The sequence below is a fragment of the Catharus ustulatus genome, chromosome Z (assembly GCF_009819885.2).
Source record: "Catharus ustulatus isolate bCatUst1 chromosome Z, bCatUst1.pri.v2, whole genome shotgun sequence".
Classification (NCBI taxonomy): Eukaryota; Metazoa; Chordata; class Aves; order Passeriformes; family Turdidae; genus Catharus; species Catharus ustulatus.
Window position 1 is genome coordinate 32,005,947 of NC_046262.2, and position 288,358 is coordinate 32,294,304.

At 38.7% G+C, this 288,358-nt stretch overlaps 1 protein-coding gene, 1 long non-coding RNA gene and 1 other non-coding gene across 9 annotated transcripts; 1 reads left to right on the forward strand and 2 right to left on the reverse strand.

The window, feature by feature from the left end:
* Positions 1–48,393: 48,393 nt before the first annotated feature.
* NFIB (nuclear factor I B) lies at positions 48,394–224,425 on the reverse strand. Of its 7 annotated transcripts, none has more exons than XM_033085620.1 (12): positions 224,095–224,425; positions 217,425–217,956; positions 122,075–122,128; positions 110,451–110,519; positions 108,238–108,358; positions 106,255–106,373; positions 91,991–92,122; positions 89,513–89,697; positions 78,102–78,240; positions 74,506–74,588; positions 65,711–65,799; positions 48,394–55,047 (listed from the first exon to the last, which is right to left on the reverse strand). In XM_033085620.1, the coding sequence occupies exons 1-12, from the start codon at positions 224,122–224,124 to the stop codon at positions 54,918–54,920; spliced, it is 1,683 nt and encodes a 560-aa protein (XP_032941511.1). In that variant the 5' UTR covers positions 224,125–224,425; the 3' UTR covers positions 48,394–54,917. The 7 variants fall into 7 exon arrangements, with proteins under 7 accessions (XP_032941511.1, XP_032941510.1, XP_032941514.1 ...); XM_033085619.1 differs by having other exon boundaries at positions 78,075–78,240; XM_033085621.2 differs by lacking the exon at positions 65,711–65,799 and having other exon boundaries at positions 54,947–55,047; positions 78,075–78,240.
* Positions 224,426–244,434: 20,009 nt separating this feature from the next.
* On the forward strand, positions 244,435–247,525 carry LOC117010718. Its single transcript, XR_004420748.2, has 3 exons — positions 244,435–244,540; positions 245,214–245,382; positions 246,167–247,525. It is a non-coding gene; the product is annotated as an uncharacterized LOC117010718 (long non-coding RNA).
* Positions 247,526–273,855: 26,330 nt separating this feature from the next.
* On the reverse strand, positions 273,856–273,928 carry TRNAH-GUG. Its single transcript has one exon. It is a non-coding gene; the product is annotated as a tRNA-His (tRNA).
* Positions 273,929–288,358: the final 14,430 nt, after the last annotated feature.

A 288,358-nucleotide genomic window follows, 5' to 3' on the forward strand; every position in this document is an offset into this window, starting at 1 on the left:
CTCTCCAGGATTTGTCAGCCACAGAGGAAGCAAGCCAAGCAGCCTGCCTTTTGGATAGCTTCTGGCTTGCTTTGTGGTGCTTGAAGCAAGGGAACAGGATCTACAGACTAGTCACTGTGAGATATATTTAGCCACTGTCTACAGACTTCACATGTTACCATTTGGCATTTGTTCTTGACGCAAGCCAAGTGCAAAGTATAGGAAAAACCACATGCCAAGCTGTAATGCACCTCCAGCAAGACAATAGTCTAATTGCACTGTGGTCTGTCTTAAAGACTTTAATGTTAAGTGGTAGAAGCATTTTCTTCAGTGTGTGGTTTGGAGCAAGGCAGAGGGTAGAATGGAAAGCTATATGGTGTGAAAGACAATTAAATAACAAAACACGATAAATCATGCATTATTATAGTAGTTATTACACCTTATGTGTTACAGCTTACCAGCCTAAAATATGACTTCTTAGAAGTTCTGTATGTTTCTTTGATTTGATTTAGGACATGTAGTATAAAATGCGAGATGCCTTCACTTTGAATATTTCTCAAAATATTAACCTCTGCCTGCAGAGGAGACGTATAGCAGACATTTACAATCTTCTTCCTCTTGTAGACACAACTGCTAATTGAGCTGAAAGGCTTTTGTTCCTCTCGACTCCTCTTCCCCTATGGCACTCCTTAGGGATGTGTTATTCACTGCCTTTGAGTGGTGCAGAAGTCAAAACCACAGACAATCTGCCTGTGGCCTGTTAGGTAAATTGGTTTCTGTCTCCTTTTTCTGCCTCAGTTTTCCCAAGTGTAAAATGGCAAGGACATTACTTCAAGGTCCATAGGTTTGAGTTAATATGTATCACTCCAGTAACCAGCCTCAGACCAGGATGTGCAGCTGCTTTGGGCTTCATGGTCCCCCAGCTCCTTCTTGCATTCTCACACACACACAAACAACTCTCTCTGTTAGCTGGTTCAAACTGGTGGAACTTACTATTACCCAGCTCAGACTCTGGATCTGTGGAGTAGCTGACTTGAGTCTACTGTCAGTCCAGTAGATAACCCTCAAACCTTCTATTCTTAGCTGTACCCAGGGCAGGCCACCCAGTTCATGGCTCCCAAACCTCTTACCCTATTTGCCACTGGTGTGTCCAGTTGCTGGACCTTGTGCACACCCCTGTGACCCATAGCTGGCACTGAGCCTCCACACAATACCCACAGACACAGTCCATTCAACCAGGAAACGGGAATAGTGGTCTCTGAGTAGGGCACACAGTGCTGAACACCTCGTGCTCATACACGTCCCTTTGCAGTAAAATGCTGGACCTACAGGAAAAAAATGGGAGAAAGGGGCCACACTGTATAGAGCAAGGTTTCTGCTTTTCCTAGGACTTTACACCAAGGTGTTTTTGCCTTTCTGACACAAAAATGGCTTCTAGTCACGTCTTATATCATGAACTGAGACTTTACAGCAAGGTCAAAGAGCTCAATTTTTTTTGTTAGATAGAGGAAAATTGAAAAATGCATCATTAGTTCTTCTTGTGAATACAGGTAGGTCTAGTTTGGTTTTGTCGTTCTGTTTACTTTTATGATCTGGTGGATGAACTGATAATGGTGGGTAATTTTCATGTAATGACAGAAGCATAGCATCCTAAACAAGAAATACATAGACCAATGAAACCCCAGGAAAGTCATGTCATGCTGTTCCTAACACATGACAATAAAAACATATTCCATCGTTCATGAGTTTTTGTGAGACTGAGGGTGTTGGGATGAAAGAGAGCATGTAAGTACAACATAGGAGTCAGGACGTTTTTTCTGTTTATAGACTGATTTCATTCTAGGCCATTATATTTGTTTTACTGTGCTGATTATAAAATGATTACATCTGGGGAACTTATTTCAGAGCTGTAATTCTGCACTCTTCTACCACTGGCTGTCTGTAGGTGATAGTACAGATGAAAGGACAAATCCTACTCTCTGCCTAGCACATTATCACCTTATTACATAAATTTTGGACTACTCATTGACTATGATTTGAGAATCATCAAAAGAAGGAAGTGTCACAAAAAGCAGAGCAGAATAAAGTAGTCAGATTTATGATTTTTTTTACTGACCAAGTTGATTGAGAAGTAGACGAATCAAAAGCTGAAAGTTGATGGGAAAAAATTAGACATTGCCTTACACATGAATGTTTTTACACGAGTGTGTAGTCAGACATTTTGCAATATCTCTTCTTTTTTTTTTTTTTTTTTTAATGAAAAGCTGAGCACAAATGAATAGCCCCTTTGTAAAAAAACACTTATTGTTTTTCGTCTTAATTTGTTTATATTTTAAATACCACTGGCTCAGGAAGTCTGACAAATGCTGTTTCTCAGAAGAAGAGAGAAAAACATTGTTGACTGACAGTTTTTTGGGAGGATAAATATTGGTGCAAATCATCCCGCCCTTTTTGCTAAACATTTTTTTCAGAGGCAGCTGGACAACTAGCTGAATAATTCCTTATCCGTTTTAACAATTTTCACACTATTCTAAGTAAAGTTCCCATTGTGCAAACATTGTGCAATTCCTCTTGTTCATATCTAGGATCTTTTCTGTTGTAGGCTGGGATGAAAAAAGGCTGGTCCTATCAGAGTTGTGTCAATAACCATGAAGGCCTCACTTTCACTATAAAATTAAAAAAAACTGGAAGGCAAAATTTCAAGTGCGATAATATTTCCCCCACAATTACATCTTACACACTAACAAAACTGATTCGCAAAATTGATCAAAACCATGGTTTTCTTCCTGTCAAAGTACTGTAAGTGAATGATACGTGACCACTCTGTGAAAGTATACCTGGCAAGACTGAAAAGAGGAAAGGGGCACTGACAGTATCTTGGTATGCATGAAAACTAACAAACAAAAAAAAAACCTACAAAAATATTAAAAAATCCAAACAAACAAAAAAATCCTCCACAACCCAGCTATGGAAAAGAAAACATGTATGCTCATAAAGGAAAGCATGAGTAATTCAATGGAGCAGCTGCTCAACAACAGTTTGTCCAGTGGAAAATATTACTTCTGTAAAGTAGCCAAGGTGAATGTCAGCTTAGGTTATCTGCTGTGGAAGTGCCAGATAAGTGGGTGAGATCTTCACAGGAAGACTAAGCAGATGTACTTAGCTGTGAGGTCCAACTTTGAGTTTTCTTTAGTCAATTATACTGAATCTATTTTTGCATCTCACCCTTCCTCGTGTGTACTTTGCACATTTGTTATGGTGTATCTTACCTTTTCATTCACCCCTGCTGAAGAGATACTCCTGGGAGAACATTCTGGCTAATACCAAGGGAATTTAGATACACAGTTTTGTTTTTTTTCTCTACAATCTATAAAACATAAACATAAGACATTTTAAAATGGAATTACAGTAATTTCATGACTATAAGGCGCACCCTATTGACTAAAATTTTCCCTGGAACCCGGAAGTGCACCTTATAGTCCGGTGCGCCTTATCTGATGGGCAAAGTTCAAAAAATTTGCCTGCCCGGAAGTGTGAGCTGCGAGCTGTGGGGGAAGCTGTCAGGGCCATGGCTGCCAGGTGGAGGTGGGGTGGAGTGGCGGCGGGTATGCCCCGGCCCCGTGCAGGTGGAGCCACCCCTCCAGAGTCACGCCCTGGCCCCGTGGAGGTGGCACGGCCCCTCTACAGGCACCCCCCGGTCCCGTGGAGGCGGCACAGAGGGGTGGCAGCCATGCCCCGGTCCCACCGGATACAGGCAGACCTGGGGGCCCGCGGCGTCGCCCCTGCCAGGTATAGGTGGGCCCAGGCGCCAATGGCTGCCTAGTTGAGGCGGGGCCTCAGCCAGCAACCACACAGGGGCAGCTGGGGGTGGAGCCTCGCTGCAAAAAAAAAAGTGCGTCTTATAGTCCGGTGCGCCTTATCTGATCTACAAAGTTGTGAATTTTGCCTACTCCCAGGGGGTGCACCTTATAGTTTGGTGCGCCTTATGGTCGTGAAATTACTGTACTCTTCCATAAACTTCATTGTTTTTTTAAGAGCAAATCAGGTCTTTCCTTCAATCCTCCACAGAATTTATCTCCTTCCTTTGAACTTACTAGACATAAAAATCCATAAAACCACTTTGTTGGGAAAGGAAGAAAAATAAATATTTTTGTGAGCCAGAAACCTGGGCTCAACCATGCTTCTACTAGTCTCAATCTGGAGCACCTGAGTAATAATGGCATAAGATCTTACTAAGCCACTAGGCTCATAACCTTTTCAAAAATATGCTGATACCAAACACCAATAGTGTTACAGCACTTCTAATAGGGGACTAAGATCCCATAGTAATGGCACAGCTTTTTCATGCTCTTCGATCAACACTTAAACTTTGAGTGATGGGAACCCAGACTTCACATTGCTCCCAGACATTTGGACACACTGCTTGTGAAGGATATATTTCCAGGTAATGCTGCTTAGCTTCAGGGAAAGCATTTTCTTATTCCCACATTTATTAACTGAGCAAAATCAACGCTTTACTGCATGGTCATCCACCTGGGATTGCTGCCATATGAAAGGAGGGGATCTTAGTAGACAAAGAATTGAAGCACTAATAGAAAAGTTAATAAAAGCTCATTATAACTGCAGCCTGGTCAGCAGTCTTGGCATTCAATTATTCCCTAAGAGAGACTGATGTGTAAAGAACATTTCCTGCTTTCTTATGCACTCTCTCCCTCTCCTAGTAAAGAAAATGAATCTTTCTTTAATTAATTTAGTGCAGGCCAATAGTGTTCAACATCGGAAATAGCGTATTATCTATATTTTTTATAAAGAATTTATAGTTCTACTCTAAAATATCTTTCAAAGGAAACTACTAGAAAGTGAAGTGACCTGACTCATAAAGTCTTTCAAAGGAGTGATGGAGTGACAAAGAAGAAACATATTTCATAACCAATAGGATACCTAGTCATTGTGATAGTTAACTCTGTATCACTGGAAAGAGTTTTGCAATATCTTCAACAGTATTCATACCAAAAAGTTATAAGGAAAGCCCATTAACTCTGAAATTTCATAATCATCACTTGACTTGTCAGGTAAATGTTTCACAGCATTACCATTTATTTATAGTTCCTGTTCTGTGAGATTTTTTTAAAATCATGTCATTTTTTCTTCAAAGGTACCTTTCAGATTATCTGTTTTCATGTTAAGCTCTCAGTCTCTAGGAGGACTTCCTTCTTCTGTAAGTGCTACCTGTTCTTTTTTCCCACTCTATCCCAAAAAACCATTGCTAGTTGTACTTTTTCTTGACTCTTCATGTTTTGTGCAAATGCTAACAATCTAATGCCACAGTCCCGGCAGGGAGACAGAGCAGTTACAGTAATTTCACGATTACAAGCCACACCATTTTGACCAAAGTTTTGGTGGAAACCCGGAAGTGCGGCTAGTACTCCGGGGCGGCTAATATATTAACAAAAATGTGATATCTGCCCTTACCTGATACCATGCTGGTCCTGTCCCAAGCAAAAATGGTTTGAAATCCATGGTTTCCCATTGTTCCAACGATGAACCAATCAGAGAACAGCTTATTGCCTACCTGTGGATGACGGCTTTATTGAGGGGAAGGGGGTATTATCACGGTGAGTTACCTCGGTGAGTTATCTCGGTGAGTTACCTTGGCAGTTTGATACAAGTGTCTGATATTTCTCTGTACTTTTTAAAGTGTTTTCAGTCTTGTGTGGCTGCACAGCTGGTTGTCCTTGTGCGGCTGCACAGCTGGCCATGCTTGCGCGGATGAGGGGAGGTGGCTGTGCCAGCACAGAGATGTGACTCCACTCAGAGCTCAGCTGCCCGCCCACGTGGCTGAGCAGCTGTTTAAAGGCAACACAGATCCGTTGGGAATGCTCGCAAAATGACCACACTATTTTTCGTGTCTTTTTCGGCTTGCAAATAAAACTTGCAGGGTATGCTACCGCAGCTATTGTCTGTGTCTTTTTTACTTGGAAATAATGTTTCCAAGGTCGGCACCTGCCAGTAAGCTCCGGCAATCCCGCGATTCTGTTACTAAATGACGACTTTGTGAAAGTTCGCCGCAAACAGAAGTGCAGCTTATAATTGCGTTCGGTTTGTCTATTGACAAATACATGAACTTTGCCGACACACCGGAAATGCGGCTTATACTCCGTGCGGCTTGTAATTGTGAAATTACTGTAGGTGCTCAGGGTGACAAAACTTAGAAGATATGTTCAGCTGTTTATGAGACTGACTGGTGCACAAAACCACATTTCTCCTTCACCATTTTCTTGATGTTTGAGTCACAGGCATGTACACATGAAAACAAAACAACAACAACAAAAAAAAACTAAAAATAAAAAGCCAAAAAAACCCCACAAGAACAAAACAAAAAAAAAGCCCAAACAAAATGAAAATAAGAGTGCAGACAGACCTCTTCTAGAAGGGAAATTCTTTGTCTTTACTCCTGTTAACACGGCACTGGTCTTTTCTGGGAATCCTAACAAAGGGAAGATTTAAAGCAAAACTCAAGCTGCACACAGACTGTTGGAGCCATGTTTTTCCTTGAGCAATCCCAGTCACATACAATTTTATTAATCCTTGTTTGCTTTATGGAGGATATACTTCTTAATTTTCTTTCCTGTTTCCCAATAATTTCCAACAAGAACATGTTTTGTGGAACTTTTTTGTGAAAATAATTATAAATTGCTAGAAGTTTAAATTTTGCTGACTTTTTCTGAGAAATGGAATGGAAGAGGATGGAAACATCAAAACAAGAAGTCTTCAAGAAGCCCACAAGAAGTCTTTAAGAAGCTCAATTAAATAGCAAGGTCTGCTCAAAATCAGTAATTGTTACACCTGTGCACAATATCTGTCAGATAAAACATTTAAACCTGCCCTACTCATTCTATATAATAACAAAAATGTTGCTCGAATAGAAGAATGTCAGAAGATCACCTGTTCAGAAAATAAGTGCTTCTGCATTCATGAACCAACAAGAGGTCATTGATCTATTCTAGTCCATGGGTGCTGGCTCTTAATTATAAATAATTTTTAAATGTTTCTGTGAAATTAATGTTTATATTAAGATATTTTGCTAGAAATAAAGGTTTTATTAAGTAATTTTATGTTCAGCACATCCCTACATCATGTCTTTAACATTCTCTTTTCATATAATGAGGCTATAGATGCAAAACCACATGAGTTAGGACACTAAAACATGGAAGAAATCACATGTTGTCTCTCTAACAACTATTTTTTGTGACTCCCCAGAATTTATCATATTAAGTCCTATTACCTATTATCGCCTTAAGTCTTATCACCTATTGTCAACTATTATATATGTAAATCTCTTTACTAGCTCTATTTCTACAAAGGACCATTTTCTGAGGCTAGTGCGCTGTTCTCAACTGAGCTGGATTCAAGATTGTTTTGTAGGTTTGTAGTAATAACTGTTTCCTGTTTTTATTTCACTGCCTCAGTAACAGAACACAGCAAATACTCCTACATCTATTTTCAATATTAACAAACTCAATTTTAGCTTGGAAAAGAGGAGTAATAAGCTAATTTCTGTAAATGAAATATTAATGGTTTATTTGTCAAGGTTCTTTCTGGCCTTAAAAAAGAAAAAGTATAGTAAAAAAATAAAAGTATAATATTAATAGCAATTAAATTTTTAAATATGATCCAATGCTCACATTTTTTTTTTCCCATTGAAAAAATCTGGGTTTAAAAAAATTGCTAAACTTAAAAAGCGAAGCCTCTGGATACCCCTCAACAAGCACCCCACACTAACACAGTTGTCAGTTACAATTGAGCATCTATATAAAGGAACATTTTAACTAATAACGAAACAATTTTAGTGGAAACTCCTTTGAGTCACCAAGTTGTGTTAATAAGCCAAAAAAACACAACACATGAAGAGTAATCATGTTAGAATAGAAAATCTGACTCATGGCTCCAAAACTAGGAAATTTCCACATATCCTTACTACAGTCTTCTGTAAGAAAGATGTGCACATGGTATCCTGCCAGGAGACCCTGAAAGAGTAGGTCAACTAATATATCCTTCATGTACACCTAGAAATTTCTATGCTTTACTAACCCGGAGCATTTTTAGAAAATGTGCATCTTTAAAGAGAAGTAGATGACTGAAACACTATCAGTCATCTTTTAATTCTGTTCATGTAGAGTGTCTGTTATCCTTCCAAGTACATAAACTGTCCATTTCACAAAAACTCTGAGATTAAATCCTTGATGTATTTTTAGGATGATTCTGAGCACAGAAAGGACATCTTGGAACAAGTCCAGAGAAGTACTATTGAGTTTATTAGAAAGATTAAGCATTTCTCCTAAGAGGAAAGTCTGGGGGAATCAGAGGTTTTCACCCTGGAAAAGAGAAGGCTTCAGAGTGCTGGAGCCTTCCAGCACCTACAAGAGAGATGGAGAGAGACTACAGTAAATTCACGAACACAAGCCGCACTGAGTATAAACCGCATCTCTGGGTGTTGGCAAATATTTTGGTTTTTGTCCATAAATAAGCCGCACCTGAATATAAGCCGCTCTGTCGTTCACAGTGAGGACCCTCATGCAACAAAGTTGCCAAATACTAACAGAACCGCGGCATGGCGGGGGGTTTACTGGCTCAACTAAGGCTGTGCAGGCTCGGCCCGCTAGGGGTTGCTGACGGGGCCAGGTGGCCCAGCCCGGCGCTGCCGCTTGGGGCTGGTTGCCGCCTCTGGGTTCGCTTGCCCCGGACCCGCTCATGCCGCGGCACCGGCCGGGCACGGAGAGAACGCCCCGCTCACGCCGCGGCGCTGGCCGGGCACAGAGCACCCCCTGCTCCCGCCACGGTGGCGGAGGGCGGGGGCAGAGCACCCCCCCTCCTCCCCGGGCCACAGCAAGGCCCCCGTCAGCTCCCCAAGCCGCAGCAATGGTGGTGTGGCCCACCCCCGTCCTCCCCGAGCCGCAGCAATGGCGGTGTGCCCCCCCTCCGTCCTCCCCGAACTGCAGCAATGGCGGTGTGGGGCCCCCCCGTCTCTCCCCTGGGCTGCGGCAGAGGAGGAAAGAGAGCTCTCCCGCCTCTCTCCCCACCCCCCGTGCTGCCTGCAGGGAGCCAGGGCAACACAGTAACACTGTAACAATCGCGGAATGCCGGCTTTTACTGGCAGGTGCTTGGCTCGGTGCCCTGGCTGGCATGTCTGGGGTTGTAAATGTCAGAAAATTATTCACAGATTAGCCGCCCCCGACTATTAGCCGCACTTCCGGATTTTGACCAAAATTTTTGTCAAATTGCTGCGGCTTGTATTAGTGAAATTACTGTACTTACACAAGTACAGTAATTTCACAAATACAAGCCGCACTGTTTTGACCAAAATTTTGCTCTCATACCATGAAAGTGGCTAATATTCTGGTGCGGCCAATATGTGAATAATTTTCTGACATTTTCAACCCTGGGAGTGCAAACCAAGTCAGTGCAAACTGCAAAGTCAAGCTCCTGCCAGTAAAACCCTGCATTTACGCAGTTGTTACAAATTGATACTCTGTTGTGCGGCAGGTGGAGCTGCTCTGTGCGGGCAGCACAGGGGGTGGGGAAGGCGGGGCAGCTCCCTCCTGCTTGGCCCTGCAGCTCGGGGGAAGCAGGGACAGCTCTCTCTGCTTGGCCCTGCAGCTCGGGGAAGGCGGGCAGCACTCTCCGCTTGGCCCCGCGGCTCGGGGGAAGGCGGGCAGCTCTCTCCACTTGGCCCTGCAGCTCGGGGGAAGCAGGGACAACTCTCTCCGCTTGGCCCTGCGGCTCGGGGAAGGCGGGTAGCACTCTCCGCTTGGCCCCGCGGCTCGGGGAAAGCAGGGACAGCTCTCTCCGCTTGGCCCCGCGGCTCGGGGGAAGCAGGGGAAGCTCTCTCCGCTTGGCCCCACGGCTCGGGGTGCTCCAGTCCCCGCGTGCCGCTGCCGCAGGAGCAGGCAGGCTCCATCCCCGGCTCCCATGGCCGCCGCAGGTGCTGGCAGGCTCTGTGCCCCCCCTGGCACCGTGGGGCAGCACCGGGCCGGGGTGACCGAGCCCAGCGGTGGCGGTGGCCGGTCCAGAGCATCCCCGCCGAGCGGCAGCGCCAAGCTGGCCTACCCAGCCCTGTTGGCAGCCCCCAGCCCTCATGGCCCGAACTGAGCCAGTAAACCCCGCCCTGCCGCAGTTCTGTTACTAATTGGCAACTTTGTTGCACGCGGGTCCTCGCTGTGAACACAGAGCGGCTTATACTCAGGTGCGGCTTATTTATGGACAAAAAACGAAATGTTTGCCAACACCCGGCCATGCGGCTTATACTCAGTGTGGCTTGTATTCGTGAATTTACTGTATGTAATGACAGAGTAAGGTGGAATGGTTCCAAACTGAAAGAGAGTAGGTTTAGATAAATGCTAGAAAAATTTCTTTCCTGTGGGGGTGGTGAAGAGCAGGTTCTCCAGAGAAGCTGTGGATGCCAATCCCTGGCAGTGTTCAAGGCCAGGCTGGACAGGGCTTGGAGCAATCTGCTCTAGTGAAAGGTGTCCCTGCCCATGACAATGGACTTAGAGCTAGATGCTCTTTAAAGTCTCTTCCAACGTGAACCATTCTATGGTTCTAATTTTGGTAAAGCTAAAATATTATGCAAAAACTGCATTAAAATTTGTATGAGTCATCTCTAATACATCGTCTAGCTTTCTAATGTAACCACTACACATTTACTTTATATCTAATTAGAGGGTTTTAAGAAAATATAGCTATGATTATCCACACATCAAGGGCTGTGCCCTGTTCTGGGCCCCTTACTACAAGAAAGACATTGAGGATTGTGTCCAGAGAAGGTCAGCAAAGTTGGTGAAAGGTCTGGAGTTCCATGAGAAGCAGCGAAGGGAGCTGAGTGGAATTGCTTAGTCCGGAGGAGAGTCAGGAGAGACTTTATTGGTCCCTACAACTCATTGAGATTGGGGCAAGATGGGGATCAGTCTCTTCTCCCGAGTAACAAGAGACAGAATAACACTGAATGACCTCAAGTTGCACCAGGAAAAGTTTAGATTGGATGTTAGGAAACATTTCTTCACAGAAAGGGGACAGGCCCTGGAAAGGACAATCCAGGAAAGGGGTTGTTTCATTCTCTCTGGAGGTGCTTGAAAGACAGATAGCAGTGGCTCTAGTGGTGGACTTGGCATTGTCAGGTTTATGGCTTAGCAGGTTTTGCAGTCAACACAACTGTAGCACTACAACAAAAGATTTTTATGCTGCCTTGAGCTTTTGAGAAAACAGGTCCTGCTTGCCTCTCAAGCATTATCCTAGGAATACCTGTGTATAATTCATAGAAGTCACATTTAAAGAAATTTTTCACTGAGTTTTTAGAGCTCTGCCAAGTACCACACTGCCAATCCTTTTTAATTAATGAGAATACTGCTTTTCTGACTGTGACTTCACATAAAAATGGTCTTTCAATTTTAATCTTATTTGCTCAATAAATTGAAATATTTTGAATTATTGTTCATATGTCCAAAGTATGGGTCTTCAAACTAATAATTTTCCCTCAGTGTCTTTGAAAATGTTTTAGTATATAATTCTAAGCAATACCATAAATACCAACCAAAAATTCTGGGAAGCAGGCCTACACCTTCTGCAAATACTTAGTAACACCCTGTCTTTGTTTTATTTCTTCTTGTGTGAATCATGGCCTTACCTTTAAATGCTCTGGCTTTTGTCATTCTAGGCCTCAGACGCTGCTCTTGTCACTCTAATTTTGTCAGAGAATTATCCAGGCAGTGCAGAATGGGCAGGAGTACTCAGCACAGCAGTGTAATCTTTCACATTATCCTAATACTGTCTGGCTTGGCTGTATTAAAGTACATAGCTCTAAGACAGGTAGCAGTGGAAATGTAATTTGCAAAGATTTATTGGAAGGCAGAGAGCCCCTAATGAGATGAGTAATTTAGAAGTCATGATACCAATCCTATTTCTCCCAGTAGGCTCTTTGGCAGCTTACTGGTTTCTCTCTTTCTCTCCACTCTACAACCTGCTACTTCTCTGTGTTGGAAGGGTTAACAGCAACTCAGACTGAAGTGGCATGTATTACCATGTCTTCTGCATGACTGATACTGCAATCGATCTGCAGCGGCTCATTTTCTCTCTGGAATCTCTGCCTACTGAGAACAAACACAAACACATGTGGAACCAATAGGAAGCAGACCAAGGGGTTTAAGAGCGTGTACCAACCTATGTCAGAAAGTTCTCACTTAGCAGATGGGGCAATTAATAAAACAGTCAAGTGGTATGACTGCGTCAAGGTACCTTTAAGTGCTAACAATCCTCTTTTGTCTTACTACTGTAGTGTACAGATGGATTCCAACTGAGAATAAGCAGTGCATTGTGCCCATGTTTGCCATCGTACAGTGTCACAGTATTTATAGGGTGCCAGGTGTCCAATGCCTATTATTTTAAGTATAAATAGGAAACTGGTTCCCTCCCTCCTAATTCCCCCCCTGCTCTAGTATTTCAAGTGGTGAAGTGATCACTAATCAGGGTAGAATTAAACTTTACAAGTAAATCAGCCTTTTTCTCAATTTATAAAGGACCAGTTTGCCGCAAAGTAAAGCTAAGATAATGCTGCCTCAGTTAACATGAGTCTTTACTGTACTGATCCTACACAAGAAAGTGCTTTCTAGGGTAGTGCAAACCCTACAGTATGCCTCATTACATCGTATGTTGATTCTCAGAATATTATAAGATACTATTATAAGATAATTGTTTTTCCCAGTAAAGTATGAAATGCTAAATTCTCTATTTCCTATTTCCAACTTCCAAGGACTTTTTACCAAGATTAGTAATCTGGGTGTCCCCACAAATTCATCTGTACTCCTCTGCACCTATATCTGATGGTGCACCTATATCTCATGGTCATTCTCCTTTCCTTCTCTTCCTTTTCTTCTCTTCCTTTTCACTTTTTCTTTCCCATTATCTTTTTATTTTTTGCCTCTCAAAATTACCTATCATAGTCAGCACAGAACAACTCTCTCTTGGAGAGGGCTGTTCTCAGTTAACCACAAATTGAGATAAAAATGCTTCGAAAATACTTTTAGACTGAAAATAAAGTATAATAAATGTTCTGTATTTTACATACATCATCAAACCTTATTCTCAGTGCAGGACAGAAATAGAATAGTGAAGATGAGACTGTTTCCTCAGGCTCACTGACTTCAACCTTGGAATCATCATCTCCCCAGCTGACAGCTATTGTGCTAGCAGTGCACTAGAGAAGGGCATTTAGCAAGACACTTGATGCACAGGGAGCCTGATATATTTTGAATTTTACTTTCTAATTTTGTTAAGTCACTAAATGAAGGAATGTAGTCTAGCAAATGGACACTGTTGCAAGAGTGTTTTAGTTCTACTGTTGTAAGAAATAAGTATTTGATTCTATTCCCTTCTTATTACTACTTTGTCATAACATATAGTATAGCTAATGATTTTCTTATCCAGTTAGTTGTGTGTTATTTGTTTTATTATTATAATTGCAATAATACTTCTTACCTCAAGTACGCATCAAAACAAAAATGGAAGACTGATTTTAATCTCTGAGCAGACAAGAAAGATCATCCCTTTATCAGCGTCAGAACTATTCTGTTGGTGGTAAAAAGGGAGAAAATATGTTAATTTTGTCTTTTCTTCTCCTTAATATTTTTGCACGAAACAATGGCCATGCCCCAAATTATTTTTCACTCTGGTAAGTAAGGTTTCCAGGATCAAGTCCTGGCTATTATACATGTAATGAGCTTGTCAACTCACCAAAAATTGATGGAGTCACCCCCACCCATTTGTGAAATCATTAAATTAGATGCCACTCACAGAGAAATCTCTTACTATGACTGATGATGACTACATGCAATTTCCCCAATGATATTTGCTCCAATTCAAAATGGAATTTGCTGCTGCTTTTTCGTTCACTCTTCTGTGTTCAGTCAGCTTATACACCAGCTAACCAGTTCGCCATGAGGAGGATATTTTTACTCAAGACAAGACTTTTAATTAAGGCTGGAGAACATTTTAGGAAACCCATGTCGGTTGAAAATTAAACAAAATGGCTGTAAAATCAAAGACCAAGTCTTTACAACAAACTAATTGCAAACATTCTGAAGAAAAAGAAGTTTTAGCCCGTCCTAACCAAACTGAATTCTACAGCTTCACTAGTACAAGTTAGTCCTTTAGACAGCAAACTTGAGAGGCATCTCCCAAACTATTGCAAATTTACCAGTGTGGACTGAGAGAGTAGCGTGTTGCCATGCCTGCCCAGAACTTTGGGCTGCAGGGCGTGTAGACAAATAGAGGTAGATTTACTGCCATGTGATATACGTGACATCCTTGATCAAATATCCACTAGCCACTTGCAGTATAAAGGAGTGACAGTGATAGGGGAAGGAAGAACACATTAAATTTCCACAATAAAAATCACACCATCTTTTCCTCCTGTGGAATCTTTATTATCTTTTTCATGAGTAAGGTCTGGCACTAAAGAAGTTGTAGGGCTCTGTTTGGTTAAAGCTGGCTGGTTTCTTTGTTTTATGCTGTGAACTTATTTTTTGTAGATTGAGACACATTTGGAGCAGAAATAACCTCCTGGAGTTGGACCGGTTTCTCTTTATCTGGTCCAACACACCCAGGACACCTAGTGCATCTGCCTATAATTAAGGAAATGAATGTCTCTACAGTGATCCACGGACATGTAGATGTCTCATCTGCAAAGGAAAGAAAGGAACCCTAAATACAGCACATCAGACAATTCTTTTAATGTTTTACATTGTGGTCGCAATATACTGATGTCCAGTGGGGGTGATGTGTTTCACTAATTTCCATGAAGTTGTAATTGTTGTCTCTCCACAGCATTATCTGCTCCACATTGCAACTTACCTCATCGTTTTTGCGGCATAATAGCCCTTGTATGGCTGGCACATCTTGAGAAGGTGGAAAGCATGTGGGTCCAGAGAAGCACCCAATTTTGCCACGGTTTAACCGAACCAGCAAATAAGCACCACACAGCTGCTCATTCAGGCCCACACAGTGGGATGAGGAAGAAAATTGAAAGAATAAAACCAGAAAAATTCATTAGTTGAGATACAGACAGATTAATTGGTACAGCAGAAGCTATGCATGCAAGCAAAGCAAAACAATCAATAAATTCACTGATTCCCATGGACAGGCAGGTGTTCAGCCATCCCTAGGAAACCAAGCTCCATCATTTGTAGCAGTGTCTTGGGAAGAAAAATCCCACAGCTCCTAATTTCCCTCTTCTACCTTCTCCCCTCAGCTCAGTATGGTGAGCATGCCGCTCTGTGATGGGTTATGTCCCTTTGGTCAGCTGGGGTCAACTGTCCTGGCTTGTTACCTACCACCAACTTGTGCCCCCGCAGTGCCCTTGCCGGCGGTGCGAGGAGCGGAAAGCGCCCTGACGATGCATCAGCGCTGCCTGGCAGTAACAAGGATTTCCGCCCTCATCAACACTGTCTCTGGCACAAATCCAAAACACAGCCACACACCAGCTACTCGGAAGAAAGTTTATTCTATTGGCTAAGACCACTACAAATATTCACCAACAGAAGTTTTGCTTTTCATTGGGTCTAGCACTGTAAGGCAACACAAATGTCCTTGTTTATGACCAATGAACAGAAACTCAACTTTCTCATTGTTATTCAAACTTGCTGCCAAAATTCATTATGCTCCTTGCTTGAACCAGCATTGATATTAATCAATTGCTGCTGCAAATGTGCCAGATGGTATCACACACCAACACAAAGCTGACATTTTTAGTTCAAAGCCTTTCTCAATAGCAAAAAATCTTTCACAGTTGCATATCTTCTTTTCCATCCCAAGATTATTGGAAGCCTCTTTAATTTCTTAATATATATGTTTATAACTGCCAGATATAGAGATCACAACTTTATAATTTCTTTTATTCCACAGACAGTCAATGAACTCAGGACGAAACAGAATGAAAACCAAGTATCACAAATTTTCCCATGTCCTGTGCACAGCGCCTTCAGAGACAAGAGAACTGGTTGACACCTTCACCATCACACACACTTTCACCATCACTCTTTGATTATCATTTGCATGTTTCGAGCCTCCTTTTTTAAACTATTAACTTCTATTTACTTTTGTAGAAGTAAATTATTAACTATTAACTTCTCTTTACTTTTCAGAAGATGCTATTGAGTCCCACTCCCAAGATGGTGCATTTATATATATGTATACACAACCTGATTCAACAATCCTCTCCTGACAGGCCTTACCTGCTTGTGTACTGTATAGATGGCCAATCTAGTTAAACCCGTATAGATGTATAAAACTCATAATTTGCTCCAGACTACTTTTTTGGAGAGAAGCATCAGAGAAAGCCAGAAGGTTTTGAGATTGAAGGACTGCAGTCTAACGAAGAGTTTTCTCATTTTCCTTCATTGTAGGAACTTCCAGGCTGCAGCACAGCTCTAAGAGTTTTGGAGAGTGACGGTGCACAAGATGCTACCCAGGCAGCTGGGAAACATGCTTGCTCAGCACATGCACTGCAGCTTTGGACGGCTGGACACAATGCCATTCAGAGATTAAAGCTTCTGCACAATGCCAGGATGGAACTAGTACAACAAAAAAAAACCTGTTCTTCTTTACAGTTTGAGCTGTGATAGCCCCAAAAAGTAGAAGGGTATCTGCACTGGTCACAGGTTAAGAGGACAGACCAAGTCAACATAGCAACTAATGCCAATATAATGTGCTAGAAATGAACCTCTGTGGATAGACACATACAGATGGGTGTTCTCAGCTCCATGCATGCTGAAGTGCGGCTGAAGTGCAGCCTGTGAGAAGACAAATATGTGCATAATATGCCAACTATATTAAACATCAGTTACATACTGAACAATCACACCCTCTACCCATTCCTCCCCCCACTTACCCCTGCAAGTCATTAATCTAACAGCAAATATTTTAATAAAATGCTCCTTTGAGTTTGTATCATGCCATTGTTTTGGGAAAACAAGTTTATAGTTTTTGTAATGTCCGTCTTCCCCTTCCCCAAACACTCTGTTTCCTGCCAATCATACAGGAACACAGAGTGCCAGGCACATTGACAGGATGTTTGTTTGCTGCTGACGTTAGCTAAGTTGCGAGTCTCAGCACTCATACTGAAAGTCCAAGCACAAGAAAATGTCTCAAACAATTATTTGAACATTAATAGGGTTGTTTATACTCTAAATGAGCAATAGATTACTCCCAAGTGAGGAAAGCTTGCTGGTGAACCCATAAGCTTCAACAGATTTCATATTCTGCAGAACAGATATCAGACAACATAAAATTTTAAACTTTTAAACACTACCAGACCTTTTAGGTATTGTCAGTAAAGTAACAAAAAATATCAGCATTCTGCAGGCTGAGAGATCTAAAGACTATTTCTCTTTTTTCTTTGAATTATTTAAATTAATTTAAAATAGTCATAATTTAGCATTCCATAGGCAGACTTCTAGTCTGATTACAAAACATAATTATTTCAGGGCATCAAATATTGGTTCAACAGTGTGTGATATAGTAGAAAGACAATGAAAAGATATTTCCAGATATCATACTAACTCATTTTGTATTTTCTATGTGCTTCTCCATTCTCTTCTGCTAACCTGCTTGTGGATCTTCTGGATAAAACAAAACTGGGTCATGTTTGCATCCCTGTGACAGAAGAGGTTGGGTCTCTTTACACAAAACGGTGAAAATTGTGGCTCTTTGGACAGAAGAAAGTAGAGACTTCAAGATAAATGAGATCTCTACAACTGGTTAAACAGTAATAAGGGTCGTATTATTACTCTGTGTTGAGTAAAAAACCACACAGCAAGAAGGATTAATTCAGAACACAAATGTTCACACTTGTCAGAGGTTAGAAGACTATTCTGTTCACAGGCTTCTGTCCGTCTCTGCCAATTCATTCTTAAGAGTTGGAAAGGTTCTGTTTATTTTTTCTCTTGATATTGTATGCCTTCATGCATATCTCAAGTGTAGAGAGAGTGCTCAGAGCCAGAGTGCCATTTTTTTTCTCAAAGAGGCAATATGTGACTAAAACTAAATTAACATTTGAGAAACCACATTAAAAAGGTGCAGATTTCTAAAGACATATTTCAGAATGTACCAAGATTCAATTTAAGGTAAGAATATGATGCACTGATTACCAGATGTATGTTTGTGATATGGATGCAGTGCAATCTCTGCACCACTCTGAATGAAGGAGTGTCTGTATTTCCAAACTAAAAAAATGCTTACCTTCTAGGCATATACATAGTTCTTAGAGTTTCAGCTTGCATGTTCTCTTAAAACAATCAGCTGCATTACCCCACAACATATTTCAATGCCTGGACTTTTGGATAACAAAAGAAAAAACAGTACTAGAGAAGCCCTCAGAGAGGAGCTTTCCTGATTTGTTGATTTGCACATATCTAGAAGGGGCCAATAACCGAGCCTGAAGACATCTATTAATAGCATTCTGACCCAGGAACAGAAAGGATAGTCAGCCATATAGACAGTGTTGATTGGGTTTTTACTGCTATTGACTAGCTAGTCAAATTGCCTTTGTAGAGATATACTTCTAACCGAGCAAGAATAATATTCTACGTAAATAGAAACATACTTGTGTCATAGTTCATTTATCCTGCCTCTTCAACAGTCTCTCCTGTGTCTTAATGGTCTGAGACAAGTGCATGTTGATTATCTACTGGCCCCCCTTTCTGCATGTCCAATACAAAAGCCTAATCTTTCATCCTGACAGCCTCGGTGGACTGAGGCCAAAGTGACCTCTCAAGTCCACATGATTTGCAACTTCTCCAAATAACTGTAAATCATGTATGTGAAAATTATCTGTGTCTTCAATGAGCCTTATAGAAGTAAGGTCTTGTGTCTAAGGACCTGACAAGGACTCAGAACAGGAAAAGTGGGTTTCTTTTGCTACTAGCAATTTCTTGTTATGTCATAGGGTATTTCACTTTGATTTCCTGTTGGTGTCAGGGCTGAGTGGGGGATAGATGTCATTACACGTGCCACAATCCAACGTTCATAGTTGTCAGGACTGATGTGTGGTAAAAGTACTCTCTATCTCTACTGGGCCCATATCCTTTGGCAAAAATCCAGACACTGAATAGTGCCATCCTGGTTCTTGGTCTTGCTTTAAATAGAGCACTGGAGCAATATCATAGTAGATCAAGGAAGCACTCCTGGGACTAAATATGACCTTAATCATAACTGTTCTTTTGGAGACTGACAGAAAAAATATTTTGTTCTGCATTTTGACTCCTTTGATTTAAAGGTTTCTTTCAGGTACTGAACTGCAAGGTTTTGTAAACGAGGGGTACATGTTTTCACAACATACACTTACTGCATTTTCTTAGTAGGCAGAGGCTTTCAGTGTACCATACACACAGAGTGTTGAAGATGACATGCATTTTTTGTGCAGCTGTGAAAAGCTTTGCTTGATATCAGAGCATGCTCTAGGCTGACCATTTTATTTCTCAGCCTTCCACATCAACTGCTCTCCCACAGAAAAACGTGAGTAACAAAAGCAGAGAGAGAACATGCAAAGATAATGCAATTATACGAGGCAACAAATCCAAACCCCTTTAAGTAACAGGAGTTTGGCTGGTTTTTGGGTTTTTTTTCCAAGTTGTACTTTAGCATTTGGGTACTGTGGTGAATGAATATCTAACTAAAACAGATACATCAGCTAGGCTAAATAGGCAGCATTCTCCTTTTCTTTTTTTTTTTCTTTTTTATTTTTTAATTTTATTTAATTTTTTCCTCTTTCCCATAGCTGCAAGTATCTGTGATTACAGTAAAAAGGCATTGTGGAATTTTCTTGTTCAAGACCATAAGGTCACTGACCAGATTGTTCTACCCAGGCAGTTTAAAGTGTGGACCCCAAAAACAGCATGGGAGAGGTACTTCTTTACAGTTTCAGAGAAAAATTATTTTCAGAACAAATTGCACCAGAAAGCATACCACAGAGTTTAATTACAGTTGAAAGAAAGTTACAAGTAAAATTTAAATGGTATGTCTGAAATCTTATTTGAAAAAATATGATCATACAGCTATTTAAAATACTTTAATTCTCAAAACTAAGCTGTAACAATTCTATTTTACAGACCCTTCAAACAACAAAAGAAAATGCACTTCTTACAATAGGAAGCAGACTTCACAAAAAAAATAGAAAGGAAAAAAAGGAAAAACTAATGAAACCAGGGGTTAAGTGAATTTAGTTTTGTTCCTTACGTAAGTTTTGGTGTTGTAAAATATGGCACATTTTGTACTGTGCGTTCACTCAGAAAGCCAAACAGAAACTTGTCATCATGGTTTGGAGAGCACAAGGCCTCTCCTTTCTCATGTTTCAACTAAACAGTCTCCACTTGGGCTGAGGAACATATCATATATCATAAATCACTCTCTGATAGATATTTGGCAGCTAGTCAGAACCCCAGGCTATGCAACATACAGTATGGAACATTTTTAAGGTGGAATCTAGATTGTGTAACTTAGAGACTTAATAACATCCCAAAACGTTGTACTACTTTCTGGTACAAAAAAACAAAAGAATGCCTAAGAAAGTAGAATCGTCCATATGATTTTAGGTTCTGAATAATGCATGCACATATATGTATATACATACCTACATACATAGATACATACATACAGTGAGTCATGGAACTGTAAACCTGAAGGGTTTATTCAAATGAATGAAAATGAAAAATAAATTAGGGAATATGATTACAGCTAACCCTTACAGCTATGAAATAGCAAAGCAGTACTGGAATCTATTTTTCATCAGTTAAAATCTTAACTATTTCATTGCCTTGGAAAGCAAGAGGTTTTATGATACCCAAACACATGTAGTCCAGGTTCTGGTGGTTTTGATAAGATTTCAGGTGAAGGTTTTTATCTCCTCATTTATGTGTGCATAAGGTGGAGAGAGAACTGATGAGAAAAACAGTGTTGAGTACATAACTGATGGTATTTAACCCCTTCATAAAGTACATCACTAGTCAGTTCAGGAAGGCATGCTTTATCATTATTTCAGGGCTGTGGCAACCACTAGGAAGTGTGTATTGATTGGCAAGGCTGTGGAAGAACTGTTTCCCAGGGTTTGAGCAGTGTGTCACACTAAGTGGGACACTTAGGGGTTAACTTTATGTTTTAGGAACGTGTCATGGTGTTCTCAATGTACTTAGACTGAGCAGTTCTTAGAAGGGTGAAATGGAAACAGGAGGAATTGCAGAGCATGTGGTATGGGGGTTGGACTGGAAGAAACAGAGACAGATGAGGAAAAAAGAAATCTGCTGCAAAAAGTCCAGAGTGAGTTAAATCAAAATTAGGTATTTACAGATTTTTTTGAAGAACAAAGTATTAAGATCTAATACTCCAATCTTATTAATATATTGGACAGCAAAAACACTGTACTTACAAACAATTTTGTTTACATTGGATTATACCACTTTTTAAAAATTCTTTCAATGTTTTTAATGTTTTATTTTATTTTATATAAAATGAGATTATGAAAAATTATAACTCAGTCACTACTTTGCCTGTGACTGTGACAACCTCAGACAGATTCTGTGCTGAAAAACCACAGCATTTATGTTTAAATCCAGCTACTACTTCATTAAATAACTTAAATCAAGGACAAGGAATACAGGGATTTCCGATCATAAAGCACTGAAATTTAGCTATTGTGCATATTAAATTCTCTCTCTAAAGTTTTTTAAAGATAGGTATATAAAATTTAACTACCAATAAATGTTGCCTATTTCTAAAATTGTCAGTACCATGAAGTGGAACGCAGATGATCATCCTTGTTATTTACATGTTTGATAGTTTCACTCTTCATCTGATTATCTAGCTGATACAGTGAATTAGTGAAAATGCACTTTTCTACTCTATAAAAAGGCAGTTCACTGAGTAGGTAGCAAACTATTTAAAACATCAAGAAATGAGAAGTATTTATGACTTTCTGTCCTTGCTGCTCCTTCAACTCACAGTCTAAATGATTAACATCCTGTTTATATAGATGCATATGCCTACTCAGACATCCTACAATAACATGTAACAAAGGTCAGATAGTGCTTTCTATTCTAACCTCTTTTCCTGTAGCTCTGAATTTCAATTTATCATTTTCAGTCTTGAAAAAGACTGCAGAACTTTGCATTCTTGGTTTATACCTGGAGGAGACTATTTATTTATTAATTTGCAGGTCAAGCAGGTCATACTTAGTCCCTGCAGATCTCAGGATTTCCTACCCAGCATTTCTTGTTGTATAAATACATATGTGCATGTTTATAAACTATGTTGTACTCTCTGAGAACTTTGATAAGGGTAAAAAAAAGGTACAGTCCACAGATGTGCCTATGCTTTACAAGCAAGTTTCCAAAATTCCTTTTAAGACTCTGTGAATACATATATTTTAATAAAAGAGAAATTTAACATAAATTACTAGTTAATGCCATAGCTGCAATAAAGTAACAAAGTATAATCCAATAGACTGAGGTATGTCATGCAGTATTAAATCCTGATAGTCTGGCCTAAATCACCATGAAAATAAACATAATTAATCTTGTAGTTTGCAGAACATTTTGAATATATAACAATAAGCTCTACAACCTCTTCAAAATATAAGTACGTAATATTCTTCTAAATGCTTCATCTATGTGTTTGCTTTCATAAAAACATGGAATTGTTGAGGTTTCAAATCACCTCTAATATAATTGAGTCCAACTCTTAACTGAGCATTGCCATATTCCGAACTAACCCACGTTGCTACATATTTTTTTTAACACTTCCAGAGCAAGTGATTCTGTCACTTCCTTGGCAAGTTGTTCCAGTGCTGGAACACACTTCCAAGAAAGAAATTAATCTAGAACTTGTTATTGTCAGACCTTAATTTTGCTTTTTAGATCTGTTTTGGCTATATTAATTGGAAGAATAGAAGGATAACCATGGAAAAACCTGACCACCTCCACAGTGAGGCAACTCTAACCAGGTATTTTAAAGACCACACTTCGGTCTTTGTTCTTTTCACCTTTGTCTTAGATCTGAGGCAACTTCTTACACCTGAGGATATTTTATATTCATGTTTAAATCTTTAAAGGACTTTTTTTTAAGTCTACCTATAAAGCTATCTGTACCAGATAACTAATCTATAAGGTGTCTTTGAAAGTGTTAGTCTTGTTCTACTGAATAAATTATTAACTTGTAATTAAACTTTTAGTTTCAGTCTTCCTCCTCAGTCTGAAGCAGAGAAAAGCAAAAACTTCTCTTCCTAAGTTTGAGCAATCACCACTCATGCCAGCCTTTTAGGGTTTTTAGCCTTCCCTACTATTCATAGGGAAATAGAATTCAGTAGACTTATTAAAATGAATTCTAGAATTTGATTCACATGTAGTTTTAATTCCTCTCCATTTCTTTTCCATCTAATGGCTGTTTAGAAAGAACTGAAAATATATCAGTGAGGGAGAAGGAAAATAATGCTCCTTATTAGAGTCAGTGAGTTAGTCATCTTTGCTTTTGGAAAAACAGCCTTGAAGACTAAAGAACACTTCGTAGTTGGGGAGTGGGAGAACATTATTCAACATCAGTTATAGAATAGGCCATATAAGGGGGAGAAACTGCCATTCTAATGAAGTTTCTAAGCTGTTATTTTCTATAATTCAGTCATCATATTTATCAAACAAAACCAGAAAACAGTTCTTTTACTTGCTAGGTTAAGTAAGGAAAGGGTCCCAGACACTTCTTAAATTATGGACAGAACAAAACTTCTGACTTTGTGCCTGGCAGCACGAATAAAACAAGGCACCTTGGAGGAACCAACCTCCTTTTTAAAGAAAACTGGCTTGCTTAGTTTCTCCTTTTGGTGTTCGTGAATTAGCCATAGATGCATCCAAATCCTAGTGCATCAGCTACAGGAGTAAACTTTTACTGTCTCCTGAATAATCTCTACTATTCTTCACAGAATGGATCCCAGCCAGTTACCTTCCAAGCTGTGAGAACACTTCCCATAAACTTCTACTTCCATGTTAAAAAAAAACAGGAGCAGAATCCTTTATACTCACAGGACAGATAAAAACATGAGACCAAAATGGGGAAACGAGGGAGTAGCCTCTCCAATGAGTGAGCTAAAACTTGCCTCAGTAGAGGTGTAATCTATTAATCATTTTCTAACTGTAAATGTTCCAGCAAATCCCCGGGAGAGAAGAACATGTGGAAGGCAGCCTGGCTGCACATGGGGCTTCAGGTATATGCAAGTATTTCTGGTAAGGTGATCAACAGATGCATGAAGCTACAGTATGCAGTGCTTCAGGGAATGGCAATGAGTTTTGAATGGAGTGAGAAGAATATGAGTGCTCCTAGGAAGCCCTCCCCAGAATTTCTGCAACAGTGCTGACAACAGCTGACTATGGCATTTTATATTCACCTAAAAGGCAGCCTAACAAACTGGTCCGACTTTTCACGACATTTTGTTTAAATGCAGCTGGAGAATGGTATTACAGATTTAATTAAAAAAAAAAAAAAAAAAAAAAGAAGCTTTGAAATTAATTGAATTATCTGATGTTTAACCAGTACTAAAATATATATTTTTTTTGGAACCTCACACTAATAGAGTAAATTAGTTTTCCCTACTTGTGCTTTATTTAAACTGTGTCTTAGGGAACTCCCACCATTAGTTACCATACAAAATCTACAGTGTTTTCTTCACTGAAAAGGAAGAAGCAGCTTGGCCAGATTCCTTGGGGAAAGATGCTTGTCATATTTGAAAATATTTATTCTTGAAAAAGCACTCAGAATGACTTTTTTGTGCAGCCCTCCTTGTTTCTGCTTTGAGGACCATTATCAGAGTTTCAGAATTCAAAATCATGAGAATTGAAAACGGACTTTTCAGTCATTGGTTCCTCCATTTAGTTTTTTAAAATTTCCTAGTAATTATGATTGCATAGTTTAAAGTCACGCATCTGGTTCTGCCTCTCCCTCTATTTGTTTCCCTGTTCCCAAGATAATTACATTTTGAAAAAAAATTTATTGAGACATCTGTTTTTTGCTTCAGATCTCCAGGTCATTCTGCAGCCATAACAACAGAGCAGCATGGCTCAGCCATTTTCACCAAGAAGGGGGCTGCAGTAACTAAACTGATGGCCAGAATGGGGACAAATCTTGGTATAAATTTGCCAGCTGGTTTAAGGTGGAAAGAAAAAGGATATTTGAGAAAGGAAGGGGAGATAAAGAAGAGCATCTTTCTGATATCCAGCACTTGTAGTTCACCTCTAATAAAGCTAACTTGCAGAAAATCAGCAGTGCAAGCAAGCAATCACTCTGTCAGGAAAATACTGAATTACTGCAGTAAGGCACAGGGATGACTGGCAAAAATAAAAGGAAATTTTATTAACACAGTAGACAGAATCTCAATTAGAACATTTTGTGAAAATCCAAGCAGGAATACAGAAATTCATTGAACGGAGGGGCCCATGTCTTTAAACACATGGCCTACGGTCTTTCTGGCTGATCCTAATTAGGATCTGTGGCACAGTAGTCCACATTACATTTCATTATACAATCTTGTCTCAGCTACCTTAGAATTTAACACATGCACAAGAAAAATGGTGTGATCTAAAGACTACATGATCAGATGATAATCATAAGAAGCAGAAGCGAGAATGCTTTATATCTGCTACTACCACAACTTAGACATAGAATAAACTGCCAATCTGTTTCAGTGGTGGTAATGGTTCCTAATCTTCTCCATTCACTTTTAGCACATATTACAAGTATTACGTGCATGATCAGCTGTATTTTCCATATTATGAACTACCAAATAATATCCAAAATATTCAGTGAACGTTGACGTTTACCAGAATTTATGCTGAGGGTAGGGAGAACTTGGAGTTCTCCTAATAAAGATTTTTTATTAGAAGTCTAAAGGGTATTTTAATAAACCTTTCCTAAGTCCCAAACAAATTACAGTTTATCATTATTAAGCCTCATCTTAGCTAAATCCTACATAGCGAAAAGTTACTTGTTCCTCCATAGGATTCCTCTCAGAAACCCCAAAGACGGCCTTTCTAAATTTAACAGAAGAAGTTACAGTAATTTCACTACTATAAGATACACTGGATTATAAGGCACACTTCCGGGTGTCAGCAAATTTCTGAACTTTTGCCAATATATAAGGCGCACTTTTTTTTTGCAGCGAGGATCCGCTGCCGGCTCCCCCCATGCGGTTGCTGGCCAAGGTCTCGCCTCAGCCCAGCAACCACGGCGCTGCGGGCCCCCCTGCACCTGGCAGCCGTGGTGCCATGGGCCCCTGGGCTCACCTGCACCTGGCAGTCATGGGTCCCCAGGCTTGCCTGCACCCAGCAGCCACAGGCCCCCGGGCCCGCCTGTACCCAGCAGTCACAGCCCCGCAGTCCCGCCTCCACCTCGCAGCCACAGCCCTGACAGCTCTCCCCATAGCTCACAGCTCAGACTTCTGGGTTGGCAAATTTACAAACTTTGTACATATATAAGGCGCACCAAACTATAAGGCGCACTTCCAGGTTCGGGCAAAAATTTTAGTCAAAAGGGTGCGCCTTATAGTCATGACATTACTGTAATTTTGCAATAAATATATATATATATATATTTTTTTTTTTTTTTTTCTTTAACCAAAGAAATATCTGTGTGACATCAGTGATATATTGCCTTACCACATTTGGAAAGTCTGGAGCTGTTTCCTTGTAGAAACAGAAGTTTGTCTTTCAGCTATAGGAAATTGCCTGCTTCTTTTGAAGCAGTGGTATTCCCTTCATACTTCAGGGCAAACCGTGCAGCCTGCACTTTAGCCATGCCCTTGTTGCAGTGGAAGAAAGGCATAGCAGTCACAGGCCAGAAAAGGAGTTACTTTGTGAACTATTTTAATGACTTGAAATTAGCCATCATTCCCTAAAGAGAAAGATGTATCACAAAGAAACAGGTGAACCTCATTGTCTGCGAACTCCGTGGACTAGAACAACACAAAATAAAGAGCAAGAACTGCCCCATTTTATTTGAGGTTTTATAATGTGACACAGAAATTTCTGGGGATAGGCCATTATGTTTAGAGGGAAATAATTTACAAATCGCATTATGCAATTGCAATTGCAAAGTTTATCTGGCTTTTAAAAATATTTTTTCCCTCACATCTCAAACTGGGCATTTTCGCTCACTAAGCAGCTTTCTGATCAGTAACCTCAGTAAGAAGTTTTATTCCTTTTCTCAGTTTCTTTTTTGTCATTACTGTTTTAATGTGCTCTTTGCTGCATCTGAACAAAATCAACCTGACTATGAGAAGCAGTGTGTTTTGGAAAATGGAGGAAGGAAGTACAGTAATGTCATGAGTATAAGACGCACCAGAGTATAAGGTGCGCTTTTTTTTTTGTAGCGAGGATCCAGGCACAATGAATTAGCAACTATCACGCCAGCCATGCTGTCTTGGGTTACAATACAGGATGCGATCAAAGTATCTATTCTATTACTATCTGTTGTGACTAGGTGGGGCACTGATCCTTATCTCTGTGGGAGATATTCTGCTAACGGGTCATCCATTGAAACCAGTAGGACATTGTTCTTTATCTTTGCACCCCCCATCCTTTCTCCGGGGAGTTATCTTCTGCTAATGGCCCATTGAGTCCCACTGTGTGACTGATAAAATTACAGTAATTTCACGATTATAAGATGGACCTGATTATAAGCCACATATTACAATACAGGGTGTGATAAAAGGTATCTATTCTATCACCATCTGTTCAGGGTGGGGGCAGTAATCCTTATCTCCATGGGAGATATTCTGCTAATGGGCCATCCATTGAAACCAGGTGGGGCATTGTTCTTTATCTTTGCACAACCCATCCTTCCTCCTGCGAGTCATTTTCTGCTAATGGCCCATTGAGTCCCACTGTGTGACTGATAAAATTACTTCATCCCATTGGAAGTTGCTCCAGCCAGGGGCAAGAGCCCAACATTTCTTACCAAAATAAAAACAGAGGTTTTGGGACACTAAGGGAGCCCCTTTCTCCGCTGGACTCCAGAGGAAAACCAGATTTCTCCACATCACCACTGGACCTCCGGAGACAAACTGCACCTTCTGCAGGACCACTGCTTCAACTAAACCACACCTGTCACTGCAAGGGGACTGCAGCCACCATTTAATCAGACTGCTACCAACAGCCTGCCTGACAGGATGTCAGGTTGTACTCTGACTTTGTCGGGGTTTGGAGTTTGTTTCTTTGTAGTACTGTATTTCTATTTTAATTTCCCTAGAAAAGAACTGTTATTCCAAATTCACATATCTTTGCTTGAAAGCCTCTTGATTTCAAAATTATAATAATTTGGAGGGAGGGGGTTTACATTCTCCATTTCAAAGAGAAGCTCCTGCCTTTCTCAGTAGACACCTGTCCTCCAAACTAAAACAACAACTTTTCGTTCTTTGTCCATATATAAGCTGCATCTGATTATAAGCCGCACTTCAGGTTCAGACCAAAATTTTAGTCAAAATGTTGCGGCTTATAATCGTGAAGTTACTCCTACTGGGAGTTGCTCCAGTCAGCGGGGAGAGCCCAGCCTTTCCTACCCAGATAAAAACTGAAATTCTGGGACACCAAGTCACCCTCTTTTCCCTGGACTCCAGAGGAAAACTGGACTTTTTTCCATATCATTGCTGGATCTTCAGAGGGAGGCTGCACTCTTCTACAAGACCACTACTTCAACTGAACCACATCTGTCACTGCAGGAGTACTGTAGCCACCATTTAATGGGACTGCTACCAATACCCTGACTGATGGGTGTCACCCTGACGGGGTGTCAGGTTGTGTTCTGAATTTGTGTCTTAGTTTGGAGGACAGGTGTCTGCTGAGAAAGGCAGGAGCCTCACTTTGAAATGGAGAATGTTAAACCCCCTCCCTCAAAATTATTATAATTTTGAAATCAAGGGGCTTTCAAGCAAAGATATGGGAATTAGGAATAGCAGTTCTTTACTAGGGAAAATAAAATAGAAATACAGTACTACAACGAAACAAACTCCAAACCCTGACAACGTCAGAGTGCAACCTGGCACCCCGTCAGACAGGGTGTTGGTAGCAGTCCCATTAAATGGTGGTTGCAGTTTTCTTGCAGTGACAGATGTGGTTTAGTTGAAGCAGTGGTCCTGCAGAAGGTGCAGTTTCCTTCCAGATGTCTAACAGTGATGTGGAGAAATCTCGTTTTTTCTTAGAGTCCAGTAGAGAAAGGGCTACTCGGTGTCCTAGAATTTCATCTTGGTTAGAAAGGCTTGGCTCTCCCTCCTGGCTGGAGAAACTCTCAACTGGATAAAGTAATTTTAATCAGTCACACAGTGGGACTCAATGGGCCATTAGCAGAAGATAACTACCTGGAGGAAGGACAGGGGGTGCAAAAATAAAGAACAATGCCCTACTGGTTTCAATGGATGGCCCATTAGAGGAGTATCTCTCACCAACATAAAGATCACTGCCCCACCTAGTCACAACAGATAGTGATAGAATAGATACTTTGATCACATCCTGTATTGTAACCCAAGACACTTTGTCAGTGTTTGGGGTTTGTTTCTTTGTAGTACTGTATTTCTATCTTAATTTTCCTAGAAAAGAACTGTTATTCCCAATTCCCATATCTTTGCCTGAAAGCCCCTTAATTTCAAAATTATAATAATTTGGAGGAAGGGGGTTTACATTTTCCATTTCAAAGAGAGTCTCCTGCCTTTCTTAGCAGACACCTGTCTTCCAAACCAGGACACGTGCCGAGCCCCTCTGAGCCCCACGACCCCATGTAGTTCGGGTCACAGCTCACACTTCCGGGTTGGCAAATTTCTGAACTTTGTCCATATATAAGGCGCTCCAGAGTATAAAGCACACTTCCGGGTTCAGACCAAAATTTTAGTCAAAAGGGTGCGCGTTTTACGCGTCCCCTTATATGCGTGAATTACTGTACATATTACCTTCATCCATTCTTATATCTCTGGGGAGATAAATGTTTCCTTGCCCCTCCATGATCTGGGGCAGAAGCTGACTATAGGGTGCTTAAACTGGAGATCACTTGGTGCATATTTTACCAAATATGCTTCCACTTGTTTACTTAAATATTCCCCTCGAGGAAATGCATTTTATTTGATATACGAGTTATAAATTCAACCTCCGTTTCACTCAGTTTCTGTTATTTATTGAGCTTACATTGCCAGCTGTGCCAAGGCACATCACTTGGACTAGTGATGAGTTTGTCAGTTTACAGATTACCCCAAGAGGCTCTGCAAACTTATCTCAAGTGTAGAACTCATTTCACTCTCAGATGAGATCATTCAGATGAGACAGGCAGAGAACTTGCTTTTCTTTTTGCAGCATGAGGAAAGTGTATGGTTGAGAGAAGCTTATAAAAGTTTACTTTTAAAAAAAAAGACATCAAGCATACTTTACTTTTTTGCATTATATGTTCTGTAGACACTAGTATGATGACCCAAGCTATTTCTACTTAAAACTAAACTGAATGCGAGGGAAAGAAAACAAATAAATAAACAAACAAAATACACAAAGCAAAACAGCATATTCCTTGATTTTCCTATGCACTGATAGAAGAAAGTACAGTTTGTTTAGGCTCATTAAATTTCTGATAATGGACATGGGAAAAAAGGATTAAATGCATGTAGGACAAAGGAAGACAAATCCCTACATGTCTTTTAAAGCCAGATATTTTGCTCAGACTTGATAAATGTTACAATAGTAATGACCACTGTATAACATAATTTAATCTCACAGACTCATTCATACTTTTGTCCATGCCATTGTTCAGAAAGGCACAATATTTGTGCTTTATGAAAACATAAATGTTTCTGTAAGTGTGCTGTTATTTGTTGGCTGCTCTGTGTTCCTGTGGTTTGATGCAACTGTTTATGTCACATTTGCTGCGGTAAGTTTTGTCTGACACAGAAAGCATTTTGGTTCCTGGACTATTAATACACAAATATGAACTGTGAGTGAACAAGAGCCATCGAAACTCAGGCTTGAGTGAGTATAATGTTTTGGTTTAATCTAATAAATAAAACAGTAAATCTTTCTGGAGTGTTAAAAATCATTTTGTTTTCCCAAGTAACAATATTTTACAAGCCTTCAGGACACTTCAGGAAGTATATGCAGTAAAAGAATATAGAAAAATATAATTGTTGTTATCATACAGGTTGTATTTGCACAGTTCATTGTAGTGTTTTGCTTTATTGGCTTTTTGGAAACATGTCAAACCCACCGTAACTGTCAATTCTCCAGATGTTCCTACACTGAGACCAGCAACACTGTTATTCTTACTGTACCTCTCTCTGACTTGGGGTTTCTTTACTGTACTCCCACTCAGAATCTGAATTTACTTTAAGAAAGAACTCCCAAAATATTGTATTCAAACCTGTGTGCCACTGAATTGTAACACAAGATAGTGCAATCTTATAAGGACCAGCAAGAAGGAAAGTATTTTAGTTGTTCTAATACACAATCTTGAGACTCTATCTCGGCCATTAGGCAGAATATACTAAATCCCACCCAAGTGACAATTTTACTTTCTTGATAGGAAGAAATTTTTTCAAATAAAATATACCTCAAAAAAAATCATTCTTTTTTTGATTGTTATTGTCTTCAAGCACTATCACTAGACCTGAGTGTCTCATGACATGAGAATTACTACAATGAACTGGCATGTGTGGGAATGCTATCTGTGGAAAGGTCTGAGTACTCTACAGCCTGATTTTGGAGTCCCACATCCTGAGACACCTGCCAATACTCCAGGTGATCTCAACAAAAAATATGTCTGAGAAACAGCAAGCTGTGTTTGATGCATAACTTTTTTACTGACTGTGTCTTCATCAGGAGCTCCTGTAATAGGGTTGCGACCCACTTCCATGTACTTCCCTTCATTCCAAAATTATTGTGTAGGACAGGAAAAACACCTGGTTTCTGGCACCATCCTATTCCTGTACTGTCAGTCTTCTGAGTTTGTTTTGTATGTCATCTCCACTTCTTTGCAATCATGTACAAACCTACTCCTATGCCTTGAAAGGATTACAATAATTTTGAAAAAATCATTAATCTCTGTCTCTGCACAGCTTCTACTGAACAAAGGGTCACACTATTTTTTCCTCATCTCTGGGAAGAGTGTGCATATGTAGTGACAGACTCTGGGGGTTAGATCAGCCCTCAACTCACTGCACACAGAGAGAACTGTAGTTACTCTCTACTCTGTGATGTTGAAACTTGTTCAGACACTGGAATTTGTACTGTTAGACAGAGCTTAAAAGAGGAAAATTGTTCCTTTTATTCTTTTATTCCTAGAAATAAAAAAACCCCATCTTTTTTTCTGGTGACCAGAGTGTGTGAGGGAAATGATCAGTTCAACTGGTGCATAAGTTTTCCCTACCACTGCAGCATCTTCATTCCCTTGTCATTAGTAAGTCACAAGGCTTGCTGCTCCCTCTACCCTCAAAGTAGCTTGAACAGCAACAGCAATGTCTGTCTCCACTCTTCCACTTCAAGAAATGATTGGGACATTTTTTCTTACTGTTACTGAGCTAGAGCCTTTTCAAAGGAAGTTGTCGTGCATCTTGTTTTGGAAGTTAATGAGAGGAGTTATTTCAAAGTGCTTAGATAAGCAGCCCCACAACCATGGGCTGGCTCTCTGCCCTCTGCTTTGGCTCCCAAAATTTATTCCCCTTCCAAGTACAGCCATTGAGAAGCTCATCACTTCCTCCATGACTTTATTCAAAGAATCGTTTCTCATCAGAACAAAATGGCCAGTAATTGAAAGAATTTTGCTTGAGTAGTTCCACAAAGTTATATCAGCTGTGGCTACAAAAACTTTTCTGTTCCCTGGCATCACCTAACCTTTAATCCTAAGGGTAGATCAGACAAAGAAAAATTACAAGCATACTGTACTGAATGTAAGTGTCAAGATGTTGGTATGAATGTGGAAAATGTGGATGAATGTAGGGTACACCGTGAAAGACATAGATGGCTCCAACAGACCCATCACAGGACACACCTGAAGCCATCAACCAAGCTGTGACACCTTGTGGAAAACACGTTGTGGAATGAGCTAAAAATACTGCACAGACAGTGAAGAATGAGGAAAAAAGTCTGAGGAATGGATCTGTGAAAACCAGGGTGAGGAAAGGAGATGGAGGAAGAGATGGAGCAAACCACACTGGAGCACTTAATTCCCTTTGGCCCAGGGGAGGAATACACCCAAACAGATATCCACACTGCTGACCCTGGAGGATCCCATGTTTGATCAGGTGCTTATTTCCTGAAGGCCTGCTTGTGTGAGTTACCTCACTTTGGAGCAGGGGAAAAATGTGAGGAGGAAGAAGCAGCAGAGAGGAGCTGTTATGGACCGACTGTAACCTCTGATTCCCTGCCCTTCTGTACCTCTTGGGAAAGGGGTAAGGTACAGGATTTGGAGTGAAAGAGTGAAGTTGTACCTTGGAAAAGGGGGAAGGTGGAGGGAAAGAGATTTTAGGGTTTTTCTTCGTTTCTTACCACTCTATTTTTAAATGACTATAAATCAAATTAATTTTCCATATGCCAAGTATGTTTTGCTTGTGAAGGTAATTTTTAAATGACATATCTGTCTTTATCTCAATCTAACAGCTTTTTCATTTATTTTCTCCCCTCTATCCTTTTGAGACTGAGGAGTGAGAAAGCAGATGGCCAGGGGTCTTGCAGACAGAAAAGGTCAACCCATCACAGACACAAAAGAAGAAATTCTGATTACAAGAAAGTTGAATCTCCAGCATACACATAGAGAGTTTACCTGCACAAAATTCACCCAAAGTTTGAATAGCCTGATAAGGAAAGAAAAGAAAAAAGCAAAACCACCCATTTTTTGGAGAAAATTAAACCCAGATAAAATTCAGGAAATATTTCAATAGATTACTAAAAAATATTAAAATGTAAATGGTAAGTCAAAGTTTAAAATGAAAACTCATGGAGCCTCTCAAACAGAAATAATTTTTTTAAAACCAAACTTGGATAATGTACAAGTTAATTTTGAAAGTATAAGGTACAGTTCAGTATCCATCAATCCATTTGGTTTCAGAACTGGGAATTTTTTATTTGTACAAGGAATGAAATGGCCAAGAAAGAAAACCTCTCAATAATTCCTGCTTCCACCACTTCTACAACAAATATTTTAACCTATTCTTTTGTACTTTCTTATCAGTAAGTCATTCCTCAGCAGTAACACTGAAAGATAACAGAAGGAATTAAAGCATTACATGTTCATGAGCAGACATCCAAAAAAGGTGCTAAGTAACACAGTATGACACCAGTCTGGTTTGAAGGCCAATCATGACAGTTTAGTTAATTTTATCCAGATATTCTTGTTTTTATATTAATGTTCTTTTTTGCATTGAGTGGAAAAACAGCTTAAGAAAATATTTGAAAAAAAATATTTTATTTGAATCCAAGAGCTGAAGACTCTACCATCTCTTTTGGTTGCTTATTAATAACATCAATCTTTAAAAAAACAAAATCTGCTTTTTAAAAAATTTATTTGAATGCTTAAAGGCATTTTCCTGCCATTTTTAAAAATAAATATTCTTATATATCTATATCTATAATATATATATATCTATATCTATATCTATATCTATATCTATATCTATATCTATATCTAATCTATATCTATATCATCTATATCTATATCTATATGTCTACATCTATCTATATCTATATCTATATCTATATCATCTATATCTATATCTATATCATCTATATCTATATCTATATCTATATCTATATCTATATCTATATATCTATATCTATATCTATATCTATATCTATCTATATCTAGATATAGACATAGACATAGATATAAATATAGATAGATATAGATATAGATTAGATAGATATAGATATAGATATAGATAAAGATCTACATCTACATCTACATCTACATCTATATCTACATCTACATCTACATCTACATCTATATCTATTATATATATTTGATAAAGAAACCAGAAACTAAAGAAACTAAATTTCCTCAAATCCTTTCTTATTAATTCCAAGTATATCAGATAATCTGTTTTTGCTGTAGATGTTCAGCTTTCAACTGTTGCAGAACCGCATTTCTTTACTATCATTGCAGGTACATGTAAAAGCCACAACAGGCCACAGCTGGGTGGGAGTATTGATCTGCTGGAAGGTAGGAAGGCTCTGAAGAGGGATTTGAACAGTCTGTATCAATGAGCCAAGGCCACTGGTATGAGCTTCAACAAAGTCAAGTGGAAAAGCCCCATTCAAAAATGCAACAGGTTGGGGGAAGAGCAGCTGGATAGCTGCTTAGTGGAAAAAGGCCTGGGAGTGCTGGTCAGCAGAGGCTGAACAGGGCCTAGTATGTGGCCAGGAGGGCAAGAAGGCCAATGGCATCCTGGCATGTATTAGCAACAGTGTGGTCAGTAGGGCAAGGGAAGAGATCATTCCCCTGTTCCTGGAACCAGTGAGCTGGCGCCTCAAATCCTGTGTTCAGTTTTGGGGCCCCAATGACAAGGAAATTGAGGTGCTGGAGTGAGTCCAGAGAATGGGCATGAAGCTGGTGAAGAGTCTGGAACGCAAGTGGACTGTGGCTGAGGGAGCTGGGCTTGTTTAGTCTGAAGAAAAGGAGGCTCAGGGGAGACCTTATTGAGTTCTAGAACTACCTGAAAGGAAGTTATAGCAATCTGGTGGTCGGTCTCTTTCTCCAGGCAACATAGTGTTAGAACAAGGAAAAATGGCTCAAGTTGCACCAGGAGAGATTCAGGTTGGATATTAGAAAAAAGTTCTTTACTGAGAGAGTGTTTAAACATTGGAACAGGCTGCCCAGGGAAGTGGCAGAGTCATGATCCCTAGAAATGTCAAAAAACAAGGAGACTTGGCACGTTTTGATAAAGTTTAGTGGTCATGGTACTATTCAACTGAAGGTTGGAGTTGACGATATTGGAAATCTTTTCTAACCTTAATGGTTCTGTGGTTCTATGATTAACTTGTCTGGACTTTTTCAGTTCTTATTACTCTTCATGATACAGTTATTTTTCAGACTACCCATTCAAACTTCAACATTTTTCCAGGTTTTTGGATCTTCTATAGTGCTTAATATTTTTTAAATTAATGTATTGAATAGAATCATAATATATTTTGGGTTTGAAGGCACCTTAAATATCATCTACTCTCAATTCCATATTTATATACTTGCAGATATAAATAGCTTTTGACTCTCTTTGAGGAACCCATTCTATCTCTGTGCTTTGAAAATACTTCTTTTCATCCTTGGCAAAGAACTGAGAAGTACGTCAACATCCTGATGACACAGTGACTATTTTCTGCCTCTTCACAAATAGGAGCAACTTTAAGGGAGCACTTCGGAATTACAGTAATTTCACGATTGTAAGCCACACCATTTTGATTAAAATTTTAGTCCCAACACGGAAGCGTGGCTTATATTCTGGTGTGGCCAATATATGAACAATATTCTGAAATCCACCAACCTGGAATTGCGAACTGCAGGCCAAACCAAGCTTGTGAATTGAGCACCTGTCAGTAAAACACGTGATTGTTACAAATTGATTACAGTCTGGGCTTGCTCCCTCTCCCACTAGCAGTGGGCTGGTTTCACTGCCTCTCCCACCGGTGGCGGCCTGGGCTCCCTTTCCTGCCAGCAGTGCGGGGGGAGCAGAGCTTGCGATTTGAGCACCTGACAGTAAAATCCGCTATCACGTGATTGTTGCAAATTGGTTACTTTGTTGTATGAGCATCCTCACTGGGAACAAAAGTGCGGCTTATAATCCAGTGCGGCTTATATATGGACAAAGACCTAAACATTGCTGACACCCGGAGGTGCAGCTTATAATCAGGTGTGTCTTGTACAGTAATTTCACAACCATAAGGCGCACTGGACTATAAGGTGCACCTCCGGAAGTCAGCAAATTTCGCAACTCTGTACATTATATAAGGCACACCGGACTATAAGGCACACTTTTTTTGTTGACGCATAGATCCGTGCCTCATGCAACAAAGTAACGAATTAGTAACAGAATCCTGCGATCGTGGAGTTTACTTGCAGGTGCTCAATTTGCAAACACTTTCCGCAGATTGGCGTAGTCTTTAAAAGCAACCCCAAGCACCTTCCCCATGTGTGGGGCCTGGCACTCCTGTCCGAACCCTGGCACCAGCTGGTGAGGCGGGGCTCGGGGCTGCCACGGCTCACGACTTCTGTGGCAACCCGCTCGCTCCCTCCCCATGCTGCCCCAGTGATCCAGCAGCCCCATGCTGCTCCAGGAGTCCCGCATTGTCCCAGCACTCCGGGAGCCGTGTGCCGCTCTGGGAGGCCCTTGCTCCCCCAGGCTTTTCCCCTGTGCCTCCGCTGCCCCGATGCCAGTGGCTTTTTCCCCCTCTTGGGCTGTACCGCCGCACTTTCCCATGGCTGCCCGGGCCACGCTGCATCTACCCCAATGCCGGCAGGCTCGAGCTGTGCTGTCGCTGCCCCAATGCCACCGCCGGGCGGGCTCTGCTCTGCCCGGGGCTGTTGCAGGCTCGCACTTCTCATTTCCCCCATGCCCGGGCCGGGAGTAGTGCTGCCCAGCTTCTCATTTCCCCCATGCCCAGGCCAGGGGTAGCGCTGCCCAGATTCTTGGTCTACCCATGCCGGGGCTGGTAGCAGTTCCCTCCCTCTCCGCATGGCTCCTGCCGGCCATGGCCACCCGCTCTCTCCCCGCCTCGTGACTCAGCGCTCCCGTGGCACCGCCCCCCATTGTGGCTCACACTTCCGGTCTGGCAAATTTTGCAACTTTGTCCATTATATAAGGCGCACCGGACTATAAGGCGCACTTTCGGGTTGGGGGAAAATTTTAGTCAAAAGAGTGCACCTTATAGTCGTGAAATTACTGTAATCATGAAATTACTGTAGTCTTTCCAGGATCATTATGAAATTTTCAACATCTCCATTTGGTAATGGCCCTGTTTCACTGCAAGGGTATCTTTGTTCCTAATGTATTCTGGTTCCTCTTTATTTTGAACCCTCTAAACCACATTGTTTTTTAAATATCTTTTGTCTTCCTCTGTCATTTTTGTCATGTTACAGCTCTCTTTTTTCTTTTTTTTTTTTTTTTTGTACATCATTTTAGCAGACAGCTTCTCTTTTTTCATTCCTTCCTTGTTTTTGTTTTTGTGAGTGGCTTTAAGTTTTGGTTTGTTTTGGTTTTGTTGCTGTTCTTGAGGTTGACTTTTGGGGTTTTTCGAAACATAGCATTCAGATTCATCAGAGAAGAGTTTTCTTTCCACTTGAGAGGACTGAAATCCTAAATTATTCATGGAAGTGTTCAAGTAAAAAAAAGTCTTGTAAGGTGATCATGAAATTAGATGTTAGATCCATCTACCATCACCATTAAGTTTCTCACTTTTGTGCTGTATTAGTTAGTTGCTGTCTATTAGAAAAAGGCATATCCAGTCAGTATAAACCTAATCAGAAGACAAATATCTTCTGAGTGTTTAAGGTAACAAAACAAATGAGGAGAATAGAAGTTGCAACTCATGCTATGCATGTTAATAGCAATAAATGAAGTTAGCACATTATTGGCAAAAAAATATGATTTAAAATGTTTACACTCTGTGCAGCATACAAATTCCCTCACAACAAATGACATAGAAACTAGACAGACTGAAAAATGGCAGGAACTTGTTCAATAGTGTCTAAAGGCACCTCTGAATTATTTTTAGACAAGGTTTGGGTTTTTTATTCCAGCCTTTTGACCTAGACACCAAATCCCATTTAGCAGGTGGGTTCCTAATTTGCAGTTTTTGACAGCAAAACAATAGAAAAACATCAGGCAAGACCAACATGAGTGCTCCTCCTGCCACTCTTGATCCTTCTAAATTGATCCTTCTAAATGGCAAAACAGGCCATAATTCAGCAGTGTGTTCTTACCCTTTACTGACAGCAGTTCCTATTGTCACCTTACACTGTTTGCCCTGCAGCTTTGTTCATCAGGTCACCTCTGCTGTGCTCTCAGAGCAACTGTTCAGCTGCAACATGCAGCTGCATAGGACACTTGTTTTAGTTTAAAGTTGATTCACATTCATTTGTGATTTGGCTTGCCATCCAGATATACATCTCTTCAGCTTTTAAAATTTTGATCACTTTTCAATGAAGCCACACTTTAGAGGGGATTTTCATAAAATAGGAATTTGGTAAGGGAACAAGGACTTTGACCCAGGTTCTAAATGTACAAACAAAACTAAACAGAATCATACTGATCATGCAAATTGTGCAAAGGAATGTCAACAATCAGTTAATTTGATAACATTTCCTCCAGCTGAAGAATTAGTTTTTGCCTATTAGTATAATCAACATCACTGAAATAGCTGAAAAGAAAGAACTTTATACAGAACGTGAAAATAGCAGATTGGGACAGTGTCAAAGAATTGCAACACTCAACTTTGGGAGTTTTATTCATCACTTATTCCCACATGTGGTGTTCAGCATTTCCAGTGGCCTGCTGTGAAGATAATGCACTGTTTATATTGGATCAGGCATCTCAGCCATGAACTCCCAGGTACAGAGCCCATATGTGGAGTTATGTAGTTTTCAGGAGAATCTTTTATCTTTTCCTTAAGTATCAGATATCTTAACTAAGTCAGTTAAGGTTGTTTGCTGGAGAAAATTTGCACTTTTCCAAATTCCTCTTCAGAGGGGAAGTCTCAGCACAAAAATGCAATCTAATGCTACATTTTTAGCAATACAAAGGCTCTGACTTTGAACAGCAGTCATTAATATTTCCTTTTTTTCTATAACTGCTAAGGTGATGACATCACTGGAAATCATATACCTCTGTTTATTTCATGACCGGGCCAGACCTTCTGCTTAATCAAAGACCAGTTGAGGAAATTAGATGATTCTACATATTTCAGTAACAACAAAGCAGAGTAGTACTAGGAGCCAAGGCAAACAGGTGAATATTTTCATTCTTTGCAAGGTTTCTGACTTGCAAGAAAACTTTGACTCTAGAGGAAGTGATTTTGATTCCTTTGTTCAAGCTAGAAAACTTCAGCTTGAAGAATTTGAAATCTGTTACAGCTCTTAATGTAGTCAGGTGCCTTCCACAGAGAAAACACTGATTATCCCTCAAAATTTGTGAAAACAAGATGCAAAATCTGGTTTTCCTAAAAATGTGGATTGAGTTTTTAATTGTAGTTTCTTACTTTTATGAATGGGAACCCTCCATGAAATCTGGGGGCATAATTTTCTATAAGCTAAATAAGTACTCTTATCCTATTTGACCATATAGAATCAAAGATACAAGAAGGTTAAAGCTTAAATATTCCAGATTTCAACCTCCATGGGCTTTCATTTTGAAAATTATTATTGGAAATCATCAATCAGTAGGCTGAGCTTCTACTAAGAGCACTCACAATTAAGCCTTTGGTGTCATACATATATATTTTATCTGCAAATCTACTGGAAGAGTCAATGTGTAGGTCTCAAAACACAACCCTGAAATTATACTGGCTTCAAAGGCTACTTTTTCTTTTGAAACAACATTGAAAACTGTTGTGTATGAGTAAACTTTATAATCTCCATCATCTGCTCTACGCTTTACTGAGAGCTAATGATCATGATTGTGATTTGTCCCATGCCTCTCAGAAAGTGCCTGATTTTTTTTTTAAGCAGATTTTTAATTCACCTCAAGTATCTTTACACTGTACAGGTGTCACCAATGACCCAGAAGTGGCACGCAGGACCAAGAGCAGAGTATTTAAGTTAGATGTCATTAGACCAGGCAGAATGAAGGCATTAGAGATTAAGCTCCTGCTTATAGACAGCATTTAATATTTCTGCCTTTAAGCTCCTATAGATTCTGTGGTACCACAAATGGGACCTACCAGAGTGATACATACAGCAGCCACTGTGCCAAGTACAGAGACAGTTTGGTCCTAGGGCAGGCTCCTGACCCCTGCTCACACTCCCTGCTTTCTCAGCCTGCGGACTTGACTGACACACAGAGCTTCTGAGGTATTGCTTGTCCCAGGAACTGGGAGTGAAGATATCCCTGAATCTGCTTTTAGGTGTCAGTATATTGAAACATTCCCTTTCTATAAAAATCCTTCCTTCATTTTCATAGATTGCTCCCAATCCACACATCATTCAAAATCATACTTTTGCCGTATACTATGATGGAATTTTCCTTTGCTGAATAATTCTGGACAGGACCTCCCCACCCACTACTCCACTCATGCCTAACAAAGTCCTTCAGAAAGGCTTTTTCTACCACCATAACTCAACCATCTTTGTTAAGTCTTTCTTGCTTTCACCACAACCATTAAGCAAATACATGAAAGGGAAATTGCTTTTCCTTACAATACTACAATCACTTGACTGTCTCTGTAGGACAAAACAATCCAGTCCCCAGCAATAAAACCTGTGGCTTCCACAGACTCTCAGCTTTCACCGAATCACAGAATCACAGGATCACAGAATAACTGGGTTGGAGGAGACCTCCAACCATCAAGTCCAACCTCTGCCCTAGCATATCAACTAGACCATAGCACTAACTGCCATATCCAGTCTTCTTTTTAAACACATCCAAGGATGGTGACTCCACCATCTCCCCAGGAAAAGCATTCCAATACTTTATCATTCTTCCCATGGAAAACTTCTTCCTAATATCTAACCTATATTTCCCTTCGCGAAGCTTGAGATTGTGTCCCCTCATTCTGTCAGTTTTTGTTCATTTATTTTAATAGTCACGATTAAAAACTGGATTTAAGTGCAGCCAAGACAGAATATACTTTTATCGGAAGATTAAATTCTGAGATGACTGAACCCAGATGGCCACACCTCCTCTTGAGGCATCAGGTCAGCTAATCTTAAATCAGGCTGCAGATGATCTTCTGACGTAGTGGTGCTGCGGCATAGCTACTCTGGAGGTGAAGAAGTGGGTAGGATATCTGTCATCTCTGCTGTTGCTCTTGTGCTCTCTTGTCCCTCTAGTGCTCTCTGGGGTGAGAAGGGATCCTACCTGAGCTCCTGCTCACCCATTGTTTGCCATCTCCCTCCTTGGGGCAGAGTAATCCCACTCCACCACCCTTCATCCTCAGGAGAGACAAGGAGGACACATGGCATGAGGAAACATCTGACTGACATCAGTCTGAGTAGTGGGGAATGGTAAGTAAGGAGTCTAAGTAGTTGAAGAATTAGAGTAAAGACAGGAAAGGGAATACTGAGCATACTGGAGGAGAACCAGTGAGCCTATGGAAAGAGGACGACAGGACTGGCAGCAGGAATTGTTTATGGGAGCAGCTGTTAGTCTGGGAATTTCAGCTGTCTGTCTTTTCAGTCCCTAGAACACTGGGAATGGAGAGTTTTGATGTGTCACAGTGAGATTTTGTGTCCAGTCGAATTTTGTCCTTGAGCACAGGACAAGGCTCTTCTTGTCTACCCTAAGATCATCCTCCAGGCACCCTCTAAGCAATTATCAAAATTTAAAGTGAATTAACTTGTAAATGTATAAGATGGAATAGGTTTCTGCTCCTCACATTGTTCTTTGCATGAAACATCTCAGGTCTGAACAGAAGGGTTGTAAATCTAAAAACTGCTGTGAGGGGTCTTGCTTATCTCCTTAAAAACATAATGATGTGACAAGAAAACTAGCTGCTAGAAAGTCATCATTGTATCACTCAATTTATCTTCCCTATTCCACTCCTTTGCAGAAGTGTTCCAAAGATCCCCAAGATTTCTTAGGATCAAAGATTGAAAGCTGCTATCCTAACAAACACACCATCCCCAGCATGTACTGTTAGAGCTTCCTATGGATAAAGCAGTCCAGGTTTGCCAGGACCCCATAGCTCTTGCTGCTGTCTCCTCCTGAGCAGAGTGAAGGCACAGTCATCCTAGAGTGATGCTACCTTAGCATGCCCAGAAGACACCAAGCAAAGAAGCTTAACAGGTGAACATCTGATTGCAGCGATTCTTTGTGTGATCCATTTACCTCGCTTTCACATCCACCAAAGTTCCTTAATTCATCTACAGTCCACATATTAATTATTTCAGCTTGTGAAAGCTCTGAGTTCTAGACTGTGAATATTTAGTTAATTTTCTTATTATTGGGTGTATTTTGTGAGTACTGTGGTGTGTGTCCTCTCCTGTTCAAAGTCAAAATAAGCTAGCATATATTACATATTTCAGGTGTTGGATACATAATGAATTCCTATGTTACATTCTTCCAAAAGGGGGGACTGAGGGTGGGAGATCAAACCACCAAAAAAGAAGAAGGAAAAAAAAGGCAACAAAAGGAAAAAATACAAAACACCACTAAGGAAAAAACCCAGTCTTATCTCTGTATTCTTGTCTCCATGAAACAGAAAATACACTCAGCTTTGAATGGTTATCACAGATCCAAGTTCTTCTGGTCTGTGAAATAAATCCACTACAAGTAACTGGGACAATTTTTCAGCATGCTTCAGCAGAAAAATACACTGAGGGAGATATTTTAATCTCAAATAATTTGGGAGAGAGGTGTTTTACAAGCAGAATAATACCTGAAAAGTGTTTAAGTACTAAAATCCCCACCTACTCTTGGTGACTTCATTGCATTGTGTGGCGTTTCAGTACTCTAGCTGGGGGCACCATTTGTTTCTTGAAACATCAGCAATTACCTGATCAGAGAGTATCTGGAATTGAATAGATAGCTGCTTACAACTGATATGGTTCCAGCTTCGCAGTGCTACAGAGCATGATTCGTCAGTTATGTAGAGATGCACCTCTTACCCCTGCTCCAGTCCTGTGGTGTATCAGACTTTCTTGCCTGTCTGCCCACAGCAATGTGTGCTGGTTTTGACAGCTGCAGTGCATCTAAATACAGCCAATGGAGACATTTTTTTAGTAGTGAGCATCATCTTAGCTGCAGAAACTATTATTTTCTGCTTGAACATCTGCTTTCACCCTAAGGCACCCACCTAAGGGGAAAATAGAAAAAGGTACACATATTAAGGCCTGGAAAAAAATACATGTTAACCTTAATTAAGGTACCCTGCCAGCAATACAGGTGGTTTTTAATAATATTTGTTGAAAATTAGTTGAGGGATTTCTACAGACTCCCAGTGGCATCAGTCAGCTTTTCCAGAGAAGAGGTCCCACCTACTCCTCAATCCCATTTTTTTAAAAACGCAGGTTTTGTTTAGATACCGCATAACAGCATGTGCAGAGACCTACTGTAAGAGAACACTGATATGAAAGACTGGTGTCCTTATAGCTCCCATATGTTGTTTTTTTCTTATGTTTTGTGTTTTACAGTGTCCTGTAACTTTGTTCATTTCATTCTTTGTATGGAGAACATACTAATATGACAGAGTAAGAAAAGTGAACCAGGGTACAACACAATGGTGAATGTCATAAAAAGTAAATTAAGTTCAAAATGCACTTGAATCCTTGCTCAGCTCTTTACAGCTCTCAGCAGTTCAGTCCATCAACACTTGGGTTATGTCCTTGGTAATAGTGGCTGCTGTCATGTCAAGGACCTTAAATAAACTATTAGTGTACACTCTAAAGATGTATTTGACAGGCAGAAGTAGGATATCTCTTCTAACAAAGATCTTGGTTAGGTTCTGCATATGTCCATCAAAGTCTGACAGTGCCAACAGTTTGCTTTAGTCTGGTCTCTGCTGTTAAATCTTAGTGGACATAGTTCTACCATTTCTTAGGATGACTTATATAACCTATCTATGAAACAATTCTGTGAAACAAATCTGGTTTAGTTACCTTACCAGAAAGACTTAAGGTTGCAGCTCTCTTGAGTGGAGATGTGACAAACTGCATGACAATTACAATAATTTTGCGATTATAAGCTGCACCATTTTGACTAAAATTTTGGTCCGAACCCAAAGTGTGTCTTATAATCAGGTGTGGCTTATATAAAGACAAAGAATGAAAAGTTCCTGTTTTAGTTTGAAGGACAGGTGACTGCTGAGAAAGGCAGGAGCTTCTCTTTGAAATGGAAAATGTAAACCCTCTCCCTCCAAATTATTACAAATTTGAAATCAAGGGGCTTTCAGGCAATGATATGTGAATTAGGAATAATAGTTCTTTTCTAGGGAAATTAAAATAGAAATACAGTACTACAAAGAAACAAACTCCAAACCCTGACAAAGTCAGAGTACAACCTGATACCCCGTCAGGCAGGGTGTTGGTAGCAGTCCCATTAAATGGTGGCTGCATCCTCCTGCAGTGACAGATGTGATTCAGTGGAAGCAGTGGTCCTGTAGAAGGTGCAGTTTCCCTCTGGAGGTCCAGTGGTGATGTGGAGAAATCCGGTTTTCCTCTGGAGTCCAGCGGAGAAAGGGGCTCCCTTAGTGTCCCAAAACCTCTGTTTTTATCTTGGTAAGAAATGTTGGGCTCTTCCCCCTGGCTGGAGCAACTTCCAATGGGATGAAGTAATTTTATCAGTCACACAGTGGGACTCAATGGGCCATTAGCAGAAAATGACTCGCAGGAGGAAGGATGGGTTGTGCAAAGATAAAGAACAATGCCCTACCTGGTTTCAATGGATGGCCCATTAGCAGAGTATCTCTCACGGAGATAAAGATCACTGCCCCACCTAGTCACAACAGATGGTGATAGAATAGATAACTTTTATCACACTCTGTGTTGTAATGTGCGGCATCTCTCACGGAGATAAAGATCACTGCCCCACCTAGTCACAACAGATGGTGATAGAATAGATAACTTTTATCACACTCTGTGTTGTAATGTGCGGCTTATAATCAGGTCCGTCTTATATATGGACAAACAATGAAAAGTTGCTGACGGCCGGAAGTGCAGCTTATAATTGGTGCGGCTTATAATAGTGAAATTACTGTACCTGGATAGCAGGAATGTCCTTCTTCCAGCAAATTCCAGACAAAATTTGGTTCAGTTCTGAGTGTTCAATAATCTCATTGTGTTCATAGGCACTCCTGGGCGTGACTCAGATACTGGTAGCTAAACACTCCCAAGGGTCCCCTAGCTCTCAGGAGAACAGATCCAAAGAAAGAGAACATGAGGGGAACATCCCCAAAGAAATGGATGCCCATGGGCCGAGGCTCATAAGCAAGATGCTAAGACTATCTTTGCTTTAACTGTTACTCAAGAAACCAGATTGACCAACAGTTTTACTAAGAAAATTTGAATCTGTAAACAGTATAGGAATTAAGATAAGACTCAGAAAGAAACCCAGATATAGTAACGATTTCAGAACTTCATATAATGACTTAAGCAGCAAAAATATTTGGGGTGGTACTGGGCACTTCTACTTTGTTGTTTGTGCATGTGTGTGGATCTGGTGTCAAGACTTATGTTGTTTTTCAATTATAATTTTTAAACTCATAGGAAAATACATGAAGATAACACTGGACTCAGGAAAAAAAAATTTGTTTGTCCATTTCTTCTCGAAAATCTTGTAAATGGGAAAGCAGAAAGACCTGAACCAGGAGTGTTCTCCTTTTTGTATCACTGCAAAGTTACAAGTCATGGTCATTGCATTCTCGCCTTCCTGCCACTTTCACATTGGTGTTCTAGGACACTGTGTTGTGTATTGAGCATGGCATTGCAGCCCTGGCTGTGGGACTGGCAGTCTCAGGCAGCTTCCGTTCTCTTTCCAGCTATTTCCGTCTGTGCCACCATATAGCTGGCAAGCACAGAGTGGGGGTCAAATTCAGTCATGCGGGATTGCTGCAGGCTTCATCTGTGCCATGCTTTGAAGAGTGGCCAGAGAAGTAGGGCGTTTTTTATCAGAAAGGGGAGGCAGGACTGAACTTAATTGTCTCTGGGTTATTCAGGAAGGCTTTCTGGTTTGGAGCTTTAAACACGGAACCTGAGGGTCTTGATATATTCTTCAAATCATGGCCAAATGACATCATTTAGTGAAAACGCAGCAGGAATAATCATCTGAATTTCCTAAATTTTCATGCCTGACAATTTATTTTGGAAGGACACACACACAAAAAAAAGGGCCTCTGACGGAAAAATTAGTGCATTTAATAAACAAATGGTCTTTGTGACCAGTAGGGAAAAATAATTTAAAAGTATATTTTTTTCACAGTACTGGCTACAGCTGGATAAAACTGATGCTCTAGAAACTGAAGAATACTTTTATCTAAGTATATGGAGAGGTGTTTTGTTTCACTGTGGGACAAAATTTGATGATTTGTATATAATCCAGTTTAAACGTATATACTATTATCCCACTAGTCTTTTGACCACATTCGTGTTACTTGTTAACTGTTGGTACTGGTTTATGGAATCCTAGTGGTCTGAGAAGAAAATTTTCTATTTCCCAGAACATTAACTGAATGAAACATCCCATATATACATCTAATTCACATTTATGAAAAATAATTCTTTTATAGAGTTGAAAGATTTTGACTCAAAATAAAGATTTCTGGTTTCAAGGAAGAATTTTGGGAAGATTGGATCTTACCGTCTTTATTCAACAGAAATGTAATCATGAAGATAGTTAAGAAATCAAAGATTGACTGTCTGTCACAAATCAATAGCATTAAAACAAAACAGAGGTCTCCTGACCTTCTGCTATCAGGCCTAATCTTATATCACAGGAGATGTAGTTCAAATTGATGACTTTTTGGTCCCTAAAATCATGAACCAGATACAAAAATGCAGTTACCTTTTATGAAGGATCCCCTCAGCTGCACTACATGCTGAAATATATGCCAAAAATATGCTGAAGATGCACATGTGACAATGAGCAAGTACAGTTTTATAAGTTTGGCAAATTAGTATAATTCACAAGAATCCTCAATTAGAAAAACCAGTGTTGAGGCAATTTTTCCTTTTGGTTCTCCCATCTTCTGAAGCACCCCTTCCTTGCTGATTGTTTATTGGGAGAGTGTCTCGACCTTGGTTCTCAGAAGAAGCAAGACAGGATGGGGCCTAGGAATGTGGTTTGTCATTCTATCAAGCACTGTATAAAACTACTAGTATGTAGTTATACAACAATAAGCTACAGAGCTACAAATATATGTGAAGAATATATCAAAGCAATAATCAGTATGGCATCAAAATCACCTGTATAATGACTAGGGTTGGTGAAACATGATGATGAAAACTAAATGTAAAATTTAAATTGAGCTGATTACTTGATTGTATCTCCTTTTGTTCTTGTTCTCCTCCTTTTTCAGTGTAAACTAAGCCCAAATATGTGCAAAAATATGGTAAATCTAGACTAGGTATACACAGAACTCCATAAGTTGTGCCATGCTATCAGGCTACAAAGTTTAAGGTTTGTTTCTAAGATATAACCAATTACAACTCTTAGAGAAAGAAAAGAAAACGTAAAGCCAGGTCTGTAGCATAGCTCATTTTTATTGTTTAAACAGTTTTTGCATAGGAAATATATCCGCTTCCAGTAATTGACTGCAGTATGAGCAGCTGCTAGCAGTATAGGCTGGATATAACAGTAACAATCACATTAAGTCAAGCTTGATTTACACCAGTTTAAAACTTGTGGCAGTTGAGTTCACTTGTAACAAAAAAAAAAAAAAAAAAAAAAAAAAGTACCAGAAAGAACACTTTATCCTCCAACCAGGCACAATAAAAACCTTTGTTAATACTCAGGCTAAAATCAGGTCTGATGCCAGAGGGCCCTAATTCCAAAATTAAGTAGTTGTACTGTAATGCATCCTACTAGTGAAGGTTCATTACACAAAGACTCTGCATGCACCTTCTTTTTAATTAAAATGTAACCTTCAGGATTTATGGCCTACAGTATGGGAAAAAATGCCAAAAGTTTTAAAATGGATCAACCCTGGTATGTAGCTAGCAAGCAATAACTGACTACTTGTCACCTACAGTTGTACTAAATGTATCTAAAGAAACACACAGCCCTACAAAAGTTTTCTCAGAGAAATATCATTGAGATGGGGTGCCTCTTCCCAGATTACTAAAAGTTCTATGTGATATAAGCACAAATTAACAGCTTGATGAAGACATAATCTAATGCAGCTCTTGAGAAGCCTATGCCTGGGATTGAGGAACCCCTCACATTCTACAATGTTGTAGAGATTATTTTTGAAGAAAATGTTATCTGAAACATATTTACAACTGAACTCAACAGAGACTGTGAAATTGAACAGGCACTGCTCATTTGTTTGAGTTTTTTGGTAAACATTTTGCTGGTTTTTGTTTCTTTCTCATTTTGCATCAACTTCTATCAGTCCATGCAACTTCAATGCCCTCAATGAAAAATGCATAATAAGCCATACTTCTTAAAAAACTTCCTTCTGCATATAGAGATACATTTGCCACATCAGTCCCTGTAGCACAGTTTTCAAAATCATTCTGTCAAAAATACAGTAATACAAAGACTGGCTTTAGTGTCACTAGCTCACACTGCTCTCCATTTATTTAGGCCACCTTTTGTTTACTGTTATGGTATCATGCAATGAAAATATCAAAGGCTTATTCTAGGATATCATTATGCTAGTGGCACTGAAGCCCTTTTCACAAATTCAACATACATCTGAATTGCAACACACAGATATTTCTAAAGAGTACTAACTAGTGAACCCTTTTATCATAAAAAAACCAAACAACTACTTACAACCATTGAAGAAAAAATTGCAACCAAAAAAAAGTAAAAATTGACCGTCTCCAACTCGTCCCCTTTACTATTGACAACATGACCAACAGAGCTGTGGCATGGAAACAGTACAAAGAGTTGTCATGGCAATAAGTTTGGCTGATGCAAAGGTCATTGTGCAGGGTTAAAGGGCAAAATCAGTGGTCCATGTTATCCTCCAACTGCAGTGCTCCGCTACACCCACACAATTTTGAGGAATTAATAAAACTGGGGAACTAGCAGAAAGTGCAAATAAGAAGGAAGTAGTTTTCAGCTCCTTCAGAATGGAGAACATTCAGCTTTGAGCCTTTCCTGTTTAACTTGATTAGCTGGCATAGGATTTTACTCTTTTTTTTTTTTTTTTTGAGTTTTCTATAGAAACCCAATAAAAAAATCCAGGAGCATACAGCTGGTTAATGTTAACAAAAGACCTTGACAGGATCATGCAAGCCATAAAGGATGTCATGCTTGGGGCCTTACTGCCAGCAACATTTGAGAGTTTTTTTCATTAAAAGTGAAAACTGTACACTGAATATGGGATAACTTTCTGCAGCCTTCATAATCTCACACAGTACATATAATTTAGGTTTAGGTACAGAATACACTCCGGTGTCACAGATGTCTTTGCACAATCTCTTTCATTAAGTCCTTATGAAGCTACAAGCTGCAAATCCAAAATTCTGCTCCCTGAGGACACAGCTGTGTGAGACTTAAGTACTGTTTTAGCTCTCTGCCTATCCTGAATAGCTCCGTGAACCTAATCTTAAATACCATCATGTAACAATCACAAAAAGTTTTGCTAAAGGCCATATATACTAATAAAAAAGACAGTGGTGCTTCCAACATTTTGAAATGCTCTGAAAACCAACTTTTTCAATACTAGATACAACAAAATAACCTTCATAAAATATAACTTTTCTCCATTTACATTTTTAAAGGATTAGTAACCTATGCTTTTCAAGCACAGGAATCTGCGAAATAACTCCTAACATGGACAGATTCTTTTTTAATACATAAATTAAGAAGCTGGAGAGTTTTAACCCAAGTCCAGTTTCTAAACAAAGAATATTCTTGTTTAAAAATGGAAATGCATTTCCATTATAATTGTTAAAAAGTTAGCTTTACAAACAAGGGTATTTTAATTAAAAAAAAAATTCTTAACAAAACTATACAGTGTACAAATTACTGTCTACAAGGTAGGCGGTTTATTCAGAAGATCATCCTTTCTTCTTGCTACTTGCAGCTTCACAAACTCATTCACATATTTTCAATGGAGCTGCCCACCTGAACATCACCCCACAACTATATTGCTATAATTAATATTTTTGCCATGTCTTTATGTACAGTCTCCTTCACTGCCTTTTTTTTACCTTAGTCAAGCCTCAAGCGTTCATGTCACTCCAGGGGAAACACACTTCAGTGGCACAGCCATGAGGCCAGGGCTGCAAAGCAACTTAATAAAGGCAGAACAGTGCACATAGAACGGGGTGGCTCGATTTAGTCAGAATACACTTCCTGGTGAAGGAGGAGGCCAGAGACTGGATTTGAGTTCTCAATCTTATCTTAAATCTTGTGACTGCTGAGCTTAAAAAAAAACATCCAAAAAAGCCAACCAAAAACCAAGCATACAGTAAATTAAAAGTTCATTATCTTCCAAGCAGGTTTTTCTATTAGAGAGGCAGGTGACAAAAACCCACAGTTGCTGAATAACAGTTTAAAGAAGGAGTTTACTTCTCTAACAAATTGCATCATTAAGCTCAGCGTTTTTTCATACAGGAGGCCAGACCAAAAAAAAAAAAAAAAAAAAAAAAAAACCAAAAACAAAAAACCCAAAAAAACCAAAAACAACAAAAACTCTATTAAGGGCATCTATCTTCCTACAAAGGGAAGGAATATCCACCATTCTGCATATTTCATGTTGAAGCCTGAACTTGTTCCACTTTTGTCCCAATGAGCTATTAGAAGCTTTCTGGGAACACCTTATTAGTTGAACTAATCAAGGACATGCCCCCAGCAGAGCTCTGCTCCCAAACTGCTCTGTATCATGACATGTGTAAAGGACAACACATACTTAGTTTTACCAGGCCAGAGCCTGAGGCACACTGTGCTTGGGTCTAGCAGACTTTGCCATGTGCTTAGTAAACAAATTGATTTACTGCAGGAATCCCACACTTCTTTTTGCATCTGTGTCTTCTTTTTATTTTTTCTTATTTATTTATTTGTTTGTTTGTTTATTTATTTATTTATTTATGGATTCATTTTTAGTTTAGCTAAATCTCAGAGGTTTATTTGCCTACAATTCCTGTCTCTGCAGCCATTAAAGCCCTGCATACACACTCTCTCCTCCTGGAGACATTGGGATGTGTCACCACTGCTGCTCTTAACCACAGCTGAAGCCAGAAGGAACTGATGGTGGTACACCCCTAACCAGTGCTCACTGGGGTGCATGCTTCTGGAGCTGGGCCTCTGGGACTGCTCCAGAGTAGGAAAACCTCTAAAACACAGAGACAACTGCAAAACTACGAATTTTCCCATCCACACGACTACACCCTCCTCTGCTTTTACCCTAATAGAAGACTGTGCTTTAAATAAAACTTCACCCTGTGCTGAACCATACGTTTCAAAGATCCCTTGTGTGTAAGAGGTCACCTCAATAGGCCCACTACTAGTCTCCAAAATGGGATCTTACTGGAAACACACTTTAATTTCCACCATGGTCTAATTCCTTGTACAAAGAAACTCCTTCTCCACTGCATCCCAGAGGTCTCCATCTGATCTGCTGAAAACTTCTGACATAGCTCAAACGGGTTGAAAATTTTAATTTAAATACTGTATTAAGAAACTTGCTGGGGCGAGAGGGGAGTGGAATATATAAAAAATATTATGTACAGGAAAAAGTCAAGAAGGGTAAGGGGCAAATTCTCCGTTTGAGTAGCTCAAGTCCAGTGGAGTCAGTGGAATTATACCAGCAAAGACTTTGGCCCTGTACTTGCATTTCCTAGACAAAGTGAATGTCTTTGTCATTCTGAGCTAAAAACTAAATTTTCTAGCATGAACACTTCAGGATGCACTATCTTTGCCAGAATGGAAAAGGTTTCATCTCACTGTGGGTCTTGACCTCTTTCTCTGTCTCGCTTTCCCATGAAAAAAACCTTGAAGTAAAACAATTTCCTCAAGTCAAGTCTGCCTCCAACAGAATTAATTATTTATTTTTTAAATCCAGAAATGATTTCAGCTTGCACCCCAGGTGGGAAGTTAAAAAGAGGGAACCGATTTGAAACTTTGTCACAGTAGGCAGAACAGTTGCTTTGCAGCCCTTGCCTGGCTAAGGGTGCACTGCTTCACAGCTACACTGTAAAGTGTTAAAAATCCTCCCCCCCACCCCAGAATATATATATATGTATGTATAAAAAAAAATCCCCTGTCCACCTCTCAGTACAGAAAAGGACCTCATCACACTGCAAAAATAGCAGTACCCACTTTGGTCAATTAAAACAAACAAAAAAAAGCATACATTATTTTTTTTTTTTAAATCTGTGTACTTACCTATAATAACCAATACAGCTAAAAGCACTACCTACATAGGCAAAACTTGGTATTGCATAATTCGTATAAATTTGTATCCCCTCCCCCCAATATTAATTGGAAGATGAAAAACATGAAAGGTTAATAGAAAAAACACAAAAATACTGAAAATATTGCTGGTCGATTACAATTCTTAAGCGGTAACTATACACAGCCACGATATGCTTTATAAATGTGAGATAAAGGTATAACTGTCTAAAAAATCCATGATGTCACACATTTTTCGCATCTGGAGTACAAAATATTTTGTCATAAAAATGGTAAAGATTTAAAATTATAATAAATGCAGCAAAACAAGTGTAGTGATGTCAAATTTTTTTGTAGGTTTTTTTCTTTTTTAGTTTTTTTTTCCATTTTTTAGATTTCAAGGCAAGGCACGTAATGTGGACATTATATCTTCGTGCAAATTAGGATTACTGGAAAGAGTATTTTAAATTTTTAAAGAGACACAGAGGCAAAATGTCTGCCCATGCACATTATATTTCTGTCAATATGTGAAAATTGTTGAACAAGGCTAACTTCTGAAAGCACCATGCAAGTTTACAGCACCCTGTAGTTAGACTTACATTAAGAGTGCATTATTTAAATACAACATATCCCCATCCTGGTATTACCAGTTTGTAAACGGTAAGCTTTGCCCTTGTGACATGGATTTGCCTATGTCTTTGTCTCTATGATGTAGATTTTACAGAAACATATAAACCCTATGGGTTCTTGATGCAACAAGTAATTTTAAATAAATAAATCCTACCCCTCTGTGGAGGCAGCAGCTAAACCAACATAAGTGCTGTATTTCCATTGATTTCTTATTCTTGAGGACGTGATTTGTCTTGACTTAATGCCTTTTAATGCCCTCAAAAACTGAGGGGAAAAATAAGTTTGTTCAAAGTAATTTTTTACTTTTATTTTTAATCCCCTCAATTTAGAGTCCAAGGGCTGAAGGACTTATAGTGATGACCTCTTAGATACAATTTTAAATTGCACTTGCCTCTGTAAGTGTTTCTTTAGTGGGGAAAAATATCACTTTTTTCCATTTCTTTTTTTACTGTTGCATGAGAAGATAACACTTTCACCTGCGTAGAGGCATTTCTTCCATAGAGCCTGTGTGTTCATACTGATTGAAAATTTCAAACTGCATAACACACTAGAAAAAGGCTGAATTAAGGGCCAAAGTTTAATAAATCCATACTGATAACTAAAGGCTACAGAGCTTATTTTAAAAACATTTAGAAATCAGACTCTTGAGAAAACGGCTGGCTCACGGCCCTTGTCCTCCTGCAGCTCTGCTGTTGCAGCCTAGCCTTTGTTTTGTGAGATAACCAGGAATAGTGATCTCATGCGTAAACAACAGGAATACTAAACCAATAGAACTAGCTTATCATGCAAATATTAAGGCATCTAGAAAGTCAGTTAAAATATACTGTCGGAGACAGAACATCTATTTCCCAGCGGACTTCATATAACAAAGGCTACTTAGGAGGAGCTGCATTCTACCCATCAGTGAAATATAATCGACCCTTTGTATATCATTTCAGTTTCAACCATAAGGGAATTAGTGATTGTAAGAGTTGCAATTGCTGGTCTAGTTTTGTTCTTCTTTCTTCAGGTTCTTCTTCTCTTTTTTTTCTTTCTTTTCTTTTAATTTCTGTTTTTAATTTTGTTTCCATTAGTTGCTTGTTTCTGCTTGAAGGAAAGGCTCTCCAATTATGTTCAAACCATAATTTGGGACATTTGTCGGCAGGATCGGTGTTCTATTTGATACTTGGAAAGGAACCAAGCTAGCCCAGGTACCAGGACTGTTGAAAAGGAGAAAGAGACAAGGAGGGAGAGAAAGAGAGAGAGAAGAAAAACACAAATTAAATATGTATACAATGCATTTGAATCAAGGTCCAGCTAATATTCATTAATAATAGCATTACTTAAGATAAAACTGGAAACAAAATTTGTGAATGTAACTTGAGATTCTCTACTTCCTAGTTTTCTTTGTGAAAGTATAAATTGTTTGAAACAAAAATAATTGTGTTGAATTTGGTAGCAAGTTGCATGCGTCCTGAGTTACACTAAGTGGTCTGTCGGTTTGTGAAAACTCCCACAAATGTAAGATGCAAATATATAGAGCAGACACAATTAAACCTTATAAGTGACACTATATAGTGTAATACATGCCATTTAAGAGCTGGTGACATATACCACAGAGTATAGCTCTTCTTTTTTCAAGAATACAGTACAAAGATTCAGAGGATCAGCATCCTGTGAGATTTTGTCCCCTCTTGCAACACAGCAGTTTATCTTGTCACCAACCCAAGATGGGTCTCTAAGATGCATGGATGCCCATAAGAGGACTTTTTATGTTCAAAAAACCTTCTTTTAAAAAAAATGAGAATGTCAGTCTCAGAAACACCAGCTAACACAGGATCCCATACTCTAAACATTTGCAGCCCAGAGTAGCTGTGAATCGAGGGTAACAGCAATTACCATGTTTTTTTCAACAAGCCTCTGAGAAAGAAAATATTTTCAAGGACGATTCAATGATTTAGGAACTTATGTCATAATTTCAAAAGAACTCTGTCATTAAGGAGTTGAAGTCCCAACAGCATTCAGAGGTTCACCAGGCACCAACCAGTAGTACTTGCAAAACTAAGGACAGGTCTCAGTACCCAGCAGCCTAAGCAGCCCTTTTCTTAGATGTGGTTCTGGCAACCCAAAAGTCCAAACCAAACAATCCTAAGCTATATGATTCTATGACTTCAAAGAAAGTTTTGCCATGTTTATTTAGAAGGAAAACAGCATAATTAAGTCAGCATCATTGCCAAAGAGCTAATACCAACACTGGACATGCAGCATGCAAACACACCCTTCCTCTGCATTTCATTGTATTTTCTAGTATTTTCTAGTTTGTTTATCACAAACATAAGTGCTTACTTGGAATTACATTTTGGCATTAGACTAACAATCATCCTGAAGCTCTTCAACATGTGGAGGCAAAAATTTTTCTTCCCTTTATATCTTTTGTCACATTTCTTCATTGCTTTCTCCCTGGACAAGTGGATGCATTTTTGTGGCATCAGGTATAAGGAGGAAAATAGACCCTTTTTATTTATTTCAAATGTTCATGACACAATTCCATTTCATTTGGTAGCCATTTGTGATCATTTCACTTGCTGGAAAGTGGTTACATTATTTTGTGAATTCCAGGGAACATGTTTTTCAGGCCTTTCACATTAAAAAAAATTACTAACAGCTTCTGTCATTTACTTCTGTTTGAAAATACTCACCTCTCTAAATCTGTTAATTTACTATTTTAACTCCTAGCAATTAATTTCAGGTGCTATGCTTTACACACATAAAAAAGTGGAAGTAGTTCCTGACTTGCTTATTTCAATGATGGCCATATTCCCAAAGGAGAAGGCCTAATCTTATTTCATGAAGAAAATACAATGTTAATATCTTAATGTTTTCAATGCTCGAAGTACAAGCACTATTCAATAAGACTGTTGGGCTTTTTTTCTTCAATTGGATATATTCTTGAAGGACACCTAAAAATCTGCAGAGTTTTAATCTCTTCAGAAATTTTGTTTAAAAATTCTGTTTTCAAAATGTAAGATCAGATAATATGCTTAAGTTTTTTTGTTGTTGTTTTAGTTATATTGACCAGTACAATAAAAATCTGCTCTCAGATGAAAATAAAAACCCCTTTGAAATTTAAAAATCACAGTTACACCACAAATCTTGAAGCACTCACAAAGACTTAAACCTTGTTATACATGAAAGATTTTTCCAAGCTGATATAATGAAAAGAATATGTTCCAAAAAAAAAAAATTTCAATACCAGAATTTCATTTAGGAGGCTTAATTGTTTCAAGTTATCCTTTACCTTCCTTCACAATTTGCTTTCAAATGTATTTTTTGTTCATTCCATTTTGGGTTTCAGTGATGTTAAGAAGTAAATTTTCAAATAACAGATACAAAGCAAATTGTTTCCAAGCATGTGAATTTGTAAAAATAAGAGCTAGTAATAAAAAAAATAAAGAACTAAGTAGATTTGTTTGCTTGGAGTCTATCTAAATATATGTTTTAGAATGCACAGTTCTTTGCTGTAGTGTTACATGGGATTTACAGTGTTTAGTGACTTCAAAAAATTACAACACTAACTCAAAGAATATAAATTTTGTTTGAGGTTAACATTCTATTTAAAAAATTGCTGTGCCAAAGGCTAAACACACAGGCTCCAGGTTATCTTTCTGAAGATTTATAGTGAACTTCAATTATTGGATAAATACAGTTTTGACGTTTTGCTTTGTTTTAAAGTGGCAAGTCTTCTAGTGACAACAGTAGGTGAAGGAAACAAGTCATCCTGACTAAAAGCAAATTACTATTTGCAGTGAAATTTTTATCTTCAAATACCAGACAGAGATCTTGATTTCTATGGAAACTGCCCAATAAAAATAAGTTGTAGCAAGGTCCTAATATGACTGTTCTTGCCATATGACCTACTAGTTTAATATAGGTGTTTATTTAAACCTTTCAAGCCTCCCACCTTGTATTATGACCACGACAAAAATGCAGACTGCAAGCAATTTGTCAGTACTACTTATGAATCCTGAGGGAGCAATACATCTCCCGTGTTAACACTGTGCATATCCCCCAGGAGTTTCAAAGCCCCTTGTACTGCTCACGCCAGGCCTGTTGCCAGAGGTGGTGGTGCAGGAGCACCTGTGGGACCAGGACAGCCACACACTGTCTGCCTGCAGGGCTGGAACAGCCCGGACTTCCACACCCCTGGAGGCAGCTGAAGTCCTGGTCTAAACGCACACACTAGGTACAGTGTGGGTGCACTGGCAACAGGGAAGAATGGCCCATTCCCTCTGTCTGCTGGCATTTCCTAAGCCATTATTTTCAAGGCTTGTTGAGTTCTGGTTGTCATTTAGCAAATAACCTTATTAACTACAGGCTATTAACTACAGTTACTCTAGTATTAGTAATTCTAATACGAGAGTTACTAGGATGTAACTTTATCTTGGGCCACCCCAGTGCAGGTACCAGCACCAGAGGCTTAATGCAAAGGAAGAAAACTGAATGAAAGCCATTGAGGAAAACATCCCTAGTTGTAGCACAGAGCTGTGAGAACAGCTGCGACACAACCGTGAATAACCGAACACACAACACAGGCTCTGCTAAGCTACATGCGTGTGGCTATCTACCCAATATTCCCATGGCCTCCCTTTATATTTATGGCAAATTTAGTTGGACTTTCAGCTATCCTATGAGCCACTCTCTGCTTTCTAGTTCCCCAACACTGCAGTAAGAAGCCAAGCAAGACCAACTGCCCAGAAGAGCAAAGGTCTCCCTGTTAGCCTTCTCCAGCCTACTCAGAAGGGACCTCTCTGAGTATTGCAGAGCTTTGCTTCTGTCATGGAAACCATCCATGGTTTTTTCTGCAGACCATCCTAGCAGGAATGACAGTTACTTCTGACTGCAAAGCTAACTCTGCTTGGGTGCCCACCTGAGCAGAAAATGAGGGAACACCTTTCCCTTTGCCATACCAGCAGCTGGTGTTAAAATCTCAGTTAAAGTCCCAGTTAAAATTCAGCACTTGGTTTCACAAAACCAGAAGCAGTACTCTGCCTCTGTCCAATAAGTACCTCAACCAGGGAAGCAAAAGTTCTTTCCGTTGCCCAGCACAGAGACAAGGTGGTTGTTCCTATAGAAATTAATTGGATGTCCACATGGCTTCTCCTTCAGATAATAAATCTTTGTATTGTACAAGTGGAATAAAGCAAGTCTACCCCACATTCCAGTTTACTACTCCTGAGGAAATCTGTTATCCATTTGCTGACAGAAGTTGTAATATAAATGTATATGTTTGAAACATGAAGTGAGACCTAAAAAAACTACTCAAGGTTTAGTTTTGAAGAAAATTATATGAGAAGCACCATGAGAGTCTTTTGTGAGACTAGGATCCGTCTTTGTTGCAGGACCACCTTCCTGAAGCACTACACTTTTGAGTAATTTCACTACTGGTAGCAATTTTCTCTTCACGATAGCTAGACTTTTAGATACATTATGCAGTCATCAGTTCCCTCTCTATCCACAGGAAGTATAATGTATTTATCTGTTCAAATGCAATAAAACCGCAAAGGAAAATTCTTCATGCACCCTACAGGGTTAAAATTCTCTATTACACTTTCCATTACAGTTTCCAGATGTTAATTCAATCAAGATTTCTGCCATAATTTCCTCTTAAAGATAATAATTGCTTTTTCAAGAACCTCTGATTAAAATATTACTGGAATGGACCACAAGTAGTGGTTACATTACATGTATATACAGTCCACTTTGGAGGTTATAATAACATAAAGAGCATAATAATGTTAAGCAATTAACTAAATGAAATAAAAAATAAATCTAATCTGACCTGAGTAAATGGTCTTTCAGATTCTTATTTTCCATCAGTTAATACCGTCTTTCTTTTAGTTTCAGAAGTCTGTAAGAGTATTTTGCCATTCAGAAAATATATCTAAAGCACTATTTCATTCTTGCAGCTTTATTATCATGAACATGAACTCACTAGCTTACAAAAGGTAGAGCACATCTTGCAAAGTGAGTCTTTGAACGGAAAAGGTAGAAATACCTGAGTGAAGTGATAGCAAACCACAAACCAAGGCACATCTATCTATAAGTGCTTTCCCACACAAATACAGGGACTTTTACCATTTAAAATTACTTGGATCATAAGAACTTTGGAAATGCAATTTAGCTACCCTCAGTGCCCTGACTAAATTCCCACTTCTGCATTTCTGCCAAAAGAATAACCATTCTTCCAACATATATTTAATGGGGTACTTCTGTTGCCATTCTGAACTGGCATCCATAGGTAAACAGCTGCCAAATTCACCTTGAAGTTGAGCACTTGTTTCAAGAGATGTATTAAGTGTAGCTCAGGTTAGCTTAGGATGATTTTTGCAGTTTAGCAGGCACATACCACCTATTAAGCAGATGGAAGAGTTAAAGATCTACCAATTTATGCCCACAGGATAAGGAAAGGGAAATCTCCTATAGGAATACTATTTTTTCTATTCCCTGCAGACTTCTCTTTATGGCACTGTAATACAAAAAGGTACACAAAGATTGGGAAGAGGCTACAGAGCCCATTACTAAAAGAGAATACCCATAACAGAGGGAGGGCCCAGAGAAATGGTGTATGCCCATGCTGTGCTTTGGACAATTAATGTATGACAATTTGGTGCAGGAACAGTGCTAACAGAGGGTTTCAAACATGCACTTGCACAGAGAAGGTTGTGACCAAGTCAAGCCAAACCATGGCGAGCTTGTGCTTGGTTACCAGAATCCACTGGGTTGCCTATGAAAAAATGACTCTCAACTTTACACTACCTTTTTCTTTTCCAAATATTATTATTTCCATTTCATACCATTAGAATTTTTACCTTAGCACTTTTCAAAAAAATGTAACTACAATTTGATCAAATTAGAACGACTAAATAATAATGTAGACCATCCTAACTGTACCAAACAAAGAAACAAGCAAAAAAAGGCCCAAACAAATCAGTTCTACTGATTCAAAAGAAGCAATTGAAGGTAAGATGATAAAGAAATAGAAAGCTGGAGTACCCAAGGGGTTAAAGATACATTTTACACTTGGGAATTCTCTATAATATGCTCCTCCTTTCCTAGCAGCTGCCAAAAATCATCTGACAGGAAACATAAGATTAAGTTTGTCCCACCTAAGTGAACAAAGAGATCTCAGAACAGGCAACCAGTTCACTGTAGAGCAAGAACTTTTCTAATCCTGCTGGAATCTGTACTGCTGCTCAGAAATTATTACTGAAGTAGCTTTCTTTATTTTAACATCTTGCTTCTAGATCAACTCAGTAATTTTGGTCACATTGCAGTTTTTGTTGCTTCTCCCATAAAGTTTAACTTAAAGTTCCAAACATAATCATGTGGAAAATGGACATTATTGATTCCTATGGTCCATTGTTCCCCCATTCTAAGTCCCTGAAGTTCAAGTTCAATCTGGAATTACATCATGTCTGGTTTCTCCTGGTTACCAGACGGCTTGAGACGTGACCACAGCTACAGAAAAAACAAACAGCCTTCTTCACGCTTCAGCTCCCCTATCGATTCAAACTTTTTTTTTCTCTCAAGTATGCTTCAAGTATGGAGCATGGTTAATTTAGAGATTAAGTTCCAAATTAGATTATCTAATGGCATCCTAATGGATTGCTGACCCATTTCCTGTGGGATGGCAGCATACAAGTCTGGCTTGAATACAACTAATTTCTTAGGAAGTGTTCAGAAGATATTTGCCTGGATGTGAAGGAAAAAATGTTCTACACATCTTTCTGCATTACAGAGTTGGGCAAAACTATTAGAATTAGCAATTTAAATTGATAAAAATAAGAAATAATTATATTTTTTTAATCAGGAAACTTTAGCCGTTTTGTTCTTAAATTGTAATGAAATAGTACTTTTATTCCAAACCATTGCTGGGGAGAGGAATGAGGGAGAGACACAGGTCAGAGTGTATGAACTACTGCTCAAACAGGTGTCTGTGTTTGCCAAAATGTGCTTCCACAGACACGCTGCTGGCTGTGTAATTTTAGCTATATGTTTTCTCAATACCAAACTTGTACAAGATATTGTGTTAAAAAAATAATATGCACCCATTCTCAATTCCCCTCCAACTTCTTTCACAAATCAGATTATCCCATTTGATTGCCTTATCAGCACTGTTATCATAAACACAGGGTGGTGCTGGGGAGGGGAGGGGGGAGTAATGAAGCTTGGAATGCTGAATACCCCTCAGCTACAGCTGAGAAAGAAATTCAGCACTCTGAGAACAGATCTCCCCTCAGCATTTCCAGGAATGAGCCAGCTGTTGCACTATGCTGGATGTGTCAAGATAACAGAATGAAAGCATGAAATTCTAGCCTAGTTCGTTTGCCTGGACACAGTAAGGGTAATGTTAAGCAGTTCACGCAGAATGATTGTTAAAATAATTTATATCAATAAAAATACATTAGTCAATAGCTGAGTTGAAATGCACACTTTTGGCTAACAGTCTGTGGAAGACTTGCAAATACTCCACATGGTCTAGGAGAGACCAGTCATGCCAGCTTTTATGAATATTTGTACTGGAAATGCCATCAGTGGTGTAATGAGTGGCTTTGATTTAGGATCAAACTCATGCTATCAGCCTCACACACACCCCCACACCTTTTGTCACTCTCACTCATTTCTTAAGTGTACTTTCTGCATACACTCTTGCCCTCACATAGTGGCTGAGACTGTATTTCTCTAAATTAGCCTTACAGATTTTCACAGCTTTCCCTTGCCTTCTATCTCAATGAAAACAGAACTGCGGTTACCAAATAAATAAGGATTTGGGGGTTTTTAAAGGTTTTGAGTATCTTTACATTTGTGCCAAAAAAATTACCTAAATGAGCATAAAAGTACTGGAGAACTTATTTCTATTGATGTGTTTAAATGGTATTCAAAGTTCAGCAGACACAATAAATTGCATTTACAAATAAATATAGCAAGTCATATAAAGACAGAATATGTATCATAAATGTTCTAAGTAAGCAATGAAAAAATCAAACCAACCCAAACAAAAACTGTAGATTGTTTGCGTTTGAGGAGAAAAGTAAAAATTAATCTTCTAAATACTTCACCAAATAACTGGAGTAGGTTTTTTCCATTTTATTTTATGTTTTTTAAGATACTCACTGAATGTTTAATGTAAGTATTTCCTTTAAAGATACTTGAATGTTTAACTCAGCTATGCAGAGTATTAACCTATTTTTTGTTATCACTATTCCCTGCAAGTCTTGTTAGTTTAGTAGAAAATGATGTATCACTAATCTAAGTTTTGTGGCTTGTTGGTCCTTTTTTGTTTAGTATTACTCATATTCTTTTCTTTTCTGCAAACTTCAGCCTTTGCATACAGACCACTACTGTTTTATATCTGAATCTTTAAATGCCAAGAGATACATAATTTTCTAAGGAAACGAAACAAAAAAAACCCAAAAATTTTAAATCTATGCATTGCACCTACTATGAGGTGTGATAGGTAAATATTAATAAGATAAAGAGCACAGAAATAACAGAATGTTTTTGTCATCCACTTCCAAGGTGTGGTTCATCAACAATGCTTTATGACAGAGTTTTTAACCTGACCGTCTCTGCTACCTGATATCTGTAGAGACAGAGCAGCTAACACTGAGGGATTGCCAACTTTTTCACATGCCTGAGGTCAACAATACTTCTGAACAATCAGCATACTTAACCAAAAAAGCCTGATGTAAAAGACGAGATTGAGGACAATCAAAACGAGCTCTGCAGATCTAAGGAAATCCCATAATCAAGCATTTATCAAACCATTTGGAGCTACAGAAACTTGTATATACTGGCATATATTTCTTCACCAAACTGTGATGATTACTTTTGCAATATATTCTCGTTTTTCAACGCTCGTTTTAGTGCTAGAAAGGCTCACTGCTCCTTAGCCTGTACAGGTATAATTTCTCTTCTTAGGTCCTCATTTCTGTGGACATTTGAAGAATGTTGTATTTCAAAACCCAACAACTAAAAGCCATCTGCTTAGGCAGAACAGTTTGTTTCCTTGTTCTTCAAGCTGTAATCCAAGAGCAAGTGGCACAGCTTAGGCCTCTAATGAAATGCCCATGGCAGAATTTGTGCCCAAGCTCTGCTGGCAGTGCTCATGTATTGGTATTGGCCACAGTGGCTGGCAGCATTCTGGGAGTGATCTGCAAAGCAGTGTGGTCTATAACAGCAAATGGATCATGGAGCAGGCTTTTATTCACCACCAAAATTTTCTTGATCACACAGAAATGCTTTACTCCACTTTTCCTTTCTTTTCCAATCTATACCCAGGGTGTTGTATGATGGTACTGAAAAACAGAATTCAACAAACACTAGGACAGTGCTTCCATCAGTATAACTGGCATTGCTTTAACGGGGGCTTGAGTGACAATGGATTAAAACTGTGTGAGGATGTTTCTAGATATGTTGTTGTGATGTTGCCTTCTAACACCTGTCAGTGCCCCAAAAAATGCTACTTTGTAGTGGGAGAATAAATCACCCTCTCTGTGCTATAAAAGTTCAGTTTGGATTCACTACTGGCAGTGATTGAAAACTCTGGCAATCACTGCATGGTGGGGATTTGTAATGCGACTCAAAGCCCCTGAGGAGATAAGGTGAATCCATTAGCTAATTTTCTATTTTGCTGTTTACTATATAAGGAAAGAAATGGCAGGGTCTTATTCTTCCAGATTTAAAACATTGTTTCAGGAGAAAAAGAAAAAAAAAAAAACAAAAACAAACAAAAAAACACAAAACAAAATAAAAAACCCACTGAAACAAAACAAAAAAAATTAAACTTCAGATTTGTAAACTGCACTGATGTTCAAATTCAGTAATTTCCCTTCCAAGTTGATTCTCAAAAGTCCCAAAAGTTTAGCAATCCATCAGTACAACGCATCAAAAGGCATTTTTTGCATAATACATATAAATTACACTCACACACATACTCACACTATCCAGAAGTACATATATTTTCATGTACACATAAATTTAAAAAAACCCTTTAAATTATTTCATGAGTGAGTGGCTAATACTTCATCTGATAGGCTCCCAGCCTACAAGCTTTACATGTACAACCCACATTTAGTGTTGAGTGCTGCAGATAATCCTGTACATGAAGGAGGAGAGAATTGATATGGTAATATTATGCTGATTTTTTTATATTTAGATAAACATACACCTTCTGCTAATACTATAATCCACTATATAGTAAGAGATGTAAAATCTAATAAATTAATAATTTATCAAAGGTTAATGGACTTTATTGTTTGCTTATTTGTTGGGGGGAAGGGAAGGGGTTGATAGAAAAGTAAACTCTTTTTTGTAAATAATTCCTAATTATTCTGTTATTTAGTTGAAAAATAAGATATCTTACCATCAGATATATGTTAGTGATGCAAAACTAAACCAGCCAATTGGTAAGAAATATCTCTGAATAATACAGTTATTCTTTGCCCAAAAAGAATCATCAACTCAGTAATTTATTATTATACTTATCTATACCTCTAACAGCATTGTTTCTTTTCTATTAACCACTAAGTTCCCAAAAATATGACTGCAAATGACATTTTTAAAACCTACAATAAGTATTTCCTTTAACTCACAAACCATTTGCATGGGACAGCACAGCATTATTTCAGGTCTTACATTAAGGGACTGTCTAAAATCAGTTTGCATGAAAGATAATCTGAATACATTTAGGAGAAATGTTACACACATTTTTTGTTCATAATGCTGTCACATATACCTCTGGAGACCCACTAAAACAGATATTGTCGCTCTATGCAACTTTTTTAGAGGCGGTGTAGGGGGTGGAAATAATTAAAATGTTACCTTTGCCAAGCAATTCCCAATGTATCCTCACTGGCACTGGGGTATAAATGCCTGCCGTTTTGATTCATGGTCCAGTCACAAATTCTCAGCTGTCAATTGAAACCTAGCAGTCAGATATGGATCGAGCATACTACAGTTTTTAGTATTTAAATGAATACATGCAAACTAGTAATGTACATGGCAAAAGTCTTACTTTCCCAAGAAGTAACTTTAAAAATAAAACAAAGAAAAATAACCTATTTGAGAAATAAATGCCTATAGACTTTTTTAATATAATACTTTAATCCTCTATTAATAAAGCATTAAAGAGTAACTAGTGTGTAGCAAACAATTAGCCATTATTAGATTACAAACTGAGCTGGAAAAAAAAGGAAATGTTAATAATCAATAGTGTGATACTTTAAGAAAGAAAAAAATTATGCTCGCTTTTTAAGCAATGGTCTATATAATGTGTATTGTGCCAGGTAAAATATAATCAGTATCTTCTAGCATGCTTTTTGTGAAACAAAGAAGACATGCAATTTATAGAAAATCTGCCAAGATTAAACAAACCATATTTTGTTATCTTGCTATTTAAGAAGAGTAAAGGTGTTTTGTAACTGAAGGTTATTAATCTAGTGTTACTGAAAGTGGTATTAGCAAGATGTGATAAAATAATCTAATCTTGTTAAGACTCAGAAAATAGAATTTAAAATACTTTACTACATTTTAATGAAGAAAGTACTAAATATTAGCTGAAACAAATTCTTCCCGAATCCTCAAATCATCAGTTCTGCCTTCACAGATTGTTCAAGCAACCCTCAGCAGCTCTGTTTATTTAACAGCTGCCCAATAGTGTTAGCAGATTTATTGAAAATATATGCTGCTTATTTCTAAGCTTAAGAAAGTGAGTTTATCTGGCTTCTGAAGAAAATACATGTTTTATCCTCTGTATAGTCATGTTTATATAAATTGCTATACTATTATACATGATTAAACACTCTTAACTGAAGATAATATTGCTGAGTTTAATTGTATTCGATGCATTTTAGTTTTCTCTATCCATGTTAACATTCTTGAGATAGCACAGGCTACAGCAAACAAACTACAATAAACTGTTTTCACAGGAGCACAATTTATTGCAGTCTTTTCCTGAAAAATACAAATGCTGAGGACAAGACAATATTGCTAAACCTGACCCTGTCTGGCTGTTAGACTAATAAGCTTCCTGCTGTTAAGGTCTGAGAAATGGAAATGTTAGTCTTTGATGTTTTCATAGGGATTGTTTCTTGTTTGTTATCTAAAGAACTCCAAGGGACCTTCTAAAGGCCATTAAAAGCATGACTAAACCACATGAAATTAACCAGAAAAGGAAACATGCAGTTAAAAAGTTTGCTAGAGGTAACAGTGAATAATATATTAAACATGTTTAAAGAAATGGGTAAGTAAACATTTGATTTAGTCACTGTACAAACCAGCATTCTAAGCCTGATTTTAATAATGAAAACATAATTAAATATGTCAGCCCAGTTACTCAGTGTACAGTAGACATATTTCTGCTATTATCCTTAAGGATGTCATCATCTTTGCTACAATTGCATATTTTAAAGATTCATAACTTAGCTATAAAAACTCACTTGCAGCTGAAATAAAACACTGAAAGGTTAAACTCTCCCACCCATCCGTCTCTTTTACTTCTTCACAAAATAGAAAATCTATGAATAAAAGCCCTTTGGCTGATTAGAACCATTAAAAATATACTAAAATCACAGTGTTACCAAATTATTATATTCACTTAGGTCTAACTCAGAAATTTGGTAAGCACTTAGCTTGCTGTATAAAGCCTAATAGCATTTGCCATTTGAGGAAAACAGTAAGAGAATTATATATTGCATTTTAGTAAATTAGCTTCTGCACTAAATCACTGTATTCTTCCCACAGTCTGTATGAAAGCCTCCCACACATACAGTTAATGTGTTACATTTATCATTATGAAAGCACCACAAAGCTTTTGAAACACATTTCATAAATGTTAGCAATGACATGCTTCTTATTATATACAGCCATATTTATCTCAATTCACATACTTCCAAATACTGCAAAGATAATAATGCAACTTGTGCATTTTATTCCCAAGATGTTAGCATGTACATGCACATTTATATGAAGGTTCATGCTCCATGAGACTCACAGTTGGTACTGTAGTGCTATTCAGTGCACCAACTGTGCCATGCTTGCAGTACTGACAACACTATGGGGAGGTTCAGGTTTGCATGACAACTGGTTCTGTGACAAGTCCAGGGCTGTATTAGTTGTATTGAAACACACCTTCCCAACTTTAAAAACTGCTGCTCCACACTCCTCACTAGGCTCAAATACTTTTCCCATTGTCTTTAAAAATTAATCTTCCTGAAATTTAGTTTTCTTTTTAAATCTCCCTCACATAAAACTTCCTCTCCCAAGTCACTCCTATTGAAAGATCTCTGCATGTCTAAAATTCAGAAATACCACTTCCAAAGTCTTATCTGCGTCCTGTCCATGTGTTGAGTGATTTCTGTAAGTCTAGGCTCCATTTGATGGAAGAATTCTGTTCACAGCAGCAGTGGGAGGTTGCCCTTGGAGGATGTCCAGACATTCCAGCAGGAAAAGTTTGGGTGCACAGACCTGACATGAGTACCAAGCTTTGGAAGGACATAAGGCACTTCATCACAGTATTTCAAGTGCTATATATCATCTGGAGTCATACTGAAAACTTTCTGTCCAATTATTCTCTTCAAAGTAACCTAGGTACCTCTAAAATTATACCACAGTGTTAGCTGGAGACAAGAAGGCACAGTCAATAAGTCATCTAAAAGAGTTTCTCTGCAGGATATGTGAAGAGGAGAGGGAGGAAACTACTTGAGAAAACTTACATTCCTCAGTAGAGGGACATAAGAAATAGTCCCCAGGATATATCTAGTAACTGCTGGTTATAATAACACCACTGGTTTTCTCAAATGTATGTTACGAATGAAAAATAAATGACCAGACTTGACATATGACGTGGTGAAAAGTCCTTCTTAGAAGGCTGCTGAAGAGACATTCAGTCCACAGTTCTGTGTTTTCTTAGCAAGGCAAGCCACAGGACTCTCACTGCCATAACAGCTTACAACCTCAGTACATTATCAAATATTTTCTTACCTATCTCTCATTGAACCACAAAAGAATGAGGATGAGTCTATTTTATGAAGTGGAAAAGGATGCCCAGTCTTGCAGGGGATGAGGAATTTTCACAGGTAGCCCAGCTATTTTCCTAGTCCTGGATCCTAGACTCTGCCCTTATGCCTATGGTACATCCCCCTTGCTGCACTCATGAAACAGCAGAGAGCACCAAGCACACTTCACATTTTACAGGAAGAGGACACAAGCCTCAAAGTGGGCACAGTCCTGGAGGCAAGCAAAGCAGTAGACCAAGTACTTCTGTTCTGTAAAATCCCAGGAAACTGATTTTGTTTCGCAGTTTCCAGATCTGTGAGACATACTGATGTGAAGTTCTACCCAAGTGCTAGATTTTACTATAGCTGTCTTCACAGTTTAAACAGCACCTTGCAAGCGCAACCGTCCTGCAGCATTTTAAGTATGGCAATCACACATACATTAAAAACCCACAGCCAACAGCTCCATCTTTAAGTAGAGTATGAATAATTTTTAGGGGTTAGTATTTAAGCAGATTTTGTAATCTTATATCCAAAGAATGGCTAAGACTAGCATCCATTTCAAGTTTCTGTGATAGATAGTGAAAGAAGAATTGTATTTTGGAAAGTGTAATAGGAGACTGCTATAGCTTCTGTTAGTTGAAAAAAGCCCATAAAACTTAACATTTGCATATTGTCATTGTTCTGACTGAAACTTCCTTTAAATGTGTTTCCTTTCCAGCAAGCATATGTGAAAGGTGACCTCTTAGCCATTTACATACCTCCCTGGCTATCATGTGACCCAGTTTTACGTCAAACTGTCAATTATGATAAGGGACACAATAAGAACAGGCTAAGTGTTGATAACCTGTTTCCTGACTTTACTGACAAGTTCTCTTTAGGAGTCCGCCTGTGTTCTTCTTTCAGCTTGCTGCTGAATGCAAAAGTAACATCCACCCAAAACATTTTGTAAACAAATACTCTGTGTTCAGTGGACATTTAAGTTCACAATTTCCATGATTAATAGTATGAAGAGAACTGCATTATGAGCTGTGCAGCTCAATAACTAAAGGATGCATCTGGTAAGAACAACTTTCTGCTGAAGAGACGGAGAAGGCATTTGTAGGAAATAAAAAGCTGACTACAATTTTCTGATCATTTTGGAGACCTTATTACTACGTACATTGAAAGTCTCACTCATAATTGTAAAATTTGTGCAAAAATCATGAACACAACATACCATACCCAGAAAGTGTAAGCCTTAGTGAAAGCCATGCAACTGAGTTTACCAGTGCAAAGATTGGAAAAGTTCATTAACTCCTCAGAAACTGGGCCAGCATTAGTTAGCACAGTGACAGGAAATTTCTAGAGATGGTTAACAACCTTAATAGCTATTCCATTTGTTTGTCTTTTCTAATTAAAAATAGAATCATACATACAAGGCCCAGAGGTGCACTTAAATTAAATGGTCAAGAACAAAAACCTTGCAGTTATTTCATTCATTCCAAGAGAAACCTTATTTTTTTGTGATACCATTCATCTGCACTTGCAATAAATACAAGTGTCTATGTATCCATCCATCCATCCATCCATCCATCCATCCATCCATCCATCCATCCATCCATCCATCTTTTTAAACTGTTCACACAGGCAAAGTATATGACTAGTATTTCTAATAACTTTCTAGTACTATTGCCAGAAACAACATAACCTGACTCTGTTTGTCATTTCAGTAACATAATAAATCATGAAGTTGGAGCAATGCAACATTTGGAGGCTAAAGAAATGTCATCACATGACCATGAAGATCCTGATTGTTAAGGCTTCATTACTGAACTAATGATCTTACCATTAAAGTTACATAGACAAATGCTGACACAACTAGAATCTGGTAAGGAATTGTGTTTACTTTTAAAAGATTGAGTTTGAGATTTTCCTCAGTGTGTTGGTTTGCTGCTTTTTTCCTCTAGGCTTAGAAACCACAAATCTTCAATAAATACAAATTAAGGCCAGGAGGGGGATGAAGGCGCACCCATATAATTGCAAAGATTATCCAATCTTTCTTTTATTTAATTTAGTTAGGATTCTTCTCAGCACAGATAAAGAGCAGTAGAGCAGTAGATTTGGTTTCAGAAAATACTTCCACCAATGACCAGTAATAACATTAGGAAAAACTCTCTCATTCAGGTAGTAGCTCTTATCACATCCCTTGCCTTCTTCCATAGTGTTCTTCCTGCAGTTACATTATCAACAGTTAACATGTTTCTGAAGCTGATGCTGAATCAAAAAAAAAAAAGAAAAACTAGTGGTCACTAATAATTTCTAATAAACAGAGGAGGTCTGGCATGAATTTTACAAGAAAATGCCAAGATACATATGACTCTTCAAATGCTACTGAAGCAAGATGCATTTCTGTAACTCTTCATGCCACAGCATAGAAATACCTGACATTTCAAGGCACGTAATGGGAAGATCCACCAGCTAGTACATCAGAAACTGGACTGCATAGTTATAATTCCCCATTATAATCTGGTCTTTCTAGCTATCAATGTTACATGCTAAGTAATGCATATATCACAATTTCAAAATATTCAGATCAGTAAAAGCCAACAAATTCTTCCATTGACCCTATTATGCATTGTCTTTCAGAGTTTTAGTCAGTATTTCCCATGTAAATGTGAGTATACGGGATGTGCTGTGCTTTACATTGTTTACTGGAATTTCTAGGAAGTTATCACTTTGTCAGGACTCCCTGTGAGTGTCTGTTGCAAAATACATGTGTAACTTTTAAATTTATTGTGGTTACTGTAACTTAAATGGGCTACATAATGGCTCTTTTTAACAGCAACAGAAAGTACTCAAGGGTACCTGCCAATATTTCTCATAGCTGGAGAGAATAAATCTTCATAAAGACTCCTCCAATGAAGTAAAAAAGGTACCGGTGACAATATTTATTCTTGAGGGGTCACTGTGCATGACAGGGAATGGGGAATGTTTAAAAGACCTCTTTGGAACTAAAACCACTGGCTTGCTAATTGAAAATTTCTCTCCACTAATACAAAATGATTAATTTCCTTATTTCACATACCCCTTGATTTTTCTTTTCATTCATCATGGGTTGCTTTAAAGCAAATGCATTTAAAATCTGCCACAAGAAGAGTGGTCTCTTTTAAATTGTTGTAAAGTAGTGAAAGGACATAGTAAATCAATCCTGCTTCTGCCTTACCAAAGGATAACCTCTGCTCTATGAAAGCTGTTTAGACAATCTCAGTGTTCTACCTTACTTGCTGTGCAATATGTATGTATGTACATGTGTGTGTTGTAGGTGGGTTTATACACATGTATATATAGTCTGTCATCTCTGCATGTCACCTTTAGAATTGAGTGAAGGTAACTAATTCATTATAAACATACCTATACATACTTATATGTTCATATTTATCCATCTGATAAACTTTCCGGTTTAAGAATTCTGCTCTTTCAGATGGTTTCAGCTGTATATACTGCTCCTTAATTTTCTACATATGTGTGGGTATTCATACACACACACACACACACACACACAAACACACTCAGGCAAACACAGATACGTCCATTGCATACATTAGAAGAGGCAGTTAAGAGCAAAGACAATAAAATGCTGATATATTTAAACATACTACATGGCTCATTGGTCACCAATTGATGCTCTTGGATTAATGTAATGAGAATATGAAGCAATACTCTTTAGAAAGGAGAATGTTGGTTTAACAAAGTGGTGTTAAATAATTTTTCTGCTTCCGAAATATATGGGGAGATCTAACTTAGCTTCCCCTTCCCTTTGGGGAAGCCATTTGGCCACGTTTTACCATGAAAGGGAGTATCAGACATAAAGCATGTAAACACCAAAGATCTTTGAGCTCCCTCTCACTCTGATGGTCCAAAGACACTGCTGAAATTTTGAAGTCTATTTTGATCTACACAAAGACAAAAATAAATAGAAAGTGCAGAACATTAGCAATATATATGTCAAACTCCAGCCAGGAGAAAATTAAATATGCTTCTATACTTTCTGGTATGTGTAGTGAAGTTTAGAAGTCTTCCAATAAGCTTGGAAGGCAGAGTAAGTCTAAGCAGGAGCAGTCTGCAGAAAAAAATTGTGTCCAAAAACACAGAGGGGTAAAAACATTATTGCACATCCCTAAATTAACAGGATGCCAGAGATATTTCATAGAATACTACATAAAAATTCACAAGAACTCCACAGATTGCATTCACTGTGCGTAAAAAAGGGAGGGTTTTTGTGCGCTTTAAAAAATCATAATGATATACTGTTTATCTTTAAAAAATAAAAGTCATAGTAATTATAATACATTTTATGAAAAAAAAATCCTTGAGAGGTTAAAAAAATCCAACAAAACAGAAAAGTCATTGAGGAATTACTGGCTGGAAAACCCACTAATAGTCATTACATATTTTCAAAAAAGTGTACAGATGTTTGAATTAAGATCTCAGTAGTTAAAAATACTTGGCAACATATCAACTATTTTGAATAAATTATCATCTTTATTATTTCTCTGAATTCTACATGTGATGACCTTTAAAATGGACATACTGCCTCCACAAAATGAGAGTGGGTATGTACAGGGAGTTTCAGCTGTAGCATGGGTAAGCTATATCTCAGCAATGTAGAACAGGTAGGTTTTACTGAAAAGTAAAACAAAAATGTATATAAACTGCTGACAGGAACCCATGACTGGGAAAAAAAACACAGTACAACAAATACCAAGGCCTATTTAACACACATCCTTATTGCCACATTCAGTTTTTCTCCTGGTAACATTGTTCATGCTGTGAATTTCAAAGTCCTCTACTGTCAAGACCTAAGAGGAACACAAGTACACATCAAAAGTACATTAAAATTCTAAAGAATTTATTTTTATAATTTACTATTTCTGCATGTGCATGGCCTTGCTACTGACTGCAGCTAATTTATTTGTATGCTGTCATTAATCTCGGCTCTGTATTTTCACAGTTTGGGTAAACACTTCATTTGCATTAAATTTACAGCATTAATGAGATGTGAAATTTAAAATGCTACTTGAAATATAAATGATGTAAGAAACTAGAACAAAAACATGGTTTTATCACATTTGAAATCAGCAGACCAATTTAAACCTATTACACTAGAAATGATGATGTGTTGCCTTGAGAATCTGGCTTTATAACTTTTAAGACTAAAATGAAGAAATGTAGTAAACATCTGGAGGAAAAGGAAACAAAATAACTTGAAAATAATAAACTGTATTTTTTTGCTTTAAAAGTTTTGCTTATTTTTTAAACTGATTTTGAAATTATTATTTGTTTCTTAAATATCTCATTCTATTTCCTAAAATCCTATTAAAGATTAAATGTATGAACTCTTGAAAAATAACGTATTGAAAGAAACATATTAGGCAGTCCTTAAGATGGAACAAATCTAAGAAACAATGAAAAGGCTAAATTGATATTTCTTAAAGCATTCTCTTTGTTTTGAAAAAACTTCATCTTCACATGACAAATCCTCAAGATTTCAGTCTAGTCCAAGATATCAGTGGCAGCATGTAGGAAGGTAATACCACAAAAGCTTCTCTATATCATTACACCTATGTGAAACTTGCCCACCTGTTGCTGGTGTAGGAAGGATGGGTCTCTTGGGCTTAGTCCCACATATCGATTGGCTTGGGATGTGCCTGAGGCTGTGTAGGCTGATTAAGGAAGAACAAAACATATTGATAAAAATACCAACCTATCATATCTATTACTTTGTGCAGGTACAATACAAATATGAGAGATCCAGAATTATGATTTTGCAATATATAGGATGTGTCTTTGTCTTTTCCTTAAGAGAAAGCAAAAGAAATATTGGATCAAATTTGGATAGGCATGTGCAAATTCCTATAAACTTCAATGGAAGTTGCATGCATAAATCATAATGACATCTCTTGACAATAGTAGTTCCTTTGATTAATTTTTTTCAAATTATTTAATAATTAATTTATTTGAACTAGTAACACTTTTAATTTTCATTATACCAATTTAAAGCTGCTGTGAAATTACTGAAATCACAATGCTGAGGGAAAACATTCATGATCACATTATTTTTATTTTTGTAAAGTCCCTGTTTTTACCAAGAAAACTCCAAACAACTGTAAAAGAAAAACATAAATTAGAACAAAAAGTTTGGTTTACTTATGTGGAATGAAATTAATCTTTGCAGTAATGGGATAGAGTCTGAATAATATTTTGTTAAGAAGGGAGCTAATTCTCATTGTGCAATATAATAGTAAGCATTCAACTCCCCCATACATCAGAAAACATTTTTTTCCTGAGGGAAGCTACTAAAATAATTCTCTTGCCTGCTACGGAAGATGAAGAAATAAATTTTTGAGGAGAAAGAGAATGTCAAGTGATGCTGGTATTAGCTACAGAGAATGGATTCTTCACCTGTAGGACAAGTTCCTATCTGGTCTCACACAGTAATTCCTAAAAGTCATTACCTTCTCATGTCTTTTAGTGGCACTTATCAAATTAGTTAGGTGGTCTTACTCAAATTCCCAGTGTGGAGATGTCCACACTGCAATCTGTAGCATCACAGCCTGGAAACTTGCTGGAAAAATGGCAAAGACTTAGTAGCAAAACCACGTACAAGCATGCCAGTGAGAAGCTAGATGAGAGTACTTACTAAAATGGCCTGCTAATATTAAGTTCACGTGAAAAAGAACAAGAAAAAGTATTCATTAAAAAAATATTAAAAATTCTAGATGCAGTATGCAGGTTTTACTGAAAAATTGTCATAAGAATTAACCAATTATTAGAAGGAAATTATGGTGGAGGCCACAGGGTTCCCCAAATATTATTTAAGCCTGATATTCTTCCTCATTATTAAAAATTCTGCTATAGTACTTCAGAATGAAAAGTAGTGTTAATCATTTTCCAATTTACTCTCATCCCACTGAATAATAATGGTAATTTTTTTCCAGGTTATATAAATATATAACTATATATATTTTGAGCCAATCAATCAGTCACTGCAAATAAAAGTAAAACCATGCCATAAAATATATTTACTGTTGATTTTCCTGTTTAAGCTAACATTAGTAATGTGTGTGGTGGACCTATTATGACTGATAACACAGTTTGACTGATAATATGGTTTGTATGCATTCATAAAGAATGCATATCAGAAGGACATGCTCCCTCATTTTATTGTTATTGTCTTCATCAACAAGTTATATTTCTTCATTTTTAAATGCTCTTATTATTACCGATCCAGTGTCAAAAGCCTTTACCAAGGAGATAGACTAATGCAATTTTCTGAAAACCATAACACCCTGAGCAGGCGAAGTGTTATACATTATCTTGTAGGCAGTATGGCCACATTCAAATAAAATCTGGACATAGGGATTTTTTCTATTATCAGTAATGTGCTGTAGTGGCAAAAATTTACTTGGAAACTGCTATGGAAGCATGAGAAAACCTTATTTTAAGTATCTCAGCCAAGAGGTTCTAAAGGTCCAACAGGAATCAGCTACTCAGGTTCCCATGGATTGCACAAGAAATTGGTGATGATTTAATTGGAAAATATAGTCCAAATCATTCCCTTGGTAGCAGGACAATGTACAGATTAAGCATGCTTTCCTATAATGATGATTAAGGTCATATTACTAGAAAACATCCCCAAACAGTTCTGGCATTTACTGTTCTTTTTTGCCATTTTTATTAGAAACTCTGACCTCATCTAAGAGAGATATGTAGGTCAAGCACAATCATGTCAAAGTCAAGTGAAACCACAAATATTTGAAACTGTACAAGAACTTAGTTTTCTCAGTTTTCTCTTCTGGTGCAAATATTTAGAGAAACAGCTTCTACTTTGCTGCTAAAACTAACTCTTCTTAAAAGGTCAAAAAAAGGTACCAGAAATCACCAATGGGGCTACAGATAGACTCTACTACCTCTTAATGAAACTAATATACTGAAAGGGTAGATAAAATGTTTCCATAAATATATATCTATATATATATGTATGTATTTCTCCAGAAGTTACTACTACCCCTTTATAAGAAATGTTTAAACAGTTTTCCTCCTTTAAACCTTATGCCTTTGAGTCTCATCTCTGCCTCAGATTGTAATGAAAAGTTTTAAAGTTATATAACACCTGAAAGGGATACAGTTTATAGTCTCCTTTAATGACAGACCAACAATTAGGGAGTGCATTTGAGGTTCAAATATTAAATAGATCTAGAACGAGTAATTTTCATGTTACAAACCCTAAAGAAACCAATACTTTTACAGATTGTTCAGATTTTTTTTTTCCAAGAATCTGGAAGTGTCTCCTAAAAATCTTCACCACTCTGATAATGCTGGTAACACTGGCTGTCTCAAGCCCCAATAAAAGTACAAGGACAGCAGAAATGCAGAACGCAGTCAAAAAGCAACATTCTGCACCACTGATCGTTAATACTCTCAAGGGAAGAAATTAGTCTAGATATTTGCCTGTATTTCTAGAACTGCAATTCCATTGAAGATAATAGGAAAAATAACACCCTATATGTAGTAAAGAGCTTAAAATATTGAAAATATTGAAGTTAGAGTTAATAATTTTCTATTTTAAAAAACAAACAAGCAGAAAGAGTGGATCTACCATCCCTTGTGGAAATGACAAGGAATCAAAATTTTCTTTTAATTTTTCTGTTTAACAACAAGAGTTGTTTTTGCTAAAAATGACACAACCTAAATTAACATGCAATTATCATAGCTCGAATTCAGTATGTGTTGCAACAAGGTTTGATTTCTGTAGGAAAGTTCATTGAGGAGCAAATTATCCAGTCCCTTTTTGGAATGCCATCTGTGGGTCATTGTAAAACCTTACTGCCTGGGTGTGCTTCTCAATGTCTTAACAATGTCCACCCCAGATGAAAAAAGACATTTTCTTTTCCTTGAATAGTGGTCAAATATGCAGGCTTTTCCTTTTTATTTTGGTTGTCATGTCACAAATTTTGGTTTATGTAACATGATCCATCAGTTGAAATTTTGGGAGGAAAAGCTTTGCAGTCAGATCATGTTTGCTCTCCATGTAAAATGATGAGCGCTCACTTGGTCAAATAGTAGGAAAAGGCGCCTTTTTCTGGCCTCAATTTGAAATCAGATCAAATCTTTGATGGACATTTTTTGTTTCCTAAAGAAATACTTACTGGTTGCTGTAGGTGAAGATGCCTCACCTTCAGTGGATGTAGTGATGGGTTTAGTATCTGTCATGGTCAGGGTCACAGGTCGCACCGCACTGTGATGGGGAGAGGGTGCCAAAACTGGAGTAAAATGGCCAGGCACTTTCCCTACTACTTGACCACTGCTGTTAGGCTACAAAACAAAACCAAAAGAATGCCTTGTGAAACAAACATATTGTGTTTAAGGAACCTACCTATCTTAGGGTTTTCCAGAAATGCCCATCATCACAGCACTTGCCTTGTAGTGTGCTGTTCTAAATAGGCTATGAATTTCCGTGGGGTTTTGTCACCAGGCAGGTCCCTTCTCAAATAGATAGTGCATGCTTAGGTAGCAGAACTTTTTGGTAAGCATTCTTCTGCATTCTTCCTTCTGGGTGCACATGCATCACATTGTTTCAAAATATCTTTGGTCCTCAGGCACTGTCTGTGAATCAAAATCCCCTGACAGCTGGAGTAAACTGACCAGGCACAGGCCCTAATGTATGAAGTACTAAGAGCAAACCTGTTTCCACATGCCATACCACTCTGGCTTGGAGGATAACCAAGACATGACCACAGTCGTCCACACAGATTACTCACACTGGAAGGCTAACTAATGATTCACAATTTGGGAGTAGGGTAGAGGGTTCAGATACAATGCATTATAATGTACACATCATAACATCTGGCATAAAGCTACCTACTAAAAACAGAAGTGCTTAATAATGGGAACTTTGCAAGCCAAGGAGAGTGTAGTAACAACACTTCTTTCATGGATACAAGAGGCTGTCTGGTAAGAACCTATGCCAGGTACAGGTCATCAAAATAGTATGATATTTTCCACATGTAGGCACATCTGAATATGGCAAAGCTGACTGGTAAATATAGGTTTATTGAGTGCTTAAACATACCTCAGACATTCTGTATCACCTCAAATACTCCAGTGGTAAATAACTTCCAATAACAACTATCAGTAGTAAATAGTTTTTACACTAGCAGTTGATAACTTCTGTCTTAAACTGATTATGAACTTTATGAGTCACAAGTATTTTAAGAGTCACACAAACATGAAATACTGGGAATTTTTTAAGAAGGATCTTGTCAAATTAAGATAACTTAAAGACATTGACTGATAAAGGACACAACTGATTCAAGGAAAGGTTAAAAGAGGTAAGCATGACTATGTCAATGAAATAATAACTGGACTGAAACAATTACCGCAAGTATGTGAGAAGTATAAACACATAGAAGAGGAAGGAATTATTTGGAAAATACAGGAAATACATACTTGGGTAATGGAATGAAATTGAGAAGAAGGAAATTTAAAATTAATAGCACAAGAAACTTCCTGGTATTATGATTTACTAGGCTTTGCAAATACACCCAAGGGAGATTCTTGTTTAGGACAGCTAAAAGTAAATTAGCAGAAAATATTAGCAAATATAAGTGCAAATGGAAACCAATATGGTGTCAAAAGGAACATTGAGCAGTTAGCTATCTCCCCTCTCTTAAAGCACAAGACTAACAATGAAAAATAACAGCAAAAATGCACACTAATTATGACTTGCAGACAAACTAACCCTCTTGATGTGAAAAGCTCTCTAGACACAACTCTTGTCAGTAAGACATGCTCACTAGTTGGAGTGGATTTTCACTATGCTTCATGGGAGTCTGCTGCACAGGCAAGCTTCCTCTCCTGTCCTGGCAGCCCAGCTGTCCACACAGCCTGTTGGAGGGAATATCACCTCTCAGTTGCACCTGGTAGCTTGTGGGAGGGGTTGCTGATCCGAAACCACAAGGCTACCTTAGGAGCGTTAGCTTATGTGATGTGCTGACATCACAAAAGTAACAGAGAATCTCTTACCAAAATGATTAACTTTTATTAAAACTAAGAAAGAAGATTCCATGGAATGCATGGATTTAAACAGACAATATAATCAGCTTGCAAAAACAGCTGTCTCCAAAGACAGACTAGAACAAATTAGAGTAAATTAAAATAAATTAGAAGGTCACAGGAGACCGTGATGATTTACAGAAATGTATCACCTTATATTGCACTTCAGTGATCCCTGCCAACAGGAATCCAGTGGCTCACATGCACCTCAGCTTTGCCTTTACCCATATGGCACAAATGAGTAAACCCATTCCTTGTTCTGACAAAGATTAAGACAAAGATTATACTTATACCCCATTCTCTTCTAAACTAAGTTCTTCCCTGTGTGATACATAACGGCAATGCAGTACATCACTCCACTCCATCCAAGTAGAAGGTGAAATCCTGTCCTTGTTGACACCCATAGAGAATTTACCAGTGATCTTAGTAGATGCAGACTGTGATCCCCCACACCAAGTGCCTCCATTCCTCCAAGTTCCTCCTAAATGGAAGTACTATATCTGTCTCAGTAAAATTGAGTGCAGATGCAATACAATGACGCCGAGGTCTGCTAGACAGAAAAGAAACCTCTGAAGTAAAAAACTATGAAAACTTGTAACTTCAGTGAATTTAATTCTTATAGTTCCAAGATTTCACATTCTGCACATTAGCTTTCAAATGTAATTGCAATCCAGTTGTAGGTAAACACAGACCTGGTGCAAAGTTTGCAAATACAATTCTTCTTCAACAATCAAGCTGTCTTTGAGATGTAAACCAAGGTTCTCCTTATGATTAAGGTTGTCATAGGAAATGGTACACTTGCAGTTTGCCTTAAACTTCACTGTTTTTCATAAGTGTGCTACTTTCAAAAGCAGTTTATGAATAGCATCCTCATACTCTCCCAAATGCCATTAGAAGGATGTCTCTCATAATAAGCCTTCCCAAACCATCCATATTTGTTTTTATTGCATGCAGTGAATAACAGTAGGGCAGTTAAGCAAACTTATATTTAAGTATTCACAACTAGTTTGCAGTTTAAGATCCTAAAAAGCAGATCTTGTAATTGTCTCAAAGCAATTGCTTTGGCGTGCCTTCAGATTTACGTAGATAGTGTTGCATCAGTTTATGCTCAATTCACACTTCTATGGTTATCTTTGGAAACACAAAACTGAAAGCTTTTGAAATAAAAATTCAGATTCTGGATGGTGCAATTGATAGCAGTACAAGGTTATAAACATCAGCTCTCTCAAGTGTCTCAAGTCCTCTGAGCTGCTTTAAGTTTTCAGTCCAAAAAGGGAAACCCTAAGGCCAGAAACATGCCCTTCATAATCTTATTGAAAATTGATGGCTAGAAAAAACGTCTGTGACCTGTTCTCCTTTCTTCCTTTACAGTTACATCAAACAATATTTTAGCATGGAAACTGCATATCTGTTTGGACAATTTACACTTGAATTACAAGTTCAAATACCTACAGTACATCATTTAACACAAATAAATTTTATCCTTATGCAAAACAAGTTCTACACTCTAATTTCAGTTTTCCTGAAGTGATTCCTATAGGTGAAGAATCAGCTGCTACCATCAAACAGGGCATCAATATGTCTGTGTGACGGATTCACAGAGGCGATGACTGAGGCATAAACCTCAAGCAAATACTGTAGAGGCAGCTGTGATAGATAAACAAACGGTGCACTGGAAAATTTGTGAGGAAAGGAAGTAAACACAATGAAGGTCTGGGAAATTTAGTCCTTATTTATGCAGGCATACATTTTTCTGCTGTTGGATTGGATGCTAATTTGATTTTCAGATGTATTACAATTTTCAGCATTTCAATTCCACACCATCTTGAATTTCCACAGTTTAATTTATTTATGAGCCCAAAGCCAAAGACAAGTTGTATTTGCTGTCACAGCTGTAACATAACTCAGAATGTCATGCTGTTGTTAGCTGATGGTGTGCACTGTGCACACTTTATTTTAATCCTTAGGTTTGAAGTCTGAACAGAAATCTGTAACCGATATGAATATGGACTTTCTTAAAGTCAGGATTCACTGTAGCTCTTTTCCCTACAGGATTTTCTAATGTATTTATAAATCAGTAATTAATCAACCTCCTTTCAGACTTTTGTTCACATACATGCCCAAAAAACAGCATATTTAACACTAGTTATTCAGCTACAATTCAGTGTTTTGTCATATTGTTCACTACTTTCAGTGTTATAAAAGTATTCCTGATGCTGTAATGAAACAAACCTACTGACATCTACAGATGAGCTAGCCAAACATAATAGAGGTTTGACACATCAATTAAAAATTTTACACAAACAATTTATTGCTTAAATTATAAGATATATTTGATGTTTACATATGCTTTTAAAAAAAAATTTGTAATTATACTTCTCAATTCAAAATAAAATAAATCCAGTTTTCTTGAAATTGTAAGTGCAAATCAGCTTCAAACGAGTCATTAAAAAAGGCCAGAAATTATATTACAGTAATTTCACGAATACAAGCTGCAGCAATTTGACAAAAATTTTGGTGGAAACCCAGAAATGCGGCTAATACTCGTGGGTGGCTAATATACAACCCCAGACGTGCCAGCCAGGGCGTCGAGCCAAGCACCTGCCAGTAAAAGCCGGCATTCCGCGATTGTTACAAAGTGTTACTCTGTTTCCCTGGCTCCCTGCAGGCAGCACGAGGGGTGGGGAGAGAGGCAGGAGAGCTCTCTCCTTCCCTCCTCTGCCGCAGTCCAGGGGAGAGACGGGGGGACCCCGCGCCGCTGTTACCACGGCCCGGGGAGCTGGCGGGGGCCCTGCGCCGCCATTGCCACAGCTCGGGGAGGAGGGGGGGAGCCCGCGCAGCCATTGCCGCAGCTCAGGGAGGAGGGGTGAGCCCGCGCCACCATTGCTGCAGCTCAGGGAGGAGGGGTGGGGCCCGCGCCACCATTGCCGCGGCTCGGGGGGGATGGGGGTGGGGCTCTGCCCCCGCCCTCAGCTGCCGTGGCGGGTGTAGGGGGTGCTCTGTGCCTGACCGGTGCCGCGGCGGGAGTGGGGCTGGGACGAGCGAACCCAGAGGCGGCAGCCAGCCCCGAGCAGCGGCGCCGGGCTGGGCCACCTGGCCCCGTCAGCAGCCCCTAGCGGGCCGAGTCTGCACAGCCTTAGTTGAGCCAGTAAACCCCCCCGCCATGCCGCGGTTCTGTTAGTATTTGGCAACTTTGTTGCACGTGGGTCCTCGCTGCGAACAACAGAGCGGCTTATATTCAGGTGCGGCTTATTTATGGACAAAGAATGAAATATTTGCCAACACCCAGAGATGCGGCTTATACTCAGTGCGGCTTGTATTCGTGAATTTACTTGTATTCATGAATTAATCTGCGCATGTCCTAGATATAGCTACATGTGATACTCTGTTGGGTGCTTCAGAAAGAAGTTTCTTGGCTTAAGAAAAAATTATATTACTCCAGTTAACCACTACACTTGGAAAATAATATATTGGGTTCTTTAAACACAGGTTTTTAATAGAAATTCTGTATTTCACAATGTTATGCTATTATAGCCAGGTGATAAACCAGTGAATGCAGTTTAGTCAAACTGGATATCATGCATTTGCAAATACTGTCACCAATTTTCTCTCAAGAATTCCAGTTGCTTGTAAAGGTGAAGTTCCAATACGAGGGTGAAAAATATTGCTGTAAAACCCTATGGCAGTGTAGTTTTGAGAAGTCTCATTGAGTTAATTTTGTTGACAAAGGTATAGGAGATACAGTTCTGGATATTTTGGCTCCTTGGACCCATACCAAATGTTTCATTAAAAATAATTTACTAGACACATATGTGAACCTGGAGATCATAGCTCATAAGTTCTCTCTTTGAGCCCATGTCATTGTGCTGTGCAGTGTGCACAGAGATTAATGTTTTAGAAAATCTACAACTAAAAGAAATCAGAAATACTTCCATTTTTCTAACTTTAGTCCTCTCCTTTTTGTCTAGATCACTCTAATGCTCTACTACCTCTAAAAATTGAACGGCCATGTTATTCTCCAACCAGACACAGCTCAATGATGCAGCAGACAGTTTCATCAAATGTGTGAAACACATATCCCAAATTTATCACCCATCTGACAAATAACAATGCTCTTGATACTCTGCTAAACATAAGGGAATTGCATTAATAGAGTACCACGAGCAGAAAATACTGCAGGGTCGTTTGAACCTGATGGGTTCCATAAAGCATTTGCTTCACATGAATCAAGGCTGCACAGGTTTCCTTTCTGCTGTTGAACACCATGGTAGTAACAGAAATGCGTTTTGCCTTCTTTCAGTGTCCTTTACCACTTTTCACAGGAATGAATCTCCCTAGCTTCTATATTAACAATCTGAGTAACTCATCAAGACAGCACATCTTACACAGACCTCACTCTGAAATGCCACACCAAAGCTTCATGTGGTATGGCATGCATACCTGTCTGCTTGAAAAATCACCTTTAGAAAAAAAAGTTGCTGCCAGTTCTTGGCTTACAAGATCCCTTCCATACTTTCTCTAAGAAATCAAGGTCAACTTTGATCTAGAAAGGCTGAAGAGTCATTCATTTGATGAATGGATGTATGAATTTTCTTCTTGGTGTAGTGCTGCTGAAACTGAGAACCACTGCAGAGTTTCAACACTCCATGTTCAGACATGGGACTCATAAGACAGTCTAGAGTCTTACATGTTGAATCACAATTTTACCCGTGTGCCTGCAATGTCAGTTATTTGTCAACAGGTAGACCGCAAGGAAAAACCTTGTATATTCTTGTATATTTGACTTAACTACAGGGTAAGTTTGTGTGACAGAAGCACGGGAAAGGAATTATCTTTGTAAATAGATGTTCAAAAGATATCTTTATGTTACATAAACCTTCATGTCCTCTGGAGACACACATATGTTTCATGCCCTCTGGAGACTTATGCATGTAAATCAGACAAAAGACAAAATAATAATTTACAACGGCAATTAAATCTTAAAACACCTTGTCATTAGATAGTGTTAAGCTACGACTCTCTCAGTCTTTGCCTCCCAATCACAACTAAAAACTGCACATTGCCTTATTTAATCTTCAATAATTTCTCAAAAATTACAAGGAAAGACTTGCCCAAGAAGTTGAAAGTTGCTAAACATAAACAAATAAAAGAGGTGCTAGCTATACCAAAGAAACCACATGCACGCAATTTTGCTTTTTTTGGCTTATTCTGTTAGTACTCTCCCAAGAACCAACAGGAAACATTTTGACCAGCCCAAAGACAGCTTTACAAGATTCCCTCAACAATACCAAAAGACTGTAATTATTGTATTGAAGAATGTAAGACAAAGCATCTGCCTGGCATCCCTGAAGAATGTGCCTTTCATTGAACAAATGTTCAATATACCAATCAATTACAAGAGGGAAAAAAGTGGCCTCATCAGCTTCCAGAAACAGCTATTCTCAAGAACTTTAGATATTTTTGTCTTCAGATAAAGATAAAACCAATGAAAAGATAAAGCTGCAAACTAGCCCATGCTGCAATGAAGTATGTTTTATCAGACCCAGGAATTTTAGCAAAATATGCAGTGAAATATGCTGCAAGTATGCAGCTCACTCAGCATGAGCTGAGTATGTATGTAACACATGTAAGCCATTTCTTGTAAGAAGAAAACAGTCCAATACTTAACTCCCATCAAGTTCAGTTGGTTTTACCATGTCATGAAAACTGCATATTTCATCATAAATACCACAACATTTGAGCTAAACTTTGAGGTAAACTTTGCCCTTCATAATAACATATTCTAAGAGCTTGGAAGATTGTCTATTTCTGTTTGCACAGGTCATCAGAAAAAAAAATAAAAATCTTACAGATACCAGGATGTTCATCTGCAGGATTCACCTCAACTGTTTGCTTTACTACATTTCCTTTATCACACTTGTTCATCCTTTTTCTGTGATTCACCACGCCTTCATCAGGAAATTTTTCCATTTAACTCAACTGTGAATTATGTTTGGAGGTTCTGGGTTTGATTTCAGCCACACAAGTAATGTTGTGCTTGACTATTTATTCAGGCTCATTGGAAGTCTTATGTTGATACTGTATATGATTCACACACTCCTGAGTAATAACAAATTTCATGTGTGCAGATTTTTGTGTGTGTTTGTATGTGTGTCTGTATTTCTGTACACACAAACAGAAGAGGTAATATTTTCTAAGATTAAAAGATTCACTCATCTGGAATAATTCAAAAAGGAAATACATTCTGGAAATCTGTGGTAGCTTTGAAAACCTCAACACGTTCTATGTGGATAAACACTATAAGTGGATTTGACACACACCAATCAATTAGTTTTTACTGAAGCTTGTATTGAATAACTGGTATCAATCAGACACCTGCACCCCATCATAATACAGATACATCCCTACTCATACAATCTCAACCAGTAGCATGAACACATAGGTAAGAAAAACACATGGAAATAAGTATACTAAAAAGGGCTTAGCAGAAATTCTAAATCAGTGGAAAGTACCCTGGGAAACTTACCAGACTACTAGCTTGAGACAAGTCCAGCTCTAAATCTAACAAGGTCTATTTCTGTTCAGTACATTTGTTTGTTTATTCTCCATATTGAGCAGGGGATAAAAAGCAGATATTCATGAAACCAGCAGCAACAGCTCCCTTTTGTTTAGGATCATCCATTGTTGAACCATTTTTCACTGCTGCCAAAGAGCCCGTTTGAACTTCCTGACCGTTCATCACAAGTAATTTGGACTATTTAACATTATGCCAAGAAAATTACTCAGTGCTTCCCATAATGGTAACCTATGAGAGCTCTATATCCTTGAACTAATTTTACTTAAAGTATTCCATTGAATAGCATGACTGTCTCACTATAATCAGTGCAGCAGTAATGTAATTAATCTCAAAATTGCTGTGGGGAGTACAAGGCATCTCAGTTGCTTGTCGTAACAATCTAAATTAGCGTATTACTGAAAGATGTTCAGGAGGAACAGTTCATTTTAGGTAAATGCCATCAGGGTATCCATCCTTTCTATTTCTACAGCTAAATTAAAACTATTATCTTATTTCCCCTTTTGAAATCCAAATGAGTATGTTTTGAGGTGGGAAAGTATAATTAAATTTGGTGTATTCCTACAGATGGAGTTTTGTATTTTATAAAAATCAATTTTTTTTAAAAAAAAACTTCATGTTTTATTTAGAAAAGAAAAAACTGGTTTGGCCTAAAACATCCTATTGTATCAGAACAATTCCCTTTTGTCACTGAAACTTCACAGACAGTTGCTTCTTCTTTTCCTAACTAAAAAATTAATCCTGCTGTTTTACATTTTATACAGCCAAACTTTAACTATTTTATTTACAGATATTTTGACTAGGCATGCAACTATTCCTACTTACAGCAAATCTCAGAGATGAACTTCAAAGAGTTAAATTTTTTAAGTATTCCACTAATAATCATGGTTAATGATAATAAATTATGGTGAATGGATGATGCAGATGCCTGAGACTGCACATTTGGTATTATTTAGTCCATCCCCTCTTGTCACAAACTAAACCAAAGCTCAACTGAAATAAAAAAAAAATCCTAATAAAAAGGCTATGAAAAGTGATGAAAGTAGTAAATTTGAGGTAATAAATTATTATTGTTATGCCCTATGGAACATACAAAAAATATGAAGTCTTCTCAGTTTGCTACTCTGTAAAAAATAAGCAGACTAAAATTTTATCTTTCAAGGTCAAAATATTATTTTTTCAACCAGAGATAAGGGAAAAGAGCTGAGTAAAAAGTTGAAAGCATAACTCCTGCTCAGTGAATATACTGTCCAATGTTAAAATCATAAGACAGCACATTTTTCAACTGAAAGAAAGTCAGATACTTCATTTAGATGTTGTTTTTTTCAGTAATGATCCAAAGCAGAACATGGAACAATCCAGAGAGATTATCACCTAATCTACTCTTTTAACATATATAAGAAATCAAAATGTAAGTAAAACAAGCACTGAATAATTAAAGAAATGCATAACAGTAAGGGCCTGATTTAATTTGCATAATTGTTCCCTTAATAGTGCCTAATTAAGACATCAGTTTAAAAAAAAATCCAACAAAACTCTGAGATTTTCCACACTGAATTAACACTAAGGATTTTTAATGGTTGTCTTAATTAGACTTTGTTATTCATGGAAATTTTACACAAATTAAAATCAGGTCCTGCATGCAGCATTCCCAGTTGAGTCTCAGAAAAAATGCTATACAGGATGAAAGAATTTTAATCCATGTGCAGATAGCAATTTGTATTCTTAAGTCAACATACTGCACGTTCAGTTTTTGGTTTAATTTGCAGTAATGTTGGAACCAACAAAACCCACATAGTTAGGACTTCGTTCTTCAAAGAAAATTTTGATTTTATGGACCCACTTTTTTTTTTTTTTTTTTTTTAATTAATTAAATATATAGAAAGTCATGCAGCTAGACAAGGAATTTAGTCCATGGGGACAATAGGCACCATGACCTTCTGCACAGTCCAAAGGGTACATATCTGTTATCCAACAAAGAAAGTTTGATTCAGTCTCAAGTTCCATTGCTGCTGTAACCAAATTGAATGCTGCAAGGTCTGTCATTATTGGTGAAAAACAAAACAAACTAAGCCCAAAAAAAAAAAATACTGCCATAACAACCCCTTCATCACTGTTAAGAAAGTCCTTTCAAAGGAACCTAACTCTTGGGAGAAGGTAAACCTGTCTCTTCAGTTTCCATACCCAGGGCTCTTCCAAAAGACATGTTAAAGCACAAGGGCTCCACAAGAGCTTTTCAGACAAGGCATCAAAAAAATAAAAGCCTAAGCAGCAAAGATTACATTACACTGACACTGGACATATTCCAATATTGACAGACCAAGTCTCAACTGCAGTTTATCCTGTAGCGCAGATCACATGGTGACACTGTGTGCTGATGCTATCATGGAAAGTCGTTCTGCACACAGTCCTTTACAAATTGCTTCACTAACAAAAAACATGTTAATTTCCAATATCAGACACAACTTTGAACCCATGCAGTTGCCAGGAACGCATGTTCTCTACAAAGGAAAAAAAAAAGAATTTGTATGTCTGTGCTCACCATGCAAAGAAAATTAGTATCTATGGAACAGGGCAAGTACTAACTTGCAAGAGTTTATTTTTTTTGCCAGTCTATAAACCATACCAGTATGTCCATGCATGTGCTTGGACATGCTTATGTATCAGCACACTTCTTGCAGTGGGAGCTTGGTCTCTGGTGGCCCAACCTGCACAAGGGGTGCAGGACCAGGACCTGCCCTGCTGCTGTTGCCAGGGCTTTCAGTAAAGTACTTTTCTTATGCTTGAGGAAAAGCAAGTAAATATGATTAACCTGCACCCTTTATTCAACCACAATGAACATGATAAGTTGTTCGGATTTCTCTAAGACCAGAACTGGCAAACAGCAGTCTAGATGCCCTAGAAGACACATATACCTCACAGGACTTGCTTTGAAGGGTTCACATAATTTTACAGTACCTGGCTAGTCTGCGGGCTGGACGGGTCGTAAGAAGGTACATAATTCTTCAGAGTATCCTGAGGATTCAGGTGGGGAGGATATCTGATCGTTGGATGAGAGAAGTAGCTAGATGGGGCAGGAGGGAGAATAGCTTGTGCTGGAAATGGCAGTGGTGAAGGTGGAGGTGGAGTTCTAGTTGAGATGACTGGAGAAAATAAAATAAAATTAAAATTACTTCGTATCTTGTTTCTCTAAAATCCTTCACCTCTGTGTTACAGTAAGAAAAATAAAAAGTCAGTTATAAAACAATGTATTGCATTCCTGTTTTAAGGCATTTTTACAGAAAAACTTACAGGTCCTGCCCTCACATTATCCCAGGAAATGGAAAGTGCAACTGTTTCGAATTCATAAATAGTACATCTTGTTTTGGTTTTGTGGGTTATGCCATCATAATGCTTTCTTTTTTTTTTTTTTTTTAACAGAAGATATTCTCCAGCATAAAAGATATTCCAGTTACACAATTTTCCCATCTGGAGCCCAAAAAACCAAATCAAATACTAAATAAAGCCCTCATTTTTATTTACAGCACTCCAACAATAAGCAAAATCACCAAGCTCTAAGAAATGGGGATTCCTCACTTCATTGCACTCTATCTGCCTCATCTGGGGGCAAGGCAATATCTACTCATCAATATTGCCACAAATATTTGCTGACCTTTATGAAAATGTCAATGAACATTCAACTTCAGGGCCTAAGAAACCAATCCATCCAATAAATTTATCTCTGATAATAAAAATTATCCACCCCACCCATTTTTATTCTTTTAATTCTCTTTATTTCCAGCCTTTAGAAATAAACAATTTTCTATCTAAAGACTGTGAGCAGGCTAAACTGATTATGTTTTCACAAAGAAGGTACAGCCTGTCCTTCTGGTGCCCAGTTGTCAGTCTGAAAGTGTAGAGCTCTCTTCTAGTATTAAAAAAAGTGGTATTTGTTTCAATGGAAATGGAGAAGAGATAATGAGTTTCTATTTTCATTAGTGGAAAAATACAAAATCATGTCTGTAAAGGAAGGTCTTTTATAATGTCTTCAGTGGTTTTCTACTGTATCAGAACAAGCACACCAACACTGCCTTTCCAGACCACCTTTCACATCTCTGGGTTTCTTCAGCTTAACTTTTAAAGAACTTGCTATTTTTGGGCATTGCTCAATGACATAACAGAATGGTCTACAAAGAAAAAATGCAGTTTCCCAGCAAGTGAATAGTTCATCCACAAGTTAGGTTCTGATTGTCTCTCAAGTATGGTTATTTTAGAACTATAAATTAAATATAAAGATATACTCAAAAGTATAGGTTTGGGGCTTCCTTTTGTTTTGTTTTGTTTTGGTAACAGGTTCATTTTAATCACAGTCCCACCAAGTTCAGTTTAAACAATACACTCATTACAAAGTTACTGCTCTGGCATGTCAGAGCTGTGCAAAACAAACACAAATGAAGAGAAATCTATCCCTTCCATTTCACCCATCATCTCTATATGCCTGTATCTGCTGGTAGTGGAACCCTTAAAGTGAACAGAATGAGTCCAGGACCATTTTGTAATACAAAGTAAGTGGATGTTTTGCAGAAAATAGTCCTTACACACGAATTTAAAGAGAGATGCTTGAAGTAATGGAGGAAAAATAAAACAGAAACTTCTCAAAGCAAAATTTCTTGTGAAAGAAAACAAAATTTTCAAATCTGTTTTACTCCTCTAATCACTCAGTTCCACCCAATTAAAACTTTTATATGCAATTTAGAAGGAGACTTGATGAGATACTGAGGGGACATTTCTGAAGACTGGGCTCTCATCTGAAAACTAGGGTCAGTCACCTGTGAAATTAAACATATCATGATGCTGGAATTTCCCTGTCATTACTGATAAACCCTCAAGACAGCATGAATTCTGCCACATTTTATGTATCTCAATCTTACTTCAAAAGAATTTTTACTATGGATTTACTAATGATTTCAGAAAACAGGTGTTGGAAAATAGTTAATCAGGACTCTTTAGATTCAGCATTCAAAAGAATCAGTGGTACCTATTTCATTGTGTCACATAGTAAACATGGTTGTGACTTCTCTTGTATATTAAATCCTGCCTATTCTGGTATTTAAATACAATATAGTCGTAGAAACAATAATAAAAAAGGGATTTAGGTGAGAAGATGAAACACAGGGAGGATTTTCCCTCTGTCAGTTTCTTCATGCATTGTACAATTTATTCTATTCACTGATTAATCTCAAATCCTTTTTAGTGACTTCCAGCAGTCGGATTACCTGAACAGTTAAATGAACACTCCTGCAAGGATTCCCAACCTTTTCCATTTTTATTTTCACCAGTATTATAAATTGGATTAGGTCTCTAAGAAAGTCTGCAAAAGTGCATCACAATCTGATTATAGGAAAGAAGAGAACAAATGAACAGGGAGGTTTTTATTTCCTCCTCCAAAGCCCTCACCACTGTGTGCAACTCCTGGGATTCCTGGATGGTGATGTTGGGGAAAAGTGCTCAGTCTTGATGAAGAATCCTGGGGAGAAGTAGGACTAAACAAAGGCTTTTCAGGTTTCTTCATTGTAGGAGAAGACATATCTACAATAGAAAAACAATGCAACAATGACATTAGCTTAGAAGCCTGGCTCAGGACACATCATTTTATAGACTGAAGATATTTCTTTTTGCTGTTCTTACACAAATATCATATGATGATCCAACTCCCCTATGGTGAATAAACAAATTTTAAATTACTGTTTTCAAATATGAGAATTTAAAAAAATGTCCTAACAGGTCCTTGTCCTGCAAAACAGAAACTACATTCCTTTCATACCAGACAAGTCAAACAGTGAAGAAATTTATGTCTTTAGAATTTCCCTAGACACTTGCAGCTCCCCAGAACATCACCAAATCATCTGTTTCTTCAACATCCACTTAATTTTTATTGCATTTTTTAATGGAACACCTACACTCAAGTGTGTAGGGTAATTGCCTTACACATGCTGGTTTATGGTATTTATTACTGTATTGCTTCAAAACTTATCCCTTACTCTTCCCAAAACCACAGTGAAACAATGTAACCTCCCTGAGAACAAGGGATACTTTAACTTGTCTCATATTTCCCATGTCTCAAGGATGGCCTTGTCACTTCTTCCTTTGAGTTTTCCTATCAACAAAAACATCTCTTTAGAGCTCAGTTTGTGAAGATAGCACACTAGTATGGACAAATGTATGAGTTCTACCAAGCTTACTGATGTTCCACAGAGCAAAAATACTGGATTTTTTCTGAAAGTTTAAATTAATTGATCAATATTTGTTGGACATTGCACCGAATTATTTTGTAGAATAGACATCAATACTGTAATTGGCTCCATTTCAAATCAATGGAATAACTCATGTTCAAAGCAGAGGCAATTTCTTAAACACTTTACTGGACAGAGGCCACACTGCAGCTGACTTTCTTGCATGGACCATGTTATTTTTAAAAGGATTTTTGACTCTTTTAACATTGGCACATTCAATTCTGCTAAGACAGGTCTGCAAAATGTGAGTGTCTTATGGAGACTAAATTGGACCAATGCTTTCTGAACTGAACTCAGAGCAGGACTGAGAGTCCACTTCTTTATTCTCTTTACTCTTCTTTACTGTCCCATCCTGCTGTCAAGCACAGGCACTGGCACCAGACCCAGAGCAGACCCCCTGCAATTCCCACCCTTCACTTTGATCCTGACTACTATGTCTGACGGGTGCCTGAATACCCTGAAAAGTTCATATCTTCAACAATGTTGCTCAAAAATGTTTTATTTGCTTTAAAGTTTCATGAAGGGATTCCAATCCTTATTACTATGAGAATGAAAATAAAACAGACTTTTGGGAAAAAAAATCTAAAATACAGATGAAAAGCAGAAAGATGCCAAAAACACTTGGACAAAATCATTGTAAGGTCAAAATTAATCAGACTCAGTGTCCTGTCCTGCTGAGAATGTTCTTCAAATGTGAAATGCTCAATGCAGTTCCAAATCGCTATTGTTTTTTATTCTCATATTACTTTTGGAGACACAGCACACAGGCACCCAAACAAGTAGCATGTTACACATTTTAAAGCATTGCATGAAAGTAAAATGGGCTTATGAAAATAAAAGTAGTTAGAACATCTCATCTTCCAACAAGGTAAATCTGCCTACATAGGAAGGCAGAAGAGCTGCTGTGAAACATAGCATATGTAACCTGCTCTTCAGCAGCTTGCACAAATGGTGCTCCAGATGTATAGCTGCTCAAGACAGCCCAAGGCAACAATTTTGATCAATTCTAATGTGATAAAATGCTGCAGGGAAAGTTCAGAAACATGTTTACATCAGTCTTTAATTAAACTGTTGTTCACTTCCTAAGAACCTTAGGAAACACTAATGAGACATGAGTTTTGGCAATTTCCTCATCAAAGCAAAGACCCTCTTCCTCAGTCTAAAGCAGCTTGCCATCCAGTCAGTTCCTGGATGAATGTCATCTTGGCACTGCACTTGGCAAGCCACCAGTAAGGAGAGCTCAGCTGGAATTGAACATTCATCTAGAGTAAGTTTAAATACCCACTTGCCTATTTCTGGTCACCCGAGCTTTCATGATCACCACCACAAAGAGAAGCATAGAAGCTTCTCCTTCTTGTTTATGAGAGATGCTTATGAGCAGAGCTAGAAGAATCCATAATCAAATAATAAATATATTTTAATCTTTTAATTCTAGAAGTCTTCTTATAAATATATTTTCTACTGTTTGGTTTCACAAGCCTTTCTTTACAAGGTACATTCTTGCAAAAAAAATTTTTTACAACTTATTAGTGTATCACCACCTCCAGAGAAAGTAAGATAAACCCATATTCAGTACCACCACAATGAAGAACAAAAACTGTGCAGTTCATAGCACCACTGTCAAGCTGTAAGAGGTACCCTTCCATGCTGCATTTTCAAATGAACTGCTCTTTCCCAGAGGCAGTACTTGGGGGATTTCTGGTGGCAGGACACAGTACATACATTACATCCCATTTGGTCTCAGTCATCACCTCATCTGATAGGTACACTTGTGTTAAGCACATGAAAACTTAGGTAAAATGTTGAATTCACTTTGGATACCGGTATAATGACAAGAAATCCCACTGTACTCTGGAGAATTTGTTTTGCTTTACACCTGCACATGTGAAGAAGGAGCAGAGCCACTTCACACAGGCAGAGCCGGCATCACCAATTTTCTGATGAGCTCAATATAATTCCCTTTAACATTGTAAGAATTATGTATTTCTCAACTGTGCATTTTAATAAGGTATCTAACACTGAATACTGACAGCTGAGTGACTTTAAACCACAACCACCTCTCCCTTGTTGAAAAAAGGCTTTGTTATTTCTGCCCTAAAGACTTGGCACTGAGAATGGATGGAAACTAAGAATCATGAAAATCAAAACATTTTAATTCATTTATCTTCTTCACAAAAAGAAGAAAATGAGTGGGATCACATTTTTATATAGATATGTGAATAAATAGGAAAGAAAGAGAGATGTGCCTGAACAACTGAGTGTCTGAGATACTTGATGTTTGTAACAGAGAGAGACTGGGTAAGAGTTCCTGTTCTGCATCAGACAGAGACCAGTCTTGGCAACTACCTCATCCCTTTTGCAAATCTGTGCCCTAATCCTTGACTTTTTGGTGTCTCGTTCCATTTCACTGTAAGTGTTATTTTGAACCAGAGATAAGGTCTCCAAAAAATTTATTTAATTCCATGAAAAAATCTGGTACTTGAGGTTCTCCAGAATGAAAAAATCAACAAAATAGAACAAACAAATCATGGTCAATTCTGTGCTATGGATTCCTGAGACATGTTTAGCAATTCTCAAGGTGAAGGTCTTTGTATTCACTTTTGAGTGAAACAACAGGGTCATGCAGCTGCATGCATACTGCTTAGCTGTCGAGGCCATTCTGAACTTTAGGACCATTGTCAAGGTTTGGGAAGAGCTGCACACTACACGTTTAAAAGACTGATTTGTTTTACTTCACATTTTAAAATGTTACTTCAGTTTCACTTCTACACCAAGTGTAGAAAACCATTTTAAATATGAAAATTTTATACTAGATTAGAATATTTCAGTATATGAAGATTTGATAACCCTCGTTTTCAAATCAGCCTACTTAGCGCCAATGTTATTTTCACAGGGACACCTCCGATATTGCACAATCCAGTCTACCAGACTGTGACACCTGTTTTCCCATCAGGAACCACGCCAAGGCTAATCAAATGCTCTGTTGTGCTATTATGGTATTTCACAACAGATAAACCATTTCAATATATCTTATTTTAAGATTAGTATTGAAAAACCTAGGAAGAGGGCTAGACTAGAATTTCTACCAATATCATTTTCAGTATTGTAAGCTGTCAAGAAAAGCGTTAAAACAATACCGCAATTTTGAAAAGCTACAGCAAAGTGAGTAAATTTCTTGGAATAGTAAATGAATGATTTCTTTTTTCATTAGTCATACAATAAATTACACTATTTTATTTTGTTTTGTTTTATAAGTATTTATATACATAAGAGAAGAAAGTGATACAAGAACTTCCAGACAACTGAAACACAAGAACTAAAGCCCTTTAGATGGAGCAGACATGTCATTCTTCTCATCCTTATCCACATGAACTTGCAGAATACTGTACTCCATTGCCAACAGTAACATTCTGTGGGCTGTGTTTACCTTGAAGATTATCTTTACCTCAGCAGAAAGGGGTTTGAACAAGAGACAGAAGGGTTTTACTTACCTGCCCATACACCTCCCAGCATACTGGAGGAGGGGGGATATAGAGAGGCAAAATGGAAAACCCAGACAAGACCCTGTGTAAATTAACATAGGACAATCTTTGCTGGTGTTTGTGACTAGCTGTATAAAGTTGGACAACTGAAATTCTCCATTGCATTACTGATTATCCTACTTTTTATGGACAGAAAGCAAAACAACTCAGTACAGCTCCTGTTAATATTATATGCACTAGCTTTTGGAAAATATAATCTAGTGCATGAATATTTAAGCTAAGGTAATTGGGAAACCTGCATATACATTTCCTAAAATTAATTTTTAATTTTTTTTTCAATTTTAACAAAATGTCATTTATAAAATGGGAGATGACAAAAGCTATGATAGTCAGATTAATATTGAATATGTGGGCACCAAAACTATCCACATCCCAAAGTAATTTCAAAAAATGTCTAGCTATAGGACAGGACATAGAGACCTAATCCCATAACTGTTGTTTGACAATATCATATGACATGTAGGTAATTAACTGCCACACTGAAGAGACTGTGCCTATGTAAATTTACAGCTATTCCCACCAAGATTAGGCTGAAACTATGGCACACTTGCAAAGCACACTGCAAAAGCTGTGGGCAGCAATTCTTCATTTTCGTCCTTTAAAGATACCTCACCACTTCTCACCAGGAAGTAACAGTAAAATTCTCAGGAGAGGTTTATAATCAGCACGACTATGTTAGGAGAAAATATACATGTTTTTACCATGCACTGATTTTCTAGATAAAGTTTGCCAGCCTTCCTCACCATTCTTCACCCCCATCTCATACCAGAAGCACGAGAGCCCCAAGCTGCAGGTGTCATCATGGAGATCATTGGGATCTGGGGTGCTGCTGTTGGAAGGATGTAAGAATCTCTCTACTCCCTTCACAGTAACTTACAGGGACCAGCTGCAACTCTGCACCCTCTCCTGTCTCATCTTCCTAAGACTGCAGACTCAGTTTATCCAACCACTTCTGTGCTCACACAACCTGTCAGATGTCACATGGGAAATACATGGGACTAACACAGAGCTCAGTGGGGTGGCTACCTATTAAAGATGGAACAGGCACTGCACGTAATGAGACTGACTTTGGAAATAGAGATAAAAGGCATCAGACCAAAAATACTGTAGTATTTTTGTATAGCATAGTAGAGTGTAGCTATAACATATATACATATACCATCATTTAAAAAGACACTGCCATAAAAAACATTTAAGCAGCTCCAGTGTGCTTCAAGTACTTGAGTATTTTTCTGTTTATCTCTACACTTCTGAAACAGACTGTGCCATTTCATCATCTATGAATCATTGTTAAGAGGTGTGATTCCTGTATATAGCTGTGATAGAAGAGCATTGTGGAAGAATAAGAAAAATATTCCTAAAAAACCAAAATATTTACAAAGACTTTGGGATACATTTTACTCATTTATTAAGTTATCCTACAGAAAGTCATCCAGACTTCAAGGAAAAATATGCAGTTGTAACTTTTCATTAATGCTAAGTCTTCAAGGACCTCAGTCAGAAAATAAAATCAATACTGTAACCATAACTGCCAAGGTCACAAAAGTATTTCCAGTTTCTTACACAATAAGATTAAAGGGCTAATTGAGATAAAATAATGTGAGGGAATTTGTTGATTTAGAGGCATTCAGATTATGAAATCTCCTTTTTATTACTATTATAGTCTATACTGGTAACATGTAAGGATATTTTAAGAAGTGCGCCACATTAATTATTGATCCATCAGGGGAATGGTTTCAAATAGAGAGAAAATCTTTAAGTCACACTGAAATAAACGACAGTAATTTCACAATTACAAACCGCACCTGATTATAAGCCATACATCCGGGTGTCGGCAACGTTTAGGTCTTTGTCCATGTATAAACTGCACTGGATTATAAACCACGTTTTCATTCACAGGGAGGACAAAGTAACGAATTAGTAACAGAATCACGGGATCGCTCGCCCTGGCCCTGTGCTGCCCCACGGTGGCAGCGGGAGGGAGGCACGGAGCCCACCTTCACCCACGGTGGCAGTGGGAGCGGGAGGCATGGAGCCCCCGCCTTTCCCCCCGGGCTGCAGGGCCGGCAGCATGGAGCCCCCTGCCTCCCCCACCCCGCGCTGCCGGCACAGACCCTGCTTCCACCCGCCCCACAACAGAGTAAACAATCTGTAACAATCGCGCAATCCCGGGTTTTACTGGCAGGTGCTCAGCTTGGCACCCTGGCTTGCACTTCCAGGTTGGGAAATTTCAGAACTTTTTCATATATTGGCCACTCCTGAGTGTAAGCCGCATTTCCGGGTTGGGAGCAAAATTTTAGTCAAAATGGTGCAGCTTATAATCGTGAAATTACTGACTTTGATCAAGTTTGATACAGATTGTTTGAAAGCAGTAAAAAAGTCCCTTTTGAAATATATCTATGTACAAACACAGAAATAAAGAATCTATGGATGAAGAGAAGTGCCCAAAAAATTAAAATACCTCTTCTTTTCATAAATTAAGATATTCTGTGCCCATACATTCAATTATGTAGACTTGCACATACCCTACAAATTCTAAAAGGAGTGATCAGTTTCAAAATACTAAATCTCTTATTCAGCAAAATTGGAATAAGAAAATTATACATAATAGCTCCTGGGACAAATCTTGCTTTAAGACATTCATTTTATCACTACAACCAAAGGATATGTACCATCCAGATAAAAGGATGTTGTCATGATATAAAATTCATCACAGGATAATGGCCATGAATACAAGAAAATATTCTTTTGCACTAACATCTTTCATTGATCCATATGAAGACCTTGAATGTATTCAACTCACAAATCACACATAGAAAACATTAAGTAATAGATCTTTCCACAATATAATTGTCAAAACAAAAGACAAAGAATCTGTGATGAGGTTTTTCACAGTGACTTTATTGAGCAAGTAACAGTCATTTCCAGGAACGTAAAAAAAAAAAAAAAAAAAAAAACCTTTTTTGTATGCTTCCTATTGCATCTCCAACTGTATTTGTCTTTCTGTTTATATTTATAAACATTTATTTACTCTTCATTAAGTCAGAAATCTAAGTGCTCATGGGTTGAAGGAAAAGTCAGGTCTCTGCTCTGCCCAGAATAAAAATTTCCTCATTTGCTATTCTGAATGCTTGAAGATATTTATGAACAAGTTGTAAATTTGTCTAAATCTATTTTAAATACAGAAAAACAGATATATTATTTGTTGCTTTATTTTTTGAAGAGAGCATAAAATCAACATCACTCTCAATAATGCAGGATGTCAAATTTTCTTGATGTACAAGCAACTGACTCATTCTAAGGTAATATTTTTGCCATCCTGTTCATGGTATGTTTTTCTTTCTCTGTATTTTCATTAAAGGATCATTTACAAGATCCTTCACCTATTCTTTCATACTTAGTGCCTTTAAAACTTTAAATGTTTTTCATCTTTATAAAAATAATATTTGACTTACTTCAGGTATCAGCAGCTGTTCTTGTAAAATTACCACTACAGAAAACAAAAGAAAACTAATTCCCTATTGATCGTGGATTAAACATTGGGACAGTTTAAACATTTAATTAATTATTTATAACAAGTAGACAAAGTTCATTCATTGAACTCTGCCAACATCTTTTTCTGCAATGAGGAAGAACAAGGAGAACTCAAATTGGGCCTTCAGGTAACTCTTCCTTGTTAAGGTTATTATTTGTTACCATGATGCCGTTTTCAGCATCACAGGAGCCAGCGTGCTCACAGAAGCCATGGCTAAGAATTCACTCTGGAAGTACACTTCGAGAAGTTAGTCTTGGTGAAAAGTATCTCTTGTTTTACAAATGTGAAGTTATGAAAATTTATCAGGTGGTAGCGTTTGACTACAGTGCTGAAAACAATCCTGTCATATTAGCCCAAACCACATAAAATTATATGTATTATATAGAGATACACAGATATGAAATGTACGTCTATGTGTGTGTATACATTGTCTAAAGAGTATTCGGAAACAATAAAATACACAAAGGCAGAAGCAACAAGCTACTAACAAGACACAAATTGTTTTCAAAGATACTTTGACAAAGAAGGATTTTGATAATTCAGACTAAGTCAAAAACACAGAATGGCATTTAACAAGTATTCATCAAGGTAAACCTTACAAGCCGAATTGATCTGTTAGATGGAGAGTGTGTTTTTATTGTATTAACCCTCAGAAGTAGCACCAGGAGCTCGAAAAAATCCTGAACCCTGTCCAGCACAGGACACCAAAAAGCCAAGGTGTTCTGTTACCGTTCTCAACTCCTGGACCACATTAACTACTTCCTCTTTTAGTTCCCTCACTTCAGAAATGAGAACATCCATCCTTGACAGTTGATGAGAAGAAGACCCAAGAAAGAAACAGCCATCAGGAAGGATCCCAATGGGGAAGGAGTTTCCAGTGGATTGGGAGAAAGAAAAAGGGGACAAGTGTCCAGAAGAGGAGTATCCAGCAAAGGGTGTCGGGACCTGAGAAGTGGAGGGTCCAACAGACGCTGGCCAAACAACAGGTGAAGGTGGTCCAGCTGTTTCAGTTTTAATGGGATGATGGCATCTTGGCTCTTGACTGTTGGTAGAGGTGAGTGAGGTGTAAGAGAATGAACATGATGAAGAAACTGTAAAATTAAAATTTACTTCATTGTATATTGATATTCAGTATTTCCAGGCACCTGACTACTATGGAAATGCACATGGATCTCTCCACTTTTGTCATGAACAGTGTGCATTGATGACAACAGTTTTATTTATTCCCTATGTACAGTGTAGCAACACTGTAACAGTAAAAGAGATCTCAAGGTCAAATACAGAAATTGTCTGCAATTATATTAATGAACTTTGTTAAGCCAGCCTTCAGAAAGGAGGCCATAGATGCACACACACTCTTTTCTAATATTCTTGTTTCCTTACAAATTAAGAAAAAAGCATCTGATTTACTTATCAGTTAGTAAATCAAGATGCACATCAACAGTTTTTAGCCTATTAAATCCTAAATACTCTTTAGCCACTGTACTAGTCACTAGAGACTTTTTTAGTAACTTCCTCTTCCAAGTTGTGAGGGGAGGTTTTGTTTTTTTACTGCATAAAATTTCTACATTTCTAAAACACTCATCAATTTTACTCAGGCAGAAACTCACAAAATCTTACTATCTTACTCAAAATTTTGTTTCATATGGAAACATAGTAAAGAATTCAGTAACAGCAACCTGGAGAAAGGAATACTGGAAGAGATCTACAGCAAATTACTTATTAGACACAGATATATTTCTAATTGATGGAGGTGGAAGAAATGATCCCGACATTATTGAAATTGTTAAGTACCCACTTGTAAGAAACAAGGCATAAGAGAGAAAAATAACTTGCACAATATCTGAGAGAAGACACAGTAATTTAAATCCTAATTGTCGTTGTTAGGGCTCTACCTCTAAATAATGCACCATTCTCAGAGATCACTTTTCCCTTTCTGAGTCTGTAAGATTTTTGGAGGACAGTTAGTTACTTGAAAGGCTTATGGCAAAAGTCTTGGGAGAAATCTCTGCAGTTAAAACCTGCCTATTTGCTCTTCCAGAAAACCTCAAACCTGTTTCAAAAAATCACACAAATATAAGCATATTTTAAGCCTTTCAACATAGCAAAAATAATGGCACAAACTACAGAATCTTCCCACATTGACTGGATGTCTCCAAAATATAAACAACACTGGTATTCCAGAGTATTTTTTAAATCTGTTTTTGAAACAGTTACACATACTCTTGTGGTTACATATATTTTTAAAATAGTCACAAACTTTTTTGCAAGCCAGTGATGTAAACCTTCAAGAGAGTATAACGGTTTCATAAGATTTTCTTTTCTTCTATAAGGATTAAAAATCAGACTTCATTAAATAAAAATATTAAAACTTATTTTTATGTTAATTTTGGTTAATTAGAGGGTGGTTGCATTTTTATATCAGATTGGTAACATAACTCTTTGGATTTATTTCTTACCAAGTGTATGCCATCTGTAAAGTTACTATTTTTAAGATATGCTTTCTCATTTCTGCCCAGAGTTACCTCTTCAAAGAGACAGCTCCCCCAAAACAGACTATAAAGCACAACATCTGGAAATTTTATCAAAACATTTTTGGAAGTACTATGACAGGAAGACAGTTAACAGCAAAAGGACAGTCTGGAGTTTTACAACAGAAAGCAGAGTCTGGTATGAGCAATATTTTACTGTAACTGGGCTACATTTCTTTTTCGTAGTCTCACAAATGCTACCACAAGTACCCCTGAAACCATGTCCCTGACCCTCATGATGCATGCCTGCGCAGAGAAGCTATTAAACCTACCGGGAGTACAACAAAATCACTCCTCTCCTGAAGTCTTCTTACCTACTAAACTATGATATTTGTTTTTTCGAAGCAATGGAAGTTTGATCTAACCTGTTTCACCCTACTACAAACTTTTCCTCTGTCTTATTTTTAATCGTTGTATATTTCTATGTTGCCCATTAATTTCTGTCTCATTCTCTCCATTAAAATTTTTAGAATACCCCTCAGACACCTAGGAAACTCCTAGATATTTTATTCAAATATGTTTCAGATGCAATTGATTTATTGAAACTTTCCAGTTCCAAACTACCACACTCATGACATTTCTGTTACACTAGAAATAGTTAAATAAAGATGTGGGAAGCCTTAATGATAAAAGAGTCTTTCAAAACGATGTAATTTCAATTTCTATGAAAATGGTTTACATTTAGATATGGTGATGAAGAAACCAAATCAATTTCAGCTCAGAAGTTAGAGACCTCTCTCTGTCAAGTTCAAAACTGAGACAATGAAACTGAAATGAGCAATGGTATATTTTAGTGTCAACACCACTCCTGATGTTGTCTCTTTAGAAAAGTTAAAATTGCACTAGAGTGGTAGAGAAGCTCTTTACCCATACAATGATATATTTATTTGTGGGTACTGTGAAATTATTTGTATTTTTGATGCTGATGACCTGTGGGTACTGCCAGTTGTGACTACACGAGCATTCCTTGTTGACACTGGATAAACATATGACCTAAAGGCTTATGTCTTTTTCCCTTATCCCTTACCTCATATAGCACACAGATTTACATAGATGAGAGGGAAGTAACACAAGTGAAATCTGTGGCATAGAAACCTCCTCCAAAATTAATTTGTCTTTGTGTTTGCAGGTATATGGAAGCAGAAAATAGGTATTCACAAATACAATGTCATGATAAAACATCTATGTCTGAAAGGAGTTTTTACATAGATACATATAAGTAATAGCATCATCATAGAATATTGGAGCTGGAAAGGACCCACAAAGGACCATCTCAGTCCTATTCCTGGCCCTGCACAGGGTAGTCCCAAGAACCATGTGTTCAAATGTGAGCACTGTCCAAATGCTTCTTGAACTTTGTCAGATTGGAACTGTGCCCACTTCCCTGAGGAGCCTGTTCCAGTCAGCCTATTTTTTTTTTAATTCTAACTTAAATCTGTCCTGCCAGAGCTTCATGCCGCTCCTTTGGGTCGCCAGAGACATGAAATCAGTGCCATGAAGATGATATCAAGCATCTAACAAACTAGCAGCAGAACAAATATGCCAGGAGCTGCCCCACACCCCTTCCCACTGAGTCCAGACTCCCAGAGCATTCATTACAGTTGCAACTTATAGTGTTTCTACCAGCAGCACAACAACCGCAGAAAGCAGTCAGAGGCAAACATAACTTTTTAGGGTCAAAATACTTCCACTTCCCCAGGTTTTTTCACTGGACAGTGCTATATCTGTGCCACTGCAGGAATGGAAGAATATCTTAAGGATGGTAAAAGCAAAATCCCTAATAGTCACTTAAAGACCTTAACACTCTCTGACAGGGATCTGGTAAAATTTCACTAACCCCATTAGTGCTGGAGGACAGGATGTTCAGAAAGGGATATAAACTCCAGGAAGAAAAAGTAAAACACAATGATTTAAGTCTATCTTCTTTATTCTTTCTTCCTCATATTGGAGTTCCCTGTTTTATAGGACACACTAAAAACTGTTTCACTCAGACTAGCTACCTAATGATATAGAAATTAAGTAAAGGTTCATTGTAAATACACTAATTTAAACCATAACATTTTTCATTACTGGTGACTATAATGTGAAGTTCATACAAACATGAACAAATCCAGAGTTCATGGAAAATAGTTCTTTGCAAGCAGAATGATTCAAGACCTAAAATACAGTTGAAATACTTAAGGACTATAGAGCTCATCTGTGAAAGGCTCTGTACTTGCAGTACTTGCACTCAGGAGTCTATATGGTAGTGACCATTCCAGAAGCCCCTACAGCTCATGCAGCAGAACAAAACTAACCATTTAACAAATGGGGATACATGAGAGAGGAAGAACAATATGTTTTCCCTACAATTACGAAAATAATTTAACTAGAAAGTAAAAAATTTATTTGAGGTATGTTTCCAGTCTTTCATGAAAAATCATAATAAAGTTTCACAGCAAAACAGGTAGCATTCACAGAGAAAAAATATTTTACATAAAGAGGAAGATTCTGGATGGCAGATCTCCTATTTACTGTTCTTAAGTTGGGTTATGCAACACCACAGGCAAGCCTCTCTTTAAAAAATTCAAAAGTGAATGCTTCAAACAGTCAAAAAGAAGTATCAGAGCCTCCATGAGAAATGGAGTACAAAAGAAATTACTAAGAAAAAACCTAGTGAAGTCGTTATCACTGAGTGAGAGTAGCCTAATGGTACGAACACAGGTAAGAAGGTATGTGAAAGTAGATTAGCAGGAGGCTGATTGTAACAGAAATGTAAGAGTAAAAGGCAGCTAAAAGAAATACCAGTCACATACTTCCTTGCACATAGAAATGAAAGAGAAAGCAGAGGGGGAAAAAAAAGAGTTGTGGTTTTTTGGGGGTGTTTTTTGGGTTTTTGTTTTAATAAGCTTTAGAACAATATAAAAATGAGGTGAGACCAAACAGTCACTAAGTTACTGAAGAACTGAAAGTAATGATCAGCAGTGGATGTGAAAACAGAGGGCAAATATTGAAAGATTCACAAAGGAAGCAACTGCATGTCTTTTTCTCTATTTCTCTTTTACATACCATGCTTACATGTCACAGTCTTTTCAGACAGCTGCAGTACCTCAGCCACAGGATCCATTAACCAACACATTTCAAATATATGAGTTTAAACACATTCTCACATAACAAAAGGGAGGGAAGAGACTACACAGGCATCTAGGTTTATCAAGCATCAAGATAACACGAGGGAGAGTTATGACAATTAATTTCACTCTTTTGACAGCCACAGATTTCTTCTCCACATAAGCATATTTATTGCTTTGGATAACCAGAACATTCCACCAATTTACCAATTCCCTCAGTCTACAGATAGAGTCCCACAGAGGTCCATGTGGCCTCTTCAGAAAGAACTTCTTCTGAGTCACACGTAGAGACTAAATGTCCACATCAAGTAGTAAAGAAACAGTGTAATCTTATGTTGATTGAAGCATAGTAGGGAGTTGTTCTGATTTTTGTTTGAAAGCACTGAACTCCAAATTCTACTGAGATGATCACATCATAGACAATATGAAGTATCTCATCTGTCACGTGTCTTTTCAAACAATATGGCTATCATCAGATAGAAAATTTATTTGTATTTTTATTAATATTTTATTTTTTTGTTCTTTATTGTGGTTGTTTTAAATGATGTTGTCTGTTGGTTTTAAATATATTTACAAAACCGGCAAATACATACACCATTCAGAAAAAAACATTTTTATAAAAAGCCATCATTTTATTGCAGCAATGGAAGGGCAGTGATTTATTGCATATTTCAGCATAATTCAAGGTAAAATAATCCCATTTTACTCACCTTGATCTCTTTCATGCCATGTCCTACTTCCTGCAGCTGGTGAATTTGGAGAAGGATAGAAGTCTCCTGTTGGGCTTGGCTCCATATTTTCATCTATGGAGATAGTTTTGGGTCTTTTGCTGTTGAAGAATTGTGAGATTTGTCAGTGAACATAATAATACATAATACATAATACATAATACATAATACATAATATTCATCTAGTAGTGTTATATAAACTGTCTAGATCACTACAAAAATTTTAATAGAGAGTAATTCAGGCTAACAAAGCCCAAAATACCCAAAACCCCTGGATATTACAGCCTATATTTACTTGCACAGGCAGTGTTAATAATATGTGATGTAGGTATGCATGTGCGTTATTCCCAATTTAATATTTCAAAGAATACATAAATGGGTAATATAAAAGTCCACAGCATTTCACTGACCAACCAAGAAACCAGTTCCTGTAGCCTACCAAAGAAAGATGGTGTCATGATAGTACTATCTTTATGCAGAAACCCTGAAGTGCAGCAAGTCACTGGAAAGTGTTTAAGGTCAAGGTAGTACAGGAGCTGTTGTGAATATGTTAATGCAGAAAAAATGTACTTTACTGTATTTCATCAGGTCAAACTCCCAAAATTTTCAAGGAGTCTGAAACAAACACTTTTCATTTTTGACTAGATAAATTAAAAGCAACAAAAGGCCCATATTTCAAGTCACACCATAAAAAATGAGGCAGAACTTCGATACAGTGGAGGAAAGTCAAGTTTCTTGTAGCAATATATACCAAAGCTGTTATACTGACTGCCAAATAAAACCAAAATAAAGGTTTTACTGCTGTGCTAATATTATTATTATTATTATCATTATCATTATCATTATTATTATTATTATTACTATGGATACTACTACTGCTACTACCACTACTGTAATTGCTTCTGCTTCACCGTAATAATTAATCCATCTATTCTAATTAATCCATCAATTTCTAAAATGTGTTTGGTATACTGACAAGATGAAAATACAATGGAATAAAATATGGGGACATGAGTAAAATAACTCAGAAGAACCAAGTGCTGGTGGAAGAATACCTCAGCCCTCTGATAGTCATGTTAAATCCTGTCCCACTGTGCAGACACTTCCTGACTCACTGGGATGCAGAAAGGTGGCACAATGAAAGTTCCTGTAGTGCTTGTGATTTCATGGTATAGCAGACAGTTTCAGAAAACCAAGGGGCCCTAGGGTCTGACAGACAGTACATTATCTGAGAGTCAGGAGGAGAGCACAGCAGTTTCTCTGCATCCACGGGCCCACCAGTTGCTCCCAAAGGAGGAAATGGGACTTTTTCTCAGAGATGGGAGAAGGAAGCATGTTGAACAAGGAGGAAGTCAGTCCCTCAGATTAAATTGCCTGCAGCAGGCAAAGGGAGACCCTCGAGAAAAGTTAACCTGCAACTGTGTCACATGCTCCTCCTTCTTTCCATTCTATTGGGAAAAGCACCCTGAAAGAGTGAGACAGGAAACCCTTTTGCATGAGCTGGGCTGTTATCGATGAAAATGTCTTTATATACCTGTCCTAACACCTTTTCGAGACCTAACAGAAATGGTCCAAGAGGGAGCACCTGAAAAACAGCCTTTCTGCCTGCAACCACTCTGAGCCCCGCCAGCACCTTCCCAAATGCTAGATCTTACTGCAGCTCGGCAACAGTTTTGGGACATGCAGCTGTCTTCATGGTAGATGATTTAGTGGGCACTTCAAACCCTGACAAAAGTTACCATCATCTTCAATATAATGCAAGATAACAGGCAACAATGACACCATTTCAAACTATAAAATTCATAACTTACAAATCTGTATGGAGATGATGGTAACATACACAAGTAGTTAGCCTCACAAAGTCAGAGGCAATTAACAAAGTAGTTGGGTGTTGACAATGCTTGTGAATTGCTTGTCCTACACTACTAAACATGGTTCACATTAGCACTTATTTCAAGTCTTTACCTGCTTGGTGGAGAGGACAAGGACCTCTGTAGATTTACACCCGAATTCATATCATGGTAATATGGCTGGCTCGGGAGCTCTCCAATCGGGAAGTTCACTCCACTTCCCTGGGTGATGGGAGCTGAAAAACACATCATCATAAGAAGTCAGAGATAATCTTCTATCTTTTTATCTATCTTTTCTTTTTAACACTTGGGAAAATATCAAGATGCTACTACATGTATCTAATTTTCTGCCTCTTGTGGAAACAAATACAGACAAGTTGCATCAATGATTATGTATCTAAAGAGTGAATTATCTTCCCTAGTACTTACTTAGCAGTTATGTAGATAGAAAACATTTGTTCTACAACAGATAACACAAAAACACCAATATTAAAAAGATAATACAAACCTCAAGCACTGTAATGAATGAGGCTGGATTTAAGAGAAAAGCTAGTATTATTTATTAAAAAACTGGGGAAAAAAATGGAAATAAGAAACTCAGAGATGTACTAATTCCTTTCCATTAATGTTAAATCTTTTGTATTAATAATAGCCTTCTGTGTTAATAGCTTGGTTTTCTGCCTTCCTTTTTCTTTCACCCAGTGCCACAAGTTCTGCTTTGCATATGTACACCTACACACAAATACATCTAGTCAGTGTTACCTTCACCTCTGTATAAGGTCTGTGTACCATACAGACTCTGGTAATTCAAGAATAAATTATGTGTTACATATTGTGGTGTATTTATCTTTGTTCATTGTCTGTGCATTGTGCATTTTAACTACCTCTGGCATTTATAAAAAGAATTGCATGTTGTGTAAAGTATTTGAAGGTTTGTACTTTTCCTGACAGTTTAAGTACAACTCTGTTGCGGCTTGAGGTTAAACAAATGCATGGTAAGAAGTCCCACAGAAACCACATGCTTTAATGCTTATTATTAGAAGTATATCATGTATAACAGCTGCATAACATGCAGTTTCATAGCATAATTACAATATTGTTTCTTTTTTAACCTGAATGACCTTATACTTTAAAATGTGTTTAACCACCTGACAACAAAAAGAAAGCTGTAATTCACACATCCTTTGCCTTCTAAAACAGCAAAACCATACCTTCAGCAAGCAGAAAAAAGGATATGGTTTAGTACTGCAGGACTGCAATACGGTTTTGCTGAAGGATTTAACATAATTTTAGTTGTTGAATATTAATTTCTGACCACAGAAAATTAAATAACCCATGCATCTGAAGACTCAGTAAGTTAATTACATTCCTCAAGTGTCCTGACCCTGCATGAGTTAACACCTGTGCAAAATATGGACAGGCAATTTGGAAACCTTGGAAGTCTCTTTGACTTTATCCTTACCTTGCCAGGAAAATTATTTTTATGGACCATTCCATTTTTACAATGCTGGTATCATCACTGTGGACACTTCTAACTATAACTTTCTACTATTCTTCTTTACTTCCTAATGATGTCTTGAGAGAAATACTTTAATAGTGTTGATAGTAAACGGAGAAAACAAAGGGTCAGGAAACAATGCAAAATGAAAATGTGGACAGGTTTTATCCTACACTATTATAACCACTGTTAGATGTCAACAAAAGAGATCTCCTACGCCTTTTGTTTTTATTTTCTGCAGTCGAAACTTCACTTTTTTTTTATGAGGGTTTTTATGTTCATGTGTGTAATGTCTTTGATGCCAAAACAAGACAATGTAGTTAGAAATTCAGTTTTAGCCAATGCTAAGACTAAAAGAAACACAAATACTTAATGCATTGCTGACCATACTGTGATTTTATTTTAAGATCTACAAATTAAAAAAAAATAAACAAAAAAATAAATTAATAATCAGATCTTTTAGCAATATCCAAGGATGTGTAGGGCATCTTTAAAAAACTGTAAGTCTAACAATAGAAGGTTTTGCTATATATGGTAATTTTACTAAACATCAGACCACTAGGTGTGCAGAGGGAGATATCACGAATTGATGCTACCTTTAAATACCAAAAAGACAGAAGAACTATCTGTTTTATTACTAACACATACAAGATAAATTGTAATACTGTGGTCAGGTGTAATGTAATACTCTGGTCAAATGTATCAAAATTGTGCATGGTTATAGGCATTTCCTATGCATCTTACATTTTGTAGAGAAAACAGTTCAAGGAAAAAGCCTTCACTTGATTATAGCCAGCTTTAGAAATTATTAAATACAAATATTAACTTACTTCTTGACACCCTCACAAGCTCTGACACGTTGAATACTCCAGATTTCACAAAACTGTCCTCAAGGTACACTGAAAAAGACCATAGAACTCTAGTCAGAACAATGAGAAGATTAATAAATAACTATATTTATACACTGGCTAATAATGGTATCAACAGAGTCCCAGAACAATAATACACAGATCAAAGTACGTTCAAAGCTGATCACAGGATCTAATGTGAGCTGAAATTCAGGCACAGGTGCAAAAAAGTCTTAAGGGTCTGAGACAGAGTAATTTTTTAAAAGTATAAGAAAACTAACAAGCAATATACCTTGTCCCCAGCTATCCATCAAAAAGTGTCTGAAAACTAGTTTCTTTTACTAGGATCTTGAAATGTTAAGCCAGTATTGAACTACGACCAGTATCAGCTGGATAAGCAATTTCCATAGAGCATTCCTGTCTTTGCATATGTTTCTGCTAAAGAGATTTTTACTTCACTCTCGCCTTGCTGATTCTGACTTTACAGTACAGGCTCCATTACCAAATTATCATCTCGGGGGTAGATGAGAGATTTGCTATTATTTCCAGGAAAAACAGGAACTGAACAAAGCAGCTGAGCTATTCAGGGGGATGTGCTGAATATATGCTGAATTGTATACATTATATATATATATGCTGAATTGTATATCTAGAAACCTATGTATAAGAAAACATATATTATTGTTTTGGCCAGTATTTACTTATTCTAAGATAAATGTATTTGACATACTTTCCCACTGTGAAATTCAGGCATATCTTGGAGTACTGCTGCAAAGTAGCAGCTGATAATCAAGATTTATCTCAGTAGTGTAACCACCAACCTTATGCAAAGTATGCTAAGAAATCCATTTTTCTGTGGAAGCCTCACATCAACAATCACTGCAAATGCTGTATTAGTGATTTTGAGACCACATGGCATCATGGCCTTGTATAGGTAATAATAACAACCATTTACAAACAAAAACACTTAGATCCATCATTGGTGCTTCAACAGCGTTACTTTTTAATTTGTTTTCATGTGACACTGTAGTAAGAACTTCCTACTGTGGTTTCTTTAGTCTCTTTTCTGAATAAACACAGATTTTTTTTATTTTGGAAACAAACTGCCAATTTTTTGTTCCCAATGTTTGAAGGAGTAAAAGTGTTCCAGATGTTTTAACTAACAAAACAAACAAACAAAGAGTATACCTACTGGAATATGATTTAGGAAACAGTGGATTGGTGCTATTCTCTTTGGATGTCTTCTGGAAATTGCTGCTTTTATCTCCAAGTGATTTAGCAAAAACATGGCCACTATAATCAGAAAAGTAACTGTAAAACTAGTACACTTTACTTCAGAGGTCTGTCCTTGGTATATCTGGAAAACCTCTACTTAGTTTCCAGGGTCAAAAAGAGGGCAGAGGCAAAAAAAGTGCCTTTCTCTGATTATTAGTCCCACAGAGCTGTCTCATCCAGCACCTCTGGTATTATTAACCAGTGCAGGTATATACAGTGCACTAGAGAGCATAAGCTGGAAGAATAGCAGCCCATCTGACCAAGCACATTTTCTACCATCTCTGTTATGCTGTCAGACCTACAGGAGAGTGTCAGTCTTTCCCAGTTGAGAACCATCCCATGACCAAGAACCACGGGTGTACAGAGCACTGTAGGTCTGTAGGATCATCCTGAACAGTGTTCTGCCAATGCAGTCATCCTCTCACCCCCAGTCAATGTCATTTCATACACTATTCCTGCAAGTCTTCATTCCCACTAGGAGCTTTTCAGGTCTCTCTTCCTTTTTAATTCACTTCCTTTCATGTTTCTCTCTCTCTCTCTCTCTCTCTCACATTCAGAAGATTTTCTCCATGCCCTTTACTTTTTCCTCTCTCACCATCCTTCCCCTGGATATTGTCAGCCCCTCTGCAGTGTCTAAGAAATAACAGATTTTTGTTATTAATTTTCTGCATTCTCTTGCCCTGTTTCTCTATGATTTTTTGTGTGGATGAAAACATAACATTGCTTCTGAAAAATTTACTTCTTTGTTTGTCAGAACTTGATTTACCCATATAATTTAAAAAGGCAAACAGCAAATTTTTACTTTTCCCCTCCTCCTCAGTAATTGTTTTTTAATCTAAGATCAGGCAAACTGGATGAACACTAGTAATTCCTCAAGCAATGGCAATTTTTCCCCTCTCCGCCTATTTCCTCTAGCAGGAACAGTCTAAAGTACTACATGGAAGGGAGATTTCCAAAGAAAAAATGTTTTCTTGATTTTAGTTGGCTCATAAGTGAAGTGTGGCATAAAGCCAGTGTACAACCATGCAGCCAACTCTGAAGCTGGTAATGAGACATGACTGAACTTCTCTGCTGTTTATCCAAGCACAACTACTTTGAAGCACAACGTCTCTCATTCAAGTCAGACTAACTTGAGAGAAGCTTTAGCCAAGTGTAGATTAATCAAGCTATCATTATAGTGAGAACAAGACCCAAGGTTTATATTGAAAGAAGAAAAAGCCTATGCTTGATTTTGTATGTAAGAACACAGATGTGTGCCTGTGTGCATGCACACATGCCCAGACTCATGTTTAACCTTCAGTCTACTCTTATGGACTCTTAGTTTTTCTCACTGGTAATATTGAGAATACATATATAATATAAAGAGCAATACAGTGCTTCTCTCTCTCTTTTTGATAATGAAATGGGAGCAGGGAAAGTATTTTGCCACCAAGTGGTACCACCGTCTTTCATCCCCTCACAAAAGAATGCATTATTGACTGATGGGACATGTCCTTCACCCAGATTACATCCTGCCTTGGAATGGGCCAGAAATAATGACACCCACAGATATGTGCAAGTGCTTTGGCTGGTACAAGGAAAGAAAGGGAAACTGCAGCTATTGATGATCTCAATTAACATGAAAAACAACTTGACTTTTTTCTCTATATAATGTGACAAATTATTATCAAAGAATTAATGAAACAATAAACAATCTGTGTCAAAATACTGAGCAACTTCATCCTGAGCTTTAAGTTCTAACAGGGAAGGTGAACTCCAATGCTAACTCTTGGGTACATATTAAGGTCCAACACCAGTGAACTTCATAAATTTCACCTAGTTATGAAGACAATCTATGGTCAGTATGTTACACAACCTTTATTTGGCACCCAGTTTTGCAAGAGTAAAATATTCTGTGTCATTAAATTAAATTGCTGGAAGTTGTTGTGGAAACATGAATTTTATATAAGATTGAGGTTAAATAGCAAGACTATATGCAGAAGGCAAGAAGTATAGGAAATTTATGGTGTGAGATAAACAATGGTATGAAGCTGATCACACTACTGAATAAGATTTAACGTTCATATTCACACTATTATACCTCATGCAAGACAAAAATATGTGGTGTATATTAATATACTTCATACAGTCTAGGCCTTACTGGGTTTTTTGATTGCCCATTCCCTAATGCACTGTTTATATTACTATATTAAAGAGCATTAAATTAGCGCTGTTGGTGTGTGTTTCTCATCTGTTCAGTATAGACATTAATGCACTTGATAAGTCTACAGTATTCGTTATAGACAATTTACAGTAATTTCACAACTATAAGGCTCACCGGATTATAAGGCGCATTTCTGGATGTTGGCAAATTTCCAAACTTTTGCCCATATATAAGGCACATGGGACTATAAGGTGCGCTTTTTTTTTTGCAGCGTGGATCCACCGCCGGCTCCCCCCATGCGGTTGCTGGCCACGGCCCCGTCTCCACCCAACAGCCGCGCCCCCGCAGCCCCACAGGCCTGCCTCCACTCAGCTGCCGTGGCCCCGTGGCCCTGTGGGCCCACCTCCACCCAGCTGCTGCAGTACCACGGCACTGTGGCCCTGCCTGCACCCACCAGCCGCGGCCCTGCCGGCTTCCCCCGCAGCAAATTTCTGAACTTTGTCCATATATAAGGCGCACTGGACTATAAGGTGCACTTCCGGGTTCGGGCCAAAATTTTAGTCAAAAGGGTGGGCCTTATAGTCGTGAAATGTACTTTATCTTTTGATGGTCATGATAACACTTTCTTGTCTTTATCACTCAAACATTAAAAAAACATTGAGTATTTAATAAAACTCATTCTGCCTGAGAGACGACATTCTCTGAAATGCATATTAATAATTGTCATTATTCTTAAAAATCTGATTTCTAAAAAAGCAGAATGTCTGACAGAACTGCTGTAGTGAGATGTAGTATAAAGAGTCAGTAATTTCCAAAATCCATATATAAGAGTGGATTTTTAAATTTTTCTCCTAGTTATTGTGATTATAAAATATTTCTCTCCTTACCTTTCTTAAAGAAAAATCACTCATGAAAAATATAATTTCTATACAATTCCACAATGGTTAGGCCAGTGGCATCAAAGACGAAAGAACAGTTAAGCCAGGTTGTAGTTCTGATTACATTTTCATATACAGTCAGTAAAGGGAGAAACCTTCAGCAATGCCTCCAACCACTGTATAAGTCTCTGCCCTAGTCCTTGTACCGCTCCCACCATATTTCTGCACTATGCCTTGTATTGCTTCTTGAAGAGATGAGTTACAAGTGTAGATTTTAGCTGTTCTAACCATGCAAAAAGTTAAAGTAGGGGGTGGGGAGGAAATAAAGAAGTTTCAACTGACTGAAAAATAATTCCAGTTTACCCAAACAATTACTCTAACAAGGTTGTTTTCATATTACTTAAAAGCTTACTAGTGAGGTTCAACTTTGCAAATTTTTAACTGGTCTTTTTATGTCTTCTGGTTTAATTATACTTTTATGAATAGAATGTCTGTTTATGTTCTGTTTCATGTTGGCTAGAGCCTAACCATAAAACTGTTTCCTGGTATGATTATAAATATAGTTTTCTCACTGATATGCCTTGGTTTTGAGCAACTTACAAAAGAAGGGTGAGGACCCAATCGGTACTGGGAACAATTTGTATCAATATACTTTTATTTCTGGATCTTTAAAAAGAGGAATTGTACAATAGTAGATAGACTTATTAGCAATAAGACAAATACATACAACATCAGAAGCTACTGTAAGAAGAAATGTTGAAAACTTTAGCTTGGTTTATAGCAGAGAGCTGTGCATAAACTTTAAGTTATGTAGAGTAATGTTCTGGATGCTGCTAGCTACAACTTTGTGCAGATACTATTTACAGTCAGAAGTGGTAGTGAAAAATTAGTCTCACACTGTTAGTAAGTCAAAATACAGTCAGCAGACATGCAGTTTGTTTTCTTACTGCATGCATTTTGAAACCAGTACCTGAAAATAGTACCAGGAACAGGTTGCTACCAAAACAGAATATCTTAAAGGCAGATATAGGTCGATAATATTTGCCAAGTAGTGGCAAAGAAGATTTCAGTGATGATATCATTGAAACAGTCGAACAAAGGTCTGCCTAGAAAATGAGGCTATCTTTGTTAGCACACAACTTTCTTCAGCTATACGGCATACCCACAGCTTAGTCTGTGTTCTTTATTCCTGAAAATTGCAATCATGTTATAATTGGGACAGGAAACAAACTTGCAACAAGACCCCCTGATTCCACTGAACTTCTAGCACGATGAGGAACTAAAAAAGCTAAATATGCTGTTCTCAGAAACAAATGAGATTTTTGACAGCCTCAAAATTATAGCCAGAACAATAGTCATCTATGTTGCAGTAATTTGAAGAAGTAAGAACCAGGTTTAATGGACTCTGAAACCCATGACTAGAATTCAAGAAGTGAGTTGCCCTGAAACCTAGCAAGAAACAGAAAGGGTAAGTAACAAATACGTGTATTGCTTTCTGTTCCAGAGGGTCTCAAGTTATACTGAAACTACAGCTAATGTTTAAGAAAAAGTTGGGGGAGGTGCTTTCTATCAGTTATAGGACTAGCAGGTACCAAAGGGAGTTTTCTGATGCCAAAGCAGGTTTCTTGAATTCTAACTGGTAACATAAGAGTTTTTAGTAAATTTTTTCTCTGTGCATGCTTTGAAGTAAAAACCATCACATCCACCATTGAACACAACCGCATCTGAATCAGCATGAGAACTGACCACAGCACAATTTATTCATGCAGCAGGTTCATAAAGAAGGACAGTCAATGCAAACAAGAATGTAAAAGTAATCCTAAACCAATAGACAACAGTAATAACTCACACAAACTCCAAACTATCCTGAAAGGCCAAAAACTCTTTCTTTTGGAAAAGAGGGCTGTACAACTGTGCAAGATAATACAGCTGAGCATTGACCTCAGAACACCCCATCCCACCCCGTCCAGGTCAGTGTTGGGAACCTGATAAAGAAAAGTATCATCCCTCAACCATTAACATTACTAATTCATAGAACATTTGGGAAAGGGAGAACTTCACAGAAAGTCAAGATCTGACCAAACCCAACTCTGTTTTATTTGAAGACCACATATGGTACAGTTGCAACCATATGAGAAACAGCAAGTATTTCAGAATATCTACTCCTATGCTGAAAAACAGGTGAATATGTGTTTATTTAAATACAATTCTGTTTGAATTCCCTATACTGCTACTGAGGTACCATTGTTTCCACAACAAAAACTGCTTACAATGATGAGGCCAGGGAACATCTCTTCTATTCCAATTAATTATGGGGCTAATTCTCCACTCACTAGAGGGTAGCTTGCAATAGAGTAAAATAATGAAAGTATCTGTGGTCTGAGACATTCAAAACTCAAAGACGTTTGTTTATTGCATTTCCAAAAGGGTGCAAAGGTTGAGACCACATTCGTCTTCAGAGGTTATTTCTGAAACTACACATTCTAAAACTTAAAACTGAAATACATCTGTCCAAAACAGAAATATATAAGCGAATTTATTACACACTTCTAAGGGCTTGAACCCAAAGAAAAAGTTCTCCCTATGGCTGCTAAGCCATATGAAAATGCAAGGGAAGCCTATGGGGCTGTACAGCTACAAGATAGATTTGCACATTGAGAGATAAGTGAGGCTCATTCAAGCTTTTCAGCAACACATTCTTTAATTAAAAAACAAAACAAACTTCAGAGCTGATGATTTCACTCAGGTCTTCCTTGGAACTGGTTCCAAAAATAAAATTACTGGGGAAAACTAGAAGAGGAAAAAAAATTCCAGGACAGTGAGGCTGGGGCTGGGGTTTCAGCTGCCTAGGTGTCATTCAGAACAAAGATTTTGGCCCTAGGCAAATTCCCTGACAACAAATCATGGGCTATTGTAGAGGAAAGAAGGGAACCAATAGGAGAACCAAAGGCAAACAGGTAGACAGAGTTTCCTTCTCTTCACCTAAAAGTGTAATCCAATATAAATAATTCAATATTCATCAGCACATAGGCTCAAACCTGACTTCTCTGCAACCTGACTGATCTCACATAGTCACAAAAATTTATATGAAAAAATCTTTTTAACCAACTGAAATGGAACAAATTCTATCAATAAAGAAAATTCAAGCAAATAAAAAAATATAGTATTTGCCACTTGCTAGGAAACAGAGTTCTAATAACCTCTGAACTCATCTACTTGGATCAAAGGAAAACTCTGAACATGCTCATCTTCCCTCACCAAAAAGGCTCATACCTCTCTATGTCAGGACAGTTAGGTTTTCTCTGCACTTTCTGTAAAGCTATCTTTTGTATTCCACAATGCTGGACAAAAATGTCTCGAAAATCGAGAAGGCACCCATACAAAAAGAGATTGGTTGCAAGTTTTACAGCAAATTGAGTCTCCTTACTGTCCTATCCAGACAGGGTTTAACTCGCTATTTCTTATCTCTATTTTAGTAGCTTAAAAAGGTTGTCTTCAAAGATTTGAGCAACACAGCAACAACTGGACACTGTTGTGTTAAAGTTGGCATATAAATCAAGCCTGCCAAGCAGCACCCTCAAACCAATGGCAAATAGCAAGAAATCTTATTAATATTGAGTAGCTGTTGCCAGCAGGTAGAAAGGGAAAGAATAATAAAGCAAAGCAAAATCCAGAAAATCCTCATCTAGAAGAACTGGCTAGCAAGGACTGTATCTCTGAAGACCATATTGTTGTGGTCAGAGTCAATATCATTAGCATAATTACAGTTCTAGATATTTTTCTCTTTTTATTCACTCTCATAATTTTCTTATGCTTAAGAGATTAATTTACTGAAAGATGACATCTTCTGTCTTCAGTACATATCCTGTCACACCACTGCTCATATTTCCAGATACACTTGTGAGGGCTGGTTTTTTAGATTTTCTTAAGCTGTATAAAAGACCTATGGGAGTTGCAGGGAGCAAATACTAATGCAGCATTACACTGAAACTGCCATACTAGGTTACCTTTAAGAGACTGCTTCAGCTGTAGCTCAGATAATTCTGAGCACAAAGTAAGAAACAAGACAGGGTTAAAGTCCTTTCCTGAAGTACAGGCCTAAATGCTGTGTTTGGGTTTTGGTGGCTTGCTGGTGTGTGTCTTTTGTGTGCAAAAATGGGAGTATTTTCAAAGTTCTAATCAGGTGTGTTCTATCTGTTCAGGCATCCTCATTGGGGCCTTTGCCATGCCCATTGTCTCTTTTAAATAATGTAAACTTTTAATAGTTAGGACTGTGCTAGCTCAGCACAAACTTTTAGATATCAGGAACCTGAAAGGTGATGCAGACAACAGTATTGTTCAGATTTTTCTCCTCTCTCAGTCCTGCTCTGATCATCTGCCGGGAACTTATTTAATAGTACCTGCAGAGAAGCAAAATTTACAACCCAGCTCTCTGAAAAGCAAGACTCAATCTTTATAAAAATATGTTAATATTAATATATATTTTTAATATATTTTATAAAATACATAATTCAAAGTTATTGAAAATTAAAACTCAGAGGAGCTACAAAAGCTATGTACCACTTTCACCACAAGCTGCATTGGGCTATCAAAATATTCAGTATATTTTTAGGAACATATTGTAAAGAATTCCAACAAATGCTCTTAATGTTCTTTTGTTTGGCAAGTGACACTACCCTCTCTCCAACTTGTTGTTAGGACAGCAAATTACCAGACACCCTAAAGAATGCAACAGTCTCGCCAACCCTAGAAAAAATTCACCCTTAACACCAACAGCTTTGCCAACTACCACTCAGTTTCCAGCATGCTCTTCCTTGGCAGTATCTTTCTGAAGGTCGTGGTATCCAAAAGCTAACAACACACATCCCTTGCCAGCACCCTGGCTCCTTGACATACAGGCACTAGAACAAAACATGATGGAAGAACAACCCTCTTGGTATTACCAGTTCACATACTCCTGGCCTGGGACTGAAAACAAACCTCAGAGAGGCTATCCTCTAGGGTTCTGACAGAAGTGACTGTCTGGCTCTAATAATAAGAATCATGCGAAGTTTAGTAAGAAAGAATAGGACAGTAGTGCTTTTTCCAGAGAAGCTGAATGGCATGCAATTCCTTCTAATTCTGCTGCACAGCCCCAGAACGTATTCTGCTGTCCCACAAACCACAGCACTTTCACCTTGTGAGTTTAACTTCAAAACAGTATTACACAGGGAATCTGAACAAAGCTAGAAGGCCATCCTCCAACAGACGACATTCAATTATCCTTCTGTCTCTGCGGTTTCAAGGGAAGCAAGGTACAGTTTCTATTTTCTGTCCCCACTTGGCAGCAGACAAAGGGATAATACTGGATACAGTGACTCCAAATCATGATAAAGTGATATGCTTATATTTTAAGCATAAAGTTTCATGATGAAATCAGCAACAGAGTTATCTGCTTTCTATGTCCCTCCACCTTCTGAGACAGTGGAGTTTGTCAGACATTACATCGTGATCTGTAAGTCTGCTCACAAGAAAGCCTACACAGCTTGTCTGCTGCCTCCCCAAGGCTCTGTTACTGGCAACAAGATTACACCTTACTGGAGTTAAGGCTGAGGGCCGGAGAGACTGGACTCGTTACAGGGTGTGATCATCACTCATAAGATATGTACTTCTACCTTCCTACTCCAAATGCTAAATGATACTTCAAAACTAGAATTTTAAAACCTGTTGAAGGAGAGTTGACCCTGCCTTCAGCTTCCCAAACCCAGAAGGTACAAAGAATCCCTCAAAAATTCAAGGGGTAAGGTAATGTGTTTGGTTTTTCTTGCACTCACAGAGATATTCTAAAAGCAAAAGAAATTCTCTATAGCTAAATAGTTCAAGTCTCAAAAATCGTAATTATCCATAGGGAAACTTTTCATATTCATTTTATGAGAAAATTTGCTCCTTTGGGGTTTTCAACCATTATTCTACATAATGTATAGCATGTATTTAATAGAAAAGTAAAATTTCCCCCTCAACATCCCACGCAGTTTGGAAAGAAACAGCATCAAAGTCTCTATTTGCAATTTATAACAAGCCTGCATCATCCCTTGAAGGAAAAAATCACTTGCATTAGAGCTTAGAATTATATTATTTGACTTGTTCTGCTCTCTTATCACTAAAATACATCTGCTATCCACCAGTATATGTATCTGGGGTTTATATTATAGGAATATGACTTTTTGTATAACAATTTTTGATGATTCTCCCACTTTTGGATATTCACACTCAGTACACATGACATATTTCACAAATAGAAAGTACTTTGATCATATGCATACTACAAAACTGTCCAACCACATAGCAGACTGTTTATCCTAATATTGTAACAGACTCAGAAAATATCCATGTATATGTTAACAGCTCAGCAACACAAAATTACGTCCTGGTCAGTATATGATTCATTTTGGATTTAGAAGATCAAACTGAATTAGTTGCAGCTTATTTCAGATACACATATCTTCTGAGAGCTAAAATAAGATACAATGTGATGATGGTGGGTGGAGTCACTCTTTAGTCATTAAGAAATGATAATGTGTCTGTTACAATTGTTGTCTTACTCTGATAAAATTCCTAACACGGCAGAGGTTTACAAGATTTACTAGCACAGCCCAATTGATTAGAAGAATAACCTCGTAAAAATTCAAGGAACCTTTTGTCTAAACAGACTGGAATGGCAAAGGCTGGGTTTGATTTTCTCTTGTATTTTTATTTTAAAAGAATCCTTGAAAGGACTATTTACATTAACATCTCTTTCAAAGGACTGTCAAGTGTCACTAGCCATAATGCATGAACATCTTCAAAGACTGCTCTGAGCTGATACAAAAAAAAATTAAATTAACACATTTGTATATTATAAAACATATATGAAAAGTAAAAAAGCTGGTATCTCAGTCTCAGAACTTAGACACAGATCAATTGTCTTTTGTCTGAGATGAAAGAAAACTGGTAGTATTGGAAGACTTTTACAAAAATAAAGTCATTTGGGATCTTGTTTCCTTGCTTTCCTTACTCCTCCTTACTCATCCACACTTAGAAAATTCTAAAAACTATGAGATAAAAGGAAACCTCCTTAGATTAAATGAATGCTGATGAAACTGCAATTAAGGCACTTCCAGTTTAGAGGAACTAAGTATCACAACTTGTCTTGATCATATATACTTATAGATATAAGTACATGTATAAGACAGTGAAAGATAGGTTGCTGACCAGTTACACTCTCTTTAGCTACCATCAGTAGTATCATCGTTCTCAACGTTAGATGCACACGTTTTGGAACTCATATTTACCTGGTGGATTCTTGGCAGGATCATTGTGGCTTGGACTTCCTGGCTGCCCAGAATCTATAAAGAAATGAAATAAATGTTTTAATAATTTGTCTTGAAAGTATCTCACAATCTTTAATACCCTCTATTAACTACTAAACTAATTCTTTACTTTATTCTCTAGAGGCCATTTCCCTGACTTTCTATATGAAGCATTATCGAACAAACACTATCTGTAAACTATTTTATACAGATGTAGAAACATTGGGAAAGATGCAACAATCCTAGTAAGAGGAATTTGTAGATCACTGAATAAAGACAAGAGAGTCATTCAGTTAAATGCTCATGTTGTAAACACATTTACAAGGGTACCTTTCATTCCCTTTCCCTCCATCCCCCTAATATAATATTGCATAATAAGCAAAGTAGAGGCAACTTCTCAGCCAATGACCAGAAAGACACACTGGATCAGGCAACTAATATTGCTTCTAGTGATGAGGCCTGTTGCTTCAGCCTTTCCTTAAAGCACAAAGGCCTAAGTTGCTTCACAGACTCATGACTGCAATGAGGATATGACAGTCTGTTTAAATACAATATGGTCTTTGTGTTCCTAGCCTGCTGTGAGACCTGCTGTTGTGAAATTAAGATTATGTAACATAAAAGCTAACAAAACTCAAACACTGCAGACTTTGAATTGTGTTCTTTTCACTGTACATGCACCTACTGAACCAAGAGGAGAATGTAATTTCATGTTAATACACTAAATAATAAATTATATTCCTATTCATAAAAACAGTTTCTTTCAGAAACATCTACTTTTCACTGTATTCCCACACCAATAACCAAACTCTGCTCCACGGAAAGAAATTAACAAAGATATAAAAAAGAAAAAAGGCAGAGAGGAATAAAGTAAATGAAGCACCACCATTTTTTCCACACACAGGCATGTAAAATGGAGCACTTTTAGAGTCTGAATAAAAAATACAGATTTTCTTAAAGGTAGTGATGTTAATAACAGCATAAGACCACCAAAAGATTGCATCATAGCACCATAGAAATTGCTACCGCCAAATGAATTCCAGATGGATGTAGAGTTGTTGAATGCATTGCTGCTTACAGTGCCCAACTTAAAGAATAAAAAAATATAGAGAAGAAGAAAAGTTTATACCAATCAATATTTTCCTTCAATTACTATTATTTGTTCTTGTAGCTGATGTAGTCCTCATCTTAGAATGAGAGATTCCCTCTACAAGAAGCTCATTGAAATCTGTTGCCACCTGTTATGTAACTTCATAAACATGGCTTGACTCACATGTCACTAAACACTAAATTAACACAAGTTTGATTCTACAGAAGATATTGAGATGGAAATCCTTTTCACATCTGAGGTTCTACTACTAAGTTAATCTGAAACTAAGTAGATCCAAGGATCTACTAAGTTTGGCAGCCATCCCAAAATATATACACCTGAATACTGCAATCCCAAGGCACGTGTGAAACTCAGTTCCAATGGTGTTCAAAAAAACAACCAACTTTTCCAATACTGAATTAAATCACTCTTATACGCAATAAAATGCACATTGAATAGGGAATTTCCTGTGGAATTGTATCTATCTTCTTCAGCCTCGGGCAGGGAACACAAAGGGCAAGACTAGGAGTTGGATTCTGCCCTTACCATGGTTTGGCACCTGGGTACCCTTAGGAGTCCCATTGCGCAGCGCAGTATGCAGCCATTCAGTATGTCTGGTTCTTCGCATGATATGATACTTCTCTTAAAAGAATTAAATCAAGTTAATTTGAAAAATTATTCATTTGTAAGAAATTATAAAAATCCAATGTTTCTCCACATACAAATTTGTGGAGAATCGTCCTTTTTCCTGTGTGAATTAGATGTTCTTCTAATAGACATTCTTTCATTCTGCAAACCATACATAATTCAGATTATTAAAGAGGATTAATTTTACACAGGAATGGTCTGAGTGTAAAACTACTGCAGATGTGTGGCTAATTGAAGTGTCAATTTGGTAGTACATTAACCCAATAAAGCTTGGACAACAGAGCTTCAGGATCACAGACAATTGAAACTGAATTAAGAAGGCCTACCAGAAAATAACCTTTGAAGTTTTCTCCTGTTAAAATTCACTATAAAGAAGTACAAAGTGAAGTAATTTTTAGATCTTGAACAGCCATTTGCCTTTACATCTAGTTTCTGGATTCAGGATTTAAAGATTAATGGCAGTTTAAACAATTGTTATTAGAATAAGAAATTTAGCAAAGAATCTTCTAAGTACAGGGATAAGCAGTTAGCTATCTACTACAATTTTCCAGTCAGATTTAGCTTTGGGTTTTGTTAACTACTTGACAATCATGGCTTTTACAATTTAATTCTCAGTCTGTTTTCAGAGATCTCAACAAGATTTTGAAAAAGCAGAGATTTACTGAAGAATATGAGAAGAAATTTATCCAAGACTTCACTAAATGCAGTTGAAAAATCAAAGAATTTTATTCTGTATGAGAGCATCAAGTCATGGAACTCTGCACTTAAAACACAGAGAAGCATCTGATCCTCAAGATGAAAGACACAGACTTCAGATGGCCTGTGATGAATCCAATTCTCTTACTAATGTCAGTAATTATAAAGCACTCTTCTGTTCTGATTGGTTGCAAATAGCTTTGTAAAGTACAAAAGAATCATGGTCATTATAGGATTAAATTATATTAATAACTAATACAAGCAGAACACTGAATGAGCAGATACATTGGAGCAATACTCTTCTAAAAGAGGAAGTTAGAGGCATTTTTGGGAAGCCACAGAAGCTAAGGAAGAAAAAGACATGTTAAGACACTTTAAATCTTTATTTGTCCTCATCTGCACAAGATCACTAATTAACAACATGAGCCCTTTCTTCCAGAGTGATGGAGAAAGACATAAACCAAATTCATTGTCTGTCTAGCTCGATTTGCATTCAATTGTCCCAGCAAATAACTCTTACACATTAAAAAAAAAAAAGAAGAAAAAAAAAGAAAAAAAGAAAAAAAACCCCTAACAACCAAAAGCAAAAGAATCCAAACCACCAAAAGAAAACCAAACCCCAAGCAACTTCATAAGCTATGAAAAGATATACAACAAGAAGAAAATAAAATCCCATTGTGTTTACACAAAGAAACTGAAATTTTCATAATCTGCATTTAGATTGCTCCCAACTGTAAGTTCCCTTAGTTTTGTTACTGTTGTTGTTATTGTTATTGTTGTTGTTGTTGTTGATAGGGAGCAAAAGGTCACCTACACATATCATTTCCACAAAATGGCTTTCATGTGCTACCCACAGCTACAGCAGCACATCTGCTCTGCTCTTCTTGGTGCTGACTGATACAATTTATCTTTGATAAATTACTGCCCCATGGATGAGCAGTTTCTATTAAATAGGTTCCAGTCAGACCTTACTTTTAACAGGTCATGTAACTCTGATGCACTTTATATAACTTAACATAATTTTGCACGGCTATCTCCAAGACATTCAAACTCTATGTCAAATTACTCTTGCTTCTAGGAGACTGTATGAAAGGATGAGTCAAGAAGCTGGCAATATATTTTATGCTTAATTTTTTTCCTATGTTTTCATTTCCGTGGGTTGCTCCCAATGACCATCTGTGAGTGTAACTCTCAGCGCAGTCAGAGTTAAGACAAACTGACTGCTGAGGCCTGCTTCAAGTGAGAAAATAACTTTCTGGTTTTCCTGTAGTACACTAGGAAAAGTCTTGGTTTCATAAGCCAGAGGAAAATAAAAAAAATATTTGCCATGTAGCAAAGGATGAGATGCTCTCTCCATTTGAACCACCTTGTCTTTGACAAGCAGGAAGACAGCCATGCCAGCAAAGCCAAGCAAGTCACATTGATGTTCACCAGCTTCCTGAAGGATTTATAGTATTTCTCACTTCAGTAACCTAACCTTTCACTTTTCAGCTGATATAATACTCTCTTTAAAATGCAAGCTGCTATACCTTCCTTATGCCCCATCCTGTACAAGAAATTTTGTTTTTAAGGCTCTCTGTTAGAGCATAATATCAAAGGCATTGGAAACAAGTAGCAGCAGAATCTGTTAAAGTCTAAAAAAACTTTCTAGAGACATGTCTTAGGGAAATAAGTAGATTGTCCACAGGCATCACACTCACAAAATAAACTTTCTCAGTGGTTTCGGTGAACACATTTCTATTTGCCACCATTTGTGAGGACAGCCTTTGATCACCCTCAGCTGATCTCAGCTGACAGACACTAATTTAATCATTCACCAACAGGTAAATACTTGTTCTTTGATAGTCTCTGATTTTGGTAAGACGGATAAGAGACCACAGACATATGGCCATCATCAAACCATGTATGATGATGTTCAAGCTTTCACATTCATATACCGCACTTGACTTGACAGCTGAGTCACTATCATGAGCAAGAATCGTAACCACCTTCTAGACTGTCAGGATTACTTTGCTGACATCACTTGAGGCAAATGGTTGTACCCCTGAAAATCACAGGTTAACACAGCGTGGTAGAGACCAAGGGATGTCTCCCATCTCAGCCCCTGACTAATCAGCTCTTATCTCTCAAAGACTCAGAACATAGCAAAGAAAAGTAGGACATCTTCCCCTTCTCCAAAGCAAATAACATGAGCAGAAAAAATCCATAAAACAAATAGATAAATAATTTCATCCCTGTACTTTAAATCATTACCTTTACTTATTACTACACTAGTTTTACTACACAACTACTTTTTACTGTCTACACTATTTTACCTTGACAAAGCAACTGATTAGTTTGACAAACTTCCTAAACACTTGTAACAACTTCATTTTACAAAAGCAGTGTCTTTCTTTGCATAATCTTTCTCTAGCTGACAATAGAGAACTATTGTACCATTTTAATAGCATTATTCACACCAACTCTTGTGATAGGTCAGCTAATGTACAATATAACCAAGCTAAAAATGGTTTCATTTATTATCCACTGAAAAGTGGATAGTATCCATGAAAGGCGACTATAAACATAGAAATGCTAGTGTCATCCTTGTTTTCATAAGTATGTTAACTTGAGGGGAGTTTTCATAGATCACTACACTTCTCCAGAAAATTTTGCTTCTCTGGCTTCCTCTGATAAAATGTTCACCGCCATCAATTTGTTTGGTAGAGCACAAGTCTTGTGAGGAGTTCTACTGGAGCTGGCATCGTTTAACCTGGAGAAAGGGAGGATGAACATCATTGCCCTCTACAGGAGGTTGACAGGAGGTTGTAACGAGGTGGGATCAGTCTCTTCTCCCAAGTACTAAATGATAAAACGAGCAAACAGCCTTAAGCTATATCAAGGGAGATTTCGATTTGACACTAGGGAAAAATTCTTCACCAAAAAGGTGGTCAGCTACTGGAACCAGCTGCCCAGGGAATCCAGGAAGTCACCTTTCATGGAGATATTTCACAGACCTATAGATGTGACATTTAGGGGCATAGTTTAGAGGCGGACTTGGTACAAGGTTTACAGTTGGACTTCAGGATTTTAATGGTATTTTTCAACCTAAAGGATTCCATTATTATATGTCCCTGAAGAGATATGGTATGAAGCATAGTTCACACGAAGAAGAAGCAGCACTTTAAAAAACAAGTAGGGCTTTACTATGAGAGAGACATTTACTCTTGCGTCTTTTTCCAACAGTATATACTTGTTAGCAATGTGAGTTCATGACACCCAGACTGGGAACACCCACAACATCAGTGACTTCTTTTAAAAATGTTGTTCTGCTATTTTTATTCTGCAAGAACTTCCTCTGTGTTCACAAGACAGTTCTGCTATTGCACTGGGTAATTACATGAAGAGTTATTTCTACACGTTTTTATTGTGCTTCATATTCACACAACTGGTGGTAAATGAGCAGCATAGCGAAGTGACCCAGGAGGAATGGTTTAGACCTCTTAGGAGACCAGTGCAACAGCAGGAGCTACCCTGAAGGCTGGATATAATTATCCTTTGCAGCCAGATTTCATCAGCACCCAGTGTCGCACCAGAAGCAGCAACTACACCAAAAGAATGCTACTGTCTAACCTTCACCCTTCTGAAAAAGGCAGCAAAGAACAGAGCTGACTGCTCTTCCGAGAAAGGTGTCTGTTGGTGCAGTTCACAAAGCCTTCAGGGCTCAAGCCGTGGAGGTTCTTCTGCTGGGAGGTGGTCAGGATAGTCAGCAGAAGCTGGACTCAGTTTTCATTTCAGTTTAAAATTGCCTGCTTTGGACTGGCGACACAGCAAGAGCTATTAAGCCATTAGCTGAGCCATTTCACCACATGCCCCCATGCCCTCCCACCCCAGACTAGCTCGCCTGTGACCAGCAGGGCTGGGTGAAACCCCACATCTCTGCCACTGGAGGAGCTTCCCCATGGCTGGGCTCGTCAGGCAATGCTGGTGCCACGTGGGCTGACAGTGAGATGGTGTGTGATGGGCTGGGGCGTCGGAGCCCAACGGGTCATAGCAAGCTCCCTGCTTCACCTCTCCTTTTATCAGCAGAACTACCTCTGCCAAGCCACCCAACCAACCATTGTCAAGACTGTTAACTTTCCTTCAGAGTATTTTAATTAGGTAAATAAGAAATGGTAATTAAATCAACATTACGTAATGTGTTTCTGATTTGTAATCTCATTTAAATTAATTAACTGACTCAATCCTTGTTTAGTTTTTAAACTGCCCTAGTTAAGAAGTTGAGCTCTGGGAGTAAATTCAGTTTTTATACAGTTGAAAGAAATTCAAGGACCTAGAAGCACATATAAGAATGAAAGTAGCAATATGCATAGTAAGATTTTCAGTTTTATATCCCATGCATAGATTTATCTTTTTAATTTAAATTCCTTTATTTGTTTATGTGAAATAAGTCACAACACTTATTTATTCAAAATATTTCTTATACAATTTATTAAGACCATATGTTGTTCATATTGAAAACTGAACAAATTTCCCCAGCTGTGTTGCAAGTTGTGCATGAAATATATACATATCTATATATGCACACACATGCACACACACATATTTTTAAGTCAAGAGAAGGGTTACATTTTTTCATGGCCTGAAACAAATATTTCCCATACCTCATAATATTAACTGAGTTCTTTTTTGACATGTACATTAAGAAGAGATTTACATAGGTATCAAGCCACATGTGGATGAATGTGAAAGAATGACATTTCTTTCCAAAAGTTGGTGGATTCAGTAGGAGAAGATGAGATACGAATGCTTAATTTTCTCCATCTGGAGGATACTGTGGATACTCAAAAATATTCAAAAGTCAGTTTTGGAAACTAAGAAGACCTTTTACCTTAAGTATGTTTCATAGAGGGCTTTTTTTACTGATTCTTCAGAAAATAAAAAGCAAAAGGTAGAACACAGTGGAAGATTTATTGTGATGCTTAGAGTAGAAAGAAATTATATGATAGACTATATTAATTTAAAAGTTCATATTTGCAAGCAAATAATAGGAATTTCTTTGTATATACCTTCAGACAAATAATAAACCATCCACATTATTCTGTTCTGTAAATCAGAGTTGACCCTGACATATATGCAATGCATATTGCTGAGATCTTTACAGAATCACAGAATCAATTAGGTTGGAATATACCTCTGAGACTATTAAGTCCAACCTATGATTGAATTCCATCTTTTTAATGAGACCATGGCACTAAGATCCAGTTTTCTCTTAAACATCTCCAAGTATGATGACTCCATCACCTCCCTGGGGCAGCTCATTCCAGTTTCTAATCACCCTTTCTGTGAAGAAATTCTTCCTAATATCCAACCTGAACTTGCTGCATGGATTCTGGTTTCAGGGAAGCCACTGTAGATTTTACCACTGAGTCCCATGCAATCAGAATTTCACTTTGTGTCGAACTGTAGAGCAGTAAAGCAAAAAGAGTTCAGGGAGATAAAATTCACATTTCCACTACATAAGACAACATTCTTAGGCCAGGGATAATGATGACGGGACTAAGAAAAAATCAGTTGTGTTAACATGAGTCACAAAGGTTGTTAAAATCAATGAAAAGTTGCTCCAGCAAGTTTTGGATGAGACACTTTATGGTAAACTAGTGTAAAAGGACGAAAAAAAAAGGATAGTTCAACAAACACTGTAGGACAGATCTGCATTTTTTTTTCCAAGTGCTTTGCATTCTCCACTAAATCATACAGTAATAAAAGACAGACTCTCAGCAGTTAAGAAATTTACAATCGTATGCTACTTAACTTACAGTAAATTCACGAATACAAGCCGCACTGAGTATAAGCCACATCTCTGGGTGTTGGCAAATATTTCGTTTTTTGTCCATAAATAAGCTGCACCCGAGTATAAGCCGCTCTGTCGTTCGCAGCGAGGACCCGCGTGCAACAAATTTGCCAAATAGTAACAGAACGGTGGCAGGGCGGGGTTTACTGGCTCAGCTCAGGCTGTGCAGGTTCGGCCCGCTAGGGGCTGCTGACGGGGCCAGGTAGCCCAGCCCGGCGCTGCCGCTCGGCGGGGCCACTGGGGGCCAGCCGCCGCTGCCACTGGGCTCGGTCACCACGGCCCGTCGCTGCCCCGTGGTGGTAGGCAGGGACGGAGCCCCCCCAGCTCCCGCGGCGGCGGCGGGTGGGGATGGAGCCCCCCGCCGCCTCCCAGAGCCACAACAGTGGCGGCCCGGGTCCCCCACTGCCTCCCAGAGCCGTGGCAGGGGCGGCCCAGGTCCCCCCTCTCCTCCCAGAGCCGCGGCAATGGCGGCGCGGGCCGCCCCCTGTCTCTTCCCCAGGCTGCGGCAGAGGAGGGAAGGAGGGAGCTCTCCCTCCTCTCTCCCCGCCCCACGTGCTGCCTCCAGGCAGCCAGGCTCCACCCGCGGTGCAACAGAGTAGCAATTTGTAACAATCGCAAAATGCCGACTTTGCAGCTGCTCGGGTCGGCACTCTGGCAGGCACTTCTGAGGTTGTAAATGTCAGAAAATTATTCACATATTAGCCGCTCCTGTTTATTAGCCGCATTTCCGGTTTAGGAGCAAAATCTTAGTCAAATTGGTGCGGCTTGTATTCGTGAAATTACTGTACTTCTAAGAGGCATAGGGCATACGGAATGCCATAGTTCTGTGGATCCTCAAGTAACACATTTTTTTATCAGAGATCTTTGTGAAAACAATGTCTCAAATGGAAGTATATATACATGTTCTTTATAAAGTGGGTTTAATTTCATCTGCTGCAATGTAAAAGTTCATAGATGAAATATGCACCACTTTGCCTATCCATATTCTCACACACACACACATAATTAAAACAAGCTAACCACGACAAAAGAAAGATTAAATCTATTAATGGGCACTAAGTAGGTAACATACAAGAACTGGCTGAGAAAAATTACCCCAGCTTTTCATGCCAGTCGTTCAAAGCTTGATTGTAACTGCATGTGCACTCACAGGCACCATGTTTATACACAAGTTCATAATAAATGATGAGAAAGTACTGAAACAATAGTGATAAAAATATTATTATCTGCGAATTAGTTTTCTCTCTACTTTGACCTTTTACAGTAGATAAAAATCAGAAGCACCTAGTCATATGATATGCCCCAGGAGAATTTAAAATGTAAAACTGACTAAAACATACAAATGCAAACTCAGTTTTTAGTTTGGGCAACAACGTTCTGCAAATACATGCAAGGAATTATTTTTAAAGAATGTAACACAAAGAGAAAAAAGTTATCTTGGTTTTTACCATGTGAACCATGACTTTCAAGTGTAAAACAAAGCAATTTTAAAGAACATTTTCCCCACAGGTTCCTCATCTCTCTACTAGCAATAGTATTGCTGTTGCAGTTGTATTGGTCAAAAGCTATTAAAAAGGTGCTAAGTCTTATTTGAGCATATTCATTTTTTCAGTTTTGCAAGATTTTAAAATATGCTTGTCCATTCAGTATACAGTATACAGCTGCTTTAGCTCTTTCAATTTCATTTTATTTACAAAACTTGGCACATGTTCTTGCAGTACCTAAGGGTATTATATACTTGAAAAAAGGATACTACTTTTTATCTAAAAAACCAGATGGCTCAAATTCCAAGGCTTTCATTTTTATTGCTTACTAGTTGTTGGGGTTTTTTGCATGAGTAAAAATTGAGTGCTAATTAAGGGGGGGTGAGAGCAGAGAATGAGAGAGAACAAAACCCTGACTCAAAATTCTTTCTGCACCTGGTAATTTGCCAGTGCCTTGAATACTATTTAACCATCCACTGTTTCTAAGGCTTATTTTCTTACCATTCCTCTATCACAGCAGGACCTTGAGAAAGTTATCAAAACTGGTCTAGTCTGCAGCTATAAAAAAAAAAAAGTCTTTGGAGTTAAAAAACCTTGTACATGTTTACTGAAATATATCAGAAACTCAAGTTTCTCTCTGCATGTAAAGGAAAGGAGTTGTACCACCCAACAGCTCTAAGAATGAAGCCAGAACAAGTAACCTTAGATAGTCAACATCTCCTACGATTGCAGATTATTAAAGGCCCTTTAATACTTAAAAAAAAACAACTTTCTGCTAGCTAAATATATAAAATAAAATTCAATCCAAACAGAACTTTCCATTTTAATAACCCTTTATATTCATGTATATGTGCATATATATGTGTGTGTGCAGAAATTATAAATTCATATAGATAGATTCAGGTTTATCTTACTTTTAGCCAGTGTTTTGGTGTTTGAGAAGGGGGAAGTCTAAAGGGTTAAACATGCTGAGTCTCAGGTGCACTACTGAAAGAATAGGAATAAATGTGAACAGCACTTTCACAATAGCATTCCTTACAGAAATATTTGAGATTTTAAAAAAAACTTTGGAGCAAGAAACAGCAACTTCATACTTGTTTTGCCCTTCTTCTGTGAACAGTACCAATCATTTTCCCTATTGTGCACCCGCAGAGCAGGTTCAAGATTCAGTTTAATATCTTATATGCATTCAAGTCCCTTGGCAGTTCTGTTTTCGCGAACAAATGGGTTAAAAACACATGACCGAAAGAGTTAGGTGAGACACAATGTACTGCACAATACTTCAGTCATATGCACTGAAATCATGGTAGACGTTTTTATGACTAATTTCAAGCACATGACAATATCCTAATGGAAACCTGCAAACTCAAATTTTGCTTTACCTTCCTCCCTTCTGCCTGTCTGTCCCTTCTCCAAACAAATAAACAACATACCTAGTGTGATTCTGAAATGAGAACATGTCCTAGGGTGAACATTATTACAGGTCCTTTTTAGTCCAGCCTTCTTTTGGTGTGTTTGTTACCAGCACTTCAGAGCAGCATGAAGTCAATCTATCTGTGCTGCTTGAGCAACTTAAAGTGAATTTAGAAGGTTGTGCAATTCCAAGTCTAAACTTCATTCACATAAGCCTAATTTTGAGAAGTTCGGGTTTCTATGTAGTTGCTAGAATTTGTACTGATATGCAGAGGAGACCAATTGGCTAATTTGACGTTAAATTTTACACTTATGAATAGTTGTACCAAGTAGATCTTCAAAGCCCCAAAAGGCTTTTATCCTTTCAAGTAGTTTTCCAGGAAGTGCTGTACCTCTGAATAACAACTGTATGCCTTTAATGCCAACTTAAAAGTGAAGTGTTAACAGCAAACAGCAGTATGGTATCAATAATGGCAAGAACATGAAAAAATAAAATTCTCACATGAAATTCATCTTGTCCTAGTGCTGTATTTCTCCACCCACTGGCTGAGACTGACAAGCAAGAATTTAAGAGGGCCCACTAGTAAGTGACATATCACACTTATACAAAACCAAGAAAAAGCAAAAAAAACCACCAAAAGAAAAAGAAAAATAAAGGCACTGATCCCAGGACACAGCATAGTTAAGTCTGCTGGTCAGCAGTCTTCCCAGATTGCTTCCCTCACTGACCCCACACTTCCGTAAAAGTGTGAATCTGCCCCATAGCAGTAAACACTTCTCATGTGGTGCTCTTCTGTTCAATGGCCCACACTCACTTCCACGTGTGGAAGGAGAACGACGGTGTGTGACCTGCTCCAGTAGGAGCATTGCAGTGAAATGCAACATCAGGGTTGGTAAGAGAAGCACTCCACCAGCAGCAAAGCAATCTCCAAAAACCAAGCATAGACCAGCACACTGTTTGGTCAATTTTTCTAAAGTGATTCTGGTATCAGTCTTTCTACATAGACAACCGTTAAAATTAAATCTGTGTAACAACATTAAAGCACATTCCAGATCAAGTCAGTTTGTCTGCTGTAAGTCTAAAGCCCTGTGTCCCCCCAGGAAACGCTAGCAATATTGTATGGACCCTTTTTTCTATTTTAATCAAATGAACAATGAAATCACTTCCATACGCACAGCTATTGATAACAGCATGATGTAAGTGTTCAGGAGATGGAAACAGCATATGAAGACAGACAGCCATGGCAATAAGAATAAAACTAAAATTTTATACCAAGTTCAGTCTAGATGTTACCACAGTTTGTTAGACAGTATGTGACTGTATATAGGAGACAGCCCAGAAAACATCACTCCAGGAAGACTGTTAAGCTTGCAAACCTACAGTGTTTTTCATATACCACTTGTCTCAGTCACAGCAGATGAAGGTATCTTTGCATGCTTCTCACCTACACCATTTCAAACAACACACCGCAGCTTAACATTAAGTTCATACAGAATATAGGCAATCTGAGGATCTCTCAGCAAAGGCATATGTCAATACCAAAAGGATAGCTGTCTTCCCAAATGTATTAGCATAAGTCTATTTTAATAAGCAGCAGATGGAAAAAAATGTAATCAGTGTGTTGCAGCCTTACAAAAAAAAAGACTAGACTAAACACACATAAAAAATTCATGTCACAAATAGCAGTTATTAAGTTATAAGGCATGAAAAAAGAAGTGCACTGATTTCAGGGCAGAACATGGTAAATTTTCTGGACTGCATCTTTCCATGAAATTAGTAGGGGAGAGTGACAGAAAACTGACATATTTTTGCATGTGTGCTTTCCATACACAATATCTGACCCTAGAAAGGGCACAGTTACCCCATTAAAGACATTGGCAGCTCCATTTACTCGAGATCTAGGTCTATAATTAACTTTAGGCATACTGTATTGTTAAAGATTTACTGTATTGTTAAATTGTTAAAGATTTACTCAAGGATAACTTGCAACTACCTGTATGAACACATTCTTTTCCCTATCTTCCTTTTGCATTGTCTCTCTACCTTCCTTGTGCCACCACTATATGTTTTGGAACATTCTTCAACTCTGCAATTTTTGCAGCATCCAGGAAAACATTTTTAGTTAAACAAAGTAAAACCACTAGGAGTTGTACAGGTTTCTTGCTCATCTGATTAAGAGACAATCCAATGCTGCTTATTATGAAAGGTCTGTTGCTGAAGGCATCGTTGTGTTTTGGGTTTTTTTTTGTTTCTCGTCATTACTTTGAAGAAACACCTTCTCTTTAAGGGTGTGTAGAGTAGGGGAGAGGCTGAGAGGATGATGAGTAAAGTGAGCAGTTTCCTTTGAAGATTGACTGAAACAGTAAGCTGTACTTTGCAACCTGGGCTTTGATGAATCATCTGAACAGAAGGTTTACCCTACAACTATGCAATTTTAAAACTCATGGTCGACAATCACGTTACATTTAAGGCTACTATAATCAGTCTTAGTGTTTAGTTTGAAACTTGGAGGTTAAAGCAATAGGCAAATATCGTTATCACGATAAGAAACATTACAGGAATAGAAGTGATAGATATGTTTTTCTGCTTCTGTCTCAAAAGGTGAGGAGAGTCTGAACTAAAATCGGGAAAACAAATTTTATCCTGGAGAAAATATAAAAAACCATACAGTTCAGGAATTTTTCAAATTAATGCTGATGAAGTTTTGCTTCTGTACAGCTACATACTTATTATTAGAATTTTCAGTTATAAATATTACAGAAAGCCTAATTTTCTCAGTGGTTACAACAGGGTCACAATATTGCTGCAGATCCAACTGCAGAGATCTGTAGTACTACATTCCAAAGGAACTTGACTCCTAAGTATAGTAAAACAGCAAGAGTAAGCGAAACCAAGCTGGGTGAAGAAGGGGAGAGACAAATATGCAAAACCAAAAGGTTATTATATAACTTTAGCACTTGGAATTCCACCAGAGGAATTTTAAGAAAGGTTCAATGCTCAGTGCCTCCATGAGCACTTTGTAGAACTGTAAGTTATACACTCTTTTGCAAAAAATTCTCTGTATGCCTGTCTCAGCTATGTGGTGTATACTTTCCATTTAGCCAAATACAGAAGAATAGAAGGGAAATACAAATGTTGGCATAGGTGATTTCAAGCCTTAGTTGTTTGACCTTTTTGTATAAGCTTTTGGCATCTGTGACTTGGCAGGCAGAATGCAGGCCAAGCCAGAACAAAGAGGAAGACAGGAAGCAGAAAGCTGGCCATGTCTCCTTGGCAGTCAGCATTGCAACAGGGTGAAAAACCATGTTGTTGCCAAACCAGAAACAGTGGGGGAAGCCCAGATAGTTGGCAAGTCACATATGGCTGTATTGTACATCCTAAACACTACATGCTTGATAAACTGAAGTACTATACTGTAGCCTAATTTACTTAAACTCTCTTCTGCTCTACAGGGGAATACTTCATTTGCCCTTGTTTATGTGTTTTCTAAGGACTGACATAGCATGGTTATTACCATCTATGGGCTGGCAGGGTAAAATATTGTTGCCACTGTATGAGTATGAGCTTTCAGCATCTTTCTAGAGAATCCACTAAGACACTGCCAGAGCATGGAATTCCCTCCACACACATCCCTGTTTTACCCCCAGCCCCTGAGGATCCAAGACTTCAAGTACCCTCAGGATGCATTGGCAATTGACTGTGAATTGTGGCAAGCTGCATTTACCACTTTGAAAATACTTTTTCCATTCTTGCAATATTGGCTGAGTAGTGCTATTTCATGTACAGTATCTGCCCAAACATTACCCAAAAATTCAGCTTCAAACCTAGGATGAGAAAACAGCTTTGGTTTTGCATATTCCTAAACTCCTGAAAAAAGAGAGGTGATTTTGGGCTGTTCTGTGGGTACAGTTCCCACCCTGGGCACAGAATTGGGTAGGTCACTTCCAGCCCAGTGCTCTGCAGATTGCTGCAGGCTGTTGCAACTTGGGCAGCGCAGTAGTGGCGCTCATTGCCTCAAAGGAAGAGGTGGGAACATTGTCAACATGTGCAGACAGAGGAATACTATAGATGTTTCCTCCATTGAGTTAGTCAAGGTTTCTTGTACTTACAGTGGAGCACAAACTTCAAAGGGGACATGGCAGAGCATGACACATGTTGCTCTGCTACTGAGGAAGGTCTGATTCCCTGCTAGACATGGAGACTGTCTATAGGGACTGCTTTCCCAGAGTGGTACAAAATCACCGTGTGCCAACACCAACTGTTTAGGAGGTTTAATCATAGAGAAAATATACAGGGCCTATTTTGTCCCCAAATATCACCCATGGTTCAGTAAAGCCTTGGAAAGGGAGGTGGCAGGGGGCATTACATTTTATATAGATGGTTATTTACCAATAATCTATTAAAATACTGTTGTCAAAGATGACAGACAAACAATCTCTTTCTAGGGGCACAATGCATTTCTCACTGTCTTTTAGATCTTTCATTCCAGTGGCCAAGATTTTATTGTCTTGATTACATGTTATTTTAACACCAACGAATTAAAAAGCATATTTTTTTAAAATGTTGATTCTGCCTTTGGTCCATAACCAGCATTTTCACAGACTCCTATGGCCAAATAAAGAAAATAATAAATATCCCACTCATCACAGTCTTTGCCACCAAACTGAATTTTTATTGTTCATGAAAAGGCCAAAATCTATTAAAAAGTTTCAAACTACTCTCAAAAGCACTCTGTCCTGTACTATAATTGCACTCTAATCACAGCAATAATGCTGAATAATTCAGTTCCTAATAAAGCAGAGAGCGCTTGAGAGAAACAGAGAATTCCAATTCATCAGCAAAATTGATTGCTTGCTTGCTTGCTTGCTTGATTGATTGATTGATAGAAAGTAAGACAACTATAAGTTTAAAACTATGACTGCTTCTTACAATAAGAGCATAAGAAAACATCTTGTGATCATGGAGGGCAAGAAGTTATTCTGGACTCCTGCTGTAATCAGTTCAATAGGATCCCATACATAAAGGATATTCCCTTCTTCACAGCTAATCTGTATAACTCAACAAGCTGCAGAGATAGAATTATCCTTACAACCAGGTCCTAGCTTATGTTGTTAGTGTTTAGCAGCTGCTTTTGCCGATCTTCTTCAATTAGTTTTTTTGTATATCTATGCTGTCATGTTTTACTATTTACTGACTTAATCACATTCATATGATGTCTACTGTAAACAAGTAAATTCACTTTTTAAAAGGAAACATTTTAGATTAACTCACTTAAATGAAAATTGGAAAAAGATAAATCAATTGGAAGAAGTTTTTGTTTTTCTGATGGCCTTTCAGTCACATTTACAAACAAACTTTCTGGAATCCATTAAAAAATTATGTGTTGAGTTTCACTGAGTTGTTTTTGGGCCATAACACACACTGTTAGAAACTTTCTGGCAAACTGTGCCCTCAGTCTTGTTACGTTTGTACCTACTTGCATACCTTCCCTTCCTTCATTTTAAGTTTAAAGCAAAAATACTTCAACCAGTCCCCAACAAGTTTCTGCATGTCAGCTGTAAAAGTATTTTGCTGTCCTTAACCAGTCATCCCACTGCCTCACACCACCATGTCCCGGCCCCACACACAGGGAAACCAAAGCTGAATGCTCTGTGGGGCAGAGACCATCCTCCAGACTGCTGCGGGACTATTGAAAGCCTTCATTCTCCTGCTGCTTCTGCATAATTATCAGCAATAAGTGGCTTGGCCAGGAAATACAAATGCCAAAATTAAAGTAGACAAGACAGCTTCTTCTTGGCTGCCCATCCAAGTTTCATAATTACAGTCTCAACATACTTTCAAAAAAAAAATAAACCAAACCAACAATCAGTCCTACTCCTGGGTTTGTCCAAACTGAAGTGATTCTTTGAATCCTGAAGTCTGGCACCCCTAGAGAACATGATAATCTGATTCTGTGACTGTACTTACTCTGTGTTGCCTAGCTCCTGAATACAGAGCCCTCTGGGAACAGTCCCTATGACATGGTCTCATTCTCACAGATGTGGGGAGAGACTTTGAGGAAGGACTCCACCTTTTAGCCTTTCAAAGTCACACTTGTCATTCCCGCAAAATGCAAAAGTTATTAGAGACAGTTACTTTAATTTATTTGATAGTCACTGAAAAGATCTTATCTAATATGCATTTTTATATTATAAAACATTAACAAATTTCACAAAACGAATTAACTCATCTCATTATAAAATACTGTAACCTCCAGCATTCTGGAGTTTTCAGGAAAGGTTCTTTGGCTGCTTTTGCTATCTAAGGCTGAATAATACTTGTGATTGGAAATTATTTTTCTTTTACTCCATGAGAACAATTACTGCAGCTATCACACAATTATTGCAATTATAGTTGTAAAGACTGCTGTTCAGAGCTATTCTCTGTTAGCACCATTTTGCAGCACCAGGAACATTTGCCTTTTTTAATGATCACCACCAGCACAAATGTCCTTTTGTAGCTCTTTAAGTGATTTCATTTCTTTCTATTAATATCCTGTTACTTGCTTTGGGAAAAAGCAAAGGAGACAGGTCCCAATTAATATATACTTTAAAAGCAAAGGCTTTTAGTGAAGCCAGAGCTAAGGCATTTTAAAACAGGAATTGACACTTCCCTTTACAACAGCCTAACATTTTCAATGTGCCTTGCTAAATGGATAGAAAGCCCCCAAAATACTTCAAATCTGTGTTTCATAAACTGTACTCTAAGAGAAGCAGCAATAAAGTTTATTGCAGACCTAAAGTATCTGCATAAACTCGGTTAATTGAAAAGTGGGTGGAGAGGGCTGCCAAATTAAATGTTTACATTAGCACAGCTGTATTGTAAAAACATTCTGCCCCCTGTGCTTTGTAATTATAAGATATTTCTGGACTGTGTATCTCTGCAAAGTTTATCTCTACTGCCAAGAGTGTTTTGGCACAGAGTGTCTGCAATTTTTGGCAGCAAGAGAGCTCTCAGCACAGGCAGTATCTAAAATGGCTGCCAAGCAGTTATCCCGAAATGTCGTCGATCTAGTGTCGTCCTGCATGAAGGGCAAAAGCTAAAACTAGTTCTGAAACCATCAGATTGTTTTAACTGAGGCAATGAGCTGGCTTCCCAGACAAGAGGGGGACCTGGCACTGCAGGTGAGTCACACCAGTACACTGAGCACATCAGTGGGCTAGAAGACATGCTGACTGCTCCACACATCCATCACTGGGCAAAAAAGGTGGGAGGAGGGGTTTCCTGAAGGGAAGCTTACTTTATTGTTTTAAATTATGCACAAATCGTCATATGTTTCCCCTGTGCCAGGAGCACACACATTGGGACATTTGCAAAGCACAGCTACTCTGTGCTGAGGCACAAGGCACCAACAAAGCCCCAGATGCTTTATACCTCCTTCACACTGATTGCATTTGCCAACTTTTAAAGAAAATATCTGCCTTTTCCAAGCAACTGGCAAAATGTACAAAACCCTTCCAAACATCTCAATCCTTTGCTGTGACAGTCTCTATTTTATTTGAGGTAGACCTCCTCATCAAGATATACTGCCTTTGGGTAGAATGAGAAAATCTAACCTATTCTGTCCCATGCCTGTATAATAGACAGAAGAGTGTTCTTTCACTGTGTCCAATGTCAAGCCAAATGTAAATTGAGAGATTCCTTAGTACTCTGCTTCAACCTTAAATGTGCACAATCAAAGCAAAGACATTTCACTACCTTCCTTTCGCTTGCTGGGCAGTTTCACGAGATTCTGGTGGTTTGAATAATGACAGTTGACACTTCAGTGCATCATGACATTTTCACTGAATTTTCGTTATAAAATAAAACTCTATAGGCATTTTAGCATCACTTGGAATGAAAAAAATAAAATAGGAAGTATCACAGCAGAAAAAAAATATTCCATTAGTAGAACAATCACAAACTTACAGTTACTAAGTGAATACAAAGCTTGTCTTGTGAGTCCTGCCCCTATCTATTTACAGTACTAAGCCTCCCTATCAACTATCATTATATAATAACATCTGAATAGGAGCTTTTTGTGAAAGTGCTGGTCAACTGATCCATTACATGCTTATTGCCCATGGCCACATTGTATCAGAAGACTTCATAACAACACCAGTCAATTATTTATATGACTATATTTTATTTCTAATTCTTTCTACCCTCATGAGAAATTTTTGTACCACTAAAGAGAGAGGACATTCACTTTGATAGTTATGTCCACTCAACATGCTTCTGAATTAAGCGACTTTCACCTCTGTTTAATTAGTAATCAGGGTTGAAGTCACACAGCTGTGTAATACTGATGTCCTTGTAGGGTTCCAGTGAGCTGGGGTTAAGGTTCCAAAGAGCATGTCTTCTATTAATATTTAATAAGTGCTAAACTGCTCTCTACCAAAAAAAAAAAAAAAAAGGATGAAACTAACAAGGGACTAAAGGGACTATATTACTATATTTACCAGTCAGTTATGCAGAGGGACATCTTCAAAAAATCACACCATTTTCTCTATCTTATCAGCTTTTGCAGCCTCTAGAGATGAAGCCTCATTCTGTAAATATCATGCCATCTTCCTTTCAAATACACATAGGTATTTTTAAAATAAATATCTACCTGTTCCCCATTCCTTATCCTCACTGAGCTAACATTGCGCTTCTAGTTAAAACATTGAATAAACATGGGTCATTTTCCTCTGTGGATGCACCAAGTACTTCGCTTACTGAGAATCCCAAAACTTCCACTGAACTGAAATAAATATTGAAAGTGCTCAAGAATACAATTCTGTTAATTTATGAGAGACAAAAACCAGGTATACCACAACAGCTTTGTCCAGCTCAAATTCCAGGATCTCAGTTTATCTGACCATCCTGATACCAGGCCACTGACTTGGGATAAAGATGACTATACACTTGAATGTAACTCAGCACCTTCCTGCTATAAGCAGTAAGAAAATGAGATTGCATCCCCAGTCCCTGAGTTCTGCATGCTACCGACAAACAGGTTTACCCAACCCAAAGTGAACAAATTTTACCTGTTACAGCTTTAAAATGACTGTGAAATTCCATTTACAGTATTAAAAAATATTCCATTATACTCATGTTCTACTTTTAATTCTGTGGGAAACATCCTTGTATCTCAGCAGTATCTTTGCAGCTCCCCTTGTGTATTTAGAAAGGCTCTTCCAACTGGGTCACATTTTCACTGTTATATGGGTTGCAGAAGTATTCAAAGGAAAGAAGGATCAAGACATATTTTATTATTTACATTTACTTCTACAAGATCTTCCTTTTGTAGAAAATTTTCAAGACAGGAAACTCAGAGTATTTCCTGTCAGAAGCACTACTGAAGATGTTTTAGTTTTACGTAAGTGTTATGAACAATACCTCTACTTTCCTTGTGTTCCTTAGCTGATGGCTGGAATTTATGTCTAAATCCCATAAAAACCTGCTGGAAGAGAACACTGAATTTTGTACTTCACTCTAAAACATGAGGGAGCAAAAGTTATCACAAGATAATTCTGGTTTTTGCATCAGCTTATTATTTGCATGTTCTACACATCCAGATATTCCTAGTCTATCTTGCCTGAAGTATGCAAAAGTTATGTGCAAAAAGAAAGTTGCATAGATAGACGCTTGAAAGTCAAGGTGTCACAATGTTGGCAGTATATTTTATTTCTTAGCTCTCCAAGCCATATACATTTTCGTTTTTGCAATCCTTTTTAAAAGTTCTGCATCAAGTGAACCTAATATCTCAAATATTCATACATTGAAGGCTTTATATAAACTTACAAAGAAGCCAGATTCATGCTGCGCTGATACTCATGCAGCACCTGTGCACATACGTATGTGCAAAATCTTTATTTTGCAAATATCTATTTGCAAACCTCTATTAGCATAAGTGTGCCTCCCTTTTACATGGATAATATATTCCTGAATGCAAATCTTCAACTGGAGATGATCTACCAAATGAAGCATCTCCTTGAGAAGATTGTTCACTAATTACTTATGCTCGTGGCCTACTTCAGTTGTGTCAGGCCTGTCCACAATAGACAGTTACTGAATTAGAGGTTAAAGGGAGAAACATTCTAGGCTGAGCTACATCTGGAATCCTGAAGTATTCCTACGAAAATACTGTGGGCATCACCGGCAAATCTAAAATAATCACTGCAGCACTCTTCTGTAAGGGTCTCCAGCATACAGTTTTTTTATCCCAAGGTATTCTTCACAGGAAAATAGTGGGGGAAAAAGTCACAAGATCGTTCTGTTGTTTGATACCAAGGACTTTCCTGTATGAGTCTTCTCATATATGCAAACCATTGTCATGTTCTTTGCTTAAATTACATGCTAAGCATGACTGCTTTCTAAGGGACCATGCTTTGACATTTTCAAGTCCAAACAAGAGGCCTGAAAGCAGAATGGAAACTTTATGAGAACTCAACAGTTGTCAACATGTGCTAATATAACAAACTATTTAAACAGACCGAGGGCATTTTTTATTTAAAGTTTCTGCTTTGCTACTAGCTCTTCATTCCATCCCCTACTGAATTTCACTTCCATATTTATTTCTGTATTTCCAATTGTTATCTTCATTAATTATTTTCCCTGAGAGTATTCATAGGTTTTAGAAAAAAACATCCAGGGACTGGAAATTGGGATACTTTTTAGTGAACAAGTGCACTAAGTGATCATTTTCATTTTTTAATGATGGAAGGAAAAAGTAATGAAACAGCCTTCTTTTTAAAAAGTGTTCACATATCTTTATGCAATGAGCCATCTCTGTTCTTGTTCCCAGGTATTAGAATCTGTTGAGGGTATTACCTAGTCTTACCTTTGTCACTCTTTCAATGAATTCTAAATTTTAAAGATGAGTAAGAGGAACCCTCACCTATTGGAAAGAAATGTTTGCAGAATAACACTTAAATCACATCAGACAACCACCCTACCAGTAACTGACTTCTGGCATTAATTTTGAAGCTATTTACATCATGTTAGTTTTTAATATATTGTGTACAGATTGACTACATCTCCACAGCCATGTAGTCTTCATAGTTTTTATGGTAAAGTCCAATCAGAAGCCTTCAATACTTCCTTTTCTGCATGAGAAAGGGATACTCTCAGGGCCAAAAGTGGTGTAAGCATGGAAAGGAACATTCACAACACAATTTTAATATCCTTGCAGGGCAAAGATTTGCATTATGAGAAGAAATATACAAAACTGTCATTAGCAAACTTTAAGAATATCATTGTCAAAGACTTAACATTTACTAGAATGCAATTGCCTGAAAACCTGGTTTTAATTGTGCATACATATTTTTATTCATTAAAATGAGCAACCAATAAAATCCCACACTATGGTGTCCCAGCCTCATAACACATTAATAAAGTTTCTTAAAGGTTTTGGCAGGGGGCCAGCACAGTCCATTAACTCCTTGCAAGTTGTAAAAAGAAGTAAAGTCATTTTGGGCTGCCTTGTGGTTATGAATGAAACAGCAGGCAGTCTGTATGGAAACTTTGGATATGGCATTGGTAATGGATGCTTTGCTGTTCAATCAAAGCAGCATGAGGATAAGTTAATGTACTGAATCACAATCTAAATCCTGAGGAATTGCAAAACTAATTTAGTTAAAAGTGGAAGGAAAATACCAAAAGGTTCCAAGTTATGAAGCTCTGCATATTTTCTTAGTAGGCTATCACATTGTAACAGGGTAAACTTGCCCACTGTTAAACCAAAATTATGCAATAACTTATTATACAATTAGTTTTCAATTATTCTAATGATTCTGTAAGGCTCCTCAGTAAGATCAATCACATTCGGGCATTAATTTTAGCAAACAGCATAATCAAATAAACTACCATTTTGCCTTATCTTACCCTTTTTTCTCTGAATGTACAAAACATTTTAATTTTCTTGTTTTCTTCTTTTACACAAAGGAGCATAAATAACTTAAGCAATTGGTAACTAAGTGGCTGTCTTTAGCTCTGTCAAACAATTTGAATTAAAGTGCTATACTTTCCCCTTAAGCTTTATGCTACCATCTGTTCTCCCTTTTCATAACATTACGAGCATTCGGTTTTGGAGAAGGGATTTAGTGTTTTTCATCCTTTTTAGAGTAAAAGGCAAACTTGAATGGTGACGAATATTTTGAGAACCAACAAGATTTTCCAAGCAAGGGAACAAGTAAGCTGTAGGATTAGAGCCTTTTCCTTAAGGTGTGGCCAGTCTTTCCTCTTGCCTTATCGTAAAACATCAACATGTACTTTTTGATTAAAAAATATTCTGAAAAAAACAGCATAGTGAAGAGGTTTTTTGTAAGGAACAGTAAATGGAAAACAACTTGTGGAACAAAAGACTGTGCACTCCTTAACAAAACAACTAAAATGCCACAGACCATTCATTGATGCTGTAATAATAGTTTTGAGTATTTTGATGATTATTTCAAATTAAAAACTTGAAGGTTACATTAAATTTCCAGTGTGCAAACCTCCCTGAAGGATCTGGGAGGGACAACCAACTAATGAGCAGGAATGATATATTAATCCTTTACCTCTTTAGCCCAGTGCAAACGTGGCTTAAATCACAAATGCAGAAGTTGTTTGTCTAGCACCTAGTGGGACTTTGCCACACTACAAAACCACAAAATATGTGAAAATTAGCAGTATCTTCAGAATATGCCAAGTAGTGAAATAGACGGGCTCTTGAGGCCAAGGCGGAAACCTCACAGACCTCACTACAAAAGCTTACAAGAGCTTACAAAATAGCTTTGACACAACTATGACACAATTATTTTTGATTTAGCTGCCACTGGGCACCAAGCATTTCAGCCATAAGCAGCAGTTACATATTTCTATATCAAAGACAACCTAACACTTCTATTTCAATATATAAGATAGTTTTCAAAAGCTCATTTGGTTACCTGGAAATATACCTAGTCCCTTTTAATTGAATGAAATCTATTCGCTCACAATCACACCTTTTAGACCCTAAGTATATCCAGCAACCTGGTTATCTAAAGATTATCCATTGCCTGGGGATGCAAAATAAGAGAAGACAGTGATGTTAAAATGGCTAATAAATTCTGTGACTCCAAAAATTTTTAGAACTTAATATTTGTTAATGTACTTTGTCTATGAAGAGAATGGCATCTTTCAGTGAGTGCAGGGTAAACCAGGAATAGTTTGACAGACATCCTTTGAATTAAAACAGATTTATGCAGAGAAATGAAATTTCATTTCACACACAACTGAATGTTAGCCATCTCTGAGATATGCTTTTTAAGCCACACACGACTCACAGATGTCACAGTTTATAAGCCTAACTAATAAATCTGTATTGTTGAATACACATCTAACTTGTGAGTAGTCATACTGGAGCCCAATGGAATTATTTAAGCAGAAAGATATTCCACTTGAGCCTTTCAAAAAATTAACTTTTATAAAGAAAACAATCTTTAAATTGTAACAATATATCTGTCAACCTTGCCACTGAAAAAAAATACACCATCTATTAGAGAAACTGAATCAGAATTTAAGCTGGGCATGACATACATATCTAGGTTGTGGTGCATCTAGTCTTTGGACTCTTAGGAAAAAAACAGCCAAATTGCTTACTTTTTCCTACCAGCATCCACCTTGAGGGGGAGCAGAAGATTGTCTATGAAAGGCATTTTTGAAAATTTCCCCCAGTTAGCCTCTGGAAAAGTTTATGTGATACCACATGATATGTTAATCTTCTCAAAAATACCGTATTCCATTACAATACCCAGTCTCACAATGTGTAGGCATAGAAACCTGCAAGAGAGGATAGAGATCTCAAAAAAATAATTACCCTAGGTAGTTTTTCATGTTCCAAATAAACATTTTTTTTTGTCCAAAATGGAGCACAGAGGTTGTGCATCCTGACTACTCTCTCTCTTGCAATAATATAAAGGACACATATGAGCAGTCATGTGTCCCAGCATGACATAGTTCCAAGTGACCATTCTCACCTCTCTAAAGATGTAGCTCAGTCCAGTTGGGCTTTTTGCTATTCAATTTTTATTTGTCTGTATTTCTTTATCAGTGTTAAGCAAAAAAGAGTGAAGGCGTTTGATCTGTGCTGAAAATAAAGGAGGAGACCTTTCTCTTTTTTTTTCCCCCCTTGGGTTTTTTAAAAACTATTAGTGTATATTTAGTGATTGCAGTCAGAAGTCTGGAATGCTGGAATAGTTACAAAAGAGAATGATTAGCAGGTCAAGTGCTCTTGTCTTAACATGGATAACAACAACCGATCTATGAAAAATAGTAGCAGGGAAAAGTCCTGTATTAAATAGTATAGACTTGTTTCCCTAACAAAGGAAAAAATGCATATTTTTTTTCTATAATGTTGTTTGTGTTATAGAAAGATAATGTCAACCCTTATTTTACCACTCTCAGATGAGCTTCATGGAAAGAAATTCTTAGATGGCTTGATAACAATGCTCAGTAGTTAAATATAATTTCTTTTACAGATGAGACTTCTTGAGGTGCATCCTGTGCACAAGCTGCAGTAGTTAATACTTTGATAAAATTTAATCTACTTAGCCCCTGCCAGTTTTGTTAGCCATTTCTGGGATATACCTGATAACACTACATGCCCAAAACATATCTGATGTCAGTCAGGAGGGCAACTGAAGTCTTCAATTCTGGATCACAGCCTCATATAACATTTACCCACTTGGAAGAGTCTTTCCACAAGAGGAGCTTACCCAAGGATGCTCTCTAAAATCACAAGATAGAGCAATGTGCAGAGTAGTTACATGATTGTCATTAGACTGTTAGATTACAGCTCATCAAAGATGCAAAATGGGACAGAGTAGTACTTTTCCTAGACTACCAGCCCTGCAAACTCAACTTTGCACCATCTCAAGTAAAAATCACAGTGAACTGAAATATATATATGAACACCTGTGTAAACCAATCCTTCTCTGACCAGAATTAATTAAACTTTTCTCTGACTCTCCTATTCTTTTATGCTTCTTATCTGGTCCAGTTGGTGGTGGAGGAAAAGGAGAGCAGAAACCAGTGGAAGCTATTTTCCTGCCATCCCTCTCTCATTTTGGACCCACTTGCTGTTCTCTCTCTTGTTGCTGAGAGAAGAGAACTTTAAAATGTAAATGACATTTTGTTGATTAGCAAGAAGGAAGAAGGAAGGAAGAAGATGCAATGAGACCTATCCACCCTTGTGGTCAGACAAGAAAGCTGGAGTCTCCACAAGAGGAAAAATATAATGAAACTGAGATTCCCAATGAAAAAACAGAGGTTAAGCAAGACTGAGGAGTCATGGCAGGAATACAGAGCAGACAGCACACAGCACAGAAGAGAATCTGCTCCCTCCATCTATTCAGTGATAGAATTATCCTAACACCTACTTATGGTTCAACAAGAAATGCAGAATCTCAGCATCTTTCCCCTAAACATGGATGCGTGTATCTTCCAGAGAAGTGGACAAGTGTTCACTGCAAAACAATAACAAGGGTATTTATGCAGTGTCATAGATAGGTCCATTCTTTTCCAAACACAAATGCAATTTCTCTTTGCTGAGTAAGCTGTGCTTTTGGCTTGAGAGTTCTAAACATACGTATTGACATGGGATGCATTTGTCTACAGATATCGCTATAGTTGGAGTGGCATCATCTCAATAATTAAATGGAAAACATAATACATAATGTTAATCCCTCAACACTATATTCTTAACTGTCCTTGCGTAACTTATACCCAGATATTACAGCACTGCATTGACTTTTCCATTTCACCACACTTCAGGAATGTCTAATGAGTCACAATTTGTCTAGATGCCTCTGAGAAACACAGTCTTCTCCACAGCAACTCATTATATCCAGGTGTAAAACAAAATAGTAAATAAACTCACTCATTTTTCTGCAGTATGGTGGCACACTGGGGCAAGAGATGGAAAATTTAACAGATGTTTTCAAACTCTTTTGAGAGATCTGTAGAATTATATCTTTACCTCTCTTTCATAGAAGAACAGTGGAATTATATCTTTTTACTACACATGGTTAAACTCAATTTTCTTTAAATGTGCACTTGTTAGACATGAATACACAGCAAAATAAAAGATAAAAAATTTAAAAAGAGAGGTAAGTCCTCAAAGTGACTAGATATTAATGTGAACTGTTTGCATACTACTTTTAGTGTTTTTACCCACATACAATAATCTTTCTTAAAATAATAGTATATATGACTGTTCAAGGAGTCACATAGGGAACTGGCTGTATGTTATTTGCAGATTAATGAGTGGTATTTATAATCTTTATCAAATATTTCTCCTACAAAGCTAAGCTATAAATTATTTTTTCAGTACGAATTGAATATTTATTATGCACAAAGAAAAGGATATTCCCAATAAAGCTATAGGTAATTTTTATTAAGAATTTGAGAATTCAGTTTGTGGTAATCATAGTATCAGTTGGTGTCTTCCTATCTAGAGATGGAGTTGATGTCTGTGTCAAGACATTTATGCCTCATGGAAAAAGTTAGGTTTCTCAGAATAAAACTAACTTTTCTTTACAACTCCTCTGCCTTTCTCTTCTTCTATCCTCTTACAAAAATTTCTCCTTCATAAAAGTCTTCTTCATCCTGTATCTCCCTCACGTCACATTTTTCCTTTCTTGTCTAGAATGCCACAGGCTGTCCCTTTCAGAATTCAGCATTTTTGGTTAGGGTGCTCACCCTAACTAAAGATACTTTGAATGCTGAATGTTGTTTGCAGGACTTTTCCCTTCTAGTGAAAAAAAGTGTAGGGGGGTGGGGGGGGCGGGGGGAGGGGAACCCCAAGTTATATCACACAACTGTTCAGCTATCTAGAATTTAAGATGTACACAAACTAGAAAAGAAATACATGTGAAAAGATGTCAGTAAAAGTGGTTTTAAAAGAAAAACAAACTTAATAAATCCCTTTAGTCTTTCAATAGGGTACACTGCAGATATAACTGCCTAACCCACTAGGCGACGCCTCCAAATCTTAACTCATGATCACATTTCAAAGAGTGATCAGTACTATGTAATTGTGATGATAATTCAAAATTTCCCCATGACAAAATTATGAAATGTTAGACCTAGGTAGAAAACTTCCTTTTTCTCTAAGACAACGTTAGTCCTAAAGCATAAGTGCTGATGCCCTTCCAATTTTTTTTTCTTTTAGTTCTTCTGTCACAGCCGCCAAAGCTGTAGTATTTGCAGGCATTATTTCTACTAGAGTTTGAGGTCATTTGGCAGTCACTGGAAAATTATCCAGTCTGCCTCCTTGGCCCTCAAAGCTGCCATAAGAAAAGATGCAAAAACATACTGCTCTTAAATTGGTCTAGACAACTTTACACATACCAGCTGGCAGCGTCTTGTCATTATTCATAAATATAGTGTACGAAATAACTGCTTCCCAGATTTTGATGAATCCTAAATATAAGTACCCACATTTAGCAGACAAGTTGATGCTTATGTAACAGTTGGGGATTTAAACCTCCTGCAAAAGCAGCGAGCCTCTTAACTGGTGACCAAGCAATTTGACTATGTGATTTCTGTGCAAGTTGTAGGCTAATTGGACCTGAGGTGACCTATTACACTGAAATTATATTTGCACTTGCTACTGGTTACAGTAATTAAGCTCAAAGAGCCTGGAGAAAAGTCATTAGTGCAATGTAGTTGCTTTTATTTGATATTTCTCTCTGTAAAGTACTTCGTAACTCTAGGATATATACCACACACACCTGAAAGAACCAACTTCATGTGCACTCTTATTCACTAAGATTCTTGTAGAATTAGATAGTCACACCACTTGGAAGAAAATAATTAGGGAGCTTCCAGAATGTTCCTACTCTGCAACTGCAAAAGGACCCTGCAATGGCAAGTGTATTTTACATATGAACTGAATTTTAGTTTAGGAACATTTCCCCTCCCATTGTTTTCTCTCAATAGGAAAGGGAAAGCTCCAAAAGTAATTTTGAATTCTACTTATTTTGGTTAACAAAATTACTTTTCTTCTTTTCCCCTCAAGCACATCCCTGTTTTGGAAAGTATTCCATCTAAATGTTTCAAAGAGGCAAAAAAGTGCTTGTGGTTTGGCTCCCACTGTAATTTCTCATGGATGGCTTCTGGAAGAACTAATTTATTTAGAATCTTTCATCATTACTATAATTAATATTATACAATTTCAGGTTTCTTAGAAATTTTTTTTGCTGTAGTTCAATCCTATGACATACTATGTGGAAAAAATATCTTATTCAGTGGATTTTTCAGCTGTTTTCAGGGGAGGTAGGGGAGGAATTTGGCATGGTTAACTTTCAGTATGCTACTTCTACAACAGGATGTTATATGTCCTTTAATTTTGATTTTGAAATCTAGATATTTTATATATAACAAAGTCTCTCTGGTGCTAAAAAGTTTTGAAAAATTACCTGAAAGTTGTTTGGTTATTTCCTTCCATTTTAGTCATGTATGAAAATCCTGCAAAGCGCCTGCGCAACATTGGGTCATTGTACTCAGAAAACATATTTCCTGAATTTTCAGGTGTATTTAGCCTATCCATCTTCTGGTACAGGGCTCTGAAATTCATTCTTCACTGACCTGGTTGCATTGCCATAATTTTACTGTTGAAATCAAAAGCCAGTTTTGAAAATCTCACCGAACATATTTCTATTGTATTCATCTATTCATCACTTTTTTTTTTCTGGTGACACTACCATACCTGGACACCAAGACACTTAGCTGACCTTCCTTCACTTACCAAACATTAAATGCAAATTCTGACTGAATTCCAAAGGCAAGATAAAATACTTTCAGGACATTGCGGTGATCCCATAAGCAGAATATGGATAGTATACACTTTAAGATGTGTCATACACTTAAGTGATGGTGCACTGCTCTTGTACACAGTTCAGTTCTCATATCGTTCTTTAGTGTATTGGGTATGCAATCTCTTTCTTCCTCCCTCCCAGGTTCCTTTCCTTCCTCCATCCCTTTTTTGCCTTCTTGTGTGTTGTCCCATTTAAAAGTGAAAATTCATCAATGAGTATAGCAAATGGTTACTTGCTGGTACCAAACACAGGTGCCACTGATCCTGCAGTAGATATTCTATAGGAAAATGCCATTTAAAATGTTGACATGACATTGTGGATGTCTTAGCTGTATTTTCATTTTTAATTAAATTCCCACTGGAACATGGAACACTGGATTTTTTTCAGGCTTTCCTCCTAACTCTGGAGAGCTTTGACAACAAAACAAAACATTGAGTTTCCCAGTTCTTCATCTTTTGGCTTGATGGAACTGGGTTGGAAGAGAGTATGGTTTTGCATAGGAGGCAGTAATGGAAGGCACACCAAGACTCTGTCTGACACAAAATAATGTCACACTTGCCAACAACCATTCTCAGCACCAATACCAGCCTCCATGCTCTAGTTACAATTCTGGAAAAAACTTTTTAAAGAAAATGTGGTCTGACCAGGGGCTTCCCCTTGTTCAAAAAATATTCTTTATCCTGGCTAAGGTTGTAAATAGGTGGTGTGCAGCTGCTTGTAGTATGCCTTCTGTGTGGAAGAGCTCTCCTCTCGCCATAATACAAAGACAAAAATCTGGTCAACTGCTGTGATTGAAAAAAACTACCTTATTTGAATGCAGTGTAGAAGGAAGATCAACCCCATCTGCAAAACACTCTGTGCTCATGAAGCCTTTGGCAGCAGATATGTTATCACAAACTATGTTGATTGCATGTGAAAAAAAAGCCCTAAGTGAAAATTATTTATTCTTTATCTATTGTGCAATGAAGAGATTAACTCTCTTAACAGTAGGTTTTCTTTTTGAAGGTGTACATCCTACTTTCATTGTCTTATTTTTACTAATGAGAGGTTTATAGCTGGTTTTAACTTAAGAATGATTGCTGGCGGTGAAATGCAGTAATTATGTGATGTATGACAAGAGACAAAGCTGCATACTAGGGAACTTGCATAAAATGCGAACTTAATCTTCCTCATATGAAAAAGAATACTTTACAAGCTGGCAGATCTTCAACTTTGAGTAATGAAACCCATTTCTTTTTCTGCATAGGAAAAAAAAAAGCGGGTTAACAAAAGCAGGAACTGAAATATCTCTATTTTCTCTCTCTTGTTCACAAACTATAGTATTACAGGACTTCAGAAATTTGAAATACCATGATTTGAAAAGTTACGTGAAGTAAAAGAAGTGTTCTTTGATAATAAAAAACCAGCCAAATTTGAAAATGAGTTAATTATCAGTTCATACTGAAGGCCTTTGAGTCCATCATATCCATCATATTAATTTAATTTAGAAGCAAAACAGAAATCCTAGGTAAAAAGGCCAAAAGACATTATGGGCATGAAAGGTAAACTAACATTGCATTCTATTTTAAAAAAATAAAAGGAGGAGGAAGAGAGCGAAAAAGACCAGCAGCAAGTAGTGGGCAAGTCAATAGTGTTTGTACGGTTTCTGCATGACTGCATTTTCTCATGCAAGAAGTACTTCTGAACTACAATGGGACTGTGGTAAACCATCTGTTTAGAGATTAAGGATCCATCAACACTGAATGTTCAGTTCAACATAAACTAGTCATTTGTTTAACTCTGCATTTGCCACTGTCCCCCAAAAACATTCAACAAATATTACCTCTTTAAGTATGTGAACAAAGAGAAAAGGTATTTTCTACATGATCTTTCAATAATAGTGAGGTAGCTATAAATTTTAATGAACATTACAATCAGACTGAAAATTTAGATCCAGTAACTAGACTGCAGTTGTGAAATTCAAAGGCCATTTGATGATTGTCAACAGAGATTTGAAGCATTCAAATAGTGCAAGGCACATCAAAAATAGATTGTAAACAAGCTGAGAGTCTAAAAAAAAAAACAAACAAAAAAAAGAATATTTACTCTAAATTTCAGGAAAATCTTCATATTCATGAGATATTTAGCCCTATTTATGTTTTCTCAAGGGAGAGACGTAATACCCCCTTTGCCAAACTATACTAAGCTTGTGGAAGTAAGTGTGTTTGAGATGCATATTTCAGTGACACATTTGATGAGAAGAGCGTCAGGTATGGAAGATGTTGGTCTCATTTACTGATTAGTATCACAATCCCAAGGACTAGAATGTCTATATCACAGACTAGAATAAAATCCCTACATCAATAATAAGAAGCACATTTTGGCCTAAATGGTTAAAAGGCAGTGGAGGGGGGAGGGAAAAAAGTAAATCATACATCTTTTGCTGTTTATGTCTCACTAAAATGCATCTTACCTTTCTGCTTTGAGCTTTCTCAGCTTGCCCTTTTCCATTTAAACTGTAGCTATGGGCAGCACAGAGCAGCTCTGAAAGTAGGATCACAACATGGTTACAAAGTTTCCCACAGCCACATGAAAGCTCTTATTCAGCAAACTGAACTGCTCGCTCACTAAAGACGCAGTATGCAAACTCCCCCTAGAAGGCAAAAGAAAACCACTAATTGCCTGAGCTGAGAAAGCAACGTCCCCTATGGGCAGGTTATTCTCTAACTGTAAATTAACGTTTCTTCACATCCCACCGGCTGCTATCAAATATGGAGCACTGCACCAAGAGCCAAGTGCATGGATCTGGACCACTGAATCCTATCTGATCTGATAACATTCCTGTGGTCACAGCACAGCTCTACTGTAGCATCTCATGCACTTCCACACAGAATCTGTGACCTCTCTTTAAGGGGTCCTCTTATAACAAGCCACTCCTGTTTGGCCAGGGCAATAAAGCAGGCGTTCAGTTTCTGTGAGCTCTGAGAATGTACCTCAGGATGCCCTGTAGAGAGAATGCCTTCCTGAACTGGCTCATGGTCTGTCAATGGTATGCCTCCTTCCCGAAGTGAGCCAAAGAAAAGGGGAGTTAGTGAAAACAACTAAAGTACGCAGCATCCCGTACCCTGAAAATTGGTTTATCTATTTCAGATACACTGTATACTTGCTTATTTGTTGACTCCCACTGACTGAAATGTTAGCATGGGGAAAATTTTTCTCATCTTGTCAGAAATGCAAGAGAAGAAAACCCCCAACCATTATGTTTTATGAAAATATTCTTCTTCTGGAAATAAAAGTTCTAAAGATCTACATCAGCACTGCTCCTCTGTAGAAGTAGATATATCAAACTAGACCGTAAACAAGGCGTTAGCACGCTGAGGCCCAGAAACTCCTGCCCAAAAGTGATTATAATAAAATCTGAGAAATGGAGCTGACAGAGCTGATAGATCTCATAGGCCTATAGCAAGAAGAGGACTAGTCATGATTGCCAAACTCACAGGTATTTTTGTTTGCATCTTAAACTCACTGAATGATGCTGATCCTGAGCAGAGTGTTTATCTAGCAGCACAGGATAGTCACAAGTTCCTAGAACTACCACTTCATCCTTGTTCCCACTACTTGCATCAAGCCCTGAAATAGTCCATAAACTCCTTAGGGCAGATACTATGTCTGTGTTGGTTTTTCACAGTGCCCGGCGTGATTAAATTTTGACCCCAACCGTCTTTTCTAGAGATTTTTCAAATACAGGGGAAGTAAGGTGGCTAAGGAAGAGCTTTGAACATTGTTTTTATCAAAGGTTGTCAAGAGTTTATTCATATTCTTCTTGGCCCCAGAATTTTATTTCATGTAATAGAAAACTGTGATTTAAAGTATGAATAAAAATATTTTAAAATCCTTATTAAATATTCAAGAGGAATCACAGGTGCACTCTCTTTGTGCTTTTGCTGCCCTTACACCCTTGCAGTCATTTTCTATCCATACAGCTTCTTCAGCAGAGGTGCAAATATCATATTCCTAATTTTTCCACTAACATAGTATTCCTTGATTTGGGAAAAATAAACAGACAACAAAAAAAAATACTAATTTTTTTAATAACTTTAAATTTTCTTACAAGCAATGAAAGATCCTTGACCTTGTGGCAAAGCTTCATGCTTTTTAGATGACAGTACTACATTTATCCTATTTTCTAAATTATCCGAACAATCAAAATAATATTCAACAAGTTTCATTTTGTGTCCATATCTGATTACTCAGTCTCAGTCTCCCAGAATCCAGTTTCTGAGGAATGTACCAACTAGACGAAGGAAGAGAGGCCCTAAGCTTGGCTTGGGCAAGCATTTCTGCTACCCTTTGTGATTAATAGTGAACTGCCTGATTTCTGGGCATCCCAGGGATACTTGCTTAACTTTAAAGCCAGTCTTCCAGTCATAGAGTACTGTAAGAAGTTCATATCTCATGCTATTTTCATTTCAGGTTGCATGGCTGCAGACTAACACAGCATTTGTGCCTCACAGTAAAGGATGTGCTCCCAACTGCAACAGAAATATTTTTTCTTAGCATTCAAGTTCATAAACATCACCAAAAAAATTTTAAAAAACAAAGGAAATATCAACAGAACTAGTAATTGGAGCTGTACTTCAAAAGAAAATCCACAGATGAAGTATTGGAATTATGTAGTTGTTATACTACAACATCAGACAGTTCCAGGTTGTCACCTTGTCATAAGATTTAAGCATAAACTCTTACATGTATCACGGATTGGATGGGGTTCAAAAACCAAATCTACAGAGAACAAGTAGGTGGTTTGCTGGTGGAAGGAGGCAGTTGTTTGACTCACTGCCAAAGACAACCAAGGAGTATCCCCAGGGTAGAATGCCATTTCAGGACTGCATCTCAAGAACAGAAGGTCTTCAAATTATGGGTTCCCATTAAGATTTACATGCGCTGGGATGAACTCCTAAAAATCACTTCCTTTGGATGAGATCTAAAATGTTTCTGTATGTTCTTGAGGAACTGGGTTTGTTAAACTTCATATCATGGTCTGCTTCCATGCATTTTGCATAGTTCTTAATTTTCTACTCGATAAGTGTAACACAACACGAGGTATCGAAAAAGGTCATCTCCCAGTCCCCAGCTCAGTGACAGATAAAATTTATGGTCAAAAGCTACTTTTGACTCATTTGTGAACTATCTGCTGACATCATCATAAATTTTGCCACAGACCAAATATGTTGCGAATCAATTGAATTTGGCTGGTGAGGAAAATGGACAGCTGTATGGTACAGGTTCTTTTCTGCCACACATAGAAGACTGTTTCACCCAACATTAGCTGGTCATACAAGCAAAAAGCATTACCTAAGGACTCAAAGGTATACTAAGTTAGTTTGTCAATTACACAAATTTGGACAAACTGTTGACTCCCGTGTGGTTAGAAGAGTTCTGCAGAGAGACCTTGACAAATTAGAGGGCTGAGCAATCACCAACTCTATGAAGCTTAAAGAAGGTAAATGTTGGGTTCTGCACCTGGGATGGGGCAACTATGTCTGGGTATATAGACTGGACAAAGAGAGACTGGAAAGCAGCACAGTGGGAAGGACCCTGGAGGCAGTCGAACATGAGCCAGCAGTGCCCAGGCGGCCAAAAAGGCCAATGGCATCCTGGGCTGTACCAGCAGTAGTGTGACCAGCAGGGCCAGGGCAGGGATTGTCCTCCTGTACTCAGCATAGGTTAAGTCACAGCTTGAGTGCTGTCCAGTTCTGGGCCTCTCAATTCAGGAAAGACACTGAGGTGCTGGAGCATGACCTGAGAAGGACAACAAAGACGGTGAAGGGCCTGGAGCACAAGTGCTATGAGGAGCACTTGTTGATGGAGCTGGGGTATTTTAGGCTGGAGAGGAGGAGGCTCAGGGGTGACCTTATCACTCTCTACGACTACCTGAAAGGAGGGTGTAGCCAGGTGAGGGTTGGTCTCTTCTCACAGGCAACCAGCAACTGGACGAGAGGGCACAGGTTAAAGCTCCAACAGAGGTTTAGAATAATAGAAAATAAATTTTCACAGGAAAAATGATTGGATATTGGAATGGGCTTCCCAGGGAGGTGCTGTAGTCACTGTTCCCTAAAATCTTTAAGAAAAGATTGGATGTGGCACTTAGTGCCATTGCCTAGCTGATGCAATAGTGTTTGGTTTTAGGTCTGACTCAATGATCTCAAAGATCTTTTCCAATATAATTGATTCTGGAACCTGTGATTCTATCCTAGCCTATGGCAAGCTGAACATGATCCAGCAGTGCCCTGGAGCCAGAAGGGCCAACCCTGTCCTGGGGGGCACCAGGCACAGCATCACAGCTGGACAAGGGAGGGGATTGTCCTGCCCTGCTCTGAGCTGGGGCAGCCTCACCTCCAGTGCTGGGGGCTGCTTTGGGCACTGCAGTGTAAGAAATTAAACTACTGGAATATGAAAAATTAAACTACTAGTATCCAAAGATGGGCCGCAAAGACAGTGAAGGGTCTGGAGGGGAAGCCATGTGAGGTCACTTGGTTTGTCAGCCTGGAGGAACAGGACACTGAGGGGAGACCTCACTGCGGTCGAAAGCTTCCTTGTGAGGGTTAGCAGAAGGGCAAGCACTGAGCTCTTCTCTCTTGTGAATGTGACAGGACTGAAGGAAAAAGCATGGAGATGTGTGAAGAGAGGTTTAGGCTGGATATTGGAAAAAGCTTCTCAGCCAAAAGAGTGATTGGGCACTGGAACAGCTCCCCAAGGAAGTGCTCAGGATATTCCATGATGATTCTATGGTTCTGATTTTGCAATGTTTCTGCTGTTGCATCTGTGATCTGTGAAGTCCTTTTAAAATTCACTTTGAAGGACATGCTAGTAACCTTTAATGATTGAGACAGTAGTCAGAATTGATCATTTGCTCTCTGCAAGACACTTACCTTCCTCATTAACATAAAGCCACACAAAATACAAAATGCACAAGCCCAGAGGAATTACAGAGGGAGTATGATCTAAAATAATCAATGTTCATCTCTGTAAATTACAGGATGTTTTTCTTGAGAACATAATTCATGTTATGTCATCATTTTTTCATGTGCTAGAGAGTCCACATGATGCACGTTTCTCTGTTCCTGCTAAACCTCACAAAAATTTTTGGACTCTGTGTAGTGAATGAGGATGTATTTTCATATAGTGTCATTGTTTTACTACTTCCCATGTTTATTTGTACAGATTCATAGCACTGGGTAGAAAATGTATTGGTTGGCAACTTAAGTTTTGGAAGAGAAAGTAAATACATGGTGATTAGCAAACACTGAACTGTACTTTGTTTAATTTTGGCTTAACAAAAACTAGAAACACATACAGACAAATACTAGAACCAGGGACCCTTTTCTATTTTGTTCCAGGCAGGAGCATTTGTCTATATGTTGTTTCCTAGTCATTCTTTGGAGAATTTCCAAGATCATACTTTTTTGCCTTTTCTTTAAATAGTTTACTTACACCAACTGCACATGTCAATAAGGTAGTAGTTAAGAAAAGAATGATAGGTCACCAATAAAAAAAATTTCCTCTGAGATGTAATTGAAATCACTAAACCAACAAATTAAACACAATTTTAAAAAAATTCAAAAGTTATGCCTACTCTTGTTAAATGAAAGGTCACAAGAGTCATTAAAAAAAAAAGACTCCAGAAAAAAAGTGCTGGAAAGAGCCTCAATGAATTTCAATACACAACAACCACCTAACCTTCCAGTTGTCATTGTTTTCCTTTTAGTACTTCCATAGTTCTTTTTAGTCCTTCATTGAGTTACCTATCCTGAAAGTTTTGGGTTTTAAGTTTTTTACTCTTACTACATGCAAATACTCTGTCTTTCTGAGATTATGACACACCCCCTTAAGTGGAGTAAGTGGTCAGAGCAGAAAAATAGGAGCATGAAGTCATACAGCCTATTTTCAGAGTAATCCCAAGCATCACTTCAGGTAAGAAAGTACTTTTTTCCTGCGCTTGGTTTCATCTTCTTGTTACCATGTTCCTCAGATTCAAAGGAGGGTTGATGTTGTTCTACTCACACCTGTAAAACAGCCTCAGAAAGAGTGCAAGTAGACAGTGCTCTTACAATTTATTATCTCATCTCCTTTGCCACACTTTTCTAAATACTTGGAAAATATTTTTCCTGAAGCCAATAACCTCAGAGCCACAGGTGGCTGTGAGGTATATAGCAATACACAGCAAAGCCTTTTACATGCTTGCCACATGCAATGCACAAAGTAATCACTGAGCAACTTTCCATATTCCATAAAGATGAAAAGCATTTCCTTCCCCAAGCCCTGCAGCTGAGGGCCGCATCCGCCAGAGCCGTTTGGTTGATTTCAAACAAAGGTAGGAAATGGCTGTATCCTAATGCTTCATTGTGGTCCCATGAGTCAGTGCTTTGGAACTCAGCACCTATTCTTCACTCTTTTACCAGAAGAAGGAAAAAAAAAGGCAAAACAAAACAAAACAAAAACCAACAACAACAAAAAAAGCCCACCCAGAAAAGAAGGAGATAAACAGAAACAGCAAGGGTGTTCAGAGGGTGTTCAGATAAACACTTTGCTCAAGAGAGAGCTCCTGGTCCTTAACTTTTCTTTTCAATTCCTAATCTCCAGCTCTGCAATAACATTTACTCACCAGCAGGAAATCACTTGTGGTGAACATATTTTCTACAGCTATGATGGGCCAGCACTGAACTGACCTGTCAAAGCCATGCTTTTGGGGAGAAAGACAGAAGGTGTACAGGCTGAGAAGGTGACTCAGTAACCCTTCTGAGAGGAAAACCACTCTTTCAAACACAAATATAGGAAGGTTATTCACAATAGTAACTAAGGTAGCCAAGTCACAAGAAGTAAATTTTTACTTACTGGTTAGCATATTTTTTTCAGGGTTAACAGATACCTTTTACAGAAAGCATACGCATGAAGAAACAACGGAAGTGTTGCCAAAACCACATCACACAGCTTTGACCCTGCTATTCTTACTAGCTGACAAAACTGTTTATGATGTGGATGACCAGATTAACATAGAGCTATAGTACTTCATGCTGATATGGTATGCTACTGGCAAGCACCACAGCGTTTAAAAATTCCGACCAAAAAAAGTATTGAAAATTTTGCTGTTGTTTTATACTGCTAGAAATCATGTTATCCACCACAGATATGCAGCTGCCTCCAAGGTGTGCAGTAACAAAGGTTTAACAGTGAAATTAAAAATATTCAGTATTTCAGAAGCTCAGGTATAACAAACCTCTGCAGTTACAACCAATCACAATTAATATGATCTTATCTTCTCAAAGGTTTCTAAGGTGACTGTAAGATCCTGCACTATCATTAAATACCACACAATGATTACATGGATAGGATACAGGACTGTGACCCCATTCAGGCAGGGGAAACTTTTTTGTTCAAATGGAGATCCCAGTTACATGATCTGTTAGAGAACAGCATTAAAAACCAAAAAAAGAACTTTACTTTAGATTTTATAACTTGAGAACTTACAGCATAGACTCAATGGTGTTTTACATGACCATTTCCAAATGTAAAAATAATGTAATTGTTCTTCTGTTGAAGAGATAAAATTTCAACCTATAAATGTAGGAGTAGTTTGTAGATTGAAATAATGCACTTTTCGAGATTTCTGTAACATTCACTAAATTTTAGAGGTTTTGAATCTTGTGAAAAAAAATACACCAGTTCTCCCTATAAAACACAGAAGACTGAACTCGTTTTTCTCAGAAAATCTTGATCTAACTATTGTTAAGACCCATCATTACATATCCTCTGACTCTCATATTGATAATTGTCTTTTTTTTCCTCCTTTAAAAGATATACAGTAATTTCATGACTATAAGGCACACCGGACTATAAGGTGCACTTTTTTTTGCAGCGAGGAGCTGTGCCATGCGCAACAAAGTAACGAATTAGTAATGGAATAGCGATCGCGGGGTTTACTGGCAGGTACTCAATTTGCAAACATTTTTCACAGATCGGTATAGCCTTTAAACACAACCCCAAGCGCCCTCCCTTTACGCAGGCCCTGGCGCTCCCGCCGACTCCCATCGTCGGCTGGCAAGGTGCGGCTCAGGGTGGCCGCAGCTTAGGGCTGCCGTGGTTTGCAATGGCTCAGGGCTGCCATGGCTCAGGGCTGCCGTGGTTTGCAGCGGTTTGGGGTGGCTCAGGGCTGCCATGGTTCATAGCGGTTCGGGGCTGCTGCGGCTCGTGGCAGTTCGGGGCAGTTCAGGGCTCACTGTGGTTCGGGGCAGCTCGGGGCCACCCGCAGCTGCCTGCAGCTTGAGGCAGCTTGATGTTGCTGTGGCACCGCCATGGTTCGCATTTCCAGGTTGGTTCGGGGTGGCCGTAACTCGGGGCTCAGGGTTTCTGGGGCCACCCACTCCCTGCCTCCCTGCGTCACCCCCAAACTCTGGGAGCCCCGTGCTGCTCCGGGACCACCACACTGCCCCCACGCTCCAGGAGCCCGGTGTCGTTTGGGAGCCCTGTGCTGCTCTGGAAGCCCTGCGCCTCCCCGGCACCACAGGAGCCCCTGTCACCCCGAGCCAACCCAGAAGTGAGAGCTGCGGCCACCCCGAGCCAACCGGGAAGTGGGAGCCGCAGCTGCCTCAGTGCTCCAGGAGTCCCGTGCCGCTCCAGGAGCCCTGGGCCGCCCCCACGCTCCAGGAGTCCAGTGCTGCTCCAGGAGCCCTGCGCTGCCCCGGCACCGCGGGAGCTCCAACCACCCCGAGTCAACCCGGAAGTGGGAGCTGTGGCCACCCCAAGCCAATCCGGAAGTGGGAGCCACGGCTACCCCGGTGCCGCAGGAGCCCTGACGCTGCAGGAGCCCTGATGCCGCAGCACGGGGCTCCCGGGACACCAGGGGTACTGAGGCTCAGGGTGGCTGTGGCTCCCACTTCCGGGTTGGCAAATTTCCGAACTTTGTCAGTATATAAGGTGCATCCGGATTATAAGGTGCACTTCCAGGTTTGGATCAAAATTTTAGTCAAAAGAGTGCACCTTAAAGTCATAAAACTACTGTAAGTAATATCTCCTTTGTTTGTTTGGTTTTTTGGTTTTTTTGCTAGCATCTAGTAATAAAATTCTATTCATGTCTTTAGCATATTTTAGGGACTCAAGTTGACCACACTATCAAAACTGTATGGAGTGCATAACGTCATATAACAAGGAGTAATCTGCATGAAGTTCCCTTATACTTTGCCAACATAATAAATAGTCAGAACTGTTTACAGAAGTACAAAAACCATGGAGAGCACAGTTTATAAAACAAAAAAGGAAATGTACTCTATGCAACAGGAAAATTAAAATGCAGTAACAGCACTATCTTGTTAGAAACACTTGGCAGTATGTCTAAAGCATCATGGTCAAAGGCATGATGCAGTATGTGCTGTGTTCCAGCCAGAAGCATTCCCAAACTCCAAACCTCTCTAGCCATCATCACCACCTCATTTGGCAGTGGCTCCAAAAAATCAGTTCATCTAGCCTAAATTTACTGCACATGAAACAGACACAAACTTACTATATCCAAAAAAAAGGAACATTTGCAAACAGCAATACAGCATAAAGCTGGGAAGCTGCAAAGACAGTTGTACTGCATCATGAAAGCCCTCTTCTACATGATATCCACATCCTGTTTTCATTTTAAATTTCCAGTGACACTTCTCTTTGTCTTCCTTTCTAAGTTTCTCAGCTCCATGCTTTTTTTTCCATGTTTCTGCTGCTGCTGCACTGGACACTGAACTAATGTGTTCACAAAGATAACAAGCAGTGTTTTGAGTGTTTTGGATAAAAAGGCAAACGGAGACCAAAAAAAGCCCTGACATCTCTGTGATTAGGAGCTGAGCTACAAAAATTCTGAAGATTGTATTCTGCTTCTCTAAGACTTACTACCAAAATTATTTTCTCAGATTCTCTAAAAAAGCCCACCAAAGGAAATTAATGCATTCAGCCACATTGAATTCACTTCACTGTAAATTCTGTATTTCTGCTGTATTCCTTAAAATTAATATGTATGAAAGGGTTTTTTAAAGCAGCTTTGGGGATTGAGAGATGTGCTTTTCAGCCCACTTTGTCATTAGAGTGTCACTGCCCAGAAGAGTGAGGGCAACAAACAGTCTCAAAGACAGACTGGTGCATACCAGAGACTGTGTAGAAGGCGCAAGCTAACCTATCTGAAAGCAGAGAGGTGTTAAGGTAAACAAAAATGTTTCTTTTTATGTTTCTATGTTTTAAACTTCCTTGAAGACACCAAATACACAAATATTTTTATTATCTATTAAGAACCCTTGTGTATACTGAGTAGATGGTTCCTCTCCAGTTCTTCCCATGAGTTTTAGCCAGAAAAAAATAAGAATGGATGGCTATATTCCCAAAATCTGTTACTGAAAGGCTTCAATCATGAAATTGCAATACAAGCTCCCATCCACAATCCAGGACAAAACATGATGTAGCTCTATAAGAAAGAGGAAAGCAGAAGAAACAACACCATTTTATCCTCTTATTTTAGAAGGATTGAGACATAAACCCTACTTGGAATTTACAGAATAAATCCTAGACTTCAAAAACAAGGAAAAAAGTGTTTCACTTGGTACCTGTAAGTGCCTTCATAAGTAGAAAATAACAGATCATAAAGAGGTTGTCAATTTCGCATGAATGGCACAGCAAGAACTTAACTGTGAAGCTAAACAACCTCAATGTAGCATCACCAAGAATGACAAAGCATTGGAACAAACTAGCAACTACCAAATTTTAAGACATATTTTTTATCTCAGAGGAGTCATTTGTTTCATGTGTCTTAACTTTGAAAATAAAATTTGTGTATATGGTAAGCTTCTATTCTTTAAGTAAAGTAATTAGAGATATGATTTGAGTCAAGGACTGGAGCACTCCTATAGCCTACATTCTGCCTCTTTCAAGAGATGTGACCTTGACTAACCAACTTTGCACTTCTACCTTAAATTTTTCATCTGTAAAATGGAGATAAAACTACTTATTTACATATCTCCGTGCATAATGTGAATTAACTTTAAATTAATTAACATTGAATTTAATATTTTAAAGTGCCATAAAAATGAAAGCCAACTTTAAAATACTTCGATTAACAGAACTATTCATACCATCTACAAATTAGTAAAACTAAAATTCCTTTGTGGATTTCTTGCAAAGATCAATAATAATTATACCAACCAGGAAGTCCAAATATTAATAGCTTAAAGGTTGTTCTGTCATATTCATGAATGTAACAGAAATATCAGAGTAGCTTCTAAAAAGTGACTGAGAGTGGACCCTCCAAAAACAAAGTGTTCAGGAGTTCGGGACTGAAGTCCTCCCACCTTCACATAAATCCTGTGGCTGTCATGAGCCTTTCTCCTGTTCTATACATCAGACATGTCTACTTGTAGGAAAAAAAAAGACTATGAAGAAAGGCAAGTTTTAATTTAGAATTTAATAAAAATTGATTAAGCATCACAGAGCACAAACAAAGCTGCTCCATAAATCTCTCAGCTCTTTTTATGCAGGAATGAAAGAAAACACTGTCTGCAGAAGCAGATGACAGATGTTGGCTTAAAGATAAGTATTATTTATACTTCTGTAGTAGATTTCTTCTTATGCATATCTTATCATGCATGGATATACAATCAACAAAGCAATTATTCTGTATCAGTCAAAGACCTTACAACATCCTTTTTCTCCATGGGAATTTATTTTATACAGGTCATTGTTCAATAAAAAGTGGAGGAAAAAAAAGAAATTTAAATATTTCAAGAAAATATTTAAATTATATCTGAAATACTTTTTCCTGCTTAAATGTATAAATGGAGCAATTGAAATGTCTGTAAACTGTCATGTTTAGAAATAGACTGAGGCTTTGCAAATCACTGAGGAATACCACTAATATCTGCAAATATATGAAATCAGGGAATTTTTAATAAAAATAGCTAATGCAGGTGGTCTTTCCTCAGACTAGTCCAACAGACTCTTCCCTCACTGCAAAATGTAGAGTATCTGCACAGCTACAATCCATAGTAGCAAGTTTTAGCATTATCATGGGTATGAACATATATTTTTGATCAAAATTATTTTTTCATAAACGAAACTAAATATCATTTCCATGTTATATTTTCTTCCTTTTCCTCCACTTTTTCTTTCCCCTCTGCCCATGAACACTCATTTGGTATTAGTGCACTGAAACACTGTATTTTTCTGGTTTAATAATCTAAAAGAAAAGAGAGAAAAAGATACAATAATCTAAATGTCTGAAGAAACCTTCCTGCAATGATCTACTCTAATTTGTCTAAAGCCAGATTTTAAGTAATGCAGACATAAAAAGCATGTTTCTGCCATGATATACAAGCACCTCCATCGTAAACACAAAGAATTGTTCTGAGAGAATTTAAGTACAGTAATTTCACGAATACAAGCCGCACCAATTTGACAAAAATTTTGGTGGAAACCCGGAAGTGCGGCCAATATTCCGGGGCGGCTAATACATTAACAAAATTCTAAAAGCTGCCAACACGGAAGTGAGAGCCCGCGGCAGCCCCAAGCCAAGCTGGAGCCCGGCTGGCCCCGGCAGAGGTGGGAAAGCCTGGCAGAGGCGGGGCCAGCAGTGTGGGGGGCGGGCGGCAGAGCCTGAGCCAGCAGGGCGGGGCAGGGGGGCGGCAGAGCCCGGGCCAGCAGGGCGGGGGAGCCTGGGAGAACTGGGGCTAGCAGTGCAGGGGAGCATGGCAGAAGTAGGAAGGCCGGTGGGTGGGGCTGCCTGGCAGCGGGGGAAGCCCAGCAGAATCGGGGCCAGCAGCCTGGGGGAGCCCGGCGGTGCGGGGGCCTGCAGTGCCGGCCAGGGCGAGGAAACGCGGCAGCGGTGCAGACAGGAGGGGGCGGCCGGTGAGCCCGGCAGCGGCGGCGGCAGCCCGCCGGCAGGGCTAGCGAACACGGCGCGGCGCGGCCGGCGAGCCGGGCGGCGGCGGCGGCAGCCCGCCGGCAGGACTAGCGAACGCGGCGCGGCGCGGCCGGCGAGCCGGGCGGCGGCGGCGGCAGCCCGCCGGCAGGGCGAGCGAACGCGGCAGCAGGGCGGTGCTGACGGGAGAGGGGGGCCAGCGAGCCCGGCGGCGGCGGCAGCACCACCCGGCCAGCCCCGCCGAGCCGTGGCGCTGAGCTGGGCCACCCGCCCCCGTCGGCAACCATGAGCGGGCCGAGCCTGCCTGGCCCCGCCCCGAGCCAGTAAAGCCCGCTATGCCGCGATCCTGTTACTAATTGGCCAATTTGTGAAAGCTGCGCACGGATTCTTGCGACAAACGAAAGTGCGGCTAATATTCGGGGTGCGGCTTATCTATTGACAAAGATAGCAACATTGTCGAGGCACCGGAAGTGCGGCTTATAATCCGTGCGGCTTGTATTCGTGAAACTACTGTAATAATTCCTCAGAATTATACTGGTGAAGAAACTAACTTGTAGGCACTTTCTTTAATTAAGTACAATTGTGTCTTGAGAATCAGATATTTGTAACTAAAATAGGTTACATAAATCAGCACTTATGCTGCAATATGGGATTAATTTTTCTTTTTCGAATTATGCAGAAATACACTACAGGACCATATCAATTAGAGGATAAGTCTTCATGAATGTCTAGGATACTATCGTTCTCTATAAAGATACACCACACAGGAAAGTTTATCTAAGTAAGAAATCCTTTTTTCAAATCTGGCAATTAATATCCACCAAAATTACCTTGACAACCTTTAATATGAATAAGATTGAAGTAAATTAAGAGCTTTAGTGCACATGTATATTTTATGTCTGTATGAACAGTGTTCTTTTTCGTTCATAGTGACTAAAAAGACGAGTTACTATACTTATGGGATTTTAAAAGTTTTGCATTCTTCCTTTTAATTAAAAATGCTGTTACAAAAAATACTTTTGCCATGCCTTCAAATGAACATGTGTTCACGCTAGAAAATTGAAGATCACAAGAGGCAGAGAAATTTAGGCATCTTCAGAGAGATTGTGGTTTGTGTTCTTGGTGTATTTTCACTAATGAACAAGAAAACTATGTCTCATTTGTATGCTCTGTGGAATAAAATTACATACTGTCAGGTGAAAGAGCTAAGCATCTCCTAATAGCAATGAGTCCAATTTTTCACTGGGTTTTGGAACATCTTATCTCTTAGTAGATAGCTGATAGAAGTTATTTACAATGACTGGTCAGTCCATTGATCAGCCATTGTCTGTCAGGCAGACATTTGAACTAATTATAACCTAAACCAAAGAGGCTTAAGAGTAAGGTTACTTAAAATTTTAGAAAATAAGAGGAGAAAGACTGCTGCAAGAAGCAGTAAAATACATTCATTTTAAGTGGTCTGAAGTAGTGCCCAAATTGCCACTCACTGGTTTGACTGTTCAGGGTAATATCTTATAAATCATTGGAGTCTAAGTATTATTTTCATAGCAGAGGATAGGAAAGTGAAACATAAATGTGATTTTCCAAAATATTTAAAATGAAACATTTCAAAGGTATCCTCAGAACATGATTTTATTTTTTAATTTCTCTGCCTGTCATTTTCTTGAGATGTAGGAAAATAATTTTCAAGTGCAGCCAGTCTGAAGAACCAGCTGACTTGCATCATAAGTGATGGAAAAGTTTACGATATATACAGATTTGACACTTTGTCCACACATGTAACAGATTAAATAAAAAGACACAAAATAATAAGCTTTTATGTTTCTCACAATTGTCAGAGAGGGAAATGTCATAGAAATTTCCTTTGACTTCAGAGGAATTTGGATTACCTCCTCTGAATCATGATAGTAACATGGGAAACTCCTTTTTTCAAAATTCAGAAATTTATCTAAAAATGTCAATGGCTTCTTTAATATTATTATTATTGACTCCAAGACAAATGTTTCTTGGAAAAAATATCACTATCAAGCAAAACACTACACAAAATAGCCACTGAAAAAATATCTATTATACAGACTAAATTTTAGCACTTCCTTTCTTTTTTGTGGGACAGTAGTGTAACTGTATTGCCACCAAATCACCTGATAAACAGGCCTCTTGTCAATATAACTTTTTTTGTTTACAATTATGACTTATTCGTTACACTTCTGATAGATAACAGTCAGTCTTCTGTTTATAACAATCAGGTTTTCAATATGATTGACAAATATAACTCTCCCTCTCTGCTGAATATCCCACTTTTTTTTCATAGAGGACACATCAATTTTTAATTTTTTTTCTGAGAGTAATGCATCTGAGTTTGTCTGTCACAATAAATACTAAAAGTTCTAGGACTTTCAAAGGGTTGACTTTTCTTTTACCTGTCTTTCCTCCAGGAATTAATTTCTGAAGGGTAGGAACTTAGCAATGCTGAGTAACTAGTAGAATGTAATATTTCACTACAAATGAAACAAACCTTAGAAACTTCAAAGAAAAACAAATCTGATGGCATTTCTCTGAAAATTGGCAAGAAAGGCATTGGGGAAGAAAAAGAAACCAAACAAGAAAAGGAAACTCCTGCTCCTTAAGACTAAAATGTAAAACAATTGAGAAAAAGAAGTAGCATCCCTAGTCAACAAAGTCCTCTTTGGCATCCATTCTTCAAATGGAAGCACTCTCAGGGCTGAGCTGCTAAACAGTTAATCTTCAGTAACTCCACTAAAGAGCACCAGTGGCAGGCTGCCCGTCATTCTCTTAGACAGAGCTTGTCAGAGAAAGTAGGGCAGCTTGTCCAGCCCAGCAGTCAACTGATTACTAGCGAGCTCAATGGGGCTGTCGGCCAACTCCTGAGACTGCTGCCAGCCCCTTGGGTATTCAAAGGCCAGGATCCAGCGTGGCTCACTTTGCCAGAATCACATGATGTCAGTGCTGCTTTCTCCAGACCAGAATAACCAGTCATTCAGGTTGCTGCAAATGGTATGCAAACAAATGTCAGAAGCACAGCAAGGCTTGCACCTGCATTAACTTCCAGGGGTTACAGGCACAGGTCGGATCCTCACCTCTGTAGAGTGTTTCTGAGATACAGGGGAGCAGAGACTGGTGACCATTCAGGCCTCCTGCAGTAACCATATTTTTAAAAATTGCTACAGATATTGAACTGACCAAATCCCACTGTGGAAACTACATTTCTAAATATTTTTTTTAAAAAGAAATTACACCAGAGAATTGGGTCTAGTAGAGCTGAACAGAAACCAGCTGGGTATTTACAGCTAGATGAATGAAATGGAAAAAAACTCCTACAATCTCTAAGAAAAAGAAAATGCGTATACATTTAATAGCTAAGGAAATTCAAAACTGAAAAAAAATTGAACTGATTTCTAAGCAGTGTATTTTTCATTAAAAATTTCTCTCCCTGCAAATTTCATCCAACCCAATACACAAACTTGTCAACTTTCATCTGATATACTCAACAGCATATATAATACTGTAAATGTGCAAATGATTTGCAAAGTGAAATGCAGTGATGGTAGGAAAAAAAAAAACAACAAAATCTCTTTTCTATGTCAAAAGTTTGCAGGTTAGTCAAGCCCACAAGGCAGCTCTGCATGTGCAAGTTAGGGTTCTAAATTCTGAGTCTGACTAAGTGAAGAAAAAACAGGCAGCCCTTTCCCTGCTGAGTTTTTTGGGTTTTGAGGCTTCTTTTGCAGATTTTGTGGCCTGCATGAATGTATGAGGCCCAGAGAAATATCCCAAAGTATTAAGTGGTGCTGCTCCTGGGTCAGCACAGGGGGATGAACAGATGGAGAGAAGCCTTGGGGAGAAGGGCTTGCGAGTGCTCGCAGATGAAAGACTGGACACGACCCAGTCATGGGCACTCATAGCCCAGAAAGCCAAATGTGTTCTGGGCTGCATCCAAAGCAGTGTAGGCAGCAGGGTGAGGGAGGGGATTGTGCCCCTCTGCTCTGCTGTGCTCTGCTCTGCTCTGCTCCGCGCTGCGCTGCTCCGTGAGACCCAACCTGCAGTGTTGGGAGTCCAGCACAGGAAGGACATGGACCTGTTGGAGAGAGTCCAGAGTGGGCTACCAAGCTGATCAGAGGGAGGGAGCACCTCTTCTAAGGGGAAAAGGCAGAGAGAATTTTGATTGCTCAGTCCGTACAAGAGAAGGCTTTGGGGTGACCTAATAGAGGCCACCTAGGACCTGAAGTGAACTTGCAGGAAAGGTGGGGCAAAGCTAATTACAAGACAATGTAGTGACAGGACAAGAGGTAATGGGTTCAAAATGATATTATGTTTAACTTGAGTATTAGAAACAAATTCTTTGCTGTGAGTATGGTGAGATACTGATTGCCTGAGGAGGTTGTGCATGCGCCATTCCTGGCAGTGTTCAAGGCCAGGTTGCATAGGGCTTTGAGTAACCTGGTCTAGTTGAAGGTATCACTGGTCATGGCAGGAGATTTGGAATGAAATTATCTTCAGGATCCCTTTTCAAACCAAATCATTCTATGATTCTATTTTTAGGAAAGTCCTCTGGACTTCATGAAGAATAGCCACTAAGAAGAGTGGAAACTGTGACGAAAGGAGGAGATGTTGAAGAGTATCTCTGGCATCCTTTCAACAGGAAAAAAAAAGTGATGGAGTTAACAGTTATTTTTGCAAAGCCAAATTCTACTGATTTTGACCGCTTTTAGGTATCTTTAGTATCTTTGTGTCTAAACCAAAAGAAGCAGTGATGCAAGATACAAACCAACATGAGTATTGTAGAAAAATTGGCTTTAAACACTGAGCTAGAGCCTCAGGCCCAACACAGCTGCCCAGAATACTTGAGGAAGCCAGGAATTCTCACAACACAGACAGACTTGGGAACAAAAAAATCTCTAGCTGACAAAGTAAGCATGTCAGGATGGCCTGGTGACAAAAGCAGATGGGTTGAAATGCAGTCCCAAACCCCTTTGGCTCAAATGTCTGTCTCTGGAGATGTGTGCCAGCATCTGCCTGCAAAAATGCAGGGACTCCTCTTAATTTGGAGGACCACTGCCAATTTCCAAAGCCAATCCAACAGTCAGTAACATCTCAGCTTTTGACTTGTGAGTGTTCAGCCTAGTGTCTACTTGTTGCAGAACTATGAATTGGAGTTAAATGACACATAACTTTGATTATCAGCAGAAGCATGGCACTCTGAAATAACAACAGGTGTGTGTTTCTCAAATTTCTTTGGCATCAGCAACATCCTCCTCCTTTCCAGCATTTGAGACTTTTGACAAGTGGTCTTTCTGTCTCATCCCTAGTCTAACCAGAAAAGATATAAGGTTGCACCTATCACAGCCATTTCCATGAACTTGAAGAAGCAACTCTTCCTATAAAATGAAAAACAATCTGTCAAATTACAGAAGCTAGAAAAACAGTGATCCAATAGCAACCAAGAGAGGTTAAGACGGCCACTCTTAATTTTCAAGACAGAGTAACAACAGTAATACATGGTTTGTTCAGTATGGAAGAGAGGCATCTCTTTCATCATTTGGGTTTGGTACCCTTCCACCTGGTGGGAATTATGCTTGCAGTGTATATTATTCTAAATCCTAGAATAAAGATACACCTACCACACAGGATCAGAGATCAAATTACAGTGCATGTTTTTCAGAGTAATGTCACTTATTCTTGAGAAAAGTAGAGTACAATAACTACACTGTGTACAAAGCACGCAAAAACATGACTCACTACTCACAAATTAAATCCAAGGACTTCATTTAAATCTTTTGGAAATCTGAATATCCAGGATGCAAAGCAAGGAGCTGGCACTAGTATTACAGCATTCTCTCAAATTCCATTTAAGCTAAGTGCTGTGCCATATAAACCCCACCTCCTATGATCCTGATAAATATAAAAGGCAGTCCAACTTGTCTCTGAAAAATGTGCATTTTTAATGAAATGTGATCTTCACTGCCACTAACAACCAGTTCTATGCTTTCATTTTGTTTCCTTTGCTATGAAATAGCTCAATATATTATACAATCTGTCATTTTGACATCTCCTCCTTGCAACTTATATCCACTGCTACTTATAATCCCAAAGATAAAATTTATTTAATTATTGGTATAATAGTAGGAGTCAATTTCAGATTTTGAGGTCACTGTACTTTTGATTTTAGTTACTCATTCTTAACAGAATGTATTCAAGACTTGCAATTCATACAGAGACTGCATACTGTTAGTAAATACTCAGTTATTCTAAACTTTTAAGTGTTAGAGGCATCCCACATCATGAGCCCAGGCCTTTGATTAATTCTTTTTTGTTAATCAGCTGGCAGTTTTTTCCTCATATATTCCAAACTTAACTTTGTTAAATTGAAATTAAAATTAAGGAAATGGGGAGGGAAACATGATTTCATATTTTTCTTGAAACACAGAGCTACAAAATGGTTTTACACTTACAATGTGCTGTAATGTATTTTACTGTCAGTGAGTACATATAACAAGTATTAAGCTGCAACGAAGCATCAGTCAAATACCCCATTCATGTAAGCAGGCCAAAAAAGCAGTTAATTATCATTTTTACCATGGAGTCCCCACAACCCAAAAATACAAAAGTAAGGATGGAAAAGCTGTCTGAAACCTCTACTCAATGGTCACAAATCACAGGAATGGAGTTAGTAGCAAGTTTTCATGCTTTTACAGAGAAATGGTAATTTCTTCAACTGATCTGCCTCTAAGGTACAGTCAAACTGAAAGTTTAAAGATAAGGGAAAAAAGTCATCTTATCATACAATGAAGAGAAAGCCAGACTGGACTGAAATAGTCTGGTCCAGTGAGCACCCTGCCTTTGGTGTTTCAGTAAGTCAAGCAGCATCCTGGGTCCATCTTCACAAGGCTGACACAAGCCCAGTCACAACCTTGTCCTCAAAGGCAGGGACACAGAACCAAGTCTGTGGCACTTGGGCACAGTCCCTAAGCCACTGCACTCAGGGGAGGGGGGAGAACCCAGAAGTTCTCAGGAAGTTCTAAGCAGCCACTGAGGAGCACAGCACGTTGTAAAAACAAAGCAGTTTTTCCTGCCCATGCCTTGAAGAAATACCCCATTTTTTTTAAGTTTGTAATGGCAGGTTTTTACATGATTACATGAACAGCACACCCAGAGGTGGCAGGCAGCTGAACTGCTTAGAGCTCTGCATTTTTTAACTAATTTTTCTTTTTAAGTCTACTGTGAGTTTTTTTGGAAAGCTGACGGAGAGCATAACTTTTGGGCAGAAACGAGGAGGAGGGGCATAATTTGACACTGCAAGCCTCATCTTACTGAAGAGGGAAAAAAAGCTGAAGAGAGGTCTGGTCTCTTGAAATTCTTCTTTGAAAGTAAATGGATTCCAAGCATATTAAATTACAGTCTTTAATGAGACAATTTAGTCAGACCCTCTCAAGTTCATAATTTTTCATTTGTCTATACACTTAGCTGAGATGAGACACCTGCCTCTACAGGAGTTATGCTTCCTTCCCTTCCTTCCCCCGCCTTACACATACCACTGCAAATCTGAAGGGATATTTCAATCACCACTTTGATAAAGGAGATCATTTTGGCATATAGGCGATCTCCTAACAGATTAAGGATATTTACTTTCTTCCTGATGGATCATTCCCAGAGATATCAGCACAACACAACCTACGCAATTAGTTTTCACAGGTGGCTGTTTTGCCTCCAGTAAAACTGCTTTCTTTCTCCTCCTGCAAGTCATAGCAGAGCAAATGTATATAAAAACATTTCAGATATGAAATAAACACTTTCATAAAAGCAGCTGTGATGCAATGCATCATTTCTGTCTGACCTGAGCTATGGAATGAACTCTTTTTGCCAGAATCAAAGATGGTAAGGAGAGAGTGGAGGACAGAGGCCAGGACAGGGCTGGGGGAAGATCAGAGCTCAGAATAGCACAGTGTAAAATGACCTCAGACTCTCAAAGGGTAAATGCCTGTTTGGTGCAAGCACACACTCTCTGTGTACTCTGCTGCACAACCTGTGCAAACAGGCTCATGCTGCCATGCAAGAAAAACCAAGACAGTTATCTACAACTGAGAGTTAGGAAAGGCAAGCCATTCACATATTATGGGCCATAGGCAGCAGTGAATTTCCTCAAGCATAGTAAAAAGCACATCTGAAGCTGTAACTTCACCCTCCTATCCTCTAACTGGTCACTGTCTAGGAAAGTGTAAAGTAAAAACTAAAAACTTCCTGAAACTGCTGTCTGACATTTTCAAGAACTGAATTTTCAAGATACTCCATGGTCAATGTGGAAATCTCAGACAAAATATCCATTAAAGATATCTCTATGAAAAGAATCTCAAACTCTTACACAGTAGGGATTCAAGTCAAGTTTTTTGAGAAGTTCCTTCAGGGTTACTCTACATAGAAATTTGGCTATATTATTTAAATATCTCTGAAGTTTATTTGGAATTTTTTTTTCCAGTGTTCAAAGAAGAAAATGTAGGAGAAAAATCTTACTCACTTTTGTTAAATATCTTCTTTATATGGTCATTGCAGGGAGCCTACAAAGATATTTGAACATTCAGGCTCCACAACCTATACGGGATTTTTGTAACACTTCTTAAGCATGGTGTGCAAACTTAAGCATAGTGTATCAAGACTCACTTTTAGCTTACCAACTTACTGAGTAACTCACCAACTTACTGATATTGGAGTCTAACATAAAGTGCCAGTTGAGCAAGAAAGCACTTCTTAATTTTTTTTTCTGGAATTCTAGTTTTCACTCAAAGATGCAATGCATACAGTAAAGTTTTAGTGCCAGGAAAAAAAATATAAGAAAGAGGGGAAGGTTTTTTATAATTCCTTGAGCTTATTGATTTTGGTAAACAATTACAATTTTTATCCAGGTAATTCATGCACCATAGTACAGCAAGTGAAAATTATTACCAGAATTATTACCAGAAGCTGCAATCTTTTTTTAGTGCAGAAGCTTTTAGCATTTTCAGGAGAAAAAAAAGTAACTGTGATTATAATTGTGATGATCTAATTTGGTATTGATTACTAGGTAGATATGTTTATACACCACAGCAGTTTCATTCTCAAATTCAGTGCACAAAACATACATAGCAGGCATCTACAGCTCCCCTAAGAAAAGCCATTACTGACTAACAATTCTTGATTAGTCAATCAGACTGTAGTTCAACTAATAATTAAAGTTATTTTATATAGCTCACTGAGATCTTAAGAGGACAAACTATATCTGTGGGGATAAACCATTGTAGATTTAGGTATGCTACATAATGACTAACTGAAAAAACGTCAAAGACCCAAATCTGTGATTCCTCATGCAAAGTGTTAATAAAAGCACTCTCTTCTATAGATTCAAGAACTGACCAGAAGGGCTTCCTTGTGCAATCCAAATATAAATTTCTGAGTGATCATATGAAGAAATATTAATAACTGCAAAAATGTGTCAAATTTTTGAAAATACATACACTTAGTAATACGAACACATTTTTCCTTTGTCTGTAATAAAATGATTTTTCACTGAATTAATTGGAGAGTGATGGACACTGGAGTGGGGATTCACCTTCAAGAGGGCCAAAAGAACAAGAAATTTTTTTAAAGTTTGAAAAGGTAAATATGAAAATCTGTATAAACAAATGTTAAGTTCACTATTAAAACGCCAGCAATGTGTTTATCCAGGGCCAACCTACTCATTTTGGAAACAAAAGAAGACTTTTTTGAAGACCTTATTTAGTTAAGAGAGCATGAAAAATACATTCTAGCCTTGTATTAGAGTCACATTTGTTTATTAAAGTCGCACACCTGTACAGATTGACTCAAGGCAAAAGTGTAATTGAGGATATAATTTGGCCTGTAGAATATTTTTTACATGAGAAGGAACAAGCCCAATGCAGCTATAACAAACCCTGGGTATGTTTGTATGTTGGCAGGGTGGAAAACAAAGATAATTTACACTGTGTTGCTCTGACACAGAGAACTTCCCTTTCTCAGACTAATGTTTAGATTTCCTGCACACTGTCATAACCAGCCTCTGACACAAATTAGTACTGCCACTCACAGTAAGCCTCTAAAGAGACATGAACTAACTCAACTTCCACGATGTGCTCAAACCACTTTGAATAAATTAGGGTCTGATTTTGTGCTACTAGGTAGCTTATTTTTCTTTGTATCTTTGCCATTGAAAGGCCTTTGCCACAGAAAAGAACCAGCAACTTCTTACTGTCTAATGACAATCTAATGACTAATGGCTGCTGACCACACCAGTATCAGATCTGAAAAATGCTTCACAGCTCTGTGGCTTCATGGTTTCACAAGTATTTGTATTTCCAAGAAGAAATAAATAATGCCAAAGAGGCAAGGAGAAATAGCTGAGGTTTTTCATTCCCTCCATTCACTACTGCCATTTCAGCAAGCCAAAAATTAATTCTTTTTCCTTACTTGAACTGATCCTAAAAAAGACACATTTTCTAAAGCTGTTTCATTTCCATTAATAAATCAAATATCATTACATTATGGTTTTTTAACAGTACAATGTTTACCAGTAATGTGTTCTTCTTTATCTTAGCTTTTTACTAATCTACTTCCCTGAAGAAAACCCTTGTCTCCACTATATTATAAACCAGCAGCACTTCCCCTCACTTGCCTATTTGATGAGGGAAAATACTCCTCTACTTAACTCCAAAGAGGATCTCAAGAGCTGGTAGCAAAAGCTGCAGAAAGTCCAGCAACGTTCCTGAACTGGAAATACTCAAAGCACTTAGCATCCTCAAATGAATTTGTCTGCCAAAGTTTGATGTGACTGTAAGCTAATATGCAAACTGAATCTTTGCAAGGGCTTATAACTTGGCCACGTCCAGGTCTTTTTTTCAGAAGAAAAGCAACAGGACTACCCTGACACCACAATGACCTCTACCCCAAATTGCAAGACTTTGCTCAACAGCATGAAGAAGTCAAAGTTCATCAACAAACAAGATATATAAGATACACTTATTATAATCAAACATGTTTTCTATTAATGTCATTATTAAGAATGTCTAGACCAATTTTGCTGAAACTTTGTAATGAAGTTCAGCCCCATGTGACATCCTGCATGACAGAGTCAAAGTTTAAAGAAGTAAAGTTTCACAGATCTATAAATAAAGGGAAACACCCCAGTAATGGGAAGATCCTGGCTACCTCAACTCTCAACAGTTTTAGCAGTCCCATTTAGAATAAAAGGAAACAATGAACTTTTTAAGAAAAAAAAGACAAAGTAACCTGTCGCACCTGTGATATTTTAGAATTGCAATAACATGAATATAGGAAAAGTGTGGATTTGGGAGCTGAAATTGTCATTCCAGATTTCTGCCAAACAGACAATGAATACTAGCCAAGCTTGACGTAGAATATGGATCTTTATGAGGTACAGTGACAGCATTTAGCCTCATCAGGGCTTTGTCCGAAAATATTCTGGATGACAAAATTCTGAGCCCAGAAGTCTCATACTCTATCCAGCTGCTTTAAGCAGAAGTCACCCTTCTTAGTCCATGAGACACTGCATATTCACTGTTTTTAAGGAACTTTTGGGGTTCAGAACATGCTCAGGTGACAAATGGTTGCATCTGTCTCTCTGCCTACCTTCTCCACAGCAATATGGAAAGGACAAGGTCAGATTTTTTAGATTTCCATGATGAATGGAGGTTTTGCTTCCCAGCTTAGATGCACTGTGAAAAGCCCTGCATTAGAGAAATACATAAAGCCCTCTGCCCCTTTAGAATGCATGGCTCTTTCCACTGCTATGATTAGGAAATCACCTTTCTCCAATAAACTCTACCCCGTGTCATGCCAAGTAATAAGACCACACAGAAACCTTGTACTCATATTGCCCATCAAGTCTTCAAAAACAGAGAGCACACTTGACTCTTCCTTAGGTGATCTGCCTCAGTAAATGTGCTTTTGAAAACTCTGTTAAGAAGACAACTGCATGGTATTAACATGATCTAAAATAGGTGTAAAGCGAACAATGTACAGCAAAAATTTGCTAAATCACAAAAGCCAATAATACCTGCATACACACAAGCAGCTTTCTCTTTAGCAAATATAAAATAAAGAATTCATGCACTGAAGTCCCAGATCATAAATGCATAGATTCATATTAAACTGTCAAAGAACTGCTTCTATCAGGGGATTTGTCAGGCTTCAAGGGAATTGTTTCCTCTTTCAGGGGATCCTGCTCCTTGGAAACACTGAACACCTCAAATATTCTAGCTCCACTTAGTACTTTGTATACTGGGATTTTGGACAGATTTGTATCTCTCGATTCTTGTACTCTATGAAGCAGTTCATCTTGGCATGGAAAACACAGAGTTTTTGCTCCTCTTCCAACTTCATGTAGAGTAAAACACAGAATTCAGCTTTAGCTTTAGTTATGTTAGTTAGCATAGAATGGCTGCTGGAATAGCATTTTGGGAAAGGTTTGAGGCTAAGCATTTTGAAATGCCTAGATATCAGCTATTTACCAACTCACAAATCTTAAAAAGTTAATAAATTTTAAATCTCAATACCCATACAATATTATAAAGAAAAATAAAATAATTTAAAGCTTCTACAGTAAATATATAGGTCAAAACCACAAAATTTTTCTACAGGGAAATGGTAATGGCAATGATACTGAGAAAAGTTAACTGTTCACTCCTTTGAAAAAAAACTGCTACATGATACTCATGAATGTACAATATTTTGTGACTATCAAAAACTGCAAGTGCTTCTGTTATTATATTCTGTATTCTCTCGCAGAAACTAATTTAGTTGATTGCATACCAACTTTTCTTTGCTAAAAAACATAAAATCATGGAACAAAGTACTCTATTTTCTGAACTTACCGACTTGCTAACCTAGGGAAATAACACACACACCAACACAACAACTTCAACACAAACATTTCTGCAGCTGAATTAAGCACAGGCTACAGTTTTACTGAAACATCTCACAGCCTCTAGCCAGCATTATTCAGCTGGTAGAAGCTTTTGTTTTATATCTGGCCCTTGCCTCATAAGAAAATATTTCACAAAATGTTGGACTGAAAATGTTACGAGATCAAGCCAATAGCTTCTTTCTCCAGCTGGAGGAGAAATAGTGTAAAAATTGACTTACGTGCTGTATTTCAGCATTTCTGATCTTAGATGGAAACATGAACTGGAGAAATATTAAAAAAAAAAAGTTAGTGAAAATTTACTTTACTATTTTACCTCCTTGAAAATATATCTCATTCAAAGTTGGCTTCAACTAGTTGTTAGTCAGTATGCCAAGCGCTATTAATGAAAACATTCATTAAAAATTGTTCTTCTTGAAGCTCATATGTTAGAGCAGTACCTACTATCAGTAACTGCTTCTGCCAAAATTACACCAGACATTTGGTTAGGATTTTCCTGTTTACGTATAAGTGATTCACACTTGTTGCCACATTAATCTCATTGTCTGTTATATATTATCCATTACTCTTCAAAGTCACTGTTTCTTAAATTCACGTGATGATTGTTCTTTGCTCTATGGAGTTTTATTTTTGGGCAGTCCTGAACTAAACAGTAGTGACTGCAATGTCAGTGATTTTTTCACTATGGAATTTCATCTTTCCTATTGTATCTGGAATTTTTGTCACTGAAGAAAATTTTAGGCCCTGTGTGAAATATGTCAGAAACACCATAGGAGAAAGATATTAACAGGACAGAAGAGTTTCCATTAATTGGCAACTCCATGTGCTATTATTTTCATTGTTCACGCCTATAACTGGGATGATTACAGCCATCTCATATCAATATAGCAACATTTAATGAAAAGAAGTTGGACTTCTACATGTGAAGGGGTATTCACTTTAACCTCTCGGGGGTTTTGTTTTTTTCACTTGCAAGAGTGCTGAGAGATTGGATTGGTGCCCTAGGGTCTGTTAAACTTATTTTAATGTATCTTAAACATATTTTAACTTTTTTTCTTTTCCATGACTATGGTGCAGTTGGGAAATTAAAAGACCATCAGGAAAACAAGAAACCATTCTGCAAATACACAGTTAAATGTTCAGTATTTTAGAAAGAATAAACCAAAGTAAGCAACTAATGACTTCTTGTAAATTTTTACTTGGTTTCTTTTCAGACAAAATTACCACCAACTTCAAAATAGGTAATATGGTTAAAAGGTCAGAAGGAGGTTGTATGAGACCCCTGGCAGCAAAGCTTTTAGTATATATCCTTTGAGGCTGATGTTCTTTGTGTCCTAACAGATCTGAAAATTTTTTTTTGTCCACTTTTTTTCCTATTGCTAGATAGATGATTTTGAGGGTGGTTTGTGCTTTCTGCTTTTGTTTAAGAACACAAATCTTAATCCCATCCATGCAGCTGAATGAGAGATTAAAATAGTGCCATTTTGGAGAAGAGTTAAGGATCAGCATCTTAATGTTTACTGGTAAATCAAGGGAGGAAAACTAGGGATGAAATTGAACTAATGCTTGAAGGTAAGGAATAATATATGGAGAGTCCTACAACATTAGCTTCCTTGTGCTACATGAAAAGGTAGAAAAAGAAAGATTTCCAAGTCAGTCTGTCCACCACATGAAGATGTATAGAAGCTGTGCTTTGCTGTTCTCCCCTAAAATAATTTAATTGCTTGGGTTTTGAAATGTTGCTGCATTATATTTTCTTATTTTTAAATTGTGTTAAACTGAGCATAGCTATAGAAATCCTAAAAAGATAAGGTCAGCAAGTCAGCAAGAGTCCATGGACTTGCTGAACGACCACCGTGAAAAATAACAGCTAAAATTAAGGAAGAAAACTCTTAGACCAATGCATCAAGGAGTTTCATCCATTTATGAGAGAAAAAATGAATCTTTGATTTTTGCCTACCATTTTGCTGTCTTGTGAAGCAAGTAAGTGCCTTGTGTTCAGACTGGAAAATCAAATCTGAGCTAGTAAAAAGAACATTGTGGTAAATAAAATCTTAGAGCTTTTATGACTCTTAAAATACTTACTGAAGAAGACTAATGAAGTTTACAAGTCAAATATTCTAAACACTAAACTGTGCATATCTGTATAAGCTTTAAGCTCTCTGTCCTTTTGAAACTAGTATTAAGTACATTTTAAATGGCAATGAAAGATCAAATATCTTGTACATCTTGTCAGGTACCAGTAAATTTCCATGGTCGAAGAGACTGTAGAAGAACTTCCCTGTACATCCCATATCAGTCTGCAAAATATTCAGCAGACTATCATTGCAGATAACAAATAAAACATAAAGGCAAATTACTCAGAACTTCATGTTTTACCAATTCACCTGCATCTTGTGATATTTTTATGTTGTATTTAGTTTAATAAGCACCTTTTCTTTTACGTCATTTATACTACACAAACATACAATCTATTGATTTCTGCCAACAAAGGGATTTTCTTTCTCCACAGAAATACAATCTATGCATATACAGTTTTGAAAGAAATGATGGAAGCTCCAAGTGTTTTAATAGTCCATGATCAAAAACTATCCTTTGGCAATAAAAGCCCAGACCACTGGCTTGAGATCAAGTCAATGAAGAATGGGATTATACAGTTTTATCGAGAGAGAGAGAGAGAGGCACAGAGAAATGTATTTTAAAAAGCCTAGGATCATCACAGAGGGGAAAGAAACATAGAGTAAAAGACAGATCAGCTCCATTTTCAACCCAATCTACTTGTCTCTCACATACAAATCCTCTGGATTCTCTATGTGGTTTGTTTGGTTTTGGTTTTTTTTTTCTGTTGAAAGAATAAAAATGGACCAATATTTTATATTTGTTATTTTTTAATAAAGAAGAAAAAAAATCTCACTAGGAAAAAAAAACAAACAAGAGGTGACAGGAAACAAAACAGCATTTTGTCTTAAATTTGCACAACCTAATTTATAGTAATAAAGCAGAACCTAAGAGTTCTGGTAAATGTCAGTGCAGTCATGTTCATTACATATGTTGATAGGTATGAAGCAAAGTCTCTGTAGGCCCTTCAAAAATTGCACACAGCCGATTTAATGCAAACCAGAAGTCACTGACTGCTGGATGAACATTCGGTTTCATTCCCACATGGATATTAAGACAAAGCAGGGGGAGGGGGCTTCCTCCTCATTTATTTACAGTTAAAGGGTGGGTCTTGAGGAATGAGCATGAGGCCAGTGAAGAATGGATTTGGTTTATGGGAAGACACCTCCCAGCCTCCCATTCTGCAGCCACCGCAGTGAGAGCGCCTGGGCTGTGTGTAACCTCCTCCCTCTCCCATCTCGCATCTGCCTTGCCCAATCTCGTCTGGGCCCGCTCCAATAACAACATCTGCTTGGCAGCTTTTCAAACCCATGGATAGTTATCTAACTGAGGCTTTTGTGCTGCACTGTTTATTCTATGTGAAGAAATGCCTCCTTAGTTGAAAGAGTACTTTAGAAAAGCTGTGCAGCTATTAGCAAGTGAAGCACAAGGCTAATAACCCCCACCTGCTCATCAAATTAATTATGACATCTGAGTCATTATAACTCAGAAAGAGCACATGACTGCAGACTTGTCACACGTAGAAATAAAAACACTCCACATTAGAGGAGGGAAATATATCGGGGGGTGGGGGGAGGGTGGAAATAATCCAGGAAGAAAAAAATCTAACCTTCTACAATTCAGTTGTTAAAAATGTACCTTGCTAACTGCCCAAAGGCAAAAAACAAAGGAGAGGGGATAGGAGTGGCTAGAACTTTCCTGCAGAACATATCTCTACCCCTCTGTGTGGACTTTATCAAAAAAAGAAGAAAAACATATTAACAGATTGCTCTTCACAGGATTGTAAATCTGCATGTTTTGAGAGAAATCTTGTTTCTGTAAGATTTCATAGCAAGCTGGTAATTCTTATCTTTCCCTCCCCAGTTCAGTTACTCCAAATGTAACACCCATATCTTAAATAAAGATATTTTCAGACATAATGAGGACTAATTCTGCGGGAATTAAAAAAAAAACAGTCTAAGATATCAGCCAAACTTTAACTAGAAAATAGCAAAAGAAGTAAAATACTCAAAAAAGTAAAATATCTGCAAGCCAGATTTCACTTAGTTCAGACTGTAAAGGATAAAACATTGCCACACTTCATATGCACATGTTGCCTACTAATGTAATTATGAAGCTATTGGATCACTTTGCCACAATTCACGCAGATAATAAGCTCCTTTCTTTAAAACACAGGTATGAACTCAGCTAAAATGGTTAAACCATACATTTGCTTGCTACACTTCTAAATGTCTCTGGCATTCAGAGAAAAGGTATTCATATCCTGTACTTTGTAACACTTTTCTGGAAATCATAACAACTTTTCACTATGAAAGACACAGACTTCATCCTGTACTTCAGTCTCAAAAGTGGTTCTAACATGCAAACTGCAATTGATGGTTAGTTAGTTTTAAATAATTCTCAGACTCTTTTCAAAATCAGGTGACAGGTAAAATAAACCATTAATACATTCACATATCATGTGTTTTAGTTCAGTGAATAAAAATATATTGGGCAGTTAATACATTAATCTTGGAAAAGTGTTTTGTCTTGTATTAGTCCCAAATTGATTCACTGCCAATTCACTGTACTTCCTCCAGAATAGGACACAGAGCTGCTGAATACATACCTTCACAAAATGTTTCTATCACAGGCAGGGATTTTTGATCAGTTACAGAAATAAAATATATTTTCTAAGTCAGTCACAAAACACAATCTGAAAAGTAGATAGGATATTACTTGTTACAGACACTCTTCATCTACACCATTTCTCCCATTAGTGCATATTTTTCACTGCGTTAGTAGCAAATACCACCCTTTGCAAGTAAAGACCTCCAGCACTATCTCTGGTGAAAAAATGTTGTAGAATTAGCTTTCAGACAAGATGATACTGGTTGTCTGGCCTCTTCACATTTTTCAAGTAATATGCATGCAAATTACTGGGAAAACCATGTTGAAACCTCTTTTTAAGAATTCATTTTTATTTGGTTTTACTTCAATTATTTTTGCTACTTGAAGGAAAATTTTGGTTGATTTATTCAACTTTTTCATTTAGCCCAAAGTTGAGAGGCATAAAAAGAAAGTAAATACTAAAGAGGAAGTCCCAGCTTTGCTTTTGCCAAATAAGACTGCTACGTATCCTAGAAAATAAATTACTATCACTTGAATGTGTCAGTGCTGTAAAACTAGAATAAGGAAGAAACAGGAAATATATTAATCACATAGACAGGTTGTTCTGCACAGATTTTTATGCCTGCTAGGATGAGCCTCAGATTCCCTCTTCTCCAAAGCTCCAGTTTTGGAGAAATTCTCTTTAAACTGGACTTGATGTGTTGATATTGAAACCTATGGCCTTCTCTACAGTATGATTTGGTCTGTAGGCAGAAAAATTACTGTGCTCCTCCCTGCTATGCTTATACTCCATGCCACAGAACTGTTTGCAGCGCCCTCCCCACAACCTATTCCTGCCCTGCCTAATCCATTTGCACAGATTGCTCCTCCACAGAAAACACCAGGAAAACAGTGAAGAAATAAAGCAAGGAAGAACATGGTGCATTCAGGATTCTTGCTGACTTTAGTTTAATGGATTATTTGATAAAATGGATATACAGTTTTTATTCACTGATAAAAGCATGGGTAATTCAATTTGCAGGAGTGCATTGCTTCTGTTCTTACTGTAAGAACACACAAATTATACATTGCTCTAGGACATGTTGCCCTGCAGAAGTACTTAAGCGTAACTATAAACCACACTGGATCTGGCCTTGAGCTAGTATGTTTAGGGAGTTCTAACAGGAAAGAAAAGGAAATTTTTTTGATCAGGTGGTACACTGATAACTGAATCTACAACAATGCACATGACCAAAGTTTGAGTGGTACCATCAGTTTACAAAATATCTAGTAAATCTAAATTTCATCAGAAGGTTCTACTTATTTTTCCCAAAATATAATCTCATCAGAAATTAAAATAAGTAGAGATGTAGAATTCATGAGTTTAAATTTAAATTCAGACTACTGTTTGCAAATGCAATATTCAAGAAGAAAGAGTTTATGCTAAACTGGTCTAAATATTTTTATTTTTCCATAACTAGTTCCCACAGTTATGGAATTCCTTTACCATGATGAATGATAAACATGTATTCCAGAAAAATGCAGCTAGAGCACGAAAGCTTGTGTACCCACACACAGACACATGCATTGCATACACATTATGTATGCTAAAGTGCATGAAGGGAATATTATGCAAAAAAGTGTGATCTGTGATAACCACATATGAAAAACAATTCTACAAAGGGTTTTCTGACATGTTAGTAGATCTAACAACATTGTCATTGAACTCTTAAAAATGCCAAAGGACACGGCAGTTAGAGTGCATATTTCACTAAATTCTGCAGTTCCTAGATCTTTACAAAGCATACTGCTTCTCATATCCACACAATCTCTGCACACATCTCCACCCCTGCTTCCTTCACAATGGTACGTGGTCTTGAAAATACAAATGTTAGAGTTTCCTGGAGCTGAGTGAAAGAGGAAAAGTCACACTCCCCAGGGGCAAAACTAAAGGTTCTCGGCGCCCCTGAAGTTGTTAACTACAATACAACATAATGTGTCACTTCACCATAATTAGTAAGAGGGAAACAGCCTTTTTTTCACCTCCAATGGCATTAACGAGATAAGACAAGGAATTCCAGATCATATCTGAAGGCACAAAAATGTCTGCTCAAGAAAGTGCTTATATGGACAAGGACTGACATTTTGTGCAACAAGCAGGAAACAAAAACAAAACACACGCACATACAAAAATTACAGCAGCACAAATCTTCTGAAAACTAAGAAAAGAGTCCTCAGATTACTCCTTCATCTTCAATTTTTTCTTGATAAAGGTGTTCTGCACTATTTCTGCTAATTTTATAAATGCTCTCCTCCTCCTTCATGTGGATATATTTTTTCTGAGCATGTCACTTTAGGTATGCAAAATGGTTTACCCTGAAACGCTTAATTCTCCAGCCTTTTGTAACTAACACTACTTGTGTGAATAGTACCAAATTACTTTATTTCATTTGTGAATCCATCTTTCACTACTGAGCTGTAAGTAACTTTGAAAGTGAAGAACCAGGGATGGTACTGAAAATCTTTACTTCTCTGTAGCTATTCATCATGGAACTTATATATAGATATTCCAATATTTTAAGGCTGCTATGACAGTTTTGATTTTGCAAGAAAGTGTGGGATGCACTATGTGTTTCACTTGTTCATGTTTGAAGGGGGTGGAGGGGTGTAAAACATAAGTAAAAGTAGCACATAAAACTGGCCTGCTAATGGCTCAAATCCCTCAACTACAGAGCAAATTACATATAAACAGGGACAGTGGTTTCCTCTCACAGATCTATCAATATGCCTTAATCATTTTCTAGAGCAACCACATCAAAGAGAGCAACAATTGTTCAGTAAACCATGCCTATTCATTCTCGGGTTTCTTTGCTGAGATCACCAACCATTTCAATGATGCTCTTCTATAAAACAGTCACAAGTTCACCAGAAGCAAGACTAAATCCTCAGTCTTTTAGCAGAGTAAGACCACATTCTTCAGCAGGCACTTCTGACAACACTTCTATTTCCAACTTTTACTGGTTAATCACAGTAACAACTCCCAGTCTCTTGAGTGCAGTTTTTACCATTTTAAGACTGAAATTTGTTCATTTTCAATATCATCAGTTAGTGTGTGTTCCAAACAAAGCACTGCTAGGAAAGAACACTGCAGCAGACAAACCTACCACAAGATAGCAGACAAGATAGCAGACAAGGGGACGTCCAGCACCAGCACAGACTAAAAAGGAATAAAAATTAAGTTTGGGGGCCTTGAGTTTTGAAATTTGTGTTTGTTGGGGGGGGTGTTCATATTTTCATATATTTTTCCTTTGATGCAGCATCCTTCACTACCAAAGACAAGGAGACACTGTAAACCCATTACACCAGCCCTAGATAAGTAGTGGCCACATGCATTGTCCTGCCTTCAACTACACTTTGTTTCTGTTCTAAATCAGGCTCAATTACAGATTATACCAACAGAGTGTATGTTTCTGGTGCTGCCTGCCAAAATTATTTTAAAAAGCAGTGTAGCTCACTGTGATTAAGCCAAACCAAAATTCCCATCAGTGCCAGATGTGGCACTACTGCCAACTATTAAACTATGCCACCCGTTGTGGGATCATTCTTCCCCTCTATCTGTGCAGTAAAAGTGGCTGGACTTTGTTCTCCCAGAGTGACACATCAGTGCTTTACTCAGAAATGCAAAGTCATTTTTGGACACAACAGAACCTTTTTTCCCTCCAGCTCCCCCAAGTTGGTAGAATAAGAGATCATGAGATTTTAGACATAATTGAGGACACAAAACTAAAGTTGTAAAACTGGACTCATATTTCGACAATGAAGCTCCTAAAAACAAAGATTTTATTATTTATATGGTAACACATCTTTATCTCTTTTGTGGATCTACTAATTAGAGTGCCCAATTTTTCATTTTAATTTTATAAACTTGGGTTTTTATTTTTCATCAGAATAAATTTAATATTGTAAGGATAAAATTTGAAAAACTTTCCCCTAGTCATCAAGCCAAAACAGAGGACAGAACACTCAAAAATCTGGTGTTGAGATTTTGGATTTTTATATACACTCCTTATCAGGACTTATTGACAGTTCCAAAACCACAACCTCTGAAATACCACAGCCATTTCCTATTTTAGAAACAAGGTAATACAGCAGTCTCCAAGACAGCACAATGCAATAACTATGGCGAATTACTGATTTTATACTGATAACCACGGCACTGCTTTTTATCCAAGTGCTTTGTAAGTGTCTTACAAATATGATTTAGCCTTACCATCACTGGGAGATAGGCAAACATGTTAGGAGTTTCAGTCTAAGAGCGGAGAGAGAAGCTGAGGCACCCAGCAATGTGCAAAGGAGTTTTGCCTTTTAGCTCCATTCAGGCAGGAATCAAGGAGAAGCAAACTCAATGAAACTGAAGAACCTGATCTAAGTTCCCAGAGAATCCAAGTTCCCAGTAATTGATTGACACGGGCTAAGACAGTTTACAATCTGAATTGGTGCATAAAAAATGAAAACGGTATTTTAAATTTTTGAGAAATCTATATATCTATATATCTAACTGTAATTAAGCCAAGATCTGATCTTCTATATCATTTTAATAGAAGCATTACAGGAAATTAATTTCCTGGTTTAGTGTTAGGGATACATAGGGATACATAAAAATAGTATTCATTATACTGGATACATTTTTGTGTTTCTACAGCTGCAGAATACCATTCCTTGTAATGTTCATTTTCATATCATTTTTAACCTACTTTTCCCCCCCAAAGTTTTAATCTCAATTCTACTGATGATTAATTGCTAGTCTCACAAAAGTAACTGCAGGAATGTTTTTTCTATTAAAAGTTACAAGTAAAAAAAATGCTAAATTTATTCTTGGCATTATCAATGGGCTTTAAGGGCAAGTAAATCTGTTTTCATGCTTCCTTTAAAAAGTTCTAAATATGAACTGTATATGATGAATTCTCTCTTTAGCAGCCCATCCACACCAGTTGCACAGGAAAATATGGTAGCTTCCAAGATGTATTTCATTTTACAGTCTGTCTACCCTGGGTAATCATTGCAGCATTGTCCAGAGTTAGCAATGCCATCCTATTTCTAAACTCTGCCAATGTAATAAATTATCCTGCACAAAGACACTCAGCACCAGCTAAGAATGTTCACACCAAGAGCTGGTACAAAGCTTTCACTGGAGTGCAGAAGAGAGTAGCTGAGTTTGCAGCTGTGCTTGTTTAGCTTACTTTTAAAAGGCTTTCCATACAGAGAGAAAACCCTAAACTCGTTTGAAGAATATTTATTATACCACACTACTGTCCTAAAATTTCTCTATTGTTTGGAGGAGGTGAAAGGGTGGAAGAGAAGAATGAAGAATAGCGTCATTTACATTGGAGTCTCCAACTACAAGAAGAAGACAGACAAATGCAAAGTTTTTTATCAAAAGTTAAGAAATTAATAAATCGGTCCTGTATTACTAAACCACAGTTTCCCTCATAGAAGCCAAAAAAATGTTTGCCTACACTAATTCAAATTTTCCTCACACCTCCCGATTTAAGCTCCAGAATCCAGACCTCAGCTGAAACCACTGCTAACAGGTCTCATCCTTCATACATCCTTCATACTTGAAAAATGCCTTCAAAAGAGTAAGTACAATTGTTAGAGTCCTTTTGTTCCATACCAAGTCTTTGAAAAATGTAATGCAGAACACATCTCTGATGTTTTGCATATCTGAGACATGCTTAGCTTAATAGAGTAAGTTTGAAGTAAGTATGAAGGAGGGAGTCTCACTTCCTTCTTTGTTACCTATTCAGGAAAGACTTAACCCCCCCATGGCATGTGCAGTGCATGGAGTCTTCTTCCTACAGGAAACATGCTTTAATGCCTAGTGAACTGGGTGTAGGTATCCAGGTGCTGGCACTGGGGCTGGCCAACTGGAAGGGCTGGCCTCTGTGGAAGAGACAGAGTCTGCCCTGGCCCCAGCAGGCTCCGACAGAGCCACCACAGGGCAGAGCTGAGATGAGACCCTCAGCCAAGACGGAGCTTCCTCTAGGAAAATGTATGCAAAACAGGGGAAAACAATGAAGACTGAGGGGGGAAAAAAAGCCTGACAAACAACCCTACAAATACTGAGCTCACAGGAGGAGGATATGGAGGAAGTGCTCCAGAACCATGGTAGAGTAAGTATTTCCCTGCAGCCTGTGGAAAGGACCACAACAGAATCACAGAATGAGTAAGTTTGGAAGTGAGCACTGGAGGTAATATGGTCCAACCTCCTTGCTCAAGCAGGGTCCCCTAGAGTGTGTAATGTAGGCCTGTGTCCAGTCAACTTTTGGGTATCCCTGCATGAGGGAGACTCCACAACATTTTTGGGAAACCTATTCACCCACACAGTAAAGTTTCTCATCATGTTCTTATGTCCAGACTGCAGCTTGTGGAGGGCTCCACGCTGGAGCAGGTTAATATTTCCTAAAGGACTATACTTTATGGAGAAGATGCATGCTGGAACACAGAAAAAGGAGGAAGGAGATGAAGAGAGGAGCTGTTCTGAGCTGACCAGAACCCCAGTTCCTCATCTTTCTACACCACTGGGGCCCAGAACAGAGGGTGGTAGAAGAATCAGGAACAAAGGTGTGAAGTTGAGCCAGTAAAAAAGCAAGGGGTGGGAGGAAGGTGGCTCAGTTTTTCTGTGTTTCTCACCATCTAACTCTATTTTAGTTGACAATAAATTAGGTCAATTTTCCCCAAAACTGAGTATGTTTACCAATGAGGGTAATCTGTAAGTGACCTCCCTCCCTTTATCTCTACCCACCAGTTTTCTGTCCTCATTTTCTCCCCTGTTCTGCTGAGCAGGCAGAGTGAGACAGCAGCTGGGTGGGCATCTGGCAGCCAGCCAAGGTCAACCTACCACAGTACAAAAAGACAAAATGGGTTTTGTCTTTTTCTTGTTGCAACAGAATATGCTGTGCTTGCCTGTCTCTCTAGTAGTGTCCAGTCTAAAAGCCAGAATCTCAATTTAAGGCATAGGTTGTCTTTCACCATTCTCTATTCATCATGAAAAAAATTACAATTTTATTTTTACATTTACAAGTGTGAGGTGACAGCATTTCCACATCAAAACCTGAAGAAAATCTACACATTTTCCACATTAAAACCTAAGAAAATTCAGATTTCTCTCGGTTTTTATACAAGGTCAGTCATTGTTCTGTTGAAAGATGTACATAAGTATGAACACAGCACAGACGCATCTACCTCACTTTTTGGCACATACAGTGTGTAATCATACAAAAAAAAAAAAAAAGCTTTTTTCACAAAATATTTGTTCAAAACAGCAGATTTACCAGGACAACTACTCTGGTATAATACAATACAACTTTGGAAAAAATCCCTGGGAGCTAAAGTAGCTTTTCCTCTTCTAAAGCATCTTTTTTCACTTCTAAACACTTGCAGCTAAAACAGTAATTTAAAGTGAAATAGCCCCCACAGAATACACTATTTAAAATTTTGTATTTTTACATCTAGAGCGGCAAAGAAGCATGAGAGAAATTAGCTTACTGTTTTAAAGCTAAGGGGGAAACTCACACCCCTTGAAAAAATGAAGTGGCTGCTTACTTTTGTGCTGTGTTTCATTGCATTGTATTTCAAAGCATCAAATAATTACTCCTGCTTTTTGTTAATATAGTATTTTAAACCAATGAGTTCCCAGACTAAATTCATCCTCTGATTGCCTAAACACTTCCCACCAGCATGAAATGGAAATCAGTAAAGAGATGAGATAAACAACCAGTAGTTTCAGGGCAAAAGAAGGCTTCTGTGAGAAGCTGTATGGAGATGGCCAGAGGAGAATAGGGTCTTTTTTAAAGAAGTTATCCATAAAGGCATCTCAGATGTTTCATGGAGTTGTACTCTTCAATTTATCTGAATATTTGAAACATTTCACTGTGAAATAAAAGATGCATCTAAGAGGTTAAAGAGAATTACACGTGGAACAAGGGTTACTCAAGGAAGAAAAAGACTGATTTCCTGATTAAAAAATTTCTTTCATGGACAAGGTTTCCAGTCTAGTTTTGAAGTCTTTAAGCAGTGGTTGTACCCTCTTTTTAAAAATCTGACAGCAAGAGAGGGAAGAAATTGCAGGAAACAAAAGCAATTCTGAATAAGAAATACTCTTCAATACCTGTCCATTTTATGTACACTGCCTCTTTGAATTTTGTCTTAGTGAAAACACCACCATTTCTCTCACACACACACGAACACAACAACAACAAACCAAACACATCTAGGATTCCTGGTAAATTAGTAGGAATACATCATAATCACATCCCCAATTCAAACATAACACTTTGTTTTCTGGAGGAATTCATGCTTAACTCAGTGCGTGCACACAGGCAAACATTATAGAATTTTTGAATCAGTAAGTCATTTGGAAGAATCTCCAGAAGTGTGCCGAGGCATGCTTCTGGTGCTGTGCCAAATTATGTGCTTCTGTTTGTGGCTTTCATATATAGATTAGACAGATGCACAAGCATGTACTATTTGGCAAGTAGTGACAATAGCTTATCCTGAATTTAGCAATTCAAGCTTTACTGAAGTTTTACTAGGTGAAAGAAAAAATTAATGACATAATGTTTGGGCTCTGCCTTTATATCCTTTTGGCATCTTCCTGCTCACTTGCAAAAGACAAGAAGCCTCTGTAATTCCAGAATGTCCTCTTTATATCATTCTAGTGCAGGAATTTCAAGTTAAAGGTTAAGATTCCAAGTGCAATTAAAATGGAATTTGCATTAAATTGCTCGTATTCTAAACCTCTCAAAATTTCCTGAAGTGTCACTGTGTAAGTACCTAATACTTCAATTTCTGGCCACAGATCCACCCGGAAATTAGATAAAGGCCCAATTATCCAGTCTTGTGACCTGACCGTGCCATAGGTAAATACAGACTTTCTTACAATACGTGCCATGGGTTCACAGGCTTAACAACCACAGAGTTCTTCCTTCCTCCTTCCTCCAGAGCACTTACCACAATGAGGTTCAATGACATACCTGGGGCAATGCTTCTTGATTCCCTACACTTCAGAGCTTGAAACACCGGAATTTCAAACAAAGCTTTCTTCTAGATCCTGCAATCATTACAACGTTCTGCAAATAACAGACTTTAATCTTCACTTTAATCTGAGTTTACCAAGAATATAAACACAAGCGCCATTGTCTTCTATAAATCACATATAAAATGTTGTGCAAGGTCAGTCCATTCACAGTCTGCCACTTCCCTCAGTTTATAGGTAAGAGTTAGACATGGAAAAATGTACAGAAACCAGGAAACTTTTTTTTTAAATGATAGAAAGGATTAGATGCTGAAAGTGGCTCATTGTTAATTGAGTCCCATGTGTGAAAGCTACAGGAAGATTAGTTTATACAGCTGCTGCTCTTTGTCAAAACATTGCTAACAAGGTACACATGTTAAATCTGTGCATCTCCTTTCAGTCCCTAAAACAGAATGACCACATTAAATCCCATGACAAATGTTCATTTAGAAAAAATCACTGTTATTTCCTGGGGAATTCAACTATTTCAGACTGTTCTTATTTTATTATGATAATAAGCATTTTTAGGCAATCTTCCATCAAATAAAAATTAAGGGGAGAGCACAGAGGTAGGAACAGAAGGAAACTGAAGGTTAAATCCTAGTAATTTCTCCTCTGGGTCTCCAAATCAAAGTCTTCAAGGACTGTTTTGAAACAAAACAAAAAAACTAATGTTGCAGTCATTGCCAGCAGAAACACGAACCTTTTAAATCCAATGCATTCACTACTCAGTAAAAACAGTGTTCTGAAACTAATGCAAATTTAAAATTTATTCTGCTTTTCTACAAGCTCAAAAAAAAAAATAAACAAACAAGAGAGAGAGAAAAAAGAGGGAGACTAGAGATTGAAACAAATGAGGAAGCTCTTTGCCTAGGAATTGGAGAGAACAAATCCTACAGCAGGCCTATCCCTCCATCCCTCCACGTAAACTGCAAATAGGCAACCAGGCCTTCCAAAGAGGGAAGACAGTTAGCTGGAGCCACTCCTGCTGCTGCTTCGCTAGGTCGTGTTACTGGGGTGGGCTACATTGCTAAGTGGCAGCTGGGCCCTTCAAAGGGAACCTCCAGAAGATAGTAGCTGCATCTGAAAAGCAACTGGCCTGACCATCCCCCTCCCCAGACACATGGCCTCCCTCCTCCCTGCCACTTGAGCTAGAAGGGAGCTGTTTGTGAGGTCAGTGTGACCACTCCCCTGCTCACATTGCTATTACAAGTATGGGAGTATATTTGTAGGCAATGGTATGCAAGCCTTGACTGTGCCATGAGCCAGCTGGCCAGAACTGAGTGCCATGTCAACGGTGTAAGGAAAGTTTGTTAGGTCTGCTCACAAAATGCTGTGTAAGTATCTCTTAATCTTGCTTCGATTTTCTTAACTACTGGCCAAACCACTTTAGTATAAAGCACTTTTCGAGAAGGTGAGCTCAGAGTTTTCTGTGTAAAAGTTAGGTTGTGACAAAAAATGTCCTGCTATCACATACTTCACAGCAGTGCCCAGAGATATCCTTAAAAATATAATTGTGCTCTCCCTTCTAGAACTGGATGCCAATATGATGGAACCACATAAGACTAACACAAGAGGAAGTTCAGTCAACTCTCAAGGAACCAAGAGGAAACATACTGATAAATGTGGGTAGGAAACCAGCCCTAATTTTAAACAGCTGAGAACCAGGTAATGTGGACCATTTGAAGGGGCACAGGGACTGGACACCGGAGATTCGAATTTCCTTTTTAATTTGGCATTTGTTTTATGTTTGGTCTAAGGAAAGTTGCTTAATGCACTAAATGAAGAAAGTTTATATTAACTTCAGACCTTTTGCTATCTGTCATACTCAATTAGATTCTGCAGTAGCTTCAGGCCACTTAGATCTATCCCTTGTGTTCCATATTTGGTTAAACATTTTTCATCACATAGATTATGAAAGATTTGCATCTTTTCACATGGTGGTACTGGTGATGTTTAGGAAATAAAATATTTCTTCTGTTGAATTCAAGTTGCTCTCAGTAAGAAAATAATATTTAAATATATGCATGATTATGGTAGGAAGGAAAAAAAACATGAACCACAACAAATAAGCTGTATTCTATATACAGAGCATGTAAATTTAATTGCCAAAATATCAAAAAATAATTATACGTGTAAATACATCTATGTAAATGACTTGTATCCTTAGATGTTAAGACTGTCATTATTAGAGAATACCTGTTGCATATTATGCTCAATTATGCTCATTTCAACCTTAGAGGCAGCTGCCTCATTTTAATATGTTTAACAAATGTGAGCAGGCCAGTAGAGAGTAGTGGCTATGACACTTCACAATTGAACCCGGATATATGTGTTCTAACCTTGCTTACATATTTCTGCTACTAAGGGTAAAAACTGCACAGGTTCCACACAGCACAAAGCCGGGTCACTATAGAAAGTTATTATCAGGAATTTACAATTTTGCTGAACCAAAATGAAGAAGTGGCAAATAAGTACCACAAGAAGATATTCATAAAACAGGTAACTTAAATTTTCTTTGTGTGGTCACATAAACACAGCAGACAGTGGTAAACCCCCCAAAACCAAGTTTAAGTAACAGTCATCATTAAACCATAAGAATGTATAGCAATGCTTTCATCCTGTAATTCTGTCTTGATGTACTGCCTACCTTAACTTCACTTTCCTGGTGTACTGCTAAGCTATGAACATGGAAGTAATTACAGTTGTTGGCTTCTAAGTCTCTGTGTAAACTATGGAGAGAGAGATAAACTGCTATTACTGAACACATACACTACAAATAATCATGTTTGGAAAGTAGAGGTAAAGGATAAAAAAATCTGAAGAATACCAAAAGGAAAGCCAATGATAAGCAATAATAAATAGATCATTGCAGAAAGCACATCAAGATCACTTATGGAGCATACTAATTTGGTGCAGGCCAAAATTTTATTCCATTAACATGAGCAAATGCATACATATTTTAAAGTAGAGGCCTTTCAAAAATCTGAACTTGCTTAGATGCCTCAGATTTCTCACTTTTCAACAAATGTGTGAGAACACTACCTGCCACACACTTTCAAATATTTACTTTGTGTAGGAAATAAATTTCTTCAACTCATAGAGTCTATAAGACACTTATTATTTTGATATTGTTAACTGGATGAGCGCTATGCCAGAGTCACAATTTTGTGGTTTCCAAGATGAACTTTTCAAGTGCTCTGACAGAAATACGCTATTGTATTGTGTAATTTCTTTTCACTTCTTCTACAGAGAGTCTGCAAAAGAACCACCCATGCTATGCAAACACTTTTCATCAATGAAGACTATACGAACGATCTTCACCATTTCTTACAAACTACCATGAACTTTTGACATTAATTTAATTTAAAAAGCTATTTAACGCACTGTTTAGTATGATTCTGTAGACAGGGAGCAGATTGCTTAAATGGGTAATCTGTACACTACAGAGTGAAACACAATCCTTTTGAAGCCTATGTATTTATACATGCCAACAGTCAAAACCAAAAATGTAGCTGTGCCTAAAACGTTTTGAAATTCAAAAATGGAAAAAGAGATATGGTCATTTAAAAAAAAACCCATTTACTAACAAAATTTAAATGGATGCTTGATCCAAAGAGAAATCATATAGCATATACCGTGGTCCTAAACGTTCATTGGGGTCAGAAACTTTTATAAGTTACCCTGTTTGCATCAATAGCAATGACAGCATGACAAGGACCATCAGCTACTGAACTCTCAAAAAGTATGGGGCAATCCCAGAATAATCCAGTAAAATGAACTCAACCTTTATATCTATACATACATTTTAGTTTGTTTGTTTTCTTTTGAACTAGTGAAATTTCATCTAAATTCAATTCATTTCTTTCTTAGCAATGTTTAAAGCATAATTGTGTTTATCTACAATGTGTCCTATTTGGTTTGGTGCATTGAGATTTTGTAACAGCCATAAAGATTAGGAAATATGTTTTCATCATAATTTACAGAAATCTATTTTTCTAAAACAAAATTTTAGCTGCTTTCCAGAGTTTCCTCTATTGACATGAATTTCCACAACTATGATATGAAAAATAATTTAAAATCTAAGCATTTATAAGTGTGAGAGCACTATTTCTCCATTGACTTTAGATTTTATTGTCAGAGATAAGATATGCAAATACAACAATTGTTGTAAAGAACACAATGTAGAACATACTTATGTATTTATGCTTGTGAAAAAATATTTTCTTATTCAGAGAATTTAATTTCAGAATACAGTACGACAATGAAGAGTATCAGAAATTAACAAACTCAATTGGTTTAATTATTTGTGTTATCTAGCAGTAAGAAAGTGCTAAGAATCACAGCCTGCAGGTTGGAATGGAGCTATACAACGCTGAGTGCTGCTTTAGCATGGAATTCCACACTAAGCATTTCAAATACCACTGTGCACCACAACCTCAACAGGGCTGAAGATCCTACTGTGCTTGGTGCTAAGCTGAGGCACAGAAGGATGTGGATCTCAAATACCTGCATTCCTTCTCCGTTCAGACACTCAGCTGCAAGTCTGTGTAAAGCATTTCTAGAAGCAACAAGATAGTGTGTTTATATGAACAGTTGTTATTTCACTTAGATAGTCAGGACACTGCATTTCGAAAGGGAAATACTGAAAGGTGCTTCACCTTCATTGCAGAATGACAGGAGATCCTGTTACCTTAATGACTTAACAAGGTACATTGGTTCTGATGAAGAAAAATTTTTTTTCCTCCTGATATATGAGACAGCAATATAGAAAACTGGAAAATGAGACAAGGAATCACTTGTTAAAAGTAGTCTTCTAAAAAACAATGAACTATTTCTCAAAACTAATTGATTGATTTCCTTCTTGTTGAGAATCAGTTCTACTTTCTTTCCACACAGTCAAAATCTTCTGTAATGCCAAATCTTCTGTAATTCTAAATCCCAGCAAGGATTGATTTAAAATATCAGAAAAAATCTCAAACCAGAACAAAGTCCAGTAAAATTTAAAAGAACCACAAATGTTTCTTACATTATTTAGAATTAACATTACACAAACAAAAAAATTGTGTAATTAGCATTACACAAACAAAAGACAAATTCAGACCATAGAGAACTTACATTTCTTGGGAATTGAGACAGGGGAGGCAAATAAAATAGTGTGCACAATTAAATTTCAGCAAGCTTGATCTTATACACTTGCTATTTTGAAAATACTAATTATATGCAGTACCAAAAAAGAAGAAAAAAAAATCTGCTGACTGAACTAATTACCACTAGCAAATAAAGATGACATCTCAATATACAAAAATAATACAAGTACTAACTAGATATTTTCTTAATATAAATAAACTTTCTAGAGATTCTGCACATCCTTTTTCTTCCAAATCTTTCATATTAGTATATGTGTAAATTGTTTTTCTCTCAGTCTAAAGACAAAATATTGTAATTGTTGTTGATCTCCATTCTGCTTTTTTAAGCATAGTATAATAGATTTATGTTGCATATTTAGCATAGGTCTGATCTTCCACAGAGCTCAACATAAAATCTAGAAAATATTCCCTAAAGCATATTGTTTGCTTCTCAAAAGCAATTACTTCTCAGTAAACTGGTACATTTAAACTCTCATTAAAAATCATTAAGAGTAGAACTCCTAATTATTTCCTAAAAACGTGGAAAAATATGGGTCTGTGATAGGGAAGGAGGAATTGTGATAACTGCAGTGCAGACATACAGGTGACATAGTAGAAAAACCTATAGTAAATATTTTTCCCCTAATGAGAAGTATGCTTAATTATGAATCTTGCACATTGAGGGAAACTCGACTCATAATAGAAAAGATAGGGAGACAACAAGATGCTCTAAAGTTATAGTCTGTGAATAAAAGTACCACGTTTCAACATGTTACTTTTTCAAGTAACTGCGCAGATATCTGTTAAATATGGGTCCCTCAAGCCTTGCTTATTAGACTTTGAACACTATTTTATTCATTTCACAGAGGTGCCAGTATAGTCATTACAATTATTCAAAATTAGGAGGAAATTTTACAAGAATTTGCAACCACGTAGAGGAATAACATGCCTTTAGTCGACCAATCCTACAGTTGCTGACAGCAACCTAGAGCTGTAAGAATATTTGAAATATTACTCCTTTTTTCCCATTGATCTGATGACATGAGTAGCAGTAGCTTATTGTCCATTACATGGCTCATGGAAATCCCAGGCTATTGTCCTTGTCATGCGTAGACTGACTGTAAATTTTAAGTGCAGGGAATGCAAAGCATGGATGAAGTACTACAACTATTGTGCATGTACTTCATTACAGACTCCCTTTGTTTTTGGGGCTCCAGAGAAATCTTTAACCCCAATGCATAATGGCCCAACTGACCTGCCCAGCTCTTTTGCTATTCTTTTCTACAGCTGTTTTATTATAATTTCTGTGCTACAAGAGACAATGAATGGTACTTTATCCCTATCTTCAGCTGCACAGCCCAAGGAATGCAGGAAGCCTACAGGACTACACACCAAATGACCCTACCACTATGAATCCACACACTCCTGTGTGTTATAAAACCAGGCCTACAGAAACTGGGAGTCAACCAAGGTAATACAGCAGTCCATTGTCCGTTTGCAGATCTTGATGTATACGTCACAAAAGCTGCTAAGCTCCAGCTGCAGCAAGTGCTACCACAGCTATGCAAGTGTTCTCTATTCTTAAAGGAAAGCAAAGGATCTGGACTTTGCTCTTCCCAGCATAACCACCATCTGCTTCTGCTTTCTTTTTTAGTTGCTTGCAGTATTATCAATTGACCACCCATGTTACCACAGCAAATGCCAAGTGGACTTTTTGACTGTAGTATTTCAGTTAATTCAGCCAAAGCAGCATAGACTTGAATTGCAAGACCCAAAATACCTTACAATTTTACTGAAGATATTTCTTTCTCAGTTTCCAAAACTCCAAAAGACAATGATAGTCTTTAACGTATGTGCCAAAAGCCTCTTTCAATATCTATGCATCTCCAGTATGGCTCACAAACTTCATGCAGCATGGATGTGGAACAGCAGCCACCATACATAGCTACATATAGCATTCTTGCTAGAATAAATAAAACTATGCAGGAAGGGAAGAGATGCACAGCATATAATGAGAGTTGCTTTGGGTAATAATCCACTTTATAGCAACAGATAACAGTGTTACTATTTTGCTGTTTTCTTTTAGTCCAGACAAAATGTTTCCTCAGAGTTTTCTTTAACAGTCATGAGATTATCACAGTTGGTGCAACAGATGTTGGTCCCTAGGAAGAAAGGCCTGATCCTGTAAAACCTGCTTTCTCATGTGCAGGCCCTTTGAAATCAGTGGGATTTATGTAAATAGGGATTTGCAGGATTAGGTTTACAGTCTAGGGAGTCTGCAGTACTTCAGTCATATGTGTTCTAGTTTTGTTGCCTGGGAACTCAATACACCAGAACAGCTTCTGAACAGCTCTTTAAAGAACATCCTTTACAGGAGAAGTATGAATCTGAACACAGTCCTTGAAACATGAATTCAGCATTAAGACTTTGAATTACTGAAAAACAAGCCCTCCTGAGCTAAATGAGATTCAAAGAGACCAGATGAGATCCATATTAACTTACAAAACACAAGAAGAATGTCCCTCACATTTACAAACCTGGGGAAGGAAAATAAATCAGAGATTCTTTTTTCCTTTCTTTGTTTTTCTCATTGTTTCTAAATGGAACACAACATTCTATAAATATATTTTCTTCTTCCAGTATCAAAACCCAGAGCTATAAACATTCTGTATATAATAGCTTTGGGTTACTAAGAAGACAGAAGAAATGAGATTGCTATTCAGCAAGTAACAGATTTGTCTAGTGCAAGGGTTGCAAAACTGGTACTATTGGCATTAGAGATGGCATCCTCTACCACCCCCTACTCACACACACTCTTGGGTTTTCCTCACACAGCCCCTGCCCACTCCTCCCTTGCCCCATACCCCCTCCTCTTCCCTCACCTCACCCCTTCCCCACATCCACACAAGTTGTGGCAGGAGTTGGATTACTGCCGCAGTTTTCATTGGCAAGGAGGCACAAAAAGCCCAGAGCAACCTAGCACTCAAATAATCCAAAAAATAAAAAAAAGCTGATGAGTGTGAACTGTCTGTGAAAACACTGTTAAGATATGAAATGCTGGCATATTTATTCATCACCAGTGATGCCCAAAGAAGCAGTTATTCTGCCACTCAGCTATCTGCCCCTCAGGCAACAAGAAATACGTCAGCATGGCACTGGTGGGGCGTCACCTTGAATCCCATGTTCAGTTTTGGGCTACTACAGCAAATACTTTCAGGACCTGAAGCAAGACCTGGGAAAGGGCAAAAGGGATTGTAAAAGGTCTAGAGAAAAACTTCCATGAGGAGTAGTTGAGTAAGTTACATTCTTTAGCCTGGAGGTAAAAAGGAGGGTGAGAGAAAAGTTTAGTGCTCTCTCTGTAACCATCTGAAAAGAGATTGTAACCAGGTGGTTGTCAACCTCTTCTCCCAAGTAACAGGACACAAGGCAAGAGGAAATGGCCTCAAGTTGTACCAGGGGAAGTTTACATTGATTTTTAGGAAACTGATTACCAAAAGAAGTGTCAAGCATTGGAACAGGCTACACAGGGAAGCAGTTGACCTGCTATCCCTGGAGGCATTGAAAAGAGGAGTAGATGTGATGCTCAGGGATTAGTGGTGAACTTGGCATTGCTAGATTACTGGTTGGATTTGCTGATTTTAGAGGTCTTTTCCAACTTAAGTGACTCTAGGATTTCATGTGCCACTTTCAAAGAAGTAATGTGTTACCAGTAATAGAAAAAAAAGCAACAAAATCCAAAGTCACCTTTGTCAATAAGATGCATAACGACAAGGATGTGCACCGAACAGCATGCACTCAGACTGGAAACTACATATCAAATACCTCGCGATAGACACGGTCATATGCATATATTGTTACTGGAAAATAAAACACACATATAATGGGACAAGTTCAAATTAAGCTGTTATAGTTACTCCGATGGGTGAAATTTTTCAGAGCAGACTGACATCATCCTATAGGGAACCCAAAGGAGCAGTTTACCTGAAAGAACATGAAGATGCCACATGAATAGAATTTCGCTGCTTTCAGAACCCACATGAGTTTCCTGAGACCTCACCATGGTGTCTCTGCTTATCACTGTGTTGTTACAACATGTAGGTAAACTTTGGCAGAATCAAATTTTAAAATTGTAGAGTCTTCTTGCAACTTTTGTGCCATGTGTAGATTAATCATTAAATTCTGTTCCATTCATTTTGACACCTGTTTCCAGGGCATTTACCCTGAAAACCAAAGACTTCATAAAACATTTGCTAAAGCTGTTACTAATCACTTTTTCCAAGAATACAACCCATAAATGTCACTACTCAGCAGTCACATCCACATGATTTAATACTGCTACTTTATACTGTCTCAATTGCACTTTTGGGTCTCTGACAAAGGTGCCTATCAATGGCAAGAGAAGTGTCATGAGCACAAAGACAGAATCTCATTACACTGCAACATAGAATTTTAGAAAAAATCTATGTATAGCCCTCTCTGTAGTTCCTCACCAGATGGAATAGAGAGTTCTGTGTTAATGCTCATCCTACTGTGAAACACGTCAGCAAGCCCAAGTTACCAACAATATGACTTGTATTCTGACAAGGTCAAACTGGCTGGACTATATTTAAAACACTTCTATCTTACTGCAATAGGATAATGTGTTCTAAGACTATACACCACAGGAACATAAGACTCTTCTGCTGATTTAACCCAGTCTCAGAAGCTTATGCTCTGTACCATGCTTCAGGTTAATTACAGCTGAACAATGCATAAGAACAGCACCAGACTCTAACACAGCACCTAGTGAATTAGTCCAGCCTGCTGATCAAAGACTAAGCAGACTTTATCCAGAAAAGCAATTTAAAAGCTGCAAAAATCTGAGAGAAAGTTTGTGTGATTTTAGTTGCTCATCACTTGTGAAGTCAAAGCTCAGAAAAGGAAGAAATGCGACTAATGCATTAGCACCACTGAACCCTGAAATTAGAAAGAATATCAAGTGATCATCTGAACTACTTCTCTGCCAGATCAGGTTTAGGTATGTCATCTTGGTCTATGCTCCCTAAACCTGTTCTTGATTAAAAAAAAACCACTGCCCTCATCATTAGAAAGATATTGAATTTATTTCTTAAGCATATTCTTAACTGATGAAATGTTGAGTCTTTACTGCTTGATCTACCTATAAGGAAGGTTAATCACAAAATTAGAAAGTTTCTGGCTACCTCTTCAGTTGGATGCAATTAGTAGTGTGTAAATCCTTCCAACATTTATTGCAACTTCATTCTAGGACTTGGTTCACACTACTGAATGATCAATATAAGTATTTGACTCTATGATGATCCTGAACCTTAATTACGTCTTTGAATGCACATTCTTTATGTCACACAAATATTGAAGGACAAACAACAGATTAATTGCTGGCCCTAATGCTGTGTTTGTGAGTGCTAAGAAGCCATTCCAAATGTTCCAAAAAGGATTAATGCAGTATAACAAGTCTATTTAATTACTGAAAGACCAGTGATCCTCATTTTACTATAAGCAGCTTTTCCTTTATTTGAAGGTTGTAAATAAAACAGAAATCAATACAGGACAACTATAATTCTTGTCTCAGAATATTCAAGTTATATCCACAATATAGTGAAAAAAATATATGAAAGGCCAAGAAAGACTACATACACACATTGCAGTTGTGTATGACCTAGCAAGATACATTTTAAAACACACCAGAACTCCTCACTATAAAGTGGAAAAAAAAATTTTACGCTCTAAGCAACAATTTGGTATGTTTCCTTAACCAAAAAAAAAAAAAAGGCATTAATTAAGCCAGTTAAAGTAATTACACATAGCTTTAAAACTAATTCCCTTGGGTTTAATAAAACCAACTAAGTCTGTGGCTCCTACAACATAAGCCTCTACAAATGACTGAACTGCAGGCTGCAAACTCACCTATGAATGGATATATGGCAAAATCACAACCTGATATCCTTTAAATTCTATGGTTGAATCCAAAAGTCCAATCAATTTTTCAATTCTCTTTTCTGCACAAGCTGGTTATTCTTTAACTGGGAGTTAAACAATAGAATAAGTTTTGATGTTAACCCTTGTTTTGCTGTAAACTGCACTGTTTGAGTATCAGCTGGAAAAATGCATGGACACACTTCATTTTTGTAAATTATTGCCACTTCCCCCTCTGAGAAGCAGACGCAGCAATTTATAGGTGCTGGTATGGCTAGCTCATTACCAATCCTGAAATATCATCATAAAGGAAGGAATGAGGAAAGCAGTGACTGAAGGAATGAAAGTAGATGCCATACTGAGTCCAAAAAACACAGGTTATTAATTACTTAGGGGCATTTCACTACAATCACTTGGGGCTCCAGGCAAAGCAAGGCCCTCTACGATACAATCCTGGACTAAGCCCCTACAAACCAATGGTGTACCTATCAGCTGCCTCACAAATTAGACATGTCCAAGTCAGGGAGATGAAACAGGATGGCCAGCATATTCCAGACACAGGTACATACACATTAGCTTGGGTTTCATCCCACACTTCACCAAACCCCTGACCATCCATCCTGAGCTTGGAATTGCAGGAACTTTGGTGTTCAAGTGGCCCACTTGAATGAAGACCTGTGATGAGAGAAGGATGGGAAAGCAGACTGAGCTCATAGGCCAGCCCTGCAGGCACTGCAGATGCCTCTTTTGTGGTTGAATATTGATGAACATCCATACAATTGTCCCGTAATGAGTGTTTCTTTTATTTTTCTGTCTGTCACAGGGCAGGGAAAGTCAGAGAGCTATCTGTGCCATGTCCATGTTCCATCCCCAAGGGTCAGCCCTGCCCAGAGCTCCTGCTGAATGCAGCAGGGGTGGCAAGAGGAGTGCTGCTCCCCGAGCCCCGGTCCCTGTGAGGGGCCAGCCCTGCTGCGAGGTTTCGCCCTGACACCCTCTCCCACAGAGCAGTACCACCGCAGGGCTTGCAGCAAGGAATGCTTCCTGCCCGCCCTCCCTGCTTGGGCAAGTTTCTTCTGTCTGGGCATGAGAAAACTGGGTACAACATTTCTTTATGACACAGAACTCTCTTGGGGGCTGGGCACCAGCACATGGGTTTTGCTTGCAGTGGAATATGAGAATCTTTTGGCCAGTACTTATCTCAGTATTTATCACAACACTCGGGCCAGCTCTGAAGCAAGTGGCGTTCTCTCTCTCCCGGGTCCAGTGACACAAAGATATTAATTAACTTGCCTGTAGTCACCCAGGGAGACAATTGCGGAGTTGGGGTCTAGGCACAAGGATTTTGAAGTCCTTGTAACTACACACTGAGTCATGCTTTACATTGTCATCACAGTGATAGCATTCAAGTTCCTTGCACCAACATTCCCACCCTCTTCCTTCAGAGGAACTATGTAACTGCAATTAGAAATCACACCTAGCTTGCAAAGTTTCACACAGAAAGAAAAGGTTTCATCATATGCAAGTGCACAGGAATGCTGTATGTAAACATATCATCTGATTTTTTTTCTTGAAAGAAGCAAGAAAGATAATAGATAAGTCTAAAAGAAATCAGGTGTACTGCAGAAATACAAACCTGCTGTGAAAGTCAGTGGACAATGCTGTGGAAGAATATGGGGTTTAAACTATGTCAATTCACTTGAATAAATCCACTCATGTGAGCAAAGTTTAAGGCTAAGGACTTAAAATAAGAGTATACCAATTATCTGATGACCACAGAAATACAAATTTACTTGTTTTATAATGGTACCAGTACCAGCCTGTAAGTTTTCTTAACCTAGCCACAGTTTTTTGACAGATCCAGCCACTGATTTTGAAAGGTGCTACTTCCTAAAACAGTGTCACAATGCAGCATGTGATTAGATGTAATATTCATTTCAATAAAATAAACTGTCCCAACAGTCAAATAGTTGGTATTTATGAGAAGCACAAAGTATACAACAAGAAACTGACATTAGCATCTGACATATTGACAATAGGCAGCCTGTCAAGGTAAGGGGCCAATCACTGTCCTCCACCAAGAATAATACTTAAGGAGAAGTAGCTTCCACTAGAAATAATGCATTTCACTTTTTTTTTTTTAAAGAAGTCCTTTAAAGATTGTTCTTTCTCCCTTTTACTAAGTTTAGATACTGCATCAAGCATAGTGCTTAAAGTCCTTTGCTTTAGAAACCATGGGTGCTCTTGAATACCAGCTAGGTCTTTAGAAATCAATGTTTTTGTTTATGATATTGACAAGAGACACTCCTCTATTTCATGCCAAAAAATTATTTTAATCACTCTTATCTCCTAAAAATTGAAATAGTAATTAAATTTTAATTGGATTTTCAGCACAAAATATTTTCAAAGCACAACTTTCTTCCCGGCATATCCCACTCAAACAAATCTTAGAGTGAAATGGGATTGACTAAGATGGATGGTGTTTGCCCTTGAAAAAAGTAGTGACCCCATGCACCCCAGCATAACAGAAATGCACAGCAGCCTCAGAGAGGACAGAGCTTTTCTCCAGCTCCCAGAAATACCCTCACCACCTCTCCTACTTATGAAGGGCCATTTTTCCCCCTCGCTGTCAGCAGACAATAGGTCGTGACATCAGAAGCACTTCCAAAGGAGGACACAGATGCTCTGGAGGGACATTGAAAACCCACTGGGGTGTACATAGCAAGCCAAGGTCTTCTTGTCAGCAACTACCACAAAGAAGTGGAGGAAGTGGCATGGCCATTGAACCATGGAGAGGTCAAGCAGTTCACAGCCATTTCATGACCCAGACAAACCAAGGTCAAGACATTCAGGTAGCAGCTTGGGGTGGGCATGAGTTACAGCACAAATGAATTGTTTTAACAAATCAGCTTTGGTCAATTAAACCTAACAAGATGCGTTGCATCACATAGCAGGGCTCTTGACACTAAGGCCAGGAGCTGAGGCCAGCCTCGTAAAACACATCTTTTAACGTGGCATAACAAGTTTAAGGTAATCCATTTAGAAATTGCAGATGTTAAGAGTAAGTTGTCTTGATTAGGAGAAATTTTCACACTTTAAATCAGGGAGACTAGAGTGGAGCTATCCCTTCAAAAAGTCAGGCCTCATTTTCAGTGGCATTACTCAGTCAAAGGATAGCTGATGCTGCAGTAAGATATTTGCTATCTCTCAGATACAATGCACATCTGTAATAGCCTTCTAATAATTTCCCTGTTAGCCACTTCATTAAAAAGACTGAAAGTGGTTTGGCATTTTAGCCCAATGCAATTCACAAGCAAAAAAAATATATTTTGTGAATATTTTAATTTTATTTAATTTCTAAAGGCATAGAGTAATTACTGAATTCTAAAGCATGCACATTTTTTTCATTCTCTTTTAAGAAAAATATGTATAGTAATTTCACGATTACAAGCTGCACTGCCTATAAGCCACATATCCGGGTGTCGGCAACATTTCATTCTTTGTCCATAAATAAGCCGCACCTGATTATAAGCCGCTCTGTCATTCGCAGCGAGAACCCGCATGCAACAAAGTTGCCAAATAGTAACAGAATCGCGGGATCGCGGGGTTTACTGGCTCGGCTCGGGCTGTGCAGGCTTGGCCCGCTCGGGGCTGCCGACGGGGCCAGGTGGCCCAGCTCGGCGCTGCCACTTGGCGGGGCCGCTCAGGGCTGGTCACCGCTGCCACCAGGCTTGCTCACCCCGGCCCAGTGCTGCCCCGCGGTGGCAGGCAGGGATGGAGCTCGCCAGCACCCACGGTGGTGGCAGCAGGAGGGGAAGGAGCCCGCCAGCTCCCGCGGTGGCAGGCGGGGGCAGAGCCTGCCTGCTCCGGCGGCAGCAGGCAGGGGCGGGAGCCCCCCGCCTCTGCCCCAGGCCTCAGGGATGGTAGCACGGAGCCCCCCGCCTCTGCCCTGGGCTGCGCTGCCTGAAGAAGGAAGCCCCCGCCTACCTCCCACACCCACCCCTACCCCCGCGCTGGCGGCACGGAGCCCGCCTGCACCCGCTGCGAAACAGAGTAACCAATTTGTAACAATCGCACAATCCCGGGTTTTACTGGCAGGTGCTCAGTTCGGCACCTTGGCTGCACTTCCGGGGTTGGATAGTTCTGAAAATTTTTCACCTATTAGCCGCTCCTGAGAGTAAGCCACATTTCCGGGGTGGGAGCAAAATTTTAGTCAAAATGGTGCAGCTTATAATCGTGAAATTACTGTAAATCTTATGGCACCTCAGAATATAGCTTATGAAGGATATAGCAAGGAAATAGACCCGAAATTAAAATACAACGGTAGGTTTAAGATAAATAGATAACCATCTTTCAGTTATTTAAATTGATCCTTTATGAAAAGATGGGAAGTAACTCAGGTTAATATTTGCTTGGAGATCAAGAAGTCAAATACGTACACAATTTATTCAGAACCTAAATACTTAAAATTATCAATTGTTAAATAATTCCAAACAATATAGAATATACTTACCTGTGCACATTATTTGCCTCCAACAAACCACAGAATTTTATTCCTAATTTCTTGACAGTCACACCAAGTTTCTCAGAGTTCACTACCTGTTCATTTATACATTTTTCCTTCCTGTTCACTTTCTAAGGAAGAAAAGGGGAACCGTTTTTATTAATTTCCATACGTATTTTTTTCAGAAGGGAAATAATTAAAAGCCCACATAAAGCCACAGAAATGTTTATAGTGAAGGTGCCTCTGTGGAAGTGCATTAGAAAATTTAACATGTCCCTTCCTCTCTGAAGATGGGCAGTTACTTTAGTAAAAAATGCAAGGTTTCACTGAGAGAAAAGAACACAATGATTGAAGGGGATACAGCTAAGCTTTCCCATCATGCCACATCACAGTAACATCTCCTTAATTCAATTTCTTGGAGTAAAAGCAAACAAATATACATGTAGTTTTAAAATTCCAAATGCCACAGACAGGTAGGCAAATTAAGGTTAAAATTACTCCAAGGTCCCTATAATTTTACACGATCTTTCTTACTGGAAGAAGGACCTCATATAAAGTGGAATGTAACACACAAGAGTCATGGGGCATGAAGTCAAAAGCTCTGGCCCTCAAGCTATCCAAAAACATTCGAAACACTGTTATTGATAAACACACTTTAGTCTATCAGCCCTTTCTCAAAATCCCTCCAAACACCAAGTCTGAAGTGCCCACCTCCCACCACTCTTTTTTTTTTGGTGGAGGGGAAAAGGAGGGAGAGGGAGGTGGGCAGAATAGAACAAAAATCACATTTCACTTTTGATTTTCTCAAGAAACAGCTAAAGAAATATATTTATTTAAAATCTAAAAAGCACAATATGCTTCAGAAAAGGAAAGAATCCCCCTCAGAGGAGAAAGGGGCGGGGGGAAGAGCACAAGTCATCTTTTTGTCAATAAAAGGGGAAAATATAAACAACTACCCAGAAGAATGCTTCCAGGTTCACACACAACTCACTGCTGCAAAACAGTAGAACAGACACATCAAAATGAACTCTGCTTTCTCTAAGACAAAGCTAATAATCTGAGATTTACTTCCCTTTTACTAGCTTCTGAGACTTTCAAACATCTTGTAATCCAGGTTTGAATGCCCTGAGCCAGGGTTTTAACCAAAACTTCTAAAAATGCCACCAGAGTTTAAAATTCCAAAAATAAAACAGAAATACAGAGTAAAATCATTAAACCTCCCTATAATGAATGACATCTTGTTTGACATCTGTCAAACAAACTGAAGAGTAACAGAGACTTTCTTCCCTTTTCACATTCACTTAGTATCTGTAAAGTAGCTTTTCATAAGGAGCCTTCTTCTTCATCCCACAGTGGAAGAAACAACCCTATTCAGTTAAGATAGCCATTTATCTTGATTTTAAGATCATCCTAGTCCAAGAAATTACATCAAAGAAACATTTCACCTTGCTATTGAGACTGGAAAGTAACTTTGGAAAACCTCTTGAATTACTATGCCCATCATTGTGGACCACCATTTCAGAGGGCCCATGCTACTACACTAGGAGCAGGGAAGAGGAGAAGGAGGAAAAGCATGGGGGAAAAGAAAAGCTAAATAAAGAAGCAGACTTGACAGCAACCTCATGCAATTCACTTTAAAATCCAACCTGGAGAGGCATTTAGCACTTAATTATTTTAATTAAGTTTTCACAGTTACAGTGAATTCAATATGCATGAAAATTTAAGAAATATAAAACATAAAACTCTGCTTTAAATTGAGGTATTTTCCTTATTAATTAGTGGTCTTGTATATAGTTTATAAGAATCCTCTTTGTTCACAGTATTATTTCTGTCTGAAAGTATGATAAAGCAAGGCTTTTCTGATTCCTTTTCCATTCTTTTCTTTACTTTATTTTTTTTTTTTTTTTAACTAAATGTCATTCATAAATCAATACTGACCTCTACATTTTCAAGCAGTTGAAAAGCATTTACTTAAATTTCAGTTTCCTTTATCTTAAACTCGATTGATGTCATTTAATCCTGTGAAAATTACTCCTCTTATCAGTTGAAAAAAATCAGAAAAATGCTTCTTCCTGAAATGCATATAAATTTAATTCCTGTTAACAGTAACACTAAATATGGAAAATTCCTTTTTCTTTTTCATGAACCTGTCATATGACAGATTCCTGTTCTGAAGAAAACTTTTTTAAATTATAAAGAAAAAAATTAAACATTTTGAATTCTTCAGACCTACTGTCTGAATGTTAGTTCTCACATAAATGTTCAGAAAAAATGAAAAATTGCTAAGTGGCCTTTCAAAATGTTTCGGTATCCTACATCTTCATAAACAAAGTAATTATAATAATTAATTTTTTAAAATTATTGCATCCATATATACACTGAATTAACCTCCATTTCCTAATAGCAAATGTCTTTCTTGTCTATAATTTTCAGTACAACAGAGACAATCAAGAAAATAGTTATTCAAAATTTTACATTAGAAAACTAGAAAATAATACGCAGTTGACACAAAAAAGTTTTTTTTTAAATTACGTTTTCTGCACGCCTCAACAGACTGGAATTGTCCAGAGTAATTAAGTTTTAAAAAGGTTGACTATTCCCTATGAGATTTTTAAACTACTCAAAGCTCTTCTCATGCTTGAGCAGACAAAATAGAAACTCACATTTCTGGTTCTGTATTGACTGGCTTTCTGATTCAAAATTGAGATTTAGAGCAGGGGATCACATGCCATTTCACTATGCAAGAAACAAGGTCCTAGGGTATATAGAAGTCTGTATGTACAGGCAGTAATAAGCTTTATTTCCAGCTGTTCCTGCTGTAACTCATAATTTGCTGTGTAAACTCCCAACAAATCACCTTGCATCCTTCTGCAAAACAGGTAAAATGTTCTACTGTGTGTTCCCAGGTAAAGTATCCAGAAGGAGGCAAATTGTTAAGGTCAAAAGAAATAGAAACAAACAGCAAATGGCTGATTCATCTAAGCCCATTGCTTTTTAATTAGTTCTATGTGGGAACATCAGTGCACACAAAAAATGCAAACCCTCATCCAAAATCTATCTGGGTGGTGTGATACTTAGGCATATGCCCATAATATGACTTAACCAGGAACTGCTTAAAAGATTTTTTTGAGTGTGATTTTAGGTGGAATTTCATGTAGTCACAGTAAACTAGCAAAAAATAATTTTATTATAATTTTAAAATACGAACAGAATGACTACACAATAACTTCTACTTACAGAATGAAAACTAAAACTTAACATGAAAATTACTATGCAAACCTCTTTCAAGATTTGAGCTCCCTGTAGACATAAATTCACAAAATTCAAGAAGTTTTTTAAAAGATCAAGCCATTGATAAACCCACCCACTCCTCCGATTCACACATATCACGTTAAAAAAAGAATTACAATTCCTTCTGGAAGAGGGCACGTTTTTCAAGTAAGATAAGGTACACATGTTGCCAGGACTGTCTGAATTCGGAAAGCAACATCCCCACTTGGCTAGGGGGTTTGCCAGTTTGCTGGCATTAAACTAAGCGCAAAAGAGTTTCAGCTCGATGCGGCGGCAGCACCCTGCACCCCAGCTGGGGTTATCTGCAAGCACGTTTTTCAGGAGTGTGGGCACCACACTGGGGTGTGTCCGTGCCTCCTCCCACACCCTCCCAGCAGGGCAGGGCACTGCCAGCCTCCCCAGCACAGGGCCAGCTCAGCATGATAGTCCTGCACACAAAATTCTCCCCTTGGCTGGCAAGTGTCCTCACTCTTCTCTCATATTTCTCTTTTCCCATTTTTTTTCCTGACCGAGCACCCCCCCGCCCATCCTCAAGAGACAGGACACAGTATAGCTACTCAGGGACTCACATAGGCTGGGCTTCCCTCTGTGCAGCCCTTTGGGTAGAGCTGCTAATCCTTCTTATTAATTAACAAGATAATAGTAGTTAATCGGAAAGCAATATTAATGTTAAGTATCTAGGAAACTTCCAACAGAAATTATTTATTCTTTTTGCCAATTTCCTGGCAACAAATTCACACAGCTGGAGCTGTGGTAACATCTTGGTGGTGTAAGAAGTTAAAAAACAAAGAGTGCCTGAACATTAGAGGACTAAGGACCTCTGCATCTATTTTCTTCCCCACTCCCTAGATTGTTTAAAAGATCCTCTCCTCCTTTGACTCCTGTTTATTAACAGCTCGGAACGTGGGCTCCCCCAGTTATATCACCCTTACATAAGGACAAAGGAGAGTGTAAACAGTAACATGACTGATCAGAGAAATGTACTCTGAAAGACATTTGCACTAAAAACACTTAAAAATCTTAACATTTATATGCACGACTGCTTCAGTTCTTTGAACTCTCAAGGCATTTCCCAAGGTGTACTATGCTTCATTCAGTATATGCTGAATTACATAAAATCAAACATCAAGTTTGAGTTTTATTTATGTTGCAAAAAAAGTATCAGAGATGACGAGGGAATTCAGAATTCTGCAGACAAGACACACTGCTACAGATATTTTACGATTTAGGGGAAAAAAAGGTAATTTTTAGCTTTTTTAAAAATTAGTCTCTGTAAGAGTAAGTAAAACATCTATCTGAAGGAGAGATTTATATTATCTTGGTTCTGTTGCAGCAAACAAGTACTGCAGCTTTCATTCACTGATTGTCAAAAACTTTCCAATGTGCCCACTGCAATGCGGATGCCAACCAACGAATCAAAGGCATTCAGCAACTAGACAAAGAGGGTCTGATGCCAACCTCGGTGCCACTGGCAACCGTTATTGGCATCAAGCACATTGTCTGCCTTTTTTTTTCCTCTCTCCTGGCACTCGACAAACAAAATGGCGGTTCTTGTAGCAACGGGAACACAGCATAAGCGCTGCGCTGAATCCAATACCATGAAATGATTTTATGGACTGAAATGCTTTTCATACCAAATGATAGACACTCTCTGATGCTGACACGGAAAAAAAAAAAAAAAAAAAAAAGGACAATTCTGTCAATAGAAACTATGTCACACCATTTTCAAGTTTGGGTTTTATAAACAATCTGTGTGGGACACACACACGCCCCTGATATACACAACAAGCAGAGCCCCATACAAGCGTGAGCGTGTTATGATTAAGGATTATTTTGATGTTAAACATTGATCACAGTGTGTACTTCACATTTTGTTCCTCAATTTCAGTCAAAGGAGCAGCATTGCAACCTATGTCAATTCTCTTTTTTTCTTTTTTTTTCTCTTTTTTAAGTGGATAGGAGAAAGTGAATAGAGGGGGAAACAGATGCTGAATTTTGAGATGAGCAAAAAGTAGCACCTGAGGAAGTTCATTGATGATAGAACTTCATAGATCAGTCCTTATTTCTTCTTTCGAGGCAGACATGGAAGTAGAAGCTCTTTTTGTTAAGAACTGAAAAGATTATTGACACTTCTAGATCTGGAAATTGTCAATATATTGTAACATTACTCTGCACTGCAATGCGGATGCCAACCAACAAATCACAGACATCCTAGGCTAAACAAAGAAGGTCTGATGCCAATCCTGATGCCACTGGCAACCATCACTGGGACTCGAACTATCCTTCCTCCTCTTTTTTTTCCCTAATCTTCTATTTTAAATCAACAAAAAAGCAAAGTACTTGGCCCTTTTATTCATGTTATGTGCTAATTCCTTCTTCATATTTCATTCAGGGATTTAATTGTTTCTACGTTTCCACGTAGTTTTTTACATGGTGCTATTAGCGTGTTTATATGTTCTGAAAGATAAATGAAAATCAAAACTGCATACATATAATGCAGCATTTTGGTTGACTAAATGCATATCTTTCACAAAGCCTGGCACTCTCAATCAAGTACACTACAAAGTGCCACAATAAACCTGCCTTCAATGAGTACTGATAATCAAAGTTTGATAAAATGGAAAAAACATAATATAGACAACTTAATATGACTTCTTCAAGAAGAGAGTCAACAGATGTTAATGGAAGATTTACAATAAAGCAGTGAGACATACAAAATACGTGTATTTAGCAACAAACAAAAGGGTCTTCTGAGGGTAACTTGGTATATAGAAATTAGCCAGCTTCATTTTCAGTATATTGTCAAAGTAGCATTGTAAAACTTGAAAGTTATATTACAGCATGCTTAACTTCCTCATTTCTAATTAGACAAAAGTGTTTTAAATAAACTAATATCCTCAATACATTTAAACCAATAAAATCAGCTATGCCCTGCAATTCCTTCTCCCACTTCAAGTTACTGCCTTTCAACAACTTATAAGTCAACAGTGTGTTAAGAGTACTCTGACCCCAGTTTCTTCGGCTCAAGAGCTACTTAAACTGTTTTGCCTCCCTTTGTAGTTTTGACTTTTAGAGACAGGTAAATCCATAGAATTAATCAGTAAGCTATGACTTACGCTAAATGCATTCAAAATATAATTTGATTTTTTTTTTCAACCAAAGGAGATTAAAGGTAGAAATTAATTGTAATTAAGCTACTTTGTTTCATGCTATCAAAGAAATCTTTCTTCCTATATTATTTGGGATCCGATTTACCAGACTCCGCAGCAACTTAAAGTCGCTGTAAAATACCTAAATGTGTCTACTGCTCTGGAGAGACAACAACCACAAAAAATACTAGTGGGGGAGAAGAAAAAGCCCATTTTTTTACCACAAATATATTCAACAAAAAAGAACCTGATATATAGGTTCACTAAAGCAGTTCTTCACTTGCATGAGTAAATTCTAAAGGACAATTCACTTAAAACAGAAATATTTCACTGTGTATCTCTCCTCTTAAAGAATGAATGTACACCAAATGAAGGCATGCAATTTTACCTTTTTTGTGACTAACAAAATAAATTCAATTTGTTTTCCAGTTAAATCCCATAGTTATTTACCAAGCATCAGATAACAGCCTGCCATCTGCCCTTCTGCAGGCCATTTCTACCTACTACCAGGCCAAGTTGTGAAATGGCCCACCATCTGCAGATGGTCAAACTTTCCCTAGTTGAGATCTGTGTCTAAAAAAGAAATGCATTATTGCTGCTGATCAGCCAGCATTACAAAGAAGATGGTATCATTACCAAAAAGAACTAAAATGACCTTTACAGGGAAAAGGTGTTTCAGAAGGCTTAGTATCAGAGAGGGGAAAAAAAAAAAAACAAAAAAAAAAAACCACCAACCTTTTATCTACTTATAGCAAATTACAATTTTAGGGAATCTGCCTATGGATATTGTTATTGAATATCAAATATATGAAATATGGCTAGTAGGTTCTCCCCATGACACATGTTTATCAGAAGCTCTGTTTTTATTTGCATTCTGTAATACTAAGTTTAAGAAGCTTTTCCATAGAGCTCATGCAATTTTCCATATTTCAATTACCTTCCAGTTAAAGGTATATGAATTGATTATGAAAATATACTCTTCATAAAAATTTCTCAAAATATTACAAGTTAGATCTTTGCTTTAAATCACAGATAGATAAGATGAACTATTGATGCAAAATACGAATAAAATATTACATATTGTATGCTGCAATTCTGATTCTATTTGGCATTTACAAGAAATATAGCTGTGATAAAGTGTTTTCAAGCTTTGTTATATAGCTATGAGAAAATCTACAATTGCTCTTCAATGTGATAGCAGAATCATCAGCTTAAGAATTACTTCTTGATTATTTGTAATGACAAAGACAGTAATAAATATTTGTAGTATTTATTGTGACTGTACAATTACACATACTTGCGTCTTTTCTTAATAGTACTGGGATGGGGGGTTTTGTTTTGTTTTTCTTTAAAAACACAACTTGAAAACGAGAATGTTTTCTGAAGTCACAACTATGTACTGCCACTTTTCACAAAAAATAAAAGACAACTTCAGTGGAATGAAAGTATTGCCCTGGTATGTGTCTCTACCTTTTGAAAGAGGTATATCAAATATGCATGTCACACAGGTCTGCAGAAATGTGTGTGGTATACATGCTGATTTACAAATATATATGTAGCCACACTACATCCATAGACGACAGAACAATGCTTCACTGGAAGTCAGCCCACAGGGGAAACAGGGCTACTTGGAGTCAGAGTCTGACATACTAACATAGAAACATGACAATCTGCTTCCTACCTTGCTCCTGCACGTAGTATGCCAAAAACAAATCAAGCTCCTTGACTGATACGGTTATGTGATGTGGTTGGACGCAAAGTGCTGGATTTGTGCAATGTGGGGATTTCATGAGACGTTCTCCATCCGTACTTTCCAAGGGGATGCCTTTGAACAGGATCACCATGACTAGATCCAGACGCCAGACTTTGTCAGCCTGTCGCAGGCAATCGATTCTCCTGATCTTGCCTTTCTGGTCAGGATTGGACAACACACAGCATGGGTGCTTCTTCCCAGTAACCGTGAGCACAAAATCCTCCCGGAACTCTTGGCGAATATCTTTGCGCAGCTTGGCCAGGAGCCTGGATGCCCACTTCTGTTTAATTTCAGGCTTTTCACTAAGTAGCTCATCCTTGACTGCTCTTTCCTCATCCTTTGACATTCGTTTCTCATGTTTTTTAAAGTACTTGCGTTTTCGAGCCTGAAGATTGAACCAAGTATAGGCAATTGCACGGACATGTGGAAGAAGTGCCTCAATGAATGGGTGAAATTCATCCTGTGGAAAGAAGTGAAGGAAAAAAAAGAAGAAGAAAACTCAAAGTCAGCAAGTTCTCATAACCAAAGCAGTATCAAGAAACGTAAATCTGTAATCTTTACGTTAAACTGTAACTCTTTAAGTGAAATACATGACAAAGAGCATAAACACTTAAAATTTACACAAATTTCTGAATAACACCTTTATGAAATTATTATTTGTCTGTCAGGCAACAGACAAAAAGTGCATAGAGAATCACATTTTTTTCCCATGTTTCATTCTCTGAAAGAACCATGTGAAAATTTTATTTTGTACTCCTCCCCTTATTCCATCCTACAACGCTGCAGAGACAACATAATTTAAGAGGTGCTACCGAGATGTTTTGTTCTAACATTTAAATATTTGAGTGAACAACTAGCATCAAGAAAAGTACCATTGCACAAAGAGGAAACTACACTGTTTTAAAAAATCTGAGCAGAAATGTTCAGAAGGCTGAGGCAAATGCCACAGTTAATTTCTCTTCTCTGTGGCACAGAAACACAAAGCATATACATGCTCAGTGTAATGCCACACAGTTCCCGCTTTTGGAGCATGCTCTCAGCAAGAGACTGCTGGTGGCACAAAGAGCATGCGCCATTAAACTTGATCCATTTTCTTATCAAACGTCCAACATTCCAGCACTGAAACATCATTCCAGTGGTGATAACTAGAGAAACTAGTATACAGGGAGGAAAAGCAGGCAAAAGACACAACATGTCATATACAAATCCTGAATAGAAGCTTCTGTACTATCAGCTCTTCTCACTTCCCTCCCACCACCCCCAAACTCTGTAAAATTAAGACTATGAAGGTGAGAACAAAAGTTACATTTATGTCCTTCCAGCAGTTCCACTGTAGATTTTGAAGCCCCATAGAGTCAGTTAATTTGTTAACTGATCACATGAGTTTGGCAATTATTCTAAACCCCTTAAAAACCAATCTGAGGTGTACAATGAAAAATGGCAACTTGGCACAAACTTTGCATTCTTTGTGTTTCTGCATGCTGTGCAAAAAGACAGTATAAGTCCACCACTGGTCCAATGCTGCTTTTGTAAAATCCATGCAATTTATTTACAGTTTCAAAATATCCCTTTCTGTTGTCTGGCTTCACCTGCAAGTTCTTATCTTCTGCCTAGCAGCAATATGGATTGCATTAAGGAGGTAATGCTTAGTTGTTGTCTACAAGCACATCCTACAGCAATTAAATTAATTTGGTTTGTCTGCTTAAAGTACCATCCTACACATCCATGTTAATATCTAAATAGACCTTCCCCAAAAACTTATTTTCTATTAACAAGTCTGCTGTTTAAAACACTGCAATCTGCTTATCAAACATTACTGTATTTTGGGTTGAAAGGGAGACTTTATGGGAGGTATATTTCTTCCTGTGTGCAGGGATATTTGATTTTAAATACCATGCAGATTGCTCATCATACTTAGTGGCACAGCGCAATCAAACTAAAACTGAACATTTTTTATGCAATTATGTTCAAGAATACAATTAACAAACTACTATTTTAGTTACACTGCTAGACAAGGAATGAATTATGTTTAATCAATAGGCTGATTAACTCCATTAGGTAAAAATGATGAAAGTATAACTAATGGTCTCAATTATAGAGTGCAGACTGCGAAGCTTCAGGCAAAGAATTCCATATTTGAATCTTTGAATTTCAAACAAACTTCAAAATTTCCTGAATGTTGCACAACCCACTAGATCTAGTTACCTCTCTTCCCTAACCATCCTTAAATCAAACAGAAAACAACAGAAAAGTTACAAGCAGTTTACCTATGATCATGTTGACTTCATAGGAAAAAAAACATTAAGCAAAGGGGGAAGAAAAGGAAAAAAAGAACAGAGAGGCAATATAGGAAGATACTTCAGGACATAAACAATTTCATTATAGTATGATGCTTGACAAAGACCTACAAAGGCAACAATTAAACTGATTAGTAGTTTCCAGCACAGATTTGAACAATTCTGATACTATACTGGCAGATAAAACTAGGCCGTGGAAAGAGTTAAACCACAATCTGTTCTTTGTGTGGGAAGGCAGCACTGCTCTGAGCAACCACAGCCCATGATAAGACTTTCCTATCTCCATACGCTTTCTCATGCCATGCTTTTTTCCCTTTCAATTATAACTACTAAAGAAAGTTTATTTTTGCTACTACAGAAGTCATTTTAATTTAAGTATTCAAATAAAATAATTTTTTAAAATTAATGGAAGCATAAAGATTATACAGTGTTAAATCCTCATAATTCATTTCAGACTGAATAAAACAGATTTACTACAGATTTTGAAAATTCTAACAGCTGGGGCTAAAGGTGGGGTGAAGGCAGGTGATTGAAAAGCTTTGGGAGAAATTAATTTTTGCCTCAATACAATGATTTCCCCTACATCTAAACAGCTTTTGGCATTTATAACTTAAATTGGCAATAAAGTAAACATGGACATATTCTACACTAGTAGACTACTGCACATCTAGTTTTAACTTTGAAGAAGAGCATCATAAATTATTTCAGATTGACTATGCCTTGAGGTAATGCATATAGTATTAACAATAATAACCTATATCATCTTATATCTATGAAAATTTTATAGGGAATTTCACTGTTTAAATTCCAATAATACTAATTCTGTAGTAGTCTAATGTTTCCTTTTCAAAAAGAGGGGGAAAGAACCCCAAAAACATCAGAAAATTCAATCTTTTAAAAGCTGTGTTCAGGTTTTGCTTTCACAGTATTGTTAAGCCCTAAAGATATAAATATAGGTGAAAAGTGTGGAGGAGAAACACAGCAAAGAACATCCTGTTTGAAAGCAATTTTATCAGATTTTTTGAGCTATTCATTGTGCACCTGGAGTATTTTCAAATTAAAATACCACTTAATGTGGGGAAGTGCCCATAAAAATGATCCTAAATGGACATTTGCAATTAATCACACACGTTCTCCATCGAATCTCCTAAAAAGAAATCTACAGAATTTTATTTTTCCTCCTCGATATTCATATGGACAATAGTTTTCTGGTTTTACGTGGCACTTGGTCATTTGTCACAGTTGCTCTTGCAATTAATTGATTTATAAAGGTAAGGTTTTCAAATCTCACATCAAATAACTCAGGTGAACAATCGTGCACTGGCAATTTAAATTAAAATGGAAGTTACTATATGATATCTATGCAGCTTGTAAAGAAAGGAAAATCTAGCAGTTTGTCATATAAGGACAATAAATAGGCCAGGTTTTCTTTATTGAAAAGGTAAAGAGGATATGCAGTGAGTGCTCTTCTCCTATCTTTCATTTTTAAACTTTGTATCAGTCCATGAAAGTTCAAATTGAGGACTGTACAATAAATACAGTGGGCAGAAGTATGGAAATTTTATACAGAAAACTTCATCTACTTAATCTCCTCGAGCAGATTTTCTCATACCTAGTGAAACAACACAGAGCAGCACAAGAAAATACTACATATTCTGAGATTTTGGATTAATGTAACATAATAAACCACGGCAAAAATATCACAAAAGAGCGAGCACTAAAAGGCATGCATGCACTAGCTGCATCCTATTCATGCCTCAGCAGGACAGATAAATACAGTTACCACTCATTACAAAACATAGAGGAAGAGGTATATGGGAAAGAGAGGAAGGGACCCCCCAAAACTAAATTGCATTTTGTAAGTTTTCTTCTACCTTGGAGTTATTTTCACCCACCAAACTTTGATTGTGTGATGGGTAACAATCAAATTGCCAAGGTTTGTCTTAAACCTTGGATTTTAGACTTGTTACTAAAACGTGCTTCAGCGCTGTCTCGGCACAAACTGAACTACCACTTTCATAAGTAGCTCTGTCCAAACAGGTGTTCTGTGTTTACTTTTACCAAAATATTTTCTTCTGAACATATACTAGCACAGTCAGTGTGCATTGCAAGAGTCCTAGAGACAGAGAATACAGTAGAGGGAAAAATTTTGGCAGTAATACTTTAATGCAGTTGGTACTCAGTGAGATGAATCAATCTTTTGCTTTAAACAAAGAATGCAAGGTATAAGTTCTCATTGCTGGTGTCATTTTAATTTTTAATTTATGTAGAGAAAAAAATATCTATAAGCTGTTCTTATCATTCCAAGCAGGTAGAAAAAGATTCCAAACTAAAATCAATTTGCTGCAACTATGTTCCATGTATGTATGACCAAATGGGAACTGTCTCTGCATGGTCCATGGTACAGCATGATTGTAAAGTATTATGGAGAAAGTATCAATGCACAAAAGCCAGGAACTGCTTTCTTGGATTAATGGCAGTAGAAGTACAATGTAGAATTTTTTTATACACCTGAACACAGTATTTTAACACAAATTTGTAAAGAATGAAGAAACCTATTGCATCCATGAGCCCAAAAACAAAATATAATGGGGGGGAAAAAAAAGTCATTAGAGCAGGAAACAAGATAATTAATTACCACTGTAAAAGAGGTGATTGTGAAAATCTGTGTCTCAAATGCAAAAACTGCTTAAGTTGCACTCTCAGGTTTAGCTTCTAGTACAGACATCTTAGTGCATGTCAGTAATTTCACACACTGGACAGCCTATACAGAATTATTTTTTCCAACCACAGATTCCATGCTAAGTAATTATTTCTATGTGTGTACCTGCAAGCATGTGCATATCTGTTATACAAAATGCTTCCTATATTTCTCTTTTGAAGAAGAAATCTCTCAATAGCACTTTTTTCCAGCTTTCTTCCTCTGCAGCTCACGTTTACTTACTGAAAATATCCATATCTAAGTCAATCACATTTAGATGCCAAACAAAATATAAACAATAAAAAATGTGTCAGCCAAAAAACTGCAGGACTGTGTCCAATCACTGAATAAGCCTTATCATTGTTTCCATCTTCAATAACAATTTATGAATACTTTAGGCCTTTCGAATTACAATGGTTTGTAACTGCGGAATAACTTAAATCACACTTATTTATTCACGGTGCAACTGTAAGTGAGTGCATCGTTGGCCTCTCTGCAGCAGCCTTGCAGCAGACATTACTTTCGCACATTTTCTGCTTCTTTAGCTGTTTGTTGCACCAATGTGGAAGCAGGCAGTTATCGCTTAATCAGTTTACATCACATCCTCCTAAGACAGACTTTCACGAAAGCTGAGAACTATTCCCGGGCTTTGAAGACCGGGTTTACGGTCCGAAACGGGCTCCGGTGCCCCGGCGCTCGCTCGCCGATAGCGTACGCCGGGCGAGGACGCTCCAGGGCCAGCCGGGGAACTTCCCAAACATGCTCCCGATACCCCTCAGGTTTCAAAATCTGCGTTTTGCCGCGGCAGGGACCCCGCTCCGGCTGCCCCCCGCCCTCCGCTCCGCTCCGCGCCGCCCCGCACCGCGCGGACCGCCGCTCCCCTCCCGCCGTCCCGCTGACAGCCGCCGCTCGGCGCCGAAACGCGGCCGCAAGCGCGGCTGTAAAACAGGGTCGGTCTCTCCCCGTGCTGGGGACAGGGCACGCTCCTAAACCAGCACCACAGTTTAGCGGGGAGGGGGAAAAAAGCTGTGCCCTTGTACAGCCGAATGAGAAAACACTGCACATCTTGGTCATCCCCTCTCAGATCTCCCTCATTGCTGGCAACCTGCATATTATTAATTAAGCATAAGACGGGATTACTTCGCACCGGCCAGTGGTCGTGTTTTGTCAAAAAAAGCACTTTTCCTTTCAAACCTTTTCATTAGGCTGTGTGTAAACAGGCGAGCAGAAAAGAGTGCAAATTGTTTGATTCCAATCAAATCAATACTTCTCAAACACGTTTTTTTAGCATAATTATGCTCATTTCCAGTTTGTTAACCTTTGACTTCTTATGCACCAACAATTAACAGTACTTGTCTACGGGTGACACTTTGAATGGATCTCCCCAAAACAATGGCGTGGTACAGTTTATTCTCTAATATTCCCTCCTGAGAGAGGAGTTTGGATCTGACAAGCAGTTACGACTGTATTTTAACCCGTTACAACTACTCGCAATGACTCATTACCAACCCACACATATCTAAAAATTATATTTAAAAAATCCCAACAAACACGTGAAAATAAATAAATTAACAAATAAATTAAATAAAAGCGTCTATACCTGAGTGAGACAGATTGGAGAATACATCATGACTTCGCTTTGAGAACACGCTGCCTGGAGAGTCCCTAAGAAAAGCCTCAAAAAGGAATAATTTCATCTATTCATTTTACAGTCATCTGAGACTCAAGGAAGATGAAATCAATCAGGACGGGGCTCTGCTCTGGATCACCACAACTTCACAACAAACTCCAGTCCTCCTTAAATAGCCAAAGATTCAAGTTCACTCCGTGTGCTAGATTTCCCGGGGTGAAATCCAATCTACACTTTTAACCCTCTTGTAGTCGGCGGCGCAGGAGTCTTGCTTTTGCTGCTGCTGCTGCTGCTGGTTGTTTTGCAGATGAGGGGGGAAGGACTCGGGGGGGTGGGGGGGTGGGCGGGAGGATTTTTTTTGTTTGGTTTTTTTTAAAATGCTTTTTGCTTTTTCTTTATTTTCTTTCCTTTTTCCTTTTATTTGTCTTTTCCTTTTTTTCTTTTCTTTTTTCTCTTTTTTTTTTGGAGGGGGGGCAGGGAGGGATGTATTTTTTCTTTTTTCAGAGGTTGGTGGTGCTGCCGTAATAACACGACACTGTCACCATGCTTTCGAAAGTTCAAGGTTACAGCCTCAAGCGGAGCAAGAGGCTCCCGGACAGAGATGGCAGGCGAAACTTCACCGTGCGGTCGGGACCGTGCCGCGGGGGCGCGCCGAGGCGGGGACGCGCTCGGGCGGGCAGAGCGGGCGGTGCGGCCTGTCGGCTCCTCCGACAGCTTCCGCCCGTCCTCGCTCTGCGGGCAGTGCCGAGAGACTGCTTTCCAAATGGCCACCGTAATGAGAATGATCTCCTGCAAATTCAAACGATAAATCTCCCCCTGGCGCTCCCACTCGATTTGCTCTCAACGTGCCCGTGAGTGTCCCCCCACCATCCCGCCCCTGACTCTGCAAAACTTGGAAGTTGAAAAATTTACCGGTTACACCCTGTGGACCCTATTCCAGCTCTCCCCCCAAATGAAACTTAAGTATTTTTATTTAATTATTTAATTACACAATCTCCGCTTATACTCCTCCTCCTGCGAACACATTCCTTCTCCACCAGATCCCCTTCCTTTGCCCTCCCTCTGCATTCATTACCACCGAACGCTGCAGAAGGAACAAGCACGTTTCGCAAACATCCCTCCCTCATTTTCCCGCTCTTCTGGTGGGAGAAAGTTGCGGGGGCGAAGGGGTGGGGGGGGCGCTCTGCCATCTGCGAGAGGCTTCTTTTTCTTCTTTCGGGGTACGACTTTGCCAGATGCGGCGGGGCTCAGGCGCCCCCGCTTCCCCCACCCTCCACGGGGGACACGGGGAAGGGCAGCCCCCTCCGCCCTCCTCCCCCAGGCGGGGGAAGCCTGTCCCGCACCGCCGGTGACTGATGTCTCGCAGGCTGCGCCCGGGGGCGGCGAAGGGGTCCCGGCTCCCGAGCGGCAACAGGGTGCCGGGGTCTGGTTTCATTCTCCCGGAGCAGCTTTACCCAGGGGGGCTGGGAAAAGGGGGGAAAACAGTGAGCGAAACTTATTTCTGCTCCTGAGAGGAGGGCTGCGATGCTGTGCGCAGCTCAGGGGGCGTCCGGTGTGTGCGGCCCTCACCCCCAGCACCGCCGCTGCGGACAGGGGCGGCCGAGCTGCCCTTGCTCAGCCCCCGGCGGCGTCCCGGAGGGACCGCTGGCTTCCTCCTTGCCCAAACTGAGAGTTTATTCACGTCAGGCATTTCACAACGACACAGCAAGGAAAGTAAGCAGGTTCAAGTCAACCATGAAATGGTCACTTTTTAACCCCGTCCTGTCCTCATTAGGGAAATGCTCAAACACAGCCCATTTTCAAAGAGAGCTCTTAATGAGGGGAGCTTGCCAAGGCTACCAGCTGCAATTCCCATAAATTTACAAACAAAAAGAAGCAGAAGGATGAGTGGGGGAAGGAGAGATCCCGTACAAGACAGGTAATGTCAAAGGAAACAGCAAGAGCCCAATGCAATAACCCTTGCAGAATCCACGCCACATCCCCACAACTGGTTTCTGCCTGGTTACTCTTACCCAGTTCTCTCAGATTTGCAGCGTTCAAACAACCATCACGCATCTTCTCTTCTACAGAGTATACAAGAAGTTAAGGACATACATTTAAGCAACCATGAATGACACCAACTCGGGGTTAACCACAATTAGCAAAACGTATTTTTATATCTGGTATAAAATAATCCAGAAATCCCATTTTTCCCTCTACCCCAGACACTACAAAAAGCGGATAATGTCAGCCTTAAATTATGGAGTTTCCCTTCTAATAAGTATTCTATTTAACAGGAGTTAATTTACCATAAAAGACATTCCTCTTGGCACAAACGCACTGATGTCCTTGAACACACCTCTTTGAGTGCTTGAACTCTTACACAACAAGCCATTATTGCAGACCTGATTTAAAACAACAATAACTCTCCTCTGTCCCCTTTAACACTCTCATCCCTCCATATGGATCAGGGTAGTCTAACCACATCCATAACACCACATAAGCAAGGCTGCCTCTGTGAGCTGCATAGATGTGAGAAATCTCCCTTTTCCCAGAGGGGGCTTGCAGAGGGACCCACTCCCTCCCGTGATCTAGCCAAGGGATTGTGGTTGCACTAGAGTCTTGTGCACTAAAAGCAAGAACTGCCTGGCAGTCTGGCAAGCAGGAAAAAAACAAATGCAGCAATGTAAGGGCAGAGAAAATCCAGTCACATTCTACAGGCTTTGCTACTGCAAGGGATGTGGAGTCAGTGTGAGATTGTGTTTGCACCCCCACAAGAGGTGGCTGAGGATGGGTTTGCATCTCTACCCAGGGTGCACAAGGAGGTAGATGAGGACAAACAGCCCTGCAGCATGTGCCACTATCCCCCAGAACAGCACTGCTGCAGACCAGGCAGCCCCCACCCCTAGAGTCAGTCTGCTGGCCGGGATTGAACAGGCCTCTCGTATGAAAGCATCTTCGGGAAAATGGAACTGCCCAGCCAGCATGGCTCAAGCAGCATTTTGTCTTCTGCATGATCTATAGGGCATGGCAAGCATGGTACAAGTTGCCTTGGTTTGACCCAAAGGCTCCCAGTGCATGACAGAAAGTAAGCTGTACTGGGCACCCAAACATGTTTCAGCTCTGTTGCTCCTGGTTAGTCGCAGTGGGAACCCATAAAGGACAAAGACTTTGTCCTGGGAGAATCCTCTCAGATACACATGTGTACACGTGCCTATGCCCCCCATCCTCCTCCATCCCACCCCAGCCCCTCGGCTCCCTTCACAGAAAAGCAAGCTAAAGATTCTTTTCAGAAAGGATAAATAACTACATTAAAATCATAACAAAGTGTAAGTCTCTATCACTTTTGCTGCAGAGGTGTGTTTAAAAGGGTATGTGGTAACTGGGTTAGCCTCAAGAAATACAGCATTAATGTAGCAAGAACAGCAGGCACAGTGGCTGGTCCTTGGTGTGCAGACCTTGTGAGGAAATGGTTCAATTGCTTTCAAATTCTGGCTTGCATTAATTCCTCAACAACACTGAAGACCCTTCTCTCCATCCCCACATACTAAAATCCCTGTTAATGCTGCATCTTCTCTACCTTGAAGCTCTAAGACTGGAGGACAATTGCTTTTTGTCTTCACTGCCAGAGCTATGCCAACCTCATGCTGTATCTGGAAGTTCAACAAGCATTTCAATGTGGGCAATTAAGAAAATAAAAGTCACTATCTGACCTTCCCGGTGAAAGACACTGAGAGCTGTTCTCTAACACTAATCCTAATCCATTAACTTCATGGGGCCAGGCTGGCCTAGGGGATCCAGCTCTCAGGTGGGATGAACTGATAACACTGCTTGGACACACACACACACACACACAGCTGGGCACCAGCACACGGCTACTAGAAACCTCCATGTGACAATAAACGTACATTCAGGAAGAAAAGGCAGCTTTCACATTAGTAAGTGACAGATACCAAAGCTGCGAGCAAGTCACCCTCATCCTGAGCCTGCACTCTCCAGACTGGGGAGCTGCTCCCAAGCATCCCCTGCTTCCCATTCAACTCTGGCAGGGTGGATAGGATGGGAGGACATCCACTGCCCACACTTTATGATCTGAGATGCTCATCTCACAGGAAAGAACCACAAAGGGTTTTTTGACACCATGGGCAGATGGGCTGATTCTCCTGCACCCATCCTGGTTCCCCAGGGCAGTTTTCTGCCAGTGGTACAGACCCTGGTATGCCAAACTTGCACTAAAAGCATGTCTTTTCTTCTTCTCCCTCACAAACCATGCTTACAAATTTCACATTTGAAATTGGAAAAGCCATTTTGACCACTTATATCCCACCTAGATCAGAATTCCAGCTGCTCTCTTTTGGCTGGACAACTGCTCAAGTTTTTCAAGTTTTGGAGGACAAAACTATTATTAATGGAACAGAAAGAAAGGAATCGGTAATGCTGAAGTGTGAAGCCTAAGATTATCTTAGAATAAATTTGGGCAGTATGATCAAATATCTAATCATACACATACTGATCTTCTAAGAAATCCGAGTTTTCGTGAAAATTCCAGTTGTGTCTAGAGAAATCAGAAAGAACTGATTCTAGCATATGACTTTTTGTGTAAAGTATGGAATATCTGAGAACTAGCACCAAAACTTTTATGTAAGAAGTCTCTGTAATCCAAAACGTAGATTTTATATCTAGTTTAATAATACCATTAACTCCTTTTTCACCCTTTGTTAGAAAATGTTATTAACACATATGTCCATTCAATAAACAATTACTTGAGTAGATACGTAAATACCAAGTAGCACAAATAGACTATAGTTTATGTCACCTATGAGTAACAAATAATCTAAACTACGTTATGTTATATTATATTATACTGCATTGTCACCTGATGGTCATTCTATCTGGATGAATGGTCATGGTGCTTTGCAAGTCTTCTTATACAAGCCTATTAACCTACAAAGTAAAGCTTTGCATTTTTTGCATGACCAGAGTCTTGGACAGTTTTTTTATGTGTAGGAATATTGTCCATGCATGGAGACAAATATGTATATATAAACACATGTATATACATAGAAATTCAGGGGGAAAACCACATAAATAGGTAAATAAGAAAACTGATAATATATTGGTTTATGGGGCCTTGATATGCTTTATGTGATACTGAATTTTAAGGGTTTTTTTACTTTACAACAGTTAGTACAACTTCTAAGCCATTATGGTACCACAACAATAGAATTATGTATCATAATAATTACTATCATTTTTTTACTTGTTTTTGGATTATAAGAAGAAACACATACCATACATAAACTATGTACATGTATGATCAGATAAAAAGTGTGCGTATATACAATCAAAAGGAAAGATATACACTACTTATTCTAAACATAGACACACATACGTATGACGGGTGTGTGCGTTTGACCTTTGTCCGCATATGGTTTGATGGGGGCTGTAACACTTGAGTTTTCCACAGCTCCCAGACCAGAAAATAAAAACATCAAACCTCAAGTGCAAAGTTGTAAACCACACCATTTTGGGTTACACAACTGTGTAGTTTTTGTCCTCACTGCAGGTCGCATCCTCAGTCTTAGAGAGGCATGAAGCCCTCTTTTTCCAATATGGTAAATTCTTTAAAAATTCACATGTACTGATTTCAAATGCCCTGGACATAAACAGCAATGATAACGCCACAAATAAAATTCCAACACATTTCTTTTCTGGCAGTTTATATGACTTGCCAGATTTTAAGAATATTGGGATAGGGGTGGGGGGAGCATCTAGTAACTGGATTTAAATGCCTAAATTAGACTTATAGAAGTGCCTGATCTTTTTCTTGTGATTCAACGTTAAAATTGTAAGCGTTGCAGCTCAAAACCGCTTCAGAGAATGTTACTAGTTAATCCTGTGTGTTTTGGCGCCTTTTGCCTGCCAACTACTGTACTTCAGAGAGGGGAAAAAAAAAAAAAAAAAAAAAAAAAAAAAGCTGGAAATCTTGTCTGTCCCGTCACAAGTTCAATGGCAGCACTTTACAGCAGCGGGAGGAGAAGATGGCTATGTTCGCAGAACTAATAATAATTCAGATCACGCCACATCGGCATCTTGTGTCAGAGTCGAAACTGGCTTCCCCGCCCCCTTCAACCTGAGAGCTGCCAAGTCCTCACACACTCCGCATTCAACCACAACTTAATGGATGGGATATTGTGCATTAAAATGTGGCCCAGACACACAGGGGAAGAGAGGACAAGAGGGAAAGCAGACAGACACACACACACACACATACAAACAGGCACGCAAGAGAAAGGAATGAATTAAAATACTCACACAGGTCCTACAACAAAACGGCAGTGAAAAAGAGGGGGGGGCGGGGGGGGAAGGAACAAAAAGAAACCCTTCAGAGTAACTCTAAAAAACAAGTCAGAAATGCCACCCTAACACTGCATCCTGCTATATAGCATGAAAGAGACCAGCACAAGCCTCCAGACAATTTATCGAGCAGACGATACACAGCAGCAATGTCATTTCCTCCACATGATACATTCAAATTGCAGTCCATTAACTACAAAAACCGCTAAAACAGCCAGAGAGAAAATATTATATTAAAATGTGAGTAAGGAAGCAATTTCTACAGCAACAAGAAAGAGAGTGGAAGGTCTGTCTGTTAGGTACCAATAAAGTAGCATTTGCATTAATCCTTTCCAGCATTTAACTGATAGTTGTCTGCCAGAGAAAAGGGGGGAAGGGAAAAACTTGAAGCAGGAAACATGCCAAGTTCAGCACTTTTGGATGCAAACTCCCATCAACTGATTTCTGGCATAAAAGTGTGACCCACATACAAAAGCTGCCAAAAAAAACCCAAAACAACCAAATACAAACAATTCACCACTTATATCTTATCCTGTAAAGCAGAAGTGGTATCAGCATTTAAGAACAGGGTATAACACCCACTTTGAAACCACAGAGACACAATCTCAGCTTGGAAGAATTACAAAAGAGGAGTCAATTGAGTTAAAAATAATACATATATATGTAAAAAATAGAAATCCCTTAAGCACCATGTACTATTGTGGTGTGTTGTATTAAATAAATGAGATCTTGAAATATGCAACACACCACTCGGCCTTTGGCTTCACGTTTTCCACAATTCATCTCAATTTTTTCAAGAACCCAGTGTGTTCAGTGTGTTTGGGTTTTTGTGGGTCTTGTTTGTTTGTTTGTTTTCTTGGCGACCTTTTTTATTTTTGTGGTGGTTGTGCTGTTGTTGTTGGTATCTCGTTTATATTTTTATTTTTTATTTCCAAAAATGGCCTTCTACCTTTTACTTTGGGATGGGGTGTCTGGGGGCTTTTTTGGTTTGTTTTGTTTGCTATTGCTGGTTTGGGATGTTGTGGGGGATTTCTTAAGGGGAAGGGGATGATGATGATGATGATTGTTATTGTTATTATTACCATCATTATTATCATCTCAAAATATTAGTAGTATTAGCAGTATTTGCATTATTTGTTTTATTAGTGTTATTATTGGTTTTGTTTTGGATTTATTTTGTTGCCAGCTTTTTGCCTGATACTGAACGGGAGGAAAATTCTTGGAGTGAGCAAGGAAAAAGACGTTAAAGTCACAGCCTGTGGGCAGAGTGCTCCTCCTCCTCCTCCTCTCTTCGCAGTCTCCTTTCCTCTTCTGAGCCGCCGGGCTGCAGAGCACGTTTCAGTGTCGCCTGACTTGAACTCGGCCCAAGAATTCCTTCCCCTCTAGCCCAAGTTTTAAACTCTTACACATCCACACACATATAGATGTGTGTTTTCACGGCAGAGACGCCTCTCAGCCTCCAGGCCCGCGTTCCTCCTCCGCCCCCCGTGAGAGCGCCGAGCGGCCGGGCCACCCCAGCCTCCTTCACGCTCCGGCCGTGGGTTGCTCGGCCGGGCCGTGGGCTGCCTGCTCAGCTCGGCCATGGGCCGCTCGGCCAGGCCGTGGGCCGCTCCTCCTCCTCCTCTCCATGTCTCAGCGCTCCGCCGCCGGCCCGCGGGAAGCGCGGCTCTCCGCTTCCGCCTGGCGGCTGCCGCACGCAGCGGGGCGGCCGCGGGGCTCTGCGGATTAGGGACGAGCAGTGTTTTAGCTTAGCCCTCGCAGCCCACGCTTGATGAGTACGGTACTTCGCACTTGTTTTTGTTGTGGTGGTTTTTTTGTGGTTTTTTTTTTTTTTTTTTTTTTTTTTCCCTGAAGGGTATTTTCACTCATGTTGTGTAATTTCGTGATTTCAGATGCCACCGTTTATAAACTATCACATCACACTGCTCGTTCCCTGTAGGATTAACTTCGCTCTGGAGGAATTGTTCTCCAGTCCTAAGTCGACGGCAGTAAGGCAACCTCACAAAGGAAGGATTTCACATCTAAAACTTCCTTCGCAATTAAAGCACTTGCAATGAAGTAAATAAAACTGCATGAGGTAAAAGTGTTTGAAGAGTTTTAATCGATCAGATAACAAATACGTTTCTTCCTGTTAAAAATTGGCAAGTACAAACTGTAAAGAATCTTCATAATTACTTGGAGACCATTGCTGGGAGTATGGGGACCTCTCAGGAAGTTAGTTTTCTTTTGTTTGATTCGAGAAAAACAGTTTAAGCGTCTAAAAATGCAGTCTACTCTTAAAATTAGGCAGAATTTGCCCTGAAATAGGAAAAGAATTTGAAATATAAGCTTTCAGACTTAAGAGCAATCACTGTAGAGTTCTGCTCAATTTTTCAGAGTTTGTCTTTACTTTTACAAAGTAAAATCCTTTAACGAAGAAGTCAAACCTAGAAAAAAATGAATTATGAATTTGTCTGTTCAGTGAGCAGGGGAAATGATTGTTCGTGCTATGTATGGCGGATTTTGGAAATTTTACACCCGCCAGTCAGTCGAGTGGAGAGCAGACTTTTCTCCACGACAAATAAAGAATCTGCAGGTGTTAATTTTTAGATTTTAAATGTTTTCCCTTTTTTTTATAGAATGAACATTTTATTTTTGAAAGTTGCACACAGTTAAAAATTTGTGCTAGTCATCAGTGCTTAACAGAGTTTTGCAAGAACTTCAGCAATATTTCATTTAGATTTTGAGGCTTTTTGTTGTTGTTCCTTATATTTGATTTTGGTGCCACTGTTGTGATTGCTCACAAAGATTCAATTTCTGATAGACAATCCCTTACTCCTGCAGCTTTCTCTGTTTTGTTGACCGATTGGTTGTTTTTGTTGAGTTTGTATATTTACTAAGTCTGTCTTTGCATATGATTTAGCAAACAATTGCTAAATTCTTTATATTATATCAAATGACAGAAATAGTGGCATCAAGAAATAAGTATTTCAGTCCTTAGAAAAAACGTATTGCACAAAGTTGTTGTACTTTATCAGTTTAGTTTAAACCTAGGTGGTTATAAGCAACTTTTGTGAACATATTTTTAAGTTCTAAAATCACTTCCATCGCTTTTGATTTCTGAGTTCCGTAGCTGTAACATGTGTGGATTATGGCTTTTTGCTCCATAAATGTAATCAAGGGCTCATATATTTTGTAGCAGGCTGACCTTAAGTTGTGTTGATTCTGGATTTTTTGGTTTTCTGAGGTTTTCCTATCTGTATACTTGATACTCTTTAGCATTCAGAATGGAAAAAACAGGAAAAGATTGTAAATAGTTTTCTTCCATGGATAATTGCTACCAGGTCAGTTACTCATCTGTGTATGAGTAGATAGCAATCTGAAGGAAGATAGACTCACTTGCAGAATTTCCACTAAAATAAATAACAAAGAATTATTTTACATCTTTAAAACAGAATTTGTGAGGAATATCAAATGTTTCGAGGCATTATTTTTTAAGATGCTGCTGTAAATTTGCTTTATTAAAATCTCCATGTTTTTAAGGTTTGCTTACTACCCGACAGGACAGGAAAATTAAATAAGTGAAAGGGGACCTGGTGTATCAATGGTTTGACAGTCAAGTCTGTGAAGAAGTCCAGTCATGGGATAGGCCGAGCAAACAAGGATCACGTTAAGCAACAATGCAGTAGGCAGGATCTCAGTACAGTTTGACTGTGTGTGATGGCGTAAACCGTTCTTATTCATAACAGGACAGCTGAGAAAACCACATAGCTTTGGGTGAATACATCATTTTGCACATGTGAGAAAATGCTCTTGCCCTACCAACTTTCAAGTAGGAGCTTCCCACTTTTCACAGAAAGGCCACTGTAGTAAAAAGTTGCTACTTCTTATTCCTGAAACGGCCCTTTCAGGTTTGTCTGAGCAGGGCACCATGAAAAGTGCATGATTTGCACATGTGCACAACACTTGCTCATTACTTCTGGAAGTTCATACTTTAGCCATGCTGCTCTTTACAGGACCCCAGCCCCGCCGAGCCTCCTGCACAGTCTCCTAGCAACTAGGAGAATTATAACTCTCATTTTGGCAGTGGTGGAATGATTCCTTCTGTTGCTTCCCCCAGGCAAGCACTCTGCAGTCCAGGGTGAAATGCACTGGGCAAAGAGATGGGGAGTACTGGTCAGAAGGCTTGCAGAGGCTCCTGTCAGTAATTCCCTCTGTTGCCAAGCAAAGCCTGGAGTTCCCACCCACTAGGGCAGGGTCAAGTGCCAGTTGTTTCTTGCTCTGCTCTGGCATATTAAATAGGGGAGAATTCAAGCAGATCTCATAAATTTATTTCTAAAATTCTGTGACTTCTGTAAGAAGAAGCAAAGTTGTTACAATAGATCAGATTTTTCATTTTGGATAATTTCCTTTTGGAAAGAAAATATGGCATATACAGTTTTAGTCAGCAACAAGTGTTCTTTTTCTTGTCCAGGAAAGCAACTGCAGAATCCTGTTAACATTTCTTCCTGCCTAATTAGGAGTCTCATACCATGTACTTTTATTTGTTTAGACCTCTTTTTCCTTTAAAATACGGCAGAAACGCTATCACAACATCTCCACTTAACCATATCATCACATCATCACCAAAACAAATTAAAAGATTAGGAGATAAGTGAAACACTGAAAGGTAGGAAATATTGTGTATCGAGAGCCTTCAGCTCTTCAACTCTCCTTAATAATAGAGCAAAGTGTAATTTCTTCCTCCGCACCCTTGTTTCTCTCAATCCACAGGATTGCTAAGGAACTGTAACATCATTGTTTTTAATAGGAAAAAAAAAAAGGAAAGAAAAGCTGAGACTTAATGGTAACATTTAAATGGCATACAGAGCCCTTGGAGTTCACACCTCATTAAGGTGAACAGGAAGAGAAGGGGTGCACATCTTTGTTGTTACTTTTGCCTTGCAGCATTTTCAACCAAGCTATGTGAACAGATCAGCAGCATATTAACTAACTTTGTAGCAGCTATATTTTTGTAGCAGGTTTGTTTTGTTTGGGTTTGTTGGGTATTTTTTTTTAAGTTTAAAAATTGCAAAACATTGTGAAATGGAGCCAGGGCAGGCCCTTAAAGGACAATTATTTTGGTTTCCTATTTTTTGCAAGATAGCCAGATACAAATCTCCTTCCTTACCCAATTAGGGGGTTTCTTTTGACTAAACTTCACATGTTCTTCTATTTCTGAGATGTGTTCCACAGCACCAAAAGTGACTTGGCACAATATTTCTTGCGCTGGGCACAAGCATGCTTATCTGAGATGACCAAATACAGGTACATTTTTAAATTGTCTGTTACATACTCTTGTAGCAGACTCTATGTTGCAGTTTCATAGGTGATGGGGTTTGGCCCTAAAATAGGTTTGGCACCGGGATCTCTCAGCAAATTTGCTAACAGCTGTGTGGTAAGGTCAACAAACTGGAAGGCAAGGATGCCATCCAGAGGGACCTTGACAAGCTTGAGGAGCCAGTATGTGCACACGTCATGGAGCTCAGCAAGGCCAAGTACAAGGTCCTGCATCTGGAGTTGGAGCAATCCCAAGTACAAATACAGACTGAGAGGAGAATGGATTGAGAGCAGCCCTGGGGAGAAATACTCGAGGGTGTTCATGGACAAGAAGGTCAATATGACCCAGCAATGTGTGCTTGGAATCCAGAGAGACAACCACATCCTCACTGCATCCAAAGCAGCGTGGCCAGCAGGTCAAGGGAGGTGGTTTTCCCTCTCTGCTGTTCACGTCAGACCCCACCCAGAGTGCTGCATTCAACTCTGGGGTCAGCATAACAAGGACATGGACCTGTTGGAATGAATACAGATGAGAGTCACTAAGTGAGTCACTGTACTGGAGCATCTGTCGTGTGAAGACAGGCTGAGACTAGACTTGAAGATGTACAGCCTGATTAATAGAAGGCTTCACGGAGACCTTTCAGTACCTAAATAAGGCCACAGGAAAGCTGAAGATGGACTTTTCACAAGGGAAAGTAATGATAAGACAGGGGTGAATGGCTTTAAGCTGAAGGAGAGTAGGTTTAGGTTAGAGACTAGGAAGAAATTCTTTAATAAAGGTGCTGAGGCACTGGCATTTGTTGCCCAGAGAGCTTGTGGACTCCCCATACCTGGAAGTAGGCTGGATGGGGCTCTGAGCAGCGTGGTCAAGTGGAAAGCTCCCTGTTCATGGCAGAGGGATTGTAGTGAGATGATCTTTAAAGTTCTTCCAACCTAAACTGTTATATATGATTCTGCGATTTCTGACCATGTGTTCCAAGGCTTTTAGCACATATCAGCTTGAGAGTATGATTCAAAAGAGGCAGAGGAAGCATTTCTGTGCAAAAAGTGCTAACCTAACTTCTCACTTTCTCTTCTGCCCTTTTCTGTTACATCAGACTGAATGTGGATCAACCACTCCTGAATGTTGCTTTATTGTTATCATAGCAGGAGAGATTAGGGAAAGCAGTAAAAGTTATTTTCATGCAAACATCTGATTTTACACTGGGATCTCCAGGATAGTGGAAGGATAGGTTATTTCTGCTCTGGATCCTGATGACAGTCTGGCAGACACTGACACTTAGCGCTTGCCACAGTCATTGTGAGTTGTCCTGTAGGCACACCAGCATGACAACTTGTGCAAAAGAAATGTATTCTCTCAGCATGTAGTCTTGGGATATTCAACATGAAATCTTCTACAACAATCTTTCAACATGAAAAAGAAATATGCCTGAGGATTGACAATAAACTTTTCCTGCCCCCATCTCCAGGACTACCCAACAGGGCAGATGTTTTTGTCCAAGCTGAATGGTTTTGACACCTGGTGGCTTTTCTATCCTGACTTCCACAGGTCTGTGTCATTTTGGTGTCATCAAGGCAGCTGAACATCCTGTGGTAGAGAAGATTTTTACATGATTGATGATTTTATTGTTTTAGTTGGTGTGGTTAAGATAACAGCTAAGGTTTAGAAGAATGGATTTCACAAAACACTCTGCAGTCAGTGTTTAGTACTGTGGATATATGGCACTTTACCAATCCCAAAGAACACCTAACCATCTCAATCTGAAAGACAATACAGGTTTCTTTCACCCACAGGATAGGATGGCCAGAATGCAGCTTTCACAGAGATGACACTCAGTTTGAACAGCAGGGATCTTACTTCCTCATGAGAAAATGGATATTGATAAGATGTGTATGCCATTTTAAGAAATACCTATTGCCCTCTTCATGTACACAGCAGAAGATTCTCAACTGGTGGAGGGTGGTAAAGTGTAGCTCAGCAGACTAAATAAAAGGCAGTCCTTCTTACTGAACAATTTCTGAATAAAATCATGGCCAGTGCCATTTCTGCTCCTGCTTCCTACACCATATTGCACAATGTCTCTAAGGAAGAGGACCTCCGAGGCTCTCCATCAGTTTTCAAGGCAAAGAAGACCTGAGATAGGTGGCTAGCTAGTGTGTTTGTCATCAGTGGGGCACGGCCCAGTAAGCAGCAAATGAACTGTGTGAAAGCACTCTCTTCGGTGTTTTGTAATATGCAAAAGAAAATTTCATACTGTGAACACAAAGTGGGACAAGTCACTCTTCTCCAACACCCATGGATACATTTTCCGGGATTTTTTACACTATCAGGAAACTGAATATGTTAGAGTCTTCCTAATTTTTTTCTTCCCTCCTGCACATTCATAAGCCTGGGAATACCTGTGAAGATTGTCTAACTGATTTATTAAATAATTTTTAAAATATTTAAAATAAAAATATTACAGATAATCTGTTAAATAAGCACTTCAGAACCATCACAGGGATTCCATCTGCTTATAATACTAATTAAAGATGCAGATTTGCACTGCCAGTAAGTGCTGCCAGTAGTCACACTGGTGGTTGAGAATGATTTCTGAAGGATACTATTTCCCTTTGACCACACACCAATGCACTCTGTGGGAACAGAGTGAGTGGTGGGCAGTACCTGCTTCCAGACCTGGAAAAACTGAAAATCTTGTAGTCTCTGGTGACAACTCTAGCTGTTTGAGAAAGACAGTGTGTAGGAGAGGGCACCAGTGAAATATTTGGGCTAGTTATGTTCCAGGAGTGGGAATTCTTGCCTTAAAAACGGTGGGACAAGTCACTACTCCTTTTTTCTCCTCTGTCTTGCAGTTGGCTCTTTTAGTCCTGGACAGAAAACAGAAAGGTCTTTACCCTCTTCCTTTCCTTTAGATTCTTTTTTATTTTCCTTAAATTTTCCTCTTTTTTTCCTTTTATTTTTTTGTTTGGGGTTTGTTTTTGTTGATGTTGTTGTTGTTGTTTGGTTTGTTAGGGGTTTTTTTGTTTGTGTTGGTGGTTTTGGTTAGGAATTGCTCCCTCACTTCACTAGCTTAAATGTTCAACTAATGTCCAGAGTTGATGTGTACTTCATGCCCATATGAGCTCTTTCATTATGCTCCGTTGATTCTACTTTGCTTATTGACTCACTCTAAGTGGAGGAAGGTTTCTTCAGGAAAAATTATGAGCATATCTCTTGTCCTTAATTCAAAGAAAATAAAATTCTGTTCTCTATATTCTGTGACCAGGCAAGATGATGAAGCTCCTCCTTTATTCCGGCATTTTGGCTCGTATGTCATCTGCTTGAAACCACTTTCCCAGTTCATGAGTGCATTATGGGGGGAATTTCAGGTTAATTTCTTAACTCACTGGAAAGAGGAGTCAGGGAAAATGGACTAGGTGGTCATTCCAGAATGGTTGTAAGGAGAGATTACTGATCAGAAGAGAAGTGTCTCATATGTAAAAATCTACACCTGACACCACATGAGTCACTTAGTGAAGAACACAATGTGGTGGAGACAAGGCTGGTGAGCTATGGCAAGTTTGTTCCAGCCAAGAAGCCCAGAGTGTTGATATAGTAATCTTTAAGTTCCAAAGGCAAGTACTGGCATCCTGGATGGGAGAGGGGGACTATTTAAGCAGGCAGTGACACAAGACTAAGGTGAAGATTTGAGAGTATGATTCAAAAGTATGATAACAGTAAAGCAACATTCAGGAGTGGTTGATCCATGTTCCGTCTGATGTAACAGAAAAGGACAGAAATGAAAGTGAGAAGCTGGGTTTGCAGGCTAAAAGAACTTTTTGCACAGAAGCTCTTCCTCTGACTCTTTTGAATCTATCCCAGACTGTCAAATTTATTGTCTCCTTTTCTCCTAGCATGTGAGGTTATGAATGGGCAACCTCAAGGAAGCCAAATTCCACAGACTTGGGTGGAGATTTTTACAACACGCAATCACTGGTGGTCTATAATCTGGGCTGGGATACAATGTCTCAGGAGTATAACTTGTGGTGTGAATGACAGAGAGCGCTGTTTAGGGAAACAAGAAGACAGAGCAGCTAAATGAAAACTCATGGTTTTCTTTAAAAAATAAAATATTTTGTTCAAAAGCAGGTATTTTAGGCACTCATGTGGGCTATTCAAGTTCACCTTAGTCACAGCTTTGCAGGTGCACCACAGTGTGTTGTTGCTGTATTTTGTTGCACTGGATTTGTAATGGCACACCCTGAAATCATACAAAGCTTTCTTGTCTTCAACCCTGAACATGCCCCACTAACTGTTAATTTTCCATGTAGCTACCAAAATGAGACTGTAAACCGTGATCACATCAGGGAGTGCCCAAACCCCTTGATGAGTTTGGTGTTGTCTAGATGTGGTTAACCTCGGCAGCATGGCCAAGGTGAGACAAGCATGTAAAAATGGAATGAGCTACATGACAGGAGATTACATGTGCATAAGCCGCAAGTGACCACAGGTAATTTGTGTTGCATGGAGGTAAGCCACAATAAGGAAGAGGAGTGGAACAATACAGGCCCAGAGAACAGCGGTGCAACCCTGAAGAGCTACCCAAGTGTGGCATAACAGTTTTGAACTTTGCCAGGAGCCACTCACTATAATGAACCTCTTAGAGCCAGTTTTAGAATGAAACCCATACCCTGCCTGTAACCAGCACCTGGACAAGCTATCCTGTCTCTCAAGTACATGTAAATTCAGAGCAGAAAAAAAAATTACTTAGAAGTATTTAAGCTAAAATAAAAATACTTTAAACACATAGTGACTTTCTGAAAAACTTGGTTTTGTGTTCAGGTGAAGACTTCTTGGCAAGTTAATATTTTTTAATAAATACAGGAAATTTGAGTTTCAAAGGTGACATTTTCAGAACACTTTGAACATATGGAAAACAAGGCTATAATGGCACTTCTCTGTAGCTTAATCATACCCAGTAGTTCTGTGAATACTCTAAATACCAAGATGCATGTGCTCAAGTTAAAAAGGTAAGACTATTAATCTCTTTGTTAATTGGCTTAACTGATTAATGAAGTAATATATTGTGCAGCACAATATGTACTACTGTGAGCAAGTGGCAAAGCAGGACACCATGGAGCTCTTGAGTGGAGGAAGCAGAGAAAGTCTGAAGAAGGTGTGGCTGCCAGCAGCAGGAGGTCAGTCTAGGACAAGAGCAGCTCAATTTGACTAGGATGAGAACAAGCAACCCTTGTCACAATAATGGTACTAATTGATAAGGCAAAACCAAATCAAAGCAAGTTTTACCTCCTCCATTATCCTCCTGGCCCTCAACACTACCATTTTTTATCATAACCTCTCCCTGCCTTCCTTCTGCATCTTGCTGAGCCAAAGAAAGACAAATATGTTTGGAAGTAGGAGGAGCTGAAGAACCTGAAAGGTGTATGGAGAAAGGTCTATTAGACTTCACAGCCTGTGAGGGAAAGTAATACATGAGCCTCTTCAAAGAGACAAAATTAACTTACAATCCATAAGTAGAAATACTGTCAAATTTTCAGTATATTATGTATTTTGCATAATTGCATCATACTCTCTGTATAGAGATATATTAGAGTGGAAAAAAGCAAAAAAAGGAAAATTAAAAGGAAAATTAAAAGGAAAATTAAAAGGAAAATTAAAAGGAAAATTAAAAGGAAAATTAAAAGGAAAAAAAAGCTTTTCCTCTGGAATGTTACTCAGTGTTTTCTTCTGCACCAATAAGTAAAACCTTTATGGTTTTACTTTTCCCCCATGGAACCACATCCTCTCTCATTTTCTGTGAAATTGTGACAGATGAAGTTATCAGAGAAAAGACAGGGTTCTTTTGTTTCTGGAATGCATTGTGCCTGTAACTCTCATGGCCTCAGTTCAGGAGTAGGACTTTTTTAAATGTCTTTTTTCATTGTCACTTTCTTTTTAAGACTGACCTGTGATAGTGGAATTGAAAATACTAGAAATAGGGCTTCTCCAGCACTGTCAAAGCTGCAGCTTGTCCCAGCACCTCTCCTTGAGGGCAGAATAAAGATTAAACCCAGACCACACCAAGAGGACCCAGCATCATCCTTAATCCAGCAATGCCCGCACAAAGAGGTCTGTACTACCTAAATTGCAGTTCCAACAGGGGTGATCCCAACCCTGTCCTTGCCAGCTGCCCCAGGGCCTAGGGCAGGCTACTGCCTCCATGGCATGGACCACTGCCAGGGAAGTCAGGGCAAGCAACTGCAGTGGGAAAGATCCCATGGCAGGCAGTGTGGGGCTACACTGCTATGCTGCCTGCTGCCACCTCTCATCCCACACCTTCCACCCCACACCAGGCAGGCAGAGGTGCCTCAGCTGGAAGGGAGGCGACTACAGACCAACAAGACAGAGAAGACATGACACTCTTGGGCTTCTTTCCTTCCCCTGCCAGGAGCACTTGCTCTACATCTATTTTTTTTCTTTCTTTTTTCCTTTTTTTTTTTTAATGTTTGTTTTAATTTTATTGTATTTCCTACAATGTGGGAGGAAGCTGCAGCCAAAAATAATGTTGCCAAGCCAAGGGGATTGGCACACACTGCTTGGAGTCTGCAGCAAGAGCAGGGGCTTTAAATAGACTGAGCTCTGGCTGCACACTGCTCCTGGAGGGCTGTCAGTCTCACCCCAGTGAGCACGGACACCAACTGAGGGTGCAGGATGAGTTATACCTCTCTGTCCCTGTGCCTGTGGGGTGTTTTAGCCCCATCTGTGTTCAGTCCCCTCCCCACCCCTAGCTCCCTGCTCACCCCAGGGTGAGCTGTGAAGGCTGGCAGGGCAATCCATCCCCTGAAAATAACTCTACAGTTACTAGAAATCTGTCATCAGTAAAGCTGTGGTGGTCTGGTGGCAACACATGTGCATACCTCTGCTCCAAGTGTTGCACGTGGTAAATGCCAAATGTGGTGAGAGCTACCCAGTGAGGAGGTATTGGGATGGCTTCACAACCCTGCTGCCACAAAAACTGTGCAGTATTGCTGTTTCATTAGACATTGACCATTGGTGAATTTTTCGACATAAAACAGATACACGATTTCTATTTCACCATCCTTTCCCTGAACTAAAAATAATACCTGTGAACAACCCTCACCACTGCTAATTAAACAAAAACGTCAAAACCTGGCAAGCCCTGTCAACTCTCCCTGTTGTCTGACAGTGCTATGGGGGCAGGGTGACCAGCTCCGTTTTGTAGCAGTGCATGATAAAGCTACCTCCTGCCCTGTCGAAGACGTAGGAGGGCCCGGAAAAGAGTTTCTCTGAAGTCTACAGAGTTCCTCGAAGTACGTCTTTTTGCCTTGCGCTTGTCCTGCAAAGAAAGCAGGAACTCCTGCAAAGCTGCAGTGCTGTTTGCTCCTTTGAATTGTCTCCTGCCTCTCAGCCCTTATTTCCTCAGCACCCCGTATTTCTGTCCCACAGCAGCTGCCGGTGACTGTGCTCTTCCGGGGGGAGATGCCCTTGCGCCCTCCCCTCCGGGGGCGCTGGGGTTGGGGCCGCCCGTCCCGGGCAGCTTGAGGCGGCGACCGCTCCGGACAGCATCTTTCCGTGGTCTTCTGCGGCCTCTCGCTGCTTCCGCTTCACACTCTCACTGCAGGGCAGCTTGGCACGTCCTTGCACTTTCAAAGGCTGCCTGCGCAACGAAAGTCACTTTCTCCGCCTGCTGCTTTCATTCCCTAACTTCAGACCTGCTTCCTCCTCACAACCTCAATCCCCCAAAGAGACGAACTCCAAAACTGGATCAGTTTCTCCCTGTTTCATCCGGTATATGCACATTTCCTTGACTCATTCTGTTGTTGTTATTCTGAACGGCTATTGCTCCCTCCTGAGAAAAAGCAATATTTTCAGTCCAATACCAATTTCTTACGTAGGATAAAGACAGCAGTTAACGTAAATAAGTACTGAGGATACAGCGGACATATGCTGGTCATTTCCTCTCTGACATCCCAGTGTTACTTTTACGGCGAATGGCAGCACCACTTAGGCGTATCTCTAAGAGAGTATCGTCTAAGACGGCACAGAGCAGGTAGGGGCTCCGCTGTCCCTCCTTTAAAAACATGACTGTTTCTTTTTTTTCTCTCTCTCTCCTATCGATACACAAACAAGGAGGGAACACGGAAATGTTCAGTGTTCTTAGGCTTCACTAGATGGAAAAGGAATAAAGAACAACCAAAACACAAAAAAACCCCAAACCAAACAAAAAGCCCCACCATCCACTAGCGGCTTCAGCCCCATTAGGAAAGTTTCCACTCACAATAGCAACTGCAAAGTTGTCTAGTGGATCGACCGGCATTTGTGGCTAAAATTCACGTATTTGAAGCCGAAATAATAAATGCACCAATCCTTCTGCCGCCACGGCCCCGCTCCCGAAAAAATCCCACCCAAACAAACGGGGAACGGGCTCGGTCCGCCGCCGCGAAACCCGAGCGTAGCCGGAGTATCGGCAGCAGCGGAGCGGTGCTTGGCTTTTGTCTCTGTACGCTTTCTTCCTTTCCTTTTAAACTTTTGGACGCTCTCTCCGAGCTGTATTTATAGACCTGGAGCCCACGGCTGTATTTTTCCTTATGCCTCCTTTGGCTTAGGCTTAAGTTACTGGCGGGGAAAATAAAAAGGGAGGGAGGCAGGCAGGCAGGCGGGCAGACAAACAGGAGGACAGAAGAGGGGAAAGCTGCAAGTCCCGCAGGCGGGACGCGGAGGGAGGCTGGGGCAGACGGCCGGAGGTGCGGGACTCCCTTGCTCCTAGCGGGCGAGAGAGAGGTAACGGTGAAAGTCCGATCCTGGCTCCCTGGGTGGGGAAAGGAAAGCCTCTTGCCCCGGGAAAGGAAGAGGCCAGGACTGCCTCTCCATCCCGATACGGGGACCTCAGAAGAGCCGAATCAAGAAGAGCTTATGTTTGTGTCCGGAGGAGGGGAGTGGGGGGCGGGGGGAGATGAAAACTAAGTGGGTACGAGGGGAGCGAGGCTGCCGTCCAGTGCCGAGGAGACCGCAGAGCCGGAGCTCCGAGTCGCCTGTTTGCGGCGCCCGCGGGGATGCCGGGGCTAGCGGAGGTGCCAGGGCTGGCAAGCCGGGATGCTCGCGGGCTGAGCACCCCAGGGCAGCGCACCCCGGGACAGCGCGGCTCTCCGCGGCCACGGGCGCTGTGCGGAGCTGCTGCGGAAGAACTCTCCGCTCCGCTGGGCTGCCGCCGGCTCTTTTAATACAACGTCTCTACAGTGCTTTAAACATTCAAATCCAAAAGCAAACCCCGAGCCGCCCACGAGAGTAGGGAAGTAACAGCTATCTGGAAGCGCGCTTATTGGAAAAGAGCAAAGCTTTCTCTGCTTGCAGGAAAAGTGATTAAAAACGTGGGTGTTTGGGGTTTGATGGTGTTGTTTTGCTTTTATTTTCTCCTATGGTCTGCAAGTAAAGAAGCTCTTTTTTTTCCCCACAGGGTGGATGCTGAAAGTCTCTAACCAAATATCTCAGTAACGTGGATGGCATGATTATCATGTTGCTAAGCATTTCCTTATTGACGCGCTCCACACTTAGAGTCTAATCTCCAAAATATATGTCAAAGCAGTTTCTCAGTTTCTGACACGTTTAGAGACCCTGTCCTGCAGGTAAGTAAAACATGAGACTGTGGAATGAGCCTGCTTTCGGGCTGAAAATGAGGCTTTCACGTTTGGCTTCGAGTGGCAGAACAGCTGGAGCATTACACTTGGCTCTGCAGTTTGGCATTACCATGACCTAGTTCAAACACAATGTTCTGATGTGCCATGAGGAAGGTATAAAATCATTAAATCTCCCAACAACCCATCAAATCCCGTTCGGAGCCCCGTCTCTGGACTCTGGTTTTTGTTTTGTTTTGTTTGTTTGTTTGTTTGTTTGTTTTTTAAAGCACTGACACTTCAGAACTTTCACCCTTCACCTCTCCGGGCAGATTTTTCTGTTTGATTACATTAATAATCTGATTTTTATTTGCCCTTCCAAATGTGAAAATCTACCCCCTTTCCAGCACAGGGAGGGGCTGTTATTTTTAGCTCGTTGGCTGGAACAAAATGTTCCAACATTCTCTGCTTTGAATCTCACTGCGGTTTGACTACTCTTTGATATATAAGACAGTTGGTTATCCTTGTCAAAGTACCTGTTATAGGAAATGGCTTCCTTAGCTTGGCAAGTCACTCTGAACTAAGTAGACAGCAGCAATTGCCCTCCTAAAGAAACGTTTATAATATTGCAGGGAAACACCCCAAATACAAAACATTAAAAAAAAATATTAAAAACCATTAAAATGGTAAATCTACGGTGGGTGCCACTTTTATGGTGTTATTAAATGCATACTCAGCTATCAAAATAAGTAAGAAGTGAATAAAATATTCCTATGTCTTCTTGTCTCCTCGACAGGTATATTTTGTCAGCACTTGCAGAATAGTTTCAGGGAGTTCCACATACGCTTCACCAACAGCTCTAAGAATGCGAGTCCGATTCAAACATCACATAACTAGCCCTGTTTCCCTCTGTTCCCCCTTCTTACTCCTCCCTTCCCAGTTGCAGTTCTGCAGCCACCGTTGCGGTAACAGAGTACTGTAAAGTGCGTTTAAATGTTCTTAAACCCTACCCCATTCCCTCCCGTGTCTGCCGAGGAGTTCCAGATGACATTACTTCTGTGTCCATTTAAAAAATCTGTCTCCGTGTTTAGCTACAAACCGTCCAAACTAAACGCAAATAATGTTATAAAGGGATATAACAAAGTATTAGAGAAGGGAAGGGAAATGGAGATGTGCACTTCTATCAAGTGATGCTGCCTAAAGAGAGAGTTACATTGATCCAGAGTTTAAAAGCTAGTATCCTTTAGATCATAATGCTGTACGCATTTGTGTGCACGCATAGGTACAGTCTGAGGTGTAGGAGTTATTACAGGAGTTTTGAACTTCATGGCTGCAGATTTAGAAAGTTCTTGTATCAGTTGCGTCTGGACACCCTCATGCATTAACAAAACCACTGCATTGAATCAAGCGCCTGAACATTGCAATCTACTTCACAGGATTTTCTGTACCGCCAGAGTACCACCGGGTAGGATGCCCTCCTTGGCCAGAGGCTAGTGGCTGAACGAAGTCAAATGAATAAAATAAGTCTAAAGTAGTCTTCTTTGCAAAGCGAGGGTGATATGCATGTACAGGGAGCATCTAGAAAAGGTGAAAATCCGAGTTGTGTAGCTCCAAATCATTACACTCTCGGCAGCAGAACACCATCATTATTCACGGGCAGAAGGGACAAAGTCCTGTCATATAGTGATTATTGTTATGACGAGGACCAATAACATCTTTGTTATAAAAACAGTGTTTGTTATGAAGAAATTGGGTGAGCAGCCATTCAGATAAACATCACCTGTGCCTAACAAGCTCACTATCTTCGTGACGTTTTGTGTGCTGCTAACTACTCTTCCTTTTCAACCGTTGTGGGGTTTTTTGTCTTTCTTGTAATTATGCACATTGTTTCCCCACTTACCCTAATTTCAGCACTAAGGCTCCGAAATTGCATAGAGAAGTAAAAGAAAGGTTATTTTTTCCTGCTTATGCACACAGATAAGTTTGATACCTATGATTGCTGTAATATCTTCATGTGATTCTGTAGAGCCCACTCAAATATTAGAGCCTCTAATTCCTCTGCATTTTTAATTCATCTTAGTTGTCTTTTGGTGGTTTTTTTTGAAGAACAGTGATCAATTATTTTTTACAGTGCAACAATGACGATGTTCTTCAAGTTAGGAGTCTTTTATTTGTATCCGTGCTCACTTCGCTGTTACAACATCCCGCGGGACCGGTGTATTTAAAGCAAGGGAACGGGCACACGCCCAGGGTGCCACGGAGAGCACCGAGAGCTCGGGGGCAGCGCGGCCCGAGCAGCAGCGGCAGCTCCGGCACGGACCGAATCGGGCTACCGCCCGAACCGGCGCTTCCCAGCGAGGGCAACACAGCAGCACTGCGCTCCTCGCACAGCATATGCCTCGCTGGAGCATAAAACCTCCCGTAAAGAGGCTAAATACAAAGCAAGGAGCCCACAAACACAGTTTGGGGGTGATGGGTTGCGGGAGGACGTGCATCCCGTGCTCACCACGGGAGCCTTCGGGAGGCCTGGTTTCATGACTGCATACTCGCTCGCTGCCGATGACCCGGGTGCGGGCGGTCGGGTTTGGCCAGGGTGACGGGCCCGCGCACCTTTCCTCGCCATCGCCCTCCGCAAGCCTCCGCGACCTGTTCGCTCACGCACAGCCCCGGCTCCGGGAGCAGGGGGGAACCCTCCCCAGCCCTTACAGACCCCTGTCCGCACAGGGCAGGCCGACGGGATTCCTGCGGTCCCGGGCACGGCGGGCACCCGGCTGTGGTGGGGCGGCGGCACAGCTCTCCTTTTCATCCACCGACCATCTCGAGGCTTTCCCGCATTTATTCTTGCACGCGGGCGGAATCAGACCCCGCCGCCGAAGCCGGCGGGCGAGTGGCAGCAGTTTCGCGGCGGGGGCCAGCGGGAGACGGTCCCTCCGCCAGGGTGGAACGCCGGCCGCCCCCGGGGTCTGCGCCGCACGACTCTTCGCCCCCACCCCAAAACCCATCTGCCACCTTCCCCCGCAGCGCCGTGACCGCCGGCGCGGCCTCGGCCGGCACTACTTTTAGGACGCCCCAGATTTCCATTCCCTTGGGAAAACAGCCCCCGATCGGGCCTGGGGCCACCCCGAGCTGCCACGAGGGGCCAAGCCGCCCCCGCAAGCCCCGGGCGCGGCACATGCGCGACCGCGCAGCGCTGCGCGAGCCCCGCGCGCCCCCTTGCGCCACCCGCCCGCGGCTCCGGGCTCGGGGCTCGCGGCTCTGGGAGCGTCGGGCACCGCGGCCGTGGGGCTGCCCTGCCGCTCTACCCGCCCCCCCGGGAGCCCTGAGCCCACACGTGTGCCCTCCAGGCCACAACAGCTCCCCAAGGCAGCGCTGTGTGTTCTCCCTGTGGTATCCCTCAAACACTGACTTTACGGAAGGGAAGCAATGGAAAAATTACTAAGTTTATAGGCGCCGCTTGAAATAATTAAAATCTTGTTCTGCTCAGGTCTCCTGAGTACTGCACAATGACTACGGACACAAGTTTGTGTTAAGGCTCCAGAATTTACCTTACTTTTTAATTAACTGAGGCATGGTGACTGCTTAAAACTGTTTACTGGGCATCACTGCATGGTGCTTCTTTATTAATCTGAAAAATAACGTTCCATGGTACATTTTGGTGGGTTTTCCAGAGAGTTTGATGCCTGCAGAGATCTTTATGCAGAGCTTTTCCACAGAGCTGTCAGTTTCCTGCAGTCCAAGCTTAGCACCATGTGCTCCAGGAGACCATCTCATCATGGACAGATATTACTGTTTACTGGCTACACCCCACACCCTTTCCCCTACTTCTTAATCAAATCTAACATCATTGGCTGCTTATAGGTCATCCCTGTTACTAACTCAGTCATGCAATCAGATCTTCAAAGTCAGCCAAGTGACCCATGTTGTCCCATTTCAGGAAAGAGAGGTGTTTCACCAGTATGGCATTGCCTCCACGATGGGCAGTACCACACCTGACCTCTATTTTGCTTCAGGCAGACAAGCTTTGTAGAGTTGTGAAACCCACCAAAATGGTGAGCATGAGCTCCTGCCATAGCTATGAAATGAAATACAGTTCTTCCCTTAGTACAGAATTTTACTAGTGGAAATTTGGACTGAAGTCTAAAAATATTCTGAGATTGTCATATGTGTGACCAAAGAAAAAAGGCTTCAAGAATAAGCGGAAATGGGACCAAACAAGAAAGGATGAAGTACTTAGATTTCTTCTTGAAGGTTGAGGTTTGCCATGGTGATGGCTATTGCAGCTTTAATGGCAATGGGGAGAAGAAAGGGAGATGATATTTTTTCCTTGCTATTTGAATATGTCCATGCCTAACATTTCCAGACAGAGTAGCTATCTGGGAATTTGTCCTGTACCTTTGGGAACTGAAGCACATATGGCCTATTTAGAGATGACAGGTGGGGCAAGGATGACTCTTCTGATACCTGCTGTTAGAGGAGCCAAATTAGATTTTGGTGTAATTTATCAGAGCTGGAGACCACCCCATGTTACAGTAGTTGTCCTGGTGATACTTATGGTCACAGTATGCCATATTTTTTAATGCTAATTTCCTTCCCTTTGTGGCCCACAAAGGGAAAGACATGAATAATGGTGTTGCTAGTCCACCAATAACTGCTGAATACTTAAGATCAAATATCAAGTGTGAATGAAAACCTCTCACAAGGACTCCAGCAAGTCCAGTCACCACACAGGCTGTCATGACTCTGTACACAAAAGTTTCCTCAGACCAGAGCATAGCAGCAGAGATGGACATGAGAGAAGGAAGGTTGTGAAAGGGTTACTCAAGACTTAGTCTTAGGCACAAGACTCCACCCCGTCTCTTAATGGGGGATGTTCAGCACATATTTCTGGGCTTAACTCACAGTATCTTAACATTACCCCTGGGATGAAATATACCCTCTTTTATGAGCTCAGGAGTGGTAAAATAAGAACTTTGGTCAAGTATGCAGAGGTCAGCCTAATTCATAAATATGAAATGGGTTCCCCCAAAAATGATTTGCCGTGTTTTGTTACCATATTTTTGGATTGCCATTATTTTCTATATTTAATCTTTTATGGGGTTTATGGGAGTTTTTTCATGGGACTTCATTTCTAGGAAAATTTATACTCCTTGCCCTGGTCAAGATTCTAGTATGCAAAGTCAGGTTTGTTTTCGTTTTTTATGTTTTGTGACTCACCTCTCAAACGGCTTTTGAATTCTGAGGGAAAAGAACCTCTCCTATAACCTGCCTATAAGGCAGGTACCAACGGAAAGGAAAACAGAAAAACGGGGTTTTTTTACATTTGTGCCACTCCTTGTGAAGCTTATTTAGACCAAAGCACATGGCAACTCTGAAAAGCATATTGACACTATATCCTCACCTGGTTTGAGTATTTTTACTTTCATTTCTTCAGATCCTTTTCACACCCACCCCTAAGGACACTAATTTATAAGTACAACAATGTGGTAATGTAGCCTCTGCAGAATCACAGAATAGTTTGAGTTGGAAGGGACATTTAAGATGTTTGCTAGTCCACCCCCTTCAATGAGGAAGAGCTTCAAGACTGTTTATGTTTGACTAGTACATCAGATTCACTACCTCACTCTGCACCCACAGCAGACCACGCCATAAGGCTACTTACATTCTAGTGACCTAACCAGGCCTCTACTTTTATTCAACAAATAAATGAATCCATCATGCCTGAAAAGAAGAGATGCAGAATTCATGGGGGACAGAGTGTGATGACCTTCACCCTGGCTTCATAAAAATTATACTAGTTGGTCTGCAAGTAAAGTTTAAGAGCAAGGAGCCCAAGCAAGTCCTATTGTTCATGAGCTGAATCTGTGTTTCCCAGAGGTTTTCTAGTTAATCCTCAGAACAAAGAAGGTAGCTTTGTTATTAAAAAATTCCGTATATCATTCCTGAAAAGGCAGCCAGAATTAGAGGTAACTGGTACTTTATTTCCGAGGCAAGCTCTGCTGAACAGCTGATACTGAGCAGGAGGGAATTGTTCAAACATCTGTCTTTGTGGCAGAATTGGAAGCTTCTGAGATGATTCCCCATAACTGCAGATATAAAGAACGAACAGGCAGATTTTAGGGAAAGTATTATTAAAAAAAAAAAAAAAAGGTTTTATTTTTTTGAATGTGCAAGATTTTTCACTAGAAAAGGGAACTTAAACTGTCAGGTATTTCTTTGTAACTTCATTCCATCCATTAGGTGTGTATTAAGACTGCTACTCTCTTTTTTCAGTAAAAAGGAGCAAAAATTGATGTTTTTCCCTTATTTTGATAAAGTGAGGGAAATGAGAAGTGAATATAGACTAAATATATATTCATGGCAGTTTACTGTCATTTCACACAATTCCAGAAGTATATGTAAAATGGAAAGTACAGGCCAATAAAAGTAATTTTCTGAGTCCTATTAGCTGCCAAATACAATCACAATACACAGTTAGCTGGGAATCTGCAAGATTTCACACCTAATTCTACTGGACTTTTAATTTATTTATTTTATTTTACCATCAGAACAAAATCTCTAATTGCAAGCAGGAGCAGCTTATTACATCTTTTATGTGACTCTGACTCACACATTGACCAAACTGTAAGGAAATAATTTTCCTTTGCATAGGGATGATGATCCGACGTGGATGTTCTGTACCTAAGAATTCCTCACAATTTACTAATAAGAAACAGAAAATGAGAGGAAATTATCTTCATCTGTTTCTCTCACCCATAAAGCCCAAAATAGATAATGTGTTAGAGCAATTGCATACCCTGCACCTTCTCCAGTTAACTCCTCTTGCACAGTCCTTGACTAGCAAGCTGTTAAGGAAAATAAATATGTGGGGAGAGGAACTTTTATATCTCAGGTATCAGTGAAATGATTGTAGTAAATGCTGGGGGGAAACAGAAAAGAGTTAGGAGTTAGAAGGGTAAAGGGGAAAATGGGGGAAAGGGCGCCTACTGAGACTTCTCTTTCCAGACATTCATGATCAAAGCCCACCACTGCCATTAGGCAATCAATCTGCAGTTGCATACATAAAACTTTGGCAGTGTGTAGTCTCCACTGCTTTCAACAGAGGCTTTAGACATCTGAAACTGGGCACTCTCCCAAAATTTAGATCCAGTTGCACTGTACATTCCAGAAAAGGCAACATCAAATCAGAGGCCCTCTTTTACCCATGCTATTTTCAAGCTGAAGAGTATAAAAAGTTATGCTCCAACCTCTCCATTTAACCTCTTTGGTTGGCTGTGTTTGTGTCCTCCAAATTCATAAAATGGCACACACTGCTAGTAGGCAATTGCTGGCTAAATGCATTGTTGCTTTAGGAGAGAATACTTGATTATATGTGCTTTTCTTTCCTGACTAATTCTTTCTGGGATCATTCAGTTGCCTACTGACTCCTTAATTTTGCAAACAGAAATCTACTTTGGCATCACATCTTCTAGGTGTAATGCACACTGTTTCTTAAGATGAGTGACTCTAAATCTCATGATTTGTTTTGCTTTTAAACCCTTCTGTCTTTTGTGGTAGGACATTCTCCTGCACTTCATTCAAAAGCAGCACTAGCAACCAGCCAAAGTTTTAGCAACTTCTCATTCTTACTCATGCCACAGCCAGAGGTTTCTCAAGCAGCTGCACTGGATTTCTTGCAGAAAGATAAACTCAAAGGAATTCTGCAGTCACAATCAAAGTACAGAATGCAGCCTCAGTTACCTAATCCTAGTTTATTTACCTATATCTCTAGATGCTTCTGCTTTCTTCTGATATAACACATCTTTAGAAATAACTAAATGTATGTAACTCCATGTATCTGAAGAATATAGAGGCTGGCCTACATTTACTAGATTTTACTATTACAGAGTATTCAATTTCTTAATACTCTATCTATCTATCTATCTATCTATCTATCTATCTATCTATCTATCTATCTATCTCTCTTTCATTTCCTTATCAGAAAAAAAGTGTAACTGTATGGGACATTTGCTGAACTCTTCCACATCCACAAAAATGCTCTGTGGAATGTGCAGCCTTCAGTGAAGTTCTGCAGAAGAGATCCTTCCACAAGAAAAATTCAGAGTCCAAACACCACTTAATAGGATACACATAGAAGTGTGGTGAGATCCAGAGCATGCCCATGAAATCATCTGTTTATTTATGACAAGAAACTCACTTCCTCTGGGATAACCTCAGGATTGCTTTTATTAAACCTCTGGCAGCTTAAAAGTCATCTTGCTTTCCAGCGTCTGAGCCTTCTTCCTTTCTCTTTTCTTCTCTCTTCCCCATACAAGGGCCCCCTCTCTTCACTCAGCTCCCACTCTCCCTCTCAAATGACATCCTTTCGTACTTGTCTGCACAAACAGCACAAGACCCAGGCTGTGCTTCTGAAAGCCAGGAATAATGGCTTAGTTTTTTGCAGTGATTGAGGCACTATCCATGGAGAATGCTGTGCCGTGGTCAAAGAGGTTCACAAAGCTATGGACCATTAAGATACCTGCTGATCTGCTTTTTACTTTCACTGTAACTTAAAAATGAGGTGAATGTTCCATGACTATATGCTCTTTTTTGTTGTTGTTGTTGTTGTCATTGTTGTGGTGAAGATGTAGCTCAAGATTTCAAGTTGGATCCAGACAAAGAATCACACACACACAGATATATGTTACAAAAAAGGTCTCTAATTAATATTTTAAAAAATTAAAACTGGTATAAAATAAGTTGCTTGAACAGACCTACAAGGCAAGTCTTTAGTTCAGGCAGTGCTGCCTAGTGTAATCAAACACACGAATAACCTTACTTGGATTAGGAGCTCCAAGCAGCTCACATTTCCTTTCCTAAACCTTTGGTCTGACATTACACAAGTACCTTCTGTGTGTATCCAAAGAGTAGAATACAGCCCAAGATGTTGATACTTGCCCAGCTTGGGTGAGTAGAGAGACTGTGCTTCACCTTATGCATAAGCCTGCGCCTGACATCTGTGCAAACATGCACAGATGCAAACATCTATTACAAGACAAGTTCTAAAGGTTTAAGAGATTTCAGTTTTATTGTGGTCTTAGTAGCTGAGTTCTATTCTTTAACATTGCAGAACGTTCCCATTTTCATCAAGTCAACAGCAGAATTCTCATTAACTTCAGCATTAAATGGCAATATTTACTGAACATTGGGGGAAAAATATGGTAGAAATTGGAGAATTTTAAATACCTATTCTGAAAACCTTGATCCAAACATATTGAGATGCTGGGAGTTCAGGAGAAACTTCATTCGTAACTCCTTAAGGAATTAACCCGCTGCTTTTCTCTGGTTATGATTTTGTGTAAGGAAAGCTTAACCCTTAGGACATTGACATTATACCAAATCACCAAACAGTCAGAGCACACCTGGATTTCAGTCAGAAAGTCTCCTGGGCAAGATAGAGTTTTGAAGGTAATAAGATAATTGCAATATTAATTTATATAGATAATTAAACAATTTAGTTAATTTATAGTTTCTAATTATATGCTATATGCTATTTTTCTGTATGTCTAAGTCTCATGAGTAAAACCGGAACTGAAATGACTCTGTAAAGCTCACAAAGGTTTTCCAAGTTTCAACAAAATGTTGCCATCTACTGTTAGTACAATAATAACGATAATACTAAATAAAAACTTAAATGGGTGAAACTAGCACTGTAATTGTGGAAGAACTTTGTGGTTATTTGCGTCCTATTTTGCTGATGCACAAGGGACTTTTCTTTGAACACACAGGCAATAATGTGTTTGTAAATCCTTCTGTATGTCAGAAGGAGAATAGAGTTCATTGTTTGCAAGATCTCATTATAATTACTTTTCAGCTCTAAAAATGTTGTAATAGTTTCCAGAACTAGCATTTATGGTATTCAGTATGTTGAGAGAAAATAGGCTTAATTGAAAAGCTTGTTCTAAATGTTCCTCATCTATGCTTCTTTTTTTTTTTTTTTGACCGAGCACCCAAAAAAGTGATAGTACCTTGCATAGCAGATTGCTAAATATTTTTCTTCTCCTTTTAAAAGTTAAAAGCACATACACACATACATACATACATGCACCCTTTACTGAAAACTGCGTAAGGGATACACCAAGGTCAGGCAGGAGTATCTTTACTAAGGACATAAAGACCTATCTGTTGTAGACTGCTTCTGTTCTGAGCAGACAATAGCAAAACTACTGTCATTATTTTATTTTATGTACAGCAGAAGCAGATAAAAATTGGTTAAAAGTCTCAAAGAGGAAATTAACTCTGAAGCACCAAAAGTGAAGGTAATGTGCTTTTTCCCCATATATGAGACTGGAGCAGGAGGTGGCATTAAAACAATTATGGGATCTCTGAATTCTTGTTGTATGGATCTTAGTTGGCACACTTATTTTCTCATGTCCCATATTTGCTCACTGAAAAGAATCCACTGAATTTTCTGCATCAGATTTGATACAGTAAAATCTATTCCCTAACAAAGCCTTTCTCAAAGCTGCCTGTCATGGCTATGAGCTGGCAAAAGGTTAGAGGCTGTCCACACAATCTGGAACAGAAGGAATGTAAATACAGAAAGAGCAAAACCCATGCCACCTGCACCTGTAGCTGTGAACTGTGATTTTTCAGTAAGGCTGAGGAGGCTTGGTGGTGCTGCTGATGGAGCATTGATATAGAATGACTCTTGATCAGCTATATAAAACAGACATAAAATGGAGGGAATATTACTCATGTTTATTTCTTCAAAGTATGCTTATTTAAGGTATAGGAAAGTGAACTTTTGTGATCTAAGTTCTGATCCAGCAGACAAGTGCAGTTGAAAGAAGTGCAGTCTAGGACAGATTGAGAAACATAGAGCAGTAGCCCTGGCCCCTGGAACTTTGTGCTGGATAGTTTTTTCACTATTTTGTGTTTGCCAAAAGCAGTTTCAGAAATAGCATACAGTCTCTTTGTTAAGAAGTTATGCAAAACAGGTCAAAGCACCAATACCTTTATGAGAAACAAAAAGGATGGAGTTAGGAAAGCCCATACTCAGCAGGAGTTGATATGATCAAGGGACATGAAGAGCAGCAATAAGGGATTCTACGGAAAAGTCGAAGACTACCAGTGACATTTTTGCCTTGATTTTTTACTGGTTCTGTTTATCTTCAGGTCTCCTAGGTCCCTAAACCTATTAGCAAAGCCTTGGGAAATGAAATGTTGCCCAGGTTAAGGGAGGGTGGAGTTACGGGCTACTTATGCAGGGACCAGGTGAAATGCCTCAACAACACATCAGGGTGTTATGGGAGCTGGCTGATGCCCCCGTGACACACTCTATACAATCTTCAAACTATCGTGGTGTTTCAGAGAGGGGTTTCTGACAACTTGAAAAAGATAAATACTGTATAGCTTTGTTCGAAAGGGTCAAGGAGGTGGGTCTAGGGGCATCAGGCTGGTCAGCCTCACCTTAGGTTCATGGTGAAGCAAATCCTCTGGGAAGCTGTGTCCAGATGACTGAAGGAGAATAAAGTGATTGGGAGCATGGACAATATCATTAGCAAGGACAAATCACACCAGACCAAGTGAATTGCCTCCTGTAACATCCCATGTAGACAAGAGGTCAGAAGTGGATAGGGTTTTCCTCAGCTCAGTGAGGTCTTTCAAGTGATCTCTTGTAGTATAATTGCAGACAGATTGGTGAGATATAGATACTACAGACAAGCTACAGAGCAGGTGGAAAAGTTTCTGGATGGCTAGATTCATAAAGTAATGATCAACATCATGAAATCTGTTGTGACATTGTGCAGGAATCAGTCAGGGACTAGGAGGTATTTAAGTGCAGATTTTGTAATTATGAATATTTTGATTCTGAATAAAAAGCAAAATTTTCGAACTTTAAGACTTTAAAAAACTGAATCCAATCATATGCTGTGATTTTTTACTCTCTTGGCCTTCCTGTTTTTATTTTGTTTGATACTGATTCTTGTGTCAGATTTTTTCAGTCTGTAGTTGTCAATCTGTTGGGAGAAGACTGGTCATATCAAACTATTGCTAGATGTAGCAATAGAAGCATCTTACTACACATGAGAAGAAATGCCTATTGCCAATAGATTTTCACTTTGCCATCCTTTACTGTGACTGTCCTAATCCTGAGCTCTTCTGGGAGATGTCCTGCATTTGTTTTAGTATCAATTAGTGCTTTTTCAGTGGCAGTAAAAATTGCTTTAGAATTAAAAAAACCTCTAGCTCTTATTTACCTAGTGCTGGTGATAGGTTGACTGGTGGACACAACAACAACAAAAAAAAACCCAGTAGAAGATATGGCATTGTTTTAGGACTTCCCCCATCTAATGCTGTCAGTGAAAATATTTCATAAAAGACCCACAGTGGAAGTACCTGGCTTCAGCATATCCATAATGTTGCTCTTCTGTGGCATTAAAAGGCATATCCTGTTTGTAGAAGAGTTGTGTATTTATCTGCATGAGCGAACACTTATGGTGATATTTTTCCCAGGGTCAGAGCAGAGATATGGCATGAAAAATGAAACCATGGCCAAAGCAGTCTTCTCTGTGCGAGGGAAGACTCAGTGGAAATCTAATCCATGTATGTGAATACATTTGAGACGTATGTGAAGGAGTTTCAGTCAGGCTCTTTCCAGTGACAAGACAAGAAGCAATGGGCACAAATGGAAATTCAGGGGGCTCCATTTGAACGTCTGAAAACACCTTTCCACTGTGAGGATGACAAAGCACTGGCACTGGTTGCCCAGAATGATGATGGAGTCTCCATCTGTGGGGACAGTCAAAACTCAATTGAACAACCATTCCAGGTGTCTCTGCTTGAGCAGGAGGTTGGTCCAGGTGACCCTCAGAGATGCCTTTCAAGCTCAACCATTCTGTGATTCTGAGCAGCTTTTTCCCATAAGAAATGGTGGCATAATCTACTGATCCCATCTTGTTTAAGAATAGCACTTTTCTACTTTTCCAGTAGTTGAGAGTATCATGGTTAGCCAGGAAGAAATGGAAAGTAACATGCAAAGCACAACATGTAGCTGTGCTGAAGCACACTACCCTCCAGCCATGTGCCAAGAAAAGGGTTCCTGTGGTTGTCTGAAGAAATAGTTTTATCCCTTCACTTTCAGGTTTGTTTTCTTCAATATGTGCACATTCATTATGGGTCAAAATTTAAATCACATGAATAAAACCCAAAAAGGTATAGTTGTGTAACTGACAGTTATTAGATTGCTACAAAAATCATGGACGAGGAGTTAAATGTAGTGGGGTTTATGAAAACCAGTTCCTAAAGGATTTAACACTAGATGTGCAAAATAATAAAATTTAATATGGAACATGCTGTCTGTCTGTTTTGGAGAAGAGCTAATCTTTCCAAGAGAGCTTTCTAGGCTTAATTGGTCACAGTCCCTGGTAAGGACAGAATGTTACAATAGTCTCTGAAACTTTGCAATTTGGAGCAGAAACATGTTGCACTTCTTCTCAGTTCATTCACAGCAGCTAGCATATGCTGAGTCCAAGGACAGCAATGATCCAAAGGACAAACATTATTTAAAATGGGTATATTTTGTGATAACTGGTTTTTATTTTTGTACCAAACTGAAAAATAAGGGCTTTTTTGCATTGTATGAATTGCAGCGTTATTGAATGTAATTGTTCTGATTCTCATGTCATTTGTTTGGGGTTTTTTTCCCCTTAAGCAACTGTTGGAGACTGAGGATTATATAATAATTATAACCACATAATTATAACCATTATAATCATTATAATTAATAAATATTATACAATAGAATTCTGATGGTGTGATCATAGAGTCATAGAATGGTCTGGGTTTGAAGGGACCTTAAAGACCATCTAGTTCCAACCCTCCTGCTATGGTCAGGGACAACTTCCACTAGATCAAGTTGCTCCAACCACCATCAAGCCTGGCCTTGAACAGTTCCAGGAATGGGGCCTCCAGAACTAATTCAAGACAAACTGTTCCTTTGTCTCACCACCCTCACAGTAAAGAATTTCTTCCTAATATCATATCTAACACTATTTTAGTCTAAAGCCATTAAATCTATGATCTCACCTTTCATTAACAAAAGAGCACCCCAAAGTACAGTTGCATGTTTTTTCTCCCCTTTTGTGCAACTCCTCCAAAAATGTGCTCTCTTGGTGTTTTAATGGTTTTGTACAAAATCTCATGATTTCTGAACAGGCGTCAGGATTTTGAAAGTGGGGGCTGAGCAATTTTTCTGCTGTCATGGAAAATGTGTGAGGTATACCAAGCAGAAAATTAAACTCTTCAGGACTGAAAGAGACATAATCAAATTTCCTTTACTTTTGAAAATCTTAGTTTCTTTTCACAGTAAGGGGTGATTTTCTAAAGACTGGTGGAAAACACAGGTCTTGAGAAAGGCTTCTTTGTCCTTTGAATCTAATAGTCTTCATCAGTCCTCCAACACTACCTTTAGATAATATTTTGATATATTTTCCTTTAAATGGTACTTTTAACAAGCTAGAAGAATAAGAAAATTCACTTTCCTGAAATGGATGCTAAAGCCCCAATCACTCTCCAGCCCTCATTCACAGGACACAGGCAGATTCATATTCTTTTCTGCAGATCCAGCAGAGGGAGCTGGTTTTATCCAGAAAAAAATGCTCAATTGAAATAGCAGGGTCTTTAAATTTTGGGGAAAGAAAAGATTACCTAACCACATGAAAAAGTCAAAATTATATGAAACAAGTTATTAAGTCTTAACAGACAAATCATTTGGAATGGTTTTTGCACACAATTGTGTGATCTAGTAATAAAACACAAAAACCCCAAACCAACACCAAACAAAACAAAAAACCAACTAACAAACCCCATGATGTCTGTAATAATATTTTCATTGTGCTACAGTTTTAGTCAAAGTGAAGTCTAAAATCAGGATCATTTCATTAATCGTAAAAATGTATGTCATGTGAGGCACAGCCGTTACCTCTTTCTGCTTAAAGTTATTATTTTTATAGGTCAACAGCACCTAAAACCAGCATCTAAAACTATGAAATTGTATTGGTTAATACATAGGAAGGCTTTAAGTACACAAAACCTATTATTGTTATTCAGATTGTTGTATTTGAGTTTGAGTTATGTTTAGAAGATCATTATACGTGCTGTTGTTAAGATTATACACCTGATGTGGTTTACTTTATTTCATTTGTTTCATCTAAGATTTGAAAAGTATCTTTCTATTAGCCGTGATCATTTACTTTGTTGGCTTGATTTTACAGTTATTAAAAATAATGTTGTCTGGATTTCACAGACATGAAAAATAAGGATTTATGTTAAATGTCTTGCTGACCACTGGGTGAGACAGAAGAGAAATCACATATCTGGGCTCCATTAGGTTTGCTGTCCTCACAAAATACCATAGTAATGAATGCACTGTAGGCTGAGGGCCCTGATTGCATGCTGCAAAATGAAGGAAGATAAGGTCGTGTTTGATAAACATTTCTTAATACTGGTTATTAGAGAAGAAGTGATTAATTGTCTCTGGCTTACACTAACCTTTTCAGGTTACATCCATTTAAGACAATTCATATAATTATTTTTGGTAGTTGCTTGATTGCATAAATATCAGGATTCTATAACTGTAATTGCTACTAATGCATCCTATACAGAAATCTTTAATTATGCTTAGGAGTACATCTGATTTTGAAATGACACAGACATATTATTTATATTATTAATATCTCAGTATCGTAGGCAATGTACTATCTCTTCTGAGAAGCAGACATTTGTTAACATTAAGAAATTATATTCTCACAGTGCTTTTGAGAGTCAGTTTACAGGTATGTTCTAGTTTTGGCCAGGACCTGGAGTTTTATTCTGCAGCACCTTACACCATTGCCAGGGGAAGGGGAAAGGTACTCCCTGTCTTCTGAGAAGAAGGGTGAAAAAACATTTTCTGCCATTGTTCATTACCTCTATGGTGAGCATTTTTGCATTTGGAACACTCTCTTTTCCATACTTTTGTTGCTAATAAGACTGCTCCAAACTTTATGAAATCTCTTTCCTCATCCCATGTTTAAGATGATTCTGATGTACATCAAAAAAGGGAAAGATAGGGACATGGTGAGAATTATGTGGCAAAGAACACTACTGCTTACAGAGGAAACGAGGTGTCACTTTCCTTTTGGCACCACATACAATTATTTTCTTTTTTCTTTCCCCCCCCCCCCAAAATACTATGTATTAAAAACAAGTTTTCAATGAAACAAATACAATCAGATCAATGAAAATCTCCATTTTCCAAATATTCAAAATGTAGACACAATAGATTAAATCACTATGAAACAACAATTCTCTGTTTTCATAATCAATTTAATAGCACTGAAAATATTTTAATTGTTTTTAATTCAGTTCTAAGGTTCAATTTATAATATTATCCAGTTCCTAGACTGATTTTTAACCTGGTAATATTTTAACATTTTGTTATTTCACAGATATAAATTGACCAATTGTTAGAGTTTTTCTAAAAATAAGTATTCTCTAAAAGTGTTCAAACATTTCTCAGGCCATTCAAATGCAGAGCAAGGAGTCATAAATTAGATTTCTGAAGGAATTTAGACATTATTTTGCCTGTTCTTTATGACCTCTTGCTAGCTAAAGCTTACTTAGAAGACAAGTATAAACAACATAATTTTTTGTACTTTGCAGCTTTGGACCATAGCAAAACATCATGAATATGAGATCTTAATCACATTTAGCTGCGTCTTTAGAATCTTAAATAAGACAATTGCAGATTTTTTAAGCAGTATATATGTGAGGTATGGTAGAATAGTCTCTGTCCATCTTTTTTGTAGGCTGCCTTCAGGTACTGGAAACCGACATTGGGTCACCATTAGGTCACTCTTTCCTGGCTGAGCAAACCCAGCTCTACCAGCCTTTCCTCATAGGAGAGGTGCTCTGATTGAAAAGTTTCTTCTGAATAGATTCAGTGCAGTACTGTCTGAACAGCCAAGTAATCTGAATTTGCTTGGCTCCTCTGTGCTGTAACACCCAAAAGTAAGAATTTTGCAATTGGGTCTTTAGTGTTTGTTTAAAATGGTGGCCTTGACTGTAGCTATCTATGTGTCTACATCAATTATGAGTACAGAAAGTAGGATTTTAAACCAGAGATCTCCTAACAGTCTGTTCCAGTCTGACCTGCTCATTGCAGAGGGATACATCTCCCCTGAACTGCTTTAGAGCTAGAACAATCTTCAAAAAAAACCAAAAAACAAAAAACAAAAAAACCCCTAATATTGGTCATTAATTAAGACAGGTTTTGGCATATGTGTGCCAGACAGACTGAAACAGCTGCATGTGATTGGTTTTAGATTTCAGTATCTACTCTTACTCCCCTCGTATTTTTTTCACCATCATGTGAGTCGTGTTTCTGCACCAGAACTCCAACTCAACAGAGTCATAGGCTGTTTTGTGGGTTTCCTCAGGATGACATAGACTAATTTGCCAGACAGGTTTGCTTAAAGGTAGGTTTATTATCCAATGTGTTGTTTAGACACTATGGAATTCACATCTCAGTAAAACACATTCACTACCTTTTACATTAAGCCAGTACTAACTTAAGATGAGAAGTTCATTGAAAAAGTGATTTTTAACTGTGAGAAGTTTGTCATCAAACTCAGCTTATGATAAACAATTTTTTAAAAAACTTTATTGGAAAACACACCAACTCATTTCAAACCCATATATTTTTTTCTGTCTAATATTAGCTTTCATACATACCCTAGGCATTCTGCAGTCTGCATTGAATTCTCATATAATCTTCTGCACATAACAACTCAGACAACTAAAAAGTAAGCATAATAGGAGGCTCAATTTCTACATTTTGCATAGTTGCAGAGATAATACTATGTTACAAGCTTTTAGTTTAACCAAGAACTCTTCAGACTAATTTTAGTGTTACCTTGTAATTAGGATGATTCTGATGAAACTTAGTTTATCAAAGAATTTGCTTTGGGATACACACCTCTTAGGGAGGTTCACTTATTTTTCTCAGGAAAGTGCACAGGCCTTAGCAGCTGAGTTAGCTCTTCTGCCTCCTCAGCCTAGCCCAAGAAGAAGCCCCTTGCTCTGGGGCCATTTTGCTGGAAGTTATGTTAGTATTGAAATGTGCGATAACTCATAGCATGTGTCTGTGGGCTACTTTACATTGATATAATGTAAACAGAACAGAAGTTCAATCCAGTGAAAATTTAAGTCATGATACACAAGGAAAGACAGGCAGCAACATAAGGTGAAGATGGATTACAGCGTGAGAGGATTTTACTAGCAGCAACAGCAGAGTGTGAACTGTGGCAGTAACATTTCCTGCAATATTGCAATCTGCAGAGATGTCTCCGCAGATGCCTCGGGGCAGAGGTCTGCTGTAAGTTAGAGTGCTCATACACCTGAGCAGTCTTGCTGTCCCTTAGTAGCTACACGCTGAGCACAAAAAGGATGACATGACATTAGTTCAACTCTACTTGCCTCTGAGTTTTGCCTTATTCTAGAACCCTCTTTCCAATGATGCTGCCATTGCCTGCTCTAATGTAAAGCAACATTACAACCCTATGAGCACAGTTAGGTTTCTTCTGTTTCTGCTACCAAGTTAAGCCCAACCACTGGCTCTTGCATCATTTTTAAATGGAAACACCAGAACCACATTGTGCCAGGATAATTTCCAGGAAATCTGCTGGTGGTCAACACCATTGGGCCAAGATTCTGAATTTCCAGATGAATCAAGTAAGGTCTAAATTTCAGCAAACGCAATCAACTAAAGAAACTATCATGCTATCAAACCAAGGAATCCCCAGAGCCACATGTTTTGTATTCAGACATGTGACATAGTTTAATGTGACAGGCTTTTCCCTTGATGCCAACAGTAGCTAGTCATGTTTAGTAGCTACAAACACACATGATGATTCATACCTACTAATGTTTTTAAAATTTATAAAAATCACTCATTTTCTTGAATGACACACAGTACCATAAAATTAATAGATTTGCATTGGGTTTTCTGATAATAATAGGGTTTGTTTTCGACAAAAGAGAAGTATGGAGGATGGAAGCAACAGAGAGACTACTGGGTCACAAGTAGGCTTAAATATGAAGTGGAAAGGAATTTTATCTACATTACACCATGTACAAGTGTTACAGATGTAGAAATCTCTCATTTAACACAACGTTTTACTAAGAATTACAATTAAAACTATGCATACATGTTTAGGTACAGAAATGTAGCCTTGTGCCACATTGATAAAATAATTCAAACCTTCGGATCAAATTAAGAAGTGCAAATATTGGGACAGAATAAAATCCAATAAATGGAATTAGTTTGCAGCACAATTGTGAATACTTCTTTTATTATTCCAGTACATAGAATCAGATATGTGGTGTATGTTGTATGTGCACATACACTATTGGGTGAAGATATTAAATATAACAAAAGAAAAGTGGAAAGAAAAAGAGTGTGGTCTGAATACAGTGCTAAACTGACTACTTTTCTTTATTTGTGGCTGCTAGATACAAAACTCCTTTTCTTGCAGTCACATGGAATTTGCCTGAAACTATGTACCGTAATTTCACGAATACAAGCCGCATGGAGTATAAGCCGCATTTCCGGTGTGTTGGCAATGTTGATGTCTTTGTCGATAAAAAAACCGCACCCAAATATTAGCCGCACTTTTGTTCACGGCGAACTTTCACAAAGTTGTCATTTAGTAACAGAATCGCAGTTCACTGGGGCTTACTGGCTTACTGCCGACCTCGGAAACATTGTTTCCAAGTGAAAAAAGACACACCCTTTATTTACAAGCCGAAAAAGACATGAACAATAGTGTGGTCATTTTGCGTGCATTCCCAAGGGATCCGCATTGCCTTTAAACAGCCACTCAGCCGCGTGGGTACGGCCTGGCCCAGCCCGGCCCCTCCCCTCCCCTTCCCTGATCCACGCGAGCCCGGCCAGCCTCGCAGCCGCACAAGACTGAAAACCCTTTAAAAAGTACAGAGAAATATCACACACTTTTATCAAACTGCCGAGAGAACGTGTCGAGGGAACTCACCCCGATAAACAACCCCTGCCCCTCAGTAATGCCTGCCATCCACAGGCAGGCAATAAGCTGTTCTCTGATTGGTTCATCATCGGAGCAACGGGAAACCATGGATTTCAAACCATTTTTGATCAGGACAGGGACCGGTACGGTATCAGGTAAGGGCAGATATCACATTTTTGTTTAATAATTAGCCGCCCCAGGGTACTAGCCGCACTTCCAGTTTTCCACCAAAACTTTGGTCAAAATGGTATGGCTTGTATTCGTGAAATTACTGTAATCCATATTCATTCACTTTGGCAAAATGAGAAGCTGGAAAATTCCAGGAAATATTGTTAATCTATACATTTAAACATTCATATCCATCACTGGGTACCTCTAACTCCCAGGAAAAATATAGTATCCACATGATGGCAAAATGCATGTTATAAAACCTTTATCAATACTGAAAACATAGAAGAAGTTTTTGTACCAACTAAAATGCTCAATCTCCAGCTACTGCTTACTTCTCTGGCTCACACAGACTTTGTGGATTTTGAGAGATAAAGATAGTGAAGCTTTCAGTATCCCATTTGGATGGCACTCATGGACTCCCTCTGCTCAACTGCCTGTTGCTCTTAAGCACATACATACATTACAGAAATGTAAACAAAAATTCAAGCTCTACCATTTTTTTTTGGTTAACAGGTTTGAGTTGCTCTTATTGTTGGGTTTTTTCCTTTTTCCAAAGATCAGTGAGGCTGGCTGGCGCCTCTGGAAATCTCTAGTACCATGGTGACTTGGGCATAGCTGGCCGCAGCAAGTTGTCCAAGACCATACCGAGTCAGGTTTGAATACCTCAAGGAGGGAAACTCCACAATTTTTCTGGGCAATTGGTGTTCAACTACCCTCAGAGTAAGTAAGCTCTTTTTATATTTAGAAATAATTTTCTTTATTCCAGTTTGTGCCCATCACCTTCTGTCCTATCACTGCATACAACAAATAGGAGCCTGGCTCCAACATCTTTACCCTCCCATCAGATATTTATGCACACTGATAAATTCCTCCCCCAAGCCTGCTCTCCTTGAATGTAAAAAGCCCCAGTTTCACTGTTTAAACTACAAGCCCTTCATCATCTCAGTGGTTCTTCAGTGGACTCACCCAGTATGTTCATGTTTCTCTTTTACGTGAGAGCCCAGCACAGGATACAGCATCAGAATCACCTCTCTTGACCTCTTGTAATGTTGTGCCTGATGCAGCCAGGGTGGCTTTTGGTCTTCTTTACCCCAAGGGCACACTGCTGGCTCATGGTCAGCTCAGTGTCCCTCAGGATTCCCAGGCCGTTTTCTGTCATTCTCTGTTGGTTAGCCCCCAGCACATGCAGGTGCATGGCGTTGTTCATCCCTGGGTGCCAGGTTTAGCATTTTCACTTGTTGAGTTTCCAGGAGTCCCTGCCAGCCCATTTCACCATCCTGTTGAGGTCCCTTGGGATGGCAGCATAACCATCTGGTGTATCCACCAATTCCTTCCACATTTTTAACTAATTAACAAAATTGTGAAGATACTTCATATTATCAATCTTTGCTTGTTATCACTGTCAGAAACAGAATTTAAAAGTGAGACTAAATGGCAGGTATGAGATCTTTAATAAGACAATTATTAGAATAATCTACTAAGAACACTTGTGTTTTGAAACCTTAACTCCTAAGCCTGAACAGAAATCCTCCTTTAATGACTCACTGCTGTCAAGGTTTGTTATTCTATTAGATTTGATATTTTTCTGCCATATCTGTTCAAAACCTATCACAATGTGCCAGCTTGCTGTGACAGCCCAGTGGCTGGTACTGTGTGCAACTTTGGTTGAAATCTGGCTTACAGCAGGAGGGGAACATGTGTTTTCATGCTTCCTTTTCAGCAGCTTTTAAAATAATTATGTAACTTTGAATGCACTTTCACCAGGTTTTCCCCCACTGCTCTCTGAAAACAGAAAGAAAATCCACAGACGAAAATTATTGGACGTTTGAAGACAGATGTTGGCCAGACAGAAGGCAATGGAAGGGCTCATCAAAAGTCTGCAGCTGCCAAAAGGGGCAGGAGTGTTCTTCTGCGGCCATAAATAGCATTTGTTTGCACTTGCTCCCGTTTGTGCTGTCTTTGCAGCGCCGCTGCGGCAGTGGCCAGCCCGGGCGGTGGCCCCAGGTGGCAAGTTCTAGCCAACCCACACTAGATGGCGATACTAGCCCGGCTTGCGAGCGGGACAGCGCAGGTTGCCTCGAACCGGCCCTGCGCAGCCCGCCGGGATGTGCGGCGCTCAGCACTCCGCAGGAACCTCGGTGCCAGCCGAGCCTCGGCTCAGTGGGAGCGCAGCTGGGTCAGACCTCCCGCTTGGGACATCACCCAAGGGATGCGACACCCCCGCAAGGGATGTGACACCCCCGCAAGGGATGTGACACCCCCGCAAGGGATGCGACACCCCCGCAAGGGATGTGACACCACCGCAAGGGATGCGACATCCCCGCAAGGGATGTGACAGCTCCCGCAAGGGATGTGACAGCCCCGCAAACCCTCACCCTGCACACACCACCGCAGTGTCTGCCGAGGGAAAGCAGTGCCCGCGCAGAAGAAAGGCTCATATGGCTCACTGCTGCCTGACGAGGTGGTGGACACTCTTCACATCATGAGCTTTCTGTCTCGTTTTGTGTGATTTCAAGATCACACAAATGTTGTTGTACTAGTGTTGTCTGGGACAACATTTTCTCTGATTTCACACTGTCAATTTTCAAACAAATGTCCTTGTGTTCTCCCAGAAAACATTAATTTCTTCCTGTCCCCAAGGATTACTCATCACAAAGGAAAATTCCAGAAGAGTTTTTCCAGAAAGAGCTAAGAAGGCATTAAATTACACCTAAATTATTTTTTTACTGTGGGGCCTCATAGTATTTTTACTCCAAAAATTATGCATTTATGAGATGAGTAATCAATAGCAGCAAATGGAAGACATCATATCTAAGTATAAATTTGATAGAAGAGAAGCAAGACAGTGCTGGAAGTGCAGTGTCCTTTTGGAGGGAGATTGGGAGAGGATGAGGCAAAAGAGAGAATTCTACCACAAGGTGGAAAAATGGTCTAGTAAGATTCTCTGTGTATCAAAGCAACTGTCATTCCTTCTGCCCATACTGCCTGGAGGGTGTTTCTGTCTATTAAGGTGGGGGTCCAGTGATTTTTGTGTGTGGAGATGGTGAGGTAGCGAAGCTGTCTGAAAGGAACAATAGAAGAAATTTTGAAGAGACACTCCCAAGCATCTAATGTTGGCACTTTGTATTCTGACTGAAACATGTGGCAATGCAGGTCTAATTTGTAATTAATATAATATGCTCAAAAACTTGTTAACAAACCAATTGGAATTTCTTCCATAGATAGCTACACATCCTGATGACTGAATTAAAAACTGCTCATTTTGACCAAATGAGCTCTTCATACTGAAGCACATGGCCCAAATACTGGTAAAAAGAAGAAACAGGTTGAAAAAGGAGGAAGCAACAATACCAATTTATGGTAAATAGATTAATGTTTCTGACAGTTGAGGCCAGATTCTCAAAAGTTCTCTTTACCAAAGGCAATGTATGTCCTTCTGAGATCAAACATCATTAAGGCAACCAGACAGAGTATTCACAACTCTTGGCAAACTTCCTTCAGGTGTTTGTCCAGACCTAGGTAAGGAGGTAAGATTAGCTTGAGACTATTAAGATGGAAAGGGATTCGCTTCCAAAGCAAGGCGTTCATAACTCTGAAGACCTGCAGGGAATACTTAATTCCATAAGTATATCTATCAGCAAAATAATTAAGAACATCCTTATGATGAAACAAAGCTGGTGAATCAACCACAAATCTCTTTCTAGAAGTTATAGTTTTTGTCTTTCTGGAAGACTTCATTTTTCTGTATTAGGACTTCTAGAGTTCTCTTGCAATTCAGTTTTAATACAAAAAACCCCAACAACGCAACCTTCAAAACATTTTTCCAACAAGAGTTATCTATGGTATGCTAGTTTTCTCACTCTTGCTTTAGTGAAATTATTTTCAAGTGTAACAGTAAAATAGCATCTTATACTATATATTTTTTATACAGATGTGTTTATAGCTATATGGTAAAGAAGTTCTCTGTGCCAATGAAAAGGTCAGGACATCTTCTTTCCTTCACCTGCATGGTGAATAATAGCAGTAGTGCAGGTCCTAGAATAAGCATATCCTAGTATGCTAGATTTTCCTAAAGAGTGTAGATACAATTATGTAGAGTAAAAAAAGAGGTTTGCTGCTCATATTAGAGAACAGCAACATGAAAAAAATCATTATTTGAGGAGCCTGGAAGCATGAGATCTAAACTTGGAATTCAGGAATCTATTAAAAAAATTACCAGAAAAATTGAGGGAGTTCTGTTGTTGGATCCATGCACAGCTCTCAGGTGCAAGGGGCACATAGGTGCTGGTTTAGCAGCACAGAGATGCTGATTATGTTGACACTACAGACTGTGCTATAAAACAATCTTTTAAATTATCACAATTATCAGAAAGTATCAAAATTATTCTCTCTTCTCAAAGGCATTTAAAGCACTGTGTTTTGAGGTCCCTTTGGGTTGAGGCCTTTTTGTGGTGAAGAATGAATTCTTTTGGAAGGATTATCACAAAGTGTCATCTCCTGAGTTGTATTTGGTGGAGAGAAAACACACACAGCATTTCTGTATAAAAGAGTGGAGGAAAAAGTTGTAAAACATTAAGCACAAGAATTAATTTCATGAAGCTTTGGGGAAGAATTATCTGAGGTGTTTAAATCTGAATGAAAGAGTTGATTTTGTTTCTGTGAAATTTTAAATCATAAGTTCACTTCTATAAAGAAAAATGAGAACTTGGAATTTTAAGATGAAAACACATAGAGAAATAAATTTTAAAGAAGCGAAACATTAGTTAGAATCGTTTTGGAGACATTTGGTGGGTTAGGGTTTGTTCTGTGCTTTTGATGAAGAAGTAAAACCAGGGTCCTACTCAGTAGGTTGAATTGTAGTGCAAAAGATTGTAGGACTCAAACCTGTGTCAAAGCTTAACCAAGAGCAGTACAAGTCAAAAGCTTCAAAAATTTAACAATAGTTTTCACATGTGTTCTGGTGAAGCTCTCTCCAGGGCTGTGACTGCTAAGGCATTATGAATAAGAAGCAGTCTTGTTTAGAGGCCAGGACATGTTTTGTTTCAAGTAACACCAAAGACAGATTAGGAGAACAGAACTGCAACATCAGACATTGTTTATGTAGTTCTGTTTACACATCAGGCTCAGGAATTTTTCTGTCTGCCAAATTTTTCCCAATTACTACCCATTCTGCAATAATAGCCTATAAACTCAGAGCTGAATTTCCAGTGGTAAAATCATCCCACCTGTGAAGTGAATTCCTGGCATTCTTTGCTAAAGCACAACCAGGTATGTAAGCTTTCAGAAGTTCTGTTGACCACATATTTCCTTTCAAAGAGTCTACTTGACCACAGCCTTTTGAAAGGATTTCAGAAGGGACCTATAAAAGTTTTAGTATGAGCTGTATTCTTGTAAAGATAATGAAAAAAAACAGAATTAATTTGATTTGATGACTCCAGATTCAAAACAGCCACTGCCTTCTATCCTGCTCAACACCTGATATGGATATCTGAGAGGATACAACCAACTTTGCAGCACTCCTGAAAAATGAAGTATAACAGAAACCTGCAATAACCTCTATTCCAAGAGTTTCTATTCAGTGCTGCATTTTCAAAAATTAGCTGTCTTTCTCTATAAATTAAAAACTCCAGCAGTTTTGGCCCTAATCAACATCTAATATTAAGATATAATAACATGAAAGAAATCTTGCCCCAAGAACTTGATGAGCACCTCGTATTAGTTTTTCATTTCAGTGCCAAGAAGCAAAGTAGTTGTGCCAGGATGTGGAGATAGACACACCACCATGTCCTAAAGATTTTATGTTTTATGCAGAATGAGCAATGCAGGAGAACATAGAAAGCAAGAAATGACATGGGAAATCTGCAAAGGAAGTCATGTACTCTCCTCACACCTTGTTTTTAATCTAATATTCATTTCATGCTTACTTTCAGCTTGCTGCCTAAGGGTAGAGAAGGCTGCTGAAGTGAACATTTCTCTATGGTCCCCAAATTGTTCTTAGACAATAAAATATTCAGAGCTTCAGAAATAGATTTTGTAAACCTGTTAATCTTTTTCATACATTACTATTATTATTTATACCACGGTTTCCAGCTGGAAAAGTGTTATGTGGACATGTCTGCTACACGACCTGCACATTCCAGCAACATACAGGCAAATTTCGTGCAATTCAAGGTTCAAAATCAGTTCCAGGATTATCTCTTTGTGTTTCCTAGTCTGCAGTCTTGTTATCCTTGGAAACCCTTTTGCACTGAAGTTTTAGTTTTCTTTTTGTCTAATGAGAAGAGAAAATTGATAAATATTTTCTCAGGAAGTGGAATGTGGGGAGCCATTTGCACTTGTGTGCTTATACTCCAAAATGAAGCTGGCTGTTATTTTTCCTTTTTTTTTTTGTGAGGAGAAAAAATAACTGCAGGGGGAAGTGGTATAAAAAAGATCTGATTATCTGCCTACACCATTCTTGGTCTCTGTTTATAGCATCACTATTGAGCTAGCAAAGCAAATATTGATATCAGAAATTAAATAAATCAAACTGAATAAACACTGTTTCCAAGTAAGCCAACACAAAAAAAAAGGAATTTTTTTTAAGGGGCACTTGGAATTTATTTACTGTTCTAATGAAATTCTTTAAAACCATCAATAATTACAATAAGGTAATATTTAGCTACAGATGAACTCTTGGTATAGAGAAGTCAGGGTGGTTGAGGTCAAGCAAGGGTGAGCTTTGAGTGCTTTAGCAGCCTCAGGATGATGCATGAATAGAGCAAAATATTTGGTATGGCAATTTTAAAATTCCTTTTTTAGGACTAAATTCACTAGGATTCTTTAAAGACTACATGCACCTGTGATGAGTTAATTTGCTATTTCTGGATTTCATAAAATCTAACACAGCAGATGACCTTTCCAAAAGACTACAGCAGTGATAGAGTGCGAAAGATCATCCTGGTCTCTTTCATGCTAGTGCATATTTCTAAATTGCTTTCTTTTGGGAAATCAGTCACATCTGTCTCATCAATTAGACCAAGAATTCACAAGCTAATTGCTCTGACACACTCCTAAAAGGCTGAATGGTATTTAGACAGGAAATCTAAGGCAAATCAGAGGAACACTCAAAGACGTTTTGAAAAATGCAACAGAAAGTGATCTCGTGAACCTGAGGAAGGTCATAAACATGCCTGGGGTTCATTAGCCTACTACATCAAAACTGGACATCTAAACCCATAGTCTCCAAAGGTGATGTGCCCGCCCAGGTTTCCAGGCATGCAGGGCTTTGATTTTTCCTGACACTGGTGCTAAAAAAGATTTGTTTCACTTCTCACTTAGTGGGATGGCAAAGAATTTTCCTGCTCCCTGGGAGAGAGAGAGAAAGGCACCTGTCATTCTCACTCTGAAGCAGCTGGCCTGCTACAGGAAGCTTGAATCTGCCTGGCTTTTTGGAGATGTTATCCACTGTAAAGGGGCTGATGTCCTGTCAGATGCAGCAGTGAGGAGAAAAAGAAGTGCTTGCCCTTGAGTTGATTTCATTAAAGGACAACAAATTAAAGGACCAACCACCAGAAAAAATTCAGTAGCCTACAAATAATTTTAATTAACTGATAATAATGATGTTTATTAATTAAGTTATTCCCAATTGTGTAATTTTGTTTGTTTATTGCACAAACAGCTGTAGGTACCATAACCCATTTACTAAATCCAAAATGGTAATTTTAGAACTCTTCATACTGAGAATATGAGTTCATATTACCCAGTGAAACAGGACAGTGAAATTACACACTTCTCCTACTGTAAGTACAAAGAAAATCAACAGACAAGTGATGGTTCCTCATTGTCTGTCACCAGACTTCTGCTGGCAGCAGTCCAGCCTAGGTAAAAAGGATTTCCACATCTACCACTGTCATATTTCCAAACAATTTGGCTGATTTTTTTATTAGCATGAGAAACTAGGAAAGATCTAAACCTTCATGGTTTTGATGGCTCAGTCCAGACATTAAATAGCTGTAAGGAGTAAAAATTCATGGCCACTAAGAGACTGCATTTATCACGACATCCATAAAAATTTAAATTAAAAAAATCCCACTTGGCACCAGGATTTCTGAATTAATACTTGCTTATGCTATGTACCCTATTAGAAAAACGTTCTTGTTAAAGTTACAGAGTTTCTAACTGCTTTCTCATCTTACTCTTAGACATCACTAATAGGTTACCTTTGGTATGGCAATCTATAATTACATCTCTTCAAAAGAGACATCATCCCTGCCGTGACTCGGATTTGAACCGAGGTTGCTGCGGCCACAACGCAGAGTACTAACCACCTATACGATCACGGCAAGTCGTCGGAAAACACAAATTAAAAGTGAGATTTTTTTTCCCTGGTGCTCTTTAAAATGTTGTATAAATGGTGCCACTGCAGTTCACACTGAGTGTTAGCAGCAGCTGGTCTAAACATTCCTACAATTAATTATCATCTCGAAATTGCTTCCAGACTTATTTACCTTGCTCGTAATAATCCACATTTATCAGAACTGAGGCCAAAAAAAAAAAAAAAAAAAGATTGGATTGTTATGATATACTCTCCCTCGTCCCTTAAAAATCTTTCCAGAGATATTTTTTTCATATTTTATCAGTAGTGGGGATGGGAAAGCAGACAACAGAAAAGACTGACAATGTAGATACAGATTTAAGCAAAATATCAGAATCTATTTCATTGAAAATTACATTGGATTAGTTGAACAAAGTCTGATGGATTCTGGTGTAAATTTTTGCATTGGATGGACATCATCTTCCTTACCTCTGCATGAGCACAGAACATAAAATATATCTTTTCTGGAATTTAAATTGTGAAAGAAAATGGTCGAACACAACAGACAAAGTCTGAAGGGAGTAAGCCCTTCTAAGAGTGAAGACCATCAATTAGTGTAATCCTGAAGCTGAGATTCTGAGTAGCCCTTACTTTTTTACAGATATTCAGGGACAAGAAGACTGCAAACAATATTCAAATATGCCAAATGGCAAAACAATTGCTAGTTCTTTCAAATTAAAGCTACAGCAGAAATCAAGATGCATAACATAAAGAAAGATTATAATGAGGAAAAATAATAATGTACAAACTCCAGGATACTCAATTCCTGTTCAGATAATCCAGCCTGGTTTTTCGTGCTCACTCTCTCCAGTTATATTAATTGTTTTAATACAAAATGTTTGTCTGCTTAATTGTCTTGGAGAGCACAGCAGCACACCACTGCAGTTGTTGATGTCCCACTGAATCTCTGAAGAAGGGGAAAGACATACAAAAAAACTTACTAGACTAAATTATGCGAAACCATGAACATGTCCTCAGCGTATCTTCAGCAGGCTAAGATGGGGATTACTCTGGATGATGGTCTGCACAGTGGGATAATTCATAAGTAGACTGTGGAAAAGAAACACGAGGCTGGGAATTTAAAATGCAAATTTGCTAAACAGGCTCTGCTCTGCTCTGCCTGGGAAGCAGAGGCTCTCACTGCCTCCGCCTTAGGATAAAGCACTGGTACCTCTTGCATTCACGTGGGAGCCCATCCTGCCACTGGAGCAGCAGGAGGGAAGGAGAAAGTGTCTCTTTCTGGTGGCTGGTGAGGACACTTGGAGCAAAAGAGTGTTCTAATGGTGTTTTGGACTGCTGTACTTCACCCCACAGCTTTCCGCAATGGCTTAATATGAGTAGAATAGCATTTTTTACTCAGGGGTCAACATACTTTTCCATAGGACAGGAATATGGCATTGCTCAATATCATGGAAGTGAACAAACCTAAAAAAAAAAATTGTTCAGTAGTATCTTCTCTGAAGTTTCTTGTTATTATAGACCTGTGAAGGCAGAGCTGTCAGAATATTTATTGCATTTCCATATTTCTGACTTTAAATAACTTCAGGTTTTCTAATTTCAGACCTTGTTATTACAGGTTACCTGCCTTGGAGTAATAAACAACTTAGGTTTTGGGTGGGTGCCTCAGAACATACAGATTTCTTCTAAAGACAGAAGCCAAGTAAACATTAAAGAGATAATAATAATGTCCATGGTGTCCACCTTCAAAGCAAGGGCATTAAGTTAAAATTACTGCAGGACTCCTTGAAGTACATTATAACATGATAATCAAGAGATTATGGAGATTTTAAATGTGGTTTAAATATTGTAGCCGTGATTAAACAGGATTTTTGCACACTTTGGAAGATGTATTGATCCACTATAGTTTTACTTCCCATGACATAGGGGTGCTTTAGTTTTGATGCTAGATTCCCCTCAAAAAATATCATGTGATTTTTAAAAATCTAAATGTCAGAGAAACAACTAAAAACAAGCTCCACTTCTAGTTCCATCTTATGAATGAAGTTTAAAATGTCATCTAATGTACTTTTTGCAAAAGTTGGAGTCACTTGATGTACAATTTTTTTATTTCGATCTATCTATACATGAGAATATAATACAACAATTACATTCCTTAACCTTTAAGATCAGTGCAAATTTTTGAGATTAGAAAAACACAGCAGTAACCACTGGGTAACAATGACAATTTCAGGCTTGTTCTAAACTGGTACTACTTTGCATTTCATGTCTACACATTTTTTGGAATTCATTATCATTTTTTATAATTTCTTTTAGTAAAATGTTATTACTGGTTCCTACTTTTCCCTGAAAGAATGTTAGTGCACATGAGCATGCTTCATGAAGTACTTGCTTAGTCATTCAATTCTCTGTCCCTGAGTTCAGCCTTTTTACCTTAGGATCAGAAAGACAGCTGTGAAATTATTATCAACATAAACTGAAATGATATCTTTCAAAACAATTACTTTTCAGTTAACTAGTCAGTTTTGGATAGAACATTTCTCTTGTTCAGGGTTGGCTCTCTGGTCAAAAGCAAAAAAGAGTAATCTGGCCCCCCAACAGCCAACAGGTACTTGGGCAAGGTCCTGGAAGAAAGGAAAATTTGAAATGTATAAAAAGTAAGCATATAGATTTTTTCATTTCCGAGTGAGAGTCTTTACTTTCCAGATTATTAATTAATGTAAGATGAATCTCTGCTGTCATTTACTTTTGGCCTGGGCAAACATTTAATAGGATTAGCCTCCAGACTTCTAACCTGTGCTCCAATTGAGTGCCCCCAGCATTTAATCAGACCATGAAATTTTTTGGCTTTTTTACCTTTTCAGTGACTTACATGTCCAAGATTTGACAGAAGAACTTGGGAAAGACATACCCCTGCCACACAGAAAGCTGAGTAGCCCAAGACATACACAGAGGAAACAGGAGAAGCTGTTCAGCTCTCCTCGGCTTACTACTACATATCTGGGTTTCTCAGCCTATTTTGTGCCTGTCTCTAGCAGAAAGGCTGTATTTCTTCCAAACTTGAAAATCAGAGACAAACTCTACTTAATTTTGAGTAACAATCTCGATTTCCATGACTCCCAGAGTGACTTCATGCAGTTCAAATGTTCATTTTGATCACAAGATGGAGTAGACTCAAGTGCTAGGTCAAAACCCAAACTTGGCTTAATACCCTGTTTAGACTACTTAGTTTAAATTGTCACAGTTTGCAACAGGATACTGAATATGTATTTTAAATGGTTATTGCAATTCTATGGTAGGCAGTTGTCATATCAAGACATTTTGGGATGTACAAGTGAAAAGGTCTCTTTTAGTCCTGTTTTTTAGTATTGGAAAGAGAGTTCTACGGGCATTTCTGTGTTTGGTGTTTTGTTCATGGACGCCTTCAAGCAAGGAAGCCCATCTCCATGCACATGTGCATGAATGATTTGCCTCAGTAAAAACTAGAACAGAACTGATTACAGGCTGAAAAAATTTTGCCGAAGGCTCTTTGTCATTAAAAACATAAAGTATTTAAAATATTTTGGTGCAGCAATAATGAATTGCTAAAAAGTAATTTTCATTAGCACACATGCTATGAAAGTTTAGCATTTTTAGGAGGCACAATCATCACCCAGGTCAGAGATGCTACTTGGAAGAATTGATGCACTGCTGGAGTTGTGATGTTTCTAGATGGACATATCCAATGCCCTTATTGGGGAAAGGTGAATACCACCTCAGTTTTTACAGCAGAGTTAACTTACTCAATGTTTACATTTCCTATCCTTACTGATTGTAATTTTTAAAGGAACATGGAAGAAGGGAGGAGATAAAATTACATTTAAGTATTGTAAACTGTTCAGGCCAGCATCTGGAGGTCTACTCTACTCCTTTGGATGGATGACATCATTTGGAGAGTCTAAAGTCATAGTGTTCTGTATATAGACAGTTCTGATTGGCAATATTTCACAGTTGCAAGGTACAAAGGTTTTTGATTTTTTTTTTAATTGCTATGCGCATGCATGGCGTTCAAGAAGTTTCTGCTCAAATGATTTCTGACTGCCTTTGGTTCAGCATTTTCACCACCAGCACTCCATGTGGGCACGCCAGCTATATGGACAGAGCCAGTTTCCCAAAAGCAGGGTATGCTCCCCTCCTTTGACCTGCCAGGAGCAGGTCTGTGTGAGCCTTGCAGAGCCCTTGATACTGCACCAATATAACATGCCACTCAACAATACTGCATCTCCTGCCTTGCAGGGGCAGCTTTCAGCTGATCCATCTTCCACCCCATAATAAAGCGTGGTCATTAAAGCCACCCAAGCACAGGGTGCAAAGGGTGCACAGGGAGGGTGAGAGAATCCATATTTCCAGGAGAGGATGAACCTACTTCTCTTTCTGTTTAAAGGGCTGTCATTTTGCTGAGTCTAGGACAGAGAGACTGTGTACCTGCTGGTAGCTTAACAGGATTATATGGGAATATGGAATTTTCCTATGCCGTGTACCTGTTTGCCATTTGACTACAGTACCTTCTTAGGCAGATTCTTCACTTTAGTCAGTGCATAAATGCAAAATAAAACTAATTCCCATTAGAAGTGAAGCCTGGGCTGAAAAGACTCTTTGGCAATTCGTTAGACAGCTCTGCCATCAGCAAGTGGTCTTCTCTTTTCTTCTACTAATATTATTTTTAGTAGTAGGGCAACTACTCTTTCTTTCTGTGTAATTTCCCACACTAAGAGTCCTAGTATGGAAGAGTCACCTTGTGATTCCTATTTTTCTTATAATTCAAATACATTCATGGTACAATATTTTTCTTTTGCACTGTGCATTCCCACAGTCAGTCAAAAAAGTAAAAAACTATGGAAATGCCCATTATTTTCTCTTAGATCATGTAACTTTTTTGTGAACAAATTTATCCCCCTTCTAAAGATTTTGTTTTTCTTTTCTGTTCTTTTCTCTTTCTGCAGCTTTCAAGTTTCTTTTTGGTAGCCAGAGGCCTACACTGAATAAAATGATTCAAGCATTCTTCTACCAGAACTCTATCTGCTTACAGAAACAGAAAATTCCCAAAGATACTACTACTACATGGCTACTTCTGCAACCATGTATACTTAAATATAGACATTTATGGCACAAAGGGAGTAAGTGACATGGCTAAATCTTCAAAGCCAACAAAATTCTATACCATCAGCATCACTTAGTTCCAAGTACAGCTGTGTAATAAGCCTTACAGCAACAACTCATGTGTCAATGATGAGAAAACTGCCAGTCAGCTGCCAATCACCCCACTTTTGCACAAGCTACAGCCAGCAGAGCGCTCAGGCCAACATTCTAAAAAGCAGATGCACTTCTGTTCATGAACAGCAAACTTCCAAAGTCTATATCATAAGTGGAACTTCATGCACTGTTGTCCAATGCTCCCGGTATGCAGTCCAAACATGCACTGGCATTTCATTCTGCTTATTTCTGGTACAAGTAAATGTGTCATCTGTTGTTCCTTCGTTTTGTGACTTTTATCTTCTTGCAAAATTGTCCATCTTACTGAATATTCATGTAGATTTTTCACTACAGTTGAAGATCCTTATGGGTGGGAATTTTTCCTTAAGTGATTCTTGCTCTTCAATTTTTTTGCATACTATTCAAGGAAAATATTTAAGTCAACTTGAATTAACAAATTGTGCACTGTGGCTTGCCTGAGGTACAGCATGAGCTAGTACTGATCTCTCCATAATTTTGATACTGAATCAGCAACCTGTCCTCAAGGATGTCCTCAAGCTGATGTCCTGGGAGGACAGAATATTTTTCCTGTGCCTCCAAACAGATTGAGAATAGGAAAGATCTCAGGATGTTCTTGTATTGTCAGACTGTTTAACAAGACATAAGCACAACTTCCCATTTAACATAAGTTGTTAGTGAATTAGTTGAGGAATATCCAAGGAAAGGTATTTATATTTATAGTGTTTCCTATTCTTTAAACTTTTTTTTTATTGCAACACATCAAATTGCTTTCATCTAAAGCCAGCAGTCCGTCATGTGTATCCAAACAGTCACTAACCACACAGCAGGGAGGATGACTGTTGGGCAGTTTTATAGTTTGTTCAGCACCATGCTCTGTATTCTGGTAAAGAAAAAGACAATATGCTTTTTTAAGCTAGGATTTGCCAGTGTTTTTCACTATGCTGCATTTTAGCTTACTATGGTTTCAGCTTTCTACACAGCAGCACTTTCTGCACACATATTCTTGCATGACAGGCAAGTCTGGAGAAAGCACCCAGAGAAAAGCTGAGATAAATCATGTCTGTATTCAACTCAGGCACTTGAAGGACAAGTGAAATTCCTTACAATGAGAACAAAGCAGTCAAACCAACAAAACTGAGCTAAGGTCTCAGAAGTAATGAGCTATACATGATAATGGTCCTTAGACTGAACACGTCTTCATGAGAGTCTTAAACTAAACATTCAGCAGCGAAGCAGGTATTTCATCACTCTGTGTTTATTGTAAGTTCTTGAAGCACTCAGAAAAGTATGAAAGAGATAAAACATTAGTCTTTTTGTAATATCAGAACTGCCACAGCCCATATCCTCCTGTCAGCCTGGAACATCATGCCTTCAGCTTTTTCCAGCAAGCTGCACAAGCTCTGAGATATGTTGACAATTAATGGCACTTATTCTGCACCCTCCTTATAAAATGAGAATGAGCATTATTTTTCATACACCTTTCTGGTAGAGCAAACTTCCCCATGTTTCCACAACCTGGAAGGCGCAGAGCCTCAGGGCTGTGCATCTTCAGCTATAAGCAGTTGTAAGTCTTGGCTAGTCAGATTTTCAGTGCACTGTCACTGCCTGATGGGCACTGCATGGCTCCACCCAAGACTTGAGGGTATATATCTATCTCATTAACCTTTTTCATATTATAAGCAGAACTGCTATATATTTCTTTCCCCATGAGTCACAAGGAAATTTGTTTGTGCCTTCTGTGTAGGGTTAGGATACAGTTAGCCACAGGAAAGCACTAAAGTAAATTATCCTGTGAGGTGCTATTTCAGCCTTTGCAGGTTCAGTTGGATTTTAGCTCGGAGTGCCTCTCAATCTAGCTACCATGGACTAAAAGTAACATTGACTGTGTTACTTTTAATAACTGTGCTACTGACCTGACACACAAACAGGCGCTGCCTGCAACGTGAAGCAGAGCTGGGCTATCCAGTCACATAATCAGAAAATACTAGCTGATGGTTCTGCTGTTAGCCACTTTGAAAGTGATAATATTATAGCAAAAGAGAGAAAGCACCAAAACTAAAGGCTGACCAAAGAGTAGAGTGTCAAGGCTGAATTCCAGCAAGTTGTTAGAAATGAAAGCCTAAGTCAAGCAGAGTTTTCCAATCAATAAGCTGGAATTTAGAGTTTTGGGGGGGGTTTTTTTGGGTTTTTTTTTTTTTTTTTTTTTTTTTTTTTTTTTTTTAAGCTGAAACAGGCAGAGGATTTCAGTTTTCAGATTCTTTTGCTTGGTTTAGATAATATCTATCCTTTAGATTGCAAATTCTCTACCATTTGTGAAAGTTAAGTGCAATCATCTTAAACCTACTGAAAATATACATTTTCTGAAGTTTTGAAACAAGCTGATTCCTAAGAATCAGTTTTATTGATGCAAACCATCCCCTCTTGCAATCAAGGAGTATGGAATAGTTTACCCTAGACAGGTTCCTGTCTTTTCCAGGTCTCAAGGAATGTGAATTCATGCATTACAACTCACTTTCTAGTCCTTCCTCTCTCCCTTACTCTCTCTTTCCCCATTAACCTAGTTATTTCATGTACTTACTTCATCCTGTAGACCAGTATGTATTCAGAGGATTACTCAAAATGAGGGAGTCTGTACTGAAACATGTTCACATTACTGTATGAATTTACCTCACTTATCATTGCGGCAGATTTTGTTTGGAGTCCATTTACTTGTAAGTATCTGAATGGGACGGATGAATGCAGATTTATGCATAGGTTTGTTGTGACAGCAGAGGAGTATGATGTTACCTGCAGTCCTGTACCAGGCCCCGGTAATACATGTAGAAAAAGGGTGCTGAAAATAGGACAGATTCCTTCCTTCCTTCCTTCCTTCCTTCCTTCCTTCCTTCCTTCCTTCCTTCCTTCCTTCCTTCCTTCCTTCCTTCCTTCCTTCCTTCCTTCCTTCCTTCCTTCCTTCCTTCCTTCCTTCCTTCCTTCCTTCCTTCCTTCCTTCCTTCCTTCCCTTCCTTCCTTCCTTCCTCTTTCTTTCTTTCTTCTTTCTTCTTTCTTTCTTTTTCTTCTTTCTTTCTTTCTCTTTCTTTCTTCTTTCTTTCTTTCTTTTTCTTTCTTTCTTTATTCTCTTTCTTTTCTTTCTCTCTTTCTCTCTCTCTTTCTCTCTCTCTCTTTCTCTCTTTCTCTCTCTCTTTCTCTCTCCCTCCCTTCGTTCCTCTCTCTGCCCCCCACTCCCCCTTCATTCTTGCCTTCCGTCCTTCCTACCTTCCAACCTCCTGCCCTTCCTTCTGCTCTTCCTTCTTTCTCTTTTCCCAAAACCTGTCAATACTGATGTGAATTTCTAGGATAGATGGGTGAAATGTTTCCTGGTCTGACTGCAACAAATTTGTCTGACTTTCACAGTGTCTGCCTATGATATGCAGCTTATGACTGGATGAACACCAAAGTCAAAGTCTGAAAAGTGTGCTGTGAATGCATTCAAACTGTTCAAACTAGTCCCAAAGCACAGAAACCTGTCTTTAGCATGGTGGGTAAGTAGTTGTCTGCTCCTACAGCCAACATAAAGGCTGAGGCCACAGCTTTGCATTGCATGCTGTAACTGGGGAAAACCATATTTGACTTGAGGCTGGATCCTAAGCAAGATTTCATTGGCCAGTGGTCCAGTAACACTGGTCCAGAGTATCTCCAGAACCAGAAGTCTTCAGTGGTGTTGTGGTCAAGGTTCCACAGCATTGCAATGGACACAAAAAAGTTCAAACATTATCTGGTTACCCTCGTTTGCAGCAGACCAGCTACCTAATAGAAATGGGTTTAAAAGACTAGAAAACAGGTTCTCAAGTCCTATAGAATGAATCACAGACCTCTTCCACCTCCACTACAAAAAAGACACTGAGGTTGTAGAGCGCATCCAGGGAAAAGCAATGAAGCTGCTGAAGGGTCTGGAATACAAGTTCTGTGAGGGGACTGGGGTTATTCATCCTGGAGCAGCTGAGAGAGGACCTTATCACTCTACAGTTGCCTGAAAGGAGACTATAGCTGGGTCAGACTTAGTCTCTTCTTACCATGTAACAAGTGACAGGATAAGAAGAAATGGCCTCAAGTTGCACCAGGAGAGGTTTAGATCACATATTAGGGAAGCATGAATCACTGAAAGGATTGTCAATCATTGGCACAGGCTGCTCAGGGAAGTGGTGAAGTTGCTATACCTGGGGGTGTTTTAAAGACAAGCAGATGTGACACTTAGGGACTGGGTGGCCATGGCAGTGTCAGGTTAACAGTTGGAGTTAACCAATGGTTAATGGTTTTGGAGGTATTTTCCAACTAAACTATACTATGATTTTATGATTGTGAGACTTTTTGACATACTTAAAAATGAAATGTGTGGTTTTCAGCTACAGCAGAAGTTCCTTAGTGACTTCTGCTTAACGAATGGGAACTTCAAAGAGAAGTTCGTCACTGCTCTTTCATCAGGATGACTGTATTTCTCTGACAGAACTGATTTCTAAAAGTGTTTTCTAAGCAGAGGCATCTGTTCACACATGGACATGTACTAATTTTTTCTCTTTTTATTACAGCTGCAAAACTATTTCCTATTTTCTGTTCTCCATGATAGCAGTGTGTATGATAGTGAATTCATCGTCTTCTCCAGCATTCTGAATACCATTTTTGCAACAAGGAATGGGGACCGGTCAGTACCATGGAAACTACTCAAGAACCATCAGTAAGTGAGCACAAACAAGACAAAGCAAGTCATTGCACTTTTAATTTAATTTTGCATATCTAATTTTTTATATATATTACACCCTAAGCTACACTATCTAAAAAACTCTTATGTGATGGCAAAGGTCGTCATAAAGAGCTTAATTTGTTTTTAGATGTCTGCAGCTCACATTGATTATTTTTTGAAAACATATTCTGCATTATTGTAGGGAATATGACTGCTAACAAAATATGAGCATTTAAATGTTATTCAGACAATTATGGAAGAGTTACTTTTTGAAAATCTTACCCTGCAGGCCTTTTTTGAAACATCGAAGCCAAGCAATCAAAAAAGCCATCAAATTATATCCCACAAGCCATGGGATTGGTTCTGAAATTCAGTTTGCGATATTTTTGTTAAGTATGTTTTAAAATAACGTTTAAGTAAGATTTCAAAGTTACCCATATATAAACATTTTCTTTTCTTATGTCCTTTATAGGCGTGCAGACAAAATATATCATTTGGAACATAGATTTATAGTGGTCTGGGTCACATACAGAGTTAAATTATGCCACAAATCAATTCCCTGAAATGGCAATTTTTACTTTCAGAATTTTAGTTTTATTCAGTAAGGAATCAGACAACAGTTATTTTCACAATAACCCAAAGATTGGGTTATTGTTTGGTTTTTCCTCACTGCTGTGCAGATAAAAATTTAAAATGTAATACACAGCTTGCAGGGTTACCAAAAGTGCTGGTTACTGTGTCAAAGAATGACTGAATAAAATTCTTTGAAATTTCTTATTATTTGCCATGCTTTACTCACTAAAGTAAATCACACAATTTCCAGTTCTAAAAGATATATTGTCTGTGTGTGCTTTAAAACATCTTATGTTACTTCTGCTCAGAGTGCCAGATTGCCATATCTGAGCTTCTCCATCTCCCAAAAAGCCATCAAAATTTATTTTCACATAAAATATGCTCAAGGCTTAGTTGTGTGACATTCAACTCTATGCATTTCAGCTACTTTTTACTGTTGTTTGAAGATCAAACTAGGTTTAACCAATCAGTAGTAGCTATAAAGGATTTATCTGCAACCACACTATGCTGTTCCTTTAATACCTTTCAGCAACATAAGTGCTTACATCCTAATAGGTTTTTAGCTTAAGATCTAATCATCCACTCTTGAATTAAGATGCTTGAATGAAGCCAACTCATTTGGAACTAAGCACTTTAATGTCAACAGAGACATATGGCATTGAGACTGAATTACAAAGGATCTCTTCTGAGCCATCTATTACGGAAGCAAGACTAAGACTCCAGCATTATTATTAGTTTACTCATTTATTTTCTAGCAAATAATTGAGAGTAAGATCTTCTTAAGAAAGTGGAAATGGTCTAATAATTGCAGTCTGGTGGTATAGTACATTCCCGTGTGCATTGATTAAATCTCCCCCAGCCATACTTTATGGCACTATACTCATCTCTAAGATCTTCTGAAACTGAAAGAAAAAAGCAAAATATGAAGTGAAAGAACTTTAGCCCAGTGATTAAAATTTGAAGCTATCTGCAGTAATGTCAAGTCCTCTAACATTTATTAAGACCTCTACACATTTCAAGCCTTATTATCTGATAGAGAATTCCTTTAAGAAGTTGTTCATGACAGAGTTTATGGCAAAAAATAACACACTTCTTCAAATAAACAGTTAAAAACACAGGCTCCTCTTTGTTTTCAAGCTGTTCCACTCTCTCTATTCCCAACATGATGCTGAGAAAAATACGCTAGAATAATCTCCTGTAGCATCACATGGAAAAAATGAAGTGGATATCCTTCCACATTTTTTGTTTATGGAATGAAAAGAGCAAACAAACAAAGAAACAAAGTAATATAAACTGAAACTGAAAGTGTTTTTTTCTGGAATGGTCCTTTTAAGCAGAACCCAGCAGCTTTTAAATGTTCATGACCATATAAGAAAACTGCTGCCAAGATATGTTTAAATACCATTGTGTGGCTGAGGTAAAGGTCAAAGTTTTGTTCTAATACTGTCAAGAGTTTCTGTCTACACTTGTAAGGAAGATATGGTCAGACAATAAAGTTGCATTGTCTATTTAAGCCATGTATTACAAAGGGCTCAAGCAGACAGTAGTCATCTCTCTGCATTGCTATGTATTGCATAAATGCATTCCTACTCCTGGCTCAGTAAAACTGCAACATGGGCTGTCCTCACAGCCACGTGCTTTCACCCTGTATCACCACAATAAAGACCTGGCAAATATGACTGCAGAAGTAAAAAGATGCAGTGCAGTTCTAGCAGGAACATCAGACACTTCTAGACTGTGAGGGGTCGAACATAATTTCCCTTCCTCCAAGTAGACTGAACACAAGAACCAGAATCATGCATTACACTGGTTTTTTTCCCTGAAGATTTTAAGCTTCGCAAATTTAAGAGACCTCCTGCCTTTCTGAATATAGAGACTTTCCTATAAAAGTTTGTTGACATGGAAAAAATTGCTTAAAATTTCCTTTATATTTGCTAAATATTGCATTAAAGTATACTGGTTTGCTAATAGCTTAAAAGCTCATTTTTTGATTTTGGAATTTATGTTATTATTTACATCAGAAGCAGAAAAAAGCAGTTTAAAAATACTATTAATTTCCAAAAATCTCTGCTTTGTAGACTTTCCTATTAAAAATGTCAGAAACCAGAAAGGTTCTTGTCATTGCCTAAACGCAACCATTATGAAAGCAACTTTTAGAACAATCTGTATTGTAGTACAGCACAGATTAGTAAAACCCACCTGAAGAACTCCCATTACATGCCTCCCTGTGAACACACAGTTCTAGTTTTGTTTTGGCTTAATTGTGCTGGTTTGCTTCAGATTACTTTTTATCTTTTCCAATGCTATATTTAAGGTGGATCATGAGCTGTCGGCAAAGTCTCACCGAGATCTCAGCAGGCCCTGCCTGCATTTAAGCTCTGTACGAGTCAGACCACAAAACCAGGCTGAGTTCTCAGTTTGTATTCAGTCCAAGTAAAACACAGACACAAACCTCAGAGAGAAATGTGGCCTTTGGCATGCGCCAATTTGGAAAAACCAATTCTTTAGCCAGGAGAGAGGCAAGCAACGCAGCAAACAGTGAGAAAGAGGAGAGCTTTATTCCCGAATCTTTTCTCCACAAAGAACTTGAGGACTTTTGAGCATCTTCATCCTGAAGAGCTCCTTTTTACTGTTTTGATCTCTTGTAGAGATTGCAATACTGGGGAGTTCTGTGACTAACATGCCTGAAATCTTAAAGTGGACCATGGAGACACTGAGATGGTGAATAATTTCTTCCCAAGTGGCAAAAACTGTATCAGTCACATTTGGAAATGTTTCTTCCAAGGACCAGAAACAAAATATTTAGTGAATGAAAGCAATATGAACAACACATTTGTATCAGTCCTGATCCAACAATTACTGGATTCATTCACAGAGGAAAGGCATTTGTAAGGATACAGGAGAAATCTGTGTTTCCGATTCTCTTTTCAGAGCAACAAGTATTTGTTCACAGCCTAGTGTTTTGTACTAATTATTAGACGGGTCATGGGAGAGATTAATGCTAAAATAAGGAGGAGGAAAAGAACAGACTTGAGGGGATGAATAGCAGCTGTGGTGAAGAAATCTACCAGACGGTAATTGCACAAGTCCTTAAATACCCAGAACTTAATCTGAAACCTTCTCTGGTGTAGAAAGGCATGTGACAGAAAGGCATTGTTTCAGCATCACCAGGAAGTCTTTTGTTCACTTACACAGACCCTCACTTGCTCAGGAGCTCACAGACAGGGCAGCAGCTTTCAGCTCTAAAGAAGGTAATGGCACATGGTGGTACTCAGCCAACACCAACAAACTGAAAGCACAGACAAGCAAAAATGTAACATCCCTTAGACTAGTTTCCTACCAAGATCCACCTGCTAACTTTTGTATAGGAATCTAATACAGTGTGCCTTAAGAGATATCAGGCAACTCTAAACATCTTTTGTGTGTGCAGGTTAATTTAAAACATTTTTTGATGGTGATTTCCTGAGGGAAATGCCACAAAGTCTGATAAAATTAACCTGTTGTAAAATCAAACTTAATGTGAAAATGTACATGTTTGTTACTTTTAGAGGAATAGGGGCACGTGTCCACATTTCAATTTATTCTGAAACACACCTCAATTGTGATAATAATCACAGGTATGTTCCCCTTAAAATACGAGATCATAATGTGCTACAACTAATATATAAAAACAGATCCTTACTTCTGAGATCAGAATAAAGCCTCTGAAGAAGGAATTAATTACTTCACATGGTAGAAGTCTAACTATGACAGCATTTAAAATAAATTCAAAATTATTTCCATAGCTAACAGCTAGGATTCTAAACTACCTGCTTTTCTGGCCTGTTCTTATGTTCAAACCATTCTGTTCCATGCAAAAGGCTGTACTCCTTTCCGTACAGCAAAGTAGTGATTCAT

What these genes read in the sequence shown, in the direction of transcription:
- NFIB (XM_033085619.1), bottom strand. Translation starts at nt 224,124, where the DNA reads ATGATGTATTCTCCAATCTGTCTCACTCAG. An exon ending in TCCTGCCAAGAATCCACCAG is followed by an intron (nt 110,520 to 122,074) that starts GTAAATATGAGT and finishes GGTCTTTTTCAG; the next exon opens with TGTACCTTGAGGACAGTTTT. An exon ending in TTGGGAATTGCTTGGCAAAG is followed by an intron (nt 55,048 to 65,710) that starts GTAACATTTTAA and finishes CCTTTTCAACAG; the next exon opens with TCCTGGTACCTGGGCTAGCT.